General features: G+C 44.0%; 4 protein-coding genes across 5 annotated transcripts; all 4 read left to right on the top strand.

The window, feature by feature from the left end:
- Positions 1-61,696: 61,696 nt before the first annotated feature.
- Positions 61,697-115,413, top strand: LOC122944441 (cytochrome P450 2K1-like). 2 transcript variants are annotated; one of them, XM_044302712.1, is made up of 9 exons: positions 61,697-62,042; positions 65,540-65,702; positions 70,677-70,826; positions 71,158-71,318; positions 77,208-77,381; positions 91,949-92,090; positions 94,064-94,251; positions 94,421-94,562; positions 114,600-115,413. In XM_044302712.1, the coding sequence occupies exons 1-9, from the start codon at positions 61,848-61,850 to the stop codon at positions 114,782-114,784; spliced, it is 1,500 nt and encodes a 499-aa protein (XP_044158647.1). In that variant the 5' UTR covers positions 61,697-61,847; the 3' UTR covers positions 114,785-115,413. The 2 variants fall into 2 exon arrangements, with proteins under 2 accessions (XP_044158647.1, XP_044158648.1); XM_044302713.1 differs by lacking the exon at positions 61,697-62,042 and adding an exon at positions 64,959-65,073.
- A 4,076-nt stretch (positions 115,414-119,489) lies between these two features.
- Positions 119,490-163,862, top strand: LOC122944442 (cytochrome P450 2K1-like). Its single transcript, XM_044302715.1, has 9 exons — positions 119,490-119,810; positions 122,552-122,714; positions 131,064-131,213; positions 131,535-131,695; positions 134,792-134,965; positions 144,082-144,223; positions 145,637-145,824; positions 145,993-146,134; positions 163,528-163,862. Exons 1-9 carry the CDS (start codon positions 119,616-119,618, stop codon positions 163,710-163,712), a joined length of 1,500 nt encoding a protein of 499 aa, XP_044158650.1. The 5' UTR covers positions 119,490-119,615; the 3' UTR covers positions 163,713-163,862.
- Positions 163,863-185,309: 21,447 nt separating this feature from the next.
- LOC122945518 (cytochrome P450 2K6-like) lies at positions 185,310-209,928 on the top strand. Its single transcript, XM_044304582.1, has 5 exons — positions 185,310-185,333; positions 186,927-187,068; positions 188,137-188,324; positions 188,492-188,633; positions 209,070-209,928. Exons 1-5 carry the CDS (start codon positions 185,310-185,312, stop codon positions 209,255-209,257), a joined length of 684 nt encoding a protein of 227 aa, XP_044160517.1. The 3' UTR covers positions 209,258-209,928.
- Positions 209,929-228,300: 18,372 nt separating this feature from the next.
- On the top strand, positions 228,301-285,366 carry LOC122945234 (cytochrome P450 2K1-like). The gene is made up of 9 exons (XM_044304233.1): positions 228,301-228,528; positions 243,794-243,956; positions 268,182-268,331; positions 273,763-273,923; positions 279,463-279,636; positions 281,395-281,536; positions 283,294-283,481; positions 283,747-283,888; positions 284,504-285,366. Exons 1-9 carry the CDS (start codon positions 228,334-228,336, stop codon positions 284,686-284,688), a joined length of 1,500 nt encoding a protein of 499 aa, XP_044160168.1. The 5' UTR covers positions 228,301-228,333; the 3' UTR covers positions 284,689-285,366.
- The last annotated feature ends 2,992 nt before the right edge of the window (positions 285,367-288,358 follow it).

Genomic DNA, 288,358 nt, shown 5'->3' with positions numbered 1-288,358 from the left:
TGACCACGTGTTTCAACTACTATCATTAGTTTTTTTTTCAAGAGGGGGCATTTCGTTAGCCATGTTTTTAATCCAATTTTATATTTTTAGTTATATTAAACATATGTATTTGACCTGTATTTGTACTGACCTCCAGCCACATACTGTACATACTTTTATGTACGCTGAATGCATAATTTTTATGGCCTGTAGTACACTGGTCTGCTGTAAAATTGATATCCAATGACCGTGTAATCTACCTCATGCTACATACTTACTTTATTTTTTTCTGTACGCTGAATGCATAATTTTTGGGGCCTGTAGTACACTGGCCTGCTGGAAAGTTGATATCCAATGACCGTGTAATCTACCACCAGCCACATACTTACTTGTTCTTTTCTGTACGCTAGTGGCGTCGCTAGAGGGGGGCGAGGGGGGGCAATTGCCCCCCCTATGTTGTTCCTTGCCCCCCCGGGTGCCCCCCCGCTGATTCCCCTGAGTGAATACTAATGAGCGCTTCCATTATGGAAGCGCTCATTAGTACCGAAGAACCAGGAAGTGGTGAACGCTCTGTACTCACCACTTCCTGGTCCTCGGCTGTCGGCTGTGCAGGGCTGCGCACAGCGTGAGGTCGCTCTGTGACCTCACGCTGTGCGCGCCAGTTTAGAGCACAGTCGACTGAGGAGGGAGAAAATGGCAGGCGGCGTCCGTCCAGGAGCAGGAGAGGTAAGTGTTTTTTTATTTTATTTTATAAAAAATGTGGCTGCTGGGGGCATTATGGGGGCTAATAGGAGGCATATGGGGCTAATAGGAGGCATATGGGGGCATTTAGACGCATATGGGGCTAATTGGAGGCATATTTGGGGGCTAATTGGAAGCATATTTGGGGGCTAATTGGAGGCATATGGGGGCATTTGGAGGCATATTTGGGGGCTAATTGGAGGCATATTTGGGGGCTAATAGGAGGCATATTTGGGGGCTAAAAGGAGGCATATGGGGCTAATAGGAGGCATATGGGGGCTAATAGGAGGCATATGGGGGCTAATTGGAGGCATATGGGGTCTATGGGGCTAATTGGAGGCATATGGGGGCTAATTGGAGGCATATAGGGGCTAATTGGAGGCATATAGGGGCTAATTGGGGGCTAATAGGAGGCATATGGGGGCTAATTGGTGGCTAATTGGAGGCATATGGGGGCTAATTGGAGGCATATGGGGTCTATGGGGCTAATTGGAGGCATATGGGGGTTAATTGGAGGCATATGGGGGCTAATATGAGGCATATGGGGGCTAATTGGAGGCATATGGGGGCTAATTGGAGGCATATGGGGGCTAATTGGAGGCATATAGGGGCTAATTGGAGGCATATAGGGGCTAATTGGGGGCTAATAGGAGGCATATGGGGGCTAATTGGTGGCTAATTGGAGGCATATGGGGGCTAATTGGAGCCATATGGGGGCTAATTGGAGGCATATGGGGTCTATGGGGCTAATTGGAGGCATATGGGGTTAATTGGAGGCATATGGGGGCTAATTGGGGGCTAATAGGAGGCATATGGGGGCTAATAGGAGGCATATGGGGGCTAATAGGAGGCATATGGGGGCTAATAGAAGGCATAATGGGGGCTAATAAGAGGCATAATGGGGGCTAATTAGAGGCATAATGGGGGCTAATGAGGCATAATGTGGGCTAATGAGGCATAATGGGGCTAATATGAAGAATAATGGGGGCTAATGAGGCATAAGGGCTGATATGGGGGCTAATGAGAGGCATAATGAGGGCTAATGAGAGGCATAATGTGTCATCCACAGATGCCCCCATAACAGTGTGTCTTCCACAGATCCACCATAACAGTGCGCCTGTGCACTGACGAGAGACAGAAAGAAGGGGAAAGAATCCGCGGAAGCAAGCAGAGGACGGCACAGCAGACGACTGAATAGCTTCTTTTGTAAGTAAATTGTTTTATTATAAATGTATCCCTGCATACCGCAACTCTCTAGTATTTTGTAATCTTATTTCTATATACTTATTTTGTTTTTGCCCCCCCATTTTTGACTGTGGTATCTTTGTGCCCCCCCTATATATTGTTCCTAGAGTCGCCACTGCTGTACGCTGAATAAATAATTGTTGCCGCCTCGGAGGAATTCAACACCTGTGATGACCACATGTTATCGAATTTCAACTATTATCATTAGGGTTTTTTTCAAGAGGGGGGATTTAGTTAGTCATGTTTTTAATCCAATTTTTATATTTTTAGTTCTTTTAAACATATGCATTTGACCTGTATTTGTACTGGCCTGCAGTAAAATTGACCGTGTAATATACCTCCAGCCACATACCTTCTTGATCTTTTATGTCCGGTGAATGCCTAATGTTTGTGGCCTGTAGTCCAGTGGCCTACAGTAAAATTTATATCCATTGACCACATAATGTACCTCGAGCCACATAATCAGCATTTCTTTTATGTCAGGTAAATGCCTAATTTTTAAGGCCTGTACTCCCGTGGCCTAAAATAACATTTTTCTAGGCTCCAACAGGGCACATTTCAGAGAATTTCCCTTTAAGACGGATAAAAATGTCCCCTGATATTTTTTGGTGGAATTTTTGTCCATGTTGTAGGACTATTTGAATACTAAGTATTTGGAGGCTGCAAATATGAGCAGAAGGTTTTTCAGGTTCGCCTGCCATTAAAGTAAACATTTGATTGCTTTTGCGCGTTCGCGAACCATCCCGGCCGATGTTCGTCCATCACTACTGTTATTTAATATGGATCTTACTAATATCTGCCACAATAGGTGGGAGATAAATCTTTCCTTCCCTCTTTTCCTCCTTATATTATCTTTCTGCTGCATCTCACTTTACTATATACTGTCTGATTATTCATCGGTGTCCTAAGTGTTTCATTCATTCCATTACACTGTTCCTTTACATCATAGAACAGTGCATTGTGGGGCTCTGGCCTTGTCATCTCTACTGATCACATGGTCTATGATGCTGTACTGACGGGTACGTGAGTGCACACACGTAACCTACCAAGTTTACAATTGATCGGCGCTAAGCCCTAGATGTTGGCAGGACGCTTATCTTGTTACTAAGGTAAGCGTCATAGTACACGCCCAGCAGCACCGCCCCTCGCTTTTTTGGCGGCATATTTTAAAAATCCTGTCAAACAATGTCCACCCTCCATGCCACCACACATGCTCACTAAGTGATGCAGGTATGTTACCAGCTTTTTAAGCACCGAGTAGCGCCTCCACTCTATGGCACCATATGCATCTTCTTGATATATTTCTCTCATTTCAGGCAGTATATTACAGCGGCTGGTGTATCCCTGTTAGCAGTAATCATACTGGCTGACATCTAACCTGTATCTAATATATGGGGCAAGCAAGTACCTTATACCTCTATAATCTTTGATTAAGCAGTAGCTACCTTACATCTTATGGGAGGATGTATATTATTTACTTATATCGAATGTGAGGGTGTTTATAGGCCCATCAGCCCTACCTTCTGACTAGGGTTGAGCGAACCCGAACTGTAAAGTTCGGGTTCGTACCGAACTTTACAGTGTTCGGCACCCGAACCCGAACATTTCAGTAAAAGTTTGGGTTCGGTGTTCGGGTAATATTAATATACCATTGGATCTGAGTTTTCTCCAATCCAATGGTATATTTTAACTTGAAGTGTCCCCATCACCATGTGAACGCCTCTATGTTAGAATATACCATTGGATTTGAGTTAGATCGTGAAAACTCAGATTCGACAGTATATTATAGTGATGGGGACGCTTCAAGTTAGAATATACTGAGAACTGTGGACATAACGGCCCCCTGCTGCCTGGGGGGTGTGAGCCGCACAATTAACCCCTCAGGTGGATTTTGCAAAGGCTTTTGAAACTGTCCCTCATAGACGTTTATTAGGTAAAATAAGGTATATAGGCTTGGAAAATATAGTTTGCAATTGGATTTAAAACTGGCTGAAGAACCGTGTTGTGGTTAATGATTTCTATTCAAAATGGTCCCGGGTTATAAGTGGTGTACCCTAAGGTTCAGTGCTGGGTTCTCTATTATTTAATTTATTACTGATATCAAAGATGAGAATAATAGCACTGGTTCTATTTTTGCAGATGACACTAAGCTGTGTAGTACGGTGCAGTCTATGGATGATGTCCATAAACTACAAGCTGACTTGGACACTCTGAGTGATTGGGCATCAACTTGGCAAAGGTTCAATGTTAATAAATGTAAAGTTATGTATCTGGGTAGTAATAATCTCCACGCATCATATGTCATAGGTGATGTAAAACTGGGAGAGTCAATTATAGAGAAGGATTTGGAAGTCCTTGTAGATGGTAGATTAAATAACAGCAAACAATATCATCAGCTGCTTCTAAGGCTAGTAGGATATTGGCATGTATTAAGCGAGGCATGGACTCGAGGATCAGTTATGTAATATTACCACTTTAAAAAGTGTTAGTGCGGCCTCATCTGGAATTTGCAGTTCAGTTCTGGGCACCAGTCCATAGAAAGAATGATCTGGAGCTAGAAATAGTACAAAGGAGAGCAACTAAACTGATAAGGGGCACGGAGGGTCTGAGTTATGAAGAAAGATTAAAATAATAAAATTGATTTAGTCTTGAGAAGAGACTTCTAAGGGGGGATTTGATTAACCTATACAAGTATATAAATGGGCCATACAAAAAAATATGGTGAAAAACTGTTCCATATAAAATGCACTCAAAAGACAAGGGGCACTGCCTCTGACTGGAAAATAAAAAGTTCAGTCTCCAAAAGCATCAAAGCTAAGAACTGTTAATCTGTGGAATAGACTACCTCCAGACGTGGTCACAACAGGGACAAAGGTCCGTTTAAAAAAGGGTTTTGATGAATTCTTAAAAGTAAATTGCATTGCTTATGAAAATGTGTAGAAATCTGAGTCCCACTTCCATTCTGGGATTAACATCCTCACCATCCCTTGGTTGAACTTGATGGTCTTTTTAAACTATATAACTATGTAACCATTATAAATTCCTGTTCAAGCTTGTCGGTGTATAATCAGGTGTTTCATTCAGTCCCATTGTCATAGGTGAATAAAATCCAGCCCCTAGCCATGCAGTCTGCCTTCACAAACCTCCTCTGCAGTCGTGAGGCCTGGTGCTGTGCTTGGAGCTTGATGGCATTTGTTTCCAAATTTTAAGTACCTGCATACAAGTCTTACATCAACAAGCACTAAGCCAAACTCTGAAACAGAAGAGAATCGGAAATGTGTTTTGTGGAGTGGTCTATCACACGTCTTTATCTGTCAGTCTGATAGACGATTAAGAGTTGGGCAGAAGGAGGTTACGTGCCTGATTGCATTGTGCCAATTCTAACGTTTTAGTGAGGATGGATAATGCTATGGGGTTGAGTGTTTGTTGAAGAACTTGACTGCCCCACGCAGAGCCCTGACCTCAAACCCATCAAACACGGTTGAACCCAAATACAGATTGTAAGACAGGTCCTCTTATTCAATGTGTTCACACAAATTCTCTTTTGGGTTGGGCGAATATTCCCGTAGACACACTCCAAACTCTTGTAGCCAAAGAGGCATCAACTCCATATTACCGTAATACCACAGGATTTAAGGATCAGTATGTATGTATCAGAAACCTATGGACACCCTTCTGTCTTGTTTAACTGGTTTAAAGACCTTTCCATAACAAGGTTGGCTTAAGGAGTTAAGTTTGGTCACATAGAAATCAGCCGATCCTGGTGAATAGGGCATCCACAGTTGTTTGGCAGCGACGGCCATCATGAATCAAGTAATCGCAACACAGTATTTTGTAAACTTTGTATTACATTTTATTACTTTATTATTGCGTGTAGGTTTTATTATAGCAATGTATGGTAAGTTTTACTGGTGTGGCACTATTACATTGTGTAGTATATTATTATACAGCATATGTTGATATAGTTAATTAGGAAATGTATGGCACTAAATCTTATGACACATGATTTGGCACTGTATGGTTACTTGTAAAGCATATAGCAGCATGCTGCATTTAAAGGGGGCACAAATAGAAAGTACCACACAGAGCACCACCCAACAGAGCCAGCCAGTAACATCACACTGACATATTGGATGGAATTTCAAACGAGGAAATATTTTGAAGACAGTTTTGCTCTGAGTTTGCATTTCTATGCCCAAATTGACGAATGAGGCATATTCTGATAACAATTTGGTGCATCCCTAATACTTTTGTCTAATAAGTTTCCACCCCGAGACCATCACCACTGGGACGAGTTTTTTTTTTTTTTTTTTTTCAATTTTTCAAAGGTCATAGCAGATAAATTCCTAGTGCAATACCTTAAAGTGGTTGCCCCCTTTCTTGTGAATTGTTTCAAAGATGTCTAACACTTACTAATAAAGCCTATGTTGAATTTATGTGCCATTTTTACATTTTATATGGTATTCCCCCTTGTTGGCCAACTCTTCTGTACTGTCCACGCAGAGGTCCTGTGCATAACATAGCTGCTGCACCTGCTCACTGCACTTCCGCTATTGGAGGTTCACTGCAGTTGCAGTGTGTTAGAATGGAGGAGATTGAGTTATTTGCCTGGTCACATGACCCTCCCTCAGCGGCCATCTTATGGACAGGACCAACAAAATTATTTAGATTGGGACTCACAATCGAAGGTCCCTATCAGTATGTCTTTGGAGTGTGTGAGGAAACCAGAGCACCTGGAGGAAACCCATGCAAACACGGGGAGAACATACAAACTCCATGCAGATGTTGCCCTTGGTCGGATTCAAACCTAGGACCCCAGCGCTGCAAGGCACCAGTGCTAACCACTGAGCCACTGTGCTGCCCACATGGTGAATGGTCCAGAATATCGACAAAGGCTATATTAGTAAGAGTCATATAGTCATCTTACATGCACATTGGCCAACAGTAACCAGAAAGTGGTCAACCCTTTAAGTATAGCTCACTATGTCCATTTCACCACATTGAAAAGAGGCAAGTTGGGAATGTTGGGAAAGGGACAAAGGGAACGAGTAACAAATTGTGTGACTTTTCTATACCAGAATATTGGCATAGAATTTTTATAAATCCCCAGTGCTGTTCATCCAAATGGATAATGGCAAGAACAACCAGACAATAACGTAAAAACCAGGAGGTAGATCTTTTCTTTATTTTGCTCAGATTAAAGAGGTTTTCTAGGACATATACTGAAGACCTATACTCAGGATAGACCATCAGATCGGGGGAATGTTCGGACAACTGCATACCCCACTGATCACCTGCTTAGGGCAGCCACCTGGTGCTACATACTACAGAGTGGACAGAGCTGGAAGCAGAAGGCCCCATCAACTGTGTAGTGGACATGGCAAATTATTGCAGCTCAATTATCATCCAAGTGACTGGGAAATGAAGTGTAGTATTCTTGGAAACTACACAACGTATGGAACCTTCCATCTACTGTAGAGTTCCCAGTGCCTGTTGATGCCCAAATCAGTTGATAGATGGGGTTCCTGGTGTCAAACCTCCACCAATCTTATTATGTAGATCTATCTTGAAGGTAGGTTATCGATACCTATGTCTCAGAAAACCCCATTCATTGTTTAATGACATTTTTTATGAATAATGTTCATAGTATAAAGAAAATGTCTACCACTTTCTGTTAGACTCTGTCTTTTAATGCCTCATCATTCAGTAATCTGAACCAGATTATCTTTTTAAAAAGTACATTTCCTTTATGATCCCCAGAAATGCAGCCTGTACATTGGCATTCTGTAGACTGTATATGATAGGATTTATCACAGGAATGATAGTTGTATATATCATATTGAAGACAGAATCCAGAACGTCAGAGTAAGGTGGTAACAGATACTCTACTAGGCATGTCCCATAATAAATAGTGATGATGGTGATGTGGGCCGAGCAGGTGGAGAAGGCTTTTTTTCGGCTTTCTTTTGTCTTCATCTTCAAGATCACGGAGAAAATGTTAACATAAGAAATAAAAGTGAACAACAATGGAATAAATGCAAATAATAACATTTCTATACCGATTACCACAGAAAACATTTGAGTGCTTATGCAAGAGATCTTTGTTAGTGACTTAGTATCACAGTAGAACTGGTGGATAATGTTAGTGTGACAGGAGGACAGGTATATTGTGGCGTTTACATAAATCATAGAGTTTATAAAGGCGACTGCCCAAATCCCAATAATTATCAGGATGCAATTTCTCCGACTCAGGATCCGATGATAATGTAAGGGGAGGCAGATAGCGACATATCGGTCATACGCCATAATGAAGAGAAGAATTCCTTCTGCAGTCACCACAGCTGAGAAGAAGTACAACTGAGTATAACATTGGGAGATGGAGACAAAGTGATTTCCAGATAATAACATGTGCAGTATTTTAGGAACCATGACCGATATATAAAATATGTCTACAATGGACAAATTACAGATAAAGAGATACATTGGTTCATGTAACTGAACTTCCAGACTTATCACTGTGATAATGGAGGAATTGATAAGGACTCCGAAAAGATATATCAAGAAGAAGAAAGTGGTGATGAGCGGTTTATTACTTTTCTCTCCAAATAATGGCAGCATGTAAAAATATTGAAAGGACGTCCCATTCTTCATTAGTGTTTTATTAATACTCTAGAAAATAAAGCACAAAATGTATCTTAGATTTCAGAACACAATACGTCAAATATCTACTAAAGAAGAAGAAAAGAGAAAACAAATAATAAAAGGGCATCTCAATAAATTAAAATATTTTCGAAAAGTTAGTTTATTTCAGTAATTCAATAAAAAAATTAGACCCATATATTCTATAGATTCATTAAACACACAGCGATCGATTTCAAGCATTTAATTCTTTTAATAGCATTGATGATTATGGCTTACAGTTAATAAAGACCCAAAAGTCAGTATCTCAGAAAATGTTCAATCTTGTACACTCATGGTTAGAGATGAGCAAATTTTTCAAAAATTCTATTCGCCGGTTCGCCTAATTTTTGGGGAAAAATTTGGTTTGATTAGAATTTATTTGCAGTGAATTACATTATAAAACTGCTATTTCCCTTTATAGTGGTGTAGAACACTGTGCCTTGCAGTAACACGCATAGGGAGTCTGCTGTGGTAGTGAAATAATACTGTGAGTCTGTATGACATGTAGATAACAGGCGTTACTCTTAGAATCACTGCACACTTCACTTATTAGGGCAGTTCCGGGGCCAAAACTGACCAATTAACTCAAGTATGAACTCAGCCTTACAGGTTGATGTTAGCCCCAAAAGAAGCGCACTCCTTTTACACCGTCATCAGCGGATTCCACATAGATGTCTACAGAACCTGTTCTATTAAACGCTTATACAAGTAGAGCCCCCCGACAGAGTGGAGAGGGTGTCAGCAGTAAGTTTGTGTTGATGTCACTGATTATTTTGCCTTTCCTCTGATCCATCAGAATAATAACCCCCAAAAACGGATCCTGTCTGTGGAGCATCCGCCTTCACTCGGTGAGCATTTGGTCAGTAATCCATCAGTATTGCTAATGCCCAAAAAAAACAGGAGTGGATCCAAAACAGAGATTACACGTGAATGGAATATTTGCATGTCTTCTGTGTTTTGTACCCACTCTTGCTTTTGGCTACCAAATCATAAGCCAATTCTGATGGGACCATACTGGGATTCCAGCTGCTACACAGACAGGATCCGTTTGTGCATCTCATTTTTCCTTCCTACTGACAGATCAGAATAAGGGTCAAATAAATGATGATGTCAGCCAGGCCGAAAGGCAAAATAGTGGCCTAGTCATGAAGTGGGGAGGGTAGGAACGGCATGAGAAGTCCACAGAGTGGCCCAATGACAGAGTCTGGAGGTAGCGGCAGCATCAGGAGGCCACAGAGTGGCCCAATGATAAAGAGTAAAGGTGGTGGCAGCATCAGGAGGCCACAGAGTGGCACAATGACAGAATGGGGAGGTGGCAGCTCTCCTGTCCTGTCTTGTGTGCTGTAAAGATCGAATGCAGATGAAGCAGATAAAAACACATGAATTTTCAACTTACTGAAGCTGCTTGATTTAATTGTGAATAGATGGTAAAGGCAAAGTCTGCTGGTGTGTTGTCATCAGCATCTTCATTATGTTTACTGCAAGACCCACGACTACGTAATTCGGTTCTTACAGCAAAAGGAGGTCTACAATCACCCATCAATTTTCCCCAAAAAAGCCTATTTCACATAAAAAATTTAACCACAATGTAATTTGGTCTATACAACAAAAGGATGTCTACAATTACCCATCAATTTTCCCGAAAAAAAAACATGTTTGAAATAAAAAAAAAATTCACCAATGAAAGGATAATTGAATTTGGTTCATACAGAACAAAGTCTACAATCACCCATACATTTTCCCCAAAAAATGTTTGAAATGAAAATTTTCACTAATGTAAGGATAATGGGATTAGTTTAATGCAGAAAAAAGTCTACAATCACCCATCAATTTTCCCCAAAAAAGCCTGTTTCACATAAAATATTTCATCACTATATAATTCGGTCCATACCGCAAAGAGGGCTTTACCACATATAACCGCACCGCTGAATGACAAATAGGCTCTTATTTTTTTTCCACTTTTTCACTACACAAAAGGCTTTTCAACATATAAGTGCAACGCTGTACAACGAATATATTTTTTCTTTTTCCAATAATACACGCCACAAAAGGCGTTAGAACATATAGCTGCACCGCTGAACGGCAAATATATTTTTATTTTGCCACTAATACACACCACAAAAGGCTTTAGAACAGATAGCTGCACCGCTGAACGGCAAATGTTTTTTTTTTTCTTTTTCCACTAATGCACACCACAAAAGACATTAGAACATATAACTGCACCGCTGGCCGGTAAATATATTTTTTATTTTTCCACTAATACACGCCACAAAAGTATTTATTCCATATAACTGCACCGCTGAACTGCAAATATATTTTTATTTTGCCACAAATACACTCCACAAAAGGCTTTAGAACAGGTAACTACACCGCTGAACGCCAAATATATTTTTTATTTTTCCACTAATACACAACAAAAAGGTCTGTCATTTTCTCACTTCACCACACCACTGCTAATTAGCTCTTTGTTTGCCACCAATACAAGCCAAAAAAGTCTTTAGTGTCACGAGTTGGTGGTCCCAGGAGAGACCTCTGCGTTGTCAAGCAAAAACATACAGCAATACGGTACAGTCACAACAGAGTTTATTGCACAAACAGAATCCAAAAACCCCCACTGCGCCACTGTCTAGTAATACTCCAGAAGGGCGTGACTAAGCAACTCCTGGTATTCACTAGGGCCCCAGATGGTAGGGTTAGGCTTTGCCGCAGGGAGTTGCCAAGGTCCACTCTGGAGCGTGAACTAGACAGTGACAACAGGAGCAAACGGACAACAGGTGCCAGAAGCCAGAAGAACTAAAAACACAAGCAGGAGTTCACGCAAGGGAACAGGAGTGGCAATGAGCAGAGAAGGACTAGCTCCACCAGTGGTATACTGTGTGGCCTTGCCCATAGCACTCTGCAGCAAGGGCTTGCTGAACAGAGACATAAGAATACACACAAGGTGACTCAAACATAACTGGCAGAACAGATAACAGAAACACAAGAAAGAGGACGGCAATGAACAAGTAGGATAGGAAACCCACAGAGCACAGACAGACACGGATCCCATGGGTCAGCAGCATGGGAGAGTGAGTACAAACTAGGAGCAGGACAAGACAACACACACCAGGAGAGCTGACACAGAACTGAGGAAACCTCAGCCTTATATACAGGTTCCATGGGTTCATACTTTCTCTTCTTTTATATACACTCCCGATTTTGGCTTGCACGCTAAAACCTGACCATGTGTCGGTGCCCTAAAGATGCTTCAGATTTACTAAAGTGTCTGATGTTGGATGAGACTGTAAATGCTTGATAAAGACTGCATTGAGTGGTTGAAACGTTGCAGAGGGGTCAATAAAGGGTCCACCATCTTCACTTTATTTTTGGAGTGCTGCCTCGTTTTTGGATACATATATATATATATATATATATTGTGGGGGATTAGCTTTTCTTCGGGGGTCATTCTCACAGGTTACTTCACCAGACACAGATATAATGTCCAAACAGTGCATTTATTGTGCAACACCAGCAACAACAAAATAACAAAATAATAAACACTCGCCCGACTAGGCTCTAACTAAACAAATAGATCCCTGACTCACCTAAGACCCTGTTCACACCCTGTGAACACGTGCGGCTTTCTGAGCCAATGTCCCCCCAGCCTCCTGGCTGTACAGAGCACAGTACGCCCACTGCCTCCAGTCCAGTGTCTCTTGGGGAATAGTGGTCTCTCAGCCCTCCTGGCTTGGACCTTCCTTGCCTCTACCCTGCTTGAGACCTGTCACTGTCTCACAATATATATATGGAAAATGAAGACGCAGCACACTAGCGGTCGGGTGCAGAATCAGGCCAATACGAACCGGCCCCACGGTCCCATTGAATGGAGAAAATTCAAAAAGCATCAGTACTCCAATATAATCAAAAAACCAACGTTATTTATTCACCCATTGTCAAATAGCAGCGACGTTTCAAGCGGTCTTTCTCAAGCTATGTGGACATGTGTTACAACAGGGGTATATAAAGGTGTGTCAATTCATTACATTAAATATCCAATTAAAATAGAAACAATCACAATTCATAAAAACTATATTAAATAAATACATATCCATCAACATCAATGTGAAATTGTATACAGTACAGGTAAAGTGACAGTGCCTCGTGCAAAAATCTATGGTACATAACAAAAAGTGCATGATCGAGTATAATTGATCATTTAAAATACACGTGTTCCCAATATGTGGTGTTGATTAAAAACTTACAAAACCAGTTAACCAACAGTGTCGACGGAGCATCACAGTCTCGAGAGCGTATCGTGAGATCTATGGATCTCGCACATGCGCATTAACTGAATGTGGACGCTCTCGAGACCGTGATGCTCCGTGGACACTGTTGGTTAACTGGTTTTGTAAGTTTTTAATCAAAATTCAACACCACATATTGGGAACACGTGTTTTGAATTTTATATATATATATATTTATTTATATATAGTATATTCGAAAAAAAGTGATGAAATCCAGCTTCCCATAAAAAAAATGATCTTTATTCACTTGCGGTAAACTCCAAACATCTAGTAACTACAAAAAAAAAATAAAAAATTATATATTTATATATATATATTTTTTTTTTACAATTACTTAAAAAGCATACATTTTATCTCTCTTTCTGAAATGTATCTGCCAGGATTTGAACTCACAACCTTTTGCCTTAGAGGGGAGAATCTTAACCACTGGGCTATACAACCCAATGATAACCCATGCTGGAAAAACCTCATAGTAGTTTATAAAGTAGTAAGTATTCTTATACAGAAGGAATACCTACTGATACAGAAACTATTATGAGTTTTTTTCTGGCACAGCTGGTTGCTTCTAATGCAGAACATTGTGAGTTCAAATCCCAGCAGACTCTTTTCTGAAATACAAACTAAATTAGATTTAAATACACTTGGTGCCGCCAAGCAGTGACTCCATATATGGACATACGGATGTAGCAGGGTTAACACATGTGCTTTATGAGACATGTTATCTAAACGAAATGCGTTAAGCAATGGCTTTTGTGTCAAGATAACGCAGATTTAAGAAATTTGAGTTAAGAGTGTGTGTGTTACCCCTCCTACATCTGTAGCTATATATGGAGTCAGAGCAGGGACTGCTAAGCCGCGGACTCATACTGAGGGATTCCCCCACTGTATTGCGATTTTCTGCATAGACATATAGGCTAAATTGGCTAACTTAGATTTAAATACACTGGCTCGAGCACACGCAGTGTTCGGCCGAACACCGCAATGCTTGAGCTGATCTGGTGTTCGGCCAAGTATGCTCGCTCCACACTACATCATGCCACTGCCACCAATGCCTGAGGGTCAGTTTCCGTGTACTCACTTTAAACATGGTTGAAAAATTTTAAATTTCTTGTATGGAAAGTTTAAATTTGTTTAAGGCACAGCATAAATGTATATGATCACTACATAAATACCAGCAGTTTTGTAAAGTCCTGGCAAAGCTGAGGCCTGCATCATACCACCAATGCCTCAATCGTCACTCTCCATGTACCCAACTTCCACATGGTTGAAATTTTAATTTTTTTGGGGGGTATAAGGGGAATAAATTAGTTTAAGGCGCAGCATAAATGTACGTGATTACGGCATCAATACAGAATTTTTTTCACAGTCCTGGCCGGCTAAACGTGATCAATAGACCTCTTCTTGCTGCCAATGCCCCATTTGTATGGCTGCTGATGGGACTGCATCATGCCACTAACACCACTTGCCAACCATCACATTCCCTCAAGCACCGGAGCTGTGCGCGCCCGATCACTGCAGGGGCCCAGCAGTCCCTGATAGCCGGGCCCCTTCTATATCCACCGGCATCGCTGTACAAGTCGATACTGGCGGATTAACCCATTCTATGCCGCAATCAGCGCTGACCGTGGTATAGAAGGGATTTGCGGCGGGTGAGGGAGCCCATCGGGTCACCGCGCTGCTGTGGCGGAGACCCGATGGGTGAGAAGGCAGCCAGATGCCGTGCAGAGGCTGCCCAATGCCCTGCACAGCATCGGGACCTTCCTTCTATGGGTGCCCAGGAGATCCAGCCTCAGGCCAGGTCTCCTAGGCAAGCTGTTAGTGTATGACTCAGTGTAATACACTAACAGGCAATGCATTAAAATACAGATGTATTGTAATGAATTGCAGAGGGGATCAGACCCCAGAGTGAAACATAAATAAAGTTTAAAAAAAGTCAAAAAAAGAGTTTTTAATAAAAAAAGTTTCAAGTAAAAAAAGAAAAACACGCCACTTTCCCTGATTTTATATAAAAAAAGAAAAAAAAAGAGAAAACACACACATATTAGGTATCTCCGCGTCCGTAACGACCAGCTTTATAAATATATCACATGATGCACCAGTCCGATAAACACCATAAGAAAAATAAATAAAAACTGTTTAAAACAAAAGCCATTTTTGTCACCTTATATCACAAAGAACTGCAACACCAAGCGATAAAAAAGGCGTATTCCACTCACAATGAATAAACTGTCACCTCATCCCGCAAAAATAGAGCCCCTACATAAGACAATCGCCCAAAAAAAACTAAAAACTTTAGCTATTAGAACATGTAGACACTAAAACATAATTTTTGGGGTTTTATAAATGCAATTATTGTGTTAAAGTGAAATATAAAAAGTATACAAATTAGGTATCTCCACGTCCGTAACAAGCAGCTATATAAAATAATCACATGAATTAACCCCTCAGGTTAACACAGTAAAAAAATTAAAATAAAAACAGTGCCAAAAAAGCTATTTTTTGTCACCTTACATCACAAAAATTGCAACACCAAGCAATCACAAAGGCGTATGCCCACAAAATGGTACCAATAAAACCATCACCTTATCCCGCAAAAAAAAAGCTCATACCTAAGACAATTGCCCAAAAAAAAATATATATATCTCTCAGAACATGGAGACACTAAAACATTGTTTTTTTTTGTTTCAAAAAAGCAATTATTGTGGTAAAGCGAAATATATATTTTTTTATACATATTAGGTATTGCCAAGTCCATAACAACCAGCTCTATAAAAGTATCATGTGACTTAACCCCTCAGATGAACACAGTAAAAAAATAAAAATAAAAACAGTGCCAAAAAATGCTATTTTTTGTAACCTTACACCACAAAAATTGCTACTTTTTAATTTTTTTTAACCCCTCCAGCACTATTGTACTATGCATTCTGTATTCAGAATGCTATTATTTTCCCTTATAACCATGTTATAAGGGAAAATAATACAATCTTCAGAACATCAATCCCAAGCCCGAACTTCTGTGAAGTCATAGTCGTGCATTTTCCCGCAACGCACCCGCTTCTTATCCGGGCCAAAAATATGATGCCCGTGTGAAAGAGGCCTAAGGCGTATGCCCCCAAAATAGTACCGATCAAACCATCACCTCATACCAAAAAATGAGACCCTACCTAAGACAATTGCCCCCCAAAAAACTATGACTCTATGACAATGGAGACACTAAAACATTTTTTTTTTGTTTTACAAATGCTATTATTGTGTTAAAGTGAAATAAATAAATAAAAAAGTAGATATGTTAGATATCGCCGTGTCCGTAACAATCTTCTCTATAAAAATATCACATGAACTAACTATTCAGTTGAACACCGTAAAAAAATAAAATTAAAAACAGTGACAAAAAAGCACAATTTTTTTTTGTCACCTAACATCATTTAAAGGGCAACACCAAGCGATACAAAAGGCGTATTCCCCCAAAATAGAACTAATCAAACCATCATCTCATCCCTCAAAAATTGAGCCCCTACCTAAGACAATCGGTCAAAAAATAAAAAAGCTATTGCTTTCAGACTATGGAGACACTAAAACATAATTTCTTTTGTTTCAAAAATACTATTATTGTGTAAAACTTAAATAAATAATAAAAAGTATACATATTAGGTATTGCCACGTCTATAACAACCTGCTCTATAAAAATATCACATGATCTAACCCCTCCGGTGAACGCTGTAAAAATAAATAAATAAAAACTGTGCCAAAACAACCCATTTTTTTGATCGCCTTGCCTCATAAAGTGTAATAATGAATGATCAAAAATCATATGTACCCAAAAATTGTACCAATACAAACGTCAACTCTTGCAAAAAATTAGCCCCTGCACAAGATGATTGGCAGAAAAATAAAAAAAATATGGCATTCAGAAAATGGAGACACATAAACATTTTTTTTTTCAAAAATGCTTTATTATGTAAAACTGAAACAAACAAACAAAGTAGACATATTTGATATCACCGCATCCGTAACAAACTGCTCTATAAAAATAACGCATGATCTAAAAAATTAAAAAAATTAAAAAAATATGGCATTCAGAAAATGGAGACACATAAACATTTTAAAAAAAAATGCTTTATTAGGTAAAACTGAAACAAACAAACAAAGTAGACATATTTGATATCACCGCATCCGTAACAACCTGCTCTATAAAAATAACGCATGATCTAACCTCTCAGATGAACGTTAGAATAAGATAAAAACATTGCAAATACAGCAATTTTTGGGTTACCTTGCCTCACAAAAAACTTAATATAGAGCAATTTAAAATCATATGTACCGCAAACCAAAACAACTGTCACCTTATCCCCTAGTTTCCAAAATGGGATCACTTTTGGGAGTTTCTACTGTAGGGGTCGTTCAGGATGCATCAGGATGTCTTCAGTTCAGTCTTTTTGCCTTTTCGGGAGGAAGATAATACCGCAGATTCCGGAATCTATTAATGCCAGATACGGCCCCGAGTGTTCCGGGAAAACAGATCCGTTTTTGCGGTCTGCGCATGCTCAGACCACAAAAAAATTTGAAAAAAAATAAATGCCGGATCCGTTTTTTCGGATGACACTGGAGAGACGGATCCGGCATTTCAATGCATATGACAAATGCCATCAGTTTGCATACGTTTTGATGGATCCAGCGACGGAACTGCCTGCCGGAATCCTCTGCCGCAAGTGTGAAAGTAAACTAAAAGGCTGAAGGCAGAGCTCTCAGCAGCTCCGGACTGCTCTGCACTTGACTCCTTCTGTCTGCCTTACTCTACGCTCCACTCCCCATTACTGTCCTGCTCTGCGCTCCACTCGCCGCCTGTACTGAGCTCCCTACACTTTTTCGTATGTTCTTTCTGGCTGCTTCAGTGGCCATAAATACATATTGTCATTGCTTCTGAAGCAGTGAGGCACAGAGCAGTCAGTACATCCTCAGATCACAGCAGTCCAAGTATATTTGCTAAGTTTGCAGCACTCACAAAACAGACAGAGAAAGGGGCTTGTGTGAGCAGTGAAGCACGAAGGATAGGAGGGGGAGGCCATTACAGCCAGCCATAGATCAGAAGCTGCAATGTTGCTCTGAGCAGCTTGGACTACTACAAACGAAGACTGCGTGCCCTAGTGCATTTCCCTCCTTACTAGGCACAGCCACTCAAAGCACCCCAGGAGCAGTAAAACAAATTTACTTTGATCCGAATTTCAGGAAAAAGCCTAATTTCCTGGCGCTAACGAAAAAGATACAAAAAATACATACTCACCTCATCCATTTGCTAGCGGAGAGGCCGCCGTGGCCATCTTGATTGAAGAAAAAGCACCAAATCTTGCACGAGCTGACGAGCCGGGCGCGGTGACATCATCATTTTTTTCAATCAGGATGGCCACAACGGCCTCTCCGTGAGCAAATGGATGAGGTGAGTATGTATTTTTTGTTTTTAATCCCTGATTCACCCCTGAATTGCCTCAATGTGACTGTCAGATGCCTTGATGAGTGTTGAACGTGGCATCTGAGGGGTCCAATGATGGGCAGCCGTGCTCACCGTTTCCCCGTCATTATGTCCACTCCATACAATGTAATGCGATTCGTGACTAATCAAATTTCTTTGTGGACTTCTGTGAAGCAGACGAATCGTATTTTTGATAAGTTTGCTCATCTCTAGTCAGAACATTAGCAGCCTGGAGAATGATGGTCATGGATGGTGGTTTATGGGGCCAGAATCGTTCACCCTCAATTTAGTTTACATATTGTTAACAGTAGTCCTTTTTGCTTTTTGCTGCCAATAATAGTGTTAGCTGACAATTCTTATGAATACTCATTGACCTGCTTATAACCTTTGTAAATGAGCCACTGACTTGGAACACCAGGGAAGTTTTAATTAGTTGAAATTTATTTTTATTTTTTTACTATTTTCTGTGGTCTAAAACTTGGGTGCGTCCTATAGTCCAGTGAGTGTTTAAAAAATATTATATATATATATTATATATATATATAGAGAGAACAAAAAGGAAATGTCAACCACATTTTTTAATGAATTATTAAATTTCTAAGCAGAATTTGTGCAGTAATCCTTCCTGTGCAGTGTACTCAAGCTTATAAAATCTCAGTGTCTGGTGGACTTACCAGTATAGTAACAGCAGGCTTGTCCTATTGTAAAATTCTATACTGGAAGTGAGCGGGAGCTGAGTAGGAGATTTATACTGTGCTGGGACAATCCCTGGTGATGATCAGAGATTTATAATTACCCAGGAGGAGAAAAGATGCTTATAATGAGATCAGACAATTCACATCTCCTGTGTCCAGACATTATGATTAACTAAGATATTTTAAGATTTTTCTTTACAGTTCATGAATAGTGTTGAGCGAACCCGAACTATAAAGTTCAGGTCCGTACCAAACTTTGTGAGTTCAGGTATCCGGACCCGAACCTTGCCGTAAAAGTTCGAGTTTGATGTTCGGGCATTTAATAAAGCTTATGAAAGGCTGCAGTGCAGCCAATCAACAAGCTTATAAAGGGGTTCTGCAGTTTGTTTAAACTGATGATCTATCCTCTGGATAGATCATCAGCATCTGAGCAGCTGGGGTCAAACACCCGGGACCCCCGCCGATCAGCTGTTTGAGTAGGTAGCGACCTTCTCACTGTTTACCGCAGGCCCAGTGACGTCACAACTTTTATCAACTGGCCTGGGCGCGGCTAAGCTTCATTCAAGTGAACAGAGTTTAGCCGTTCCCAGGCCAGTTGATGCTAGTCGTGACGTCACCGGGCCTGCGGTAAACAGTGAGAAGGCCGCGGCGCTCCTGTAATGCCGCTACCTTCTCAAACAGCTGATCGGCAGGGGTCCTGGGTGTCGGACCCCCGCCGCTCAGATGCTGATGATCTATCCAGAGGATAGCTCATCAGTTTAAACAAACTGAAGAACCCCTTCAAGCTGTGGGCACTTAGAAGCCATCACAGGCAGCCATGACTAGTAACGGCATGGCTGTGATTGGCCGGTGCATCATGGTACCCAGCCTGTATACAAGCTGGATCACGTGTAGCACCGCCCATGAGATCTGAGTAATGCAGGGAGAGGAAGCAGGGAGCTGAAGCGAGGGAGAGTGTTAGAAATCTGGCTATTTGCTTTGTGAGTGACCTATAATGAATTTTAGTGGGTGCAATACACCAGCTTTGCACCCCTGACACAGAAATATAATAAGAAATCTGTCTGTTAATTCTGTGGGTGATCTATAGCGATTTTTTTGTGGATGCAATGCACCATTTTTTACCCCTGACACAAAAAAATTATAGTTAATCAGTCAGTTCGATGAGTGACATATACCCATTATTGGTGTGAGGTACACGTGCACTGCATAAGTGACAGGGAAATTAATATAGTTAATCTGTCTGTTAGTTCGGTGGGTGACCTGAAAAAATAAGGAGAGCGTCAAATAAGGGACATGGCCCTGGTCGTGGTGCTGCTGGTGCTGGTGGAGCTCCTGTTGCATGGAGAAGACATGGTCGATCTGTGCCAGCTACTCGCCCAAATTAAACACCTTCCTCAGGTGCACTTGGCGACAGGACGTTCAGCGTCATTTTGTAGGCCCGAATTATAGTGTACAAATGCTGAGGCCAGAACAAGTAAAGGCGGTAGTAGATTGGATGGCTGACAGTGCCTCCAGTTCCTTCACATTGTCTCCCACCCAGTCCCCTGCTGAAACCGCAGAGTTGGCACCTGCAGCCCATGGGCATCTGTCTTTCACCTCACCCCCTTGCAAATCAGCCAAGCAGTCTGAGCCCCAAGTCATGGAGCAGTCTCTTCTGCTTTTTGATGACTGCTGGTGGGGTTTCCGTGGGCCATCCACCTAGTCCTGCCCCAGAAGTGGAAGAGAATGAGTGCACTGATACCCAACCACTTATGTTTCAGGATGTTTCAGCACGTCTCGGATGAGGAAACACAGGTGCCAACTGCTGCGGCTTTCTTCCGTGTGCAGAACGGCAAGGAGGGCAGTGGTGAAAAGTAGGTGGAAGATGATGTGGAGGATAATGAGGTCCTAGACACCACATGGAATCAAGGTCATGGGAGTGATGTGTGCAAATCAGAGGAAGAGGTGGTGGTCACACAGCACCAGCCGCACAGCAAAAGAGGGGAGCAGGGTGCAAAAGCAGAGTGTCCGTCCCCTAGCCAGTACACCTGCTACCGACCACCGCACCGAGGGACTGAGCACACCAAAGCTAGCTCCAAGGAGTTCCCTGGCATGGCAGTTCTTCAGACAATGTTCTGACGATCACGAATATTTGAATTTTGAATTTTTATAGCGAATTTAGGTACTTCGAAAATTCGCGAATATTTCCAATATAGTGATATATATTCGTAATTTCGAATATTAGATTTTTTTTTTTAATCAGTACACATGATCCCTCCCTGCTTCTAGCTTGTGGGCCAATGAGAAGGCTGCAATATCTTTGACTTTAGGAGTAGTGTTGTTTGTGAATTTTCGTAATGCAAATTTTTGTAATGCAAATTTTTATTGCGAATTTTCTTACAACTATTAGACAAAGAAGATAGCACTATATTAGCTAAATTGCTCTGTATTTGTTTGTTTTTTCGAATATTGCTATAACTTATTTTTTTAATATATTCGTAATATTCTAAAACAAGAATATATAGCAATATTGCGAATATTCGAAAAAAAACTAATATAGAGCAATTTTGCTAATATAGTGCTATCTTCTTTGTCTAATTGCTAATTAACTAAATTGCTCTATATTAGTTTTTTTTTTATATTCGCTATATTGCTATATATTCTTGTTTTAGAATATTACGAATATTCGAAAAACAAAGTTATAGCAATATAGCGAATATTCAAAAAAAACTAATATAGAGAAATTTAGCTAATATAGTGCTATAATCTTTTTTTTTATAGTTGTAATTTTTTTCCAATCTGAACTTCAGATGAGAAAAAAATTACAACTATTAGACAAAGATGCTCTATATTAGTTTTTTTTCGAATATTCACTATATATTCGTGTTTTAGAATATTAGAATATTCTAAAAAAAATAAGAATATAGAGCAATTTAGCTAATATAGTGCTATAATCTTCTTTGTTGTAAGTTGAAAAATTAGCATTACAGAAATTTGCATTACGAAAATTCGCATATTACACGATCATTACCTTGCCGATTTTTCGAGTAAAAAAAATCGTAGAATATAACGAATATTTGAATTTGCGAATATTCGATTAATATTTTACAAAATATTTGCGAAATATCGCAAATTCGAATATGACCCCTGCCGCTCATTACTACTGACGACAAGACGTGAGTGGTTTGCACGCTGTGCAATCAGAGCCTAGAGCGAGGCATAAGTGTACTAAACCTGAGCACCACCTGCATGACCAGGCATCTAAGTGCAAAGCACGGGCTGCAGTGGAGTACAGACCTGAAAATCACAAAAGATCTCAGGCTCCTCTTGCTCCCTCTTCTGCTGCAGTCTTGGCCTCTTCCCCCCCCCTCTGGAGTGACAGTGGCACCTGCCACCCTGAAAACAGAGGATGTGGCAGGAACACCACCACCTCCACCACCGTTACCCAGCATGTCCACACTGTCCCATAGAAGCGTTCAGCTGTCCATCCCCTAAACACTGGAGAGAAAGGGGATGGACAGCTGGGCCAAATGGTTCTTATCTGCTGACACATTCTATGGTTTCTATGTTTCTATGAAGTACCCCCTTACCCACCAGTAATCCCTGGCCCTGAATGCCAGCATTTCAAAATTCCTGGCCTTTGAAATGCTGTAATTTTGTCTTGTGGACACAGAGACTTTTATGTACGTGGTTACAGTACGTGGTTCCCAGCCACCACTACTTTTCCAGGCGAGCTATCCCTGCACAACCAAGTGGCGGACAAAATCAGGTGTGCACTGCGCAACGCCATCATTTGCAAGGTCCACATAACTATCAATATGTGGACCAGTAAGCACGGTCAGGGACGTTATATCTCCCTAACTGCACACTGGGTAAATGTAGTGGCAGCTGGAACTGAGGCGGATAGCAGTTTGGTACATTTCTTACCGACACTGAGAATTGCAGGACATTTCTCCTTGCCTCCTGTTGCCTCCTCCTCCTACTCTGCTTCCTCCTTTACCGCCTCCTCATCCAGTCAGCGTAATACCTTCACCACCAACTTCAGCACAAAAAGGGAGAAATGACAGCAGGCTGTTTTGAAACTCATCTGTTTGGGGGAAAACCTCACACCATGCAGGATCTGTGGACAGACATGGAACAACAGACCGATGAGTGGTTGATACTGCTGAGCCCCAAGCCTGGCCTGGTGCTGAGCAATAATGGGCAAAATTTTGTAGCAGCTCTGGGGCTTTTCCGGTTTGACGCACATCCCTTGCTTGGTGCAGGTGCTGAATTTGGTGGTGCAGAGGTTCCTGAAAAATTACCCCAATATGTCAAAGCTGCTGCAGAAAGTGCGGGACGTCTGTGCGTGCTATCGGCGTTATCACCCTGCTGCTGCTCGCCTGTCTGCGCTGCAGCATAACTTATGCCATCCAGCTCACCGCCTCATATGCAACATACCCACAAGGTGGAACGCCACATCGCACATGCTGGAGAGACTGTGAGAGCATCAGCAGGCATTAGTAGAGTTTCAGCTGCAGCATGCACGGGTGAGTCGCTTTTTAAAACAGCACCACTTCACCACCAACGAGTGGGCCTCCCTGTAGAATGTGTGCACCGTGTTGCGCTGTTTCGAGAACTCCACCAATATGCCCAGTGCCAATGATGCAATCTTCAGCATTACTATCCCACTTCTATGTCTCCATGAAAAAACACTTTGGGCGATAATGGAAGAGGATGTGGCACAGGAGGAAGAGGAGGAAGAAGAGGGATCATTTCCACGGTTATCAGGCCAGTCATTCACAAGTGGCTCGGATGGTGGGTTCCTGCACCAACAGAGGCTAGGTACACAACTGTCCAGCCAGGGCACAGTTTTGCAGGATGAGGAGGAGGAGGATGATGATGAGGAGGAACCATGTTCACAGCAGGGTGGCACCCAAAGCAGCTTATGGGCATCAGTGGAGCAGACGATACACCTCCCACAGAGGACAGCTTGTCATTGCCTCTGGGCAGCCTGGCACACATGAGCGACTACATTGTGTAGTGCCTGCGCAATGACCGCTGAGTTGACCACATTCTAACCAGTGCTGATTACTGGGTGGCCACCCTGCTGGATCCTCGCTACAAGGACAACATGCTGTCCTTAATTCTGTCACTGGAGCGTGATCGGAAAATGCGCAAGTGCAAGCGCAAGCTGGTAGACGTGCTGCTGATGGCATTCACACCTGACAGCGGGGACTCAGTGAAAGCACAAGACGGAGGAAGAAAAAGTCTCCAACGCAACTGGGGCACCACCAGCACCTCAGAAGGGAGGGCTAGCATGGCGAAAATGTGGAAAAGCTTTGTCATCAAGTCACAACTAGAGATGGCTTTTCGGTTCGCCCGGCGGTCGTTTAGCGCGAACCTTGCTCTTTTGCGGTTCGCCGAATGGGTGAACATATGGCGATGACCGCCAGCGCCATATTATTTTACATTGTGAAGAACTTTGACCCATGACACATCCATCAGGTGGTACAGGACAGCCAATTGAGATGTTTCAGCACATGGGTGGGACTTACTGAGGGGTGTAATATACTTATAATATACTTTCTAACATAGAAAGTATATTATAGTGCATTTTTATTATGCAGCAGTTGTGTGCAGTTCTGCTGCGATACTGCAGCTACTCAGAGGGACAAACGCTATTGGAACAAATAATTTCAACTGGTGTGAAATACCAGTTGCCCCCTAAAAAAAACTGATTGAAGCAAAGGTGTTATATACCAATAATATATGTTCTATATAGTGCATTTGGGTAGTGCAGCATTTGTTTGCGGTTTAGCTGCGTTACCACATCTACACAGAGTGACAAATGCCTCATTTCCCCTCCTCGGTTGGCCAAGGAACTACGTACTCTGCAGCCAGCGTTGTCTGCTGGAAGTTATTGGAGCAATTTTTCAACAAGGACATTCTGGTATTGCACCATTTTGCTCATCCTCTCCACCCCAGGAATGAGAGATGGGAAGTTCTCTTTGTAGCGGGGGTCGAAAAGGGTGAACAACCAGTAATCGGTGTTGGCCAAAATGCGTACAACGCTAGGGTCACGGAAAGTCAGCCATGTGTGCCAGAGTCCCAACAGACAAGACTTCACTGTCCTCATCAGGAGGATGACTCTCAATCTCCTCTTCCTCCTCTTCTACCCATCCACGCTGAACAGATGGAATAAAACTTCCATGGGTACTACCCTCTGTAGCGGAGGCAACCTTCTCCTGCTCCGCCTCCTCATCATCATCCAATTCGCACTGAGAAGACGAACTGAGGGTGGTCTGGCTATCACCCTGTGTACTTTCTTCCCCCATTTTCACCTCTTCCACATGCAAAGTGTCCACCTTATTTGTGAGCAGCGAGCGTTTCAGTAGACACAGAAGTGGGATGGTTACGTTGATAATAGCGTTATCGCTGCTCACCATCTGTGTTGATTCCTCAAAGTAGCATAAAACTTCACAGAGGTCAGACATCAATGCCCACTCATCGCTTGTGAAGAGTGGAAGCTGACTGGAAAGGCGACAACCATTTTGCAGCTGGTATTCCACTACTGCCCTCTGCTGCTCACAAAGCCTGGCCAACCTGTGGAACGTGGAGCTCCAGCGCGTGCTCACGTCGCACAATCGTCAGTGAGCTTGCAATTGCAAGCGTTGCTGCAGCATTGCCAGATTGGTGGAAGCTGTCGATGACTTGCGGAAATGGGCACACATGTGGCGCACCTTCACTAGTAGGTTGAACACGTGGGCTAGGCATGGTATGTGTGTGAGCTTGCCGAGCTCCAAAGCCGCCACCAAGTTCTAGGTTGAGTGGCTAGAGCCACAGCTCAGTCTGGTCCCTTATCCCCTGCAACAGCTCTGCAGCGTTGTGCTGTTTGTCACCTAAGCAGATCAGTTTAAGCACGGCCTGTTGCCGCTTCCCCACTGCAGTGCTACACTGCTTCCAGCTACTGATTGATGTCTGACTGGTGCTGAAAGATGATAATTCAGAGGTGGAAGTGGAGGAGGAGGAGGAGAAAGGGGTTGCAGACACTAACGTACAGTATATATAATAACACACACTATATACCTGTCATGGATGATGTTGCAGATAGCTGGAAGTTATGAATAAACGTCCGACTGGCTTGATCCCAAACTAAGGAGCATATAGGTGACCCCTATAAAACCCTAAGAGCTCACCCTGACTGCTAAGCACATACAAGGGTCTCAAAGGTAGACGATTGTATGCCCCTGTACCTAAGACTGTGTGACACCTTAAAACCCTATAATAGTGTGGGGACACGACCACCGGCTCCCTGCACTTCATACAGAGGGAGTCAGGGTCATCTAGAATCAAGCCAGCAAGGAAACACAATACATGAAAGGACTTATCTGAACAAGCAGCAGCAGAAGCCTCCAGCAGTGAACACTTCAATCCAGGAAGTAGTATAAACCGCAAAGTGAGGCAGTATGGGAGTCAGGGTCATCTAGAATCAAGCCAGCAAGGAAACACAATACATGAAAGGACTTATCTGAACAAGCAGCAGCAGAAGCCTCCAGCAGTGAACACTTCAATCCAGGAAGTAGTATAAACCGCAAAGTGAGGCAGTATGGGAGGGAATATAAAGGAAATAGGATTAGTCTAAATAGGTGACACCTCGGAGAAGGAAATAAGATGAGAAAGTGAAACCAAAACAAAGAACATCATGCAAGAGGTAAAATTGATGTCAAATGAGCGTGTAATCTAACACCAGCCATGTACTTACTTGTTCTTTTCTTTCTGCAGAATGCATAATATTTGGGGTCTGTAGGCCACTGGCCTGCTGTAAAATTTATATCCAGTGACCGAGTAATCTATCTCCAGCCACATACTTACTTGTTCTTTTCTGTACGGTGAATGCATAATTTTTGGGGCCTGTAGTCCACTGTCCTGCTGTAAACTTGATATTCAATGACCGTGTAATCTACCTCCAGCCACATATTTACTTGTTCTTTTCTGAATGCTGAATGCATAATTTTTGGGGTCAGTAGTCCACTGGCCTGCTATAAAATTGATATCCAATAACCGAGTAATCTACCTCCAGCCGCATACTTACTTGTTCTTTTCTGTACGGTGAATGCATAATTATTGGGGCCTGTAGTCCATTGGCCTGCTATAAAATTCATAGCCAATGACCGTTTAATCTACCACCAGCCACATACTTTCTTGTTCTTTTCTGTCCGCTGAATGCATAATTTTTGGGGAATGTAGTCCACTGGCCTGCTGTGAACTTGATATTGAATGACAGTGTAATTTACCTCCAGCCACATAATTTCTTGTTCTTTTCTGTCCACTGAATGCATAATTTTAGGGGCCTGTAGTCCACTGACCTGCTGTAAAATTAATATCTAATGACCGTGTAATCTAGCTCCAGCCACATACTTTCTTGGTCTTTTCTGTATGGTGAATGAATAATTGTTGGGGCCTCGGAGGAATTCAATACCAGTGACGACCACGTGTTATCGCGTTTCAACTATTATCATTAGGGTTTTTTTCAAGAGGGGGGTATTTCGTTAGCCATGTTTTTAATCCAATTTTTTATTTTTAATTCTTTTAAACATATGTATTTGGTCTGTATTTGTACTGGCCTGCAGTAAAATTGATATCCATTGACCGTGTAATATACCTCCGGACACATAATCACTTGATCTTTACTGCCTGGTGAATGCCTAATGTTTGGGACCTATAGTCCAGTGGCCTACAGTAAACTTTTTATCCATTAACCGCATAATGTTCCTCGAGCCACATAATCAGAATTTCTTTTATGTCAGGTGAATGCCTAATTTTTAAGGCCTGCAGTCCCATGGCCTAAGATAAAAAATTTCTAGGCTCCAACAGGGCACATTTCAGAGAATTTCCCTTTAAGACGCATACAAATGTCCCCTGATTAAGATACATATTTTTGGTTGGAATTTTTGTCATTGATCCCTTACTAGTATGTCACTGTCCATGTTGTGGGACTATTTGTGCACTTCTATTAAGTATTTGGTGGCTGCTAATATGAGCTGAAGGTTTTTCAGGTTCGCCTGCCATTAAAGTGAATGCGGCCCACAGCGAACCTACGGTTCGCAAACATTTGATCAGGTTTGCACGATCGTGTTTGCGAACCGTTCCGGGCGATGCTCGTCCATCACTACCTGTCATCAGTATGTCATACTGACTCACAGTATTAGTTCGCTACCACAGCAGACTCCATATGCATATTACTGCAAGGCACAGTGTTCTACACCACTATAAATGCTCTCTTCAGCCACAAAATAGCAGTTTTTTAACCAGATTAGTCCTAAATAAATTCAGATTGAACAGATTTTTTTCTAAAAATTAGGCAAACCAAATCGAATTTTTAAAAAATGTGCTCTTCTCTAGTTATCATCAGTAGACATGATGTTGTCACACATACCACAGAGTCTGAAGAAGCTGCCAATTCCCTGACCCCTCAAAGGCTGTCTCTCCAAGATGGTTGTAGACATGTCCTTTTCCCTCCCAGGGTTACGTGATCCTCAATCTAGACACTTCCTGCATTGTTTACTCCTAATTTCAACATTGGGCACCATTTTGCTCGATTTATCTGAAGTGAATGGCCAAAACTTTAGATTTATTTTGCAGAAGGTTTGCGAAATTTATATTGAATCAGATTTATTTAGAATTGATTCTATTTACTTGCTTAAAAATGTGTAAAAGACAGTGTGAGTTTTGTTATTATTAGATTAAGCACCTACATTTTTATCTTGATAAGATCACTTGGCAATATGTTACTGTTGTGACTTCATAGTGGTTAAGTCTTGTTATTAAACTAAATCACCGACAATAATGTTTCAACATTGAATAACTTTGGACAGGAATATGAAAAAAGCTACCAAAATATTAAAATATCTCTGTTATCCCTATAAATAATCTAGAAATAATTGCAAAAAAAATAGAATCCAGTATTCATCTAATTTGGGAATACATGGCTAAATAATTAAACCAAATCAGCACCCAAGAGTGTTTGACATAAGTTGAATAGTTTAAATTGGATATAAGCTTTTCCATTTGAATACAAAATATTTGTGAATTTTTGGAAATACAGTTTATGTTTACTATGAATGAGAACTAAACTAAAGCAGAATTTATTATTATGTTCATCATTAGAGATGAGTGAAGTTTTCAAAAATTAGATTCGGACACTTCACTTAAGTTTCCAAAAATATTTGATTAGATCCAAATTTATTTGTGATGAATCGTGTTAGAAAATCAGCTAAATTTCTCGGCTGCAGAGAGCCTGTACATCATACTACATAATTATGCATTGCAGAAACACATGCATAGCTAGTCCGCTGTGGCAGTGAAAGAGTTACTGTGTGTCAGCATGACAGGTATTTGACAGGCATCACTCTTAGAATCACTTCACACTTCATTTATTTGATTAGTTACAGTGCCAAAACTTACCAAAGACAGGATGCGTAGTGTTTTTTATTTTTCCCTCCTTCAGACAAATCAGAAAAAAGATAAAATAAAAGGCCAAACAGGGACACTGGTGGCCCTGTCACAGAGTTGCTTGTGCATAGATGGTGGCAACCGCATGAGGAGTCAACATAGTGGCTCAGTGTCAGAGTAGTGAGGGTTGCAACTGCATGAGGAGTCAACATAGTGGCCAAGTCACAGAGTGGGGAGGGTGGCAATCACATGAGGAGTCAACATAGTGGCGCAATCACAGAGTAGGGCGTGTGACAACTATATGAGGAGTCAACATAGTGGCCAAATCTCAGAGTAGGGAGGGTGGCAATCACATGCTGCAGAGTTCGTACAGGTAGTCTTTAACAGAGATGGCCTTGCGGTTCGCCCAGCGGTCGTTTTGCGGCGAACTTTGCGCGTTCGCGATTCACCGAACATGAGAACATATGGTGATATTTGCGCCCGCCATATTCTTTTACATTGTGAAGAACTTTGACCCATGACACATCCCTCATGTGGTACAGGACAGCCAATTGAGATGTTTCAGCACATGGACACACTCCCACCCTCAAAAAAAAAAACTGAGCTGGCAGACATTTTACATTCAGTCTTGTAGGGAGAGGTTGCTGTGTGGAGCAGGGACAGGCTGTTAGGAACACAAAAAGCTAGCTAATAGGGTCACAAAAGTCCTTTTAACGACTGGTATAGGTGAGCTATCAATAGGTGTGACATACTGAGGGGAGTAATATACTTATAATATACTTTCTAGCACAGAAAGTATATTATAGTGCATTTGTATTGTCCAGCATTTGTGTGCGGTTCTGCTGCGATACTGTAGCTATACAGAGGGACAAACGCTATTGGAACAACTAATTTCTACTAGTGTGATTTACCAGTTGCCCCCCCAAAAAAGTAAAAAAAAAGTGGGCTACAGTAAAATTGTTATTCAGTAACCCCATAATGTACCTCAAGCCACATAATCACAATTTCTTTTATGTCAAGTGAATGCCTAATTTTTAAGGACAGTACTCCTGTGGCCTAAAATAAAAAATTTCTAGGCTCCAGCAGGGCACATTTCAGAGAATTTCCCTTTAAGACACATTAAAGGGAACCTGTCACCTTCCAAAACCATCCCAAGCCACCAGCAGTACCTGCATGTGGCCAGCAGTGTGTTTCTGATGATGCCTTTTTTTACTGAAGGCAGATGGAGCAAAAGTACTGAAAACGTTGTTTTATCCCCTGCTGGCGCGCTTCTCCACACATGCTTGAAGTCAAGGATGCTGTGGCCTCCTTGCTTCAAGCCACGGTAACCACGCTGGGACAGCTGGGACCTCTGTGAGTTTTTTAATGTGTCAGCTGCTGATAATAGTGTTGCCACCTGCAGCCTGTGCTGTTAACGCATACGTCGCGGTAAGCCCAACACTCACCTAGGGACGACCGCCTTAAGAAGGCACCAGGCATACCATCACCGACGCCAGTGGGAGCAACGTCATCAGAACCCACAAAGCCACACTCCTGGTGCTCCACGTCCTGCCTCTTCCGCTTCTCCTTCTCCTCTCTCCTCCCATTTGTCCTCCACTCCACCTTCTACCGTGCCGTCGCCACGTTCATTTGGCACAAGGCAAGTTTTCGTGGCCCAAATGTTCGAGCTTAAAAAAATGATGACGCCGGATAATCCTCTTGCCCAACGGCTGACAGATGTCTTGTCGGAACTGCTAGCCCGCCAACTACTGCCATATAAATTGGTGGACTCGTAGGCCTTTAGAAAATTTGTGGCCATGGGCACACCACAATGGAAGGTCCCAGGAAGGAAATATTTCTCCCAGAAGGGCATCCCTGAACTATATGGCCACGTTCAGCGGCAAGTTAATATATCTCTGGCACACAGTGTCGGTGCCAAGATACATCTGACCACAGACACATGGTCTAGAAAACACTGGCAGGGAAGGTACATAACTTTTACTGCCCACTGGGTGAACTTTATGACGGCCGTCAAGCATGTAACCCGTGGCACCCGTGTGGATTTGGTGTTACCGCCACAGATTGCATGCAGGCCTGCCTCTTCTTCTCCTCCTCCTACTCCATCCTCCATCTCCTCCTCAGCTGACTCCTTCTTTTCCACTGCTACTGCCTCTTCCACTGCACCCCCCAAGCTCCCCAGAACCTATTTGACGTGCCAGGTGAGACGTTGCCATGCTGTGCTGCGGCTGTTTTGTCTGGAAGCCAAAAACAACACGTGTCCTGCACTGCTTTCAGCTCTGCGGTCACAGGCTGATCAGTGGCTAACCCCGCTCAATTTGACGCTCAGCAGCTAAACCACTTGCCCGTCAGACGTCTAATTTGTGACTGCCCGATGCGCTGGAACTCCACCTTGTATATGCTTGATAGGCTGCTCCAGCAGAAACTTGTCATTAATGACTACCTGTATGAACTCTGCGGCAGGACAGGTTCTGGGGAGCTTTTTTCTTTTTTTACCGCACCATTGGCTGCTCATGCGCGATGCATGCAGACTTCTGCAGCCATTTGATGAGATCACCAAACAGGACAGTTCCAGCCAGGACTCCATCAGTGACATCGTACCTTACGCCTTCTTTCTGGATTGTGCAATGCGTCGTATAATTAATCAACCCATCAAGGAGCAGGAAGATCAGGAAGTCGCAATGCTGAATGAATTTCCAGGGGAGGCTACTCCATCTGAGACAAGTCAGCAGGAGTCTGAAGAGGAATCAGAGGAGGTGCCTGGGGGGATGAGGAGGAGGAGAAGCAAGAAGAGCAGTCTTTAAACTTTTATGGGATCCCTGGTGTTGTCCGTGGATGGGGGAAGGAGACTGAGGACAACATACTCCAGGGCGCTCCACTGCTTCCAATTTAGTGCAAATGGGGGCCTTTATGCTCCAGTTTTTAAAGAGGGACCCCCATATAAAAAGCATAAAGGGCAAGGACCAGTACTTGGTGGCAACGTACTTAGACCCCGGTACAAACACAAAATGGCAGACATGTTACCAGCATCACAGAGGGCTGTCAGAATGCAGCATTTCCAGTCCTTGCTTCGAGAGTTGCTGCATTCTGCTGTTGCGGGTGCTGGCAGAGGAACTTTCACCCACAGAGAAACAGTTGCGGGTAACAATCCAACAGCACATGCAAGAATGTGATTTGAAGATGTGTTGGTGACTTCAGATATGAGATCATTCTTGTATCCAACCCATCCACAGCCGCCCTCTGGATCCCTCCTCAGTGAATGCCTAGACCAACAGGTGTCCGACTTCATCGAGTTAACGGCCGATGTGGACACTCTGAGAAGCGAGGAATCCCTTGACTGCTGTGTGTGCAGGCTTGACCTGTGGCCAGAGCTGGCACAATTTGCCATGAAACTCTTGGCTTGCCCCTCATCAAGTTTCCTGTCCGAAAAGGACGTTCAGCGAAGCAGGGGGGACCGTGACTGATAAGCACACTCGCCTACACATGTAGCAGGGGTAATACTCAAACCCTTAACTCAAATTTCATTATCTCATCGCGTTATCTTGAAACGAAAGCCATTGAAAAGCAATTGCTTAACGCGTTTAGTTAACTTTAGTTTAGTTAACACATCTCATGAAGCATGAGTCTTAACCCTACTACATCCGTAGCTTACAACAGTGTGGACTACCTCACATTTCTAAAAACATATGAGGCATGGAGCTCGGAGAAAATCAACACCTATGACAACCTCGTTTAATTGAATTTCACCTATTACCATAGTTTTTTTTTTCAAGAGGGGGGATTTCGTTAGCCATGTTTTTAATCCAATTTTATATTTTTAGTTCTTTAAAACATATGTATTTGCATGTATTTGTACTGGCCTGCAGTAAAATTGATATTAAATGACCGTCTAATATACCTCCAGCCACATCATCACTTGTTCTTTTCTATACGGCAAATTAATAATTTTTGGGGCCTGTAGTACACTGGCCTGCAATAAAATTGATATTCAATGACTGTCTAATATACCTCTGGCCACATAATCACTTGATCTTTAAGTACGGTGAATGCATAATTTTTGGGGCCTGTAATCTAACTGGCCAACAGTAAAATTGTTATGCGGTGACCGTCTAATACACCTTTTGTCCCATGTCTGTAAAATGTTTTGGGACTGGTATGTCCGTCCTCTTTTTACAAATTGTATATCGATGCTGGTTCAAACGTGTTTTCAAATGCAGTGTGATTTCACCGACATACAATAAATGACAGGGACACCAAAAAACATAAATAATAAATGTTCAAGCACAAGTAAGATACAATTTAATCTTATATTGTTGCAAGATTTCAGGATGTATGAAAATATTTCCCTTAGGGCTCATGCACACAAACATATTTTCTTTCAATGTCCATTCCGTTTGTTTTGAGGACCGTATGTGGAACCATTGATTTCAATGGGTCCACAAAAAAAGTAAGTAACTCCGTCTGCATTCCGTTTCCGTATAAAATAGAACATGTGGTGATGACGTAATGACGTAGGGAGGAACTGCGTCACGCCTTACCCCCTCGATTCTCACCCCACCACGCTGTGCGCTTTCTTGCCTGCATGATAGAGCTGCATTTGAGTGTTGGGAAGGCATCATACCGGCTGAACACACTGATGGTTGGTGTTGCGCTGTGAGCGCTGGACATCTGTGCGCCCTGGGCTTGCGGTGTACTGGGCTCTTGTTGGCTCCTTCTGGCCTCTTCTGATTCCACTGCCCACCGCTCTCTTTTCTTCGCCCCTTGATGACTCCTGAATGAAGGTTTGAAGCGGCTTGCCGTGTGCCTCTCCGACTTTCTCCTGCATCCAGATTTAATCCACCTCTCCTTTATTTATTTTCCAGACTCTACTGCTGACCAGTACTTTGCAGTCCTTGCTCCAGTTGCTCTTCTTGATCCTGCCACAGGACTTGTGCTTTCTTAATTTTGGATGAACAGTTGTGGCCTGTTTGCATAGCATAAAAACATTGGTGAGATATATTGGGTCTATGTTGTTTGTTTTTTTTACTTGTTTTTTTTTTGTTTTCCTTCTCCTCCTTATCTGCTTTCAAATTTCATATGGAATAGTAAAGTATAACTAAAGTGGAGGGGAGTAACCCCCAATGAATAAGAAGTAAAAGAGGTCCTGTTTCCTGTTGAGCTGCTAAGGGGGTGATAAGTTAAGGTGGGGGATGAGGAAGGGGAGGAAGAAAATGGAAGGAAAAGGAGAAGAGGGAGAGAAAAAAGAAAAAGAGGAGAGGAGGGGAGAAAGAAAAAACAAAAAGGGTCCGAAGCAAAATAGGCAATCAGCGGACTATTCATCCTTAAAAATGGTGCAGAAATCACTGGAATCAGCAAGAATAGATCAGTTCCTGAAATCCTTAAGTGTAACCACAAGTGAGGACAAAATAGGAGAGAGGCAGGACTCTAATGGTAAAAAAATTGGTTGAACTGAGAGTGTAAGAAGTACTGAATTACCATTCTCAGGAGGAGGGGGCGGAGAGGGAAGAAGTAAATGTTTTGCCTATTATTGAACCTTCCCCATTAAAGAAATTCCTGGCTGCGGTTTAAAAAAAAATTGAGAATTGATACAGGATATCTCAATGCAGCTCGGGTCAATCCAGTTGGATGTGGTCCTGATAAGGGACGATGTCACAAAGATACGGGACAGATTTACAACTATAGAAAAAAAAGTTGGTGGATCTAGGAGATAGGTCAAGGAGATGCAATGTGAGAATCCTGGGTTTACCTGAAGGCAGTGAGGGGAAAAACTCTGCAAAAATAATACAATCTTTAATTCTAGAGAAGTTTGGAAGTGAACGTTTTTCTTCAGTATTTTTGGTGGAGAGGGCACAACGGGTCCCGGGGGGTAAACCAATTCCTGGAAGACAGCCACGAGATACTTGCCTCACGAGATAGGGATTCTGGCTACAAGGCTTTCTAAGGTTATTTCATCAGTTATACACCCTGATCAGAATGGGTTTATCCCCAATAAGGGCTCTCATCATAATTTGCATTGTTTGTTTGCTAATATACAGTCTCCCAGGGGAGAATCTCTCTCCATTCTGTCATTAGATGCCTCTAAGGCCTTTTGCATCCAAACATTTTTTCCGTTCCGTTTTTTGCGTTCCGTATACGGAACCATTCATTTCAATGGATCCGCAAAAAAACTGAAGGTACTCCGTATGCCTTCCGTTTCTGTATTTCCGTTTTTTCCGTTCAAAGATAGAACATGTCCTATTATTGTCCGCATAACGGACAAGGATAGTACTGTTTTATGAGGGGCCAGATGTTCCGTTCCGCAAAAAAAGGAATGCACATGGACGTCACCCATGTTTTTGCAGATCCTTTTTTTGCGGACCGCAAAATACTGAAAAAGCCATACGGTCGATTGCAAGAGGCCTAAGGGGTTTGACAGGGTCGAGTGGGGATTCCTCTGGAAGGTCTTGGGAAAACTGGGATTTGGTTATAGGTTTATAAATATGATTAATACTCTGTATAAGTCTCCTAATGCGAGATTGAATATTAATGGGGGCTTGACAAGGAATTTCTCTCTGAATAGAGGTACTCGTCAATGTTGTCCACTCTCCCCATTATTATTTGATATCTATATGGAGCCTCTTGCTTCCAGGGTCAGACAAGACTCTGGAATTGAAGGGTTTGGGATACTAGAAGGAGAGAATTGTATTTCTTTATATGTGGACGATGTACTTTTTTTTGTAAGCCATACTAATATCTCACTTCCAGGAATTCTCCGAATAGTTAAGTCCTATGGTCTAGTCTCGGGTTTTGATATTAATTGGTCAAAAACGATTCTTATGCCGGTAGATAGATGTAAATTTACCAGTGATTTTGCATCAGCCCCTGCAATATTGGTATGTTGTCCTTCTATTTAGTGCACCTCTTGGCTTTTTTGATCAGCGTGGTTTGAGCCTTGGTAGTGTTGCCGTTATTTATATAGGAGGCATGCTTGCATTTGTGATTGTTTTTGTACTGCATACCCTTTTGTTTGATCACATCTATCAGGATTTCTGCTTCCATGCATTATAGATCACAGGGGTATATTTCTCATCATTACTGTGATGGGGCTGTTGGCAGGGCGATGTAAGACTGTGTTTAGTCCCTGCTTATCTATATTTATGTACTGCAAATCATGTTAATCCTTTAATGATATATGAATAAATTTGATTTTTTTATTACTCGAAATTGGTGTGTTCGCACTCCGTTCTTGTTGTGTTATCTACGATTAAGAATTGTTGACTTGCATAAAGCTGGAAAGGGTTATAAAAGTATCTCCAAAAGCCTTGCTGTTCATCAGTCCACGGTAAGACAAATTGTCTATAAATGGAGAAAGTTCAGCACTGCTGCTACTCTCCCTAGGAGTGGCCGCCCTGTAAAGATGACTGCAAGAGCACAGCGCAGACTGCTCGATGAGGTGAAGAAGAATCCTAGAGTGTCAGCTAAAGACTTACAAAAGTCTCTGGCATATGCTAACATCCCTGTTAGTGAATCTACGATATGTAAAATACTAAACAAGAAAGGATTTCATGGGAGGATACCACGGAGAAAGCCACTGCTGTCCAAAAAAAAACATTGCTGCACGTTTACAGTACTGGCAAAATATTCTGTGGACAGATGAAACCAAAGTTAAGTTGTTTGGAAGAAACACACAACACATTGTGTGGAGAAAAAGAGGCACAGCACACCAACATCAAACCCTCATCCCAACTGTGAAGTATGGTGGTGGGGGCATCATGGTTTGGGGCTGCTTTGCTGCATCAGGGCCTGGACTGATTGCCATCATCGAAGGAAAAATGAATTCCCAAGTTTATCAAGACATTTTGCAGGAGAACTTAAGGCCTTCCGTCCACCAGCTGAAGCTCAACAGAAGATGGATGTTGCAACAGGACAACGACCCAAAGCATAGAAGTAAATCAACAACAGAATGGCTTAAACAGAAGAAAATCCGCCTTCTGGAGTGGCCCAGTCAGAGTCCTGACCTCCACCCGATTGAGATGCTGTGGCAGGACCTCAAGAAAGCCATTCACACCAGACATCACAACAATATTGCTGAAATGAAACAGTTCTGTAAAGAGGAATGGTCAAGAATTACTCCTGACCATTGTGCACGTCTGATCTGCAACTACAGGGAACGTTTGGTTGAAGTTAATGCTGCCAAAAGCGGTTCAACCAGTTATTAAATCCAAGGGTTCACATACTTTTTCCACCTGCACTGTGAATGTTTACATGGTGTGTTCAATAAAAACATGATGACATTTAACTCTTTGTGTGTTATTAGTTAAGCCGACTGTGATTGTCTATTGTTGTGACTTAGATGAAGATCAGATCACATTTTATGACCAATTCGTGCAGAAATCCATATCATTCCAAAGGGTTCACATACTTTTTCTTGCAACTGTAGAGTATATGTTACGCCAGTATGGCTTAAGAAATGTGGCCTAAGAAATACCTCTAACTGTCCACGATGTGATTCACTGGGGACTGAATTTCTATATATGGTTTGGTCCAATAGAAAGTTAAAAGACTATTGGGGGGCAATTGAGAACTTTATTACCCAAGAATTGAAAGTAGTGATCCCATGCACGGTGGAATGCTGGATTTTGAGTGATCCCTCCAAAAAGTAAATTGTGATAAGTATAAAAGGATAAAAAATAAAATAAAAATAGAACATGTCCTATTATTGTTCGCATTACGGACAAGGGTAGTACTGTTCTATTAGGGGCCAGCTGTTCTGTTCCGCAAAATACAGAATGCACACGGACGTCATCCTTATTTTTTGCAGATCCGTTTTTTGCAGACCGCAAAATACATATTGTCACGTGCATGAGGCCTTATGTTGTTGCGATCATGTGACCGCCATGTGATGAGTTACACAACAGAAAAAGGTTTCTATTCACTCACTAGTCAACGAGTTATGCGTCGGAGTTGTGGTAATGCAGAATTGCGGAGTGGCTGAGGAAGGCAATATGTGCCGAAACACGTCCGTTTGAGGACCTTTGTTGTTTGACAAATAAAGATGCGAGATTGAAGCAAGCAAGGTCAGCTGGGAATTTTTTGTATTGGAGTTGCGGTAATGTGATCAGAGTATGTAGATCACATGTGCGTCCCAAAGAAAGGAAATATGCGTTCCATGCATCTCAATACACTCTTAGCGCATGCGCAGAGTATTTTGGAGAATGCTGACTACACCATGTGATCAAACCGAGGGGCCTATGCTGGTTAGTGTCCAGATGAGGAATGTTTTTTTACAACTGTTTTTAATTATATTCCAATCATGTTAATTGATTATATGAATGGAATACAGGCATTGTACACATTGGATTGTATTGATATCACAATCTATTTTCTTATTGCAATTATGATAATGAGTTTTGGTAATAATCATGCTTTTTTTGTTAATTATGTATTAATGCTAATTAACCCCTTATGGGGCTATATATGTGGACTATGTACCACTAATACTTTGCACTGCTTGAGAAAAGTTCCAAAAAGAAACATCGAATTGGTGATTAAAGAACAAAACTTTTGAACTACTTTTGGGAGTGCCATGGAATTCCTTTTCTATTTCATTTGGATGCTGGATCGCTTCTACAGCCCCTGGCACACCACCGTTTACATTTTTCCTGCAGTGCTGCTTATATTTCTATTTTTTTTAATCTATCTATCGATCTATCTATATCCTATCTATCTATCTATCGATCTATCTATATCCTATCTATCTATCTATCTATCTATCTATCTATCCATTGATTTATCCATCTCAGAAAATCTGCTTGCATTCATATCAGCTAAACTTAAAATATATGATCTGGAAAATTACACTTTGGACTTTTTGTCTCTCGCAGACGCTTTGAATTACAGCCCTGACTCCTTGCCAGGTGTTTTGTTGCTTATATAACTAAAGGATTAAATGGGAGGAGAGGTGATGGCAGGCAGCCTAGTGCTGCATACACAGACTGTTAAAGTAAAGTTTACTTTTAAAGGGGAGCGGTTATACACTGAACAAAATTATAAATGTAACACTTTCGGTTTTGCTCCGATTCTGCATGAGATGAACTCAAAGATCTGAAAGATTTTCTACATACTCAAAAGACCCATTACTCTCAGATATTGTTCACAAATCTGTCTAAATCTGTGTTAGTGAGCGCTTCTCCTTTGCCGAGATAATCCATCCCACCTCACCGGTGTGACATATCAAGGTGCCGATTAGACAGCATGAATATTGCACAGGTGTGCCTTAGACTGCCCAAAATAAAAGCCCACTCTGAAATGTGCAAAGTTTAGCCTTACTGGGGGGGGAAGGGGGGGGTCATTATCTGGTGTGGCCACCATTTGACTCACGCAGTACAACACATTTCCATCGCATAGAGTTGATCAGGTTGTTGATTGTAGCCTGTGGAATGATGGTCCACTCATCTTCAATAGCTGTGCGAAGTTGCAGAATATTGGCAGGAACTGGAACACGCTGTCGTATACGCCGATCCAGAGCATCTCAAACATGCTCAATGAGTATGTTAAGATGTGTATGGACATCCTCAGCAATAAGGACTGCTATGATATCCTCCCTTCTAACCAAACTGAGCAGTACTTAAAAGAACTGCAGTAAATTTTGAGCTCAGCTTTTGAAGCTCGTATTGTCAGCAAGCCGAGCTAGTTGCACTTTTACCCAGGCACCCTCAGATGGCCTGCTTTTATAGTCTGCCCAAGGTTCATAAGGGCCAACATCCCCTAAGAGGCAGACCTATTGTATCTGGCACCAACAGCCCCAACCAATCAGCACTTATGTCTACATTATCCTGCGTCCTTTTGTAGTGGCATTACCTTCTTACATGAGGGATTCTATGGAAATCTTTAACAAAATGGATGGCCTCCACGTTGATGACAATACTCTTCTTGTGAGTCTCCACGTGGAGGCCCTCTATAGCGCCATACCTCATGTAGAAGGATGCAGTGCTGTACGGTATTTCTTACAAGAACAAGGCAATGAGTATATTCTGCATAATGAATTTGTCATCAGCCTGCTCGACTTCGTCTTATATCACAATGTCTTCCTGTTCAATTGTTGCTTCTACCACCAGCTCAGGGGCGTGGCTATGGGTAGCCCTTTTGCGCCATCTTATGCCAACTTGTATCTGGGCTGGTGGGAGAGGGAGACAGTATTTGGAGATTAGGTGAATGTCTGATCAGGTCACATCATGATGTGGGTGAGATACATCGATGATGTGCTGATCTTTTGGGATCGCACTGCACAAGAGTTCAATGATTTTGTGAAGGCCCTGAATGAGAACAAATATGGCCTATTTTTCACCTCTGAAATCAACTCCACAAAGATCACATTTCTTTACCTGACCATTACGAAAGCAGAGGATGGCAAGATACATACGAGTCTGAATCGCAAAAATATGGCAACAAATACATTGCTGCACTGGGAGAGATGCCACCTGAAAAAAGGAATACCGAAGGGGCAATTCCTCCGGGTATGCCGTAACTGCTCATCCATTTCAGACTTTCAGATTAAAGCTGGTGACTTGACCAACAGATTCACTAACCGAGGTTATTCCCGTAAGGTCCTTTCCACTGCTTACCAGGACTCGCTTTCCTGTGCCCGTGAATCACTCCTTAACCCTTGTGAGAGGGAGAGTTGTCAGGGACAGGTCCAGTAAATTGCTAACCTTGATGGGCCAAATGGTCCAATTTGGGATATCCTTCGGAGGCATTGGGGGGATTTGCAGATGGATCCCGATGTTGGTCATCTTGTCAGCCCTACTCCTGCGGTCAGGTATCGGAGGGGTCGCAATCTGAAGGATCGCCTATGCCAAAGCTTCTTCCAGTCATCAACTCCATCGACTTGGCTGGTGAATCCCTTAAAAGGAACATCCCTTTTTTTTTAGATTGGCTGATGCTAGCCTGTACTCCTGTCACAACATAAACATCCTGGTCATCCGTATGGGCATTGAAGCTAATCCCTGTCTTTAGCTTTGCCTCCATAATCAACTCTATTACCCTAATGTGGGCATTACTTACCTTATGTGTACGATCGCTGTGTCGGGAGTTGACAGGTGGTGTATGCCGCCCCCTGGCCTGCGATTCGTCCGCATGGGATCCCCGCATCACATAGAGGGAGAGACCTCGTCTTTAAAAAAGAAGTGCGTTCGGCCGCCGCTACACGGCCGAACTAGCGCCGATGCTGTCACCACGCCTATGGGACAGCTGCTGCTTTGCATATTTCTAGGCAGACGATATAGCTCTTGATGATCTTAGTTAGAAGAAACGCATCGAGCTAGGACGCGCTGCTAGATGATGAAGCTGTGCTATTGATGTATTTTCTGAGCCCTATTAGCACAGAGGATCGGTTCCTTCATCTGTCACCAAAACCAGATACTATACAGATGTATTGGGATTCCCTCCTTGTATTCCACATATAGGGTTATTTATAAATCCCCTAGTTTATGTGGGGTACCCTTGTGGATCTATACTAGTTTGGCTTGGTTCTTTTCACTGCACCAGTTGAGCCTCAGGTGTATGTATTTACTTAAACACAGTTTTTCTTCTTTCCCCTGATATTAAGGGGTTTGATTTGGCCCTGGCTACAGTGAATCCTCTCCATTTTATCTGGCTTATCATTTTTCCATTCACTGGGTCCCCATGTGGGGTGTTTTATGTTTATGATACACTCTGGGCTCAGTGTATAAAAACGTCAGCCAAGATATACAAATTTTTACCCCTGTGGCAGGAACAGGTGGGTGGTGACGTATCAAGCATATACATTCCACGTTTGACATATGTATTAAAGTCCTCTGAGTGCAGTTAAGTGTGTCTGCCACTGATAGGGGTCTTAAAGGTTTTATGAATTCCTTTCCTTTCTTTTAGTGTATACTAATAAAAGTTTTAGTTTTTAGCGCCTCTATTTTTTTTCCATAATTTAGGCAATACAGTTACATGCGTTTGTATCTGTATTTCGCCATAACAATGTGCACCTGCATAGGGTTGTGCGGGCTGGACCCCCCATATTTTTTTCTTTGTAGTATATATTGGAGGCGTGCCGTCATGCACACCTGACCAGTTAGTCTGCCCTGGAGGCTGGTTTTAAAGTCAGTATAAAACTGAGTCTGCTTATATAGCACCTACCAGTAGCCATTTGGCTCCAGGAGAAGTATATAGTGGGCTCAGCATGCATGTTGGTACTTGCATCCCTGTATCTGATGAAAGCTGTAATGGCACCGGACTGGGTCAAAAGCATATTGTGCTTGGCGTGCATGCTGTGCATGCTGTGCATGCTGTACCTGCGCTCCCTGGACTTTGTGTGGCTGTCATGGCCCATAGCACATAGGAACTAGTGTTAGGGACCACTCATAAAGGCGACCTTGACGTGGTGAGTGGCTTATTACGCTTTGGCCAAAATGTACACCAATGCCTCATTCAACCGGCCAGCTACAAAAATACCTGACACTGCCAGGTTTAATTAACGCTGGGAATGTCATGTCATTATGTACTGATTGGCATCAGGTGGTGTGATGACATCACCGCATTGCACCACCAGCCATGGACAGCAAGGCAGGGGAAGTAGACCAAGCCCAAAGATTATTATGGGAATGGGGTTAGATGAGTTTCTGCTTTTTATTTTAACTGGGGCAGAGGAGGCATGAAGGGATATACAAGGGGCCTTATTTGGGATATTAGTCTTGTAGGAGACACAAACAGAGTATTAATATGGCATGTTAACCTCCAACAAATACTGACCTTAAGCACATGTCAAGGCATATTTATTGCTTTATTATTTTCAAAAGGTCAAAGAGACCAAAGGGGTCTTTTTACTACATCTTAAAACATAACCTCTATTATTGCTTGTAAGTATAAATATCTACTGACTAAATAAAACAATCTAACATTTTCAGCTGTGTTACTTGGTTATTTTTTGTCTCATATTTTTGTTACCCTATTACCTTCACAGTGTAGTGGAGCGATTGCAGGAATATCATACTCTGTATCCATTTGTTTCTGTGATCTCACTATTACTCTGTCCCTGGACTGTATAAGTCATCCACTTCCTAGTATTATTAGATAACCAGTCCACCTGCTGCCTAAAATCACTTTACACACTGCCCCCCGACATGTGGGGATCCGGGCAGAATGTGTTCAGAAGGGGGCGCGGATGACCTTTTAAACCCTGTGTTTGTGACCTCACTAAACTGATAGCGTATCCTTCACTCTCTTATGTTCATGTGTGTCGATAGAATCAGTTACGGGAGCGCTAATTGTAACGCTACCGTCTTACTTTCCCCTCCCCTTAGCTGACACTTTACCTCTCGCTCCACTCCGAGTGACTGTGCGCATACTCCTGGACTTTAAAGGGGTTCTTCACTTTGTTTAAACTGATGATCTATCATCTGGATAGATCATCAGCATCTGATCGGCGGAGGTCTGACATCCGGGACCCCTGCCGATCAGCTGTTTGAGAAGGCAGCGGCGCTCCAGCAGCTCCGCGGTCTTCTCACTGTCGCGACTAGTATCAACTTGCCTGGGCGGCGCTAAGCTCCAATCAAGTGAACAGAGCTTAGCCCCGCCCAGGCAAGTCGATACTCCCGGACTTTAACATCGAGCTCCGTCTGTTCGCGCAATGCGCATGTCCTGGGAATTTATTTGATTTAGGTTCACTCCTCAGAAAGCCATAGACTTTGCTACTATACTTATAAATACGCTGCGCATGTCTCTAGGCTTAGGATCTTGTGCTGCAAGAAAGGCTAGCTACTCTATAAATCAAATAAAATAAGTATGGTTTTCTGTTATCAGATAGCTATAATATACAAAATTCCATTCATCACTTATTTATTATTGTTTATGAACTATTAATTTTAGTCCCATGATTTATAACTTATTTTAATGCTTATTTAATCATGATTTATTAATTATATATATATATATATATATATATATATATATATGGAGATTAAGCCCTCGGGTAAGGGAGGCAATGTAGTTCTACTGGACAAAAGTGACTACTAGAAAATGGCAATGACATTGTTAAAAGACATAAATATGTATAAACCACTAAAAGATAATCCAACTGAAAAATTCACCAAAGAACTGAAGAAAAGAAGTGAAAACACTATAAGTGGCCGCAAAGGAAAATAACCTAATAACAAAAGAAGAATATAAAGTTCTATATAATCCCAGACCAACAATCGTAACTTTCTATGCCATTACGAAAGTACATAAAACATGTAACCCTATCCCAGGAAGACCTATTGTATCAGGCAATCAAAGCCTTTGTGAGGGTATTAGCAGCTATGCGGACCAGGTGATCTCCCCATTTGTGCCCTGTCTCTCCTCACATCTAAGGGACACAAAGGACACTATACAGGTCAATAAAACTACACAGATTGCTAGCCTCGATGTTGAGGCCTTGTATACAAGTATACAGCACAATGTGGGATTAGACGCAATTTGGTATTTCTTAAGCACTAAGGGTACCCATTTTCACAAACACAATAACTTTGTTTTGTCACTATTACGATTTTTGTTGAAACATAATGTTTTTTTTTCAACGGCAAATATTATTTACAGATCACTGGGACAGCTATGAGGATGATTTGTGCACCAAGTTTGGTTAATTTATTTTTAGGTTGGTGGGAGAAAAGGATCGTATTCATGAAATAGCATATTGATTTTACTGAGAACATTTTTTTTGGGGGGGGGGGCGTGATATTAACCCTTTCATGACCAAGGGTCATTGATGCCCCAGTGTCCAGGTCAAAATTTACAAATCTGACATGCGTCACTTTATGTGGTAATAGCTTTGGAACACTTTTACTTATCCACGCCATTCTGAGATTGTTTTCTCGTGACACATTGTACTTCATGATAGTCATATATTTGAGTCAATATATTTCACCTTTATTTATGAAAAAATCCCAAATTTACCAAAAATTTGGAAAAATTCACAATTTTCCAAATTTCAATTTCTCTGCGTCTAAAACAGAAAGTGATACCTAATAAAATATTTATTACTTAACATTCCCCATATGTCTACTTTATGTTGGCATCATTTTGGAAATATCATTTTATTTTTTTAGGGCGTTAGAAGACTTAGAAGTTTAGAAGCAATTCTTACAATTTTTAAGAAAATTTCCAAAACCCACTTTTTAAGGACCAGTTCAGGTCTGAAGTCACTTTGTGGGGCTTACATAGTGGAAACCCCCATAAATGACCCCATTGTAGAAACTACACCCCTCAAGTTACTCAAAACTTATTTTACAAACTTTGTTAACCCTTTAGGCGTTCCACAAGAATTAAGGGAAAATGGAGATGAAATTTAAAAATTTCACTTTTTTGGCAGATTTTCCATTTTATATATTTTTTTTCTTTAACACATTGAGGGTTAACAGCCAAACAAAACTCAATATTTATTACCCTGATTCCGCGGTTTACAGAAACACCCCACATGTGGTCGTAAACTGCTGTACGGGCACACGGCAGGGCGAAGAAGGAAAGGAATGCCATACGGTTTTTGGAAGGCAGATTGTGCTGGATTGGTTTTCTGAACGCCATATGTTTTTTATTTTTCTGCCGATCGTCTTGTGCAGGGGCTCGTTTTTTGCAGAAAGTGTTGAGGTTTTTATTGGTACCATTTTTGGGTACATAGGATTTTTTGATCATTCATTATTACACTTTATAGGGCAAGGTGACCCAAAAATTGGCTGTTTTGGAACAGTTTTCATTTATTTATTTTTACAGAGTTCATCTGAGGAGTTAGGTCATGTGATAGTTTTATAGAGAAGATCGTTACGGACGTGGCAATACCTAATATGTATACTTTTTCTTATTTATTTAAGTTTTACACAATAATAGTATTTCTGAAACCAAAAAAATGATGTTTTAGTGTCTCTATAGTCTGAGAGCCATAGCTTTTTTATTTTTTGGGCGATTGTCTTAAATAGGGTATCATTTTTTGCGGGAAGAAGTGACGGTTTGATTGGTACTATTTTGGGGGTCATAAGCCTTTTTGATCGCTTGCTGTTGCACTTTTTGTGATGTAAGGTGACAAAAATAGCTTTTTTGGCACTGTTTTTTTTATTTTATTTTTATGGTGTTTATCGGACGGGGTCCATCACGTGATATATTTATAGAGACGGTCGTTACGGACGCGGTGACACCTAATATGTGTATTTTATTTTTTCATTTTTTTTATAGGAAAAGGCAGTCTTTTTTTTATTTACATTTTTATTTATTTATTGATTTATTTTTACTTTTATTATTTTCACTTTTTTTTTATCAGTTCCCTCTTGGATCTTGAAGATCCAGTGGGGCTGATAGTTGTACTATACTTTGCAATGTTCTTGCATTGCAAAGTATAATACTTCCAGACTGCCTGTAGGTGGCAGCACTGGACGCCTTTGCCATGGCAACCATCGGGCGCTGCGATCACAGCGCTGCAGCCCCGATGGTGGAGAGAGGGAGCCCCCTCCCTCTGTTAACCCGATGGATGCCGCAACCGCAGCATCTATCGGGTTACAGGAGAGTGTCAGCATAGAGCTGACACTCTGCTGATGGCGGCGGCTCAGGAATGGAGCCGCCGCCATCACACACACAGAATGGGGAATCGGGGGGTAGGGACAATATTGAGGGAGGCTGGGGCAGGAGGGGCGGCCAGAAAATTAATGCAGGGGGCGGGGAGGGGGCGGACCGCATGCCAATCAGGGCAGGAGGAAGGACATGAGCGCCGGCTGGGAACAGATCAGCGAGGCACAGATCGGGGTAGGGGGGGACCACAGAGGGGCACCAAAGGCTTGGAGGATCGGGGGGCATGAGGAACACTATCGGCTTTCAGGCTCTGATCTGCAGAGCGCAGATCAGAGCCTGAAACCGGCATTTTTTCACTGCCGCGATCCGATTGGTTAGTCTGCACAGACTAACCAATCGGATCGATTGCCGGCAAGGGGCCACTCCGATTGGTCCCTTGCCGGCATTACTGCACTGTATGCTGTCCGTGACAGCATACAGGGCAGGGGCAGAAGCTTTAATCCAAGCGCTTTGCAGCGCTTGGATTAAAGAGCTGCCAGAACGTATATATACGTGGTAGCTGCACGGGGTATGTGCAGCTATCACGTATATATACAGATTGCGGTCGTGAAAGGGTTAATTATATTTTGATTTTATGGGAGAGCACTGAAAAACACATTTCACAATTAGTTGACACATTAAACTATAATCAGATGGTCTTAAATTCACTGCAGAAATACATAATAAGAGTCAAAAAAATTTGGATCTGACGATATCCTTGGATCCTGATGGGAGTGTCAAAACAGAAGTCCATTGGAAAACTACATCAACTAATAACCTCCGGAAAGTTACCATTCAGCCGCTGTAAAAAAAAAGGCATACTGTTAGGCCAATACCTACGGGCAAGACAAACTTAAAGAGAGAGGTTATCCAAAGAAAGTTCTCCACAAAGCATATAGGAGAGCTAAAAATACGGAAAGAACCACATTGTTACAAAATAGAAAACAAATGGGAGAAAATGCAGATAACAAAAAAACTATACGGTATATACAGTACAGACCAAAAGTTTGGACACACCTTCTCATTTAAAGAGTTTTCTTTATTTTCATGACTATGAAAATTGTAGACTCACACTGAAGGCATCAAAACTATGAATTAACACATGTGGAATTATATACATAACAAAAAAGTGTGAAGCAACTGAAAATATGCCATATTCTAGGTTCTTCAAAGTAGCCACCTTTTGCTTTGATTACTGCTTTGCACACTCTTGGCATTATCTTGCTGAGCTTCAAGAGGTAGTCACCTGAAATGGTCTTCCAACAGTCTTGAAGGAGTTCCCAGAGATGCTTAGCACTTGTTTGCCCTTTTGCCTTCACTTTGCGGTCCAGCTCACTCCAAACCATCTCGATTGGGTTCAGGTCCGGCAAGGTCATCTGGCGCAGCACCCCATCACTCTCCTTTATGGTCAAATAGCCCTTACAGCCTGGAGGTGTGTTTGGGGTCATTGTCCTGTTGAAAAATAAATAATGGTCCAACTAAACGCAAACCGGATGGAATAGCATGCCGCGGCAAGATGCTGTGGTAGCCATGCTGGTTCAGTATGCCTTCAATTTTGAATAAATCCCCAACAGTGTCACCAGCAAAGCACCCCCACACCATCACACCTCCTCCTCCATGCTTCACGGTGGGAACCAGGCATGTAGAGTCCATCCGTTCACCTTTTCTGCGTTGCACAAAGACACGGTGGTTGGAACCAAAGATCTCAAATTTGGACTCATCAGACCAAAGCACAGATTTCCACTGGTCTAATGTCCATTCCTTGTGTTCTTTAGCTTAAACAAGTCTCTTCTGCTTGTTGCCTGACCTTAGCAGTGTTTTTTCTAGCAGATATTCTACCACGAAGGCCTGATTCACACAGTCTCCTCTTAACAGTTGTTCTAGAGATGTGTCTGCTGCTAGAACTCTGTGTGGCATTGACCTGGTCTCTAATCTGAGCTGCTGTTAACCTGCGATTTCTGAGGCTGGTGACTCGGATGAACTTATCCTCCGCAGCAGAGGTGACTCTTGGTCTTCCTTTCCTGGGGCAGTCCGCATGTGAGCCAGTTTCTTTGTAGCACTTGATAGTTTTTGTGACTGCACTTGGGGACACTTTCAAACTTTTCCCAATTTTTCGGACTGACTGACCTTCATTTCTTAAAGTAATGATGGCCACTCGTTTTTCTTTACTTAGCTGCTTTTTTCTTGCCATAATACAAATTCTAACAGTCTATTCAGTAGGACTATCAGCTGTGTATCCACCTGACTTCTCCACAACGCAACTGATGGTCCCAACCCCATTTATAAGGCAAGAAATCCCACTTATTAAACCTGACAGGGCACACCTGTGAAGTGAAAACCATTTCAGGTGACTACCTCTTGAAGCTCATCAAGAGAATGCCAAGAGTGTACAAAGCAGTAATCAAAGCAAAAGGTGGCTACTTTGAAGAACCTAGAATATGACATATTTTCAGTTGTTTCACACTTTTTTGTCATGTATATAATTCCACATGTGTTAATTCATAGTTTTGATGCCTTCAGTGTGAATCTACAATTTTCATAGTCATGAAAATAAAGAAAACTCTTTGAATGAGAAGGTGTGTCCAAACTTTTGGTCTGTACTGTAGGTACTTATGACGTACAACATGAGAAAGTCCAAAACATCTTGAGACGACATTGGCATATTCTAATGACAGACGATGAATTGAAGGAAGTAATCTTTCCCAACCCAATTATTACAAATAGAAGGTGGGGGGGGGGGAATTTTAAAGAAAATCTGGTACAACTAAATGAAAAGAACAAAAAACTACATGGTTATCTACGACGGGATCCTACCCCTGTGGAGACTCCATTAGGACTAAACGAGGGATTCACGTATGTGTCCTTTCTCTGACTGGGCGGATACTCTTTTCACAAGAAAATTTCTGAGTACTATATGAGTATATTATTTTTATAAGACTTGAAGGATATGACGGTAAAAAAAAAAATCAAGGGTGGCTGAGGAAGTATCTAATCAAATTAAACCTTTTGGCACCCATAAAAATAACTGAAATAAAGTGGCCTAGATGGGATGAAATGCTCAAAAGCCCCAACACTATGGGGTGTTTATAACCGGGGAAGCAATTCCTCCACATATGATCCGTTGCTAACGGCAATCCCCAGCAAAACTGCATACAATGTAGAATGTCGGCAGTGGACCACATGCACCACAATGGCATCCTACACTAGATGGGATAATGTGTGGATGCAAATCTAAAATACATAAATCACTGTGAAAGGTGCACCACAATGATATGCAACTGACAACACTGGCTAATCTCTCAAGCTGATGTTAAGAACTGAGACTTTTGCCAATGTTCTCTAGTCAGGAACACATCGGAGCCCTTTTGCACCACCGTCAAGGTATCTCAGCGTGGCACGGGTTCCTACCACTAAGCTACCTACGGAGTGTGAACAACGATCTGAGAGGTGCTAAGATACAACTTACAGCCAAGCTCCCACATACCTCCATAGTGAGATCACTCATGCAGTGGGAGAAGGGATAAGGCTGTGAGCCCCACCTATAAGAGGCCATGTGACACAGGCTACCAGGTGCAACAGAATGCTAACAGCAGCACGCAATGGCACATTCTAAACATATCTCTCCCACTGCCTGAGTGATCTCACTATGGAGATATGTGGGAGCTTGGCTGTAAGTTGTATCTTAGCATCTCTCAGACCGTTGTTCACACTCCGTAGGTAGCTTAGTGGTAGGAACCCGTGCCACGCTGAGATACCTTGACGGTGGTGCAAAAGTGCTCCGATGTGTTCCTGACTGGAATACATTGGCTAAAGTCTCAGTTCTTAACATCAGCTTGAGGAATGAGCCAGTGTTGTCAGTTGCATACATTTGGCACCCATCCCAAAAATAGTTTGCACCTAAGGCTAGTGATTCATAATAAAAAGAGATCATAAAACTATAATTCATCTACCTTCTGCAATATGGTATTATCATCATTAGGAACGCCAATAAATGAGTATATACAAAATACCTATAGATAAAAGGATACCCAAGGACAACATATAGGTGACAATAAAGAAAACATCACAACTCTGGAATTTGAAAACTAATGATGTAGCAAAGTCTATGGCATTCTGAGGAGAGAACCTACATCAAATAAATTCCCAGGACATGGGCACTGTGCGAACAGACAGAGCTCGATGTTAAAGGGGTTCTGCATTTTGTTCCTCTGGATAGATCATCAGCATCTGATCGGCGGGGGTCCGACACCTGGGACCCCCGCCGATCAGCTGTTTGAGAAGGCAGCAGGTCTTCTCACTGTTTACCGCTGGCCCTTTGACGTCATGACTAGTATCGACTTGCCTGGGCGGGGCTAAGCTCTGTTCACTTGATTGGAGCTTAGCGCCGCCCAGGCAAGTTGATACTAGTCGTGACAGTGAGAAAACAGCTGATCGGCAGGGGTCCCGGATGTCGGACCTCCGCCGATCAGATGCTGATGATCTATCCAGAGGATAGATCATCAGTTTAAACAAAGTGAAGAACCCCTTTAAAGTCCAGGAGTATACGCACAGTCAATAGGAGTGGAGTGAGAGGTAAAGTGTCAGCTGAGGGGAGGGGAAAGGAAGACGGAGTGTTACAATTAGCGCTCCCGTAACTGATTCTATCGTCGACACACATGAACATAAGGGAGTGAAGGCTACGTTATGAGTTTAGTGAGGTCACAAACAGAGGGTTTAAAGGTCATCCCGCCTCCTTCTGAACACATTCTGCCCGGATCCCCTGAGGACACCAGGCTATCTGGCGAAACATGTCGGGGGGCAGTGTGTAAAGTGATTTTAAGCAGCAGGTGGGCTCAGGCTCGGACTGGCCCACAGGGGTACAGGGGAATCCCCCCGGTGGGCCCCTGAGCAAGGTGGGCCCCTAGTCTTCCACCCCCTGCACAAGTGGCACATAACACAGTAGATTTACTGCTCTACGAACATGTATTCAATGCAGAGCACCTCAACCAGCCTATGTTCATATAAAAAACTTGTTAAAATATTTATTATATTTGAATGTATCTGTACGGTGGGTCCCCAAAAGAAATTTTACTGGTGGGCCCTAGGTATCCCAGTCAGACACTGGGTGGACTGGTTATCTAATAATATTAGGAAGTGGATGAATTATGTAGTACAGGGACAGAGTAATAGTGAGATCACAGAAATAAATGGATACAGAGTATGATATTCCTGCAATCGTTCCACGACACTGTGAAGTTAATAGGGTTACAAAAATATAAGACAAAAAATAACCAAGTAACACAGCTGAAAAAGTTTGATTGTCTTATTTAGTCAGTAGATATTTATGCTTACAAACAATAATAAAGGTTATGTTTTAAGATGTAGTAAAAAGGCCCTTTTGGTCTCTTTCACCTTTTGAAAATAATTAAGCAATTATTATGGCATGTTGGCACAAACTGTGATATCATTATTACACGGTGCATTATTATTGTAAAGGGAGATCTGTGGGAATAGTATTATGGCATGGGAACATAAAGGGGGAAATCATCATTGCATAGGGACACAAGGGAGACATTTGTAACGGCACCGTTTCAGCAGACAAGGGGTTAAAATCCGTTTAGGCGATATGCCCCTTTCCGAGAGACAGGCACAGCTACTGCAGAACACCAACCTCCCGAACTGGATACAAAATAGCACTCCAAACTGGAACCTCGCAAATAGCTGTCGGCAGGCGAACAGGAAAAGCATTCAGTCGGCTTACACTCCTGGCAATCAGTCTCCAACAGCATACATGGAATCCCCCCAATAACGAGACAAGGCTCCGTGTTGAGGGTCAAGCAGTGCTCTGAAGTGCTGGCACACCCAGCCTGGTTTTTATTACAGTTTGTTGCAGATACAACATATCCCCACAATGCATCATGGTTTCCTCCCCTCTGTCCCGGAGACGACCGAAGACAATCCAATTATCTCTCAGGACAAAGGGGAGATCACCAATACACATGTGGAGACAACAGGACAGGAATCACCACCCAAACACACAATGGCACACCCCCACAGCAAACACAGACATTTAACATATCCCCAGATAGCTCAAGTCTGAGTGCATATCATTAGGTGAATGGCACTCAGAATACACAAATACAATAATATTAGCTATCTGGGTGCCCTCACATAACATACAATTTAACCGAACGCATAATAACATAAAATACAATTCTACAGACAGATTTAAGCTGTGCGGCCGGTCTGTTTTCTCCTTTAAAGTTACTATGGGCCATAATCCTGAGGCAAGAGGCTTTTAAACAGCCCTCTCCAAAACCCAGTGGCGAGGTTGGTTTCGCCACACATCTCCCCCCCCCAGGGAAGACTAACCAGATACCTGACCTCACGCCGGTCGGTACCTGAGTTAGTCTGGCAGCCCACCCACAACCCAATACTGGACCTGTTGAATTTAGTAGGCTGTCTCTGTCCAGTGAATCCACCAAGGTTATATTGGTAGCTGGTACTCCCGGTCTCTGAGTTGCTCCCTGGCTTGGAGTGGAGGTTGCTTTGTGGGCAGGGATCAGCGGGACTCTGCCCTGGTGCCATCACTACCACGGAAGAAGCCTGGTTGGAGTCTGGTTGTTGGAGGGGGAAACCGACTGTCTCCCCTTTGGCTAAACAGCCCTGTTGCTGGGGGACAGGACCGACTGTCCCTACCCCCTGTGCTGTGAGTGCAGAGACCACGGTCCCATCTGCACAGTTGTGGGGCTTACTGTCTCCCCCTGGTGCGTTAAGCTGCCGCTGGGGAGAGGGGGTAACGAGCTCCTCTCCCATACATACTTCCAGCCGCTGGGGAGGGCGACCGACCGCCTCCGCTCCCAATACAATGTCCTGCTGCTGGGGAAAGGAGACTGGGCTCTCTATTCCCTGTAGGACACTCTGCCGCTGGGGGACAGGACCGACTGTCTCTGCCCCCTGTAACTCCGTCTGCCGCTGGGGAATGGAGACTCGGCTCCCAATTCCCAAAAAATCATGCTGCTGCTGGGGGGCAGGAACAACTACCTCTGCCCCCTGTAACTCAGCCTGCCGCTGGGGAGGGAGGCCGCTGCTCTCCCCTCCCTGCACTTCACACTGCCTTCCCGGCATCTCACTCTGCTGCTGGGGGGCAGGAACAACTACCTCTGCCCCCTGTAACTCAGCCTGCCGCTGGGGAGGGAGGCCGTTGCTCTCCTCTCCCTGCACTTCACACTGCCTTCCCGGCATCTCACTCTGCTGCTGGGGGGCAGGAACAACTACCTCTGCCCCCTGTAACTCAGCCTGCCGCTGGGGAGGGAGGCCGCTGCTCTCCCCTCCCTGCACTTCACACTGCCGCTGGGGAATGGAGACTGGGCTCCCACTGTCCCGCAACCGTAACTTCCGATGGAGGTCCACCCAACGTGGCAGCTGACCGTCACCTTCTGCCCGGTATAGTAGGGTCTTAGACACTAGACTCCTCACGAACTTCACGTATTTCTCACCTGGATTGGGTCCGAAGAAGTTCAGCCGCAACCACATCATACGGTCAAATTCCTCCACAGAGTATCTGTACTCCACTGCTGGTTCCATCCTGGTGCTTTTAGGGTCACTGTACTGAGACATGCAGTTGTAAAATCCAAAGAAATGGTGTCTCCTGTAGCTGTCCTTCTGGCTGTAGGAACGATCCCGCTGCTGCCACCAATGTAACGGCACCGTTTCAGCAGACAAGGGGTTAAAATCCGTTTAGGCGATATGCCCCTTTCCGAGAGACAGGCACAGCTACTGCAGAACACCAACCTCCCGAACTGGATACAAAATAGCACTCCAAACTGGAACCTCGCAAATAGCTGTCGGCAGGCGAACAGGAAAAGCATTCAGTCGGCTTACACTCCTGGCAATCAGTCTCCAACAGCATACATGGAATCCCCCCAATAACGAGACAAGGCTCCGTGTTGAGGGTCAAGCAGTGCTCTGAAGTGCTGGCACACCCAGCCTGGTTTTTATTACAGTTTGTTGCAGATACAACATATCCCCACAATGCATCATGGTTTCCTCCCCTCTGTCCCGGAGACGACCGAAGACAATCCAATTATCTCTCAGGACAAAGGGGAGATCACCAATACACATGTGGAGACAACAGGACAGGAATCACCACCCAAACACACAATGGCACACCCCCACAGCAAACACAGACATTTAACATATCCCCAGATAGCTCAAGTCTGAGTGCATATCATTAGGTGAATGGCACTCAGAATACACAAATACAATAATATTAGCTATCTGGGTGCCCTCACATAACATACAATTTAACCGAACGCATAATAACATAAAATACAATTCTACAGACAGATTTAAGCTGTGCGGCCGGTCTGTTTTCTCCTTTAAAGTTACTATGGGCCATAATCCTGAGGCAAGAGGCTTTTAAACAGCCCTCTCCAAAACCCAGTGGCGAGGTTGGTTTCGCCACAACATTATTATTGCATGGTGGCATAAAGGGGGTCATTGGTATTTGCATGGGGCAGAAAATGGGGAAATTTTATTGTAAGAGAGGCCAAACTTTGTGGGGTACAAAATAGGGTATTAATACTGCGCAGCATACTATTAGCATCTGAATCACTATAGATGACTGTGTGTGTCTGCAGACATATGTCATGGCTGGAATGAGTCTTTAAGGTAGTATGGGCCAGATGGAGAAGGGAACATTGCTGACACCAGTAAATCACTGGACATCACTTATATAGCCTGTAGAATACTTGTGTAGAACTGATGATATCTATTGTATGTCACAAAATCTGGGTAGTTATAATGAAAGGAAATATCTGGATTACATTTTTAGGACATTTTACATTGTTTGAGGTCAGGGAGCCCTGAAATAAGCTATGACCAAATGATGACTTCCCCCTACGGTTGGGTCGCAGTTGACAGGCTGCCCACAACCCTCTGTTCCTCAGGGCTTTTGCACACGGCTGTTTTTGTCCTCATCTAATCCACATTTTTAGCATATTTGATGTGGAAACATTTACGTTATTGGAAATGATGCCAACAGTGTCCACATCAGTATGTCCGTTCCGCAGCAACCGCTAAAAAATAGAACATGTCCTATTTTTGTCCATATTGCGGACAAGGATAGGACAGGTCTATAGAGTGATGGATGTACCCTTCCGCTATCCCTGTTTTGCGAATTGACTAGCATTTTTATAGCTTCAAATAATTGACATTAGATTACACTGGCAGATTGTCTGCTAGATCATCGCTAATGAGCATTCATAGTAAGGCTCGTTAATGATGATCTGTCAGCTCGTTCATTGGGCAATCCCAATCTTTCAACAGATTTAAAAATCATCCTTTCAGGTGACAGATTGTGTTGAGTAATCAGTCCTCTGCTGCCGGCAAACAATGATTCAGTATGGGGAAGAGCGATGGCATAACGATAGCTCTTTCCCAGAATGAGGAGGAGATCGCTGCATGTATAGCGAGCATACATGTCACGGTCCCTCCTGTGAGAGAGGTGTGAAGATCGGATAGACTTGCTGTACGTGAGGCTATCTGACAGGTCTCTCTGTTTTCCTCTATCTATGTTGTTGTTTGGCAGGATCTCACTTCTCCTCAGGTGCCGCTTGTTATCAGTGATGAGGCTCTATTTAAATTCTCCTCACACTGCTGACCATGTGGTTGATAGTTTCTGCTTGGAGTTGCTAGTGCCTTCGCTGTTTCTTATTATCTGGTGTGTGCTGTTTCTACGCCTCAGGGATATGCAGGTTCCTTCATTCTGGAAGGAACTAGCTGTCTCAACCTCTGCTACCTATCCTAGGGCTTGTCAGTTTTAGCAGGGCTTTAGGTATCCGGTGTATGAGCATTTCCACCATCAGGATCTGCTCATATTGGTAGGAGTTAGGAAAAGGCCTAGGGATTACTAGGAGGTCACCATCCCTTTAACTTAGCTTTTGAGGCCTAGATTTGTGTATATTCATTGTAGTGTGTATTTGGTGTTTTCCCTTCCCCTTAACCTGCGACATTATCATCCGCCCAAACTGTTATCCTTTGTTTTATCAGTGCAGCTATGGATACTGTTTCAGCATTGGTCGATCATATGCAGGAGCTGTCTTTGGAGGTGGCTGACCTCCGCACGGCCGTTGCAGAGTTTCAGACACCACAGGTGGTGGGTTCCCTCAGCGAGAACCAGGCCTGCCCTGAACCGATGGCTGCTCTCCCAGATTTCCAGGGGAAGTGACAACTTTCTTCGGTTCAGGGAATCGTACAAATTATATTTCAGACTGCGTTCTAGCTCTTCTGGGGACGAGAGTCAGAGAGGGGGGATTATTATTTTGTTGCTGAAAGGTGATGCTCAGTCTTGGACTTTCTCTTTGCCGGTCTGTAAATGAATTTTTCAGAGCTCTGGGACTTATCTACGATGACCCCGATTGGGTTTCCCTGGCCAAATCTAAGTTGCGTTGCTTGCGGCAGGGAGAGCGTTCAGCTGAGTCCTATTTCTCTGAATTTAGGAGGTGGGCAACTGATACGGAGTGGGATGACCCAGCTCTCCATAGTCAATTTTGTCAAGGACTGTCTGAGAACCTGAAGGACACCTTGGCATTTCACGCAAATCCAGAGATTAATTGGAGGCGGCCATGTCTCTGGCGGTGCGTATTGATAGATGCCTGAGGGAGAGATCTAAAGTTCCTCTCACTCGGGAAGTATTATCATACAGGCAAGCGGTCTCTTCTGACATTCTGGGTAAAGAGACACTCGAGCTTGTGTCTGGTGATAAGCCAATGCAATTGGGTCAGGTCACACATGTACCAGGTGATACAAACTTTAGGGTTAAGAAAGGATTTAGCTTTTTCTATGGTCAAGGAGGAAATTTTGTTAACTTATGTCCTTACTGTATGTTAAACATCAAGGTGAAAAGGGAAATACAAGTCCTAATGTGTCTAGTCTTCGTCTCACTTTTAGTAGTGTGGATGGGGAAGTTGAGAATGTACTTTTGTCTTTTACCAGTAGTACCCGATTTCTCCTGCCTGCCAAGGTGGCGCTAGATTCCAAAACTGTGGAAATTGAAGTATTTATTGACAGTGGGGCAGGGGTTAACTTAGTGGATGGCCAGTTTGTTCGTATGCATGGTTTGACAACAAGCACATTAGACAAAAATATTTCTGTGTTTGCGATGGATTCCGCCCCTCTCTCTCAAAAGTGTCTGTCTCAAATGGTGCAGGAGTGATTTCTGCCTTGACAACTGTCTTGGCACGTCGCTTTCTGTTGTAGCTACTAAGATGTTACCTCCTTTCCTTTCGGATTTTTATTATGTATTCTCTAAGGGTGGAGACCAGGAGTTGCCTCCTCATCAGGATTATGATTGCCCCGTCAACCTTATTCCCGGAGCTAGATTTCCAAAGTCTCGGTTGTATAATCTTTCAGAACCCGAAAGAGTAGCCATGCGAGAGTATATCACCGAGAGTTTGGCTAAAAGTCATATTAGACCATCCAAATCACCAATGGCGGCAGGGTTCTTCTATGTTAAAAAAAAGGATTGAACTCTTAGGCCATGATTGGACTTCCTGCAGCTTAATAGCATCACTATCTGTGATCACTATACCCTTCCTTTGATCCCAGAGTTATTCAATCAGATTGTCGGCGCCAAGGTGTTCTCTAAGTTGGATTTGAGAGGGGCATATAATCTGATAAGAGTTAAGGAAGGGGACAAATGGAAACGGACTTTAATACTCATGAGGGTCATTTTGAGAATCTGGTAATGCCTTTTGGTTTGTCCAATGCTCCTGCGGTTTTTCAACACTTCATCAATGACATCTTTCATCATCTGGTGGGCAGGTTTGTGGTGGTTTTTCTGGATGATATTTTAATTTATTCTGAGGAAGGGGTATAGTGGAAACCCTGAAACGTGTTTGGTCAGGACCTGCTATATTTATGGATGAGCAACTGTATACTTGTCTTTATCCACCGTCTTCTTTGAAGAATTCAGATTGAAACATATCCCTCTGGAATCCTACCGACTCCCTAGTGTTGCCGGACACTGGCTGTATTATACACCTTGAGATTCCTGTAAACATCTGAACGTATTACTCATCACAAACCTGGTCAATTGAGGACCATATGAACGGGCCCATTCACAAAAGACACTTACAGCAATAGAAGTCGTCCAGAAAGGTAAAAGGCATTTTAGGCAGCGCGGTACAGTGGGACGCCACATATACACCCTTCTGCCATATCGCCTTATTTCATGACTGTTTTACAGATTATATATGACCACTTCATATTTTACCAATTTGTCCTGGAATAGTGTGGGTATATTCCTGCAGGTGGAGGAACACACCTGTCGATTAATCAATTAATGACACTGGCAAACTGAACTTGAGGTGTATACATACTCACCAATAAAACCTGAGGTGGATACACACCAAGCCTAATTCTACTACTTCATGTATTTAACCCCTTCATGTGAGAGGATCAACTGATACCATATTGCAATATATCGCCACATTTTATTGGATCCATTTTATGCAGAGTTTATTTTATGTCCGTATTTGCTATATACCATATGTCAGTTTTATATTGCTTTTATCGTATATGCTGTGCAGAGAATAAATAATATACATTTTTGACCTTATATATGCAGTATTCCAGCATTTGAGTGCTCAGCCCAATCTTTAACTTTCATTAAGTTGAAAGTACCTTCTTGGAAGTTGGGGCCAAGAATTATTGGGCCATACAAGATCTCTGCCATTATTAATCTGGTTGCTTTTCGTCTAGAGCTTCTGCAGGCTTTGAAGATTCATAATGTGTTTCACAAGTCCTTGCTGAAAAGATATGTTGAACCTGCTGAACCGTCATCCCTGCCACCACCTCCTGTCATGGTGGATGGTAATCTTGAGTTTCAGATTGCCAGGATAGTGAACTCACGTATTCTTCATGAATCTCTTCAGTGCCTCGTGCACTGGAAGGGTTACGGTCCAGAGGAAAGAAGGTGGGTTCCTGCGACTGAATGCCAGTCGCCTTGTGAGGGCCTTTCACAGGACGCATCCTGATAAAGTGGGTCCTGGGTGTCCGGAGGCCACCCGTAGAAGGGGGGGGGGGGGTACTGTCACAGTCCCTCCTGTGAGAGAGGTGAGAAGATAGGGTAAACTTGCTGCACGTGAGGCTATCTGACAGGTCTCTCTGTTTTCTTCTATGTATATTGTTGTTTGGCAGGATCTCACCTCACCTCAGGTGCCGCTCCTTATCAGTGATGAGGCTCTATTTATATCTGCCTCACACTGCTGACCATGCGGTTATTAGTTTCTGCTTGGAGTTTCTAGTGCTGGTTTGTCTTGGATCTCCTGCTTCTCCATACATCTCTAAGCTAAGTACTTGTTGTCTTTGGTGTTTCTTATTATCTGTAGTGTGTTGTTTCTAGGCCTCAGGGAGATGCAGGTTCCTTCATTCTGGAAGTAACCAGCTGTCTCATCCCCTACTACCTATCCTAGGGCTTGTCAGTTTAATAGGGCTTTAGGTATCCAATGTATGAGTATTTCCACCATCAGGATCTGCTCATATTGGCAGGAGTTAGGGAAAGGCCTAGGGATTACTAGGAGGTCAACATCCCTTTTCCTTAGCTTTTGAGGCCTAGATTCTTGTCTATTCCTTGTGGTGTGTATTTGGTGTTTTGCCTTCCCCTTAACCTGTGACAATACGATTTTTCGGAAGTAATGCTCCCCAACTGCCCCCCAGCCCTCAAGGACAATTGCCTGGCTGATCTTTTAATGTAATACATCCTTAACCTAAGGGTTACTGATCAAACAGTACCAGTTCATTTCACCGAGGCCAGGAACCTCAGTGACACGTATCTATCATCCACTATGGCACCTTGTTCCTTCTCATAGAGGTTAGACAATTCCTTTATATGGGTTGTTTACTATTACTGTCCTGAGGAAAGGCCATCAATATCTCGTTGGCAGAGGTCCAAAAGACCACACCCCCACGATCAGCATTTTTTGGGTAACTCCAGTTCCAGAAATCAGCACTGGACCTACAAAGCCCTTGCCTTTGTCTAGTGGATGGAGCTGGTTACTGAAGAGCTGCACCCACCTAAGTGAATGATAACCAACTCTATCTACGACACCATGGATGGAGCTGTGTAGTTCTGGAGATGACTTCCAGCACTGGAGCAACTCTACAAACAGCTGGAGATACGGGATGGCAGAGGATAGGCTATAAATAGTTAACTCGTGGACAACCCCTTTAAAAGGGTCATCCGATATTAGAAGGAAAGTTTTTCCACTGTTGCACACAGTCTATAGTTGTTTCTGCAGATCATTCATATTTATGTGAATAAGGCTGAGCTTCAGTACCATACATAGTCGATAGACTAGAGTGGCACTCTTTCTAGGAGAAAGTAGACCTCCACCTTCTTAAAGTGAATAATAATCCACAGTTTTCAAACAAGCTCCTGGATCTAATTAAATTTATTATAGCCACTGAGTGACTGATTAAAAACTATTCATATAACACCACCTGCTATCTGTCCTTTTTCTAATTTCTGTGTTCACCTCACTGAAGTGGACGCACATGCTCAGTTCCATCCTTCAACTGCCACTAACTGCATAAGAAAGGACATGTCACCCAACATTTCGTTAGATGAAATGCAATAACAGGCAGAGGAGGAGAACACAGTCCAAAACAAGAGCAACAGGCATGTGGAATGGCAGCGGGCCAGTGAGTTAATCCAAGTTGGAAATTAAATCCAGGTGCTCATATATCCAGCCAGCAGTGCGTTCAGAACAGACTCAGGACTTCACTATGGCTTTTCTCACCTACTTTTTTACTAGAGCCGATGTGATAATATATTTAGCAGTTTGCATTGTTTTTCTTATCTACTGGTTAAATGGATCAAAGAAGAGCAGAGCAAAGATGCCTCCCGGACCTACACCTCTGCCCTTCATTGGAAACCTCCACCAGCTGGACCTGAAAAACACCCACCAGTCACTGATGGAGGTAAGATTCCATATTTGCCAGGGGCATCCCCAGTATGATGAATATGTGTCTAATTAATGATGTAACATTGTAATTTATTATTTTGAAGTTGTAAAGTGCCTTGCTTTAACATCAGCTCATATAAGGTTTGCTCTTTAATGGTTAAAGAGGACCTATCACCAAAAAAATGCAATGCAATCTGACAGCACCATGTTATAGATCAGGAGAAGCTAAGTGGATTGATATACAGTGCCTTGAAAAAGTATTCATACCCCTTTACATTTTCCACATTTTTTCATGGTATACCCATAAACTTAAATGTATTTTATTAGGCTTTTATGTGATAGACCGACACAAAGTAGCAGGTACTATATGTGTGAAGTGAAAAGAAAAAAATAAATGGTTTTCAAAAATTTTTATAAATACAAATCTGGTCAGAGTTGATGGGAAGATGGATGGAGCTAAATACAGGGCAAACCTGGTAGAGGCTGCAAAAGACTTGAGACTGGGGCGTAGATTCACCTCCAGCAGGACAACAACCCTAAGCATCCAGCCAGAACTACAAGGGAATAGTTTAGATTAAAGCATGTATGTGTTATAATGGCCCAGTCACAGTCCAGGCCTAAAGCCCATACAAATCTATGGCAAGACTTGATCATTGCTGTTCACAAACGTTCTCCATCTAATCTGATGGAGCTTGAGCTATTTTGCAAAGAAGAATCGGGAAGAATTTCAGCCTCTAGATGTGCAAACCTGGTACAGACAGACCCCAAAAACTTGCAGCTGTAATTACTGCGAAAAGTGGTCCTACAAAGTATTGACTCAGGGAGGCTGAATACAAATGTACACCACACTTTCCAGATTTCTATTTACTAAAAATTGTGAAAACCTTGTATCATCTGCATTTCACTTCTCACATACCTGCTACTTTGTCTTGGTCGATGGCATTAAATCCCAATAAAATAAATTTAAGTTTGTAGGTGTAACGTGAAAAAATGTGGAAAAGATCAAGGGGTATGAATACTTTTTCAAGGCGCTGTATAGCTTTGTAGCAGAAGATTCAGTAAAACCTGTAATTTATACATTTATACCTTTGCTTTTTCTACCTTCTGTGAATACCTTCCATGTACAGGAGGGAGGAGTTATCAGTGACTGACAGCATTGTGTGTGTAAGTGTGTATACAGAGATAGGTGTCAGTACCTGGTAACCCCTCCCTCCTGAACTGAGATATAAATGTATAAATTACAGGTTTTACTGAGTCTTTTCCCACAAAACTACGTATCAGTTTGCTCAGCTCCTCCTGCTCTATAAAATACAGCCTGCAGATTGCACTGCACTTTTTGGTGACAGGTCCTTGTCATAAAGCCTCCCTCATCACTTCCGTCACTCACCATTAAACTTCAACTTTTATATACAGTGCTGCCCATAATTATTCATACTCCTGGCAAATTTTGACTTAAAATTACTTGTATTCAACCAGCAAGTAATAAGGCACACAAAAGCTTGCTTGGCCTTTGCAAAAGCTTATCTGGACAAAGAAGAAGACTTCTGGTCTTCTGTGTTATGGTCAGATGAAACAAAAATTTTATTGATTGGTCACAATGATGTTTCCTTCATTTGGCGTAAAAAAGGAGAAGCCTTCAACCCAAAGAACACCATCCCCACTGTCAAAAATGGTGGTGGGAACCTAATGCTTTGGGGCTGTTTTTCAGCCAATGGACCAGGGAACCTAATCACAGTAAACGGCACCATGAAAAAAGAGCAATACATGAGGATTCTCACCGACAACATCAGCCAGTCTGCGGAGAAACTTGGCCTTGGGCACCAGTGGACATTTCAGCATGACAATGACCCAAAACACACAGCAAAAGTGGTGAAGAAATGGTTAGCAGACAACAATATTAACGTTTTGGAGTGGCCCAGCCAGAGTCCAGACTGGAATCCAATTGAGAATCTGTGGAGGGAGCTAAAGATCAGGGTAATGGCAAGAAGACCCTCCAACCTGAAAGATTTGGAGCTCATTGCTAAAGATGAATGGGCAAAAATACCTGTGGAGACATGCAAAAAGCTGGTCTGGATACAGGCCTAATGTGAACAAGACTCCAGTGGGGCAAGATGCCTGGTGGCTACAATAGTCTTTCAAAATGCCACAGGCTTAGTGGTTACTGGTAATGGACCAGCTTGTCTATGTCTGGTGGTTGTTTACATGTTTTCTTCCATTAGGGAGAAAAGGAGTGCTGCATACTGCAAGAGTAGAGATGGGTAAATGGTGACCCATGTAGCATCTCTAAGGCCCTCATATATTGTCAGAATGGGTGTCTCTTGTCCTTCTAAAAGGGTAATAGGTAGGAGTCCTGGATGTGGACTGGCACCTATCAGACATATACACTATCGTGATATGCATAAATATCTCAGATGGTAATACCATTTTAAGTTTTATCGTGGACCATGGAGTTAGTTCTATCTGGCAATGTGACCCTCAGTCTAGAAAAGATTGTGCAAATTGGAGAATTATTAACAGTTAACATCTGAAAGTTTGCAAAAGCAAAGAACACAGACGTTGCATAAGAATCCATAATTCTTCATCATCATCCCTGTTTACACTCGTGACCTGAATTCAACTCTACAAGAATTGATCTGAAGCCAAAACCTCAGGGACTCTCCTGATCCATATTAAACTATCCTCACAATCTTTAGTGAGTTTCATCAGACTGTTGATTATTTGCTAATTTGAAGATATATTTGCACTGGATCAAAGAGCAGGTAGATAAGAACCCTGTGGGGTATGGAGTACGGATCAATATTTTATGTGATTATATGAAACTTTGCAATCAGTAAACTTTGAACTTCCTCACCTTCCACCAGCTTCAGAACTGTTTTCCCACCTCATTTCTCTGATTTATTACAATAACTAGGAGACAGGGAGGAGGGGGATGCAGCTGCAGATTCTCCCTTGCCTTTTTCATTAAACTGTATGTTGTGGACAGAAAGGTGCAGAACTGGGAGGACTTCTTATTGACTCACGGTTCTTTGTGCACCTGTATGGGATTGGTGAGCAACAGCAAACTACAAAGTAAAAGGAAACTGTTGCCAGCTTTATGTCGCCCTCTCTGAGAAGTTGGTGCTGGAGTTGCACAGTTCTGTGTATTGTGCAGTGGATGGAGCTGGTTACTGCACCACTGCTCCCATTCTCTTAAATGCAACCTGCTCTATCCACTGTACAATGATCAGAACCGTAGAGTTTCAGGGCCAGAGATAATCAGCTGGGTGTTTGAACGATAAGCCAACTATAGTAAAATCCTGGAATAACCCTTTAAGCCAGATACTGTAGTCTATAGAAATGGATGTGAATCTATAGTCGGACTATGTAGCAGTTTTGCGTATGTTCTGTATGGTGGTGTGAGTGCATCCTTATTGGCTTTGTTTTAGAGTTACTGGATTTGAGAATACAATTTCTCCTTAGTAGAAAACGATTGATATCAGTTACCATTTCACTGACAATGATGATATTTTGCAGATGTCTGAGAAGTACGGGGACGTTTTTACTCTGCATTTTGGACCCAAGAGAGTAGTGGTCATTGCCGGATACAAGGCTGTGAAAGAAGCTCTTGTCACCCAGGGTGATGATTTTGTAAACAGATCAAGCCCTCCACTCTTCGACTTAACATCAAAGAACCATGGTAATTATATTGGGCTTCCTATGAATTCTACAATTTCTCTAAACAAGCTTGCTAGTTGGGTAAAATATTTTATAGTCCAGTCATCCACCTATAGAGACTGTAGGGGCTATTGCTGCTTTGGCTAATTGAAGAGTCACACACGTCAATGCCAAATCAATACATTGCCCTACATGGAAACATCCCCCAGATCTCATGTTCAGTAGGTTACATGTTGTAATCTTTGGTGCACACTAGCTCAAAAAAAAAGCCAACCTAAACTGAAAATGTTAGCCACTCTAAACATCTGAACCAATTTTCATGTATTTATTTTACTCACTTATCTAGTGCTGACATATTCCACAGTGCTGTACAGATATTATCACTCACAACTCACAATCTAGAGTCCCTATCAGTATGTCTTTAGAGTATGGGAGGAAACCGAAGAACCTGGAGAAAACTGACACAAACATGGGGAGAACACACAAACTTCATGCAGGTGGTCTGGTATTATGTAATACATGCAGATAGAAACTAGTGGCCATTGTGATCTTTCTTTCTTTCTCTCTCTCTCTCTTTCTTCTCCATCATCTATGTCATGAACATTATCAACTTAATTTTACTACCTTCCCTCCCTTCCTCTTTTCTATCTTCTTCTTCCTCTTCTTTGTTATGCTCAGCGGAGTCAAACCCGCTGTCCCACGAGACCAATTTCCTTAGAGCGCGATGTCTAAGTGAAACCCTCATTCTTCACCATACCTCTGATGGTAAGGATAGACTTTTCCAAGGGGTGTACCAATTTCTTCCTCTGAGGGGGATTGGGACACAAGGGAACTGGGCCTGATCTCCAGGTGGTACGGTGCACCCAGAGGCCCCTGGGAGGACAGAGGCTCATCACACGGGAGCATAGTCAGGATACGAAGGCTGAAGTCAAGGCTGTGAACATAGTCCTATGTCACAGGCGGGCAGCAAATAGGCAAAGTCCGTTTAAACAAGAAGCAGGGACCAGTACACAGAAAAACAGAATCACACTAAACACCTTCACACAATAGGGCTACACAAGTTAGTGACCAAGTTGCTAAGGCGCCTTCCTGTAGAAGGAGGTGCCTTTAAATACAGCAGACCAGCCATAGGCTGGAGAAGATAGGGGTGTGTGTGTGTGTGTGGCCTCACATAAGGAGGAGAGACACACCCGCAGATACCCTATATGCACACAAAGAACTCTGAGCCAAAGTGCAAGCTCGGCTCAGGGCCAGGAGGGAAATGCCGGCGGCAGGAGTGCAGACCACAGCTAAGAAGCCTAATGGCCATGCCTATCAACATGGCAAACAGCAGCGGGGAGGATTGAGGAAGCCTGGCACCCATGCCTAAGTGCGGGGACAGAATCGCAGGCACAGGGTACAAGATTCACATTCTTCTTTTGCCTCTTCTTCTTTTTCTTCTTCTCCTTCCTCTTCTTCGATTGTCATCATCGTCAATTTCATTCTACTTCCACTCAAAGTGGACACACATTTTCAGTATGAAAGATGTACAGTGCTGCCCATAATTATTCATACCCCTGGCAAATTTTGACTTAAAGTTACTTTTATTCAACCAGCAAGTAATTTTTTGACGGGAAATGACATAGGTGTCTCCCAAAAGATAATAAGACAATGTACAAGAGGCATTATTGTGGAAAAAAAACATTTCTCAGCTTTTATTTACATTTGAGCAAAAAGTGTCCAGTCTAATAATCAATAGAAAAGCCTTTATTGGCTATTACAGCAATCAAACGCTTCCTATAATTGCAAACCAGCTTTTTGCATGTCTCCACAGGTATTATTGCCCATTCATTATTAGCAATGAGCTCCAAACTTTTCAGGTTGGAGGGTCTTCTTGCCATCACCCTGATCTTTAGCTCCCTCCACAGATTCTCAATTGGATTCAAGTGTGGACTATGGCTGGGCCACTCCAAAACGTTAATGTTGCTGTCTGCTAGCCATTTCTTCACCACTTTTGCTGTGTGTTTTGGGTCATTGTCATGCTGAAATGTCCACTGGTGCCCAAGGCCAAGTTTCTCTGCAGACGGCCTGATGTTGGCGTTGAGAATCCTCATGTATTGCTCTTTTTTCATGGTGCCGTTTGCTGTGATTAGGTTCCCTGGTCCATTGGCTGAAAAACACCCCCAAAGCATTAGGTTCCCACCACCATGTTTGACAGTGGGGATGGTGTTCTTTGGGTTGAAGGCTTCTCCTTTTTTACGCAAAACGTAGGAAACATCATTGTGACCAAACAATTAAATTTTTGTTTCATCTCACCATAACACAGAAGACCAGAAATCGTCTTCTTTGTCCAGATGAGCTTTTGCAAAGGCCAAGCGAGCTTTTGTGTGCCTTATTACTTGCTGGTTGAATAAAAGTAACTTTAAGTCAAAATTTACCAGGGGTATGAATAATTATGGGCAGTACTTTATATGCGTACCAGCTGAAGAAAAATATTTTTTGATGGAAGGGGAGGGTAAGGTAAGATACATTTTTTGTGAAGGTTAATTTTTGTGGTCAAGCCATATGGTATTAACCCCTTAAGGACCAGCACCATACATGTACTGGGCAGTTGTCAGGGAGTTGTGGACCAGTGCCATACATGTAAGGCACACTGAATGGGCGGGCATAGGAATTGCGCTCGCACAATCAGGAGCAGGGGTCTATCTGTTACTGACAGCTGGGCCCCTGCTGTGTCCGCTGGCATTGGTGAAAACTCTGGTGCCCGTAGATAAACTCTTTAGATGCCACAGCCAATGCGGAACGCCGCATGTATCGGATTTGTAGAATATGTGTGTTCCTTCTCGTACCCCATCAGGTTGCAATGGCGGTATCTTGAGGCTACAGAAGCCTATAAGGCCCAGCCACCGAACTGGATCTCATAGGCACACTGTCAGTGTAATACTGGCAGTGTAATGCATTGTCCACAGTTGGCATTCCTACCGATCGCAGACATTAGCCGCTGTTGTCTGCTGTATGAAAAAGAGTGGAGCCGAAGTGCTGGTCCGGGAGCCACGCAGACTGAATCTAGCAGTGTGGACCAGGTGAATATCATCACCACTGTATGTCAACCATGTCTGGAGGTCTGGTTTAGTCTCAGATAACTCTTTAGATGCCACAGCCAATGCGGAACGCCGCATGTATAGGATTTGTAGAGTATGTGTGTTCCCTCTCGTACCCATCAGGTTGCAATGGCGGTATCCTGATGGTTGTCGCTGTCCCTGGAAGTCTTAAAAAGCTACAGAAGCCTATAAGGCCCAGCCACCCAACTGGATCTCATAGGCACACTGTCAGTGTAATACTGGCAGTGTAATGCATTGCAATACAGTATGTATTGTAATGCATTGTAGAAGGGATCAGGCCCCCAAAAGTTAAAGTCCCATAGTTGGTCAAAAATAAAACGTAATAAAAAAAATAGTAGCCCCTTCCTGATTTTCCTGGAGCCATAACTTTTTATTTTTGTCATTTACATAGCCGTGTGAGGGCTTGTTTTTTGTGGGACATGTTGGGACATGTTGTACGCCTGCCCATTCAGCGTGCCTTACATATATGGCACTGGTCCACAACTCCCTTGACAACTGTCCAGTACATGTATGGTACTGGTCCTTAAGGGGTTAATACCATATGGCTTACACACCTAACTGAACCTTCACAAAAAAGTATCTTACCTTACCCTCCCCTTCTAAAATTCCAAATGGGGTTGAACTGGAAAAAAAATCCCACAATTCTGCCACAGTTTTGTGGGCTTTGTTTTTACTGCGTTCACTGTGTGGTAGAACTGACTTACGCTCTTAATCCTTTGGGTCAGTAAACAAGCAAAGTTTTGAAAAATTTGATTTGGCAGCTTCGCCAAAGTTCGCCAAGAAATTTGAATCGTTCTGAATTAATTTGTCACAAATGGCTATAAATCTAGTATACCCAGCCCAATCTGCCTGATCATACTCTTCCCATTTGGCGGCCCAATCTCAGTGTGAAGGCTTGGAAGGTAAACTGCAGGGAGAGTGCAGGGAAAGTGTAACGCCGTGTACATCAGTGTGCAGTGCACCAAGATTCAGAGCTAATCCCTTCTGTTAGCTGCAGATTTAATGTGTGTCAATATTACAGGTCAATGTTACCATCAGGTCTAATTTATCGCCGTGGACTTAACTGTGCAGTGCACCAAGATTCAAGTGGTCAGCAGCAGTGGCAGTAACAGTGTGCACCAAGATTCATCGCTAACCCCTACTGTTAAACAAAAAGAAAAGCATAAAGCACCCTTCAGTAAAGCAAAAAAAAATGTGTGTGTGCCCCTGCAGGAGCTGTGTCCAAATGGCTCCTTAGTGGAACAAAATAAAAAAAGGGAGGCAGCACCAATAAAGTCGTTGTGAATTTTTTTTTTCTTTTAATCCATGTTATAGGAGTCCAAACACAAGCTTTTCAATCCCTTCTGTTAGCTGTCAAATTACTGTAAATCGGTATTACAGGTCAATGTAATAAAAACAGGGCGATTTCCCCGCTCTCCGCCGGGTGAAAGTGTTCCTGCCCCGGAAGCACATGCTTTTAGCCCTCTCATATGCAGTGGTCACAATTGACCATGGCATCTGAGGGGTTAAATGTCCGCAGTTGGCATTTCTACCGATCGCAGACATTAGCTGCTGTTGTCTGCTGTATGAAGAAAAAGTGGAGCCGAAGTGCTGGTCCGGGAGCCACACAGACTGAATCCAGCAGTGTGGACCAGGTGAATATCATCACCACTGCAGGTCAGCCATGTCTGGAGGTCTGGTTTAGTCTCAGATAACCCCTTTAACTTACATTTGATTTCTTGTTGATGTCATTTTAAGTCTACCTTATTCCACACATTTAAACAAAACGTTATAACATTCCTTCCTAAAATTGTATCATTTTATCTTAATATTCTAGCTATGCTCCTACAAGGCTACTTTCTGCCCAGTTTGACTAATTGATCATCTCACGTATTTCCATGTTCACTGTATTTCAGGTCTAGTATTTTCCCATGGAGAAGAATGGAAATCTATGAGGAGGTTCACACTATCAACACTTCGAGACTTTGGAATGGGGAAAAAATCTCTAGAAGGCAGAATTCAAGATGAAATAATTGCCCTTATAGAAAGTTTGAAATGTTACAATGGTAAAAATGATCCTACATTTACCAAGAACCCTATAGCTGACATCTTTATTTCTAGTTTTTCGGTAATCTTTTCCATTGACTACACTTTCCAAATTCAAAGCCATCAAGTGAGTTTTGATAGGATTCTAGGACTGGACGAACGCACACATATCCCACCACACATTTGCTGTAGATTACCTATGGAGGTTCTAGCAGTGCTCTTCTGTCTCCAGCTTGATTAAGTAGTGTTTTCTGACTTAATTGTGCCTAGAAATGACCTGTTGTAATATATAATGTTTTTTTATCTTTTTGTTTAATTTTTATCATTTCTATTATTATTTTTTTCTTCTAGGCAAACCATTAGATCCACACCTGATAGTAAACAGCGCTGTATCCAATATCATCTGCTCCATTATCTTTGGGAAGAGGTTTGAGTATGAAGACCCAACATTTCAAAAATTAATCAGAATGTTAGATGAATATGCCAAAGTGACAGGTGAACCAAAAGCACTGGTGAGAAAACTTCCAAATGTTATGTATCCAGTTCCAGTCTCTTAGTGAGGTTCATTAGTATAGGGTCTTCAGGGGGTAATTTATTAAGGCCGGTGATTTAGATTCCTGTCTTAATCTCCCTGCGCTTGCAGCAGATGCACCAAATTTTTTGTAGTGGTGCAGGCTTATATATAACTTTGGCACTTGGTGCCGCCGACTGTGCAGCAAGATTTAAACTACACCAGGTTCCTTGCTGGCTTAGTTTAGGACCATTTTCCCTGCTATAAATTGGCATAGAAAATAATGAATGAGACGGGTCGGCTGACCCGCCCTCGCCCATGCCATGCCTCCTTTTTCCACCACCTTGGAAAACTGGCATGTGTGGGAAAAGTCGCAGACTAAGCCACAAAACCCCTTTATGACAAAATTTTACAACAAAAAAATGCCAAAACAATAATAAATTACCTCCGTTATGTGTGGAATAATGGTCTCTGTACTGTAAAGTATCACTTTGTAGTACTTCCTTGTAGGTCATATAACACCAGTATAAGAAGCTTTGTAATTAACTTTTCCATGTTCAGGGGCCTTTCAAGAAGATCCCCCCATTTGGTCAGACCTGTGGAGGGAAGCATGCTTACCTGCATCGCAACACTGGATTCCTGCATTCCCCACTGCCACTGCAGAGTTCTGGTCTCCACATGTTTACAGCCAGTCACTGGCCACAGTGGTGCCACATCCCCTTTTCATCATATCAATAGGTCACATAAGCCAATGGAGATGTGTCACTCTTCAGGCCAGTGATTGCTTGCAGCAGCCGTCAAGCCATATGTTGATACAGTACAGACCAAAAGTTTGGACACACCTTCTCATTCAAAGAGTTTTCTTTATTCTCATGACTATGAAAATTGTAGATTCACACTGAAGGCATCAAAACTATGAATTAACACATGTGGAATTATATACATAACAAAAAAGTGTGAAACAACTGAAAATATGTCAGATTCTAGGTTCTTCAAAGTAGCCACCTTTTGCTTTGATTACTGCTTTGCACACTCTTGGCATTCTCTTGATGAGCTTCAAGAGGTAGTCACCTGAAATGGTCTTCCAACAGTCTTGAAGGAGTTCCCAGAGATACTTAGTACTTGTTGGCCCTTTTGCCTTCACTCTGCGGTCCAGCTCACTCCAAACTATCTCGATTGGGTTCATGTCCGGTGACTGTGGAGGCCAGGTCATCTGGCGCAGCACCCCATCACTCTCCTTCATGATCAAATAGCCCTTACACAGCCTGGAGGTGTGTTTGGGGTCATTGTCCTGTTGAAAAATAAATGATGGTCCAACTAAACGCCAAACGGATGGAATAGCATGCTGCTGCAAGATGCTGTGGTAGCCATGCTGGTTCAGTATGCCTTCAATTTTGAATAAATCCCCAACAGTGTCACCAGCAAAGCACCCCCACACCATCACACCTCCTCCTCCATGCTTCATGGTGGTAACCAGGCATGTAGAGTCCATCCGTTCACCTTTTCTGCGTCGCACAAAGACACGGTGGTTGGAACCAAAGATCTCAAATTTGGACTCATCAGACCAAAGCACAGATTTCCACTGGTCTAATGTCCATTCCTTGTGTTCTTTAGCCCAAACAAGTCTCTTCTGCTTGTTGCCTGTCCTTAGCAGTGGTTTCCTAGCAGATATTCTACCATGAAGGCCTGATTCACACAGTCTCCTCTTAACAGTTGTTCTAGAGATGTGTCTGCTGCTAGAACTCTGTGTGGCATTGACCTGGTCTCTAATCTAAGCTGCTGTTAACCTGTGATTTCTGAGGCTGGTGACTCGGATGAACTTATCCTCCGCAGCAGAGGTGACTCTTGGTCTTCCTTTCCTGGGGCGGTCCGCATGTGAGCCAGTTTCTTTGTAGCGCTTGATGGTTTTTGTGACTGCACTTGGGGACACTTTCAAAGTTTTCCCAATTTTTCGGACTGACTGACCTTCATTTCTTAAAGTAATGATGGCCACTTGTTTTTCTTTACTTAGCTGTTTTTTTTCTTGCCATAATACAAATTCTAAAAGTCTATACAGTAGGACTATCAGCTGTGTATCCACCTGACTTCTCGACAACGCAACTGATGGTCCCAACCCCATTTATAAGGCAAGAAATCCCACTTATTAACCCTGACAGGGCACACCTGTGAAGTGAAAACCATTTCAGGTGACTACCTCTTGAAGCTCATCAAGAGAATGCCAAGAGTGTGCAAAGCAGTAATCAAAGCAAAAGGTGGCTACTTTGAAGATCCTAGAATATGACATATTTTCAGTTGTTTCACACTTTTTTGTTATGTATATAATTCCACATGTGTTAATTCATAGTTTTGATGCCTTCAGTGTGAATCTGCAATTTTCATAGTCATGAAAATAAAGAAAACTTTTTGAATGAGAAGGTGTGTCCAAACTTTTGGTCTGTACTGTATGTGGGGACCAGAGCTCTGTAATTGCAGTGGGGGAGCAAAGATGCCAGAATCCAGTGTCGGGGAGTAGGTAGCTAATATGCTTTTCTCCACAAGTCCAGCCATGTTTGGGTTCTGCCCGAAAAGCTCTTGATGATAAAAGACTTCTTTAAAGATGTAGATTAGAGGAAATGACTACCGTACATTATAATAAACAGCTAAGCTACAAAACCGGTCTCCTTTACTTCTAGAAAGGTGCAGTCTTGTCCTTGGGCCAGTTCTTTCCCAATAGCAATAGGTGCTAATAGCACTAGGACCTGTATACAGTACTACACCCAACAAGCTGTAGAAACCATTCTGCAATAATTGTTCTGATGATGCCGCAGTGCCCCCATGTAACGGCTGGTAGGGCTTTCAGAATCGTTTTCTAACAGTATCTCTTGATGCACTTAGGCCAGGCCGCTCCTTTCACCTTGTGATCGTCAGGGCCAGGCTTCTGAATCCAGAGTCTATATTCCTGGTCATTCTGAACTTTCAAGTCAAGGAGACGGTCCTATCAGTGATTCACAGCCTGCCCTCCGTGACTGTGTATACAGCGATAGCTGTCAATCACTGATAGGACTGTCTCTTCAAAGCCCAGAATGAGCAGGAATATAAATGTATAAAATAAATTTTTTCCCGTAAAACTGTATATCCAACTCTTCAGCTCCTCCTGCTCTATAGCATGCTTTGTGCCGCTCAGACTCCATGTTCAACGTGATGGTTTCCCTTTTAAAGCATCTCCAGCCAGTTGTAGCGCGTAACCAGAGAATCCACAGGACCCAGAACCAGAACAGTCCATAATAAACCTAGCTAAAACCATCCACACTGCCACAAACTATAGCCAGATACAGTGCCTCCTCCATGCTCCATCTCTTCTATCCTCCTACAGCAGTATCCTGTGAGTGACCCTCCAGCATCCACCCACATGGGGCATACTTTTTCCATGCAAGAGATTGGATCTAGCTATTATCAAACATTATGTATATTTAAAGAGGTTGTTTGGCTAGTAAATAGTAATAAAAGGTAAGAATGCCATAGAAAAGCAAAATAAGTCCTACAGTACCTCACCATTCAATTACTGCCCTGGTTCCAGTGTTTCTGGGTCTCCTGTTCTCTAGTTACTGGTCCCTCCAAATACACAGGAAATGACCTCTCAGCTAATCTCTGACTGAGGTGGGTGCGGGGATCGGCTGAGCAGTCATTTCCTGTGTGTTGAAGCAGACCAGGAAATAAAGACCAGAAATGATCCTGAAAGGAATGCGAACGGGAAAGTGGGGGATGACAGAGATATCATTTTTTTGTCATTCTGTCATTTTTAGGATAAAAAATAAAAAAGGTCTTAGGCCTCTTTCACACGGGCGTCGTGTGTGAGGGCCGGACAAGATGCGGGTGCATTGCGGTAAAATGAGCGATTTTTCTGCACGAGTGTAAAGCGCTTTAATGCGTTTTGCACGCCTGTGAGAAAAGTCTGCATGTTTACTACCCAGACTTCTTCACAGAAGATCGGGTTTGGGTTAGGTATTGTGTAGATTTTATTATTTTCCCTTATAACCATGTTATAAGGGAAAATAATAGCATTCTTAATACAGAATGCTAAGTAAATTAGGGATGGAGGGGTTAAAAAATATAAAAATATAATTAAACTCACCTCATCCACTTGTTCGCATAGCCAGGCTCGTCTTCTTTCTTCTTCTTTGAGGACCTGGAAGAAAATTTGGTGACATCACTGCGCTCATCACACGGTCCGTCACCATAGTGATGGACTATGTGATGAGCGCAGTGACGTCCCCAAAGGTCCTTTTCCTCCCAGGTCCTCAAAGAAGAAGAAAGAAGATGAGCCTGGCTATGCGAACAAGTGGATGAGGTGAGTTTAATTATTTATTACATTTTTATTTTTTAACCCCTCCATCCCTAATTAACTTAGCATTCTGTATTAGGAATGCTATTATTTTCCCTTATAACCATGTTACCTAGCAACCATGCGTGTAAATCGCACCGCTATTGCACTTGCTTGCGGATTCTTTCGATTTTCACGCAGCCTCATTCACTTCTATGGGGCCTGAGTTGCGCAAAAAATGCGCAATATACACAATATAGAGTATGCTGCGAGTTTGCTGCGAAAATCACCGCTCATGTGCACAGCCCCATTGAAGTGAATGGGTCCGGATTCAGTGCCGTTGCAATGCGTTCACCTCACGCATTGCACCAGGGTGGAATTCTCGCCCATGTGAAAGCGGCCTTATTTTCTCTGTTGCTTATCTAGCACCACCAAGCGCTGCAGCGCTGTACAAAGGTCTATCAGTCATATAATTTCCCTACCTCTCAACCAGGAACAATTGCATAGATCATAGATCATCCTATCCATATGGTTTGTGGAGTCTGAGAGAAAACCATAGATCCCAGTGGAAAGCCACACAATCACTGAGAGAGTGTACAAACCAATGCTAATGTTGCTCTTGACTAAATTTGAACCCAGGACCATAGTGCAAATGCCAACCACTGAGCCACCATGCTGCACTATTATCCATACTTTAACATAAAATCTGACATAGTAGAACTTTAAAAGTCATATTACCGATACAATAATCAAGTAAAAAAATGTCCACTACAGAGCCGGAGGCTACCTAAGCTGCACTCACGCCATCAGTGACGTACAACTACTACAATCCATGTGTCTGTGTGTCTTAAGCTATCGCTCCTGATGAAAGGCTGATGTTTATCAGCATAAGAAACGCGCCGAGCGTATACATAAGCTAGCAACACAAGTATAGATGTTACAGTAGGACGATTTATGTAGCCGTCTAGGCATCACTATATTGATCAGGGCACCTGAGCGTACTGCGAGTAGCCTTAGATCTACGAAAGAAGGCAGATGAAGGCGCTGACATATGACTAAACTGTAGGTACTGATTGACCATATGTAGGCAGCTTAGTATACAGTCGCCCTTTAGAATATAGCTCTGTAATATAGGAACTTTTCCCGTTACATGGGGGCACAGGGCAGGACTTTGAGTCTGTATATATGAGTGTGACCTTATTAACTGTGTGTTGATGAGACTATAGCACGTTGTCATTATCTTCTATTGGGACATAGGCAGAGGAGTAGCGCAAGATATATTTTCAAATTGCGCCCTCATGCCTCTGATGCCCAGTCTGATAAGGATTTTGTGAACTTACACACATTTTTTTTAACTTGAATAAAGTTTATTTTAGCGATATTTATTCAGGCAGTTAATGAGATTTCACATCCCAAGAATTTGCATATCATTCATTGTTGTATAGTAACCTCATACTACCTATACCCTCAATATCTGAAGTTGGTAGACTTAGTGCTTGCTCCCATAGACATTAAACATGTCTGCGTTTTTATTTTCTTCTCTTTTCTGTTTTTCAAGACAATCTAAATTGAAGTTGTTTATTTCTACAGCTGTTCAATTTTTATCCCTTCATTGGAACTCTCTTGGGTCTACATAAGAAAGTAATGCAGAACATTGAAAATCTAATAGACTTTATAAAAAAAAATGTTAAGAAACAAAAACTGGAGTTCAACGCCAATGACATCACCGGATATATCGATGCATATCTTTTGAAACAGGAACAGGTGAGTGTCTGTAACGGTTGAGATGCCAATATGATCTTGAAGATCTTGAAGAGGAGTGTCACATCACTTATATCTGGGCCATACTTCTGGTCTAGTCAAACATACAAAAAAGCAACAAGAGGTTTAAATTAGCTCTACGTTAGAATTCCAGGAATTGCCATCCAGGACAGAGGGGCATATCCACTTACGATACTTTTCATGACCCTTGGAAAAAAAAAATTTGGCACAAGTTTTCTTACAAAGTCTCATATTCCACTAACTTGTGAAAAAAAAAATGTTACATGAACTCGCCATGCCCCTCACGAAATACCTTGGGGTGTCTTCTTTCAAAATGGGGTCACTTGTGGGGTAGTTATACTGCCCTGGCATTTTAGTGGCCCTAATGCGTGAGGAGTAGTTTGAAATCCAAATGTGTAAAAAATACCCTGTGAAATCCTAAAGGTGCTCTTTAGAATTTTGGCCTCTTTGCCCACCTAGGCTGCAAAAAAGTATGACACATGTGGTATCGCCGTACTCAGAAGAAGTAGGGCAATGTGTTTTGGGGTGTATTTTTACATATACCCATGCTGGGTGAGAGAAATATCTTTCTAAAAGTCAACTTTTGCCATTTTTTTATACAAAGTTGTCATTTTAGAGAGATATTTCTCTCACCCAGCATAGGTAAATGTAAAAAGACACCCCAAAACACATTGCCCAACTTCTCCTGAGTACGGCGATACCACATGTGTGACACTCTTTTGCAGCCTAGGTGGGCAAAGGGGCACAAATTCTAAAGAGCACCTTTAGGATTTCACAGGGCATTTTTTACACATTTGGATTTCAAACTACTTCTCACGTATTAGGGCCCCTAAAATGCCAGGGCAGTATAAATACCCCACATGTGACCCCATTTTGGAAAGAAGACACCCCAAGGTATTCCATTAGGGGCATGGCGAGTTCATAGAATATTTTTTTTTTGTCACAAGTTAGCAGAAATAGATTTTTTTTTGTTTTTTCTCACAAAGTCTCCCTTTCCGCTAACTTGGGACAAAAAGTTCAATCTTTCATGGACTCAATATGCCACTCAGCGAATACCTTGGGGTGTCTTCTTTCCAAAATGGGGTCATTTGTGGGGTGTTTGTACTGCCCTGGCACTTGAAGGTCTCCACAATCATTACATGTATGGCCAGCGTTAGGAGTTTCTGCTATTCTCCTTATATTGAGCAAACAGGTAATGAGATTTTTTTTTCTGTTCAGCCTCTGGGCTGAAAGAAAAAATGAACGGCACAGATTTCTTCATTCGCATCGATCAATGTGGATGAAAAAATCTCTGCAAAAAAAAAAAAAAGAAGGGGAAAGGTGTCTGCCAGGACATAGGAGTAGGGATGAGCGAACTCGAACTGTATAGTTCGGGTTCGTACCGAATTTTGGGGTGTCCGTGACACGGACCCGAACCCGGACATTTTCGTAAAAGTCCGGGTTCGGGTTCGGTGTTCGTCGCTTTCTTCGCGCTTTTGTGACGCTTTCTTGGCGCTTTTTGAAAGGCTGCAAAGCAGCCAATCAACAAGCGTCATACTACTTGCCCCAAGAGGCCATCACAGCCATGCCTACTATTGGCATGGCTGTGATTGGCCAGAGCACCATGTGACCCAGCCTCTATTTAAGCTGGAGTCACATAGCGCCGCCCGTCACTCTGCTCTGATTAGCGTAGGGAGAGGTTGCGGCTGCGACAGTAGGGCGAGATTAGGCAGATTAACTCCTCCAAAGGACTTGATTAACTGATCGATCTGCAGCTGTGGATCATTGAGCTGCTGATCCTCAATTGCTCACTGTTTTTAGGCTGCACAGACCGTTTGTCAGTCTCATTTTTCTGGGGTGATCGGCGGCCATTTTGTGTCTTGTGGTGCGCCAGCACAAGCTGCGACCAAGTGCATTTAACCCTCAATGGTGTGGTTGTTTTTTGGCTAAAGCCTACATCAGGGTGAAGCTGTCACACCAAGTGCATTTATCCAGCAATAGTCTGTTCATTTTTTGGCCATATACAAAATCAGGGGCAAGCTGCGCCTGTCACCAAGTGCATTTAACCCTCAATGGTGTGGTTGTTTTTTGGCTAAAGCCTACATCAGGGTGAAGCTGTCACACCAAGTGCATTTAACCAGCAATAGTCTGTTTATTTTTTGGCCATATACTACATCAGGGGCAAGCTGCGCCCGTCACCAAGTGCATTTAACCCTCAGTAGTGTGGTTGGTCAAGCTGTGACACCAAGTGCATTTAACCAGCAATAGTCTGTTCATTTTTTGGCCATATACAAAATCAGGGGCAAGCTGCGCCTGTCACCAAGTGCATTTAACCCTCAATGGTGTGGTTGTTTTTTGGCTAAAGCCTACATCAGGGTGAAGCTGTCACACCAAGTGCATTTAACCAGCAATAGTCTGTTTATTTTTTGGCCATATACTACATCAGGGGCAAGCTGCGCCCGTCACCAAGTGCATTTAACCCTCAGTAGTGTGGTTGGTCAAGCTGTGACACCAAGTGCATTTAACCAGCAATAGTCTGTTCATTTTTTGGCCATATACAAAATCAGGGGCAAGCTGCGCCTGTCACCAAGTGCATTTAACCCTCAATGGTGTGGTTGTTTTTTGGCTAAAGCCTACATCAGGGTGAAGCTGTCACACCAAGTGCATTTAACCAGCAATAGTCTGTTTATTTTTTGGCCATATCCCAGTCTAATTCTGTCACTAAATCCATACCGGTCACCCAGCGCCTAAATACTAGGCCTCAAATTTATATCCAGCTAAATCTGTCCCTAGTGCTGTAGCTGGGCGAGTTATTTAGTGTCCGTTCAAGCACATTTCTTGTTCTGGGTTGAAATACAATTCCCAATTTAGCAATTTCATAATTTAGTGGTTCCTGCTATATCAGAGCTATTTGAAATCTATCCCAAAAAGGGTATATAATATTGAAGGTGCACATTGGGTCATTCAGAATAACTTCACACACACCCGCTACTGTGTATTTCCAAGTCTAATTCTGTCACTAAACCCATACCTGTCACCCAGCGCCTAAATACTAGGCCTCAAATTTAAATCCCTCTAAATCTCTCGTTACCCACCGCTGTACTGTTGTTGCTGGGCAAGATATTTAGTGTCCGTCAAAGCACATTTTTTGTTCTGGGTTGAAGTACAATTCCCAATTTAGCAATTTCATAATTTAGTGGTTTCTGCTATATCAGAGCTATTTGAAATCTATCCCTAAAAGGGTATATAATATTGAAGGTGCACATAGGGTCATTCAGAATAACTTCACACACACGCTTCTGTGCATTTCCAAGTCTAATTCTGTCACTAAATCCATACCGGTGACCCAGCGCCTAAATACTAGGCCTCAAATTTAAATCCCTCTAAATCTCTCGTTACCCACCGCTGTACTGTTGTTGCTGGGCAAGATATTTAGTGTCCGTCAAAGCACATTTTTTGTTCTGGGTTGAAGTACAATTCCCAATTTAGCAATTTCATAATTTAGTGGTTTCTGCTATATCAGAGCTATTTGAAATCTATCCCTAAAAGGGTATATAATATTGAAGGTGCACATAGGGTCATTCAGAATAACTTCACACACACGCTTCTGTGCATTTCCAAGTCTAATTCTGTCACTAAATCCATACCGGTGACCCAGCGCCTAAATACTAGGCCTCAAATTTAAATCCCTCTAAATCTCTCGTTACCCACCGCTGTACTGTTGTTGCTGGGCAAGATATTTAGTGTCCGTCAAAGCACATTTTTTGTTCTGGGTTGAAGTACAATTCCCAATTTAGCAATTTCATAATTTAGTGGTTTCTGCTATATCAGAGCTATTTGAAATCTATCCCTAAAAGGGTATATAATATTCAAGGTGCACATAGGGTCATTCAGAATAACTTCACACACACGCTTCTGTGCATTTCCAAGTCTAATTCTGTCACTAAATCCATACCGGTCACCCAGCGCCTAAATACTAGGCCTCAAATTTATATCCCGCTGAATTTGAATACAATACATTGGGCCAAATAATATATTTGTTGTTGTGGTGAACCATAACAATGAGAAAAACATCTAGTAAGGGACGCGGACGTGGACATGGTCGTGGTGGTGTTAGTGGACCCTCTGGTGCTGGGAGAGGACGTGGCCGTTCTGCCACATCCACACGTCCTAGTGTACCAACTACCTCAGGTCCCAGTAGCCGCCAGAATTTACAGCGATATATGGTGGGGCCCAATGCCGTTCTAAGGATGGTAAGGCCTGAGCAGGTACAGGCATTAGTCAATTGGGTGGCCGACAGTGGATCCAGCACGTTCACATTATCTCCCACCCAGTCTTCTGCAGAAAGCGCACAGATGGCGCCTGAAAACCAACCCCATCAGTCTGTCACATCACCCCCATGCATACCAGGGAAACTGTCTCAGCCTCAAGTTATGCAGCAGTCTCTTATGCTGTTTGAAGACTCCGCTGGCAGGGTTTCCCAAGGGCATCCACCTAGCCCTTCCCCAGCGGTGAAAGACATAGAATGCACTGACGCACAACCACTTATGTTTCCTGATGATGAGGACATGGGAATACCACCTCAGCATGTCTCTGATGATGACGAAACACAGGTGCCAACTGCTGCGTCTTTCTGCAGTGTGCAGACTGAACAGGAGGTCAGGGATCAAGACTGGGTGGAAGACGATGCAGGGGACGATGAGGTCCTAGACCCCACATGGAATGAAGGTCGTGCCACTGACTTTCACAGTTCGGAGGAAGAGGCAGTGGTGAGACCGAGCCAACAGCGTAGCAAAAGAGGGAGCAGTGGGCAAAAGCAGAACACCCGCCGCCAAGAGACTCCGCCTGCTACTGACCGCCGCCATCTGGGACCGAGCACCCCAAAGGCAGCTTCAAGGAGTTCCCTGGCATGGCACTTCTTCAAACAATGTGCTGACGACAAGACCCGAGTGGTTTGCACGCTGTGCCATCAGAGCCTGAAGCGAGGCATTAACGTTCTGAACCTGAGCACAACCTGCATGACCAGGCACCTGCATGCAAAGCATGAACTGCAGTGGAGTAAACACCTTAAAACCAAGGAAGTCACTCAGGCTCCCCCTGCTACCTCTTCTGCTGCTGCCGCCTCGGCCTATTCTGCTGCTGCCGCCTCGGCCTCTTCCTCCGCCTCTGGAGGAACGTTGGCACCTGCCGCCCAGCAAACAGGGGATGTACCACCAACACCACCACCACCACCTCCGTCACCAAGCGTCTCAACCATGTCACACGCCAGCGTTCAGCTCTCCATCTCACAAACATTTGATAGAAAGCGTAAATTCCCACCTAGCCACCCTCGATCCCTGGCCCTGAATGCCAGCATTTCTAAACTACTGGCCTATGAAATGCTGTCATTTAGGCTGGTGGACACAGACAGCTTCAAACAGCTCATGTCGCTTGCTGTCCCACAGTATGTTGTTCCCAGCCGGCACTACTTCTCCAAGAGAGCCGTGCCTTCCCTGCACAACCAAGTATCCGATAAAATCAAGTGTGCACTGCGCAACGCCATCTGTGGCAAGGTCCACCTAACCACAGATACGTGGACCAGTAAGCACGGCCAGGGACGCTATATCTCCCTAACTGCACACTGGGTAAATGTAGTGGCAGCTGGGCCCCAGGCGGAGAGCTGTTTGGCGCACGTCCTTCCGCCGCCAAGGATCGCAGGGCAACATTCTTTGCCTCCTGTTGCCACCTCCTCCTTCTCGGCTTCCTCCTCCTCTTCTTCCACCTGCTCATCCAGTCAGCCACACACCTTCACCACCAACTTCAGCACAGCCCGGGGTAAACGTCAGCAGGCCATTCTGAAACTCATATGTTTGGGGGACAGGCCCCACACCGCACAGGAGTTGTGGCGGGGTATAGAACAACAGACCGACGAGTGGTTGCTGCCGGTGAGCCTCAAGCCCGGCCTGGTGGTGTGTGATAATGGGCGAAATCTCGTTGCAGCTCTGGGACTAGCCAATTTGACGCACATCCCTTGCTTGGCGCATGTGCTGAATTTGGTGGTGCAGAAGTTCATTCACAACTACCCCGACATGTCAGAGCTGCTGCATAAAGTGCGGGCCGTCTGTTCGCGCTTCCGGCGTTCACATCCTGCCGCTGCTCGCCTGTCTGCGCTACAGCGTAACTTCGGCCTTCCCGCTCACCGCCTCATATGCGACGTGCCCACCAGGTGGAACTCCACCTTGCACATGCTGGACAGACTGTGCGAGCAGCAGCAGGCCATAGTGGAGTTTCAGCTGCAGCACGCATGGGTCAGTCGCACTACAGAACAGCACCACTTCACCACCAATGACTGGGCCTCCATGCGAGACCTGTGTGCCCTGTTGCGCTGTTTCGAGTACTCCACCAACATGGCCAGTGGCGATGACACCGTTATCAGCGTTACAATACCACTTCTATGTCTCCTTGAGAAAACACTTAGGGCGATGATGGAACAGGAGGTGGCCCAGGAGGAGGAGGAGGAGGATGAGGAAGAGGGGTCATTTTTAGCACTTTCAGGCCAGTCTCTTCGAAGTGACTCAGAGGGAGGTTTTTTGCAACAGCAGAGGCCAGGTACAAATGTGGCCAGCCAGGGCCCACTACTGGAGGACGAGGAGGACGAGGATGAGGAGGAGGTGGAGGAGGATGAGGATGAAGCATGGTCACAGCGGGGTGGCACCCAACGCAGCTCGGGTCCATCACTGGTGCGTGGCTGGGGGGAAAGGCAGGACGATGACGATACGCCTCCCACAGAGGACAGCTTGTCCTTACCCCTGGGCAGCCTGGCACACATGAGCGACTACATGCTGCAGTGCCTGCGCAACGACAGCAGAGTTGCCCACATTTTAACCTGTGCGGACTACTGGGTTGCCACCCTGCTGGATCCACGCTACAAAGACAATGTGCCCACCTTACTTCCTGCACTGGAGCGTGATAGGAAGATGCGCGAGTACAAGCGCACGTTGGTAGACGCGCTACTGAGAGCATTCCCAAATGTCACAGGGGAACAAGTGGAAGCCCAAGGCCAAGGCAGAGGAGGAGCAAGAGGTCGCCAAGGCAGCTGTGTCACGGCCAGCTCCTCTGAGGGCAGGGTTAGCATGGCAGAGATGTGGAAAACTTTTGTCAACACGCCACAGCTAACTGCACCACCACCTGATACGCAACGTGTTAGCAGGAGGCAACATTTCACTAACATGGTGGAACAGTACGTGTGCACACCCCTCCACGTACTGACTGATGGTTCGGCCCCATTCAACTTCTGGGTCTCTAAATTGTCCACGTGGCCAGAGCTAGCCTTTTATGCCTTGGAGGTGCTGGCCTGCCCGGCAGCCAGCGTTTTGTCTGAACGTGTATTCAGCACGGCAGGGGGCGTCATTACAGACAAACGCAGCCGCCTGTCTACAGCCAATGTGGACAAGCTGACGTTCATAAAAATGAACCAGGCATGGATCCCACAGGACCTGTCCGTCCCTTGTCCAGATTAGACATTAACTACCTCCCCATAACCATATATTATTGGACTCCAGGGCACTTCCTCATTCAATCCTATTTTTATTTTCATTTTACCATTATATTGCGATGCTACCCAAAGTTGAATGAACCTCTCCTCTGCCTGTGTGCTAGGCCTAAATATATGCCAATGGACTGTTGCAGTGGTGGCTGACATGAAGCCTGATTCTCTGCTATGACATGCAGACTAATTCTCTGCTGACATGAAGCCAGATTGTCTGTTACGGGACCTTTCTCCTCTGCCTGGGTTCTGGGCCTAAATTTATGAAAATTGACTCTTACAGTGGTGGGTGACGTGAAGCCTGATTCTCTGCTATGATATGAAGACTGATTCTCTGCTGACATGAAGCCAGATTGTCTGTTACGGGACCTTTCTCCTCTGCCTGGGTTCTGGGCCTAAATTTATGAAAATTGACTCTTACAGTGGTGGGTGACGTGAAGCCTGATTCTCTGCTATGATATGAAGACTGATTCTCTGCTGACATGAAGCCAGATTGTCTGTTACGGGACCTTTCTCCTCTGCCTGGGTTCTGGGCCTAAATTTATGAAAATTGACTCTTACAGTGGTGGGTGACGTGAAGCCTGATTCTCTGCTATGATATGAAGACTGATTCTCTGCTGACATGAAGCCAGATTGTCTGTTACGGGACCTTTCTCCTCTGCCTGGGTTCTGGGCCTAAATTTATGAAAATTGACTCTTACAGTGGTGGGTGACGTGAAGCCTGATTCTCTGCTATGATATGAAGACTGATTCTCTGCTGACATGAAGCCAGATTGTCTGTTACGGGACCTTTCTCCTCTGCCTGGGTTCTGGGCCTAAATTTATGAAAATTGACTCTTACAGTGGTGGGTGACGTGAAGCCTGATTCTCTGCTATGATATGAAGACTGATTCTCTGCTGACATGAAGCCAGATTGTCTGTTACGGGACCTTTCTCCTCTGCCTGGGTTCTGGGCCTAAATTTATGAAAATTGACTCTTACAGTGGTGGGTGACGTGAAGCCTGATTCTCTGCTATGATATGAAGACTGATTCTCTGCTGACATGAAGCCAGATTGTCTGTTACGGGACCTTTCTCCTCTGCCTGGGTTCTGGGCCTAAATTTATGAAAATTGACTCTTACAGTGGTGGGTGACGTGAAGCCTGATTCTCTGCTATGATATGAAGACTGATTCTCTGCTGACATGAAGCCAGATTGTCTGTTACGGGACCTTTCTCCTCTGCCTGGGTTCTGGGCCTAAATTTATGAAAATTGACTCTTACAGTGGTGGGTGACGTGAAGCCTGATTCTCTGCTATGATATGAAGACTGATTCTCTGCTGACATGAAGCCAGATTGTCTGTTACGGGACCTTTCTCCTCTGCCTGGGTTCTGGGCCTAAATTTATGAAAATTGACTCTTACAGTGGTGGGTGACGTGAAGCCTGATTCTCTGCTATGATATGAAGACTGATTCTCTGCTGACATGAAGACAGATTCTCTGTTACGGGACCTCTCTCCTCTGCCTGTGTGTGTGCTGGGCCTAAATATATGCCAATGGACTGTTGCAGTGGTGGCTGACGTGAAGCCTCATTCTCTGCTATGACATGCAGACTAATTCTCTGCTGACATGAAGACAGATTCTCTGTTACGGGACCTCTCTCCTCTGCCTGTGTGTGTGCTGGGCCTAAATATATGCCAATGGACTGTTGCAGTGGTGGCTGACGTGAAGCCTCATTCTCTGCTATGACATGCAGACTAATTCTCTGCTGACATGAAGCCAGATTGTCTGTTACGGGACCTCTCTCCTCTGCCTGTGTGTGTGCTGGGCCTAAATATATGCCAATGGACTGTTGCAGTGGTGGCTGACGTGAAGCCTCATTCTCTGCTATGACATGCAGACTAATTCTCTGCTGACATGAAGACAGATTCTCTGTTACGGGACCTCCCTCCTCTGCCTGGGTGCTGGGCCTAAATATATGCCAATGGACTGTTGCAGTGGTGGCTGACGTGAAGCCTCATTCTCTGCTATGACATGCAGACTAATTCTCTGCTGACATGAAGACAGATTCTCTGTTACGGGACCTCTCTCCTCTGCCTGGGTGCCGGGGCCTAAATATCTGAGAATGGACTGTTCCAGTGGTGGGTGACGGGAAGCCAGATTCTCTGCTATGGAACCTCTCTCCAATTGATTTTGGTTAATTTTTATTTATTTAATTTTTATTTTAATTCATTTCCCTATCCACATTTGTTTGCAGGGGATTTACCTACATGTTGCTGCCTTTTGCAGCCCTCTAGCTCTTTCCTGGGCTGTTTTACAGCCTTTTTAGTGCCGAAAAGTTCGGGTCCCCATTGACTTCAATGGGGTTCGGGTTCGGGACGAAGTTCGGATCGGGTTCGGATCCCGAACCCGAACATTTCCGGGATGTTCGGCCGAACTTCTCGAACCCGAACATCCAGGTGTTCGCTCAACTCTACATAGGAGCTCTGCCCAACATCCAAACCCACTCAGCTCGTATGCCCTGGCAAACCCGATTTCTCCATTCACATGAATCGCTGTGGATGAATAAATCATAGCCGGGATTTATTTAATTTTTTTTTTATATACAAAGTGTTTGCCAAAGCATATGAACACCGCCCCTCAGCTCATAGGCTTTGGCAAACGTATCTTTTTTACTGCAGAGGAGAAATCTCGCCTTGCAGCGCCGCATACACCGACTTTTGTGTAATCTGACAGCAATGCTTCTCTCAGAATGCACATCAGTGCTGCAGCTGGTTCATCGGTTGGTCCACCTAGAAGGTAAAAAAAAAAAAAAAAACAGGCCGCAACGCAATAAATTTATTAACATTAACTTTATATAACATTTGAACAGAACATTAACTTAAAACTTTATTGAACTTTTGGAACAGAACATTAACTTTTTTGCATACCAGTGATTTTTTTTTTGTTTTTTTACCTTTATAGGACAAACCTTTTCTTCCCCATGTGCCTGTCCCTTGTCACGCAATCCCTATGCTAATAGTGTACCTGTGTGTGGTACTTCCGGAAACACTCCCCTAAGCATATGGCAGGGTGGTCAGGGCAGTCAGGACAGAAATAGCTGGTGTCACACCTTATTCCACTCCTGCTACAGACACGACATCTTTTTCGGGGTGGCGCTTGGGTTGAGGTACCAGCAACGACACTGGGGAAATGTCGCTCGTGTAGATGGCTCACTACACTAGTGGATGGGGCCACGGATCCTCCTGGATACAGGAGGTTCTCGATGATCTCTTCCTGAAATTTGAGGAAGGATCCTGTTCTCCCAGCCTTACTGTAGAGAACAAAACTATTATACAGAGCCAATTGAATTAAATATACAGACACCTTCTTATACCAGAGTCTGGTGCGGCGGGACACTAAATAAGGAGCCAACATCTGGTCATTGAAGTCCACCCCTCCCATGAGCAAATTATAGTCGTGGACCGAGAGGGACTTTTCAATGACACTGGTTGCTCGTTCTATTTGGATTGTCGTGTCTGCGTGAATGGAGGAGAGCATGTAAACGTCACGCTTGTCTCTCCATTTCACCGCGAGCAGTTCTTCGTTACACAAGGCAGCCCTCTCCCTCCTTGCAAGACGGGTGGTAACGAGCCGTTGGGGGAAGCCCCGGTGACTAGGTTGCGTGGTGCCACAGCAGCCAATCTGTTCTATAAACAAATACCTGAAAAGGGGCACACTTGTGTAGAAATTGTCCACATAAAGATGGTACCCCTTGCCAAATAAGGGTGACACCAAATCCCAGACTCTCTTCCCATTGCTCCCCAGGTAGTCAGGGCAACAGACCGGCTCCAGGGTCTGATCTTTACCCTCATAGACTCGAAATTTGTGTGTATAGCCTGTGGCCCTTTCACAGAGCTTATACAATTTGACCCCATACCGGGCGCGCTTGCTTGGGATGTATTGTTTGAAGCCAAGGTGCCCGGTAAAATGTATCAGGGACTCGTCTATGCAGATGTTTTGCTCAGGGATAAACAAATCTGCAAATTTGGTGTTAAGGTGGTCTATGAGGGGCTGAATTTTGTGGAGCCGGTCAAAAGCTGGGTGGCCTCTGGGACGAGAGGTGCTGTTGTCACTAAAGTGCAGGAAACGCAGGATGATCTCAAATCGTGTCCTGGACATGGCAGCAGAGAACATGGGCATGTGATGAATTGGGTTTGTGGACCAATATGACCGCAATTCATGCTTTTTTGTCAGGCCCATGTTGAGGAGAAGGCCCCAAAAAGTTTTTAATTCAGAAACTTGGACGGGTTTCCACAGGAAAAACTGGGCATAAAAGCTTCCCGGGTTGGCAGCTATAAATTGAGTGGCATACCGATTTGTTTCTGCCACGACTAAGTCCAAGAGCTCCGCAGTCAAGAACAGTTCAAAAAACCCCAGTGCCGATCCGATCTGAGCTGTCTCAACCCCAACTCCAGACTGGGCGGTGAAAGGGGGAACTAATGGTGCAAATGAAGTTGGGGGCTGCAAATCAGGGTTTGCCAGCACCTCAGGGACTCTAGGGGCTCTACGGGCCTGTCTGTGCGGTGGCTGCGACGGAGGAACTAATGCACATGCCACTTTACCAGCTTCAACTGCCCTTCTGGTGCTCGCCACTTCACCATGTTCCACGGCAGTACTGGTACTAGGTCCAGGATGGGCTGCGCTGCTGGTGTATGCCTCACCAAGTAATCCGACAGCGCCAGCCCCACTCTGCTGCCCTTGAAGCGGATCCTGCGCAATTTGTGGTCCAGCAACACGGGGCCGGGTACGACTGGTGGTATCAGGGACCTCAACCTCCTCGTCCGAACTTTGGGTCAGACTGCCACTGTTTTCTACAGGTTTGTATTGTGACCCGCTGGATTCGTCAGATGAGGGTTACCATTCCTCATCCGACTGGGTCAAGAGCCTGTAGGCCTCTTCAGAAGAATACCCCTTACTTGCCATTTGGTCAACTAAATTTAGGGGGTATTCCCTGAGACTACTCAAGAAAAAAAGCAAGCCTGTCTTACAAATGGGAGGCTAGCGAAGTACCGGAGGCCGCTGCGGTTGATAAAAAATATCAAAACTGATTTTTTTATCGCTGCAGCGCTTGTAAAGTGATTGTCCAGTGATAAAAAAAAAATTGTCACTGCGGCGGGCGGGCATGGGTGAACGCACGTGTGGCCTGATCGGGCAAACACTGCGTTTTGGGTGGAGGGCGAACTAAGGTGACACTAATACTATTATAGATCTGACTGTGATCAGTTTTGATCACTTACAGATACTATAAAAGTACCAATGCTGATTAGTGATACGCTAATCAGCGAATCAGTGACTGCAGTGCGGTGGGCTGGGCGCTAAACGATCGCTAACTACCTAACCAAGGGGCCTAAACTATCCTAAAACTATCAGTCAATACCAGTTTACACTGATCACTTTTTTCACTTTCACTAGTGATTGACAGGGGTGATCAAAGGGTTAATTGGGGTGATGGGGGTGTGATCTGGGGCTAAATGTGTTGTGTCTTGTGTACTTACAGTGAACTGTGCTCCTCTGCTGGGACCAACCGATAAAAAGGACCAGCAGAGGAGCAGGGAAACCATTTAACACCTTATATTTATAAATATAATGTGTTAACTGGCTTGTGATTAGATTTTTTGAAAATCACCAGCTTGCCAGCGATGATCATTGGCTGGCAGGCTGGTGACAAACTCCTCCTTTAACTTTTGCCGGCCCGCAATGCGAATGCGCAGGCCGGCTATGCGCGTAATCTCGCGTCTCGCGAGATGGCGCGCCGAAGCGTTAAGGAGGAATGAATCGACCGCCTCCGGAACGCAATCCTGCGTTAGGCGGTCCGGAGGCGGATAAATATCATTGTGAATAATAATTTTGCAGGTGAACACTCAAGAAGACTTTTTTTTTGTGAATTATCTGTTGAACCCACAAAGGTCGGAAAAAATACAGCATTAGTGGCTAGCCATTACTCTTATTACCCCTCAGTCAGTTACCTGTGCAAATTTTTTTACGGGTTCTACCATTCACACCAAGTTGCTGTGACGAATTACATACTGATGACATGACGCCTGCCCATGATGCTCGAACGTGACCTGAATTGGTGACAAAGCAGAAGATCAATAGATGTTGCATACTATATTGCCTTAATCCTTTGTACTCAGACCACTAGAATCTTAAGATTATACAAAAAACTTACTGTTAATTAAGCGGCATAGGCAATATTTGTTTTCAGGATATTTTGCATAACATTCGCAATAAATTCATGAATTCTAGAATTCGTGATCTGTAGTCATTATTTTCACGATTGCGCATATTTTTTTTGCAATACATGCAACTTCACATTTTATCAGGTCTGAGTAGCTATTACTGATTGGTGCACTAAGTATTGTTGTGACATCACAGCACTATGTCTGTGGCATGTATGTATGGACAGCAGAGAAACAGTAATTCCTATCACACTACCTAACACCCTGCACTGGAACCTATCAGCTACACTATATCACTATCTAACCTACACTGACTATCTCCCACTATCTCTCTGTATTATATATATGAGCTAACTAACTATCTAATGTAATTGGATAAGGAATAGGATCCAGATGAAAGCACAGAGCACAGCAATGTCACTGCTCTCTCTCTCTCAGAACTGCAAAAAACTGCAGAAAATGGCTGCTGGGGAGTTTCTTATATAGTAAGGGGGAGGCAGCTTTCCTATTGGTTGTTAGGAATGCTGCTAAGCTCTGACAAAGATATTGCAGCCTTCTCATTGGCCCACAAGCAAGAAGGGAGGTTACTGATGGGAAAAAATAGAATGTTAGCGATTAGGAATATATAGCACTATATTCTACATCTTCGCGAATTCTTGAAGTGCCGATATTCGCGATAATAATTCGCGATTAGAATATTCGCGATCAACACTACTATTTATGTGAAAAATGTCTAGAACAAGATGGAATGATCTTATAAAAGCAGAGATTTTGAGTAATCGTGCTGAGACGAACTGGCAATGCCTTGTGAGTAACCTGTGGAATTTCTCATATTATGTCATTTCAGGAGTCAACAAAACCCGAGACCTATTTTCATGATGAAAATCTGTACCATTCAGTCCTGGATCTCTTTGATGCTGGTACTGAAACTACATCTACAACAATCCGTTGGGGAATTTTGTTGATGATGAAGTATCCGGAAATTCAAAGTAATTGTTGCTAGCTAGTAATTGTTGATCATTGGTAATTCCATGTAGGTGCATGTTTATTTCCAAAAGCTGCATAACGTAATGTGACTGTGAATGAACAACACTGAAAACTCTCCAAATGACAACCTTTGTGAGAAGTGCACCCCTATGTTCCATCATATTCTGTGTAAGTAGATTGACCATCTTCCTTGTGAGGACCATCCCTCTAGAATACATTTTTTAATAGATTTCTGGTTTATCATCTCAAAGAGGTGTCACTGTATTTTCATGACCATTCACAAATGACTATTTGGGAAGAGGCCACAACAGTGCAGATTTTCCCCATTTGTTGTCAAATGTTCTAGGTCCTCACCATATACAGTGGAGATGTGTGTGTGGCATATACAATATTCAAATTCGCTAATTTTTAACTAAATATTTGCCATAAATTTGCAGAATCTGCCTTGTTTTTCAGCTGAAACACTATTTGCATGTCTTTCCCATATGCCCAAGTTTATGCAAATGAGTTTACCTGACAAAACAGTATAGAAAGGTTATTGAATATAATGTTAGGACAATTAGAAAACTGAAAAATTTTATGCAGCCCTCCTAAGCAATAAGAGAAGAGTTAGCTGGCATCCAAAAAATAATTTTTATTTTTTGTCACCCTAATGATAATGATCTAGGTGTGCAGGTCCATCAAGCCATCCAACTCAAATCAGGCAACTTTGAGGCTTATTGGCTCTCAGTCAGATAAGAGCTGGTTTTGTATGTCTCGTAATGCACAAGGCTGCCATTGTAAGGTATGCTGATTGTACCTGTCTTATGGATAGGTTGTTGGCTTGCACATATCTGACTTTTGACAGACACCCTTTGTGTAAATGTCTGTTATAAGTTGTTTATTGTGTGTTATAGTTAATGGTTTATTTTGAAAATAATATAGCATCTCTAAAAGGAAGTTATTAATAATAGGTAGGAAAATACTTATAAGTGTATTAAAGATAGGTAAAATATTAACTATAAAGAATAAGAAAGTATAGATAAAAGATAGCATAATAAGAATTAAGAGAAGCTATATATAATAAGTGAGAAAAGATTATAGGTTTATCTAGTGATAAAAAAATCTAGAATATTCGCTATTACGAAGATATAGCATTATATTCTAGATCTTTGTGAATTCTCGAAGTGCCGATAGTCACGAGAAAAATTCACGATTAGAATATTCGCGTTCAAAACTAATAGCTCGTAAGGCTGAAAAAAAAACCATAACAAAAGTCCATCTAGTTTTGCGTTATAAACCTGCAACGCTGATCCAGAAGAAAATTAATCCTTGTCTACTTCACCATTACAATCAGTATAAATATAGATTAACAACCCCTCTCCAGAAGTCTAGTAACATAACTTGAAATACTATGCTATGCTAAAGAACAGTATTCAGGCACCTTTTTCTTTTTTTTTTAACAGTGTGAAGGAAGAAAGCTATGTGGAATAAGATGCTCAAGACCATTAGAACTCCTTTCTACTGAGTGAAGTCCATGCTTAAACTGGTCAAAAGCTTTAATTTTTTTTCAGTATTAAAATAATAAAAACCATAAAAATATGGAACAACATAGTCGTACTGACCTGGACAATGAAGACTACATGTCAGTTTTACCATATAGTGAACACCGTAAAACAAAACCCATAAAACTGCATTTTTATCCCCAATTCCACCTCTTTTAGATTTGTTTTTCCAACTTCCCACTACACCCTACGCAATATTAAATGATGCCATTAGAAAGTGTCACATTTCCTGCAAAAAAAAAATAAAAAAGTCCTCAAACGGTTATGTGAACCGAAAAATATCAAAGTTATGTCTTCAGGAAGACAGGGAGGGAAAAACAAAAATGCTAAAATTGAAAATTGCTCCGATAATCTGTCAAGTGAGTTGTATGGGCATGTTTGAGTTAGTTTATGCCGTAATAATTTTTTTCTTTTTTTCTTTTACTTTACAGAGAAAATTCAGGATGAAATTAAAACACATCTTAAACCAGGACAGTTGCCAGCAGTAGAGGATAGAAAAAAAATGCCTTATACTGATGCTGTAATACATGAAGTACAGAGATTTGCCAATATTATTCCACTGAACCTGTCACATGCCCCTCCAACTGATGTGTATTTTCGGGGATACTGCATCCCAAAAGTGAGTTCAGTAAACAAAATTCTCATAACCAGGAAAAAAAAAAATACAAACAATTATGCATTTAAATATTAATGATTGAGACCGTAATGGGGTCTACTGCCAGTCCAATAATCACATATGTGGAAATGTACATAGTAAAGAAAGATTATTGATGATTTTTTATTCGCAGGATACAGAGGTTATTCCATTCCTGACATCAGTTCTCAATGACAAGACTCAATGGAAAACTCCCTATGATTTTAATCCCAATCACTTTTTGGATAAAGATGGGAAGTTTGTCCGAAATGATGCATTTATGCCTTTCTCTGCAGGTTAGTAATAAAAACCCTTAAATAACTAAAGCACATAATTCTACAAATTAGTTAAAGGGGTATTCCAGTTTTTATTTTTTAATGTATTTGTTTATATTATTCTAATGTCTGTAAAACTCTGAAGAATATAGTAGAGCTATATAAGTGCATAAAATAAATAAATAAAATAAATAATAGGAAATCATACAATTTTCTAATATATATTTTCTAGTATTTAAAATTCTGCATACATACCTTTCTTACTGTACACCAGACAGTTGACGCCTATATGCAGTAGAATGGTATAGCCCATGTATGAGTCCTGTGTAATGTATCCATGGTCCAATTGAAACAAGGCATCAGTCATATGTGAGCAAACGGTGACCCACGAGCAACTTTCAGTTGCTGGGGAAAATACAGTCCTGTCCTTGGGAAACTGCCCAAAAGTAATTCATATGGAGACAGTTTCTCTTTTCCTCTCAGGATGACTTAGACCAAGGACAAGGCAGTAGGTAGACAGCCCACCCAGGGCAACTAGTTTGTGGATGGTAGGGAACATGGATTCCTATTCTATTACTAGGGTTATCATGATCTCTTTCATGAGTTCACCATTGAACTATATGCCCCAATTACCTTCTATGGTCTCTAGGATCCCATATCTACAGATCACTTAACTTTTTGAAAGTGGTCTTAGCAGTTGCCTTGGCCACTTGCCATGCTTCAGGCTATCCCACTAACAAGTCTACACAGACCAGGACATCCTCATAATTACCCACCATAGGTAGCTGTATGTGGTCCACTTGCGATCCCTGGAACAGGTAATCTGGTCATGAGGTGCACTTCCTGGGTGCTTGGGTAGGATTACCAGGTTTATGCCTTGCAAATGTGCACATCCCTACACACATTTTACAGCCACATTTTAAAACCCTGAAGAAAACTAGTTCTGTAAAAGTATGGTACACATTCCCTTGTTGTTGTAGACCACTGACTGGGACAGGGCAGACATCATGGGAAACAAACAACGGGGCAGGCAGACCTTAGTGTGTATATGCCACAACCCTCCTTCTCTTTGTAGGGCACCTCCCTCTAACCATACCTTTTTCTAGTCTAGTTCTGGAGGATCCATAGCAGTTCTGTGTCTACTACAGGCATGGGCGATGGGGCAGTCACCATCAAGGGGAACAATGCTGCCTTTCTGGCCACTTAATCTGATGAAGTGTTCCCCAGAGATTTAGGGGTCTGCTCTTAGGTGTGTGATGACACCATCACCATGGCTGCCCTTTAAGTAATATCAGTGAGTCCAATAGCTGTCTTAAAGCCTCAGCATTCTTACTATTTAGGTACACATACAGTCCTGATCAAAAGTTTAAGACCACTTGAAAAATGGCATCTTAAAATCTTATTTTACACTGTTGGATCTTAACAAGGTTTCAAGTAGAGCTTCAACATACAACAAGAAGAAATGAGAGTGAGACAAAGCACTCAATTAATTGAAAATAACAATTAAACTGAAACAGGCTGTTTTTCAGCTGATCGAAATTTTAGGACCACATGCCTTTAAAAGGCAAAATCTGTGCAAAGATGTAGATTCATTGTCATTTTCTGTCAGGTAGTCACACGTTGTGATGGAAAAGGCAAAAAAACTCTCCCTTTTTGAACGTGGTCGGGTTGTTGAACTGCATAAGCAGGGTCTCTCACAGCGCGCCATCGCTGCTGAGGTGGGACGCAGTAAGACAGTCATTTGGAATTTCTTAAATGATCCTGAGGGTTATGGAACAAAAAAGTCAAGTGGAAGACCCAAAAAAATTTCATCAGCACTGAGCCAGAGGATCAAATTGGCTGTCCGTCAAGACACTGGACGATCCTCGACCCAAATTAAGGCCCTTCCTGGTGCTGACTTCAGCCCCATAACCATCAGACGGCATCTGAAACTGAAGAGCTTCAAAATCAAAAAACGTCTTCAAAGACCTCGTCTCCTTGAACGCCACAGAACTGCTCGTTTGGACTTTGCAAGAGAGCACCAAACATGGGACATTCAAAGGTGGAAGAAAGTTTTATTCTCTGATGAAATAAAATTTAACCTTGATGGTCCTGATGGTTTCCAACGAAACTGGCATGACAAGCAGATCCCACATGAGATGTTTTCTACGCGCCACAGTGGAGGGGGCGCCATAATGGTCTGGGGTGCTTTTTCCTTCAGTGGAACAATGGAGCTTCAGAAAGTACAGGAGCGTCAAACGGCCACTGGCTATGTCCAGATGTTGCAGAGAGCATTCCTCATGACTGAGGGCCCTCGTCTGTGTGGTAACGACTGGGTTTTTCAACAGGACAACGCTACAGTATACAATGCCCGCAGGACGAGGGACTTCTCCAGGAGATTAACATTACTCTTTTGGCCCATCCTGCGTGTTCCCCTGATCTAAATCCAAATGAGAACCTTTGGGGATGGATGGCAAGGGAAGTTTACAAAAATGGACAACAGTTCCAGACAGTAGATGGCCTTCGTGCGGCCGTCTTCACTACTTGGAGAAATGTTCCCACTCACCTCATGGAAACGCTTGCATCAAGCATGCCGAAACAAATTTTTGAAGTGATAAACAATAACGGCGGAGCTACTGATTACTGAGTTCATGTTTGGAAGTTGGATTTCTGTTTTGGGGGGGTTTAGGTCTTTTTTTGGAGGTGTGGTCCTAAACTTTTAATCAGCTGAAAAACAGCCTGTTTCAGTTTATTCATTGTTTTCATTAAATTGAATGCTCCAAAAATGTTTTGTCTCACTCCCATTTCTTCTTGTTGCATGTTGAAGCTCTACTTGGAACCTTGTTAAGATCCAGCCATGCTAAATATAATTTTTTGCAATTTTTCAAGTGGTCTTAAACTTTTGATCAGGACTGTATAAAACGAACAGTTTTTTTTTCCTCTACACATGTTGCACATCCTCCTGAAAATATAAGAATGTAGCTTTTGCCTGTGAAAAAAAACTAAATAATTAATCTTTAATCTTTTAATTCTTGTGTATAATCTGTATTAAACAAAATAAAAATGTAAATTCATAAAAATGGCAAAGAACGTCAATTAATGAGTACATAAATGTAACATAAAAACTGGCAGGTATAACACCAATAAAATCATAAATCTGTTAATTGTAAGATAAGGTTAAAATTATTAGTCACATAAAATCCCGTTACGCACTGTGCGATGTGCCGTACATGGAAAAGTCGACTAGATGGTATCAAAGCTCTGCATGAAAGGTGTATATGAGATATGTTAGGTGTTTAAATAAAAAAGTTAAGATATATAAAAAAAACTTATGTAAAATGAGTACCATAATAAATTAAATAAAAATTTTCAAAATTTGACTGGCTGTTAGGGCATAAGATGTTTACCAAAGTTATAACAGGAATAAGGGTATGTAGGCTGCACCCACACTGGATGAGATAGACTACGTAATCTGTTTTACTGTTGAGGTGATAATTTATCTGGAAAGTCGTGCCGTAGGTGGTGGAGGAGAGGGATTGGTTGCGATGTTTAATGATACTGCAGCAAAGACATCTGGTCATCCCACATTTGAAACTACCTGGATTACATATTAGAGGCAGATTGTTGTTGATATCTGGTTTATGTTGTTTTAGCCGGCTAGGAGCAAGAACGCTCTTGAGGGCGGGGGGCTCTCCTAAAGCTGATATAGGGCTGTTTTGGTAGAATCTTTTCCAGGTGTGGATCTGCTAGTAGGACGTGCCAGTGTTTTTTTGAGTATGTTGGGTACATTATGGTGGGATTTGGAGTAGGTTGTGATTAGGGATGAGCGTACAAATCTTTGCGAGTTTGGGTACCCGGATCCGAACCTGGACTTTTTCACTGAAGTCCGAGTTCGACATCCGGGTCATTTTATTATTTTCCGTTATAACAAGCACGCTCAACCTGCAGCCCTCCAGCTGTTGCAAAACTACAACTCCCAGCATGCCCAAACAGCCTACAGCAGGGCATTGTGGGAGTTCTAGTGTTACAACAGCTGGAGGGCTGCAGGTTTAGCATGCCTGCATTATAACATGGTTATAATGGAAAATAATAGCATTCTTAAGACAGAATGCAAAAGAATATGGCCATTTAGGGGTTAAAAAACAACTAACCTCGTCCACTTGATCAAGCTGCAGCAGTCTTTTCTATCCTCATTCAGCAGGACCTGCCGAAGGACATGCGATGTGCGCCATGACGTCACCGCTCTCTCCCACATAGTGAGCTCGGTGACGTCATCGCGCACATCCCCGGTCCTTTAGCAGGTCCTGCTGATTGGATATAGAAGAGAATGCTGCAGCTCGATCAAGTGTATGAGGTGAGTTAGGTTTTTGTTTCTATTTTTAAACCCTAAATGGCCACTTTTGCATTCTGTTTTATGACTGCTATTATTTTCCGAACCCAAACTTTGACCTGAAGTTTGGCCGAACCCGGCGGAACCTGAACTTTCACGGATTCGCTCATCCCTAGTTGTGATAAAATTATTGTGTTTAAAATTCTCCTCAGTTGTGGTGGCTTTAATGCAGGGATGTAGGCAATCATCTTGGCTGTGGGTTTTACTTTGCTCCAGGGCGTCCTTAATTAATCATTTTGGGTATCCCTTTTCAAGAAACCTACCCTGTAGTTTTTTAGACTGTGTGAGGAATGTGGTATCATTAGTGATGAGCGAGCATGCTCGGCCCAATACCTGTTCGGCTCGAGCATCGCTATGCTCCACACATGGCGGTACTCGGCCAAGTACCACATGTGCTCGAGCGCCACGCTCAAGTCCCCTCTCCACACGTTTGGCGCCTGCTAAGCAGCCAATAAACGTGAAGGTAAGTATTGCCATCACTGTAATGCCAGTAGCCATGTTTTCTACTGGCATTACAGTGATTGGCTGGCCAGGAAGCGTCATTGCTCATTTTAAAGACGTTTCAAAGATCCAAAAGTCCTTTTAAGGACTATTGTGTGTAATAGCAGCAATTTGAAAGTGCAAAGTGGCACTTTAAAAAAAAAAAAATTTACATATAGTTCCCAGAATCTGACCACATTTTTGCTGTCTGCGGTTTAATCTGTTAATTTCAGTGCTTTGCATCTGAACACCGTCAGTGGTTGTTAGGGCCATATATTGGGAAAAGGTGGGGAAAAAAAACGTATTTCACAGAATCTGAATATATTTTTGCTGTCTGTGGTTTAATCCGTTAATCTCAATGCTCTGCATTTGAACACCGTCAGTGGTTGTTAGGGCCATATATTGGGAAAAAGTGCAAAAAATAATATACATATTTCTCAGAATCTGACCACATTTTTGCTGTCTGCGGTTTAATCCATTAATCTCAGTGCTCTGCATTTGAACACCATCTGTGGTTTTCAGGGCCATATATTGGGAAAAAGTGGAAAAAAATATATATATACATATTTCTTAGAATCTGGCCACATTTTTGCTGTCTGCGGTTTAATCCGTTAATCTCAGTGCTCTGCATTTGAACACCGTCAGTGTTGTTAGGGCCATATATTGGGAATAATATAGTTATAAATATAAACAACATCATAAAGCAGTGTCTATACTGCAGATTCCAATAATCTGTGGCTAAAATAGTGTCCAAAATCTGTGCTGTTCTGTGTCATATACTGTACTGCATCTGAAAACGGTGTCTTTTGTGGACAGTAAAAAAAACAGCGTCACAACCAGTAACAAATCCATAAATATGAAGAAGGTGAGCACTAAGGGACGGGGAAGTCGGCGTGATGCTGATGGTTCACGCAGAGACCTTGGCACTGGGCACAATAAAACTGTGCCTGCTGCCAGTGCAGCATAAAAAAAAGAATTTTGAAAACCGTACCCAACTTCATGTCCAACTTAACTCGGCAGCTCATGACAACACTGTCCAAGGCGGACCAGTGCGAACAGTTGGTCGGTTGGATTGCTGATGATAATGCATCGAGTAGGTTAAGCACCACCCTCTCTTTCACCAAGTCCAGTCTCTGTAGCTAAGAGTCTGGTCAACCGAATCCTCACTCAGATCATCCTTCTTCCCACCATGGAGAGGATTGCCAAACGAGTGATCCCACACTCGCATATTCCGAGGAGCTCTTTCCAGCGCCACTATTACATTTGGCCCTCGCGCCCAGCACGCTTGAAGAGGGACCTGAAATATTGTGCCCTGATTCCCAACCTCTTGAGCCTTAACAGTCTAAAGAAGATGACGGTGGTGAACGGCAATCATTCGTTCACGAGGTGGATGATGATGAGACACAGTTGTCAATCACTGAGGTTGTGGTTAGGTCAAGACAGGAAGATGAGCAGAGTGAAGAAGTGAAAGAGGAGGTGGTGGACGATGAGGTCACTGACCCAACATGGGAAGGTGAAAAGCCGAGCAAGGACAGCAGTACAGAGGGGGAGGGATCTGCAGCACCGCAACAGGCTGGAAGAGGCAGTGAGGTTGCAAAAGGGAGAAGTTGGCCCACACAAAACAGGCCCGCAACCATTATACCGAGCACCCCCATGCGTAAATCAACCTTGCGAAGGCGTAGGTGTTCCGCAGTATGGCGCTTTTTTTAGGAAAGTGCAGAGGACAAAAGAGTGGTAGTTTGCAACCTGTGCCTTACCAAAATGAGCCGGGGCGTGAACACTAGCAACCTCACCACCACCAGCATGATCCGCCACATGGCATCCAAGCACCCTAATAAGTGGGCCGAACGCCTGGGTCCACAATCTGGGTCTGCGGGTCACACCACTGCCTCCACTTCCCTTGTGTTACATGCTGTCCAATCCCCTGCCCAAGACGCGGGCACGGATACCTCTCGCCCAGCACCTGGACCTTCGCATGAACCATCAGCAACAACATCTACTTCCGTGTCCCAGCGCAGCATCCAAATGTCCATACCACAGTAATTTGAACGCAAGCGCAAATACCCACCCACAGGCCATAGCGCTAAACTGCCAACTTTCAAAATTGCTGGCCCTTGAAGTGTTGCCATTTAGGCTTGTGGACACTGATGCCTTCCGCAGTCTGATGTCGGCGGCTGTCCTTCGGTACGCAGTCCCCAGCAGCCACTATTTTTCGCAGTGTGCTGTGTCCACCTTACACCAGCATGTGTCCCAGAATATCACCCATGCTCTGACAAACGCAGTTACTGGGAAGGTCCTGTTGTGGAAATTTTATTATGCGGACATTTTATCTTAGGATGTGTGTGTGTTTTATAGATTGTCATCATGTCTCTCAGTGGTAATGGTAGATTATTGTATACATGTGTTTGTATGGGGTGTGTCCATTGTCTGCACAGCCACATTGGCTGCCCCTCCCTGTCCTTTGATATGTCATCACTTCCTGTATCCTTGTCTTGGGCCAGCCCCTTTTACACCTTTGGTTTTTAGTCAATAAAGGACGCACTGGGCATGGAGGAGGAAGGAGATGGTCAGGGGAATTGAAACAAGATGGTAGCATTTGTGTGGTTCTCTGGCTGCGGCTGATGGAAGATGGAGTTGCCTTTTCCTTACACTAACTTTGATGCGGGCTGATTACAACTATTAATATTTTTACCACAACAGATGGCGAGCTCAGGAAGGAAATAATTTTTTTCCCTGATATCAGCAGAACTTAAAAGGAGACACAGTTTAATTTTCAAAAATCAAAAAAGGCCGGCATAAGGTAATATCCTTTTCTTTACTCTCATTTTTGAGAAAGTTTTGCTCTTTGTGAACTGAAATCTGTGTACTCCAATCTGCTGGTATCAGAGGAAAAAGAAATCTGTTCAAACAACCTATGTGGTTGTTGTCTGCCGCATCAAGGGGTGTGGGGATAAGGTAAGTGTTTTTCCATTGTGTTGATTGTACAGAGATTGTATGATGAGCAGTACAGGGAATTGTGTTTTTTGTAACTTCTTAACTTTTTATTTTACTGTGATTTTGTAAGAGGCGATTTTATAGAGGCAACAATTGGTTTTAGTGTCTGTACATTAGAGACAGCGTTCAGAGTGGTTTTTGTATTGTTAGCCTGTAAATCACCCATAGAGTGGAGGTTTTGCTCTGGTTTAAACATAGGGAAATATAAAAACTGTTTTTATTGCTGGATATTGTAGACACTATCTTGATTTCCTTTGTGTGACCATGCTTGTAGGCCATCTTTACCATGCTTGTAGGCCATCTTTACCATGCTTGTAGGCCATCTTTACCATGCTTGTCGGCCATCTTTACCATGCTTGTCGGCCATCTTTACCATGCTTGTCGGCCATCTTTACTATGCTTGTCGGCCATCTTTACCATGCTTGTCGGCCATCTTTACTATGCTTGTCGGCCATCTTTAAGTTTGTCGGCCATCTTAATTAGTTTGCTATGGGAAGCGATTTGATTATTTTTGCCTGAAATGTTAGTTTTGTTGAATAGTTATCTTGTCTTTTTGTAACCCTTCTATGTACAGTTTGATTTTGTTTTAATAAGTTTTGTGCTGATATCGGTTTAGTGTTCGGTTATGTTATAGCTCAGTGACCAGTCTGATACAGGAACCATTGTGTGAGCATTAGTGGCAGTTTAGTGGTGAAATCGTCCTATAGTTGATGATTCTGCTTAATGTTTGTGTATCTGTGGCTGTTACACTGAATTGTAGACTCGTTTGGCATAATTAATGTGGGTATTACAGTGTAGAAAGGAGGTACTTGTAGTTCTGTGCCAAAAGTATTGGGACAACTAGTACTAGTGTTTTGTTTTTTTGTAGCAACCATTGTGGTGTTTGTTTTCTGGTGCAATGGAAAGTATTTTTAAAGAAGTAACAAACTTGAAGGACACGGCAGCCATTCTTCAGGCTATGCAGGGATCTACTGATTCATGGCTGCAGGCCCAGAATTGTGTAGCAAACCTGATCAGTAGCAAAAAAAAAATGGCGCAAAAGGAAAGGCAAGTATGCTCTGATTTTTGCTGCTGGGTGGATAGCGGATAAATATCAGGAGTCTTGTAGGCTGAAGCTGAGTTTGGAAGGAGAAGTGGAAGATTTAAAAGTGGAAATTGTTAAATTGAGATCTCTTGTCCAGCAGGCAGCTGAAGCTAGCGCTAATTATGAATGTACTGTGAGGGGTAATACTGCACTGTGCAAGGAGAATGAAGGTTTATCTGAAAGCCTGATGCATGCACAGGGTGCTGTAAGAGAATTGCCAGAGTTATTGAAACCACCCCTTGGAGAGTAATGTGTCTGGGATTAGAGGCAATGTATGGTCACGATATTGTAATGTTGCTAATGGCAACAGACACAGGTATGTTAAGTACCCCAGAACCACACCTAGCGGCGAGGTGGGGTAATGGTCCCAGACATGCTTCTTTGCAAAGGCAGAGAACCCAGGGACAGCCAAGATCTTGGATCAGTGAGGCGGATTTTAAATCAATATGAACGGTTAAAATGTGAAAGAAACCGGTTTTGGGACCTTGTGATGTTAAATCCTGCTTCTCTGGTCAAATGAATCTGAAGCTGTTTGGGGCTGGGCAAATTAACATTTCAATTACTGGGTGGGTAGGAATTTCTCCTGTACGGTTTCAGGGGAACCCTCCAGGACATTGATTTGTTAATTCAGTCTTATACAATTGTATGTGTTCCAAGTTTTTGTATGCGTTTTGGGTTAAGGTCAAATTAATTTTTTACTGAAGCTCAATGTATGTAATCAAGTGTTTTTTTCCTTTTTATTTTTCAGTTATATTTGTCTATTTTTGTGTGGGTATTTCTTTGATTAATTTATATTTACATTTTTCTTCTTTTACTCATTTTTATTTTTTTGGTTTTTATTGCATATTTGCTGCTTTTCTTTCTCTCCCTCTCTTTTCTCTGTAGATTTGGTTAGGAGTATTGGGGGTCTCATGATATTGTGTGGGAACTACTGTCTGAATTCAAGGGCTGCTGCTGAGCGAGAGGTTTCTGATCAGTCACTGCAAAAAGGGTCTTTGTGTGCTGTTCAGCTTGACTATATAGAATCATATCGGCAAAGGAAAGTGAGTTGATGAGCATTTTTTAAGGAGACAAGGTGATGTATATCACCTGGGCATACCAATAGCTATGTGAGTAACCCCATTCCCCACAGGAGTAATGTTTGTTTGTTTCCTGTGCACCCCTCGTCCCCACAGAGGGTACTGTGTGTTCTCTGTGCACCCCCCTTTTCCACTCCAGGTCAATTGGAAGCCCTATCCTGTGGTCAGGTCACTATTCAGAGCCAAAACCGAGGCTGGTATATCTCATTAGGAGACTCAGAGGGCCGCCGTGTGTCGGTGAGAGCCCTTTTCCTCACACTGATTACTCCTTTTCCTGAGGTCTAACTAGGGTGAACGGGTCCGTGTGTCGGTGCCAGAAACCCTAGGGCAACTCAGAGGCGAACGAAGAGGAGTAGCAGCCGTCCAGGCGTTTGTCGCAGGACACTGGAGGTGGACGCACCTACTTTTAGAAAATTCCTTGCGTAGGTCGCAGGAAAATTTATGCTCGAGCATGGGTTTAGGGAAAATTAGGGATCAGAAGGGTACCACTTCTGACTACTATAGGACAGCCAAGCAGTACATGAAATCCATCTATAGAGGAGGAGTTGTTAAGCCCCCTCAAAGATTGGCACCAAGGGACTGTAGGTTCAGAGTGGATCATCCCCAAAGAAGGGACCTTTGAGGTCTGGATTGGGAAAAAGTTTGTCCGTAATTTCCCCACTAGACTCCAAAGCCATGGTTCCCTCCAGAAAGCAGAACTGTGGCTGCACGAAACCATCGATCTCCAGCAACAGGACTCCCATCCCGCTAAGACTGCAGAGTCCAAGAGAAGCGCTTTTCTTTTTCTCTTTCTCTATCTCTCTCATCCCTCCGTCATCTCTCCATCTAACCTTGAGATGATGCACCATGCTAATCCAGCTTCTCTTCGTCCTGGTTTTAAGGCCGATGAGAAGGGGGGAAAGTGGTGCAGAAATCAACGATCTTCAAACCTTCTAACCTCTCAAATGTCAATCAATCACAACTGCCTTTTCTTTGCTGGTACTTGGGTCAGATTTTTGCAAAGTAGGTAAAAATCACGGCCGATCCATGGCCTGAATGTTCCGCTGTAACCCTTTTATTCCATCAGGTATGCCTCCAGGCAGCCCCACGGGTTATCACCCGATGTCCACCACCGGGTTCAGGAGTTGCTCCCGGACCCAGACTCAATAACCAGTGTTCATTCTAGCCAACCAGGTGATTGGGTCGTGCTAAAGAAACATCCGAGGACGGGACTAGAGCCGAGATATCTTGGGCCATTCCAGGTGCTGCTGATGACGCCAACCTCTCTGAAGTTCGAGGGACGAGACAACTGAATCCACACCGGTCACTGCAAGAAGCTGCTCAACTAAGTCAAAGAATGCAGAGTATCACTTTTGTTTATTTGTTACAAGGAGGCATTTGTTGATAGACAATATTAATATTAGCTCTGGCTCCTGCTCCTCGCTTGTTAATCCTGTATGGGTGTCCCGGCAGCTAGGCGACCCGTAGATTTGGGATCCTCCAGTTGTGAGGAAGGTATATGGTTATGCCAGGCTAGCAGACACCATTGACAAGGGTCAGGCCCATACTGACAGGAGCAGGGCAGGGGCAGAGCTATGACTAGTGAGAGTCAGAATCCTTTTTAAAGCCTTGGGAGGTCTTGGGGCTCACTGGTTTTCCATTGGATCCGGGCGAAAGGAAATAGGACATATACTTATGTTTTTTTGTCTCCATTCCTTCTATACGCCGGAGTGAGATGTTCCTGATGTCTAATCGACTGATATACCGAAGCCCGAACAGACAAGACGCCCTGAAGACCAAACCATGGACCAGATGCAGAGGATTCCAAACCAGCCGGCGACCAACGCGAAACGCCACCTCCTAAGTCACCTCCCGAAGAAAAGAAGCTACGTGTCAAGATTGACTTTCTGTTTTCCATAATCTGTTTTGTTTTATGGATTCAGGACTTTTCGTAGACAAGACTGTTTTTTTTTTTGCAAAGAAGAAGATCAAGATTCGTCAAGGGACACTGGGGAGCATATGACAAAGAGGGACTGTTGTGGAAATTTTATTATGCGGACATTTTATCTTAGGATGTGTGTGTGTTTTATAGATTGTCATCATGTCTCTCAGTGGTAATGGTAGATTATTGTATACATGTGTTTGTATGGGGTGTGTCCATTGTCTGCACAGCCACATTGGCTGCCCCTCCCTGTCCTTTGATATGTCATCACTTCCTGTATCCTTGTCTTGGGCCAGACCCTTTTACACCTTTGGTTTTTAGTCAATAAAGGACGCACTGGGCATGGAGGAGGAAGGAGATGGTCAGGGGAATTGAAACAAGATGGTAGCATTTGTGTGGTTCTCTAGCTGCGGCTGATGGAAGATGGAGTTGCTTTTTCCTTACACTAACTTTGATGCGGGCTGATTACAACTATTAATATTTTTACCACAACAGTCCACTTAACCACGCACACATGGACACGTGCTGATGGCCAGGGAAGCTACATTTCCCTGATCGCACACTGGGTGAATGTGGTGGAAGCCGGGAGTGAGTCGTACCCTGGGATGGCACAGGTGCTACCCACGCCCAGGATTGAGGGCCTCATGTCCATCAGGGTCTCCGCCAGCAGCTATTTTACTGGCTCCAACCCCCCACTTCTCCTCCTCCACCTCATCCTCCTCCACTTTCACCTCCAGCACCAGTCAGCAATCAGTAGCTAGCTGGAAGCAGTGTAACACTGCTGTGGGTAAGCGTCAACAGGCCGTGCTGAAGCTTATCTGCTTAGTGGACAAACAGCACACCGCCACAGAGCTTTTGCAGGGTATAAGGGACCAGACCGAGCTGTGTCTCTCGCCACTCAACCTACTACCAGGCATGGTTGTGTCTGACAATGGCCGTAACTTGGTGGCGGCTTTGGAGTTTAGCAACCTGACACACATTCCATGCCTAGCCCACGTCTTAAACTTAGTGGTTAAGCGGTTTATCAAAACATACCCCAATTTGCCAGAGCTACTAGTGAAGGCGCGCCGCATATGTGTCTATTTCCGCAAGTCGTCCTCAGCGTCAGCCAGTCTGTCAACGCTGCAGCAGTGCTTGCGGTTTCCAGCTCACTTACTGTTGTGCGACGTGAGCACACGCTGGAACTCTACTTTCTACATGTTGGCCAGGCTTTGTGAGCAGCAGAGGGCAGTTGTGGAATACCAGCTGAAACATGGTCATCGCCTTTCCAGTCAACTGCCACTATTCACAAGCGAGGAGTGGGCATTGATGTCAGACCTGTGTGAGGTTTTAAAAACTTTGATGACTCCACACAGATAGTTAGTGGCAATAACTCTATTATCAGCGTAACCATCCCACTGCTGTGTCTACTCAAACGATAACTGCTCACAATTAAGAATGTGGCAGACGAGGAAATGGGGGAGGACATCACACAGGCTGATACCCAGACCACCCACAGTTCGTCTTCTCAGCGTGAATTGGACCATGAAGAGGAGGAGGAGGAGCTGGAGGCAGTTGCCTCTGCTACAGAGGGTAGTAGCCATGGAACTATAATTCCATCTGTTCAGCGTGGATGGGCAAAAGAGAAGAAGAGGAGGAGGTCGACATCGACATCTTGCCTGTTGGTACTCTGGCACACATGGCTGAATTCATGTTAGGCTGCCTTTCCCGCGACCCTCGCGTTATACGCATTTTAGATAACACGGATTACTGGGTGTTCACCCTTCTCGGCCCCGCTACAAAGAGAACTTCTCGTCTCTAATTCCTGTGGTGGAGAGGACGAGTAAAATGGTGCAATACCAGAAGGTACTTGTTGAGAGATTATTCCAGAATTTTCAATCTGACAATGCTGGCGGCAGAGTCCGTACTTCCTTAGGCAACCAGGGAAGGGAGACAATGGGAACACACAGCAGTTTCAACAAAGCCAGGGCAACACTCTCCAAGGCATGGGACACTTTCATGATACCCCACCAGCAACCTCACCCTGAAGCGCGGCCTAGTGGAACAAGGAGGGAAAAGTTTTGGAAGATGATGAAGGAATACATAGCAGACCATGTCAGCGTCCTAAATGATCCCTCAGTGCCTTACAACTACTGGATGTCCAAGCTGGACACGTGGCACGAACTTGCGCTCTACACCTTGAGGGTGCTGGCCTTCCCTGCCGCCAGCGTTTTGTCTGAGAGTGTATTTAGTGCTGCTGGTGGCATCATAACAGATAAGCATATCCACTTGTCCACTAGCAATGCTGACAGGTTGACTCAGATAAAAATGAACAAGGCCTGGATTGCCCCTGATTTCTCAACTCCACCAGAGGAACGCTGAGCTAAGGATTTGAAAGGATTTCAATCTATCATTTATAATGTACTCAATCTACTGTAGTGTATTCCCATGCACCTTTTCCACCACAAAAAGAGTGTATGGTTGAATCTTGTTTTCTACTTCTCCTCCTCCGCCTCATCCAGATTGTATATATTCCCTCCACTATAATTTTTTTATAGGGTCTGCTCAACTGCAGGCCCTCAACTCTAATTTTTTTTACTGGGTCTGCTCAACTGCAGGCCCTTAACTCAAATTTTTTTAGAGCGTCTGCTCATCTGCAGGCACTTGCATATAATGTTTAAGAGCATATGCTCATCTGCAGGCACTCACATATAATGTTTGAGAGCGTATGCTCATCTGCAGGCAGTCGCATATAATGTTTGAAAGCGTCTGCCCATCTGCAGGCACTCACATATAATGATTTAGAGCATCTGCTTATCTGCAGGCACTTGTATATAATGTTTTAGAGTGTCTGCCCATCTGCAGGCACTCACATATAATGATTTAGAGCGTCTGCTCATCTGCAGGCACACGCATATAATGTTTTAGAGCGTCTGCTCATCTGCAGGCACTCGCATATAATGTTTGAGAGCGTCTGCTCATCTGCAAGCACTTGTATATAATGTTTTAGAGTGTCTGCCCATCTGCAGGCACTCACATATAATGATTTAGAGAGTCTGCTCATCTGCAGGCTCTCGCATATAATGTTTTAGAGCTTCTGCTCATCTGCAGGCACTCGCATATAATGTTTTAGAGCGTCTGCTCATTGCAGGCACTCGCATATAATTTTGGAGAGCATCTGCTCATCTGCAGGCACTCGCATATAATGTTTGAGAGCGTCTGCTTATCTGCAGGCACTCACATATAATGATTTAGAGCGTCTGCTCATCTGCAGGCACTTGCATATAATGTTTTAGAGAGTCTGCTCATCTGCAGGCACTCACATATAATGATTTAGAGAGTCTGCTCATCTGCAGGCACTCGCATATAATGTTTTAGAGCATCTGCTCATCTGCAGGCACTCGCATATAATGTTTTAGAGAGTCTGCTCATCTGCAGGCACTCGCATAAAATGTTTTAGATGGTCAGCTCACCAGCAGGTCCCCGCCCCTAATGTTTTAGAGGGTCAGCTCAGCAGCAGGCCCTCACCACTGATATTTTAGATGGTCAGATCAGCAGGCCCTTGCACCAAATGTTTTTGAGGGTCACCAGCAGGCCATTAATGATAATTTTTCAAGGGTGTGTATGATGCCCTTCTTTATGTGTAACAAAGGGTGTATTAGAGTGCCAGTTCCTTTGGCAGCCCTTTCCCTTAGTGCAGAGGCTTTATGAGTGTAAGAGTCCCACTACCTGAACAATTGTACCACAATGTGAATGAGGCCCTCCTTTATGTGATATACAGGCTGTTTCGGAAGTGCCTCTTCCTTGTAATTTTCTGCAGCACTTGCACTTTATATACAAGTAAATATACAGGAAAGAATATTTCTTAACAATTTTTACTGTAAAATAAATTTTTTGGGGGGGTTTTGTGCGTATGTTGATCAGTCTGTAAAAGTGTGGTACAACACGGACAAAATGGTTCCCCGCAGCGACCTGGGAGTCCAACATGCATCCAGACATCGTCACCATGCTGTTCCCGATCCATTTCGGTGGTGTTTCTGTCACTTTCTGACATTTTCCAATGGACCAGGCACCCTCCCCTCTTCAGAGCAGGAAGTGCCTGGTTGTCTCCCATTGACTTCCATTATACTTGGGTGCTCGGTCGAGCGCATGAATATCGCAATGTGTTTTGGTCGAACACCTGAATACTTTGGTGCTCGCTCATCACTAGGTATCATCTGTGCAATTTTTCCGGATACATTAAATTTGGCTATAGGGGATGTTGTTGAGCCACTTTCTGTGCTGATTGCTGCTGTAATGTAAACAGTTGCTACTATTTACTGATTTAAAATGTGTAGAAGTGATGAAATCGGTATTGTAATGTATAATGTTTATATCTACAAATGCAATACTTGTGATGTTAAAATCTAGCGACAGTGATACTCCCGAGTTGTTCCGATTGAGTGTACTGTGGAAGGGTTCTAGAGATGCTTGTCCCCTTTCTAGATAAAAATCAGGTCATCTATATAACGTTATAACTATCTCACCACTAACATATTTATAATTTTATTGGTGTTATATCTGCCAATTTTTGTGTCAACTTTAAGTGCTCATCAATTGAAGTCCTTTGCATTTTTTATCAATGAAAGTTGTAAATTTGCCCCCCCCCCTCCACCCACACACATTTCCCCGCATTTTTTAGCTTTAAATGTCAAATGTTACATGTCAATGTGACCCACTCTTTGGTTTGATGAAGGGGCCTGTCTGACCCCAAAATATGTCACTCATAAGAGGTAATACAGAAAATCTATCTACTTCTGCTGTCCTGCCTGGTTGCGCCACTGATCTCGTTTGTCCTGCTACTGCACCAGATCCTGCACGGCCATGCTCGAAGGAATATGTGTGGTAGCGCCGGCGATATAATAACCTACATGCTGGATCGGACATTGTGCTCCTAGTACAACGCCATAAGGTGAGCCTCTCTAAGTAGAAGCTTTAACTTATTCCTCCTTACTGTCCTATGTGCGCTGCTCTCTGTGCTCTCTTCTAGCTCAAGGGAATGTCAGCATTGGACATCCTTTTTGCTGCTCCCGTCGGATCTTCAAGCACAGCCAGACAAAAAAACAACTGAAACCAACTGCACAACCTACTATAACAAACACTTCCACTTTTCTGTAGTGTGTTCTCAGCCTTCATCTACTAGCCACCTCCTACATTCTCTCCTGAATTTTCAAGATCCAGACATCCATCCTTGCACATTATCTTTTTCACAACAGTTTATCACATCCTTTTTAGAGTGTCCTTTCCTACTCTCTATGTTCTCTTTTGATCCCTAGACTTGCTCTGTGAGGTCCCCATGGTCTGCTTGGTCCAATCACAGGACTTTAGCCTGGCTCACAAGGCACCTTACACCCCAAGTTCTAAGTAAACAGCAGGCCTCCCAGGATTCCTTTAGGTCCTCGTACCTCAGACAACAGTCCTTCTGGTACACCTAGTCAGGATGTTTCCACGGAACACTCTGACCACACGCTAAAGTCTATGGCAGCCTTAGCTATACTTCATTTACTTATGCACCACCTGATGTGTCTATAGTGTATTCGGAAATACACTATACTTTGTGGAAGGTTCTCTTATCAATTTCCAAATCCTATACCACATCCTCATAATCCCACTGGTTATGTTTTTCACACACATTCCTTAAGCAGGACAGACTCTTCTTGCCACGTACAAGAAGTCACACCTACTGGAATCCCTCATCATTCAGGGATTCTCATCCTTATATTTCCTTGCAACTGCTTAGGAGGGTCTGTCCTTCATGGTGAGCGATCCTCATCGATCTGAGTCATCTCATGTGCAGTTCAGTCCCTGTTCAGGCGCAAAGTTTTCTGTGAGCAACTTCTGCTCTACCAATGTGCTGATAGTGTCAAATCAAGAGTTAAGTCCAGCAGCTCAGGAAGATCATCACAGAGACACAGGGAGGTGTGTTCTCCACACACACGATAACCTTTTATTCAGCAAGAGTGTATATATATTTACAGCATATCAAAATGGCTCTAGGCTAGGCGTGTAACTACCATACCAGCAGACCATGTGACTGTTACGGTGCCCGGGGCAAGAGGGGACCCAGTTGAGATCATCCCTTCTTTTACTAGGGGTGAAAACTTGGTCAGGAGTCTAACTTCTAAAAGAACAACTTTTAGCAAATGAGGCAGTGGGAAAAAAAAGGCCTATGGGTCATTGAAAGGGGTTTAGGCAGAAACCCTTCTCTCCAGTTTGGAGGGCCTAGTTTGATCCTTGCTATAGGGCCCTTAAATCTCTATGTACACCACTGCTCTAGGCCAAAAAGCAGTGAAACTCATGAAAGTGGAGACAAGCATTTGGCATTGAGTTTGTATATCTTGTCCAAGAGATTATGTAAAAATGCAAGCATCAGCATAAGAATAATGGCGCATGAGAATATGGCAGACAAGATGCAGTGTATATGATTTCCTTCACACGTATGACACCCTACACATCATGTAATTTCTAACAACACATGGCATACATGTCTGGGGTCAGCACATAGGACGCATCCACATGAAAATTAAATAGGACTAGTGATGGAATAATGATGTTTATTGTGGTTATTACAGGAACGACATCACTGTGTGAATTTATATTAAGGTCTGTCTCTAGGTCATGTTGTAAAATGGTTGCTTTTTCTGTTGTCATGTTGTTAATAAAGTTTAGTGTAGCGGGAAAAAAGACAACGCACACATACCTGTTTCTACACAGACACTGATGAGAAGCTGCTGCAGCAGTAATACTGTATATAGTGTTCAGGTTCTGCTCCTCAGTACACTATTTTTCACCTGTTAGATACCTGGGTGGTTAACTGAAAGCCAGGTCACATGATACTTGTGAGGGTCACGTGACTGACACCATGTTTAGTCCTGTCCAGCTCTTCTTTGGAGGCATTTTACAGGACTAAAGTAGGCCGTACCATTATACTGAGAGGGTGACTATAATCAAACTGGAAATAATATATTCAATTTGTGTTGCTGATGTTATAACTAAAGATAAGCAAAGTTATGAAAAATTCAACATGGCTGCTTTACCAAATTTCACAAAGAAATTTGATTAGAGAAGAAATTAGTTTGTCACAAACCACATTTCTTTGTATGTATCCGGTGCAATGACGAGTAACGGCGATCACGACGCCTGCTGTCTTTGAACCCCTCAGATGCCGTGAAAATCGCTGATTGCGTCATCTGAGGCTGACATTTAGGCCTTTCACTGATCAATCAGGGTAAGAAATAAAAAATAAATACTCATTTTATTCATTGGGTCGCGTAGAGGCCATAGCGACCATGTTGATTGAAGACACCATGCATAATCTTGCGATGTGACATGATGACGTCACAACGTCAACCGGGCGCAGTGACGTCATCACCGATCACTTTGCGTGGTATCTTCAATCAAGATGGCCACAACTGCCTCTTCGTGGGCAAATGGATGAGGTAAGTATGGTTTTTTTAGCGCAAGGAAATTCAGCTTTTTGGCGAGTCAAATTTTTCCTGGTCAACACTAGTTACAACCTCTACTTTGCAAACTTTGTGCCATAGTCCTATAGAGAAGCATAGCTTGCATGGAGCGCCGACTCCTCTTCAAACTGTTGATCGGCGGGGTGATATTGATGACCTATCGTGACTATAGGTCATCAATATATATGGCTGGACAACCCCTTTAACATTATTCAGCAATGTATCATAGCCTTAAGTATATGGCTCAGAGTCTAGAGTATCTGTCTCAGGGTAAAAGTTTGCTACCTGTGTCTAAATACCCCGACTAAGTCAGAGTTGATATCCCCATTACACTGAGTTTCCAGGGTACATGCTCACCTTCAAGTGGATCCCTTGATATTCCTTAACTTTTTAACAATATTTCAGTTCCCAATGACACACATGTCCTTAATGCTGTAAGCTCATACCCTCAAGCAACCCTACACTGGAGAGATGTTCAGTTTTGCCAAGCCCAAATGGCTGAGCCATATCTGGAGAAAAAGAAGTGTAGTCACTATGCCAACCGTCTTCAGGAGCTGGTCCTGGAATTGGCAGCATTGTTGTAATACTCTGTTAATAAAGTATTGTTTCGGCACCTTTAATTCTCTACACATTACATTCTAATTCTACAGGAAAAAGAGCTTGTGCTGGAGAAAGCTTGGCCAGAATGGAACTTTTCCTGTTCTTCACTGGACTTCTTCAAGCATTTACTTTCTATCCACCACCAGGAGTTTCCAGGGAAGATTTAACTCTCAAGCCCGATGTTGGATTCACATTAACCCCTGCAAAATATATGACATGTGCCAAACTGAACTAGTAGTGTATTTTGGACACAATTAACAACACAGAGGCTAACGTTGGTGTTGATTATGTTTATAATGGGTTTTCTGTGAAAAGTATTTCTGTATTGAAAAGCCATCTTAATTACACATGACACACCTGTAGAATAATTTTTACGCTTACTTCTGAAGTTTTCTGGATCGACCAACCAGGAACCTTATCATGCGATGTTTCTGTTGAGATGACCTCTTTTTCCAGGTTTCCAACATGATAGAGTTGTGGATATCATTCTTGATCAACTAAGATGGCCCACATATACTCCAGATCTTAGACACTGCCTTATGTACTCGATTTGGGACCAAAGCATGAAGGTTTTGTCCTACCCAAGAGGACCCTCCTCCTTGATGTTTCATATATGACATATGCTGTACTGATGTTAGTGTGAAGCCATTACAATATGGCGCTGGCACCTAGATATTTACATAGTTAACATACCAAAGTTAGTAAAATAATGCACAATGAGCAGATGCCAAGTATTATCTCTTTTCTTATTTTTTTTATTTTAGCCAATGAAACAATGGCATGAGCATCAGTAGAGGAACGCCCTCTCTGATAATATAAAAACTGCTTAACTTCCTGTAATAAATGAGAACTGCTTTGACCATGCCTGGTGTCAGTGTGGTTTCTTCCATGCATGTAAAATCCTTGGATTAAGACAATTTGGAGCAGTAGAGCAAATACATTTGGCTTGAAATGAGAGCAGCTTTAACAAACATGGGCTATGGAAGGGATGTCATTTCCTCTGTGGACAGAGTTAGAACTATTCCTCTCCCTAACGTATGTGCAAACTCCTGTATCCACCTCATTTGCACACTCACCAGGGGGAGAAAACATTCTGTCTCCTTCCATAGTATGGTAAGTATATTACTAACTTTCACCTACAGGTACAGTGTATTCATTGCAATGGCGGTAGCAATGAGGGGCCTGCTGAGTCCCAGAAAGCCCATTTTATAGATTTAATTTTGTGCCTGTAATCAGCCATCTACACTCACTGGCAGCAGATCTGCCCATGTAAAAAGACCCAAAATCTTGTTTTGCCCATAACACAGTAGGATTGATAGTTAGTGTTAGTCAACACATGTGTACCTACGAAGCTGACAAATCTGTTATATGTGCGCTTGGCAGCTGAAGGCATCTGTGTTGGTCCCATGTTCATATGTGTTTTAGTATATGCAAATAAGCCTCTAAGAGCAACAGGGGCATTGCCGTTACATTTGGAGGCTCTGATCTCTCTCTGTAACAGTGGGTTGCACAGGAAAGAACCACCATAATATACCAAGATGTATTGATGTCTTCAAGCTGACTTTACAATTGGATATAATTAGAGATGAGCGAATTAAAAAAAAAATTGATTCGGTCGCTTCGCCGAATTTTCCAAAAAGATTTGATTCGATCCGGATTAATTAGTGGCGAATCATGTTAAAAAACTGGTACTTCCTGGCTGCAGACAGCCTGTTCAGTGGTGTAGAACACTGTGCCTTGCAGAAACACATATAGGGAGTCTGCTGTGGTAGTGAAATAATACTGTGAGTCAGTATGACATGCAGATGACAGGTATCGCTCTTAGAATCACGGTACACTTCCCTTATTTGGGCAGTCACGGGGCCAACACTGACCAAATAACTCAAGTATGAACTCAGCCGTACAGGTCGATGTTAGCGTCAGGTATAAAGAACCGTTCAGAGGCCCAAGATCCTACTATAGCATGAAAGAGCGCACTCCTTTTACACCGTCGTCAGCTGATTCCACATAGATGTCTACAGAACTTGTTCTGTTAAACGCTTATACAAGTAGAGCCCCCGACAGAGTGCAGAGGTGTCAGCAGAAGGTTTGTGTTGACATCACTGATTATTTTGCCCTTCCTCTCATCTGTCAGAACAATAACCCCCAAAAGAACGGATCCTGTCTGTTGAGCATCCGCCTTCACTCGGCCAGTAATGCTACCCACTCCTGCTTTAGGCTACCAAATCATAAGCCAATTCTTATGAGATCATACAGGTCTTACAGCTGCTACACAGACAGGATCCGTTGTGTGTCTCCTTTTTCCTTCCTTCTGACAGATCAGAAGAAGGGTTAAATAAATGATGATGTCAACCTGGCCAAAAAGGCAAAATAGTGGCTTAGTCATGATGTAGGGAGGGTGGGAACAGCATGAGAATTGTGGCCCAATGACATAGTGTAGAGGTGGTGGCAGCAGCCTCAGGAGACCACAGAGTGGCAAGGTGACATAGTGTGGAAGTAGCAGCAGCATCAGGAGACCACAGAGTGGCACAATGACAGAGTTTGTAGGTGGCAGCAGCAGCATGAGAAGGCTACAGAGTAGAAAGGTGACATAGTGTTGAGGCCTCAGGAGACCACAGAGTGGCAAAATGACATAGCGTGAAGCTGGCAGCAGCATTAGGAGACCATAGTGTGGCAAGGTGACATAGTGTGGAGGTAGCAGCAGCATCAGAAGACTAAAGAATGGCAAGGTGACATAGTGTGGAGGTGGCAGCAGCATCAGGAGACCACAGAGTGGCACAAGGACAGAGTGTGGAGCTGGCACATGTCCTATTTTTGTCTATATTACAGACAAGGATAGGACAGTCCTATAGAGGGCTGGATGTACCCTTCCGGTATCCCTGTTTTGCAAATTGACTAGCATTTCTATAGCTTCAAATAGTTGACTTTAGATTACACTGGCAGATTGTCTGCTAGATCATCGCTAATGAGCATTCATAGTAAGGCTCGATAATGATGATCTGCAGCTCATTCATTGGGCAATCCCAATCTTTCAACATGTTTAAAAATCATCCTTTCAGGTGACAGATCGTGTGGAGTAATCAGTACTCTGCTGCCGGCAAACAATGATTCAGTATGGGGAAGAGCGATGGCATAACGATAGCTCTTTCCCAGACTGAGGAGGAGATCGCTGCTTGTATAGCGAGCAGATCACTGCTGGGAAGGAACGCTCCCCAACTGCCCCCCAGCCCCCACGACAATGGCCTGGCTGATCTTTTTATGTAATACATCCTTAACCTAAGGGTTACTGATTAAACATATCTATCATCCACTATGGCACCTTGTTTCTTCTCATAGAGGTTAGACAATTCCTTTAAATGGGTTGTACAGGATTTTACTATCCTGTTTGCTATTACTGTCCTGAGGAAAGGCCATCAATATCTCGTTGGCAGAGGTCCAAAAGACCACACCCCCACGATCAGCATTTTTTGGGTAACTCCAGTTCCAGAAATCAGCACTGGACCTACACAGCCCTTGCCTTTGTCTAGCTGGTTACTGAAGAGCTGCACCCACCTAAGTGAATGATAGCTAAATCTATCTACGACACCATGGATGGAGCTGTGCAGTTCTGGAGATGACTTCCAGCCCTGGAGCAACTCTACAAACAGCTGCTCGGTGGAGATGCGGGATGGCAGAGGATAGGCTATAAATAGTTAAATCGTGGACAACCCCTTTGAAAGGGTCATCCGATATAGTGTTGCTCGCGAATATTCTAATTGCGTATTTTTATTTGCAAATATCGTCACTTTGAGAATTCAGGAGAATTCACGAAGATGTAGAATATATTCGTAATCACGAATATTCAAGAATTTTTTTTCATCAGTAACCTCCCTTCTTGCTTGTGGGCCAATGAGAAGGCTGCAATGTCTTTGTCTGACCTTAGCAACATCCCTAGCAACCAATAGGAAAGTTGCCTACCCCTTACTATATAAGAAACTCCCCAGCAGCCATTGTCTGCAGTTTTTTGAAGTTCTGAGAGAGAGAGCAGTGTCATTGCTGTGCTCTGTGCTTTCATCTGGATCCTATTCCTTATCCAATTACATTAGATAGTTAGCTCATACATATAATACAGATAGTTAGTGGGAAATAGTCAGTGTAGGTTAGATAGTGATATAGTGTAGCTGATACCAGTGCAGGGTGTTAGGTAGTGTGATAGGAATTACTGTCCCTACATAAAAATATATTGGAGCACAGTGCTGTAATGAAAAATCACGATGCTGCCAACCATTTTCTCCAGTCTCAGGAAACTTTTAGGAACTTGAAAAATAAAGCAAACGTGAGGCACGCCTGTACTGCGTGCACAATATGCGCATATTACATTACCGATTTTCCCAATCAAGAATATAATGACTGGAGATCACACATTGGTGAATTGGTGAATTTGCAGGTGTTTGCTAATTCGTGGTGAATATTAGGTCAAAATTACGCGAAATATCTCGAATTCGAATATTGCCTATGCTGTTCATTACTAATCCGATATTAGAAGGAAAGAAAAGAAAGATCGGCTTTTCCACTGTTGCACACAGTCTATAGTTGTTTCTGCAGATCACTCATATTTATGTGAATAAGGCTGAGCTTCAGTACCATACATAGTCGATAGACTAGAGTGGCACTCTTTCTAGAAGAAAGTAGACCTCCAGCTTCTCAAAGGGAATAATAATTCATAGTTTTAAAACCAGGACTGGGATTTAATTTAATTTATTATAGCCACTGAGTGACTGATTAAAAACTATTCATATAACACCACCTGCTATCTGTCCTTTTTCTAATTTCTGTGTTCACCTCACTGAAGTGGACGCACATGCTCAGTTCCATCCTTCAACTGCCACTAACTGCATAAGAAAGGACATGCCACCCAACATTTCGTTAGGTGAAATGCAATAACAGGAGGAGGAGGAGAACACAGTCCAACAGCAACAGGCATGTGGAATGGCAGCGGGCCAGTAAGTTAATCCAAGTTGGAAATTAAATCCAGGTGCTCATATATCCAGCCAGCAGTGCGTTCAGAACAGACTCAGGACTTCGCTATGGCTTTTCTAACCGACTTTTTGACTAGAGCCGATGTGATAATATATTTTGCAGTTTGCATTGTTTTGCTTATCTACTGGTTGAATGGATCTAAGAAGAGCAGAGCAAAGATGCCTCCTGGACCTACCCCTCTGCCCTTCATTGGAAACCTCCACCAGCTGGACCTGAAAAACACCCACCAGTCACTGATGGAGGTAAGATTCCATATTTGCCAGGGGCATCCCTAGTATGATGTATATGTTTCTAATTAATTATTTAACATTGTAATTTATTATTTTTGGCACATTTTGAAGTTGTTAGTACCTTGCTTTAACATCAGCTCATGCAAGGTTTGCTTTTTAATGGTTAAAATGCAATGCAATCTGACAGCACCATGTTATAGATCAGGAGAAGCTAATCGGATTGATATACAGTGCCTTGAAAAAGTATTCATACCCCTTTAATTTTTTTCATGTTACACCCATAAACTCAAATGTATTTTATTAGGATTTTATGTGATAGACCGACACAAAGTAGCAGGTATTATATGTGTGAAGTGAAAAGAAAATAATAAATGGTTTTCAAAATTTGTAATAAACAAAAATTTGGTCAGAGTTGATGGGAAGATGGATGGAGCTAAATACAGGGAAAACCTGGAGGAAAACCTGGTAGAGGCTGCAAAAGACTTGAGATTGGAGCGTAGATTCACCTCCAGCAGGACAACAACCCTAAGCATCCAGCCAGAACGACAAAGGAATAGTTTAGATCATGGGTGCACAACCTGCGGCCCGGGGGCCACATGCGGCCCTTGATACCATTCTGTGCGGCCCCCAACTATCTGGTAACAGAAATGTATGTCTATGTCTTGTGGCTGCTCACATGTATTTTTCATGTATTCCCCCATTAGATGTGAGTCCTGGAAGTGTAACCAGACATTTATAGTATATACAGTACGTACAATACACCATAAATACAATATTTCAGTTCTTAATACCCCCTTTAAATTTTATTTTCGGCCCTCGTGATCAGTTCAGTCTGGCAATGTGGCCCCCAACCAGAAAAAGTTGTGCACCCCTGGTTTAGATTAAAGCATGTATGTGTTATAATGGCCCAGTCACAGTCCAGACCTAAAGCCCATTCAGATCTAGGACTTGATCATTGCTGTTCACAGATGTTCTCCATCCAATCTGATGGAGCTTGAGCTATTTTGCAAAGAAGAATAGGCAATAATTTCAGCCTCTAGATGTGCAAACCTGGTAGAGACAGACCCCCAAAACTTGCAGCTGTAATTACTGCGAAAAGTGGTTCTACAAAGTATTGACTCAGGGAGGCTGAATACAAATGCACACCACACTTTCCAGATTTCTATTTACTAAAACTTGTGAAAACCTTGTATCATCTTCTTTTCACTTCTCACATACCTGCTACTTTGTGTTGATCGATGGCATTAAATCCCAATAAAATACATTTAAGTTTGTAGGTGTAACGTGAAAAAATGTGGAAAAGATTAAGGGGTATGAATACTTTTTCAAGGTGCTGTATAGCTTTGTAGCAGAAGATTTAGTAAAACCTGCAATTTATACATTTATACCTTTGCTTTTTCTACCTTCTGTAAATACCTTCTGTAAATACATTTTATAGAGCTCCTCCTGCTCTATAAAATACTGCCTGCAGATTGCACACCTCAGCACTTCCGTCACTCACCATAAAACTTCCATTTTTTTTTATACCAGTGGTTATATATTGTCAGAATGGGTGTCTCTTGTCTTTCTAAAAAGGGTAATAGGTAGGAGTCCTGGATGTGGACTGGCACCTATCAGACATATACACTTTCTTGATATTCCATAAATATCTCAGATGGTATTAATAACATTTTAAGTTTTATTGTGAACCATGGAGTTAGTTCTATCTGGCAATGTGACCCTCAGTCTAGAAAAAATTGTGCACATTGGAGAAATATTAACAGTTAACATCTGAAAGGTTGCAAAAGCAAAGAACACAAACGTTGGATAAGAATCCGTAATTGTTCAAATCATCACCATTATCCCACCATCCCTCTCGTGACCTGAATTCAACTCTACAAGAATTGATCTGAAGCCAAAACCTCAGGGACTCTCCTGATTCATATTAAACCTTCCTCACAAGCTTTAGTGAGTTTCATCAGACTGTTGATTATTTGCTGATTTGAAGATATATTTGCACTGGATCAAAGAGCAGGTAGATAAGAACCCTGTGGGGTATGGAGTAGCGATCTATAGTTTATGTGATTATATGAAACTTTGTAATCATTAAACTTTGAATTTCCTCACCTTCCACCAGCTTCAGTTCTGTTTTTGTCCTCACAAAATGTATCCTGATGTATTACAATAAATAGGAGACAGGGAGGAGGGGGATGCAGCTGCAGATTCTCCCTTGCCTTTTCCATGAAACTGTATGTTGTGAGGCAGGAAGGTGCAGAACTGGGAGGACTTCTTATTGACTAGCAGTTTTTTGTGCACCTGTATGGGATTGGTGAGCAACAGCCAACTATAAATTAAAGGGAAACTGTTGCCAGCTTTATGTCGCCCTCTCTGAGAAGTTGGTGCTGGAGTTACACAGTTCTGTGTATTGTGCATTGGACGGAGCTGGTTACTGCACCACCGCTCCCATTCTCTTCAATGCAACCAGCTCCATCCACTGTACAATGATCAGAACCGTAGAGATCCAGGGCCAGAGCTAATCAGCTGGGTGTTTGAACGATAAGCCAACTAGAGTAAAATCCTGGAATAACCCTTTAAGGCAGATACTGTAGGCTATAGAAATGGATGTGAATCTATAGTTGGACTATGTAGCAGTTTTGCGTATGTTCTGTATGGTGGTGTGAGTGCATCCTTATTGGCTTTGTTTTAGAGTCACTGGATTTGAGAAAACGATTGATATCAGTTACCATTTCACTGCCAATGATGATATTTTGCAGATGTCTGAGAAGTACGGGGACGTTTTTACTCTGCATTTTGGACCCAAGAGAGTAGTGGTCATTGCTGGATACAAGGCTGTGAAAGAAGCTCTTGTTACCCAAGGTGATGATTTTGTAAACAGGCCAAGCTCTCCACTCTTGGACTTAATATCAAAGAACCATGGTAAGTATATTGGGCTTCCTATGAATCCTACAATTTCTCTAAACAAGCTTGCTAGTTGGGTAAAATATTCTATAGTCCAGTCGTCCACCTATAGAGACTGTAGGGACTATTGCTACTTTGGCTAATTAAAGAGTCACATCGGTCAATGCCAAATCAATACATTGCCCTACAAGGAAACATCCCCCAGATCTCATGTTCAGTAGGTTACATGTTGTAATCCTTGGTGCACACTAGCTTCAAAGAAAGCCAACCTAAACTGAAAATGTTGGCCACTCCAAACATCTGAACCAATTTTCATGTATTTATTTTACTCACTTATCTAGTGCTGACATATTCCACAGTGCTGTACAGATATTATCACTCACAACTCACAATCTAGAGTCCCTATCAGTATGTCTTTAGAGTGTGGGAGGAAACCGAAGAACCTGGAGGAAACCGCCACAAACATGGGAAGAACATACAAACTTCATGCAGGTGGTCTGGTATTCTGTAATACATGCAGATAGAAACTAGTGGCCATTGTGATTTTTCTTTCTTTCTCTCTTTCTTTCTTCACCATCATCTATGTCATGAACATCATCAACCTAATTTTACTACCTTCCCTCCCTTCCTCTTTTCTATCTTCTTCTTCCTCTTCTTTGTTATGTTCAGCGGATGCAAACTCGCTGTCCCACGAGACCAATTTCCTCAGAGGGCAATGTCTATTTGAACCCCTCGAGGGGTGTACCAAGTGCTACCTCTGAGGGGGATTGGGACACAAGGGAACTGGGACTGATCTCCAGGTGGTATTGTACACCCAGAGGCCCCTTGTTCCGTTCCTGTGAGCGCGCGCGCTGCCACCTAGGGACCGCCACCTCCGGACCGCAGATCTGCGTTAGGCGGTCCGGAGGTGGTTAAACAAGAAGCAGGGACCGGCTCATCAGACGGAAGTGTAGTCAGGATACGAAGGCTGAGGTCAAGGCTGGCAGCAATAAGGCGAAGTCTGTGAACATATTCCTATGTCACAGGCAGGCAGCAAATAGGCAAAGTCTGTTTAACCACTTTAACCCCGCTAGCTGAAACCCCCTTAATGACCAGAGCACTTTTTACACTTCGGCACTACACTACTTTCACCGTTTATCGCTCGGTCATGAAACTTACCACCCAAATGAATTTTACCTCCTTTTCTTCTCACTAATAGAGCTTTCATTTGGTGGTATTTTATTGCTGCTGACATTTTTACTTTTTTTGTTATTAATCGAAATTTAACGATTTTTTTGCAAAAAAAATGACATTTTTCACTTTCAGCTGTAAAACTTTGCAAAGAAAACGACATCCATATATAATTTTTTTGCTAAATTTATTGTTCTACATGTCTTTGATAAAAAAAAAATGTTTGGGCAAAAAAAAAATTGTTTGGGTAAAAGTTATAGCATTTACAAACTATGGTACAAAAATGTGAATTTCCGCTTTTTGAAGCAGCTCTGACTTTCTGAGCACCTGTCATGTTTCCTGAGGTTCTACAATGCCCAGACAGTAGAAAAACCCCACAAATTACCCCATTTCGGAAAGTAGACACCCTAAGGTATTCGCTGATGGGCATAGTGAGTTCATTGAACTTTTTATTTTTTGTCACAAGTTAGCGGAAAATGATGATTTTTTTTATTTATTTTTTTCCTTACAACGTCTCATATTCCACTAACTTGCGACAAAAAATAAAAAATTCTAGGAACTCGCCATGCGCCTCACTGAATACCTTGGGGTGTCTTCTTTCCAAAATGGGGTCACTTGTGGGGTAGTTATACTGCCCTGGCAATTTAGGGGCCCATATGTGTGAGAAGTAGTTTGCAATCAAAATGTGTGAAAAATGGCCGGTGAAATCCGAAAGGTGCACTTTGGAATGTGTGCCCCTTTGCCCACCTAGGCTGCAATAAAGTGTCACAGATCTGGTATCGCCATACTCAGGAGAAGTTGGGGAATGTGTTTTGGGGTGTCATTTTACATATACCCATGCTGGGTGAGAGAAATATCTTGGCAAAAGACAACTTTTCCAATTTTTTTATACAAAGTTGTCATTTGACCAAGATATTTATCTCACCCAGCATGGGTATATGTAAAATGACACCCCAAAACACATTCCCCAACTTCTTCTGAGTACGGCGATACCAGATGTGTGACACTTTTTTGCAGCCAAGGTGGGCAAAGGGGCACATATTCCAAAGTGCACCTTTCGGATTTCGCAGGCCATTTTTTACACATTTTGATTGCAAAGTACTTCTCACACATTTGGGCCCCTAAATTGCCAGGGCAGTATAACTACGCCACAAGTGACCCAATTTTGGAAAGAAGACACCCCAAGGTATTCCGTGAGGGGCATGGCGAGTTCCTAGAATTTTTTATTTTTTGTCACAAGTTAGCGGAAAATGATGATTTTTTTCTTTTTTCTTTTTTTCTTACAAAGTCTCATTTTCCACTAACTTGCGACAAAAAATAAAAAATTCTAGGAACTCGCCATGCGCCTCACTGAATACCTTGGGGTGTCTTCTTTCCAAAATGGGGTCACTTGTGGGGTAGTTATACTGCCCTGGCAATTTAGGGGCCCATATGTGTGAGAAGTAGTTTGCAATCAAAATGTGTGAAAAATGGCCGGTGAAATCCGAAAGGTGCACTTTGGAATGTGTGCCCCTTTGCCCACCTAGGCTGCAATAAAGTGTCACAGATCTGGTATCGCCATACTCAGGAGAAGTTGGGGAATGTGTTTTGGGGTGTCATTTTACATATACCCATGCTGGGTGAGAGAAATATCTTGGCAAAAGACAACTTTTCCAATTTTTTTATACAAAGTTGTCATTTGACCAAGATATTTATCTCACCCAGCATGGGTATATGTAAAATGACACCCCAAAACACATTCCCCAACTTCTCCTGAGTATGGCGATACCAGATCTGTGACACTTTATTGCAGCCTAGGTGGGCAAAGGGGCACACATTCCAAAGTGCACCTTTCGGATTTCACCGGCCATTTTTCACACATTTTGATTGCAAACTACTTCTCACACATATGGGCCCCTAAATTGCCAGGGCAGTATAACTACCCCACAAGTGACCCCATTTTGGAAAGAAGACACCCCAAGGTATTCAGTGAGGCGCATGGCGAGTTCCTAGAATTTTTTATTTTTTGTCGCAAGTTAGTGGAAAATGAGACTTTGTAAGAAAAAAAGAAAAAAGAAAAAAATCATCATTTTCCGCTAACTTGTGACAAAAAATAAAAAATTCTAGGAACTCGCCATGCCCCTCACGGAATACCTTGGGGTGTCTTCTTTCCAAAATTGGGTCACTTGTGGCGTAGTTATACTGCCCTGGCAATTTAGGGGCCCAAATGTGTGAGAAGTACTTTGCAATCAAAATGTGTAAAAAATGGCCTGCGAAATCCGAAAGGTGATCTTTGGAATATGTGCCCCTTTGCCCACCTAGGCTGCAATAAAGTGTCACACATGTGGTATCGCCGTACTCAGGAGAAGTTGGGGAATGTGTTTTGGGGTGTCATTTTACATATACCCATGCTGGGTGAGATAAATATCTTGGCAAAAGACAACTTTTCCAATTTTTTTATACAAAGTTGGCATTTGACCAAGATATTTCTCTCACCAAGCATGGGTATATGTAAAATGACACCCCAAAACACATTCCCCAACTTCTCCTGAGTACGGCGATACCAGATGTGTGACACTTTTTTGCAGCCTAGATGCGCAAAGCGGGCCAAATTCCTTTTAGGAGGGCATTTTTAGACATTTGGATCCCAGACTTCTTCTCACGCTTTCGGGCCCCTAACATGCCAGGGCAGTATAAATACCCCACATGTGACCCCATTTTGGAAAGAAGACACCCCAAGGTATTCCGTGAGGGGCATGGCGAGTTCTTCAAAAAAAATTTTTTTGCCACAAGTTAGCGGAAATTTTTTTGTTTTGTATTTTCTCACAAAGTCTCCCTTTCCGCTAACTTGGGACAAAAATTTCAATCTTTCATGGACTCAATATGCCCCTCACGGAATACCTTGGGGTGTCTTCTTTCCGAAATGGGGTCACATGTGGGGTATTTATACTGCCCTGGCATTTTAGGGGCCCTAAAGCGTGAGAAGAAGTCTGGAATATAAATGTCTAAAAAATTTTACGCATTTGGATTCCGTGAGGGGTATGGTGAGTTCATGTGAGATTTTATTTTTTGACACCAGTTAGTGGAATATGAGACTTAGTAAGAAAAAACAAAAACAAACAAAAAATTTCCGCTAACTTGTGCCCAAAAAAATGTCTGAATGGAGCCTTACAGGGGGTGATCAATGACAGGGGGGTCATCACCCATATACACTCCCTGATCACCCCCCTGTCATTGATCACCCCCCTGTCATTGATCACCCCCCTGTAAGGCTCCATTCAGACGTCCGTATGATTTTTTACGGATCCACGGATACATGGATCGGATCCGCAAAACGCATATGGACGTCTGAATGGAGCCTTACAGGGGGGTGATCAATGACAGGGGGGTGATAAATGACAGGGAAGTGATCAGGAAGTCTATATGCGTGATCACCCCCTTGTCATTGATCACCCCCCTGTAAGGCTCCATTCAGACGTCCGCATGTGTTTTGCGGATCCGATCCATGTATCCGTGGATCCGTAAAAATCATACGGACTTCTGAATGGAGCCTTACAGGGGGGTGATCAATGACGGAGGTGATCAGGGAGTCTATATGGGTGATCACCTCCCTGTCATTGATCACCCCCCTGTAAGGCTCCATTCAGACGTCCGCATGTGTTTTGCGGATCCGATCCATGTATCAGTGGATCCGTAAAAATCATACGGACGTCTAAATGGAGCCTTACAGGGGGGTGATCAATGACAGGGAAGTGATCAGGAAGTCTATATGGGTGATCACCCCTCTGTCATTGATCACGCCCCTGTAAGGCTCCATTCAGACGTCCGCATGTGTTTTGCGGATCCGATCCATGTATCCGTGGATCCGTAAAAATCATACGGACCTCTGAATGGAGCCTTACAGGGGGGTGATCAATGACAGGGGGGTGATAAATGACAGGGGGGTGATCAGGGAGTCTGTATGGGGTGATCAGGGGTGATCAGTGGTTCATAAAGGGTTAATAAGTGACAGGGGGGGTGTAGTGTAGTGTAGTGGTGTTTGGTGCTACTTTACTGAGCTGCCTGAGTCCTCTGGTGGTCGATCCAAACAAAAGGGACCACCAGAGGACCAGGTAGCAGGTATATTAGACGCTGTTATCAAAACAGCGTCTAATATACCTGTTAGGGGTTAAAAAAATCACATCTCCAGCCTGCCAGCGAGCGATCGCCGCTGGCAGGCTGGAGATCCACTCTCTTACGTTCCGTTCCTGTGAGCGCGCGCGCTGCCACCTAGGGACCGCCACCTCCGGACCGCAGATCTGCGTTAGGCGGTCCGGAGGTGGTTAAACAAGAAGCAGGGACCGGTACACAGAAAAGCAGAATCACACTAAACACCTTCACACAATAGGGCTGCACAAGCTAGTGACCAAGTTGCTAAGGCGCCTTCCTGTAGAAGGAGGTGCCTTTAAATACATCCTGCAGACCAGCCATAGGCTGGAGAAGATAGGCGGAGTGTGCGTGCGGCCTCACATAAGGAGGAGAGACACACCCGCAGATACCCTATATGCACACAAAGAACTCTGAGTCAAAGCGCAAGCTCCACTCAGAGCCAGGAGGGGAATGCCAACAGGAGCGCAGCCCACAGCTAAGAAGCCTGATGGACATGCCTATGAGCATGGCGAACAGCAGCGGGGAGGAGTGAGGAAGCCTGGCGCCCGTGCCTAAGTGTGGGGACAGAATCAGGGTGCCAGGTTCATATTCTTCTTTTGCCTCTTCTTCTTCTTTTTTTTCTTCTTCTTCTCCTTCCTCTTCTGCGATTGTCATCATCATCAATTTAATTCTACTACCCATAAGGTTACAATGGCGGTATCCTGATGGTTGTCGCTGTCCCTGGAAGTCTTCTAAAGCTACAGAAGCCTATAAGGCCCAGCCACCGAACTGGTGGCATACTGGCAGTGTAATGAATTACAATACTGCATGTATTGTAATGCGTTGTAGAGGGGATTAGGCCCCCAAAAGTTAAAGTCCCATAGTGGGTCATGAACAAAACGTAAAAAATAAAGTTTAACCCCTTCCTGATTTTCCTGGAACCATAACTTTTTCTTTTTGTCATTTATATAGCCGTGGGGGGCCTGTTTTTTGTGGGACAAGTTGTACTTTCTAATTCTACCATTTAATATGGCAATGTAGAGGGAAGCTGGAAAAAATATTCCAAATGTGGTAGAATTGAAATAAAAAAACAAAACACTATTCCGCCAGTTTTATGGGTTTTGTTTTTACGGCGTTCGCTATGCGGTAAAACTGACTTATGCTCTTCATCCTTTGAGTCAGTACTAGAGACAAGCAAAGTTTTGAAAAATTTGATTTGGCAGCTTTGCCAAAGTTCACCAATAAATTTGAATCGTTCCGAATTAATTTGTCACAAAATGGCTAAAAATCTGCCTAATCATACTCTTCCCATTTGGTGGACCAATCTCAGTGTGAAGGCTTGGAAGTTAAACTGCAGGGAGAGTGCAGGGAAAGTGTAACGCCGTGTACATCAGTGTGCAGTGCACCAAGATTCAGGTGGTCAGCAGCAGTGGCAGTAACAGTGTGCACCAAGATTCATAGCTAATCCCTTCTGCTAAACAAATAGAAAAGCATATAACACCCTTCAGTAAAGCAAATAAAATGTGTGTGCCCCTGCAGGAGCTGTGTCCAAATGGCTCCTTAGTGGAACAAAATAAAGAAAGGGAGGCAGCACCAATAAAGTAGTGGTGAAAACAAATGTTCTTTTAATCCATGTTATAGGAGTCCAAACACGCGATTTTTTTTATCCCTTCTGTTAGCTGTCAAATTACTGTAAATCAGTATTGCAGGTCAATGTAATTAGAACAGGACGATTTCCCCGCTCTCCGCCGGGTGAAAGTGTTCCTGCCCTTGAAGCACATGCTTTTAGCCCTCTCAGACACAGTGGTCACATTTGACAATGGCATCTGATGGTTAAATGTCCACAGTTGGCATTTCTACCTATCGCGGATATTAGCAGCTGTTGTCTGCTGTATGAAAAAGAGTGGAGCTGAAGTGCTGGTCCGGGAGCCACGCAGACTGAATCCAGCAGTGTGGACCAGGTGAATATCATCACCACTGCAGGTCAGCCATGTCTGGAGGTCTGGTTTAGTCTCAGATAACCCCTTTATGTCATTTCTGGTTGATGTCATTTTAAGTCTACTTTATTCCACACATTTAAAGGGATTCTGTCACCTCCCCTAAGGCAAAAAACGATTTAAAACCAGCCATGAAGCACAGCTTACCTGGATTAGGCTGTGCTGTTCAATCTTGAAATCCGTCCAGCAGTTAGTTCAAAAAACGAGTTTGATCAATGAGGAAATGCGTCCTGAAGGTGCCCAGAGGGGCGTTTTTTTCTTCAGAGAGAGCCCAGTCCCGCCCCTTTTTCAGTGCCCAGCCCGCCTTCCTTTTACTTCCTAACTGCCGCCTCCAGCCTGCCACAGCCTCCCCTTCCTCCCCCCCCCCTCCCTCTTGCCGAACGAAGTCTCGCACAGGCGCAATACCCACTGAGGGCTGCGCCTGTGCGATCATCAGGAGACTGAGGGCGGCAGCTTCATCTTCGTCACTGGGCATGCGCCGAGCCCAGTGACGTCCGATGCTCGCTCTTCCCTGCTGACTGAGGGAAGAGCGAGCATCGGACGTCACTGGGCTCGGCGCATGCCCAGTGACGAAGATGAAGCTGCCGCCCTCAGTCTCCTGATGATCGCACAGGCGCAGCCCTCAGTGGGTACTGCGCCTGTGCGAGACTTCGTTCGGCAAGAGGGAGGGGGAGGAGAGGAAGGGGAGGCTGTGGCAGGCTGGAGGCGGCAGTTAGGAAGTAAAAGGAAGGCGGGCTGGGCACTGAAAAAGGGGCGGGACTGGGCTCTCTCTGAAGAAAAAAACGCCCCTCTGGGCACCTTCAGGACGCATTTCCTCATTGATCAAACTCGTTTTTTGAACTAACTGCTGGACGGATTTCAAGATTGAACAGCACAGCCTAATCCAGGTAAGCTGTGCTGCATGGCTGGTTTTAAATCGTTTTTTGCCTTAGGGGAGGTGACAGAATCCCTTTAAACAAAAAGTTAAAATATTCCTTCCTAAAATTGTATCATTGTATTCATTTAATATTCCAGCTATGCTTCTACAAGGCTACTTTCTGCCCAGTATGACTAATTGATCATCTCACGTATTTCCATGTTCACTGTATTTCAGGTATAATATTTTCCCATGGAGAAGAATGGAAATCTATGAGGAGGTTCACACTATCAACACTTCGAGACTTTGGAATGGGGAAAAAATCTCTAGAAGGCAGAATTCAAGATGAAATAATTGCCCTTATAGAAAGTTTGAAATGTTACAATGGTAAAAATTATCCAACATTTACCAAGAACCCTATAGCTGACATCTGCATTTCTAGCTTTTCGGTAATCTTTTCCATTGACTACACTTTCCAAATTCAAATCCATCAAGTGAGTTTTGATAGGATTGTAGGACTGGACTAACGCACACATATCCCACCACACATTTGCTGGAGATTACCTATGGAGGGTCTAGCAGTGCTCTTCTGTCTCCAGCTTGATTGAGTAGTGTTTTCTGACTAAATTGTGCCTAGAAATGACCAGTTGTAGTGTATAATTTTTTAAATCTTTTTGTTTAATTTTTATCATTTTTTTTTTCTTCTAGGCAAACCATTCAATCCACACTTATTAATAAACAGCGCTGTATCCAATGTCATCTGCTCCATTATCTTTGGCAACAGGTTTGAGTACGATGACCCAACATTTCAAAAATTAATCAATATGTTAGATGAAAATGCCAAAATGGCGGGTGAACCCAAAGCACTGGTGAGAAAACTTCCAAATGTTATGTATCCAGTTCCAGTCTCTTAGTGAGGTTCATTAGTATAGGGTCTTCAGGGGGTCATTTATTAAGGCCGGTGATTTAGATTCCTGTCTTAATCTCCCTGCGCTTGCAGCAGATGCGCTAAAAATTTTGTAGTGGTGCAGGCCTATATATAACTTGGCACTTGGTGCCGCCGGCTGTGTGGCATGGTTTAAACTATACCCTTGCTGGCTTAGTTTAAGACCATTTTACTTGCCATAAATTGGCATGGAAAATGATGACCCACTCTCTTCCACGCCCACGCCATGCCTCCTTTTTCCACCACCTGAGAAAACTGGCGTGAGCGGGAAAAGTCGCAGACTTTGCCACAAAACCTCTTTGCGACAAAATCTGCAACAAAAATATGCCAAAAACAATAATAAATTACCTCTTTTATGTGTGGAATAATGGTCTCTGTACTGTAAAGTATCACTTTGTAGTACTTCCTTGTAGTTATATAACACCAGTATAAGAAGCTTAGTAATTTACTTTTCCATCTTCAGGGGCCTTTCAAGCAGATCCCCCCATTTGGTCAGACCTGTGGAGGGAAGCATGCTTACCTGCTCCTCGACACTGGATTCCCGCATTCCCCACTGCCACTGCAGAGTTCTGGTCTCCACATGTTAACATCTAATTTGATGGCCGCTGCAGCCAGTCACTGGCCACAGTGGTGCCCCATCCCCTTTTCATCATATCAATAGGTCACATAAGCCAATGGAGATGTGTCACTCTTCAGGCCAGTGATTGCTTGCAGCAGCCATCAAACCGCATGTTGATATGTGGGGACCAGAGCTCTGTAATTGCAGTGGGGGAGCAAAGATGCCAGAATCCAGTGTCGGGGAGTAGGTAGCTAATATGCTTTTCTCCACAAGTCCAGCCATGTTTGGGATCTGCCCGAAAAGCTCTTGATGATAAAAGACTTCTTTAAAGATGTAGATTAGGGGAAATGACTACATTATAATAAACAGCTAAGCTACAAAACCGGTCTCCTTTACTTCTAGAAAGGTGCAGTCTTGTCCTTGGGCCAGTTCTTTCCCAATAGCAATAGGTGCAAATAGCACTAGGACCTGTATCCAGTACTACACCCAACAAGCTGTAGAAACCATTCTGCAATAATTGTTCTGATGATGCCACAGTGCCCCCACGTAACGGCTGGTAGGGCATATAGAATCATTTATAACAGCATCTCTTGTTTGGCAATCTGAGAAACCCATATTTGTCCGAACATGCTAATTATCAGTTTGATGGACTTAGGCCAGGCCGCTCCTTTCACCTTTTGATCGTCAGGGCCAGGCTTCTGAATCCAGCTCACACCTGGCCCTATGATGTTGCACAAGTGCCTGATACCAAAGTTTATATTCCTGCCCATTCTGGACTTTCCAGTCAAGGAGACGGTCCTATCAGTGATTCACAGCCTGCCCTCCGTGACTGTGTATACAGCGATAGCTGTCAATCACTGATAGGACCGTCTCTTCAAAGCCCAGAATGAGCAGGAATATAAATGTATAAAATACAAGTTTTTTCAAATAAAACTGTATATCCAACTCTTCAGCTCCTCCTGCTCTATAGAATGCTTTGTGCAGCTCAGACTCCATGTTCAACGTGACAGGTTCCCTTTCAAAGCATCTCCATCCAGTTGTAGCACGTAACCAGAGAATCCACAGGACCCAGAACCAGAACAGTCCATAATACACCTAGCTAAAACCATCCACACTACCACAAACTATAGCCAGATACAGTGCCGCCTCCATGCTCCATCTCTTCTATCCTCCTACAGCAGTATCCTGTGAGTGACCCTCCAGCATCCACCCACATGGGGCATACTTTTTCCATGCAAGAGATTGGATCTAGCTATTATCAAACATTATGTATATTTAAAGAGGTTGTCTGTCTAGTAAATAGTAATAAAAGGTAAGAATGCCATAGAAAAGCAAAATAAGTCCTACAGTACCTCACCATTCAATTACTGCCCTGGTTCCAGTGTTTCTGGGTCTCCTGTTCTCTAGATACTGGTCCCTCCAAATCCACAGGAAATGACCTCTCAGCTAATCTCTGGCTGAGGTGGGTGCGGGGATCGGCTGAGCAATCATTTCCTGTGTGTTGAAGGAGACCAGGAAATAAAGACCAGAAAGGATCCTGGAAGGAATAAAACCAGGGACAGTGGGGGATCACAGAGATATCATTTTTTTTGTCATTCAGACTTTTTTAGAGACTGGTCTTATTTTCTCTGTTGCTTATCTAGCACCACCAAGCGCTGCAGCTCTGTACAAAGGTCTATCAGTCATATAATTGTCCTACCTCTTAACCAGGAACAATTGCATAGATCATCCTATCCATATGGTTTTTGGAGTGTGAGAGAAAACCATAGATCCCAGTGGAAAGACACACAATCACTGAGAGAGTGTACAAACCAATGCTAATGTTGCTCTTGACTGAATTTGAACAAAGGACCATAGTGAAAATGCCAACCTCTGAGCCACCATGCTGCACTATTATCCATACTTTAACATAAAATCTGACATAGTAGAACTTTAAAAGTCATACTACCGATACAATAATCAAGTCAAAAAAATGTCCACTACAGAGGCGGAGGCTACCTAAGCTGCAACTACTACAATCCATGTGTGTGTGTCCCGATGAAAGGCTGATGTTTATCAGCATAAGAAACGCGTTGAGCGTATACATAAACTAGCAACACAAGTATAGCTGTTACAGCAGAACGTTTTATGTAGCCGACTGGGCATCATTATATTGATCAGGGCACCTGAGCGTACTGCGAGTAGCCTTAGATCTTTTATATTAATTTCAATCAAGGGACTAATATATTTTAACCAGCATCATAAATCAAGTTTTGTTGTTTTTGCTTTTTAAACCATCGATCTCTTTCAGTGAGTTAGTCTATATCTGAGACGGTAAATATATGTACCCCGTTTTTCTTTTGTGACCATCATTAATTTCATACTACCTATACCCTCGATGTCTGAAGTTAAACATGTCTGCATTTTTTATTTTTTATTTTTTTTCAAGACAATCTAAATTGAAGTTATTTATTTCTACAGCTGTTCAATTTTTATCCCTTCATTGGAACTCTCTTGGGTCTACATAAGAAAGTAATGCAGAACATCGAAAATCTAAAAGACTTTATCCAAAAAAATGTAAAGAAACAAAGACTGGAGTTCAACGCCAATGACATCACTGGATATATCGATGCATATCTTTTGAAACAGGAACAGGTGAGTGTCTGTAACGGGTGAGATGCCAATATGATCTTGAAGATCTTGAAGAGTAGTGTCATCACTTATATTGGGAGCATCTGGGCAATACTTCTGTTCTAGTCAAACATACAAAAAAGCAACAAGAGGTTAAAATTAGCTCCACATTAGAATACCAGAAATTGCCATTCAGGACAGAAGGGCATATCTACTTACTTTCCATGACCCTTGAATTTTTTTTTACCCTCTTGTTTCCTAGTTATGTAGTCCCTCACTTCGTAATGAACAAACCACAAAGTAAAGTCAACTCACCACTAATGTTGAGCGAGCATGCTTGGACGAATACCAGTTTGGCTCAAGCATCGCTATGCTTGGCACTTGGCCTGTACTCGGCCAAGTTGGCTCAATGCTCGAGTCTCCTCCGCGCACGTCTCCTCCCCGCTAAGCAGCCAATAAAAGTGCAGGTAAGTACTGCCCTCACTGTAATGCCAGTAGCCATGTTGGCTACTGGCATTACAGTGATTGGCTGTCCGGAACATGTCATTGGGTGCTATATAGCACCCGATGACGCATGTTCGGCTCATTCTAAGTCAGGGAGAGCTGAGCATAAGAAGGGACAGAGAGTGTAGGGAGTTGTAATTAAGTATTTTTTTTTACAAAAACTTTTCTAAGACCCAAAAGTAAGGACTATTGGGTTTCACAGCAGCAATATATGTTTGTAGTGCAACCTTCGCTAAATTGCTCAGTGTTAGGGAGAGCTGTGCATAGAAGACAGACAGTGTAGGCAGTGTAATAGGAAGGTTTTTATACAAAAACTTTTCAGAGACCCAAAAGTCCTTTTAAGGACTATTTTGTGTGACAGCAGCAATATACCGTGTAATAATGCAAGTTTTTACAGGGTCAGCTCACCAGCAGGCCTTAACCTACAATCTTTTACAGGGTCAGCTCAACTGAAAGCCATCGCATATAATTTTTTAGAGGGTCAGCTCACCAACAGGCCCGCACCTAAAATCTTTTACAGGTTCAGCTCACCAGCAGGCCCTCGCATATCATTTTTTAGAGGGTCAGCTCACCAGCAGGCCTTCACCTACAATGTTTTACAGGGTCAGCTTACCTGAAGGCCCTCACACATAATGTTTAAGAGGGTCAGCTAACCTGCAGGCCCTCACTTACAACCTTTTAGAGGGTCAGCTCAATAGCAGGCCTTCACCTTCAATCTTTTACAGGGTCAGATTACCTGAAGGCCCTCACATATAATGTTTAGGAGGGTCAGCTCACCTGCAGGCCCTCACTTACAACCTTTTAGATGGTCAGCTCACCAACAGGCCCACACCTAAAATCTTTTACAGGGTCAGCTCACCAGCAGGCCCTCGCATATCATTTTTTAGAGGGTCAGCTCACCAGCAGGCCTTCACCTACAATGTTTTACAGGGTCAGCTTACCTGAAGGCCCTCACACATAATGTTTAAGAGGGTTAGCTCACCTGCAGGCCCTCACTTACAACCTTTTAGAGGGTCAGCTCATAAGCAGGCCTTCACCTTCAATCTTTTACAGGGTCAGATTACCTGAAGGGCCTCACATATAATGTTTAGGAGGGTCAGCTGTCACAACCAGACAGCTGAGAAGCTCTGACAGAAGCCTTTCATAACCTCCTCCTTGAGTTCTCTTTGTTGTGGTATTCAGTTCCTCATCTCGTTAGCCTCTCTCAGCTGTCATGTAGTTGGACTAATTGCATCCCTTTAAATTCCGCCCCATAATGCATTACTGGGCGGCTTATACTTCTTCCTGGAGTGTGTGTGCATGCTCATCCTGTTTTCCTGTCTGCTACAAAGTTAAGTGCTGTACATTTATCTGTTATTTTCTGTTTGCTGGATCCCAGGTGACCCTGACTCCCTCCGTGTCTGGTGTAGGGAGCCGGTGGTCGTTTCCCCTCACTATTGTAGGGTGTTCAGGGGTTATATAGTCGAGGTACATGGCTATGCAACCATCCACCTCTGGGATCTTTGCCTAGGCTGAGCAGCCAGGGAAAGTGCTAGGTCTTGTGCAGGGGTCTCCCCTTGTTTCCTTAGCTTGGATCCAATGAGTCATATATGCATGTTGCTTTGTCTTGTTTCCTGTACACCGTCCGTGACATTATAAGCCGCCAAAACCGTCTCAAGCATGGATCCGGTTTCACTTTTCGCTGAACGCCTTCAGGGTCTTTCATTGGAGGTAGCTGATCTCCGCAGGACTTTTTCTCAGCTTCAAGTGACCGGTTCAGCTGGCGTTCATGGAGTTTGTTCTGAGCCTAAGATCTCGCTCCCTGATATGTTTTCCGGGGGTAGTGAGAATTTTGTGCGTTTTAGAGAGGCTTGCAAACTCCATTTTCGCCTTCTTCCCATTCCTCTGGTGATGAGGAACGGAGGGTGGGGGTCATTATATCGCTGCTCAGGGGTAACGCTCAGTCCTGGGCCTTTTTGCTGCCGGAGGGGGCACGGCCTCTCCGTTCAGTGGATGAATTCTTTTTAGCCCTGGGTCAGATATATGATGATCCGGATCGTATTGCTCTGGCTGAGTCTAGACTACGTCTATTATGCCAGGGTAAACAATCCGCAGAGATATACTGCTCAGAATTTCGGAGATGGGCAGCTGATACTGGTTGGTATGATGCTGCACTCCGAAGTAAATTTTGCCATGGTCTTTCAGAGGGATTGAAAGATGCATTTGCCTTTCATGAAAGGCCTATTTCCTTGGACTGTGCTATGTCTCAGGCCGTTCGTATTGACAGGCGTCTTAGAGAGAGAGGAGAGATCTCTCCTTCCTGTCATATTCAGTCCCAGGACAGTGCAGCGGTCCCATTCTGTGCGCAGGGGTCTCAGTCGCTGTCAGCCCCTTCTGAGCAAGAGCCCATGCAGCTGGGGTTGATTGCTTCTGACAATAGAAGATTCAGCCCGCATGGGAGGGTTTGTTTTTGTTGTGGAGGTATAAATCATTTGGCAAATATTTGTCCCTCTAGGAGATTCAGGCAGTTCTCTGGGAGTAATAAAGAAACAAACAGGAAAAAATCTTTAAAAAATGTTCCGTCTGTTACTATTGGCAGGGTTGAGGCAGAAATTGAAGGTTTTCCGTTTGCTTGTAGTTCCCGTTTTGTCCTGCCTGCTAGGGTGGCGCTAGAGAGCAAGAGCATTTTTTGTGAGATTTTTGTGAATAGTGGAGCAGCTGTCAATCTCATTGATAATCAATTTGCGATAACTCATGGTTTCCAGGTCCGCACTTTGGGAAAGGATATACCTGTTTTTGCTATTGATTCCGCTCCACTTTCTCAGAAATCATTAAAGGGCATAGTTCACAATATCCATTTAATTGTGAGTGATGCTCATGTTGAGGATGTGTCATGTTTCGTCCTTAGCGGTTTACCTACCCCTCTAGTGTTAATGCTACCCTGGCTCACTAAACATAACCCCACCATTGATTGGCAAGCGAGGCAAATAAATGGTTGGAGTGACTTTTGCAGAGAGAATTGCCTCACGACATCTGTTTCTGAGGTTGCTACTAAGACTGTACCATCTTTTCTCTCTGAATTTTCGGATGTCTTCTCTGAGAGTGGAGTTCAGGATTTGCCTCCGCACACGGAGTATGATTGTCCTATTAATCTCATCCCAGGCGCCAAGCTGCCTAAATCTCGTTTATACAATCTTTCCCAACCTGAAAGGATCGCTATGCGTGCTTATATCCCTGAGAGTCTGAGAAAAGGACACATACGACCCTCGAAGTCACCTGTTGCCGCTGGTTTTTTCTTTGTTAAGAAAAAAGATGGTTCTTTAAGACCTTGTCTGGATTTCAGGGAGCTGAACAGTATCACTATTCGTGACCCTTATCCTCTTCCTCTGATCCCGGACCTGTTTAACCAGGTTGTTGGGGCTAAAGTCTTTCCCAAATTAGATCTAAGAGGGGCATACAACCTGGTCAGGGTCAGAGAAGGAGACGAATGGAAGACTGCCTTCAATACCCCTGAGGGCCATTTTGAAAATTTGGTTATGCCTTTTGGTTTGATGAAAGCCCCAGCCGTTTTTCAGCATTTCGTGAACAGCATTTTTTATCATTTGATGGGAAAATTTGTATTAGTGTATTTGGATGACATTTAGATTTTTTCTCCTGATTTCAAAACTCATAAGGAACATTTACGTCAGGTCTTGCTCATCCTGCGGGAGAATAAATTATATGCGAAACTGGAAAAATGTGTCTTTGCGGTTCCAGAAATTCAATTTCTGGGGTTTCTTCTCTCCGCTTCTGGTTTTCGCATGGACCCCGAGAAGGTCCGTGCTGTGCTTGAGTGGGAGCTTCCTGAGAATCAGAAGGCGCTGATGCGTTTTTTGGGCTTTGCCAATTATTACAGGAAGTTTATTTTGAATTATTCCTCTATTGTTAAACCACTCACTGATATGACCAGAAAGGGGGTAGATTTTTCTTCTTGGTCGGTAGAGGCGCGTAAGGCTTTTTCTAATATCAAGGAGAGTTTTGCTTCCGCTCCCATCTTGGTGCAACCTGATATTTCTTTACCCTTCATAGTTGAGGTTGATGCTTCTGAGGTGGGTGTGGGTGCGGTCTTGTCTCAGGGTTCCTCTCCTGCCAAATGGCGACCGTGTGCCTTTTTCTCGAAAAAACTCTCCTCCGCAGAGAGAAATTACGATGTGGGAGATAGGGAATTGTTGGCCATCAAGTTGGCTTTTGAGGAATGGCGCCATTGGCTAGAGGGAGCCAGACAGCCTATTACCGTGTTTACTGACCATAAAAATCTGGCCTACTTGGAGTCAGCCAAGCGTCTGAACCCGAGACAGGCCAGATGGTCTTTGTTCTTTTCAAGATTTAATTTTGTTGTCACGTTCCTCCCTGGGGTTAAGAATGTGAAGGCAGATGCCCTGTCACGTTGTTTTCCGGGAGGCGGGAATTTTGAAGACCTGGGTCCCATTTTGGCCGAAGGGGTGGTGGTCTCTGCTCTTTTTTCTGAATTGGAGGCAGAGGTGCAGGCAGCCCAGTCAGAGGCTCCTGATCTTTGTCCTCCTGGGAGGTTGTTTGTGCCTCTCGCTTTAAGAGACAAGATTTTTAAGGAACACCACGATTTGGTCCTTGCTGGGCACCCGGGGGCAAGAGCCACACTGGATCTCATCGCTCGGAGATTCTGGTGGCCTGCGCTTCGTAAGTCGGTTGAGGGTTTTGTGGCAGCCTGCGAGACTTGCACTCGTGCCAAAGTCCCTCATTCAGGGCCATCAGGTCCTCTCCTTCCCTTACCCATTCCTTCCCGTCCTTGGACACATCTGTCCATGGACTTCATAACGGACCTGCCTCGTTCCTCGGGGAAGACTGTGATTCTGGTGGTGGTGGACCGTTTTAGCAAAATCGTGCATTTCATCCCTTTTCCTGGTTTGCCCAATGCTAAGACGCTGGCGCAGGCATTTATTGATCACATTGTCAAATTGCACGGTATTCCTTCAGACATAGTCTCTGATAGGGGCACACAGTTTGTTTCCAGATTCTGGAAGGCTTTCTGTTCTCGCTTGGGGGTTCGGTTGTCATTCTCTTCTGCTTTCCACCCGCAGTCGAATGGCCAGACAGAGCGCGTCAATCAGAATCTGGAGACATATCTGCGCTGTTTTGTGGCGGAGAATCAAGAGGATTGGTGTTCTTTTTTGTCCCTTGCTGAGTTTGCTTTAAATAACCGTCGTCAGGAGTCTTCTGATAAGTCACCATTTTTTGGTGCATATGGGTTTCATCCGCAGTTTGGGACTTTCTCAGGAGAGGGGTCTTCTGGTTTACCTGATGAGGACAGATTCTCCTCGTCTTTGTCATCTATTTGGCAAAAGATTCAGGATAATCTAAAGAGCATGAGTGAGAGATATAAGCGTGTGGCAGATAAGAGACGTGTGCTTGGTCCGGACCTGAATGTTGGTGATCTGGTGTGGTTGTCTACCAAGAATATCAAATTGAAGGTTCCCTCCTGGAAGTTGGGTCCTAGGTTTATTGGGCCTTACAAAATCCTGTCTGTCATCAATCCTGTTGCCTACCGTCTTGATCTTCCTCAGACTTGGAAGATCCATAATGTTTTTCATAAGTCCTTATTGAAACCTTATGTTTAACCCATTGTACCCTCGCCTTTGCCTCCTCCTCCGATTATGGTTGATGGGAATCTTGAATTTCAGGTCTCTAGGATTGTGGATTCTCGTCTTGTCCGCGGTTCTCTCCAGTACCTTGTTCATTGGTAGGGTTATGGTCCTGAGGAGAGGATGTGGGTCCCAGTGACGGACATTAAGGCCTCTCGTCTCATCAGGGCTTTCCATAGGGCCCATCCTGAGAAGGTGGGCTCTGAGTGTCCGGAGTCCACTCGTAGAGGGAGGTGTACTGTCACAACCAGACAGCTGAGAAGCTCTGACAGAAGCCTTTCAGAACCTCCTCCTTGAGTTCTCTTTGTTGTGGTATTCAGTTCCTCATCTCGTTAGCCTCTCTCAGCTGTCATGTAGTTGGACTAATTGCATCCCTTTAAATTCCGCCCCATAATGCATTACTGGGCGGCTTATACTTCTTCCTGGAGTGTGTGTGCATGCTCATCCTGTTTTCCTGTCTGCTACAAAGTTAAGTGCTGTACATTTATCTGTTATTTTCTGTTTGCTGGATCCCAGGTGACCCTGACTCCCTCCGTGTCTGGTGTAGGGAGACGGTGGTCGTGTCCCCTCACTATTGTAGGGTGTTCAGGGGTTATATAGTCGAGGTACGTGGCTATGCAACCATCCACCTCTGGGATCTTTGCATAGGCTGAGCAGCCAGGGAAAGTGCTAGGTCTTGTGCAGGGGTCTCCCCTTGGTTCCTTAGCTTTGGATCCAGTGAGTCATATATGCATGTTGCTTTGTCTTGTTTCCTGTACACCATCCGTGACATCAGCTCACCTGCAGGCCCTCACTTACAACCTTTTAGAGGGTCAGCTCACCAGCAGGCCTGCACCTAAAATCTTTTACAGGGTCAGCTCACCTGAAGGCCATCACATATAATGTTTTAGAGGGTCAGCTCACCAGCAGGCCCTCACCTACAACTTTTTCGAGGGTCAGCTCACTAGCAGGCCCGCACCTAAAATCTTTTACAGGGTCAGCTCACCAGCAGGCCCTCGCATATAATTTTTTATAGGGTCGGCTCACTAGCAGGCCCTCGCATATAATTTTTTACAGGGTAAACTTAACAGCAGGCCTTTACCTACAAACATTTACAGGGTCTCACCAGCAGGCCGGTACCTAAAATCTTTTACACAGGGTCAGCTCACCTGCAGGCCCTCACCTAATTATAACTAATAGGTAATTTGCGCGCATGCTGCCTTGCTTGGATGTGGTAGTCGTAGCTGTTTGTCAGGCTCGCTCTCCGTAATCAAACCATGATTCCCCCGTTACCCATGGTCTACATGGTTTGGGCTGAAAATAACATCGAAAGATGATAGGGAAGACATCCAAATGCATCATCCACATCACGGGGACGTGCGATCGACCCCAGGTTATCTTGAGTCACCAAAGCGGCAGCAGGCCCTCGCCCATAATGTTTTAGATAGTCAGATCAGCAGGCCCTTGCTCCAAATGTTTTTGTTGGTCACCAGCAGGCCATCAATCATAATTTTTCAAGGCTGTCTATGATGCCCTCCTTTATGTGTAACAAAGGGTGTATTGGAGTGCCAGTTCCTTGTAATTTTTGGCAGCCCTTTCCCTTAGTGCATAGGCTTTATGACTGTAGTCCAACTACATGAACAATTGTACCACAGTGTGAATGAGGCCCTCCTTTATGTGATATACAGGTTGTATCGGGGTGCATCTTCCTTATATTTTTTGGCAGTACTTGCACTTTATGTACAAATAAATATACAGGAAAGATTTTTTCCTATAAAATCGATTTTATCTTCGGTTTGGTGCCTGGGAGTCCAAGATACATCCAGGCATCCTCCCCATGCTGTTCTCGAACCATTTTGGTGGTGTTTCCATCAATTTCTGACCTTTTCCTATGAACCAGGCACCCTCCCCTCTTCAGAGCAGGGGGTGCCTGGTTTAATGCTTGGGTTCTCCTATTGACTTCCATTATACTCGGGTGCTCGGAAGAGCACCCAAGCATCCCGATGTGTTTGTCCCGAGCCCCCAAACACCCGAGCACTATGGTGCTCGATCAACACTACTCACCACTCCAAATTTTCTTCAACGCACATGAGAATGGTGCATGGAGAAAGTAAACCCAGGATCAAAAGATCCTACTGCCCATTGATAAAACTCCAAAATTTATTGGCACACTGCTTCATGCCTGCCTGAACCAAACCACAGATGGCAGGGCAAGGAGGGAGCAGGGAACTGATGGCATCCTGCTTCACTATTGTATTCAGCTATATGACATATAAGGAAGCAGATATTGTTCAAATCTGGACACAAAACAACCGTCCTGGTAGTGCTGGACAAAGGCCGAAATTTAGGACTGTCCCGCTGGATCCAGAATAGTTGGGGGCATGGTTTAAGTATCACCTGTGTATGGGTCAGCTAAAGTTTTGACAAAGTTTAGAGAGTGGTGCGGGCCCGAACAACTCTGTAGGAAGCCATAGTGGGGCCAGTGTGGACTATGGGAACCCATAAGCTCTGGGTGCAAACTGGGTGCAAACTCGTGGAAGGTACATAGTGGTAAATTGACTGCCCTGTGGCCTGAGAGTAATCTGGTCCTGTAAGTCAGTGGATTGAGTGAAAACATTAGGGAAAGATCAAAGGATCCCTGTAGTTAGACGTTCGGAAGAGAATTCTCCACCTGTGTACAGTGCAATTTTTGTACAGTCACTCAGAATTGAGAAAGCTCGTTGGAAGAACGAGTGAAATGTTTTCAAGAAATCTACAGTACGTCCAGTTGCCTTGATTTATTCTTTACAGATATACCATGACCTGGATAAATGAGAACCTTCACAGATATATTGCCTTAATCCTTTCCACTCAGACCACTAGAATCTTAAGATTATACAAAAAAATTACTGCTTATGTGAAAAATGTCCAGAACACGATGGAATGATCCTATAAAAGCAGAGATAGGGATTAATCGTGCTGAGACGAACTGACAATGCATTGCGAGTAACCTGTGCAATTTCTCATATTATGTGATTTCAGGAGTCAACAAAACCTGGGACCTATTTTCATGATGAAAATCTGCAATATTCAGTCCTGGATCTCTTTGATGCTGGTACTGAAACTACATCTACAACAATCCGTTGGGGAATTTTGTTGATGATGAAGTATCCAGAAATTCAAAGTAATTGTTGCTAGCTAGTAATTGTTGATCATTGGTAATTCCATGTAGGTGCATGTTTATTTCCAAAAGCTGCATAACGTAATGTGACTGAATGAACAACACTGAAAACCTTCCAAATGACAACCTTTGTGAGAAGTGCACCCCTATGTTCCATCATATTCTGTGTAAGTAGATTGACCATTTTCCTTGTGAGGACCTTCGCACTAGAAGACATTTTTAAATAGATTTCTGGGTGGTCATCTCAAAGAGGTGTCACTGTATTTTCATGACCATTCACATTTTGGTTGAGCATTTGGCTTTTGGTGAATATAGCTCGTAAGGCAAAAAAAATAAAAATACCAAAAGTCCACCTAGTTTAGTATTATCATCCTGCAAAGTTCATCCAGAGGGAAATGAATCCTTGTCGACTTCAAGCATTACAATCAGTATAAATATAAATTAACAACCCCTCTCCAGAAGTCTAGTAACCATAACTTGAAATACTATGCTATGCTGAAGACGGTATCCTTTAGATTTTTTTTTGAACAGTGTGAAGGAAGAAAGCTATGTGGAATAAGATGCTCATGAACATGCGGACTTCTTTGTACTTAGTGGAGTCCAAGCTTGAACTGGTCAAATGTTTTTATTTTTTTCAGTATTAAAGGGAACCTGTCACTGGTATTTTAGGTATAGAGCTGAGGACATGGGTTGCTAGATGGCCGCTAGCACATCCGCAATACCCAGTCCCCATAGCTCTCTGTGCCTTTATTGTGTATAAAAACCGCTTTGATACATATGCAAATTAACCTGAGATGAGTCAGAGCTTGAAAATATGACTCTTCTCTGGTCACACAAGTAAGATATGACTCTTTTATGCTAATTTGCATATGTATCAAATCGGGTTTTTTTACACAATAAAAGCACACAGAGCTATGAGGACTGGGTATTGCAGATGTGCTAGTGGCGATCTAGCAACCCATGTCCTCAGCTCTATACACAAAATCCAGGTGACAGGTTCCCTTTAAAATAAGAAAAAACATAAAAATATGGTATCACCAGAGTTGTACTGACCTGGACAATAAAGACTACATGTCAGTTTTACCATATAGTGAACACCATAAAACAAAACCCATAAAAATTCATTTTTATCCCCAATTCCACCCCTATTTAATTTTTTTTTCCAGCTTCCCACTACACCCTATGCAATATTAAATGATGCCATTAGAAAGTGCAACATGTCCTTCAAAAAAACACAAGTCATCAAACGGCTTGTGAACCGAAAAAACAAACAAAGTTATGGCTTTGGGAAGACAGGGCGTGAAAAACAAAAATGCTAAAATAGAAAATTGCTCCGATAATCTGTCTACTGAGATGTATGGGCATGTGTGAGTGAGTTTATGATGTAATAAAATATTTTTTTCTTTTACTTTACAGAGAAAATACAGGATGAAATTAAAACACATCTTAAACCAGGACAGTTGCCAGCAGTAGAGGATAGAAAAAAAATGCCTTATACTGATGCAGTAATACATGAAGTACAGAGATTTGCCAATATTGTTCCACTGAATGTGTCACATGCCCCTCCAACTGATGTGTATTTTCGGGGGTACTGCATCCCAAAAGTGAGTTCAGTAAACAAAATTCTCATAACCAGGATATTTTTTTTCCAAACAAGTATGCATTTAATTGTTAATGATAGAGACCGTAATGGGGTCTACTGCCACTCCAATAATCACATATGTGTAAATGTACATAGAAAAGAAATATTATTGGTGATTTATTGTTCGCAGGGTACAGAGGTTATTCCATTCCTGACATCAGTTCTCAATGACAAGACTCAATGGAAAACTCCCTATGATTTTAATCCCAATCACTTTTTGGATAAAGATGGGAAGTTTGTCCGAAATGATGCATTTATGCCTTTCTCAGCAGGTTGGTAATAAAAACTCATGTGTAATGTATCCATGGCCTAATTCAAACAAGGCATCAGTCATATGTGAGCGACTTGTGACCCACAAGCAGCTTTCAGTTGCTGGGGAAAGTACAGTCCTGTCCTTGGGAAACTGTCCAAAAGTATTTCATATGGAGACAGTTTCTCCTTTCCTCTCGGGGTGACTTGGACCAAGGACAAGGCAGCAGGTAGACAGTCCACCCAGGGCAACTACTTTGTGTATGGTAGGGAACATGGATTCCTATTCTGTTACTAGGGTTACCACCAGTGAACTATATGCCCCTATTGCTTTTTATGGTCTCTAGGATGCAATATCTACAGATCACTTACATTTTTGACAGTGATTTTAGCAGTTGCCTTGGCCACTGACCCTGCTTCAGGCTATCCCACTGGCAAGTCTACACAGACCAGGACATCCTCATAAGTACCCACCATAGGTAGCTGTATGTAGTCCACCTGCAATCCCTGGAATAGGTAATCTAGTCATGAGGTGTACTTCCTGGGTGCTCAGGTAGGATTACCAGGGTTATGCCTTGCAAATGTGCGCATCCGTACACAAATTTTGCAGCCACATTTTGAAACCCTGGGGAAAACTAGTTCTGTAAAAGTAAGGCACACGTTCCCTTGATGTTGGAGACCACTGACTGGGACAGGGCGGACATCATGGGAAACAAACAACGGGGCAGGCAGACCTTAGTGTGTATATTCCACAACCCTCCTTGTATGGAACCTCCCTCCATACATACCTTTTTCTTGTGAGGGGATGTCTTGTTCTGGAGGGTCCATAGCAGTTCTGTGTCTACTATAGGCATGGGCGATGGGGCAGCCACCATCAAGGGGAATAATGCTACCTTTCTGGCCACCTAATCTGACGAAGTGTTCCCCAGAGATTTAGGGGTCTGCTCTTAGGTGTGTCTAAAAATGTGAATTCATAAAAATGGCAAAGAATTTCAATTAATGAGTACAAACCGGATTCCCAAAAAGTTTGGACACTAAAATTGTAAATAAAAAATGAATGCAATGATGTGGAGATGGCAAATGTCAATATTTTATTTGTAATTAGTGTTGAGCGCGAATATTCGAATATCGAATTTTTTTCGCGAATATCGGCACTTCGCTAATTCGCGAATATTTCGAATATAGTGATATAAATTCGATATTTCGAATATTCTTTTTTTTTTTTTTTTTTTATTGTTATATTTTTTCTTTCCCACTTCCCTAAAGTTGTTCTTACCTGTCCTTTGGATTCCTGGCTGCTCCAGTCAGTGCCCGTTGCTGCTTCTGCCGACTTCCGTGCTCATGGAGCGTCCCCATCACCATGGGAACGTCTCCATATACTAGAATGTATTGTCGGATTTGAGAATTACGTTGAAATCGCAATTCGATTTTTTTCAAGTTATAATAATCGAATTTCGATTTTAACTTAAAGGCTACTCTCCTATTGAAATAGCAATGCGATTAATTCAAGTTATAATAATCGAATTTCGATTTTAACTTAGCACTGCTATATTCCATATTCGTTAATTCTAGGCTAATATGGAATATAGCAGTGCTAAGTTAAAATCGAAATTCGATTATTATAACTTGAATTAATCGAATTGCGATTTCAACTTGGACCTGGTTTACTATGGTTGGCTTGGTAGAATTAGCGAATATGACGAATATATTCGTCATATTCCACAAAACGAAGATAACAAAGTATTCTGCATCTTCGTTTTAGCTACCTATTCGTCAACTTCGCTAATTCTAGCAATCATATAGGAAAGTTTACTACAGAGACAGCTAAGTTTAATTCGCTATGCGATTATATTACTTTGCTTTTTTTTTATAAATAGAATAATTATAATAATTATCAGGTATTATAATTATTCTATATTTTTTTTTTAAAGCAGTCATATAATCGCATAGCGAATTAAACTTAGCTGTCTCTGTAGTAAACTTTCCTATATGATTGCTAGAATTAGCGAAGTTGACGAATAGGTAGCTAAAACGAAGATGCAGAATACTTCGTTATCTTCGTTTTGTGGAATATAACGAATATATTCGTCATATTCGCTAATTCTACCAAGCCAACCATAGTAAACCAGGTCCAAGTTGAAATCGCAATTCGAAGTTAGAATAATCGAATTTCGATTTTAACTTAAAGGCTACTCTCCTATTGAAATAGCAATGCAATTAATTCGTTATAATAATCGAATTTCGATTTTAACTTAGCACTGCTATATTCTATATTAGGCTAGAATTAACGAATATGGAATATAGCAGTGCTAAGTTAAAATCGAAATTCGATTATTATAACTTGAATTAATCGCATTGCTATTTCAATAGGAGAGTAGCCTTTAAGTTAAAATCGAAATTCGATTATTTAAATCGCATATTAATCGCGATAACAAGAATAATGACGAATATTCGATTTCGACGAATATAAAACGAATATTCTATCGAATATTCGCAAATTTTGTCGAAATCGAATATGGCACCTGCCGCTCATCACTATTTGTAATAGAACGTAGATGACAGATCAAACGTTTAATCCGAGTAAATGTATCATTTTAAAGTAAAAATACGTTGATTCAAATTTTCACGGTGTCAACAAATCCCCAAAAAGTTGGGACAAGTAGCAATAAGAGGCTGGAAAAAGTAAATTTGAGCATAACGAAGAGCTGGAAGACCAATTAACACTAATTAGGTCAATTGGCAACATGATTGGGTATAAAAAGAGCTTCTCAGAGCGGCAGTGTCTCTCAGAAGCCAAGATGGGTAGAGGATAACCAATTCCCACAATGTTGCGCAGAAAGATAGTGGAGCAATATCAGAAAGGTGTTACCCAGCGAAAAATTGCAAAGACTTTGCATCTATCATCATCAACTGTGCATAACATCATCCGAAGATTCAGAGAATCTGGAATAATCTCTGTGCGTAAGGGTCAAGGCCGTAAAACCATACTGGCCCTTAAACGACACTGCACCACAAACAGGAATGCTACTGTAAAGGAAATCACAGAATGGGCTCAGGAATACTTCCAGAAACCATTGTCAGTGAGCACAATCCACCGTGTCATCCGCCGTTGCCAGCTGAAACTCTACAGTGCAAAGAAGAAGCCATTTATATAGAGTTGAGCGAACACCTGGATGTTCGGGTTCGAGAAGTTCGGCCGAACATCCCGGAAATGTTCGGGTTCGGGATCCGAACCCGATCCGAACTTCGTCCCGAACCCGAACCCCATTGAAGTCAATGGGGACCCGAACTTTTCGGCACTAAAAAGGCTGTAAAACAGCCCAGGAAAGAGCTAGAGGGCTGCAAAAGGCAGCAACATGTAGGTAAATCCCCTGCAAACAAATGTGGATAGGGAAATGAATTAAAATAAAAATTAAATAAATAAAAATTAACCAAAATCAATTGGAGAGAGGTTCCATAGCAGAGAATCTGGCTTCCCGTCACCCACCACTGGAACAGTCCATTCTCAGATATTTAGGCCCCGGCACCCAGGCAGAGGAGAGAGGTCCCGTAACAGAGAATCTGTCTTCATGTCAGCAGAGAATTAGTCTGCATGTCATAGCAGAGAATGAGGCTTCACGTCAGCCACCACTGCAACAGTCCATTGGCATATATTTAGGCCCAGCACCCAGGCAGAGAAGAGAGGTCCCGTAACAGACAATCTGGCTTCATGTCAGCAGAGAATCAGTCTGCATGTCATAGCAGAGAATGAGGCTTCACGTCAGCCACCACTGCAACAGTCCATTGGCATATATTTAGGCCCAGCACCCAGGCAGAGGAGGGAGGTCCCGTAACAGAGAATCTGTCTTCATGTCAGCAGAGAATTAGTCTGCATGTCATAGCAGAGAATGAGGCTTCACGTCAGCCACCACTGCAACAGTCCATTGGCATATATTTAGGCCCAGCACACACACAGGCAGAGGAGAGAGGTCCCGTAACAGAGAATCTGGCTTCATGTCAGCAGAGAATTAGTCTGCATGTCATAGCAGAGAATGAGGCTTCACGTCAGCCACCACTGCAACAGTCCATTGGCATATATTTAGGCCCAGCACACACACAGGCAGAGGAGAGAGGTCCCGTAACAGAGAATCTGGCTTCATGTCAGCAGAGAATCAGTCTGCATGTCATAGCAGAGAATGAGGCTTCACGTCAGCCACCACTGCAACAGTCCATTGGCATATATTTATGCCCAGCACACACACAGGCAGAGGAGAGAGGTCCCGTAACAGAGGATCTGGCTTCATGTCAGCAGAGAATCAGTCTGCATGTCATAGCAGAGAATCAGGCTTCACGTCACCCACCACTGTAAGAGTCAATTTTCATAAATTTAGGCCCAGAACCCAGGCAGAGGAGAAAGGTCCCGTAACAGACAATCTGGCTTCATGTCAGCAGAGAATCAGTCTTCATATCATAGCAGAGAATCAGGCTTCACGTCACCCACCACTGCAACAGTCCATTGGCATATATTTAGGCCTAGCACACACACAGGCAGAGGAGAGAGGTCCCGTAACAGACAATCTGGCTTCATGACAGCAGAGAATCAGTCTGCATGTCATAGCAGAGAATCAGGCTTCACGTCAGCCACCACTGCAACAGTCCATTGTCATAAATTTAGGCCCAGCACCCAGGCAGAGGAGAGAGGTCCCGTAACAGAGAATCTGGCTTCATGTCAGCAGAGAATCAGTCTTCATATCATAGCAGAGAATCAGGCTTCACGTCACCCACCACTGTAAGAGTCAATTTTCATAAATTTAGGCCCAGAACCCAGGCAGAGGAGAAAGGTCCCGTAACAGACAATCTGGCTTCATGTCAGCAGAGAATCAGTCTTCATATCATAGCAGAGAATCAGGCTTCACGTCACCCACCACTGTAAGAGTCAATTTTCATAAATTTAGGCCCAGAACCCAGGCAGAGGAGAAAGGTCCCGTAACAGACAATCTGGCTTCATGTCAGCAGAGAATCAGTCTTCATATCATAGCAGAGAATGAGGCTTCACGTCACCCACCACTGCAACAGTCCATTGGCATATATTTAGGCCTAGCACACAGGCAGAGCAGAGAGGTCCCGTAACAGACAATCTGGCTTCATGACAGCAGAGAATCAGTCTGCATGTCATAGCAGAGAATCAGGCTTCACGTCAGCCACCACTGCAACAGTCCATTGTCATAAATTTAGGCCCAGCACCCAGGCAGAGGAGAGAGGTCCCGTAACAGAGAATCTGGCTTCATGTCAGCAGAGAATCAGTCTTCATATCATAGCAGAGAATCAGGCTTCACGTCACCCACCACTGTAAGAGTCAATTTTCATAAATTTAGGCCCAGAACCCAGGCAGAGGAGAAAGGTCCCGTAACAGACAATCTGGCTTCATGTCAGCAGAGAATCAGTCTTCATATCATAGCAGAGAATCAGGCTTCATGTCACCCACCACTGTAAGAGTCAATTTTCATAAATTTAGGCCCAGAACCCAGGCAGAGGAGAAAGGTCCCGTAACAGACAATCTGGCTTCATGTCAGCAGAGAATCAGTCTTCATATCATAGCAGAGAATCAGGCTTCACGTCACCCACCACTGCAACAGTCCATTGGCATATATTTAGGCCTAGCACACAGGCAGAGCAGAGAGGTCCCGTAACAGACAATCTGGCTTCATGACAGCAGAGAATCAGTCTGCATGTCATAGCAGAGAATGAGGCTTCACGTCAGCCACCACTGCAACAGTCCATTGTCATAAATTTAGGCCCAGCACCCAGGCAGAGGAGAGAGGTCCCGTAACAGACAATCTGGCTTCATGTCAGCAGAGAATTAGTCTGCATGTCATAGCAGAGAATCAGGCTTCATGTCAGCCACCACTGCAACAGTCCATTGGCATATATTTAGGCCTAGCACACAGGCAGAGGAGAGGTTCATTCAACTTTGGGTAGCATCGCAATATAATGGTAAAATGAAAATAAAAATAGGATTGAATGAGGAAGTGCCCTGGAGTCCAATAATATATGGTTATGGGGAGGTAGTTAATGTCTAATCTTGACAAGGGACGGACAGGTCCTGTGGGATCCATGCCTGGTTCATTTTTATGAACGTCAGCTTGTCCACATTGGCTGTAGACAGGCGGCTGCGTTTGTCTGTAATGACGCCCCCTGCCGTGCTGAATACACGTTCAGACAAAACGCTGGCTGCCGGGCAGGCCAGCACCTCCAAGGCATAAAAGGCTAGCTCTGGCCACGTGGACAATTTAGAGACCCAGAAGTTGAATGGGGCCGAACCATCAGTCAGTACGTGGAGGGGTGTGCACACGTACTGTTCCACCATGTTAGTGAAATGTTGCCTCCTGCTAACACGTTGCGTATCAGGTGGTGGTGCAGTTAGCTGTGGCGTGTTGACAAAAGTTTTCCACATCTCTGCCATGCTAACCCTGCTCTCAGAGGAGCTGGCCGTGACACAGCTGCCTTGGCGACCTCTTGCTCCTCCTCTGCCTTGGCCTTGGGCTTCCACTTGTTCCCCTGTGACATTTGGGAATGCTCTCAGTAGCGCGTCTACCAACGTGCGCTTGTACTCGCGCATCTTCCTATCACGCTCCAGTGCAGGAAGTAAGGTGGGCACATTGTCTTTGTAGCGTGGATCCAGCAGGGTGGCAACCCAGTAGTCCGCACAGGTTAAAATGTGGGCAACTCTGCTGTCGTTGCGCAGGCACTGCAGCATGTAGTCGCTCATGTGTGCCAGGCTGCCCAGGGATAAGGACAAGCTGTCCTCTGTGGGAGGCGTATCGTCATCGTCCTGCCTTTCCCCCCAGCCACGCACCAGTGATGGACCCGAGCTGCGTTGGGTGCCACCCCGCTGTGACCATGCTTCATCCTCATCCTCCTCCACCTCCTCCTCATCCTCGTCCTCCTCGTCCTCCAGTAGTGGGCCCTGGCTGGCCACATTTGTACCTGGCCTCTGCTGTTGCCAAAAACCTCCCTCTGAGTCACTTCGAAGAGACTGGCCTGAAAGTGCTAAAAATGACCCCTCTTCCTCCTCCTCCTCCTCCTCCTCCTGGGCCACCTCCTCTTCCATCATCGCCCTAAGTGTTTTCTCAAGGAGACATAGAAGTGGTATTGTAACGCTGATAACGGTGTCATCGCCACTGGCCATGTTGGTGGAGTACTCGAAACAGCGCAACAGGGCACACAGGTCTCGCATGGAGGCCCAGTCATTGGTGGTGAAGTGGTGCTGTTCTGTAGTGCGACTGACCCGTGCGTGCTGCAGCTGAAACTCCACTATGGCCTGCTGCTGCTCGCACAGTCTGTCCAGCATGTGCAAGGTGGAGTTCCACCTGGTGGGCACGTCGCATATGAGGCGGTGAGCGGGAAGGCCGAAGTTACGCTGTAGCGCAGACAGGCGAGCAGCAGCAGGATGTGAACGCCGGAAGCGCGAACAGACGGCCCGCACTTTATGCAGCAGCTCTGACATGTCGGGGTAGTTGTGAATGAACTTCTGCACCACCAAATTCAGCACATGCGCCAAGCAAGGGATGTGCGTCAAATTGGCTAGTCCCAGAGCTGCAACGAGATTTCGCCCATTATCACACACCACCAGGCCGGGCTTGAGGCTCACCGGCAGCAACCACTCGTCGGTCTGTTGTTCAATACCCCGCCACAACTCCTGTGCGGTGTGGGGCCTGTCCCCCAAACATATGAGTTTCAGAATGGCCTGCTGACGTTTACCCCGGGCTGTGCTGAAGTTGGTGGTGAAGGTGTGTGGCTGACTGGATGAGCAGGTGGAAGAAGAGGAGGAGGAAGCCGAGAAGGAGGAGGTGGCAACAGGAGGCAAAGAATGTTGCCCTGCGATCCTTGGCGGCGGAAGGACGTGCGCCAAACAGCTCTCCGCCTGGGGCCCAGCTGCCACTACATTTACCCAGTGTGCAGTTAGGGAGATATAGCGTCCCTGGCCGTGCTTACTGGTCCACGTATCTGTGGTTAGGTGGACCTTGCCACAGATGGCGTTGCGCAGTGCACACTTGATTTTATCGGATACTTGGTTGTGCAGGGAAGGCACGGCTCTCTTGGAGAAGTAGTGCCGGCTGGGAACAACATACTGTGGGACAGCAAGCGACATGAGCTGTTTGAAGCTGTCTGTGTCCACCAGCCTAAATGACAGCATTTCATAGGCCAGTAGTTTAGAAATGCTGGCATTCAGGGCCAGGGATCGAGGGTGGCTAGGTGGGAATTTACGCTTTCTATCAAATGTTTGTGAGATGGAGAGCTGAACGCTGGCGTGTGACATGGTTGAGACGCTTGGTGACGGAGGTGGTGGTGGTGGTGTTGGTGGTACATCCCCTGTTTGCTGGGCGGCAGGTGCCAACGTTCCTCCAGAGGCGGAGGAAGAGGCCGAGGCGGCAGCAGCAGAATAGGCCGAGGCGGCAGCAGCAGAAGAGGTAGCAGGGGGAGCCTGAGTGACTTCCTTGGTTTTAAGGTGTTTACTCCACTGCAGTTCATGCTTTGCATGCAGGTGCCTGGTCATGCAGGTTGTGCTCAGGTTCAGAACGTTAATGCCTCGCTTCAGGCTCTGATGGCACAGCGTGCAAACCACTCGGGTCTTGTCGTCAGCACATTGTTTGAAGAAGTGCCATGCCAGGGAACTCCTTGAAGCTGCCTTTGGGGTGCTCGGTCCCAGATGGCGGCGGTCAGTAGCAGGCGGAGTCTCTTGGCGGCGGGTGTTCTGCTTTTGCCCACTGCTCCCTCTTTTGCTACGCTGTTGGCTCGGTCTCACCACTGCCTCTTCCTCCGAACTGTGAAAGTCAGTGGCACGACCTTCATTCCATGTGGGGTCTAGGACCTCATCGTCCCCTGCATCGTCTTCCACCCAGTCTTGATCCCTGACCTCCTGTTCAGTCTGCACACTGCAGAAAGACGCAGCAGTTGGCACCTGTGTTTCGTCATCATCAGAGACATGCTGAGGTGGTATTCCCATGTCCTCATCATCAGGAAACATAAGTGGTTGTGCGTCAGTGCATTCTATGTCTTTCACCGCTGGGGAAGGGCTAGGTGGATGCCCTTGGGAAACCCTGCCAGCGGAGTCTTCAAACAGCATAAGAGACTGCTGCATAACTTGAGGCTGAGACAGTTTCCCTGGTATGCATGGGGGTGATGTGACAGACTGATGGGGTTGGTTTTCAGGCGCCATCTGTGCGCTTTCTGCAGAAGACTGGGTGGGAGATAATGTGAACGTGCTGGATCCACTGTCGGCCACCCAATTGACTAATGCCTGTACCTGCTCAGGCCTTACCATCCTTAGAACGGCATTGGGCCCCACCATATATCGCTGTAAATTCTGGCGGCTACTGGGACCTGAGGTAGTTGGTACACTAGGACGTGTGGATGTGGCAGAACGGCCACGTCCTCTCCCAGCACCAGAGGGTCCACTAACACCACCACGACCATGTCCACGTCCGCGTCCCTTACTAGATGTTTTTCTCATTGTTATGGTTCACCACAACAACAAATATATTATTTGGCCCAATGTATTGTATTCAAATTCAGCGGGATATAAATTTGAGGCCTAGTATTTAGGCGCTGGGTGACAGGTATGGGTTTAGTGACAGAATTAGACTTGAAAATACACAGTAGCGGGTGTGTGTGAAGTTATTCTGAATGACCCAATGTGCACCTTGAATATTATATACCCTTTTAGGGATAGATTTCAAATAGCTCTGATATAGCAGAAACCACTAAATTATGAAATTGCTAAATTGGGAATTGTACTTCAACCCAGAACAAAAAATGTGCTTTGACGGACACTAAATAACTTTCCCAGCTACAACAGGACAGCGGTAACGAGAGATTTAGCGGGATATAAATTTGAGGCCTAGTATTTAGGCGCTGGGTGACAGGTATGGGTTTAGTGACAGAATTAGACTTGGAAATACACAGTAGCGGGTGTGTGTGAAGTTATTCTGAATGACCCAATGTGCACCTTGAATATTATATACCCTTTTAGGGATAGATTTCAAATAGCTCTGATATAGCAGAAACCACTAAATTATGAAATTGCTAAATTGGGAATTGTACTTCAACCCAGAACAAAAAATGTGCTTTGACGGACACTAAATAACTTTCCCAGCTACAACAGGACAGCGGTAACGAGAGATTTAGCAGGATATAAATTTGAGGCCTAGTATTTAGGCGCTGGGTGACAGGTATGGGTTTAGTGACAGAATTAGACTTGGAAATGCACAGAAGCGTGTGTGTGAAGTTATTCTGAATGACCCAATGTGCACCTTGAATATTATATACCCTTTTAGGGATAGATTTCAAATAGCTCTGATATAGCAGAAACCACTAAATTATGAAATTGCTAAATTGGGAATTGTACTTCAACCCAGAACAAAAAATGTGCTTTGACGGACACTAAATAACTTTCCCAGCTACAACAGGACAGCGGTAACGAGAGATTTAGCGGGATATAAATTTGAGGCCTAGTATTTAGGCGCTGGGTGACCGGTATGGATTTAGTGACAGAATTAGACTGGGATATGGCCAAAAAATAACCACACTATTGCTGGTTAAATGCACTTGGTGACGGGCGCAGCTTGCCCCTGATGTAGTATATGGCCAAAAAATGAACAGACTATTGCTGGTTAAATGCACTTGGTGTCACAGCTTGACCAACCACACTACTGAGGGTTAAATGCACTTGGTGACGGGCGCAGCTTGCCCCTGATGTAGTATATGGCCAAAAAATAAACAGACTATTGCTGGTTAAATGCACTTGGTGTGACAGCTTCACCCTGATGTAGGCTTTAGCCAGAAAACAACCACACCATTGAGGGTTAAATGCACTTGGTGACAGGCGCAGCTTGCCCCTGATTTTGTATATGGCCAAAAAATGAACAGACTATTGCTGGTTAAATGCACTTGGTGTGACAGCTTCACCCTGATGTAGGCTTTAGCCAAAAAACAACCACACCATTGAGGGTTAAATGCACTTGGTGACAGGCGCAGCTTGCCCCTGATTTTGTATATGGCCAAAAAATGAACAGACTATTGCTGGTTAAATGCACTTGGTGTGACAGCTTCACCCTGATGTAGGCTTTAGCCAAAAAACAACCACACCATTGAGGGTTAAATGCACTTGGTGACAGGCGCAGCTTGCCCCTGATTTTGTATATGGCCAAAAAATGAACAGACTATTGCTGGTTAAATGCACTTGGTGTGACAGCTTCACCCTGATGTAGGCTTTAGCCAAAAAACAACCACACCATTGAGGGTTAAATGCACTTGGTGACAGGCGCAGCTTGCCCCTGATTTTGTATATGGCCAAAAAATGAACAGACTATTGCTGGTTAAATGCACTTGGTGTGACAGCTTCACCCTGATGTAGGCTTTAGCCAAAAAACAACCACACCATTGAGGGTTAAATGCACTTGGTCGCAGCTTGTGCTGGCGCACCACAAGACACAAAATGGCCGCCGATCACCCCAGAAAAATGTGACTGACAAACGGTCTGGGCAGCCTAAAAACAGTGAGCAATTGAGGATCAGCAGCTCAATGATCCACAGCTGCAGATCGATCAGTTAATCAAGTCCTTTGGAGGAGTTAATCTGCCTAATCTCGCCCTACTGTCGCAGCCGCAACCTCTCCCTACGCTAATCAGAGCAGAGTGACGGGCGGCGCTATGTGACTCCAGCTTAAATAGAGGCTGGGTCACATGGTGCTCTGGCCAATCACAGCCATGCCAATAGTAGGCATGGCTGTGACGGCCTCTTGGGGCAAGTAGTATGACGCTTGTTGATTGGCTGCTTTGCAGCCTTTCAAAAAGCGCCAAGAAAGCGTCACAAAAGCGCGAAGAAAGCGACGAACACCGAACCCGAACCCGGACTTTTACGAAAATGTCCGGGTTCGGGTCCGTGTCACGGACACCCCAAAATTCGGTACGAACCCGAACTATACAGTTCGAGTTCGCTCATCCCTACATTTATAAGCAAGATCCACAAGCTCAGGTGTTTTCACTGGGCCAGGGATCATTTAAAATGGAGTGTGGCAAAATGGAAGACTGTTCTGTGGTCAGATGAGTCACGATTCAAAGTTCTTTTTGGAAATCTGGGACGCCATGTCATCCGGACCAAAGAGGACAAGGACAACCCAAGTTGTTATCAACGCTCAGTTCAGAAGCCTGCATCTCTGATGGTATGGGGTTGCATGAGTGCGTGTGGCATGGGCAGCTTGCATGTCTGGAAAGGCACCATCAATGCAGAAAAATATATTCAGGTTCTAGAACAACATATGCTCCCATCCACACGTCATCTCTTTCAGGGAAGACCCTGCATTTTTCAACAAGATAATGCCAGACCACATTCTGCATCAATCACAACATCATGGCTGCGTAGGAGAAGGATCCGGGTACTGAAATGGCCAGTCTGCAGTCCAGATCTTTCACCTAGAGAGAACATTTGGCGCATCATAAAGAGGAAGGTGCAACAAAGAAGGCCCAAGACGATTGAACAGTTAGAGGCCTGTATTAGACAAGAATGGGAGAGCATTCCTATTTCTAAACTTGAGAAACTGGTCTCCTCGGTCCCCAGACATCTGTTGAGTGTTGTAAGAAGAAGGGGAGATGCCACACAGTGGTGAAAATGGCCTTGTCCCAACTTTTTGGGGATTTGTTGACACCATGAAATTCTGATTCAACATATTTTTCCCTTAAAATGGTAAATTTTCTCAGTTTAAACTTTTGTTCCGTGATTTATGTTCTATTCTGAATAAAATATTAGAAGTTGGCACCTCCACATCATTGCATTCAGTTTTTATTCACGATTTGTATAGTGTCCCAACTTTTTTGGAATCCGGTTTGTACTTAAATTAGACATAAAAACTGGCAGGTATAACAAATAACACCAATAAAATCATAAATCTGTTAATTGTAAGATAGGGTTAAAATTATTAGTCACATAAAATCCTGTTACGCACTGGGCGATGTGCCGTACATGGAAAAGTCCACTAGATGGTATCAAAGCTCTGCATAAAAGGTGTATAAAAGATATATTAGGTGTTTCAATGAAAAAGTAAAGATATATAAAAAAAAAAAACTTATGTAAAATGAGTACCATAATGAATTAAATAAAAATCTATAAAATTTGACTGAATGTAAGGGCTTAAGTTGTTCACGAAAGTTATAACAGGAATAAGGGTATGTAGGCTGCACCCACACTGGATGAGATAGACTACGCAATCTGTTGAGGTGATATTTTATCTGGAAAGTCGTGCCGTAGGTGGTGGAGGAGAGGGATTGGTTGCGATGTTTAATGATACTGCAGCAAAGACATCTGGTCATCCCACATTTGAAACTACCTGGATTACATATTAGAGGCAGATTGTTGTTGGTAGCTGGTTTATGTTGTTTTAGCCGGCTAGGAGAAAGAACGCTCTTGATGGTGGGGGCTCTCCTAAAGGTGATACAGGGCTGTTTTGGTAGAATCTTTTCCAGGTGTGGATCTGCTAGTAGGACGTGCAAGTGTTTTTTGAGGATGTTGCGCACATTATGGTGGGATTTGGAATAGTTTGTGATTAGAGATGAGTGTACCAAACTTTGCGAGTTTGGGTACCTGGATCTGAACCTGGACTTTTTCACTGAAGTTGTTGCAATTGAGTGTAATGTGGAAGGGTTCTAGAGATGCTTGTCCCCTTTCCAGATAAAAATCAGGTCATCTATATAATGGTATAACTGTCTCACCACTAACATATTTATAATTTTATTGGTGTTATATCTGTCAATTTATGTGTCAACTTTAAGTACTCATCAATTGAAGTCCTTTGCAATTTTTATCAATGAAAGTTGTAAATTTGCCCCCCCCCCTCCTCCACCCACACACATTTCCCTGCATTTTTTTGCTTTAAATGTCAAATGTTACCTGTCAATGTGACCCACTCTTTGGTCTGATGAAGGGGCCTGTCTGACCCCAAAATATGTCACTCATAAGAGTTAATAAAGAAAATCAATCTACTCCTGCTGTCCTGCCTGATTCCGCCACTGATCTCGTTTGTCCTATTACTGCACCATATCCAGCAATCCCATGCTTGAAGTAATATGTGTGGTAGCGCCGGCGATATAATAACCTACATGCTGTATTGGACATTGTGCTCCTAGTACAACGCCATAAGATGAGCCTCTCTAAGTAGAAGCTTTAACTTATTCCTCCTTACAGGTCTACCTATGTGCGCTGCTCTCTGTGCTCTCTTCTAGTTCAAGGGAATGTCAGCATTGGACATCCTTTTTGCTTTTCCCATCGGAGCTTCAATCACAGCCAAACAAAAAACTAACTGAAACCAACTGCACAACCTACTCTAACAAACACTTCCACTTTTCTGTAGTGTGTTTTCGCCCTTCATCTACAAGCTACCTCCTACATTCTCTCCTCAATTTTCAAAATCCAGACATCCATCCTTGCATGTTAGCTTTTTTAAAAAAGTTTATCACATCCTTCTTAGAGTGTCCTATCCTACTCTCTCTGTTCTCTTTAGATAACCTGACTTACTCTGTGAGTTTCCCATGGTCTGCCTCGGTCCAATCACAGGACTTTGGCCTGGCTCACAAGGCAACTTACACCCCAAGTACTAAGAAAACAACTGGCCTCCCAGGCATTCTTATGGTCCTCATACCTCGGACAACAGTCCTTCTGGTACACCTAGTCAGGATGTTTCCACAGACCACCCTGACCACATGCTAAAGTCTATGGCAGCCTCAACAATAGTTTCATTCACTCATGCGCCACGTGATATGTCTATGGTGTATTCGGGATAAAGCCCCTTTCGGTACTCTACTTTGTGGAAGGTTCCCTTATCAATTTCCAAATCCTTTACCACATCCCCAGAATCCCACTGGTTATTTTTTTCACACACTCCTTAAGGGGGACAGCCTTTTCTTGCCATGTACAAGAAGTCAAACCTACTGGAATCCCTCATCATTCAGGAATTTTCATCCAGGGATTCTCATCCTTATATTACCTTGCAGCTGCTTAGGAGGGTCTGTTCTTCCTGGTGAGCGATCCTCATCGATACGAGTCATCTCATGTGCAGTTCAGTCCCTGTTCCGGGGCAAAGTTTTCTGTGAGCAACTTCTGCTCTACCAATGTGCAGATAGCATCAAATCAAGAGTTAAGTCCAGCATCTCAGGAAGATCATCACAGAGACACAGGGAGGTTCTCCACAAACGACTCCAACCTATATTTCAGCAAGAGTGTATATATATATATATTTACAGACAGCATATCAAAATGGCTCTAGGCCAGTGTAACTACCTTAGAGGCAAACCATGTGACTGTTATGGGGCCCAGGGCAAGAGGGAGCCCAGTTGGGATCATCCCCTCTTTTAGTGGTGGTGAAAACTTGGTCAGGACTCTAACTTCTAAAAGAATAACTTTTAGCAAACGAAGCAGTGGAAAAAATGGGCCAAGGGTCATTGAAAGGAGTTTAGGCAGAAACCCTTCTGTCCTCTCTGGAGGGCCTAGTTTGATCCTTGCTATAGGACCCTTATATCTCTATGTACACCACTGCTCTAGGCCAAAAAGCTGTGAAACTCACGAAAGTGGAGACAAACATTTGGCCTTGAGTTTGTATATCTTGTCCAAGAGATTATGTAAAAATGCAAGCATCAGCATAGGAATAATGGCGCATGAGAATATGGCAGACAAGATGGAGTGTATATGATTTCCTTCACACGTATGACACCCTACACATCATGTAATTTCTAACAACACATGGCATACATGTCCTGGGTCAACACAGAGGACTCATCTACATGAAAATTAAATAGGACTAGTGATGAAATAATGAAGTTTATTGTAGTTATTACAGGAACAACATCACTGTGTGCATTTATATTAAGGTCTGTCTCTAGGTGATGTTGTAAAATGGCTGCTTTTTCTGTTGTCATGTTGTTAATAAAGCTGCAGCAGTAATACTGTATATAGTGTTCAGGTTCTGCTCATCAGTACACTTTTTTTCACTTGTTAGATACCTGGTTAGTTAACTGAAAGCCAGGTCACATGATACTTGTGAGGGTCACATGAAAGGTCACATGACTGACGCCATGTTTAGTACTATCCAGCTCTTCTATGGAGATATTTTACAGGACTAAAGTAGGCCGTAACATTTTACTGAGCGGGTGACTATAATCAAACAGGAAATAATATCTTCAATTTGTGTTGCTGATGTTATAACTAGAGATGAGCGAAGTTATGAAAAATTCAACATGGCTGCTTCACCGACTTTTACTAAGAAGTTTGATTAGTAGCGAATTAGTTTGTCACAAACCACATTTCTTTGTATGTAGCGGGTGCAATGATGAGTAACGGTGATCATGCCGCTCGCTGTCATTGAACCCCACAGATGCCTTGTTCATCACTGATTGTGGCATCTGAGGCTGGTTAATCAGAGTAAGAAATAAAAAATATATACAAATTTTATCTATTGGGTCGCGTAGAGTCCATAGTGACCATCTTGATTGAAGACACCATGCGAAATCTCGAGATGTGACATGACGTCACAACGTCAAACGGGGGCAGTGGCGTCATCACTGATCTCTTTGTGTGGTACCGTATCTTCAATCAAGATGGCCACAATGGCATTTTCGTGGGCAAATGGATGAGGTGAGAATGTTTTTTTTTTGTTTGTTTTTACTGCTATGTCAAAGAAAATTGAGCGCAAGGAAATTCAGCTTTGTGGTGAGTCAAATTTTTTCTGAAGTTTGAATCAAAGTATATTCTAGATCAATACTAGTTACAACCTCCCCTTTACTTTACAAACTTTGGGCCATAGTCCTATAGAGATGCATAGCTCGCATGGAGCGCCGACTCCTCTTCAAACAGTTGATTGGCGGGGTGATATTGATAAACTATCGTGACTATAGGTCATCAATATATATGGCCGGACAACCCCTTTAACATTATTCAGCAATGTATCATTGCCTAAAATATATGGCTCAGAGTCTGGAGTATCTGTCTCAGTGTAAAAGTTTGCTACCTGTGTCTAAATACCCCAACTAAGTCAGAGTTGATATCCCCATTACACTGAGTTTCCAGGATACATGCTCACCTTCAAGTGGATCCCTTGATATTCCTTAACTTGTTACCAATATTTAAGTTCCCAATGACACACATGTCCTCAAATGCTGTAAGCTCATACCCTCAAGCAACCCTACACTTGAAGATAAGCATCACCACTGGAGAGATGTTCAGTTTTGCCAAGCCCAAATGGCTGAGCCATATCTGGAGAAAAGGAAGTGTAGTCACTATGCCTACCTTCTTCAGGAGCTGGTCCTGGAATTGGCAGCATTGTTGTAATACTCTGTTAATAAAGTATAGTTTCGGCACCATTAATTCTTTACACATTTATTCTTTTTCTACAGGAAGAAGAGCTTGTGCTGGAGAAAGCTTGGCCAGAATGGAACTTTTCCTGTTTTTCACTGGACTTCTTCAAGCATTTACTTTCTTTCCACCACCAGGAGTTTCCAGGGAAGATTTAACTCTCAAGCCCGATGTTGGATTCACATTAACCCCTACAAAATATATGACATGTGCCAAACTGAACTAGTAGTGTATTTTGGACACAATTAACAACACAGAGGCTAACGTTGGTGTTGATTATGTTTATAAGGGGTTTTCTGTGAAAAGTATTTCTGTATTGAAAAGCCATCTTAATTACACATGACACACCTGTAGAATAAAGTCTGTTTTACGCTTACTTCTGAAGTTGTCTGGATCGACCAACCAGGAACCTAATCATGTGATGTTTATTTTCTTAAAATCCAGCTTCTGTTGAGATGACCTCCTTTTCCAGGTTTCCAACATGATAGAGATGTGGATATCATTCTTGATCAACTAAGATGGCCCCCATATACTCCAGCTCTCAGACAACGCCTTTGGGACCAAAGCACAAAGGTTTTGCCCTACCCAAGAGGACCTTCTTCCTTGATGTGTCATATATATTACGTATGCTGTACTGATATTTTCATAGTTTGTCTGATTAAGAGCAGCTTTAACAAACATGGGCTATGGAAAGGATGTCATTTGCACTGTGGACAGAGTTAGAACTATTCCTCTCCCTGACGTATGTACAAGCTCCTGTATCCACCTCATCTGCACACTCACCAGGGGTAGAAAACACTCTGTCTCATTCCACAGTATGGTAAGTATATAACAAACTTTCACCTACAGGTACAGTATGGAGGTGGCTATGAGGAGACTTCTGAGTCAGAGAAAGCCCGTTTTATAGATTTAATTTTGTTCCTGTAATCAGCCATCTACACTTACAGACAGCAGATCTGCCCATGTAAAAAGACCCTAAATCTTGTTTTGCCTGAAACACAGTAGGACATATATTGTCCTTGACCGTAGTTACAGCTCCACACCTTATCGCTGCCGTGCACTTTGGCAGACACCGACAGGCTCAAGGACTGGCCCACCTTCTGTTCTACATATTTGTGCAGGGCTGGTACTGCCTTTTTGGCAAACAAATGACAGCTTGGGACTTTCCGCCTTGGCTCGACACAAGCCATCAGTTCTCTGAAAAGTGCAGAGTCCACCACTTGGAAAGGGAGGGACTGCAGCACCAGCAACTTGGCCAGGAGCAGGTTCAGCTTCTGCGCCGTTGGATGCATGCATACTGTTGTCTCTTGGCAATCACTTTGTCGATTGATTGCTGACAGAATGACTGACTGGAAGGAGGAGGAGCAGGAACATCAGGACCAGCAGATGATAGGAAGGACAGACAGCTCCCTTCGGCTGAGGTGGTGGAGCCTTGACTGCCTGAAACCGGGTGCGTGTCTGTGGGTGATACAGTGGTTGCTGCGGCAGGCTGGACCACCACATCGGAGCCACGGTTCTCCTAGGCCACTTTACGGTGATGCTGCATATGTTGCCGCAGGGTCGTGGTGCCAATATTGGCACTCTGGCCATGCTTCACATTCTGCCCACAGATTCTACATATGGCCATGTTCACCTCCTCCGGCGGCTTATTAAAAACTGCCACACCGCAGCTGCTTATGTGAACCCGTGCACCACTACTTTCTGGGCAGGTAGGCTCCTGTAAATCAGCTGGTCTACCCCTGGCACGTTTGGCTACTGACTTCCCACTGATGCAACCCTGCTGACTCCCGGCCACACTAGCGACTTGCTGGCTCTGCCGCTGCCTCATGGGCAAGCTGCCACTCTCTTCTCCCGATGATGAAACCCCTTCGTCATCTGGCTCCCAAGTGTGATCAGCTACTTCATCATCATTGAGTACTGTCTGCACGTCACTAATGTCCTCCTCAACCGTCTCTGGGTCAGGAGCCTCAAAGCTCGCAACAACAGCTCCCACGTCACTCTCCTCATCACTACTTGCCCGTCTAGCCGAGGAAGCGGAGGATGTCTCCTCCACATGTTGGCTGGCCTCTGCCACTCCCCTGTGCAGGGCCTGGCACTTCTCCGTCTGACATACTGTTAGATCAAATAAATAAATAAAAAGGAAATTAAAACATCCAAAAAAAGTCTGTAATTTTCTCACTTCACCACACAACGACTAATAAGCCCATTTTTTTTTCCACTAATACATGCCAGAAAGGGCTGTAATTTTCTCACTTTACTGCACAACGGCAAATACTTTTTTTGGGCCACTAATACACAAAAAAAAGGGCTTTAGAACATAAAACTGCACCTCTAAATGGCAAATATATTTTTCTTTTTTCCTTTTATACACTCCACAAAAGTGGTTTATAACATATAACTTTTAGAACATATATATTTTTATTTTTCCATTAGAACATATTACTAAACCGCTGAACAGCAAATATATTTTTTCTTTTACTGCTAATACACGCCACAAAAGGCTTTAACAAATATAACTACACAGTTGAACGGCAAATATAATTTTGTTTTGCCACTAATACACAGCACAAATGGTTGTACAACATATAACTGCACCGCTGAATGGCAAATATATTTTTGTTTTGCCACTATTACACGGCAAAAATGGCTTAAAAAATATAATTGCACCGCTGACCGGCAAATATATTTTTTCTTTTTCTTCTTATACACGCCACAAAAGGCTTTAAAACATATAACTGCACCGCTGACCCAGTGACCGGCAAATTTATTTTTGTTTTGCCACTAATACACTGCAAAAATGGCTTTAGAACATATAACTACATCGCTGAACGGTAAATATATTTTTGTTTTGCCACTATTACACTTCAAAAATAGCTTTAAAACATATAACTGCACCGCTGAACGGCCAATATATTTTTTCTTTTTCTGCTAATACACGCCAAAAAAGGCTTTAGAACATATAACTGCACCGCTGACCAGCAAATATATTTTGCCACTAATAAAAGACAAAAAGGGCTGTAATTTTAGCACTTCACCACACAACGCCTAATAAGCCCTTTTTTCCCACTAATACAAGCCAAAAAATGCTTTAGAACATATAACTGCACCCACAAGGGCAAATAAGAAGTATAAATATTTCCTTGCAATAAACCCTTTTAATGTCTGTTTCAAACAGCACTTGCACCCTAATAAGAACGATTTGCTGGAATTACAGAGCTGTATAATTGCAATTTGGAGCACCAGTCAGTGCAGCAAGGTGTTTAACCAAGTGCAGCAAGGTGTTTAAGCAAGGCTGTAACCTCCACTACTGAACCCTGTTCTACATAAATGCTGTGGAATGATTCCTCCCTATCCTTTCCCTACTCCTTGAGTAATATTTCTCTTCACTTGTACATTGCTTTTTCAGCACAACAAAGTTTTTTCTAACACTGTCCCCAGCGCCTGCTGACGTCTCTCCCTGCACTAAGTTCACTGGTAAATGGCAAAATATAAGATGGCTGACGCTATTTATAGGGCTGTGACATCACAGGGCTGGCTGGCTGCTGATTGGCTGCATGCATGGCATTAAGGGTGATGCTGCCTTACCAGAGTTCCTTTTTCCATGTCCTCAGACGTGCAGCAGCCATTTTAGGAAAAAATGGCGAGTCGTTACCACGAAGCGCTAGGAAATTCGTCTTCGGTGCAAATCAAATTGTTCCTGAAATTCGGATTGAATTTCACTTTGTCAACTTCAATTCGCTCATCTCTAATTGTGTCAAATGACCCATTACTTTTGCCCACGTGCTGCTCCGACTATTCTGATGGTTCCACCCACCTGATACCACTTGCCTGCTGCCTTTGCTGCCACCTGCTCCTACTATGATCTGCCACCAACTTATTCTGTTACTGTCACTGCTGTTGCTCTCCCCTCCCCACTCTGTTCCAGGGCCACTATTGGGACTCTCCATGCTGTTGTCACCCTTCCCACTCTATTCTGGGGCCACTATTGTGACTCTTCATTAGAGATGAGTGAATCGAAGTTGACGAAGTGGAATTCGATCCGAATTTCAAGAAAAATTTGATTCACACCATATCCGAATTTCCTCACACTTTGTGGTAATAAATCAATTTTTTTCCTAAAATGGCTGCTGCATGTGTGAGAACATGGAAAAAAGAACTCTGGGAATGTGGGATCACCCGTAATGCCATGCATGCAGACAATCAGCAGCCAATCAGCCCTGTGATGTCACAGCCCTATAAATAGCCTCAACCATCTTGGAATCTGCCATTTTGCTGTGTACTTAGTGCAGGGAGAGACATCAGTAGGCGATAGGGACAGTGCAAGGAAAGACTTTACTGTGCTAAAAAATCATTCCACAGCATTTATGTAGAACAGGGTTCAGTAGGAGAGGTTACAGCCTGGGTAATAGGAGCAATCCTATTACACCTTGCTGCACTGACTGGGGATCCAAATTGCCATTGTACAGCTCTGTAATTCCAGCAAACCGTTCTTATTATTGGCCTGCAAGTGCTGTTTGATACAGCCATTAACAGGGTTTATTACAAGGAAATATTTGCATGTCTTATTTGCCGTTGTGCAGTGCAGTTATATGTTCCAAAGCATTTTTTGGCTTGTATTAGTGGGAAAAAAGGACTTATTAGGCGTTGTGTAGTAAAGTGCGAACATTACACCCCTTTTTGTTGTGTATTAGTGGAACACAAAAAAAAAAAATTTGCCGTTCAGCAGTGCAGTTATATGTTCTAAAGCCCTTTTTGTCGTTTATTAGTAGCAAAAGAAAAAAATATTTGCCATTCAGCAGTGCAGTTATATGTTCTAAAGCCTTTTGTGGCGTGTATAAGAGGAAAAAAGATAAATATATTTGCCGTTATCAACCTCACTAAATGAGTACTACACGTCCCTTAAATTTAAAAATGTATAATCTTTATTCAAAAAGTCACAGTATAAACATAATTCCACACATATTACACATTACATATAATAATAATGACAAAGCCTTATAGTGGATGTATCCAATAAATTACAACACCTATACTTAATAAATATACCTCTTACAAGGAGAAACAGTCAATGGTAAATGCCGTGGTAGGAGGTGGGGGCTCTAAAAACCAATTATACATTGGGCCTGGTGAGGATTAACACTCACTATACAATAACCCAGCGTTAAGTTAAAGGCTCCCCTATTTCTAATTGGCAATCGGGATAACAAAGTTAAGTAAAAAATATTCCCAGAAAGAAAACCAAGGACAAAATGAAATTCATACCAGTAAGGGTCAGGATAGGTGTGTGATCTCCTTGACGTACGTTTCGACGTTCTGCGTACTCAGGAGGAGTCGTTTAGCGGTGCAGTTATATGTTCTAAAGCCTTTTGTGGAGTGTATAAGAGGAAAAAAAATATATACTTACCATTTAGCGGTTACTTTTATGTTCTAAAGCCCTTTTTTGCATGTATTAGTGGCACAAAAAAGTATTAGCTGTTGTGTGGTTAAGTGAGAAAATTACAGGCGCCCATGTACATTCTTCTCTAAGAAACTCTCGGCGGCAGAGAGGAATTATGACGTGGGTAATAGAGAATTGCTGGCCATTTAATTGGCTTTTGAGGAATGACGTCATTGGTTGGAAGGATAAATTCATCCTATTACTGTGCTCACTGATCACAAAAATCTGGCTTACCTGGAGTCGGCTAGGCTACTGAACACAAGGCATGTCAGATGGTCATTGTTTTTTGCCAGATTTAATTTCATTGTCACCTATCGCCCTGGGTTTAAGAATGTTAAGGCTGGTGCTTTGTCGCATAGCTTTCCTGGGGAAGGGGGGGGGGGAGATTCGGAAGATCCGGGCCAATATTGTCTGAAGGGGTAATATCCGCCTCCGCCCTATACCCTGACCTTGAGGTAGAGGTGTTGGAGGCCCAGGGAGATGGACCGGATTTTTGCCCTCCAGGGAAGTTGTTTGCTTCTACTGATTTACGTCCAAAGGTGTTCAAGGAACATCACTGTACAGTTCTCACAGGTCATTCCGGGAGCAGATTCACCGTCAATCTCATCTCTCGTAGATTCTGGTGGGCAGGGTTGCATAAGTGTGTTGAGGACTATGTGTCAGCTTGTGGTACTTGTGCTTGTCCTAAGGTGACACATACTTTGTCTTCCTGATCTTTACATCCGTTGCCCACCCCGTCCTGACCTTGGACTCATTTATCCATGGATTTTATTACAGATTTGCTGAATTCTTCAGGAAAAACTGTGAATCTGGTGGTTGTTGATCGCTTTAGTAAAATGGCACACTTTATAGCATTGCCAGGTCTACCTAATGCTAAAACTCTTGCACAAGTTTTTGTGGACAACATCAAAAAATTACATGGTATTCCTTCTGATGTGGTGTCTGATAGGGGAACTCAGTTTGTTTCCAAATTCTGGAAGGTGTTCTGTACTCGTCTGGGGGTACAATTGCCCTTCTCTTTGGCCTTTCACCCTCAGTCAAGCGGACAGACTGAATGCACTAATCAGAATCTGGAGACTTATTTGAGTTGTTTTGTCTTGGAGAATCAGGAGGAGTGGTCTTCATTTTTGTCTTTAGCTGAGTTTGCCATAAATAACTGTAGACAGTAGTCCACTGATAAGTCGCTATTATTTGGAGCATATGGGTTCCACCCGCAATTTGGCACTTTTTTGGGTAATCCTGAAGAGGAACAATTTTCCTCTTCTTTGTCATCTATTTGGCGGAAAATTCTAAATAATCTGAAAAATATGGGCAACAAGTATGACTAACAAGAGACGTATGAATGGTCCAGACCTGAGAGTGGGTGATTTTGTGTGGCTGTCCACAAGAAACATTAATTTGAAAGTACCTTCTTGGAAGTTGGGCCCAAGGTTCATTGGTCCATACAAGATCACTGCCATTCTTAACCCAGTAGCCTTTCGTCTTTAACTTCCTCAGGCTTTGAAGATTCATAATGTGTTCCATAAGTCGTTGTTGAAGAGATATGTCGAAACTGTTGAACAGACCTCCTTGCCTCCTGCTCCTGACATGGTTGACGGTAATTTGGAATTTCAGATAGCAAGGATAGTTGACTCCCGAATTCTCCGTAGATCCCTCCAGTATCTCGTTCACTGGAAGAGTTACAGACCAGAGGAGAGGATGTGGGTTCCAGCGGCCGACATTACTGCTAGTTGGCTGGTGAAAGCCTTTCACAGGGCTCATCCAGATAAGGTCATTCCTGGGTGTCAAGAGGCCACCCTTAGAAGGAGGGGTACTGTCATGGTCTCTAACGTGACAGGTTTCAGAAGATCTAAGAGATTGGCTGCACGGCATGCGATCTGACAAGCCTCTTTGGTTTCACTGGGTTTTAGTGTTGTTGCTGGTATGACCACACCTCTTGTCTCAGGTGTAGTTTAGAGGTCATTACTACTTCTCTATTAAGTTTGGCTTCACCAATCAGGCTATGCTGTTGATAGCTTCAGTTTGGTATTGGAAGTACTGGTGTGTGGTCCTCTCCTGAGTTCCTGCTCGTTCATTTACTTCAGAAGTTAAGTGTTACTTCACTTTCTTATTTGTTTGCTTCTCCTCTGCCTTTTGTTAATAGGCCTCAGGGAGATGCTGGCTCTTTCATACTGGAAGTAACAGGCTGTCTCTAGCCCAGACACTACCCCAGGGCAATTAAGGGTTTCCAGGGTCTGAGGTTTCAGTGTATGAACATTCCTACCCTCAAGGTCCATTCATATGGATAGGAGTCAGGGTTAGGATTAGGGTTTCCATAGGTTTCTCCTTCCCTATCTTTGAGGCCTAGTTCCTTTTCCCTCCCCTACTGTTGTCAGTGTGGTGTTCCCTTCCCCATCATTATGTGACAATTACTGACCAAATGCTGATCGAGTGAAGGCGGATGCTCCACAGACAGGATCAGTTTTTTGGGGTTTATTGTTCTGACGGATCAGAGAAGGGGCAAAATAATCAGTGACGTCAACACAAACTTACTGCTTACACCCTCTCCTGGGGGGGCTCTACTTGTATAAGCATTTAATAGAACAGGTCCTATAGACATCTATGTGGAATCAGCTGCCAACGGTGTAAAAGGAGTGCGCTTCTTCTTGGCGCTAACATTGACCTGAAAGGCTGAGTTCACACTTGAATTATTTGGTCAGTTTTGGCTCCGTAACTGCCCTAATAAGTGAAGACTGATGCCTGTCATCTGCATGTCATACTGACTCACAGTATTGTTTCACTATCACAGCAGACTCCCTATGCATGTAAATGCAAGGCACAGTGTTCTACACCACTATTAATGCTTTCTGCAGCCAGGAAATAGCTGTTTTTTAACGAGATTCACCGCAAATAAATTCAGATCAAACCAAATTTTTCCCCAAAAATTTGTCAAACCGGTGAATGGAATTTTTTAAAAAAATTCTCATCTCTAAAGTTGACGACAGAGAAAATCTACTTCAGAGGAGACATCACCTGGGAGGTACTGGATGTGAGAGGTATGTGCTGCTGTAAAGCAAATACAGTAAAATTTGGTGTGCGGGTGGATGGTCAACTTAGCGAATTGGGCCATATTAATTGGGGCTTAAGCCCTGGATCTTATGAGACCCTAGCAATGTCCCTCGTCAATTGTACTCCATGGGGCAGAAATGCAGACATTCTATTGTAAAGGAGGACAAAATGAATACTTTTACTCTGTTAGGAACAAAAGAGGGTATTATTACTGTTTAGGACACTACTACCATCTGAGGCACTATGCAATAGATGACGAGTGGGGAGTTGTGGAGGATACTGAAAATAAGCCAGAAATATATGTGTGTTAAACTCTGCAGATATACGTATGTCATGGCTGGAATGAGTCTTTATGGTGGTGTGGGCCAGATGGAGAAGGGAACATTGTTGACACCAGTAAATCACTGGAAATCGCTTATATAGCCTGTAGAATACTTGTGTAGAACTGATGATCTGTTGGTATGCTTCACCCTCACTTACCAGTACCTGGGAGTGGATATCTATTGTATGTCTCAAAATCTGTGTAGGTTTAATTAAAGGAAATATCAGGATTTTACTTTTACATTGTTTGTGGTCAGGGAACCCTGAGATAACCTATGATCAAATGATGACTTCCTCTTACGGATGAGTGTTTGTGGCAGTTGAAAAGTTAAGATTTTTAGCCAAATTAAACACTACAAAAAGTCTGCCGTGTAACCCCAGATTTAAGTGACTATCTAGAGCACCTCGACTCTCATTGATGTACAGACTAGTATTTATACAGCTTCAAATGGTTGAACGTATAAATTAATAGAAACTCAGCACATTGCAGGTCAATATTAGACACAGAACTAACACAAAAGCTGCAACAAGTCAGAAACCGCTCCTCAAACAACCTGTAACAAGAAAAACAAAGATAAGACTTGGAGCTGCCGAAAACTAAAGGAATCCTTTGGGCCCCCGTCCACATATAATCACAGACACACCTAAAATTCAACAATGCCTTCAGTAGTCTTACTCCCTTTAGAGAAGCATAGAATGCCTATCCTCAGGAAAGGTCATCAGTATCTGATTGGTGGAGGACCACCACCCAGCACCCCCACCAACCAGCTATTCTGTGCTTGGCTTTTCTGAGCAGCAAAAGTGCCAGTATAAAAAATGTCAGGTACCATCAGGAGGGGACTTTTTTTCACAATGGGTGTGCTCTTTTTTATGTAGACCACTAGCAGGAAAGACCTAGAGCACCAGAGAAATTGTATGAAAAGTTAGAAATTGAGGCCATAAGATATTAAAAGAGGAAAATTGCTTTTAACCTTATGCCTCCATAATTCTTTTCAGATGACTATGTATTTGCCTAAAGGAGTTGTCTCTCCTCGACAATTGATTGCATATCACTAAGATCGCTAGGATATGGCACCAATGTCAGATAGGTGCTGGTCTCTCCTTTGGACCCATAGCTGTCTCTAGAACAGAGCCCTAAAGTTTTGGAGAGCACTCAAGTTTGTAGGTGTGCCGAAAAATGTACTTTGAAAGAACAGCCACCACACCATTCCCTTATATGGAACTTCCGGAAATAGCCGAGCAAGCACTTAACTATTTTTTTCGGCACAACCATAGAATGGAGGGTGGCCTCGCATGCATGGTGCACTTTTTTTTAATTTTGGGAGCTTTGTTCTAGAGACAGGTGCAGGTTCCAGAGCTAATCCTAACAATATGTCACCAATATTCATTATGAACCTTTAAAGGGGTGGCCCAGGATTTTACTATACTGTTTACTATGACTGGCCTGAGGAAAGGCCATCAATATCTCATTGGCAGGGGTCCAAAAATCTGCACCCCCACCGATCAGGTTTTTCTGGGTAACTTCAGTTCCAGAAATCTGTATATAACCTACACATTCCTGTCCATTGTGTAAAGGATGGAGCTGGTTGATGCAGAGCTGCACCCGTCTAAGTGAATGATAACCAACCCTACCCTTGACACAATGGATGAAGCTGTCTAGTTCTGGAGATGGCTTCCAGCACTGGAGCAACTCTTCAAATCAGCTGATCAGTGAGGCTGCGGGATGGCAGTTGGCAGAAGATAGGAAATCAATATTTAAACCATGGACAACCCCTTTAAAATGGGCATCCGATATTAGTCTGTAGTTAGTACTACAGATCATTCACATTTATGTGAATAAGGCTGATATTCGGTATCAGACAGAGTCCCTTCTTAAAGTGAAACATTGTCTACAGTTTTCAAACCAACACCTGGATCTGAGTACTTTTGTAACTGCTTTTGCTAAAACATTTTTGTAAAACCACTGGGTAAATCATCTGTTGTTTTCCCTTTTCCTAATTTCTGTGTCCACCTCCCTAAAGTGGATGCACGTGCTCAGTTCCAATAAATGAAGAGATCTCTGGATCCATGTGAGTTACGGGGCTGGTTCTAATTTTATTAGAAACAGGTTGTTATGTATTATATGATGTCCAATTATTATTATTTTTTTACATCAGTCATGGGATAACCCATCTAAAATGGACAATTTTAAGCCGTAGACATAATGCTCACCATAATACAGCCAGATATCGATTCATATCCTCATATTACTTTGAGAACGTTATACTCTGGAAAAGGTACAAATACTGCAACAATTAAAATAAAACATGCGATTCATGTTCCCTTTATGTTATTGTAAGACCTTTGCCAAAATGTCATTAGGGGAAATGCCACAACAGTAGGAGTAGAAGAACTCAGTCCAAAACAATCACAACAGGCATGTGAAATGGCAGCAGTCCAGTCAGTTGATCCAAGTTATTTATGTCCTGGTAAAGATTAATACGTTCAGAGAATAAAATCCAGGTGCTCATATATCCAGGCAGCAGTGCGTTCAGAACAGACTCAGGACTTCACTATGGCTTTTCTCACCTATTTTTTGACTAGAGCCGATGTGATAATATATTTTGCAGTTTGCATTGTTTTGCTTATCTACTGGTTAAATGGTTCAAAGAAGAGCAGAGCAAAGATGCCTCCCGGACCTACCCCTCTGCCCTTCATTGGTAACCTCCACTAGTTGGACCTGAAAAACACCTACCAATCACTGATGGAGGTAAGATTCTGTATTTACCACATAATCCAAATGGCCACTTCAAGTGGGAACATGTGTGTCGGTGTTGGGTTGATGAATTAAATAAGGGTGTAATGAAATGATAATGGAAGATAGGCAAGAGAAAAGAAAGTTCCGGTGAGCTTAGTCCTAAAAACTGGATTTATGAAAATGTTCTAGCATGTAATACAATACGGGTGTGTGCTTCATTGAGGGCAAGACGCTGTTTGCATCAGTTCTTTGCTGTTCTCATAAAGGTGTATGTGTGTGGTAGGGTGTTCCTGGTTGGGGCACCCTCTCTGTGGTGTACATGTGTCCTAATAATGATGTAAAGTTGCAATTTATTGTTTTTGGCACATTCTGAAGTTGGTAGTAACTTGCTTTTTAAGGGCACTCTACAATCAGCTCATACAAGGCTTACTCTTTAATTGGGCAGACTCGTTTCTTGTGATAAAGCCTCACTCATTCACCATTCACCGTCATTCACCATTAAATTTCAATTTCTAAGGAGGGTTGTTATATACCAGTGATTTTTAGCCATGGAAATCATTTCTGCAGTTCCTAATAGAGATGTCGCGAACATAAAATTTTCTGTTCGCGAACGGCGAACGCGAATTTCCGCAAATGTTTGCGAACGGACGAACCGGGCGAACCGCCATAGACTTTAATAGGCAGGTGAATTTTAAAACCCACAGGGACTCTTTCTGGCCACAATAGTGATGGAAAAGTTGTTTCAAGGGGACAAACACCTGGACTGTGGCATGCCGGAGGGGAATCCATGGCAAAACTCCCATGGAAAATTACATAGTTGACGCAGAGTCGGGTTTTAATCCATAAAGGGCATAAATCACCTAACATTCCTAAATTGTTTGGAATAACGTGCTTTAAAACATCAGGTATTATGTTGTATCGATTAGGTAGTGTAAGGGTTACGCCCGCTTCACAGTGACAGACCAAACTCTGGCAGACCAAACTCCCCATTTAGCACACCGCAAACAACCGCAAACAGTCAATTTGAACAACCGCAAACTCCCCATTTTCACAAGGTTGGATACCAAGCTAGCCATGTCCCGTTCCTTGTCCTCACTGACGTCATTGAAGGTCTCTTCCTCCACCCAGCCATGTACAGCAACAAGGGTCCCCGAAAGGTTACAACAAGCCCCCTGGGATGCCTGCTGTGGTTGGTCTTCCACCTCCTCAAAGCCACCTTCCTCCTCTGACTTCTCTTCTTCAGACTCCTCTCTCTGCGTTGCCGCAGGTCCAGCAATCGACGACGACAAGGCTGCTTCTGGTGGTGATGGTGACCACAACTCTTCCTCTTCATGCTCATCTACGGCCTGGTCCAGCACTCTTTGCAGGTCACGCTCCAGAAAAGACGCATATGGCATGAGGTCGATGATGTTGCCTTGGGATTGACTGACCAGGTTTGTCACCTCCGCAAAAGGGCGCATGAGCCTACAGCCATTGTGCACGAGCGTTCAGTAACGCGGCCAAAAAATACCCAGCTCCGCAAATCTGTTCTTACCAGTTTAATCTCTGTTTTGTCCCCTATCAGGGGCCGGTGTATGGAATAGATTTTAGAAACCGGGAGATGGAAAAAGATGGTTGGTTGGTCCTCTAACTTCCAATTTTGGGCACGGCGCATGTGCCGTGCAATGTACTGTGCCACCCTATATGAGTGGTGTGTTAAGTAGTACTATTCCTATCAGTTTAATCCCTGTTACGTCCCCTATCAGGAACCGGTGTATGGAATAGATTTTAGGAACCGGGAGATGGAAAAAGATGGTTGGTCTGTCCTCTTACTTCCAATTTGGGGCACTACTCGTGCGCCGTGCAATGTACTGTGCCACCCTATATGCGTGGTGTGTTAAGTAGTACTATTCCTATCAGTTTAATCCCGTTACGTCCCCTATCAGGGATCCGGTGTATGGAATAGATTTTAGGAACCGGGAGATGGAAATAGATGGTTGGTTGGTCCTCTTACTTCCAATTTGGGGCACTGCGCGTCCGCCGTGCAATGTACTGTGCCACCCTATATGAGTGGTGTGTTAAGTATTACTATTCTTATCAGTTTAATCCCTGTTACGTCCCCTATCAGGTGCTGAAAGCATTCTTTAGAAATGTTGGCCCATATTGATAGGATAGCATCTTGCAGTTGATGGAGATTTAAGGGATGCACATCCAGGGCGCAAAGCTCCCGTTCCACCACATCCCAAAGATGCTCTATTGGGTTGAGATCTGGTGACTGTGGGGCCATTTTAGTACAGTGAACTCATTGTCATGTTCAAGAAACCAATTTGAAATGATTCGAGCTTTGTGACATGGTGCATTATCCTGCTGGAAGTAGCCATCAGAGGATGGGTACATGGTGGTCATGAAGTGATGGACATGGTCAGAAACAATGCTCAGGTAGCCCATGGCATTTAAACGATGGCCAATTGGCACTAAGAGGCCTAAAGTGTGCCCAGAAAACATCCCCCACACTATTACACCACCACCACGCCAAATTCAGACTCTACCATTTGAATGTCTCAACAGAAATCGAGACTCATCAGACCATGCAACATTTTTCCAGTCTTCAACAGTCCAATTTTGGTGAGCTCGTGCAAATTGTAGCCTCTTTTTCCTATTTGTAGTGGAGATGAGTGGTACCCGGTGGGTTCTTCAGCTGTTGTAGCCCACCTTTCTTTCCCATTCTGACATTCAGTTTGGAGTTCAGGAGATTGTCTTGACCAGGACCACAACCCTACATGCATTGAAGCAGCTGCCATGTGATTGGTACAGTTGTTCAGTAGTACAGTGTGGAATGTGGTATATCGTCCAGCCCTTGAGTGGTATGCATAGAGGGAAACGGTTGGATACAGGCGTAGTGTGAACAAGAATATTTACTGGTTTCCCGCGGGGCAAGAAGCTTGCAGCCAAGATGCAGCAGGTTTAGTGGTTACAGCAATCTCAAATGATTCAACTGGCTTGGTGGTTATATTCTAACATGGAGTAATAAATATATGGTTGCAAGGTATTTTGGAGAGGGCACAGTCTTTGTTAGTGGCAACAAGCAACAAAAACTGCTCATTTCCCTTGACTTGCCATACACCCAACTGCCCTGAGCATTGACACCCTTTCTGGAGTTTCCTCTATATGGCAGCACTGGAAATGTAGATAACTGCCCCCTTAGTGCCATCACAAAGTAGATATGCCTCCTTATTCCCCTTATACAGTAGTTATGTTCCCTTAGTGCCCCCACAGAGTAATCTTGCCCACTTTAAAGTAGAATATCTCCTTAGTGTCCCCACACAGTAGTTGTGCCCCTATCATTCCTGCCTCACAGTAATGCTCAAACTCAGTACCCTCACACTGCAGTTATGCCCCTTAGTGCCCCCTCACAGTAATCCTACTTACTATCCACTAGTGCAGTAGTGCTCACTCTTAGTGCCACCACACAATAGTTATGCCTGCTTAGTCCACTCTCACAGCAATGATCCCCCTTAGTGCCCTCAGACAGTACTGATCCCTTTAAGTGCCCCAACACAGTACATCCCATTGTTCCCCATAGCAACCACTATGACTGCTATAGTGGTAGCTCTGCCACTGACTCTCCCATCCTCTGTACCAGGGGTCCAAACCCGCCACCGTACATCTGCTCCTGCTTATGGAGCAGCGGTGCCCCATCTAATCAACACAGGCTGAGTTTTCTTGCCAGCACCCTTTCTTTCAGCCCATAGAGTGTGAGCACTTTCGCTCTAACTTTTGAAGGGCCAGTGTGTGGAACCTATATTCCCCAGCCTATGGCTATCCATCCCAAGGTATTTACGGCACCTTCCCCTATGGAAAAGTGACTAAGAAACAGATTCTAGCATTATAGTGTCTTGCTAAGGTGCCCCATTGTTCCGTTAGTCCATGCACTGACCAATGCCTGACTTCTGGATTTGACCCTCTGCCGCCTAACCTGACCTCTGCCTGTTCCTCTTACTGACCCTGTGCCGCCTTCCCTGACCATTACTCTGATTATTGATTGCACAAGGTTTTAAGTCAAGGCTGTTTTTATCCATCTTACACTCCTCTAACGCTAAGGGTAGGGGTTTTAAAAGAGTTGTCTCAATTCAGCCAGTGGCATTTATCATGTAGAGAAAGTTAATACAAGCCACTTATTAATATTATATTGCTTCTTTTACTGGCTTGATTTATTGTTTTCATCACATTATACGAGGCTTGTTTCCATGGTTATGACCAGCCTGCAATTCATGAGTGGTGGTTGAGCTTGCACAGTATAGGAAAAAGCACTGGCCTTTCTGGTGGCTGGGACTGTGGGAGCGCACATAGGCTGGTGCTTTTTCCTATAGACTGCAAGCACCCTATTTTCACGATAGGTAGGTAAGCGGGGAAATAACCAAACACAGGAAAACAAACAGAATAAATTACTAGGCCCAAAAGCTAGAGAGAAAAGGGTCACCTCCTAGCGATCCCTAAAAGTTTTCCCAAAACTGCTGTGCGCATGTGCATACCCTAATGGTGGATATGCACATGCCCTCGTGCCTAAACCTGTACACCCTAGGAAAACCCTAAGCTGTAGGGAAAAGGGAAGAGGCAACCTGCTTCTTCAAACCCGGAGGGAGGAAGCAAGCGTCTCCCTAGAGGCCTAAATAAAGACACAATGGGACATAACAGAGAGTATTTATCTTGAGCAGAGCTAGAGCAGACGATCCATTCAGAGCTCACAGGAATGAACTATAACCCGCACAGGCCACTGGGGGAAGGAGGGATAATTAGCCTCACTAACAATCAAACCCAGTACACCTGAGGGAAGGTGGATTCAGCTCAAACCCAAACCAAAACAAATAGAGAATTCAGACATGTGCAGCCAGTCTGACAGACCGCCGCACATTCACAGGGCAAGGCGTGACACCTGATCCTTTAAAAACTATGTTCAGATTATCGGCTCCTTCCTATTGTAAAATGTATAACCTCCGTTGAGGTCTTTTCAAAGTTTCAGCAAATATTGTCTCGCTTCTAACACGTGTCACGTACTTTATTTTTCATGAATTACTGTATCAAAATACAAAGCTGAACACGGCTTTGTTAATGAGGCCTGAAGCCGAGTTCAGCTTACAGTACAGTAATACAGTAATTTATGTGAATAAACAAAGTGACATGTGATAGAGGCGAGACAAAATAAACCTCCCAATATTTACTGAAACTTCGGAAAGACCTCCGTGGAGGCAATACATTTTACAGTAGGAAGGAGCCAATGTTATTAGCAAAGTTTTAAAATAATTGGGTTTGGATACAGCAATCTGAACCCGACTCGCTCAACCCTAATAATCACAATACATTAGTTAGTGCCTTGTATTACCTTTGTCTACATGATAAATGCTATCTGCTGTAGTGAGAGGACCCCTTTAATTTACTTAAACTACAATGGAGAGAGCAGATGCAAGCACAGTCTATCCTTTCTGGAGAGTGAAGAGAGGAAATGGGGGCCCCTTCTCCTTATAGCTGGGAGTCCGGGATGTGGACTGGCACCTATCAGACATATACACTATCTTGATATTCCATAAATATCTCAGATGGTAATACCATTTTAAGTTTTATTGTGGACCATGGAGTTAGTTCTATCTGGCAATGTGACCCTCAGTCTAGAAAAGATTGTGCACATTGGAGAATTATTAACAGTTAACATCTGAAAGATTGCCAAAGCAAAGAACACAGGCGTTGGATAAGAATCCATAATTCTTCATCATCATCCCTGTTTACACTCGTGAACTGAATTCAACTCTACAAAAATTTATCTGAAGCCAAAACCTCAGAAACTCTGCTGATTCATATTAAACTACAAGTCCAGCAAGGATTATAATATTGGATAAGTGAGGGTAGTAATTAATAGAGAAAATCCAGCAACAAGAACCCTTATGAATTTTAGATAGCTAATGTTTAATAAAGAAATAACAAACTATGCTATATAGTTATCCAGGTAGGACCACAAAGGGCTAGGTATACCTAGCTAATGGGTGGGGAAGGTGTCCCTATACTGCTACCCTCATCTAGGACCTCAGCCCAGGGACGTCCCCTAATGGTGGGGACTCCCTGTCCTCGAGCCTTTCCTCAACTCCTGTCTAGCCCTGACAGAAGGTGAGACCTGGTGCCAGGGTGGCCTACCATAGGATGACTAACAAGATAACAAAAATAGAAACAACGGTGCCCGCTGTATACAGCCCTCGCAGACAATGGGTCAGGAGGTACAGGGTACACCAGATGTTAAAAAAGCACATACAAAAAACACAAAAACACACTCTAATTATTAGGTAATTATTGAAGAGTGAAAAGATAGAGAGAAACCCCGACGCGTTTCACCCACATAGTGGGATCATCAGGGGGTGATGAAAAGTGAATATATGATGATATTCAAAGGTGCCTGTACCCAGAGTTAAAACAGGTACAGACGTCAAACAGGCCAAAAGTTGGGCACCGATACATCATACGATATTGTATTAAATAATGGAATCAGACCCAGCCTTAAGATGAAGGTGAATAAACAATTAGATAAATAACGAATGGCAAAATACATACGGTCCGTAGAATAGTGAGTAATGGACACACAGGCTAGCATAGGCCCCTGTAGAAGAAAGGGGAAAAAGATATATATACATATATAGATATATACATAGAAACGTGCTAAACAATGCCTGTACGCGGTCGGACCATTAGCAAAAGTTACCTTGATTGAGGTTTTTTTTTGCTACCTGACAGTTCAACGGTATTAAAGGTCCAGTGCTATAAGGTCGCACTGGGTAGATGCCATTGACAACCTACAGTGCAATGAAAGCCTGATTAAACATCATATATGTCAGGTTACTGTAATAAACATGATGCAAAAAGTCCATACTCACATCAATGAGCCATCCGTTAGGGACAAGCAGGTTCCCCTGAAGGTCTGATACACTGTGTGCTAAAAGTTAACCTTATTTAAATACCCAGCCTTACAATTACAAGGGCAGGACACACACCTGGTCCTTGTAGCCTCCCCCTCCTTAATAGCGGCGATCGGCATGTGTGTGCGTTCCAGCGTGGAACGCACGCAAAGTAAGACACTTCCGGGTAGCCGTGCGGCGGATATCCGGTCAGTGGAACGCACAAGCGCCGATGGATGGAACGCAGACGTCCCAGTCATCTACCTCACTTCCTGAGCTATGTGAGAAGTGGGGGCGTGTATGGTCACAGATGGGCGTGCCCCCCGGAGATGGTGACAGCGGTGAAGTGTACTTTAGCAGATGTTAAGGATGCCGTCGCTGTATGAATGCAATAGTGAAACATGGAGAGGAGGTCGGATGGATGACGGGGTGGGGGGCGGGGAAGTGGAAGGCCATATAGCGTAGTACATGGATCTCTGATAGATGCAACCCCTCACTGATAACAAGGTGGCATAAAATTAATAAGGACAGATGGTGGTCCAAGGAAAATACTAAATTCGGGTACTTTACGTACCCAGGCCCAGTAGATGGGACCGTGACTTTTTACTGATGCCAAATATGCGAACGGGACCATCCCTGATTAAAGGGACATCCAGCAACTGGGCCAGAGGGTCAGGCAAACATGAGGATAAACAAATAGGGACACAGATGTTGATAAAACAAAGAGGGCTTATCGGGCAGAGGAGAATGTGAGATATATTACAAGAAACACGAAAACGTGAGTCGCTCATTGAGGCCACTGGGGGATTGCGATCGAAATCTATGAATCCACACACACTCTTTCTGTAAAATACGCCTGTCCCAGTCCCCGCCACGTGGGGATGGAGACACCAATTCGAGGACAGTGAAAGTGAGGGATGAAGGGTCACCCCCGTGACATTCATGGACATGAGTGGCCACCGGGGTAGCCTCCTTCTTGATCACGTCATTAACGTGTTCAAGTATTCTCTGTCTGAATTCCCGTATGGTCTTACCCACATAGTCCATGGGACATGGGCATTGGCATACGTAGACTAAGCCTTTAGATAGACAGTTGGAAAAGTCGCGGACCTCGTAGGACTGTCCCGTGGCAGAGCAAGTAATCGATTTAGCGGTAGACACGTATTTACACGCCTTGCATCTACCACATCTGAAGACCCCCATGGGTTTACGGTCTAGCCAGGTGCCACTCTTCACGGGTGGTGAGTAGTGGCTACTCACGAGACGGTCTTTTAGGCTTTTGCCACGTCTATACGAGACCGCAGGGTGTTGTGTTAAAATGTCAGAAAGGTCAGAGTCCATATGTAATATTGGCCAATATTTTGTGAGCACCTGCCTTACTTCCCTATTAGCAATATCAAAGTCGGCAATAATCCGTGCCGGTTGTGGACCATCTACCATCCTCCGTCTAGGGATCAATAGTTTGTCTCAGGCTTTGGTGGATGTGTGTTTAAACGCATCCCGTAATACCCCATGTGGGTATCCCCTGGCCAGTAAGTGCTGTTGCAAACTCCCTGCCTCACTGAAGAATGATGTATCGTTGGAGAAATTCCTCTTGACCCGGAGGTATTGACCCCTGGGTATTCCTTTTTTCAGAGGAGTGGGGTGGTAACTGCTCCAGTGAAGCAGGGAGTTTGTGGCCGTACTTGGTCCCCAATTTTGGTTACTCTCACATCCAAGAAAGTGATGCTCACAGGGTCAAGCTCATAAGTAAGTCTGAGGCCCACCTCATTTGAATTGAGATCACAGACAAATTGTTTAAAGTCTGTTAGTCCACCCTTCCAAACCACGAACACGTCGTCTATGTATCGCGTCCAAAACTGGATCTTGTCCGCCCACCAGACGACGTGGTCGGGAAACACGTAGGTGTCCTCCCACCAGCCCAGGAAGAGATTGGCATAATATGGGGCACAGGGGCTGCCCATAGCCATCCCCCTGAGCTGGTGGTAGAACCGTGCATCAAATAGAAAAAAGTTGTGGCTAAGGGTGAACTCCAGCAGCTCCAGGACAAAGGCATTATGGGTGGCACACTGAATCCCCCGAGTACGGAGGAAATGGTCAACGGCTCTAAGTCCACAATCATGTGGTATGGAGCTATACAGCGATTCAACGTCAATACTACCAAGCATGCAGTCTGGATCAAGGTTTAAGGTGTTGATTTTGTTGAGGAAGTCCATCGTGTCCCTCGTATAAGCAGGGAGGGACACGACGAACTCCGAAAAAACCTGATCCAGATATATACCGCAATTCTGGGTTAGGCAACTGACGCCTGAAACTATAGGGCGACCCCTTAGGGGCGATGTTCCCTTATGTATTTTAGGGAGCCCATAGAAAGTGGCTGTCAATGGTGTTATCGGGAGTAAAAAATCATATTCCGTTGTACTAATGACCCTATTATTTAAGCCTTTAGTCAAGATGTACTTCAAATCCCCAAGATAAGATTGGGTTGGGTTGCTGGATAAAATCTCATAACCGCCTCTATCCTTCAGGAGTTCCAGGCACATGCGTTTGTATAAATCACTGTCCAGGATGACCAGGTTGCGACCTTTATCAGATGGCTTAATAACGATGGTGTCATCCTTTTCAAGGGATCGAAGTGCCTGCATTTCTGTGACAGAGAGGTTAAAGGTTTTGGGTCTCATGTGGTCAAGCTGTTCCAGATCGCGTGTGACCATTTGGAGAAAAATATCCACATGCTCATAATTCGATGGAGGTGGCATTCTTCTGCTTTTTGACCGAAGTGTGGTGAATGGGCCTGTACCAGGGGTTCGACCCTGCTCTCTACTAAGGTCTGTCAGATTTTGGAGGTCCCCAATATCATCCTCGTCAAGGCCCAGTCTGTGACATGTGTCCCTGTTGGTGGTCTTAAAGAACTTATGCCACTTAAGTCTTCTACAGAAGAGGTGGAGGTCCTTAGTGCAGGTGAAGAGGCTGAAGTTCGTAGTGGGTACAAACGACAGACCCCTCTTAAGGACCCCCACCTCCTCCGAGCAAAGCCTCCTGGTAGACAAATTGATTATCTGAAGATCTGCTACTGGCCCCTGTCCTGTCGGTTGCGATCCCGCAGCTGATACGAGATCAAACCCTTCTCTAAAAAAGAAGAGGAAGAAGAAGAAGAGGATGGTGGCTGTTGTGACGTAGTGCTGTTGAGAGGAGCGGGAGGAGGCGAAGAGGAGAAAGTATTTTGATATCCTGAACCTCGCGCCCCTTTTCCCTTTCCTCGGTACCCGCCCTGTCTCGGCCATGCCCGTCCTCCTTGCCGTCTAAAATTGGGTCGGCCTCGATTGGTGGATCCACCGTATCGTTTAGAATAGGAGTTTGTGTCAGATGAATCAGGCTCCGAGGAGGAAGGTCCGTCCCTTGTCCAGATTAGACATTAACTACCTCCCCTTAACCATATATTATTGTACTCCAGGGCACTTCCTCATTCAATCCTATTTTTATTTTCATTTTACCATTATATTGCGAGGCTACCCAAAGTTGAATGAACCTCTCCTCTGTCTGGGTGCCGGGGCCTAAATATATGCCAATGGACTGTTCCAATGTTGGGTGACGTGAAGCCTGATTCTCTGCTATGACATGCAGACTAATTCTCTGCTGACATGAAGCCAGATCCTCTGTTACGGGACCTCTCTCCTCTGCCTGGGTGCTGGGCCTAAATATCTGACAATGGACTGTTGCATTGGTGGCTGACGTGAAGCCTGATACTCTGCTATGATATGAAGACTGATTCTCTGCTGACATGAAGCCAGATTGTCTGTTACGGGACCTCTCTCCCCTGCCTGGGTGCTGGGCCTAAATTTATGAAAATGGACTGTTGCAGTGGTGGGTGACGTGAAGCCTGGATCTCTGCTATGATATGAAGACTGATTCTCTGCTGACGTGAAGCCAGATTGTCTGTTACGGGACCTCTCTCCTCTGCCTGGGTGCTGGGCCTAAATTTATGAAAATGGACTGTTGCAGTGGTGGGTGACGTGAAGCCTGATTCTCTGCTATGACATGAAGACTGATTCTCTGCTGACATGAAGCCAGATTGTCTGTTACGGGACCTCTCTCCTCTGCCTGGGTGCTGGGCCTAAATATCTGACAATGGACTGTTGCATTGGTGGCTGACGTGAAGCCTGATTCTCTGCTATGATATGAAGACTGATTCTCTGCCGACATGAAGCCAGATTGTCTGTTACGGGACCTCTCTCCCCTGCCTGGGTGCTGGGCCTAAATTTATGAAAATGGACTGTTGCAGTGGTGGGTGACGTGAAGCCTGATTCTCTGCTATGACATGAAGACTGATTCTCTGCTGACATGAAGCCAGATTGTCTGTTACGGGACCTCTCTCCTCTGCCTGGGTGCTGGGCCTAAATTTATGAAAATGGACTGTTGCAGTGGTGGGTGACGTGAAGCCTGATTCTCTGCTATGACATGAAGACTGATTCTCTGCTGACATGAAGCCAGATTCTCTGTTACGGGACCTCTCTCCTCTGCCTGGGTGCCGGGGCCTAAATATCTGAGAATGGACTGTTCCAGTGGTGGGTGACGTGAAGCCAGATTCTCTGCTATGGGACCTCTCTCCAATTGATTTTGGTTAATTTTTATTTATTTAATTTTTATTTTAATTCATTTCCCTATCCACATTTGTTTGCATGGGGTTTACCTACATGTTGCTGCCTTTTGCAGCCCTCTAGCCCTTTCCTGGGCTGTTTTACAGCCTTTTTAGTGCCGAAAAGTTCGGGTCCCCATTGACTTCAATGGGGTTTGGGTTCGGGACGAAGTTCGGATCGGGTTCGGATCCCGAACCCGAACATTTTCGGGAAGTTCGGCCGAACTTCTCGAACCCGAACATCCAGGTGTCCGCTCAACTCTAATAGGGATTACTGGTAATCATAATGAGGCGAAGCGGCAATGCTGTGCGTAACCTGTGGAATTTTTAATGTCATGTGATTTCAGGAGTCAACAAAACCTGATACCTATTTTCATGATGAAAATCTGTACAATTCATTCCTCGATCTCTTCAATGCTGGTACTGAAACTACAGCTACAACAATCCGTTGGGGAATTTTGTTGATGATGAAGTATCCGGAAATTCAAAGTAATTGTTGCTAGCTAGTAATTGTTGATAATTGGTTATTACATGTAGGTGCAGCAATTGTCCCCATTTTTATTTCTAACACTGTAAGACTGTAAATGAAGGACGCTGAACACTCTCCAAATGACAACCTTGAGAAGAGCACCCCTTTTTTAGACTTAAGTTCCATAATATTCTTTGTAACTAGATTGACTATCTTCTTTGTGAGAACCATCCCTCTAGGAGACATTTATCAATTGATTTCTGGGTGGTCATCTCAAATTGACTATTTTCATGTTCGTTCACAAATGACTGTTTGGAAAGAGGACATTGAAGTGTAGATTTTCCCCATTTTTTTGTATTTCAAATGTCCCAGGTCATCGCTGTATACAATGGAGATATGTCTGTTTTTGGTGGAGCATTACAATAAATATAAATTAACAGCCACTCTCCAGAAGTCTAGTAACTTGAAATGCTATGCTAAACCGAAGAAAGGCATCCAGGCACCTTTTTCAACTTTTCTGAACAGTACGAAGGAAGAAAGATGTCAATCATCAGTGCCAGTTGAAGCCACATGTTCATGAACACAAGGACTCCTTTGTATTAAGAGGAGTACATGCTGAACTGGTCACTAGTAATTTCAGCAAAATGAGTGGGTCAACTCAAGCCAGTGACACAGCATTTGAAGTAGGGTCTCTGACATCAGTTTTTGTTGCCCTCAGATAGGGCTACGTAAAACTGGTGACATACTCCCTTTAATTATATCAATTCCTGCAGACTAATTTTTTTTTAGACCTTTGTTGTAGATAATAGATGATTATATAACGTAATAGGCATTCTTTAAAATAGGTTTAAATAATTCAAAATATTTAGGCACTACAGCCAAAAAGATCTGCAGAAACAAGGAGTAACAAGAATGTCTACATGTGAGGGAACTAAATAAGGTGAAAGCCTATCCCTTAATAAAGCAATCCCCATGTTATAGGACATACAAGTCGGAGTGAATTATTTTTATCTGTCAATTGAATTGTATGGGCAAGTTTGAGTTACGCAGATTATCCTGTAATTCATTTTTTTTTTTTTGCTTTACAGAGAAAATACAAGATGAAATTAAAATGCATATTAAACCAGGACAATTGCCAGCAGTAGAGGATAGGAAAAAAATGCCTTATACTGATGCAGTAATACATGAAGTACAGAGATTTGACAATATTCTTCCTCAGAGCCTGTCACATGCCCCTTCAACTGATATGTATTTTCGAGGATACTGCATCCCAAAAGTGAGTTAAGCAAACTTAGTTTTAAGTAAACATACTTTTCTAAGCAAGTATGCATTAAAGTGCAATGAAAGGGATCGCAATGGGGTCTGTTTAGAACCCAATAATAACATAAAGAATGTTGAAATGTATAAAGTAAAAAAATATATCTGAGGATTTATTGTTCACAGGGTACAGAGGTTATTCCATTACTGACATCAGTTCTCAATGACAAGACTCAATGGAAAACACCCTATGATTTTAATCCCAATCACTTTTTGGATAAAGATGGGAAGTTTGTCCGAAATGATGCATTTATGCCTTTCTCAACAGGTTGGTATTAAGAACACCTAAAATACTAAAGCACATAATTCTACATGTTAATTAACTCTCTCTGAGCAGTTGATTATAATCACCAAGGAAATAATATATTCAATGTGCATTGCTGATGTCACAACCTCCCCTAAACTTCACAAACTTTGTGTTATGTCCTATACAGATACTTAGCCTATTTATCTTATTCAGGCACACCTTAACATTATTCAGCCATGTAACATGGCCTACAGTTAGAGTTGAGCGAACACCTGGATGTTCGGGTTCGAGAAGTTCGGCCGAACATCCCGGAAATGTTCGGGTTCGGGATCCGAACCCGATCCGAACTTCGTCCCGAACCCGAACCCCATTGAAGTCAATGGGGACCCGAACTTTTCGGCACTAAAAAGGCTGTAAAACAGCCCAGGAAAGAGCTAGAGGGCTGCAAAAGGCAGCAACATGTAGGTAAATCCCCTGCAAACAAATGTGGATAGGGAAATGAATTAAAATAAAAATTAAATAAATAAAAATTAACCAAAATCAATTGGAGAGAGGTTCCATAGCAGAGAATCTGGCTTCCCGTCACCCACCACTGGAACAGTCCATTCTCAGATATTTAGGCCCCGGCACCCAGGCAGAGGAGAGAGGTCCCGTAACAGACAATCTGGCTTCATGTCAGCAGAGAATTAGTCTGCATGTCATAGCAGAGAATGAGGCTTCACGTCAGCCACCACTGCAACAGTCCATTGGCATATATTTAGGCCCAGCACCCAGGCAGAGGAGAGAGGTCCCGTAACAGACAATCTGGCTTCATGTCAGCAGAGAATCAGTCTGCATGTCATAGCAGAGAATCAGGCTTCACGTCACCCACCACTGCAACAGTCCATTGTCATAAATTTAGGCCCAGCACTAGTGTTGAGCGGCATGTCCCATATTCAAATTCGCGAAATTTTGTGAATATTCGAAAGAATATTCGTAAAATATTCGCGATTATTCAAATTCGTTATTATTTCGCATATGCGATAATTCGAATTTTCGCATCGCATAATACATATGCTATGCAAAATTCACATGTGCGCTAATGAAATCGCCTTACGAAGATTCGCAACTCAATTCAATCATTAATGTATGAATGCAATGCCCTTTGCCTCTGTTCTGGGACAAGTGTAGATATTCGCATGTGCGCTAATAAAATCGCCTTACGAAGATTCGCACCTCAATCACTTTCTAGGGAATGTGAGACTTTTGGGAATCAATCGAGATACAGTGGGGGGTGATGACAGTAGTTGACAGAGTACAGATCAATGTAATCTGTAAGGTGGAAAGTAAAATAAAAAATACGAATTTTCGTTAATCGAATTTTACGAAGTTCTACGTATTCGCGAATATGGTGCTATACTATATGAATGCACAGGCCTTTGCCTCTCTGTTCTGGGGACAAGTGTAGATATTTGCATTTGCGTTAATAAAATCGCCTTACGAAGATTCGCAGCTCAATTCAATCACTAATGTATGAATGCAAAGCCCTTTGCCTCTGTTCTGGGACAAGTGTAGATATTCGCATGTGCGCTAATAAAATCGCCTTACGAAGATTCGCAACTCAATTCACTAATGTATGAATGCAAAGCCCTTTGCCTCTGTTCTGGGACGTGCCGATATTCGCATGTGCGCTAATAAAATCGCCTTACGAAGATTCGCGCCTCAATCACTTTCTGTGTACTGTAATTTTGTGGGGGGGGGGGGGAAAAACAGAAAACGAATATTCGCCTCAATCACTTTCTGTGTACTGTAATTTTGTGGGGGGGGGGGGAAAAACAAAAAACGAATATTCGTTTTTACGAATATATAGCACTATATTCGAAATATTCGCGAAATCGCGAAGTTGCGATATTCGCGAAAAAAATTTGCTTTTCGAATATTCGCGCTCAACACTACCCAGCACCCAGGCAGAGGAGAGAGGTCCCGTAACAGAGAATCTGGCTTCATGTCAGCAGAGAATCAGTCTGCATGTCATAGCAGAGAATGAGGCTTCACGTCAGCCACCACTGCAACAGTCCATTGGCATATATTTAGGCCCAGCACCCAGGCAGAGGAGGGAGGTCCCGTAACAGAGAATCTGTCTTCATGTCAGCAGAGAATTAGTCTGCATGTCATAGCAGAGAATGAGGCTTCACGTCAGCCACCACTGCAACAGTCCATTGGCATATATTTAGGCCCAGCACACACACAGGCAGAGGAGAGAGGTCCCGTAACAGACAATCTGGCTTCATGTCAGCAGAGAATCAGTCTGCATGTCATAGCAGAGAATGAGGCTTCACGTCAGCCACCACTGCAACAGTCCATTGGCATATATTTAGGCCCAGCACACACACAGGCAGAGGAGAGAGGTCCCGTAACAGACAATCTGGCTTCATGTCAGCAGAGAATCAGTCTGCATGTCATAGCAGAGAATGAGGCTTCACGTCAGCCACCACTGCAACAGTCCATTGGCATATATTTAGGCCCAGCACACACACAGGCAGAGGAGAGAGGTCCCGTAACAGAGAATCTGGCTTCATGTCAGCAGAGAATCAGTCTGCATGTCATAGCAGAGAATGAGGCTTCACGTCAGCCACCACTGCAACAGTCCATTGGCATATATTTAGGCCCAGCACACACACAGGCAGAGGAGAGAGGTCCCGTAACAGAGAATCTGGCTTCATGTCAGCAGAGAATCAGTCTGCATGTCATAGCAGAGAATGAGGCTTCACGTCAGCCACCACTGCAACAGTCCATTGGCATATATTTAGGCCCAGCACACACACAGGCAGAGGAGAGAGGTCCCGTAACAGAGGATCTGGCTTCATGTCAGCAGAGAATCAGTCTGCATGTCATAGCAGAGAATCAGGCTTCACGTCAGCCACCACTGCAACAGTCCATTGTCATAAATTTAGGCCCAGCACCCAGGCAGAGGAGAGAGGTCCCGTAACAGAGAATCTGGCTTCATGTCAGCAGAGAATCAGTCTTCATATCATAGCAGAGAATCAGGCTTCACGTCACCCACCACTGTAAGAGTCAATTTTCATAAATTTAGGCCCAGAACCCAGGCAGAGGAGAAAGGTCCCGTAACAGACAATCTGGCTTCATGTCAGCAGAGAATCAGTCTTCATATCATAGCAGAGAATCAGGCTTCACGTCACCCACCACTGTAAGAGTCAATTTTCATAAATTTAGGCCCAGAACCCAGGCAGAGGAGAAAGGTCCCGTAACAGACAATCTGGCTTCATGTCAGCAGAGAATCAGTCTTCATATCATAGCAGAGAATCAGGCTTCACGTCACCCACCACTGTAAGAGTCAATTTTCATAAATTTAGGCCCAGAACCCAGGCAGAGGAGAAAGGTCCCGTAACAGACAATCTGGCTTCATGTCAGCAGAGAATCAGTCTTCATATCATAGCAGAGAATCAGGCTTCACGTCACCCACCACTGCAACAGTCCATTGGCATATATTTAGGCCTAGCACACAGGCAGAGCAGAGAGGTCCCGTAACAGACAATCTGGCTTCATGTCAGCAGAGAATTAGTCTGCATGTCATAGCAGAGAATCAGGCTTCATGTCAGCCACCACTGCAACAGTCCATTGGCATATATTTAGGCCCAGCACACACACAGGCAGAGGAGAGAGGTCCCGTAACAGAGAATCTGGCTTCATGTCAGCAGAGAATCAGTCTGCATGTCAAAGCAGAGAATGAGGCTTCACGTCAGCCACCACTGCAACAGTCCATTGGCATATATTTAGGCCCAGCACACACACAGGCAGAGGAGAGAGGTCCCGTAACAGAGAATCTGGCTTCATGTCAGCAGAGAATCAGTCTGCATGTCATAGCAGAGAATGAGGCTTCACGTCAGCCACCACTGCAACAGTCCATTGGCATATATTTAGGCCCAGCACACACACAGGCAGAGGAGAGAGGTCCCGTAACAGAGGATCTGGCTTCATGTCAGCAGAGAATCAGTCTGCATGTCATAGCAGAGAATCAGGCTTCACGTCAGCCACCACTGCAACAGTCCATTGTCATAAATTTAGGCCCAGCACCCAGGCAGAGGAGAGAGGTCCCGTAACAGAGAATCTGGCTTCATGTCAGCAGAGAATCAGTCTTCATATCATAGCAGAGAATCAGGCTTCACGTCACCCACCACTGTAAGAGTCAATTTTCATAAATTTAGGCCCAGAACCCAGGCAGAGGAGAAAGGTCCCGTAACAGACAATCTGGCTTCATGTCAGCAGAGAATCAGTCTTCATATCATAGCAGAGAATCAGGCTTCACGTCACCCACCACTGTAAGAGTCAATTTTCATAAATTTAGGCCCAGAACCCAGGCAGAGGAGAAAGGTCCCGTAACAGACAATCTGGCTTCATGTCAGCAGAGAATCAGTCTTCATATCATAGCAGAGAATCAGGCTTCACGTCACCCACCACTGTAAGAGTCAATTTTCATAAATTTAGGCCCAGAACCCAGGCAGAGGAGAAAGGTCCCGTAACAGACAATCTGGCTTCATGTCAGCAGAGAATCAGTCTTCATATCATAGCAGAGAATCAGGCTTCACGTCACCCACCACTGCAACAGTCCATTGGCATATATTTAGGCCTAGCACACAGGCAGAGCAGAGAGGTCCCGTAACAGACAATCTGGCTTCATGTCAGCAGAGAATTAGTCTGCATGTCATAGCAGAGAATCAGGCTTCATGTCAGCCACCACTGCAACAGTCCATTGGCATATATTTAGGCCTAGCACACAGGCAGAGGAGAGGTTCATTCAACTTTGGGTAGCATCGCAATATAATGGTAAAATGAAAATAAAAATAGGATTGAATGAGGAAGTGCCCTGGAGTCCAATAATATATGGTTATGGGGAGGTAGTTAATGTCTAATCTGGACAAGGGACGGACAGGTCCTGTGGGATCCATGCCTGGTTCATTTTTATGAACGTCAGCTTGTCCACATTGGCTGTAGACAGGCGGCTGCGTTTGTCTGTAATGACGCCCCCTGCCGTGCTGAATACACGTTCAGACAAAACGCTGGCTGCCGGGCAGGCCAGCACCTCCAAGGCATAAAAGGCTAGCTCTGGCCACGTGGACAATTTAGAGACCCAGAAGTTGAATGGGGCCGAACCATCAGTCAGTACGTGGAGGGGTGTGCACACGTACTGTTCCACCATGTTAGTGAAATGTTGCCTCCTGCTAACACGTTGCGTATCAGGTGGTGGTGCAGTTAGCTGTGGCGTGTTGACAAAACTTTTCCACATCTCTGCCATGCTAACCCTGCCCTCAGAGGAGCTGGCCGTGACACAGCTGCCTTGGCGACCTCTTGCTCCTCCTCTGCCTTGGCCTTGGGCTTCCACTTGTTCCCCTGTGACATTTGGGAATGCTCTCAGTAGCGCGTCTACCAACGTGCGCTTGTACTCGCGCATCTTCCTATCACGCTCCAGTGCAGGAAGTAAGGTGGGCACATTGTCTTTGTAGCGTGGATCCAGCAGGGTGGCAACCCAGTAGTCCGCACAGGTTAAAATGTGGGCAACTCTGCTGTCGTTGCGCAGGCACTGCAGCATGTAGTCGCTCATGTGTGCCAGGCTGCCCAGGGATAAGGACAAGCTGTCCTCTGTGGGAGGCGTATCGTCATCGTCCTGCCTTTCCCCCCAGCCACGCACCAGTGATGGACCCGAGCTGCGTTGGGTGCCACCCCGCTGTGACCATGCTTCATCCTCATCCTCCTCCACCTCCTCCTCATCCTCGTCCTCCTCGTCCTCCAGTAGTGGGCCCTGGCTGGCCACATTTGTACCTGGCCTCTGCTGTTGCCAAAAACCTCCCTCTGAGTCACTTCGAAGAGACTGGCCTGAAAGTGCTAAAAATGACCCCTCTTCCTCCTCCTCCTCCTCCTCCTCCTGGGCCACCTCCTCTTCCATCATCGCCCTAAGTGTTTTCTCAAGGAGACATAGAAGTGGTATTGTAACGCTGATAACGGTGTCATCGCCACTGGCCATGTTGGTGGAGTACTCGAAACAGCGCAACAGGGCACACAGGTCTCGCATGGAGGCCCAGTCATTGGTGGTGAAGTGGTGCTGTTCTGTAGTGCGACTGACCCGTGCGTGCTGCAGCTGAAACTCCACTATGGCCTGCTGCTGCTCGCACAGTCTGTCCAGCATGTGCAAGGTGGAGTTCCACCTGGTGGGCACGTCGCATATGAGGCGGTGAGCGGGAAGGCCGAAGTTACGCTGTAGCGCAGACAGGCGAGCAGCAGCAGGATGTGAACGCCGGAAGCGCGAACAGACGGCCCGCACTTTATGCAGCAGCTCTGACATGTCGGGGTAGTTGTGAATGAACTTCTGCACCACCAAATTCAGCACATGCGCCAAGCAAGGGATGTGCGTCAAATTGGCTAGTCCCAGAGCTGCAACGAGATTTCGCCCATTATCACACACCACCAGGCCGGGCTTGAGGCTCACCGGCAGCAACCACTCGTCGGTCTGTTGTTCAATACCCCGCCACAACTCCTGTGCGGTGTGAGGCCTGTCCCCCAAACATATGAGTTTCAGAATGGCCTGCTGACGTTTACCCCGGGCTGTGCTGAAGTTGGTGGTGAAGGTGTGTGGCTGACTGGATGAGCAGGTGGAAGAAGAGGAGGAGGAAGCCGAGAAGGAGGAGGTGGCAACAGGAGGCAAAGAATGTTGCCCTGCGATCCTTGGCGGCGGAAGGACGTGCGCCAAACAGCTCTCCGCCTGGGGCCCAGCTGCCACTACATTTACCCAGTGTGCAGTTAGGGAGATATAGCGTCCCTGGCCGTGCTTACTGGTCCACGTATCTGTGGTTAGGTGGACCTTGCCACAGATGGCGTTGCGCAGTGCACACTTGATTTTATGGGATACTTGGTTGTGCAGGGAAGGCACGGCTCTCTTGGAGAAGTAGTGCCGGCTGGGAACAACATACTGTGGGACAGCAAGCGACATGAGCTGTTTGAAGCTGTCTGTGTCCACCAGCCTAAATGACAGCATTTCATAGGCCAGTAGTTTAGAAATGCTGGCATTCAGGGCCAGGGATCGAGGGTGGCTAGGTGGGAATTTACGCTTTCTATCAAATGTTTGTGAGATGGAGAGCTGAACGCTGGCGTGTGACATGGTTGAGACGCTTGGTGACGGAGGTGGTGGTGGTGGTGTTGGTGGTACATCCCCTGTTTGCTGGGCGGCAGGTGCCAACGTTCCTCCAGAGGCGGAGGAAGAGGCCGAGGCGGCAGCAGCAGAATAGGCCGAGGCGGCAGCAGCAGAAGAGGTAGCAGGGGGAGCCTGAGTGACTTCCTTGGTTTTAAGGTGTTTACTCCACTGCAGTTCATGCTTTGCATGCAGGTGCCTGGTCATGCAGGTTGTGCTCAGGTTCAGAACGTTAATGCCTCGCTTCAGGCTCTGATGGCACAGCGTGCAAACCACTCGGGTCTTGTCGTCAGCACATTGTTTGAAGAAGTGCCATGCCAGGGAACTCCTTGAAGCTGCCTTTGGGGTGCTCGGTCCCAGATGGCGGCGGTCAGTAGCAGGCGGAGTCTCTTGGCGGCGGGTGTTCTGCTTTTGCCCACTGCTCCCTCTTTTGCTACGCTGTTGGCTCGGTCTCACCACTGCCTCTTCCTCCGAACTGTGAAAGTCAGTGGCACGACCTTCATTCCATGTGGGGTCTAGGACCTCATCGTCCCCTGCATCGTCTTCCACCCAGTCTTGATCCCTGACCTCCTGTTCAGTCTGCACACTGCAGAAAGACGCAGCAGTTGGCACCTGTGTTTCGTCATCATCAGAGACGTGCTGAGGTGGTATTCCCATGTCCTCATCATCAGGAAACATAAGTGGTTGTGCGTCAGTGCATTCTATGTCTTTCACCGCTGGGGAAGGGCTAGGTGGATGCCCTTGGGAAACCCTGCCAGCGGAGTCTTCAAACAGCATAAGAGACTGCTGCATAACTTGAGGCTGAGACAGTTTCCCTGGTATGCATGGGGGTGATGTGACAGACTGATGGGGTTGGTTTTCAGGCGCCATCTGTGCGCTTTCTGCAGAAGACTGGGTGGGAGATAATGTGAACGTGCTGGATCCACTGTCGGCCACCCAATTGACTAATGCCTGTACCTGCTCAGGCCTTACCATCCTTAGAACGGCATTGGGCCCCACCATATATCGCTGTAAATTCTGGCGGCTACTGGGACCTGAGGTAGTTGGTACACTAGGACGTGTGGATGTGGCAGAACGGCCACGTCCTCTCCCAGCACCAGAGGGTCCACTAACACCACCACGACCATGTCCACGTCCGCGTCCCTTACTAGATGTTTTTCTCATTGTTATGGTTCACCACAACAACAAATATATTATTTGGCCCAATGTATTGTATTCAAATTCAGCGGGATATAAATTTGAGGCCTAGTATTTAGGCGCTGGGTGACCGGTATGGATTTAGTGACAGAATTAGACTTGGAAATGCCCAGAAGCGTGTGTGTGAAGTTATTCTGAATGACCCAATGTGCACCTTGAATATTATATACCCTTTTTGGGATAGATTTCAAATAGCTCTGATATAGCAGAAACCACTAAATTATGAAATTGCTAAATTGGGAATTGTACTTCAACCCAGAACAAAAAATGTGCTTTGACGGACACTAAATAACTTTCCCAGCTACAACAGGACAACGGTAACGAGAGATTTAGAGGGATTTAAATTTGAGGCCTAGTATTTAGGCGCTGGGTGACAGGTATGGGTTTAGTGACAGAATTAGACTTGGAAATACACAGTAGCGGGTGTGTGTGAAGTTATTCTGAATGACCCAATGTGCACCTTGAATATTATATACCCTTTTAGGGATAGATTTCAAATAGCTCTGATATAGCAGAAACCACTAAATTATGAAATTGCTAAATTGGGAATTGTACTTCAACCCAGAACAAAAAATGTGCTTTGACGGGCACTAAATAACTTTCCCAGCTACAACAGGACAACGGTAACGAGAGATTTAGAGGGATTTAAATTTGAGGCCTAGTATTTAGGCGCTGGGTGACAGGTATGGGTTTAGTGACAGAATTAGACTTGGAAATACACAGTAGCGGGTGTGTGTGAAGTTATTCTGAATGACCCTATGTGCACCTTCAATATTATATACCCTTTTATGGATAGATTTCAAATAGCTCTGATATAGCAGAAACCACTAAATTATGAAATTGCTAAATTGGGAATTGTACTTCAACCCAGAACAAAAAATGTGCTTTGACGGGCACTAAATAACTTTCCCAGCTACAACAGGACAACGGTAACGAGAGATTTAGAGGGATTTAAATTTGAGGCCTAGTATTTAGGCGCTGGGTGACAGGTATGGGTTTAGTGACAGAATTAGACTTGGAAATACACAGTAGCGGGTGTGTGTGAAGTTATTCTGAATGACCCTATGTGCACCTTCAATATTATATACCCTTTTATGGATAGATTTCAAATAGCTCTGATATAGCAGAAACCACTAAATTATGAAATTGCTAAATTGGGAATTGTACTTCAACCCAGAACAAAAAATGTGCTTTGACGGACACTAAATAACTTTCCCAGCTACAACAGGACAACGGTAACGAGAGATTTAGAGGGATTTAAATTTGAGGCCTAGTATTTAGGCGCTGGGTGACAGGTATGGGTTTAGTGACAGAATTAGACTTGGAAATACACAGTAGCGGGTGTGTGTGAAGTTATTCTGAATGACCCTATGTGCACCTTCAATATTATATACCCTTTTATGGATAGATTTCAAATAGCTCTGATATAGCAGAAACCACTAAATTATGAAATTGCTAAATTGGGAATTGTACTTCAACCCAGAACAAAAAATGTGCTTTGACGGACACTAAATAACTTTCCCAGCTACAACAGGACAACGGTAACGAGAGATTTAGAGGGATTTAAATTTGAGGCCTAGTATTTAGGCGCTGGGTGACAGGTATGGGTTTAGTGACAGAATTAGACTTGGAAATACACAGTAGCGGGTGTGTGTGAAGTTATTCTGAATGACCCAATGTGCACCTTGAATATTATATACCCTTTTAGGGATAGATTTCAAATAGCTCTGATATAGCAGAAACCACTAAATTATGAAATTGCTAAATTGGGAATTGTACTTCAACCCAGAACAAAAAATGTGCTTTGACGGGCACTAAATAACTTTCCCAGCTACAACAGGACAACGGTAACGAGAGATTTAGAGGGATTTAAATTTGAGGCCTAGTATTTAGGCGCTGGGTGACAGGTATGGGTTTAGTGACAGAATTAGACTTGGAAATACACAGTAGCGGGTGTGTGTGAAGTTATTCTGAATGACCCTATGTGCACCTTCAATATTATATACCCTTTTATGGATAGATTTCAAATAGCTCTGATATAGCAGAAACCACTAAATTATGAAATTGCTAAATTGGGAATTGTACTTCAACCCAGAACAAAAAATGTGCTTTGACGGGCACTAAATAACTTTCCCAGCTACAACAGGACAACGGTAACGAGAGATTTAGAGGGATTTAAATTTGAGGCCTAGTATTTAGGCGCTGGGTGACAGGTATGGGTTTAGTGACAGAATTAGACTTGGAAATACACAGTAGCGGGTGTGTGTGAAGTTATTCTGAATGACCCTATGTGCACCTTCAATATTATATACCCTTTTATGGATAGATTTCAAATAGCTCTGATATAGCAGAAACCACTAAATTATGAAATTGCTAAATTGGGAATTGTACTTCAACCCAGAACAAAAAATGTGCTTTGACGGACACTAAATAACTTTCCCAGCTACAACAGGACAACGGTAACGAGAGATTTAGAGGGATTTAAATTTGAGGCCTAGTATTTAGGCGCTGGGTGACAGGTATGGGTTTAGTGACAGAATTAGACTTGGAAATACACAGTAGCGGGTGTGTGTGAAGTTATTCTGAATGACCCTATGTGCACCTTCAATATTATATACCCTTTTATGGATAGATTTCAAATAGCTCTGATATAGCAGAAACCACTAAATTATGAAATTGCTAAATTGGGAATTGTACTTCAACCCAGAACAAAAAATGTGCTTTGACGGGCACTAAATAACTTTCCCAGCTACAACAGGACAACGGTAACGAGAGATTTAGAGGGATTTAAATTTGAGGCCTAGTATTTAGGCGCTGGGTGACAGGTATGGGTTTAGTGACAGAATTAGACTTGGAAATACACAGTAGCGGGTGTGTGTGAAGTTATTCTGAATGACCCTATGTGCACCTTCAATATTATATACCCTTTTATGGATAGATTTCAAATAGCTCTGATATAGCAGAAACCACTAAATTATGAAATTGCTAAATTGGGAATTGTACTTCAACCCAGAACAAAAAATGTGCTTTGACGGGCACTAAATAACTTTCCCAGCTACAACAGGACAACGGTAACGAGAGATTTAGAGGGATTTAAATTTGAGGCCTAGTATTTAGGCGCTGGGTGACAGGTATGGGTTTAGTGACAGAATTAGACTTGGAAATACACAGTAGCGGGTGTGTGTGAAGTTATTCTGAATGACCCTATGTGCACCTTCAATATTATATACCCTTTTATGGATAGATTTCAAATAGCTCTGATATAGCAGAAACCACTAAATTATGAAATTGCTAAATTGGGAATTGTACTTCAACCCAGAACAAAAAATGTGCTTTGACGGACACTAAATATCTTGCCCAGCAACAACAGTACAGCGGTGGGTAACGAGAGATTTAGAGGGAATTAAATTTGAGGCCTAGTATTTAGGCGCTGGGTCACCGGTATGGATTTAGTGACAGAATTAGACTTGGAATTACACAGTAGCGGGTGTGTGTGAAGTTATTCTGAATGACCCTATGTGCACCTTCAATATTATATACCCTTTTATGGATAGATTTCAAATAGCTCTGATATAGCAGAAACCACTAAATTATGAAATTGCTAAATTGGGAATTGTACTTCAACCCAGAACAAAAAATGTGCTTTGACGGACACTAAATATCTTGCCCAGCAACAACAGTACAGCGGTGGGTAACGAGAGATTTAGAGGGAATTAAATTTGAGGCCTAGTATTTAGGCGCTGGGTCACCGGTATGGATTTAGTGACAGAATTAGACTTGGAAATACACAGTAGCGGGTGTGTGTGAAGTTATTCTGAATGACCCTATGTGCACCTTCAATATTATATACCCTTTTATGGATAGATTTCAAATAGCTCTGATATAGCAGGAACCACTAAATTATGAAATTGCTAAATTGGGAATTGTACTTCAACCCAGAACAAAAAATGTGCTTTGACGGGCACTAAATAACTTTCCCAGCTACAACAGGACAACGGTAACGAGAGATTTAGAGGGATTTAAATTTGAGGCCTAGTATTTAGGCGCTGGGTGACAGGTATGGGTTTAGTGACAGAATTAGACTTGGAAATACACAGTAGCGGGTGTGTGTGAAGTTATTCTGAATGACCCTATGTGCACCTTCAATATTATATACCCTTTTTGGGATAGATTTCAAATAGCTCTGATATAGCAGGAACCACTAAATTATGAAATTGCTAAATTGGGAATTGTATTTCAACCCAGAACAAGAAATGTGCTTGAACGGACACTAAATAACTCGCCCAGCTACAGCACTAGGGACAGATTTAGCTGGATATAAATTTGAGGCCTAGTATTTAGGCGCTGGGTGACCGGTATGGATTTAGTGACAGAATTAGACTGGGATATGGCCAAAAAATGAACAGACTATTGCTGGTTAAATGCACTTGGTGTGACAGCTTCACCCTGATGTAGGCTTTAGCCAAAAAACAACCACACCATTGAGGGTTAAATGCACTTGGTGACAGGCGCAGCTTGCCCCTGATTTTGTATATGGCCAAAAAATGAACAGACTATTGCTGGTTAAATGCACTTGGTGTGACAGCTTCACCCTGATGTAGGCTTTAGCCAAAAAACAACCACACCATTGAGGGTTAAATGCACTTGGTGACAGGCGCAGCTTGCCCCTGATTTTGTATATGGCCAAAAAATGAACAGACTATTGCTGGTTAAATGCACTTGGTGTGACAGCTTCACCCTGATGTAGGCTTTAGCCAAAAAACAACCACACCATTGAGGGTTAAATGCACTTGGTGACAGGCGCAGCTTGCCCCTGATTTTGTATATGGCCAAAAAATGAACAGACTATTGCTGGTTAAATGCACTTGGTGTGACAGCTTCACCCTGATGTAGGCTTTAGCCAAAAAACAACCACACCATTGAGGGTTAAATGCACTTGGTCGCAGCTTGTGCTGGCGCACCACAAGACACAAAATGGCCGCCGATCAACCCAGAAAAATGAGACTGACAAACGGTCTGTGCAGCCTAAAAACAGTGAGCAATTGAGGATCAGCAGCTCAATGGTCCACAGCTGCAGATCGATCAGTTAATCAAGTCCTTTGGAGGAGTTAATCTGCCTAATCTCGCCCTACTGTCGCAGCCGCAACCTCTCCCTACGCTAATCAGAGCAGAGTGACGGGCGGCGCTATGTGACTCCAGCTTAAATAGAGGCTGGGTCACATGGTGCTCTGGCCAATCACAGCCATGCCAATAGTAGGCATGGCTGTGATGGCCTCTTGGGGCAAGTAGTATGACGCTTGTTGATTGGCTGCTTTGCAGCCTTTCAAAAAGCGCCAAGAAAGCGTCACAAAAGCGCGAAGAAAGCGACGAACACCGAACCCGAACCCGGACTTTTACGAAAATGTCCGGGTTCGGGTCCGTGTCACGGACACCCCAAAATTCGGTACGAACCCGAACTATACAGTTCGAGTTCGCTCATCCCTACCTACAGTGTATGTCTCTGAGTCTAGAGTAACTGTCTCAGGGTAAAAATTTGCTGCCTGGGTAAATACCCTGACCAAGCCAGAGTTTGTGTCCCCATTACACTGTACATACTCAACCCCAAGTGGTTTCCTTAACCTTTTACAATTATTTCACTTTCCAATGACAAATCCATAGTTCAAAATACCTTCAAATGCTGAGAGCTCATACCCTTATGAACTCCTACTCTTGAAGATCATCATCAGCAACCATGGGGACGATGTCTGGATGCATCTTGGACTCCCAGGTCGCTGCTGGGAACTATGTTGTCCGAGTTGTACGCCACTTTTACAGACTGACAAAAATAAGCACAATTTTACCCCCTCAATTGTATATAAAGTGCAAGTGCTGCAATAAAATTACAAGCAAGAGGCACTCTGAAACATCCTGAATATCACATAAAGGAGGGTATCATTCACATTGTGGTATAATTTTTCAGGTAGTGAGACTCCTGCACTCATAAAGCCTCTGCACTAAGTGAAAGGGCTGCCAAAAATTACAAGGAACTGGCAATCCAATACACCCTTTGTTACACATAAAGGAGGGCATCATACACACCCTTGAAACATTATGATTGATGGCCTGCTGGTGACCCTCAAAAACATTTTGAGCAAGGGCCTGCTGATCTGACCATCTAAAACCTTAGGGGCAAGTACCTGCTGCCGCACTGGTGACTCTAGATAACTTTGCATGTCCCCATGATGGCGACGATCCATTCGGATATCTGCTCTATCAACTTTCGATGTTCTTTTCTACGCCTACCATGGTGATCACGGGTAATGGGGAATTGATGCCGGAGAGGGAGTTTGAGAAAGGGATACCACATTCAAGGAAGGTCAATGGCTGAAATCTGATTGGGTGCAGAGGGTGGGTCAAGTTATTAAAGCAGAAACATCAAAGGAAGGCAGCAGGCGCGCAGCAATTACCCACTCGCGACTCGAGGAGGTAGTGACAATAAATAACAATACAGGACTCTTAAGATGCCCTGTTATTGGAGTGAGTAATAACAAATTACAGGGAATATCACTGCGGTATTTTGGATGAGGAAACGTTTTACAGGAGAGGCCCTGCTGCCGCTTTGTTGACTCTAGATAACTTCTGCCTGATCGCACGTCCCTTAGACGTCGACGATCCATTTGGACATCTTCCCTATCAACTTTCGATGTTCTTTTATGCGCCTAACATGGTGACCACCGGTAACGGGAAACCATTGTTCGATTTCAGAGAGGGAGCCTGATAAACGTCTACGGCTACTTCTTCAAAGCAAGGCAGCATGAGCTGCTGGCCTGCATGTGAGCTGACCCAGTAAAAGATTCAAGTTGCGGGCCTGCAGGAGAGCTGAACCAGTAAAAGATTTTAGTTGCGGGCCTGCTGGTGAGCTGAGTTAGAACTGACAAACCCAACTTGAATTTGATAGCTCCATTAATCTACAGGTGACGGTGATACAGCTCCACATTGTTTGCATCTGCATCTTTCTAAGAAATCTGTGGTCTTAGTCTTTTATCCAGACTCAGTCATTGTGCCACTATATGGCCTCCTCATGCTGCCATCTCCACAGCATGTCACCTTGCCACTCATTTTTATCACCATGCTGCTGCTGCTTAAAAGGCCTTAAACTGATCACCAGGCCCACAATTTAATTAAGGTTTTGTAATCGATAAACCCAACTTTTTGAATGGGGCTCTATCCCACAGTAATTTTTTAGCGACCCCTTTCTTTCATGCTGCCCCCATTCATGTGGCTAGTAAAGATCGCTCTCTCAGACCAGGGCTGGCAGCTGTTCCATCAGTTTTATACACTGTCTATACTGTCACTGTATGTAATTTCATTGTGTAATACTGTTGAGGGGGACCTGACCAAATCCTTTAGTCCTCCTCCTCCTGCTTCCCCTATAGCTACGGCCCTGGTCTGCATTAATCTGCAGGTGACCGTCATGCAGCTCCACAGATTGTTTTCATCTGCATCTTTCTAAACAATCTGTGGCCTCAGTCTTATCCAGACTCAGTCATTGTGCCACTATGTGGCCTCCTCGTGCTGCCATCTCCACACCATGTCACCTTGCCACTCATTTTTTATCACCATACTGCTGCTGATGCAGCTTAAAAGGGCTTAAAGTGATCACCAGGCCCACAATCTAATTAAGGTTTTATGCACAAAACCAAAGTAAAAAAATGATTTTATAGCAAAAATTGATTGAAAACATTCTTTTCTGTATATTTACTTGTATATAAAATGCAAGTCCTGCCAAAAATTACAATGAAGAGGCATTCCAATACAACCTGTATATCACATAAAGGAGGGCCTCATTCACATTGAGATGCAGGCCTGCAGGTTAACTGACCCTGTAAAAGATTTAAGTTGCGGGCCTGCAGGTGAGCTGACCAAGTAAAAGATTTTAGGTGCGTGCCTGCAGGTGAGCTGACCCTGTAAAACATTATATTCGAGGGCCTGCTGTTGAGCCGACCCTATAAAACATTAGTGGAGGAGGGCCTGCTGGTGAGCTGACCCTGTAAAACATTATATGTGATGGCCTGCTGCTGAGCTGACCCTCTAAAACATTAGGGACGAGGGCCTGTTGCTGAACTGACCCTCTAAAACATTATGGGCGAGGGCCTGCTGCTAAGCTGACCCTCTAAAACATTAGGGGCGAGGGCCTGCTGGTGAGCTGACCCTATAAAAAATTGAGTTGAGGGCCTGCAGTTGAGCTGACCCTATTAAAAAAAATTGAGTGGAGGGAATATATACAATCTGGATGAGGAGGAGTAGGAGGAGGAGAAAACAAGATTCAACCATATACTCTTTTTTTTGTGGTGGAAAAGGTGCATGGGAATACACTACAGTAGATTGAGTACATTATAAAGGATAGATTGAAATTGCCTTTATGTTCATCATCAGCTCAGCTGTCCTCTGGTGGAGTTGAGAAGTCAGGGGCGATCCAGGCACCCTGTCAGCATTGCCAGTGGACAAGCGGATACACTTATCTGTTATAATGCCACCAGCAGCACTAAATACACGCTCAGACAAAACGCTGGTGGCAGGGCAGGAAAGCACCTCCAAGGCAGAGCTAAGTTCGTGCCATGTGTCCAGCTTGGACACCCAGGCCGCGCTTCAGGGTGAGGTTGCTGGCAGGTTGTCATTAAAGTGTCCCATGCCTTGGAGAGTGTTGCCCTGCCTTTGTTGGAACTGCTGTGTGTTCCCATTGTCTCCTTTCCTCGGCCGGCTAAGGAAGTACAGACTCTGCCGCCAGCATTGTCAGATGGAACATTTTGGAGCAATTTTCCAACAGGGATCTATTGGTATTGCACCATTTTGCTCATTCTCTCAACCAGAGGAATGAGAGATGAGAAGTTCTCTTTGTAACGGGGGTCGAGAAGGGTGAACACCCAATAATCCATGTTATCTAAAATGCGTATAACTCGAGGGTCACTGGAAAGGCAGCCTAACATGAAGTCAGCCATGTGTGCCAGAGTACCAACAGGCAAGACGTCAATGTCGACATCAGGATGTCTCTCAATCTAATTAAGGTTCTGTAGCAGAGGCAACTGTGCTGTGAAGAAGAACTGAGGGTGGGCTGCCTATCACCCTGTGTAATGTCCTCCCCCATTTCCTCGTCTGCCACATTCAGAGTGTCGTCCTTAATTGTGAGCAGCGATTGAGTAGACACAGCAGTGGGAAGGTTACGCCGATAATAGCGTTATCGCCACTAACCATCTGTGTGGATTCATCAAAGTTTTTTAAAACCTCACAGAGGTCTGACATTAATGCCCACTCCTCGCTTGTGAATAGTGGTAGTTGACTCGAAAGGCGATGACCATGTTGCAGCTGCTATTCCACAACTGCCCTCTGCTGCTTACAAAGCCTGGCCAACATGTGGAGTTCCAGCGGCGTGCTCATGTTGCACAACAGTTGGTGAGCTGGAAGCCGCAAGTGCTGCTGCAGCGTTGACAGACCTGCTGAAGCTGTGGATGACTTGCGGAAATGGCCACACATGCGGCGCGCCTTCACTAGTAGCTCTGGCAATTTGGGGTAGGGTTTGATAAACCGCTGAACCACTGAGTTTTTAGACATGGGCTGGGCATGGGATGTGTGTCAGGTTGCCGAGCTCCAAAGCCACCACCAAGTTACGGCTATTGTCAGACACAACCATGCCTGGTTGTAGGTTGAGTTGTGAGAGCCACAGGTTGGTCTGGTCCCTTACACCCTGCCACAGCTCTGTGGTGGTGTGCTGTTTGTCCCCTAAACAGATCAACTTCAGCACGGCCTGTTGACGCTTACCCACAGCAGTGCTACACTGCTTCCAGCTAGTGACTGATGGCTGACTGCTGCTGGAGGTGGAAGTGGAGACGGAGGAGGAGGAGAAGTGGGGGTTGGAGGCAGTAATACAGCTTCTGGCGGAGACCCTGATGAATGTAGCACCCGCAATCCTGGGCACGGGTAGCACCTGTGCCATCCCAGGGTACAACTCACTCCCGGCCTCCACAACATTTACCCAGTTTGTGATCAGGGAAATGTAGCATCCCTGGCCACCAGGACTTGAACATGTGTCCGTGGTTAATTGGTCCTTCCGAGAAACTGCGTTGGTCAGGGCACAGGTGATGTTCTGGTACACATGAAAAATAGTAGTAGCTGGCGACTGCGAACCGAGGGCCGGCTGCCGGCATCAGGCTGCGAAAAGCCTCAGTGTCCACAAGCCTAAATGGCACAATTTCAAGGGCCAGTAATTTAGAAAGTTGTGGATTTAGTGCTATGGCCTGTGGGTGGGTTTGGGTATTTGCGCTTGCTTTCAAATGACTTTATGATGTTATGGACATTTGGACGCTGCTCTTGGACTGGGAAGTGGATATTGTTGCTGATGGTTCATGCGAAGGTCTAGGTGCAGGGCGAGGGGCATCCGGGCCTTCGACAGGGGATTGGCCAACAGTGCGTAACATAGGGGAAAAGGAGGCAGTGGTGTGACCCGCAGACCCAGATCGTGGACCCAGGCGTTTGGCCCACTTGTTAGGGTGCTTGGATGCCATGTGGCGGATCATGCTGCTGGTGGTGAGGTTGCTAGCGTTCACGTCCCAGCTTATTTTGGTACAGCACAGGTTGCAAACTACCACTTGTCATCTGCACTTTCCTCAAAAAAGCTCCATACTGCGGAACAACTACCCCTTGGCAAGGTAGATATACGCATGGCGGTGCTCGGTGTAACGGTTGCGGGCCTGTTTGGTGTGGGCCGACTTCTCCCTTTTGCAACCCCACTGCCTCTTCCAGCCTGTTGCGGTGCTGCAGATCCCACCCCCTCTGTACTGCTGTCCTCTCTCAGCTTTTAACCTTCTCATGTTGGGTCAGTGACCTTATCGTCAACCACCTCCTTTTCCACTTCTTGACTCTGCTCATCCTCCTGACTTGACCTAACCACAACCCCAGTGATTGGTAACTGTAGCTCATCATTATCCACCTCATGAACGAATGATTGCCGTTCACCACCGTCATCTTCTTGAGGCTGTGAAGGCTCAAGAGGTTGGGAATCAGGGCATAATATCTCAGGTCCCTCTTCAAGCATGCTGGGCACGAGGGCCAAAATTAATAGTGGTGCAGGATAGAGCTACTCGGAAAATCTGAGTGTGGGATCACTCGTTTGGCTAGCCTTTCCATGGTGAAAGGAAGGATGATCAAAGAGAGGATTGACCAGACTCTTGACTAAAGAGACTGGACTTGGTGGAAGAGAGGGTGGTGCTTAACCGACTGGAAGCATTATCTTCAGCAATCCAACCGGCAAACTGTTTGCACTGGTCCGACTTGGACAGTGTTGAAATGCGCTGCCCAGCTAAGTTGGACATGAAGCTGGGTATGGTGGATGTTAATTTTTTTTCTGGTGCCTTGGCAGCAGGCACAGTTTCATTGCGCCCAGGGCCTCTGCGTGCACCTTCAGCATCAGGCCCACTTCCCCGTCCCTTAGTGCTTGCCTTCTTCTTATTAATGGTTTTGTCACTAGTTTTGTCACTGTTTAATTTTTTTTCCCTATATCTGGGCCTGACAACCACACAATGTATTGAAGCGCAGATCACACGATTCACGTATTACACCGTTGACAGCAAAAATGTGGATTATAGGGGAAAAAAATATTATTTTTACTAATATTCTTCCTATCTCTGCCCTTGACACACAGAAGGTATTGCTGCACAGATGTGTCACAAGTCACTGCAGACATCTTCTATATAGCAAAAAAATCACTATTTCGAAAGTATCAAAAATAAATTGAGTAGAAATTTGCACAATAGCCAGTAGCCCAACATGGCTACTGGCATTACAGTGATGGCAGTACTTACCTGCACGTTTATTGGCTGCTTTAGCAGCCGCTAAACGCGCGGAGAGGAGACTCGAGCATGCCGCTCGAGCACATGTGGTACTTGGCCGAGTACCACCATGTGCCAAGCATAGCGATGCTGGTGCTCACTCATCACTAATCTTAATATTTTATCCAATATACTCAATTACTGCAAGACAGTACTATTTTGGACAAATGATCATTTCAGCACCTTTAATTCTTTACACATTACATTTTTTTTCTACAGGAAAAAGAGCTTGTGCTGGAGAAAGCTTGGCCAAAATGGAACTTTTCCTGTTCTTCACTGGACTTCTTCAAGCATTTACTTTCTATCCACCACCAGGAGTTTCCAGAGAAGATTTAACTCTCAAGCCCGATGTTGGATTCACATTAGCCCCTACAAAATATATGACACGTGCCAAGCTGAACTACTAGTGTAGTTTGGACACAACTATCAACACAGAGGCTAACGTTGGTGTTGATTATATTTTAAAGCAGTTTTCTGTGACCCAATGGGTATTGATTGCAAAGCCACTATAATTACACATGACACATTACACAGTATTATACTCACATTACCATTCTGAAGGTGCATGGATCAGCCTGCCAGGAACCTTGTAATGGGATGTTTCTCTTTTTAAAATCCAGCTTATGTTGATCACCTCATTTTCCAGGTTTCCAACATGGGCTATGGAAGAGATGTCACTTCCTCTGTGGACAGGGTCAGAACTATTCCTCTCTTTGGCATATGTGCAAACTCCTGAAACCACCTCATCTGCACATAAACCAGGGGAGGAAATGCTATGTCTTCTTCCACAGCAGAAGTTATGTCGCATCCATAGTGATAGAGATTTGGATATCATTCTTGATCAGTGTTGAGGATCTCATGATATTAATTGGAAATCATTACAACATGGCGCTGGCACCTAGGTGTTAACATAGTTTACATACCAAAGTTTGTAAAATAATGCACAATGCTCAGATGCCAAGTGTTATCTCTTTTTAGCCAATGAAACAATGGCATGAGCCTCAGTAGAGGAACACCGTCTCTGATGATATAAAAACTGCTTAACTTCCTGTAATAAATGAGAACTGCTTTGACTCTGCCTGGTGTCCGCGAGGTTTATTCCATGCATGCAAAATCCTAGGGTTAAACCAATTTGGAACAGTAGAGCAAATATATTTGGCTTTGACTGAAAGCAGCTTTAACAGTTTGGCACCCAATGTGGGGCTCGAGAGAATGTAACACTGGTAGCCGACGTAGATGACCTCTGAGACCTAATGAAAGGCACTTGAGGAGGGGACCGCAGCCCCAAGAGAAGCTAAGAAAACTTGTTTATCTTGCCTACCTCTCGTTGCTTTGTTTTGTTATGTCACAGCTGTCTGTTCTGCTGGACGATGGTTACACGGCTAGTAGCAGCTTCGGCTGATGTTAAAATATCGAGTCCCTAGAACCTTAGACTGAGAAGGAAAATTTGCTCTACTGTGGGTACTTCTTTTCAGGTTTTTTTTTGTGTAAGGCACTATCACGGTTAAGGCAGAGCAACAGAAATCCCCTGGCAGGGGGGAAAGCTCAAGGGGGACTACTATAAACTTCTGCCTCAATTGGCAGATGGATTAGTCTCGGGGAGCTCTGGGAGGGGACTACAATACATTTCTGCCTTGATTGGCAGAGGAATTAGTCCCGGGGACTACAATAAATTGATGCCTGAACTGGGAAATCTCTAGAGACCCTCCATAGGCGTTGGCAGATGGATTAGTCTCAGCTGGCAGACCAGATGTGGGAGCCAGGGACAATATTTTGCCAGTAACGGAGAGCTATTCTTGTTGGTAAGGGGGTAAAGGTGGCATCTGTTTTTGTCTTATATATTTGTTGATTGTGTATCTCCCCTGAGAGGAAGAACTGTCAAGAGTTGAGTCCGATTGTGACTGCCATCCCTCTCAGAGAGTGTTGTGTATTGTCTGTCTCTGTACCATGGGAGATACCGTGTCTCTGTTGCCCGGTGAATATACCGCCCTGCAGCTGGTGGCTGAGGTGTATGAAGGGAGACAGCGGGGGCTGAAGCTGTGAGTGGAGTGACATCACAATATTGGAATGTGTGATAGTGAGTACAATATCTGCAATACTAAGAGATAATAACAAGGCAATGTGTGAGGTACTGAGTGTGTGTGTATGGATCTCCAGAAAATGTTATTTGTTAATAAGTTCAAAGACTTTTGTGTGCTAATGTATGGGGAATGTTTCTTTATGCCTGTCTGTTTCTTTAAAATTCAGTTTATTTTTAAAGATTTATGAGTACATACATAGGATTTACATCACTCCCATTGAATCGTAAATAAACAATCACATAAAAAAAATATAAAACATTACATATATCTTCATTTTTATTGACAATCAAAATAATTTGCATAAATCTACGTAACATAGCAAAATATAGGAATAACAGGGGAGGGGAGGAAAGGGAGAAAAGGGAAGGACAGAGAGGATAAGGAACAAGCACCAGTCAGAAATGAATCCTCTGTAGATATCTTTTATTTCTACAATTGAACAATTATTACGTTTAAGCAGTTATTATAAAAACGTGGTCGTTTTGTCCATGGTCACATATTCAGTCCATTTATTCCAAATAGAGTCATATTTCTTTGTCTTGAATAACACATTCCATCTTTTTTTCTCATACCGTAGCTTTGTATTCTAGTCATCTCCAAGAACCATTCTCTGATTGTAGGGGGCTCCTTTTGCAACCATTTTCTAGGAATGATTATCTTTGCGACATTAAGGATAAATAAACAAAGTTCGGACTTGACAGGTGATTGGTTCACCTCAAATATGTTAAATAACACCATATTCAAGGAGAATTTAATCTGCATCTTAAACACTTCATTTACAATTTTGTTGATGGCTGCCCAAAATAAACTATCAATGTGCATTGGTACCATATGTATGCATATCTGCCCACTTCTTTTCTGTAACGCCCACATAAATTGGAGATTTCAGGATTTACTCGATTCATAAGTGCAGGAGTCTTGTACCATCGAGAAGTCAACTTAAATTGCATCTCCTGGTACAAGTATGATTTTCAGTTAGAGTGACCATTACTGATTACATATTCAATTTGTGTCTCACTCAATTTCCAGTCTAAATCTTTAGACCATTTTTCAATGTATTTTGGATGACCTTGTGTGGCGTTAATTATTTTATAGCATCTTAAGATCAAGTGATCTCCTGAGGATCTATTGTGGAAAAGACGTGTCATCCAGTTTCTCTCTGTAAGGGAAATAGGATCGAAGTACAACTTATCTACTAAGCCTGCTAAATTCTGATATTGTTTTTGGGAAATTGTTGGGTTACCCAAAACAGTCTTAAGATCTTTGTATGGAATTAGTTTCCTATCTTTATAGATTGACCTAATTGGGATTTATGTAATGGTTGTATTGTTTTTTAAAATATTTACCCAAACATGCCATGTATTGGGGATAACTCCAATTAGTGGAGTGTCTAAACTAATTTTAGGGAAGAATTTCAAGGTCTTGTTAAGGGTGTGCCATTTTTTGATGGAGAATCTAGTCAGCGGGTTTTTGATTTTTTAAAGATTTTTTGTGTATCGGGGCGTCTTCCATAACATTGAGGGCAAGTTAATCTCATTAGTGTCATTTTCAATTTCCACCCAGAGTTTTCTAATCGGAGCTACTCCCCATTCCATCAACCTTGATATGACTGACGCTTTGTAATATCCCTCGATGTCAGGCAAACCAGTCCCTCCCTTCCTTCTACGTCTAATCATGGTGTGGCATGCCAACCTATTCTGCTTATTTTGCCAAACAAATTTATTTATCATCTTTTTAAATAAAGTTAAGAATTATCTAGGGATTTCAATAGGCAAGGTTTGAAACAGATAGAGAACCCTTGGTAATATGTTCTTTTTTATTAGGTTAATCTTCTCAAACCAGGACAGTAATAATGGTTCCCATTCTTTGATTTGAGCTCCTATTTTTTTTTTTCATTATGGGCAAATAATTATATTTATATAGATCTGAAGTATTCAAACATATATTAACCCCCAAATATTTGAAGGTGTTGATAGCTAGTTTAAGCATGCTAAGTTCTATCTTGTTTTAAAGTAACATTAAATATTTCTGATTTATGTAAGTTAATTTTAAAGTCCGATACCTTATTGAAAATATCAAACTCCTCAATTAGTTTAGGAAGTGAGCGTAACGGGTCTGTAAGAGCGAAAAATTTATCATCCGCATATGTGGCTATTTTATGTTTTCCCTGATTGGCAAATAATCCTTTGATGTTCTGTTTTTTTCGTATCCTGACCAGGAATGGCTCCATAGACAGGACAAAAAGGAGGGGGGATAGGGGACAACCTTGTTTCGTTCCATTTTGTATATTGAATGATTCGGAAGGTATCCCGTTTACTTTAATTTTAGCTGATGGAATGGTGTAGAGGGACAAAACCTTTGGGGAACCCACATTTATTCAAGACTGTGTGTAGATAGGTCCAGTTCAGCCGACCAGCAGGAACGGGATATTCTTCAAAGATGTATGTTGGATCATTTGTAATACCTTTATGGTATTGTCCTTTGCTTCTCTATTTGGTACAAATCCCACCTGGTCACCCCCGATCAAAAAGCCCATGATTGTTTGCACTTATTCGCGTATAAATAATGTTGATATTTAGTCATGTAGAGATATCTTTGAAATTTTACTTCCATCAACTCCTTCACCCTCAATCTAAGGTGGGTTAACTCAGTTTCTACTGTCTTACATAGAGAAGCTTTATGAAGTTGTTCTATTTTTTTTATTTTGGATAGTAACTCATCTAATTCTTTATTTCAAGCTTTCTTTTTCCTAGCGCACATCTGAATCAGAAATCCTCTCAAAACTGATTTATGTGCCTCCCAAACTAAGGAGTCACATTTCTTATCACCCAGATTTTCCTGGAAATAATGCTCTCATTTAATTCAGACTCTCATTTAAGATCCACGTCATAGGCTTGCTTATATGCGAATTAAATTGAAACTGAACCTGGAGAGGAGCATGATCAGACAGCAATCTAGAATCGTATTCAGATTTTACCAAATTACCAATATCTCTGTGAGATATCATCACATAGTCGATCCTCGAATACATATTATGTACTTTAGAGAAGTATGAGTAATCTTTTGTTGTCGGGTGTGTTACCCTCCAGATATCAATTAGCTGATATTCTTGAAATAATTTTTAATGATCTTAAGTTTTTTTTAATTAACTCGTGATCTACCATGTGATGTATCTAGGTTAGGTTCGAGAGCAACATTAAAATCTCCTCCAAAGATCAGTGTTCCCTCCATAAACGATTCTAGTCTATTAAAGACGGTGCTAAAGGAAGCAACCTGCCTCTCATTCGGAGCATAGATATTGGACAAGGTAAACACACGGTCCCCTATTCTACCTTTAAGGAAGATGTATCTTCCCTCAGGGTCTGTAAGGCAATCTATTTTAGTAAAGGGGCAATGCTTACTTATAAGTATAGCGACCCCTTTTCTCTTTTGGGAAGGTGTACATGCATTAAACCAATGTTTGTAAAAGTTATTTTTAGTTACTGGGGTGAAGGTCTTTTTGAAATGCATTTCTTGTATAAAGAGTACATCTATTTTCTTTTCTTTTTTTTTATCTGAAGGATCTGACCTCTTTTGGAAGGGACGTTCAGGCCATTTGCATTATAAGTTGCGCACTTAAATTCAACCATATTTCCCAATAGTGATACTGGATATCTTCAATATTTTCTGACTGGTAGGGTATAACAGATTTAAAACTGGTAACATTTGGTACACCTCTGGGATAAGAGAAAAGTACCAGGGAGAGAGAACAACAGTGTCTAATCCGCAGGAGGAAAAGAACAAAAGGGGTGCTCCTGCGGATCAGAGTTTATAACACACTAAGAAGTGTGCTACTGTGAGGGGGGTGCCAACCTAACGGACAGTAGATAAAAAACTACTTAATCAATAAACATATATCACTATTTAAACTGTGTAAACAGTAATCTTAGTGTTGTCTAAGTTTACTTTCACTTAGACATGAGAGCCAAGTGATCTTCGCTCCTAACTACATCAGTGGAGCCACCGATCGAGTCAACTGCCTAGAGAGTAAATACATATTAGTATAGGCATCATACAATCTACATCACTGAATACAAAAAAATAGAATTATAAACATTGCTCAAAGGATATAGATAACTTCTCAGCCCGGTGTGAAACCTCTTGCATTTTTTCGTGGGGCTCTCGGGAAAAAAGAATCTTGTGATTCACTTCTTCTTTGTTTTTGAGTGGTAACTGATTCCCATTTGTTAATCTTAGGAAGCTTTGGAAAAGTATCCTCTGGGTCGCTGGGAGTCCAGTCCAGAAATGTCCATTTGGCTGAGGTTTAGCTTCTGTATGACCAGCGATAAGTCATCTGGGTTTCTTATGGTGAATTGTCTGCCATTATGTGTAAGCAGCAGTCCGAACGGGTACAACCATCTATATTTGATGTTTCTTTCTCTAAGAGCCCTAGTGAAGGAGTCAGCTGCCTCCAATGTATAGCTCGAGATATCTTGGTAAATAGTAATATCTCCTCCATCGTATTCAAATTTTTTAGAAAATCAGGCTTTTTTAAGAATCTCCTCTTTTAAGCTGAAGCTCAATAGGTAGCATAGAATGTCTCTGGGTACATCTGTTGGCACATTTCTGGGGCGGAAAACTCTATGCGCCCTCTCTATACCTAGATCTTGTGGTTCCTCTTTCCCCAGTAATTCCAGGAAGATCGTTGTTAGAACTGTGGAGATGCTTTTGTCTTCAACTGTTTCCAGAAGACCTTTAATCCGCAGATTGTTCCGCATTGATGTATTTTCTAAATCGTCTATCTGCTGACGTAAGTCATAAATCTCCTTTTGTTGAGTCACCATTTTGTTCTCTAGATGTGCTGAATGCAAGATGATTTTTTCAGAAGTTTCCTCCACAGCATTTATTCTTGAAAACATCTGTCTAATGTCCGATTTTACTTCAGACAGCTCTGATTTTAGAGTGCCAGTAAGATCTTGAAACATGCCTCTGATGCTTTCAGACGTAGGCAGAGTTTTAATATATGATCTTAAATCTTCCTGCCCCTGGACCGGTTCTTCATCTTCACTTTCGGAACCAGAGCCTTGCTCTGAGAAAAACTTGTTTGCGCCTTTGATTGACACATTATGTGGCTCTGCAGCATTTATAGAGCTTTTTTGCACTTTATTAGATTCTGAATGTATTTTGGGGGTCTTAGTAGATCTAATTTCATTCCTTTCAGCTTCCCCATCATATAAGCACTGGATTTATGTATTGTAATGGTTGAGAAAGAATGAAATGACTCTTTGCTTGAGCGGAATATATATCTTGAGGAGGTGAATACAGGAGAGCAGCTTCAGTATGAAAAAGCGTAGCTAAAGCATTTGTTATTTTTCAGTCGACGCGGTCAGGGCATCTCCTCTGCCGTATGTGTTCGCATGAATCTGCTATTATTCTTCAACTGCTGCAAGCTTAAAGGGTATCTTTCAGTATGTGTATTCACTTTGGTCACAATGTGTATTTGTTCAGCTCAGCACCTAGTAAATAGGATGTGGAAGAGTAGATAGGCCCCGTTTACTGGAGAGCACAACTGCACTTAAAACGGATCTATTATGTTTAAACTACGGTCCTCTGCCGGTCTGGGTCACATACAGAGCCTGCGGCTGTCTGTCGGGTGCCACTGGTGTAGCGCTGGTGTATCGCGATTTTCTTTCACCAGCTTGCAATGCAGCCGAGCCAAAAATTTAGTACCCAGCTCCTGTTGCAGCTATGCCCCGATGTGAGCGGAGATCTTACAGGCTGCCACTTGGGTACCTTATAGTTGGTGTCGCTTCGTTCTCCATCGGGTATGAGTAGTTGAAAAAGTCCCAATTGTCTGTAGCACTCCTTAGGACTGGTACAACGACCCTTTCTTCCTCAGGCCGGCGTCAGCTCCTGGCCGGACCTTCAATCTCCGGTCACAATCTTAAATCAGGCCCCAATGTGTTTAGCGCTGGCACTGACTGACCGCCAGTATTTCCAAGCGGGGATGATGTACAGAGCGGCCGGGAGTAGGCTTGAGTGCCGCGGCTGGGTGCTTCAATTTAGTCCGGTGCTTTAAGATACACCGTAGGCCGCACCGTTCAGCTGCTTCAAAGTTCAATAAAATTTGTATCTTCTGGTTCTGGGTAGTGTCCCAGACCAGGATATGCTATTTTTGGTGAAAATAGATCACTTTTAGCAGATTTATATCAAGTTTTTGGCAGGTTGTGCACAGAGCTTCACAAGCATGCATCCACTCAGCTCTGCAGCTAGCTCAGCCCCTCATGTCTGTCTGTTTCTATGTCTGTGTGGACCAGGAATCTGACCTTGTGTGTTGTCAAATAGAAAACTGACTAGTAGAGGATGGTCACACAGCCAGGTTTACTGTGAGTGAAATCAGCTCTACTGATGTGATGATGAGGCCAAATTAAGAGTTGTCGAGAATGAAAGAAATCATCACAGATACACAGGGAGGTGTGTGCTCTGGATTTAGGCTAAAAAATAGTGAAATTATTACAAAGTTTCTCACAGAAGTGAACACAGGACATCCGGCCTTGAATTTAGAACATTCTATTCTAGATATTATGAAAAACAATGCAAGCATCAGCATGAAAATAATTAAGTATTAGGCTGGACAGAAATGTATGATGAACAGACAAGTAATTATTTTTATATGCCACCGATACTACTCTCCAAGATGGTGCTGAGAGACCCTACCGCTCCCCCAGCAGCCATCTTAACTGAGGTATCTTCCTCACCAGCGGCCATCTTAACTCCTGCAACTTCTGGCCTGGCTGCTATCTTAACTCCTGTAACTTCAGACCGACTCGGCGGCCATCTTAATTGAGGGAACTTAACTTCCTGCCCAGCAGCCATGTTAGTTACTAGCATTTTTCCTGATATGGCTACAATCACGAAAAAAAAATACATATAGATCTAAGTTTTGATGGACGAACATCGGCCGGGACGGTTCGCGAACACGATCAAATGTTCGCAAACCGCAAGTTCACTTTAATGGCAGACGAACCAGAAAAACCTTCAGGTCATATTTGCAGCCATGATATACTTAGTAGACATGCACAAATATTCCCACAACATGGTGAGTGACATACTAGAGGGGGGTCGATGACAAAAATTCCCACAAAAAATATGTATCTTAATCAGGGGACATTTTTATGCGTCTTAAAGGTAAGTTCTCAGTAATGTTCCCTGCTGGAACCTAGGAAAATTTTATTTTAGGCCACATGAGTACGGGCCTTAAAAATTAGGCATTCACCTGAAATAATAGAACTTATGATTATGTGGCTCGAGGTACATTATGCGGTCAATGGATAAAAATGTAACTGTAGGCCAGTGGAGTGCAGGCCCCAAACATTAGGGATTCACCGGACAGAAAAGAACAAGGAATTATGTGGCTGGAGGTAGATTAGTTGTTCAAATAGCATTTGTCCATCTATAGAGCAGCGGTATATCTGAAGAACCACACACAGCTGCTGCACAATGAAAATGTACTATATGGGAATTATATTCTAGATATATAACACCGCCGTTTTACAAAAATTTCTGAGTCCTTGGAGGATAGAGGGGGTTATATACCAATTTTTAGGGCCATTGGTGCTACTATGGTTTGGCCCTAACTGACTCGGTTTTGATCCAGACTTTTTCAAAAATTGGTCGACCTGGATCGAACCGTATCTCAAGCGACTGCCTAAAAGAAATTGAAATATTGGTAGACCCCTTCCTCTCCTAAAAGTGGGTGGGAAGTCAATGACACCTAGCTGGGGTGTCTTTGCTTTCACTCCTTTAATTAAACAAGTGTGCCCTGAGAAACTCTCTAGACCTTTTATATACTATTACACCTTGTAGTTCTGCCTGACATTTCCAGATAAAAAAACTCAAGCAGGACAGACACAATACCCCTAAACTTGTTTCCAGTAGACTTTCTACACACAAGATTGGCTAATAGATAACCTCTGGATAACCATTCAGATGTCTGCCCTAACAAATTTCGATGTTCTTTTCTGCGCCTACCATGGTGATCATGGGTAACGGGGAATCAGGGTTCGATGCCGGAGAGGGAGCCTGAGAAATGGCTACCACATCCAAGGGAGGTCAATGGCTGAAATCTGATTGGGAGTTGTTGCCTTGCCCCTTTTTTTTCCTAATTGTGAACCACCCAGAGAGGGTGGGTCAAGTTATTAAAGCACAAGTGTCCAAGGAAGGCAGCAGGCGCGCTGCAATTACCCACTCCCAACTCGGGGAGGTAGCTACGATAAATAACAAGAGGCCCTGTTATTGGAATGAGTACACTTTCCGTTAACGAGGATCTATTGGAGGGCAAGTCTTGTACCAGCAGCCGACTTGCTGCCGGCCTCCACAATGTTTACCCAGTATGCCGTCCTGGTGAGGATTGTGTTGACCAGACTCTTGGCTACTGAGACTGGACTTGTAGGTGAGGGTCTGCTGCTGCTTTGTTTACTCTAGATAAATTCTAGGCAATCTCACGTCCCCGTGACGGCGACGATCCATTTGGATGTCTGCCCTCTCAACTTTGGAGCAATTTTTCAACAAGGACCTTCTGGTATTGCACCGTTTTGCTTGTCCTCTACACCAGAAGAATGAGAGATGAGAAGCTCTCTTTGTAGCGGGGGTCGAGAAGGGTGAACAACCAGTAATCCGTGTTGTCTAAAATGCGTATAACGCGTGGGTCGTGGGAAAAGCAGCCTAATATGAAGTCAGCCATGTGTGCCAGAGTACCAACAGGCAAGACTTCGCTGTAGTCATCAAAAGGTGAGCTGACCCTGTGAAAGATTGTAGGTGAGGGCCTGCAGGTGAGCTGTGGTAGGTAACATTAGTAGTCCTGAAACGTGTCTGTTGTAATCTCCCATGAAAGATTAAGAAGACTCTTACTATTCAATATTGCTGGTCTATTAATACAGCATAAGGAATTGTCTGCGATAGAAAACATTGAGAGCTATCCTTTCCTCTTAAACACAGATTTTTCCTGCGCGCAAGATGGCATCGGTCATAGTGCGACAGATGTCAGAGTGCGGTGCTAGCCAGCGTGGGAGAGAAAATCGGTGAGAACGCCAAATCATGAATTTTAACAATCACACCAAGGTGTAATACATCTCACAAAATAATAGAAATCGCATGACATTCTGATAAAGACTGTACTCGAAACCATATGAGAATAAGACCAGCAATAAGAGCTCCATCTACCACGTTTTCGTGAAGCGGGACGCCGCTTGTATATTTAGTGTAGCGGGACGCTGCTTGTATATTCAGTGTAGCGGGACGCCGCTTACACATACGAATAGTTTCCAGAATTTCTATCACACCAATAACTATACGAACTACATTTGTATGTATGGCCACATATGAATAATTGGTTTACTTCTAAATCCTGAAGACTTCTTCCATGTACATTTGGAGAAATCTGAATATAGCACATATACGATTTTATGTACTTAGTAATATATTGTATGGTTTGGAGGGACCGTTGTTCCTCACCACTGCTGGAGTATTACTACCTCTCTTCATTGTGCATATCTTTGAACTACCTTCGCATATATTTCTAGGAGAATTTATATAGGACATTCGATCTTATGCTTTTAGCCTCATACTGTATGGTTTGGCAAGACCTTTTTCTCCTGGCCATTGGAGATTTGTTGCATAGGATTGCTGCTATCTCTAGTACCCATTGCACATATCATTTTATTGTTTTTAAATATATTTGTATCTTTGTTCCTTTACTTGCATTAATAAATTGTTTTCATTTGACCCAATTTTCAGTGAGTGCCCAGATGTTACTTTTATATATTATATTGCTGCCACCACACACAATAGTCCTTACAAGGACTTTTGTGTCTCTGAAACATTTTTGTACAAAAAAATATTCAATTACACTCCCTACACTCTCTGTCCCTTCCTATGCTCAGCTCTCCCTGACTAATAATGAGCCGAACATACGTCATCGGGTCCTATATAGCTCCTGATCACGTGTTCCGGCCAGCCAATCACTGTAATGCCAGTAACCAACATGGCTACGACATTACAGTGATGGCAGTAATTACCTGCACGTTTATTGGCTGCATAGCAGCCAAGAAACATGCGCGGAGGAGACTCGAGCATGGCGCTCAAGCGCACGTGGTACTCGGCCGAGTACCGCCATGTGCCAGGCTTAGCGATGCTCGAGCCGAACAGCAGTTCGGCCGAGCATGCTCGCTCAACACTAGTGGTGTTATGTAATAAAGTTCTAGTAGGGAAAAAATATTAGTTTTTTTAACTAGGTTCAGTGGTGATAGGGGTTTCAGGGGTTGCGAGTTGCGAATATGACTGCCCAGATACCAGGGTAAGTGACAGTTTCACCTATATTTGCATCTTCAATCATTAGTTTAGCTGGACATTAGTTTTATCTCTATCTTCATCCTGGCTCCCTGTCCAACTATTTACTAAAGAAAATGACAGACTGCTATAAGCTGTCACCTGAAGCAAATGGAGGACATCAGGTGGCAAAATGACATCACTGAATTGTGTCATCTGTGCTGGGCCCTGGGCAGCAAGGCAGAAGAAGTAGGCCAAGTCCACCGTCCGTTGTTGGAAAAGAATTAGGGTGAGTTTCTGCATTTTTATTTTTATTGATGCAAAGGGGGCATGAGGGGGTATGAAAGGGGCATGAAATAGTATATTAGTCTTGGAGGGAGCTCCTGCTCAGTACAGTATTAGAAATAAGTTTTATTCAAATCGACTTCGGATCTTTCATGCAAAATCGATTTGCTCATCCCTAGTGATCAGTGCTGAAGGCAGTAGTTAAGAAGGACCTGCAGTGATGTCACCATCATGTGACCAGTGCAGGAGAGGGTGGCGCTCAACAGTGGAGAGAAGTCCTGGGGAAGAAGTTGTGGTGAGGTGTGTGTCAGAGGTAAGTGAAGGGATAGATTCTCAGCGTGAGAGGCAGAGTAATGCTGGGAGTTGTGGTTATTTAACTGTTAGTGCTGAAGGGAGTGATGTTATTTACATGGGACTGAATGTTGGAGGTGGTTGGGGTGGGACAGGGTGATGTTATTTACATGGGACTGTGTGTTGGAGGCGGCTGGGGAGGAGATGATGTTATTTACATGGGACTGTATGTTGATGGCGGCTGTGAGAGGGAGTGATGTTATTTACATGGGACTGTATGTTGGAGGGGAAAATGTTATTTATATGTGACTATGTGTTAAAGGCAGCTGTGAGAGGGAGTGATGTTATTTACATGGGACTGTATGTTGAAGGCAGCTGTGGGCGAATGTGAAGTTATTTATATTGGACTGTGTGTTGATGACAGCTGTGGGAGGGAGTGATATTATTTGCATGTGACTGAATGTTGAAGGCAGCTGGGGCAGGGAGCAATGTTATTTACATGGGACTGAATTTTTATGGGGTGATGTTGTTTACATGAGATTGCATGTTGGAGGTGGCTGGGGAGGAGGTGATATTATTTACATGGGACTGTATGTTGAAGGTGGTCGGTGAGGGGGTGATGTTATTTACATGGGGCTGTATATTGGAGGGGGTGAAGGGAGGGAAGTGATGTTATTTACAAGGGACTGTATTTTGGTGGGGGCTCTAAATAGAGGGTTATGTTATTTGCATGGGACTGTATATTTGAGGGGGCTGGAGAGATGGTGTGATGTTATTTACATGGGACTGTATGGTGGAGGGGCTGAGGAATTATACTTTATGAGGGAACTAAAGGGAGCAATATAACTACAGGGGGCACTATAAATACTGTGGGCACTTCAGGGTGAGCATTATAACAGTAGGGGGCGATATAAATACTGGGGGCACTGTAGTCTTTTAAATCCAGGGGACATTAGGCGTTCTTATTACTACTGGGGGCTCTATAGGAGGGACTTATAGATCAGCCTTATTTCTACTAAGAGCACTATGGGGGGCCTTATTACTACTGAGGGGTCTGTAGAGAGCTTTATTACCACTGGAGGAACAATAGGGATCTTTATTTCTACTTGGGGCTCTGTGAGGGCATTATTAATACTAGAGGGCTCTTCAACTAATGAAGGCACTCTTGGGGGGCATTATCACTGTTGGGGGCACTGTAGGGGGCAGTATTACTAATGAGGGTATTCAAGAAGGGAATTACTATTGGTGGGACTATTGGGGAGCACAGCAAGCAGCAGGATAACACTGTTGGGACTCCAGGTTGGGGGATGATGATGGAAAAGTGAGGAAGCTAAGATGTCTGTGTGTCAAACTCTGCAGAGACGAGGCGCGGCAGAAAGAAGTTGTTCAGAACGAATGAAGAAGATGATAACAGAGAAAATCTACATCAGAGGAGACATCACCTGGGAGGCACTGGATGTGAGAGGTATGTGCTGCTGTATAGCAAATACAGTAAAATGTGGTGTGAGGGGAGGGTCGACTTAGCAAATTATGCCATATTCATTGGGGCTTAAGCCCTGGATCTTATGAGACCTATTAACGTCCCTGGTCAATTGTACTGAATGGGGCAGAAATGCAGACATTTTATTGTAAAGGAGGACAAAGGGAAAAGTTTTACTCTGTTAGGGACAAACTAGGGTATTATTACTGTTTAGGACACTATTACCATCTGAGGCACTATACAATAAATGACGGGTGGGGAGTTGTGGAGGATACTGAAAAATAAGCCAGAAATATCTGTGTGTTAAACTCTGCAGATATACGTATGTCATTGGCTGAAATGAGTCTTTATGGTGGTGTGGACAAGATGGAGAAGGGAACATTGTTGACACCAGTAAATCATTGGAAATCACTTATATAGCCTGTAGAATACTTGTGTAGAACTGATGATCTGTTGGTATGCTTCACCATCAATTACCAGTACCTGGGAGTGGATATCAATTGTATGTCACAAAATCTGTGTAGGCATAATTAAAGGAAATATCTGGATTTTACTTTTACATTGTTTGTGGTCAGGGAACCCTGAGATAACCTATGACCAAATGATGACTTCCTCTTATGGATGAGTGTTTGTGGCAGTTGAAAAGTTAAGATTGAAGTGACTATCTGGAGCACCTCGACTCTCAATGATGTATGACTACAGCTTCAAATGGTTGACCGTAGAAACTCATAGAAACTCAGCACATTGCAGGTCAATATTAGACACAGAGCTAATACAAAAGCTGCAACAAGTTAGAAACCGCTCCTGAAACAATCTGTAACAAGGAAAACAAAGATAAGACTTGGAGCTGCCGAAAACTAAAGGAATCCTTTGTGCCCCCGTCCACATGTAATCACAGACACACCTAAAATTCAACAATGCCTTCAGTAGTCTTAATCCCTTTAAAGAAGCAAAGAATGCCTATCCTCAGGAAAGGTCATTAGTATCTGATTGGTGGAGGACCACCACCCAGCACCCCCACCAACCAGCTATTCTGTGCTTGGTTTTCCGAGCAGAAAAAGTGCCAGTATAAAAAATTAAAGGACAGCCACCATATCATTCCCTTCTATGGAACTTCCGGAAATAGCCGAGCAAGCACTTGACTATTTTCGGCACAACCATAGAATGGAAGGCGGCCTCGCATGCATGGTGCACTTTTTTATTTATTTAAAACGTAACTTTTAATCAAATAAAAAAATCCCTAGATGCTACAGATAAACACAATTCGCTGCGCCATTGGTAACCAGGAGCTAGGGATGATGGGGAGACTGGTACTGGGTCTCTTACAACTAGTCTATCCCTACAATAAATATACCCTCAGGTGGCAGTCAGAGTATCCTTGATAGAATCCCAGAGCTGCCCGTGGACACCTAAAAGGCCCTCCCTGTCCCTGCGCGGCAATGGAGACTGCCCAGCTTCGTCACACTGTGGCGGAGGGCCCTGTTACCAATAAGGTATTCCTAAAGTCCCTAATTTAATGTCTCAACGCGTTTTGTTGGACATCAGTCCAACTCATCAGGGGACCAATTAATTATGATCCCAGTTTCTGAGGCAAAAATCAAGTTGATGGGCTGTGCTGATAACCGTACAGACCCAAAACTGCAACTTATAAAAACATAAAAAGTAGCAACTTTTTATAGTTTGCCGAAGGTTCACAAGATTCCTATTGTATCAGGCAACAACAGCCTGGGCCAAAATGCCGGGTTATACATCGACTCTATTCTGCCACCCTTCATGAGAACACTGCCATCTTACTTGAGAGATACCGGGGATCTGCTTGGCCGTTTAGAGGGGGTTGTCCTTGAAGGGGAGGCATTGTTGGGATCCATTGATGTGGAGGCCCTATACTCCTCTATCCCTCACCATCTTGGGATTAGGGCAGTGGGCGACTTTCTGAACACTAGAGGTTGTCAGTTCAGGGCACACAACCGTTTTGTGCTCTATCTACTCGATTTTAAACTTACTCAGAATTACTTTCTGTTTTACAGGATTTTTTAACACCAGCTTAGGGGCACGGCGATGGGGAGTCCTTGCGCCCCATCGTAAGCCAACCTGTTCCTGGGCTGGTGGAAAATGAACCTTGTCTTTGGGGACCCATCCATCCCCCTGACAGAGGACGTTGTCATGCTGGCAAGGTACATAGATGATGTGTTTGTGGTGTGGAGAGGGACAAAAAAGGTTTTGAACAGTTCTTACAGTTGATTAATGAAAATGACCTTGGCCTACGGTTTTCTTTTGAATTAGGAGACAACACTCTGCCCTACCTTGATATTGAGATTACAAAAGGATCAGGGGGTGAGGTTCACACAAAAACATATAGAAAACCTACAGCAACAAATTCCCTCCTGAGGTTGGACAGTCACCACCCTGAGCCACTGAAGCGGGGGATACCAGTGGGCCAATATCTAAGGATAAGGAGGAACTGCTCGTCCCATGCCGATTTCAAACGACAGGCAAAAGACTGAGGGTATCCTGTTTTGACCTTAATAAAGGCTTATCAGAAAGCATTAAAAAGTAACAAAACAGAACCCTTGCAGCTCCCGCCTCGGCGGGAAGCCACTAATCCAATACCCCTTATTACCACTTATGACAGAGCAGCCAATGAGATCAAAAAGGTGATCTCAAAACACTGGGAGATATTACAGCTAGATGCCGATATCTAGGATGTGATTACGAGCACCCCACAGATTACTTACCGTAAAGGAAGTAGCCTGTGTGATCGGCTGGTACATAGTCATTTTTATGATTCCACCAGAAATTAAGGACTGAGTTGGCTACACCCAGTGTGGGGCTGCTACAGCTGTAGTGGCTGTGTGGCATGCGACTATGTCACCTAGGGCCGTGAATTCCGAGCAATGTCATCCAGAGACGGTATACCATCAGACAGTTTATTAACTGTTGAACGAGAGGTGTTATATATAAAGCTACGTATACATGTGGTCTTGAGTATGTGGACAAGAACACTCGTGAACTTAGAAGACGTGTATGTGAGCATGTGGGAGACATGGTAAGGACACCCCCCTGGCAAAACATGTCGCAGGTCACCACCATGGCACCTTCTCTGGCATGAAGTTCATGGGCATTGAACTAGTGCCGTACCCAAAAAGAGGGGGGGACATGGTGGATCTTCGAATTGAAAACTGTACAACCTGGTGGCCTTAATGTGCAGCTCTCATATGGCTGCTTTATATAATTGCAGAGTATGACCCTGCTGCACCTTTCCTACTACCTCCTGTTAGCCGGTTGGCGAGGGGGATGCAAGATATGGCTTGATGTGATGTGATGGCTATCTGCCTCCAGCTGGATGATTTGACACCTCCATCCGCTGAGATTTTAGACCATTTAATATTCTTTTTGCTTTCTAGCTGCTTTCTATGTCTATATAAGCGTTGCTGATTGTCCTTTCGCCACTTCAAATGCTTTACAGTGCATCATTTATATTTGTAATAAAGCGCAGTTTATTCTATCAAGTAAGCAATAACTTCTATGAACTAGTGGAAAAGGGGGGGGGGGGGGCACTGTTATCCTGCAGTTCCTCTGCCTCCTTCACTGCATCATTACCTGCCTCTGCTAACGGCATACTGAAGGGAGGGACGCATTCCTTGGCATCGCTCCCTTCGGGTCACATGACTGATGCGTCACCAGGCTTTACACATGACCCGGCTGCGCGGCGGTCATGTGACTACTAGAGGGAGGTGTGTCGGCTCTCTCAGCGCGTCATAGGGTTGCACACATGACCCGATCACGTGGCTGACAGCTGACCATTGAGGAAGGCGTGCTGGCATTCCCGGCGGTCTTTAAAAGGCGCCACCTCACTTGTGGCAGTGTTGCTGCCACACGCCAGAACACAGCCGCATCCTTGTGGACCGAGAAATGGGGGCTAAGATAAGTATTAACTCTTATCTAATTGAATGGATCAGTATATTGTGGATCACTTCCCCCTTTTTTTAATCTGATCGGTGTATTTTGACCCAGCGGGAAGAGACAGTTTTGGGTCTGTACGGTTATCAGCACAGCCCATGAACTTGATTTTCGCCTCAGAAACTGCGATCATAATTAATTGGTCCCCTGATGAGTTGGACTGATGTCCAGCGGAACGCGTTGGGACGTTAATTAGGGACTTTAAGAATACCTTATTGGTAACAGGGCCCTCCACCACAGTGTGACGAAGCTGGGCATTCTCCATTGCCGAGCAGAGACAGGGAAGGCCTTTTAGGTGTCCACGGGCAGCTGTGGGATTCTATCAAGGATACTCTGACTGCCACCTGAGGGTATATTCATTGTAGGGATAGACTAGTTGTAAGAGACCCAGTACCAGTCTCCCCATCATCCCTAGCTCCTGGTTACCAATGGCGCAGCGAATGATGTTTATCTGTAGCATCTAGGGATTTATTTTGTTATTTGATTAAAAGTTACGTTTTGAGGTATCCATTGATAGTTGTATATATAGTGTGATTTCTGTGTCCACCTCCCTGAAGTGGATGCACGTGCTCAGTTCCAATAAATGAAGAGATTTCTGGATCCTTGTGAGTTACAGGGTTGGTTCTAGTTTTATTAGAAAGGTTGTCATGTATTATGTGATGTCCGATTTTAATATTTTCTTTTTTACATCAGTCATGGACAATTTTAAGCCGTAGACATAATGTTCATCATTATACAGCCAGCTATCGATTCATATCCTCACATTACTTTGAGAACTTTATACTCTGGAAAAGCTACAAATACTGCAACAAATACAATAAAACATGCAATTCATGTTCCCTTATAAAGCTTTATGTTATTGTAAGACCTTTGCCAAAAAGTCATTAGGCGAAATGCCACAACAATAGGAGTAGAAGAACTCAGTCCAAAACAATCACAACATGCATGTGAAATGGCAGCAGTCCAGTCAGTTAATCCAAGTTATTTATGTCCTGGTAAAGATTAATACGTTCAGAGAATAAAATCCAAGTGCACATATATCCAGACAGCAGTGTGTTCAGAACAGACTCAGGACTTCACTATGGCTTTTCTCACCTACTTTTTGACTAGAGCCGATGTGATAATATATTTTGTAGTTTGCATCGTTTTGCTTATCTACTGGTTAAATAGATCTAAGAAGAGCAGAGCAAAGATGCCTCCCGGACCTACCCCTCTGCCCTTCATTGGAAACCTCCACCAGTTGGACCTGAAAAACACCCACCAGTCACTGATGGAGGTAAGATTCTGTATTTGCCACATAGTCAAAATGGCCACTTCAAGTGGGAACATGTGTGTCCGTGTTGGGTTGATGAATTAAATAAGGGTGTAATGAATTGATAATGGAAGATAGGCAAGAGAAAAGAAAGTTCCGGTGAACTTAGTCCTAAAAACTGGATTTATAAAAAAGTGTTCTAGCATGTAATACAATACGGGTCTGTGCTTCACTGAGTGCAAGCCGCTGTTTGCATCAGTTCTTTGCTGTTCTCATAAAGGTGTATGTGTGTGGGAGGGTGTTCCTGGTTGGGGCACCCTCTCTGTGATGTACATGTGTCCTAATAATGATGTAAAGTTGCAATTTATTGTTTTTGGCACATTCTGAAGTTGTTAGTAACTTGCTTTTTAATGGCACACTATGATTAGCTCATACAAGGCTTACTCGGGCAGACTCGTTGCTTGTCATAAAGCCTCCCTCTACACTTCCGTCATTCACCATTAAATTTCAATTTCTCAGGAGGGTTGTTATATAACAGTGCTTTTTTGCCATGGGGATCATTTCTGCAGTTCATAATAGGTAATCTATAAGAAAGTAGTGCAGTGTGGAATGTGGTATATCGTCCAGCCCTTGAGTGGTATGCATAGATGGCAGAGGGAAACGGTTGGACACAGGCGTAGTGTGAACAAGAATATTTACTGGCTACCCATGGGGCAAGAAGCTTGTAGTCAAGATGCAACAGGTTTAGTGGTTACAGCAATCTCAGATGATTCAACTGGCTTGGTGGTTATATTCTTACATGGAGTAATATGGATATAAAGTATTTCGGAGAGGGCACAGTCTTTGTTAGTGGCAACAAGCAACACAAACTGCTCATTTCCCTTGACTTGCCATACACCCAACTTCCCTGAGCATTGACACTCTTGCTGAGGTTTCTTCTAGATGGCAGCAATGAAAATGTAGATAACGGCCCCCTTACTGCCATCACAAAGTAGATATGCCTCCTTATTCTCCTTATACAGTAGTTGTGTTCCCTTAGTGCCCCCACAGAGTAATCTTGTCCACTTCAAAATAGAATATCTCCTTAGTGTCCCCACACAGTAGTTGTTCCCCTATCATTCCTGCCTGACAGTAATGCTCCAACTTTGTTCCCTCCTACTGTAGTTATGCCCCTTAGTGCCCCCTCACAGTTGTGCCACTTACTATCCACCCTGCAGTAGTGCTCCCTCTTAGTGCCACCACACAGTAGTTATGCCCCCTTATTCCCCCTCACACCAATGACCCCCTCTAAGTGCCCCCAGACAGTACTGATCCCTCTTAGTGCCACCACACAGTAAAAAAGAAAAAACTGTGAGGGGAAGGTGGTGCAATGAACCAACTTAAGAGCAAGATAAAGCTACAAACAAAATGACAACTGCTGCCAGCACAAAATGTGGATGTTTTTAATTCTGCAAATGATAAGCAGTTGACAACCACAACAATCTAAGACAGTCCATACATTCCTATGCATTGTAATTCCGCAGCTACACCAGGTGATCTTTTAGCTGACTGGCTCAGACTCAGTCTGGGTTTCCAGCCAGTGCTTGTGCTAATAGCTCACTGATCAGCTTTGCAGCCATCTCCTCTGTTATCCAGCTGATCATCAGGTTGTGGTCAGGCTCTGTAATGCAACTACAACTCGTGTTCTCCCTTTCTACACTGGCCTTGCTCACTAGACTGAGCAGGACACAGTTGGCGACCAGTTCATGTTGCCTTATCTGCAGGCCCTTATAATACTGCTTCTGTGTACAGGATTCACATGTGTCACGTGCATCTTCTCATAACCTTTGCTTCCAGTCCCTGCTCCTGACATTGCAGACACATCACCTCATGTACAGTGAGTGACGCAGAATCTCAACGTGTTAAAGCTGCACATTTATGGCTACTGCCACTTACCTCTACTGCTAGCTAGTAGAGTTGAGCGAACACCTGGATGTTCGGGTTCGAGAAGTTCGGCCGAACTTCCCGGAAATGTTCGGGTTCGGGATCCGAACCCGATCCGAACTTCGTCCCGAACCCGAACCCCATTGAAGTCAATGGGGACCCGAACTTTTCGGCACTAAAAAGGTTGTAAAACAGCCCAGGAAAGAGCTAGAGGGCTGCAAAAGGCAGCAACATGTAGGTAAATCCCCTGCAAACAAATGTGGATAGGGAAATGAATTAAAATAAAAATTAAATAAATAAAAATTAACCAAAATCAATTGGAGAGAGGTCCCATAGCAGAGAATCTGGCTTCACGTCACCAACCACTGGAACAGTCCATTCTCAGATATTTAGGCCCCGGAACCCAGGCAGAGGAGAGAGGTCCCGTAACAGAGAATCTGGCTTCATGTCAGCAGAGAATTAGTCTGCATGTCATAGCAGAGAATGAGGCTTCACGTCAGCCACCACTGCAACAGTCCATTGGCATATATTTAGGCCCAGCACCCAGGCAGAGAAGGGAGGTCCCGTAACAGACAATCTGGCTTCATGTCAGCAGAGAATCATTCTGCATGTCATAGCAGAGAATGAGGCTTCACGTCACCCACCACTGCAACAGTCCATTGGCATATATTTAGGCCCAGCACCCAGGCAGAGGAGGGAGGTCCCGTAACAGACAATCTGGCTTCATGTCAGCAGAGAATCAGTCTTCATGTCATAGCAGAGAATGAGGCTTCACGTCAGCCACCACTGCAACAGTCCATTGGCATATATTTAGGCCCAGCACACACACAGGCAGAGGAGGGAGGTCCCGTAACAGACAATCTGGCTTCATGTCAGCAGAGAATCAGTCTTCATGTCATAGCAGAGAATGAGGCTTCACGTCAGCCACCACTGCAACAGTCCATTGGCATATATTTAGGCCCAGCACACAGGCAGAGGAGAGAGGTCCCGTAACAGACAATCTGGCTTCATGTCAGCAGAGAATTAGTCTGCATGTCATAGCAGAGAATGAGGCTTCACGTCAGCCACCACTGCAACAGTCCATTGGCATATATTTAGGCCCAGCACCCAGGCAGAGGAGAGAGGTCCCGTAACAGAGAATCTGGCTTCATGTCAGCAGAGAATTAGTCTGCATGTCATAGCAGAGAATGAGGCTTCACGTCAGCCACCACTGCAACAGTCCATTGGCATATATTTAGGCCCAGCACACACACAGGCAGAGGAGAGAGGTCCCGTAACAGACAATCTGGCTTCATGTCAGCAGAGAATTAGTTTGCATGTCATAGCAGAGAATGAGGCTTCACGTCAGCCACCACTGCAACAGTCCATTGGCATATATTTAGGCCCAGCACACAGGCAGAGGAGAGAGGTCCCGTAACAGACAATCTGGCTTCATGTCAGTAGAGAATCAGTCTGCATGTCATAGCAGAGAATCAGGCTTCACGTCACCCACCACTGCAACAGTCCATTGGCATATATTTAGGCCCCGGCACCCAGACAGAGGAGAGGTTCATTCAACTTTGGGTAGCCTCGCAATATAATGGTAAAATGAAAATACAAATAGGATTGAATGAGGAAGTGCCCTGGAGTCCAATAATATATGGTTAAGGGGAGGTAGTTAATGTCTAATCTGGACAAGGGACGGACAGATCCTGTGGGATCCATGCCTGGTTCATTTTTATGAACGTCAGCTTGTCCACATTGGCTGTAGACAGGCGGCTGCGTTTGTCTGTAATGACGCCCCCTGCCGTGCTGAATACACGTTCAGACAAAACGCTGGCCGCCGGGCAGGCCAGCACCTCCAAGGCATAAAAGGCTAGCTCTGGCCACGTGGACAATTTAGAGACCCAGAAGTTGAATGGGGCCGAACCATCAGTCAGTACGTGGAGGGGTGTGCACATGTACTGTTCCACCATGTTAGTGAAATGTTGCCTCCTGCTAACACGTTGCGTATCAGGTGGTGGTGCAGTTAGCTGTGGCGTGTTGACAAAAGTTTTCCACATCTCTGCCATGCTAACCCTGCCCTCAGAGGAGCTGGCCGTGACACAGCTGCCTTGGCGACCTCTTGCTCCTCCTCTGCCTTGGCCTTGGGCTTCCACTTGTTCCCCTGTGACATTTGGGAATGCTCTCAGTAGCGCGTCTACCAACGTGCGCTTGTACTCGCGCATCTTCCTATCACGCTCCAGTGCAGGAAGTAAGGTGGGCACATTGTCTTTGTAGCGTGGATCCAGCAGGGTGGCAACCCAGTAGTCCGCACAGGTTAAAATGTGGGCAACTCTGCTGTCGTTGCGCAGGCACTGCAGCATGTAGTCGCTCATGTGTGCCAGGCTGCCCAGGGGTAAGGACAAGCTGTCCTCTGTGGGAGGCGTATCGTCATCGTCCTGCCTTTCCCCCCAGCCACGCACCAGTGATGGACCCGAGCTGCGTTGGGTGCCACCCCGCTGTGACCATGCTTCATCCTCATCCTCCTCCACCTCCTCCTCATCCTCGTCCTCCTCGTCCTCCAGTAGTGGGCCCTGTCTGGCCACATTTGTACCTGGCCTCTGCTGTTGCCAAAAACCTCCCTCTGAGTCACTTCGAAGAGACTGGCCTGAAAGTGCTAAAAATGACCCCTCTTCCTCCTCCTCCTCCTCCTCCTCCTGGGCCACCTCCTCTTGCATCATCGCCCTAAGTGTTTTCTCAAGGAGACATAGAAGTGGTATTGTAACGCTGATAACGGCGTCATCGCCACTGGCCATGTTGGTGGAGTACTCGAAACAGCGCAACAGGGCACACAGGTCTCGCATGGAGGCCCAGTCATTGGTGGTGAAGTGGTGCTGTTCTGTAGTGCGACTGACCCGTGCGTGCTGCAGCTGAAACTCCACTATGGCCTGCTGCTGCTCGCACAGTCTGTCCAGCATGTGCAAGGTGGAGTTCCACCTGGTGGGCACGTCGCATATGAGGCGGTGAGCGGGAAGGCCGAAGTTACGCTGTAGCGCAGACAGGCGAGCAGCAGCAGGATGTGAACGCCGGAAGCGCGAACAGACGGCCCGCACTTTATGCAGCAGCTCTGACATGTCGGGGTAGTTGTGAATGAACTTCTGCACCACCAAATTCAGCACATGCGCCAAGCAAGGGATGTGCGTCAAATTGGCTAGTCCCAGAGCTGCAACGGGATTTCGCCCATTATCGCACACCACCAGGCCGGGCTTGAGGCTCACCGGCAGCAACCACTCGTCGGTCTGTTGTTCTATACCCCGCCACAACTCCTGTGCGGTGTGGGGCCTGTCCCCCAAACAGATGAGTTTCAGAATGGCCTGCTGACGTTTACCCCGGGCTGTGCTGAAGTTGGTGGTGAAGGTGTGTGGCTGACTGGATGAGCAGGTGGAAGAAGAGGAGGAGGAAGCCGAGAAGGAGGAGGTGGCAACAGGAGGCAAAGAATGTTGCCCTGCGATCCTTGGCGGCGGAAGGACGTGCGCCAAACAGCTCTCCGCCTGGGGCCCAGCTGCCACTACATTTACCCAGTGTGCAGTTAGGGAGATATAGCGTCCCTGGCCGTGCTTACTGGTCCACGTATCTGTGGTTAGGTGGACCTTGCTACAGATGGCGTTGCGCAGTGCACACTTGATTTTATCGGATACTTGGTTGTGCAGGGAAGGCACGGCTCTTTTGGAGAAGTAGTGGCGGCTGGGAACAACATACTGTGGGACAGCAAGCGACATGAGCTGTTTGAAGCTGTCTGTGTCCACCAGCCTAAATGACAGCATTTCATAGGCCAGTAGTTTAGAAATGCTGGCATTCAGGGCCAGGGATCGAGGGTGGCTAGGTGGGAATTTACGCTTTCTCTCAAATGTTTGTGAGATGGAGAGCTGAACGCTGGCGTGTGACATGGTTGAGACGCTTGGTGACGGAGGTGGTGGTGGTGGTGTTGGTGGTACATCCCCTGTTTGCTGGGCGGCAGGTGCCAACGTTCCTCCAGAGGCGGAGGAAGAGGCCGAGGCGGCAGCAGCAGAAGAGGCCGAGGCGGCAGCAGCAGAAGAGGTAGCAGGGGGAGCCTGAGTGACTTCCTTGGTTTTAAGGTGTTTACTCCACTGCAGTTCATGCTTTGCATGCAGGTGCCTGGTCATGCAGGTTGTGCTCAGGTTCAGAACGTTAATGCCTCGCTTAAGGCTCTGATGGCACAGCGTGCAAACCACTCGGGTCTTGTCGTCAGCACATTGTTTGAAGAAGTGCCATGCCAGGGAACTCCTTGAAGCTGCCTTTGGGGTGCTCGGTCCCAGATGGCGGCGGTCAGTAGCAGGCGGAGTCTCTTGGCGGCGGGTGTTCTGCTTTTGCCCACTGCTCCCTCTTTTGCTACGCTGTTGGCTCGGTCTCACCACTGCCTCTTCCTCCGAACTGTGAAAGTCAGTGGCACGACCTTCATTCCATGTGGGGTCTAGGACCTCATCGTCCCCTGCATCGTCTTCCACCCAGTCTTGATCCCTGACCTCCTGTTCAGTCTGCACACTGCAGAAAGACGCAGCAGTTGGCACCTGTGTTTCGTCATCATCAGAGACATGCTGAGGTGGTATTCCCATGTCCTCATCATCAGGAAACATAAGTGGTTGTGCGTCAGTGCATTCTATGTCTTTCACCGCTGGGGAAGGGCTAGGTGGATGCCCTTGGGAAACCCTGCCAGCGGAGTCTTCAAACAGCATAAGAGACTGCTGCATAACTTGAGGCTGAGACAGTTTCCCTGGTATGCATGGGGGTGATGTGACAGACTGATGGGGTTGGTTTTCAGGCGCCATCTGTGCGCTTTCTGCAGAAGACTGGGTGGGAGATAATGTGAACGTGCTGGATCCACTGTCGGCCACCCAATTGACTAATGCCTGTACCTGCTCAGGCCTTACCATCCTTAGAACGGCATTGGGCCCCACCATATATCGCTGTAAATTCTGGCGGCTACTGGGACCTGAGGTAGTTGGTACACTAGGACGTGTGGATGTGGCAGAACGGCCACGTCCTCTCCCAGCACCAGAGGGTCCACTAACACCACCACGACCATGTCCACGTCCGCGTCCCTTACTAGATGTTTTCCTCATTGTTATCGTTCACCACAACAACAAAAATATTATTTGGCCCAATGTATTGTATTCAAATTCAGCGGGATATAAATTTGAGGCCTAGTATTTAGGCGCTGGGTGACCGGTATGGATTTAGTGACAGAATTAGACTGGGATATGCACAGTAGCGTGTGTGTGAAGTTATTCTGAATGACCCTATGTGCACCTTCAATATGATCTACCCTTTTAGGGATAGATTTCAAATAGCTCTGATATAGCAGAAACCACTAAATTATGAAATTGCTAAATTGGGAATTGTATTTCAACCCAGAACAAAAAATGTGCTTTGACGGACACTAAATAACTTTCCCAGCCACAACAGGACAGCGGTAACGAGAGATTTAGCGGGATATAAATTTGAGGCCTAGTATTTAGGCGCTGGGTGACAGGTATGGGTTTAGTGACAGAATTAGACTTGGAAATGCACAGTAGCGTGTGTGTGAAGTTATTCTGAATGACCCTATGTGCACCTTCAATATGATCTACCCTTTTAGGGATAGATTTCAAATAGCTCTGATATAGCAGAAACCACTAAATTTTTAAATTGCTAAATTGGGAATTGTATTTCAACCCAGAACAAAAAATGTGCTTTGACGGACACTAAATAACTTTCCCAGCCACAACAGGACAGCGGTAACGAGAGATTTAGCGGGATATAAATTTGAGGCCTAGTATTTAGGCGCTGGGTGACCGGTATGGATTTAGTGACAGAATTAGACTTGGAAATACACAGTAGCGGGTGTGTGTGAAGTTATTCTGAATGACCCTATGTGCACCTTGAATATTATATACCCTTTTAGGGATAGATTTCAAATAGCTCTGATATAGCAGAAACCACTAAATTATGAAATTGCTAAATTGGGAATTGTATTTCAACCCAGAACAAAAAATGTGCTTTGACGGACACTAAATAACTTTCCCAGCCACAACAGGACAGCGGTAACGAGAGATTTAGCGGGATATAAATTTGAGGCCTAGTATTTAGGCGCTGGGTGACCGGTATGGATTTAGTGACAGAATTAGACTGGGATATGGCCAAAAAATAACCACACTATTGCTGGTTAAATGCACTTGGTGACGGGCGCAGCTTGCCCCTGATGTAGTATATGGCCAAAAAATGAACAGACTATTGCTGGTTAAATGCACTTGGTGTCACAGCTTGACCAACCACACTACTGAGGGTTAAATGCACTTGGTGACGGGCGCAGCTTGCCCCTGATGTAGTATATGGCCAAAAAATGAACAGACTATTGCTGGTTAAATGCACTTGGTGTGATAGCTTGACCAACCACACTACTGAGGGTTAAATGCACTTGGTGACGGGCGCAGCTTGCCCCTGATGTAGTATATGGCCAAAAAATAAACAGACTATTGCTGGTTAAATGCACTTGGTGTGACAGCTTCACCCTGATGTAGGCTTTAGCCAAAAAACAAACGCACCATTGAGGGTTAAATGCACTTGGTGACAGGCGCAGCTTGCCCCTGATGTAGTATATGGCCAAAAAATAAACAGACTATTGCTGGTTAAATGCACTTGGTGTGACAGCTTCACCCTGATGTAGGCTTTAGCCAAAAAACAAACGCACCATTGAGGGTTAAATGCACTTGGTGACAGGCGCAGCTTGCCCCTGATGTAGTATATGGCCAAAAAATAAACAGACTATTGCTGGTTAAATGCACTTGGTGTGACAGCTTCACCCTGATGTAGGCTTTAGCCAAAAAACAACCACACCATTGAGGGTTAAATGCACTTGGTCGCAGCTTGTGCTGGCGCACCACAAGACACAAAATGGCCGCCGATCACCCCAGAAAAATGTGACTGACAAACGGTCTGGGCAGCCTAAAAACAGTGAGCAATTGAGGATCAGCAGCTCAATGATCCACAGCTGCAGATCGATCAGTTAATCAAGTCCTTTGGAGGAGTTAATCAGCCTAATCTCGCCCTACTGTCGCAGCCGCAACCTCTCCCTACGCTAATCAGAGCAGAGTGACGGGCGGCGCTATGTGACTCCAGCTTAAATAGAGGCTGGGTCACATGGTGCTCTAGCCAATCACAGCCATGCCAATAGTAGGCATGGCTGTGATGGCCTCTTGGGGCAAGTAGTATGACGCTTGTTGATTGGCTGCTTTGCAGCCTTTCAAAAAGCGCCAAGAAAGCGTCACAAAAGCGCCAAGAAAGCGACGAACACCGAACCCGAACCCGGACTTTTACGAAAATGTCCGGGTTCGGGTCCGTGTCACGGACACCCCAAAATTCGGTACGAACCCGAACTATACAGTTCGAGTTCGCTCATCCCTACTAGCTAGCCACCTATGGGAATCATGCTGGTTTTCTCTCCCACCACATCTTTCAAATCACTCTGTGTTTCTGCTCCTGTGCCTCTCTGTCTCAGATTCTGACTCTCACTCCAACCACAAGGTTTCAAGTCAAGGCTGTTTTTATCCATCTTACACTTGTCACGGATGGTGCTGCAGAAAGCTGGAAGTTATAAATAAACATCTGACTGGCTTGATCCCAAACTAAGGAGCATATGAGTGAGCCCTATAAAAACCCCTAGAGCTCTCCCTGCTATGCCCATGCAAAGGTCTTTATGGTAGACGATTGCATGTCCACGTACCTAATACTATGTAACCCCTGAAAACCCTATAATAGTGAGGGGACCCAACCACCGGCTCCCTGCACTTAATACGGACGGAGTCAGGGTCACCTAGAATCAAGCCAGCAAGGAAACACAAATAAAGGAAACAGACTTATCTGAGGAATCAGCAGAAGCAGCCTCCAGCAGTGAACACAATCCAGGAAGAAGAAGTATAAACCGCAAAGTGAGGCAGTATGGAAGGGAATATAAAGGGAGACAATTAGTGTAAATAGGTGACAGCTGGGAGAAGGAAAGGAGATGACAAAGTGAAACCAAAACAAAGAACATCATGCAGGTAGAGAAGAACATCTAATAAACTTTATCACAGAAGTGGCGGTTACAGTACCCCTCCCTCTATGGGTGGACTCCGGACACTCAGAGCCCACCTTCTCAGGATGAGACCTATGGAAAGCCCTGATAAGACGAGTGGCCTTAATGTCCGCCACTGGGACCCACATCCTCTCCTCAGGACCATAACCCTCCCACTGAACAAGGTACTGAAGAGAACCGCGGACAAGACGAGAATCCACAATCCTAGATACCTGAAATTCAAGATTACCATCAACAACAATCAGAGGAGGAGGCAAAGAGGAGGGTACAGTGGGTTGGACATAAGGTTTTAATAGGAACCTGTCAAAAACATTATGGATCTTCCAAGTCTGAGGAAGATCAAGAAGGAAGGCAACGGGATTGATAACGGACCAGATCTTGTAAGGCCCAATAAACTTAGGACCCAACTTCCAGGAGGGAACCTTCAGTTTGATATTCTTTGTAGACAACCACACCAGATCACCCACATTGAGGTCTGAACCAGGCATATGTCTCTTATCCGCCACACGCTTATATCTCTCACTCATCCTCTTCAGATTACCCTGAATATTTTGCCAAATAAATGACAAAGACGAGGAAAATCTCTCCTCATCGGGTAAACCAGAAGACCCCTCTCCAGAGAATGTCCCAAACTGCGGATGAAACACATATGCACCAAAAAATGGTGACTTATCAAAGGACTCCTGGCGATGGTTATTTAAAGCAAACTCAGCAAGGGACAAAAAAGAACACCAATCCTCCTGATTCTCCACCACAAAACAGCGAAGATATGGCTCCAGATTCTGATTGACGCGTTCGGTCTGACCATTCGACTGCGGGTGAAAAGCAGAAGAGAACAACAACCGAACCCCCAAGCGAGAACAGCAGGCCTTCCACAATCTGGAAACAAATTGCGTGCCCCTATCAGAAACGATGTCTGAAGGAATGCCATGCAATTTAACAATGTGATCAACAGATGCTTGCGCCAGTGTCTTAGCATTGGGTAACCCAGGAAAGGAAATGAAATGCGCCATTTTGCTAACATGGTCCACTACTACCAGAATCACAGTCTTCCCTGAGGAACATGGCAGGTCCATAATGAAGTCCATGGACAGATGCGTCTAAGGACGGGAAGGAATGGGTAACGGGAGGAGAGAACCCGATGGCCGTGAATGAGGGACCTTGGCACGAGCGCAGGCCTCGCAGGCTACCACAACACCCTCAACCATCTTATGAAGAGCCGGCCACCAGAATCTCCGAGCAATGAGATCCACTGTGGCTCTGCTCCCCGGGTGCCCAGCAAGGACAGTATCGTAGAGCTCCTTAAAAACCTTGTGTCGTAAAGCGAGAGGCACAAACAACCTCCCAGGGGAACAAAGATCAGGAGCCTCTGCCTGGGCTGCCTGAACCTCTGCCTCCAAATCAGGATAAAGAGCAGAGACGACCACTCCTTCAGCCAAAATGGGACCCGGGTCTTCAAAGTTCCCCCATCCCGAAAAACAACGTGACAGGGCATCCCCCTTCACATTTTTAACCCCAGGGTGGAGCGTAACAACAAAATCAAACCTAGAAAAGAACAAAGACCATCTGGCCTGTCTCGGGTTCAGACGCTTGGCCGATTCCAAGTAGGCCAGATTCTTATGGTCTGTAAACACGGTAATAGGGTGTCTGGCTCCCTCTAACAAATGGAGCCATTCCTCAAAAGCTAATTTGATGGCCAACAACTCCCACATCGTAATTTCTCTCTGCAGAGGAGAGTTTCCTTGAGAAAAAGGCACACAGTCGCCATCCAGGAAGAAGTATAAACCGCAAAGTGAGGCAGTATGGAAGGGAATATAAAGGGAGACAATTAGTGTAAATAGGTGACAGCTGGGAGAAGGAAAGGAGATGACAAAGTGAAACCAAAACAAAGAACGTCATGCAGGTAGAGAAGAACATCTAACAGACCTTCTCACAGAAGTGCCGGTGACAACACTCCTCTAACACTAAGGGTAGGGGTTCTAAAAGAGTTGTCTTAATTCAGCCAGTGGCATTTTTCATGTAGAGAAAGTTAATACAAGCCACTTATTAATGTATTGCTATTATCTATATTGCTTCCTTTGCTGGCTTGATTTATTATTCCATCACATTATACGCGGCTCATTTTCATGGTAAAAACCAGCCTGCAATTCATGAGTGGTGGTTGAGCTTGCACAGTATAGGAAAAAACGCTGGCCTTTCTGGTGGCTGTGACTGTGGGAGCGCACATAGGCTGGTACTTTTTCCTATAGTTTGCAAGCACCGTATTCTTTTGAAAACTATGTTCAGAATATTGTCTCCGTCCTACTTTAAAATGAATAGCCTCCATGGAGGTCTTTTCGAAGTTTCAGCAAATATTGTCTCGCTTCTAACGCGTGTCATGTCCTTTATTCTCATAAATGACTGTATCAAAATACGAAGCTGAACACGGCTTTGTTAGTGAGGCCTGAAGCCGAGTTCAGCTTACAGTACAGTAATACAGTAATTTATGTGAATAAACAAAGTGACATGTGATAGAGGCGAGACAAAGTAAACCTCCCAATATTTGCTCAAACTTCGGAAAGACCTCCGCGGAGGCAATACATTTTACAGTAGGAAGGAGCCAATATTATTAACAATGTTTTTTTTAAATAATTGGGTTTGGATATAGCAATCTGAACCCGACTCGCTCAACCCTAATAATCACAATACATTAGTTAGTGCTTGTATTACCATTGTCTACATGATAAATGCTATCTGCTGAAGGGAGAGGACCCCTTTAATTTACCTAAAATACAATTGAGAGAGCAGATGCAAGCACAGTCTCTCCTTTCTGGAGAGTGAAGAGAGGAAATGGGGGCCCCTTCTCCTTATAGCTAGGAGTCCTGGATGTGGACTGGCACCTATCAGACATATACACTATCTTGATATACCATAAATATCTCAGATGGTAATACCATTTTAAGTTTTATTGTGGACCATGGAATTAGTTCTATCTGGCAATGTGACCCTCAGTCTAGAAAAGATTGTCGACTTTGGAGAATTATTAACAGTTAACATCTGAAAGGTTTGCCAAAGCAAAGAACACAGACGTTGGATAGGAATCCATAATTCTTCATCATTATCCCTGTTTACACTCGTGAACTGAATTCAACTCTACAAAAATTGATCTGAAGCCAAAAGCTTAGAAACTCTGCTGATTCATATTAAACTTTCATCACAAGCTTTAGTGAGTTTCATCAGACTGTTGATTATTTGTTAATATAAAGATACATTTGCACTGGATCAGAGAACAGGTAGATAAGAACCCTGTGGGGTATGGAGTACGGATCTATAGTTTATGTGATTATATGAAACTTTGCAATCATTAAACTTTGAATTTCCTCACCTTCCACCAGCTTCAGTTCTGTTTTTCCACATCGGTGCCCTCATAAAATGTATCCTGATGTATTACAATAAATAGGAGACAGGGAGGAGGGGGATGCAGCTGCAGCTTCATCCTTGCCTTTTCCATGATACTGTATGTTGTGAGATGTAGAACTGGGGAGACTTCTTATTGACTCGCATTTCTGCACCTGTATGGGATTGGTGAGTGACAGCAAACTACAAATTAAAGGGAAACTGTCACCTGCTTCTTGCTGACATCTATGTAAAGTTGGCTCTGGAGTTACACAGTTCTGTGTATTGTGCAGTGGACGGAGCTGGATACTGCAGCGCTGCTCCCATTCACTTCAATGCAACCAGCTCCATCCACTGTACAGTGATCAGAGCCGTAGAGTTCCAGGGCCAGGGCTAATAGGCTAGGTGTTTGAACGAAAAGCCATTAAAAAGCTAGCAAAATCCTGGAATAACCATGTAAGTCTGCTACTGTAGGCTATAAAGAAGGGATACAAATTAACTCTTAGCAAGCTCTGCCTCTGATCCCATCTAATGTAAGGTAACTATCCTACAAGTCAATGTTAGGCCTTGAGACATGACTTGGATAATAAATAAGCCAGCATCTCATCTGCAAACAGCTGTTTTGGGGTAATTGCTCCTCAGCGGTGCAGAGCAGAGAGGACTGGCTTAACTGGGTAAGAGGCCTCGGTCAGGATTTTGTGGGGTACTATCTCTACTTGGGAGAGAGCGCCTTAATCAGCGTGAGGAGACTTATAGGCCATACATGCTCCTGTGCAAATGAGCTCTTAACAAGATCTGCCTCTAAAGCCACCAGATGTAAGGCGGCCATCCTATAAGTCATTGTTCGACTACTTATACCAGTCTTTAGACATGACTTGGATATTAAATAAGCTATTTTTTGGTGATTGCCACTCAGCAGTGCAGAGCAGAGAACACTGCAGGCCATAGAAACTTATGTGAACGATATAACAGTTTTTCGCATGTACTGCATGATGGTGTAAGTGCATCCTTATTGGCCTTGTTTTAGAGCCACTGGATTCTTTTTCTTCACTCCCACATTTTTTGGTTTTTTTTGCATTTCAAATAGATATTAAGATATTACATTTTTATAAGCTTAGTTTATGCAGAAACTTCCATCTTCATTTTCAGTTACTGCATCATGTGCCTTAGATAGGACTAACCATTCTGTCCTCACACTTATGCCTTCCCTAGGAAGACGGCTTCTCCCCTTACTGTGCAGATCCATACTACAAGCAGAGTCCGAAGGCAACTTGTCATGCGCCGTATCTCCACCCCTGAGCAGTTTTTCACTCCTCCCACTACGGCACCCCACAGCCTCCTCCTCCCCACCAGCATAGAAGGCTTAGAATCACTAAGCTGCAAGGTCATGTGACCAGATCAAGTCACATGGGTTAGACTAACCAGCAAATCCATAGATCTAGGTTGCCTATTCTATAAGCCTCTATATATTAGGAAATTAAACTAAACATAATCATTTAATAAAATATGTGTTTTGATGTTCGTAAGTCTGAAAACAGGGGTCACATGACCAAGTGACATCATAAGGTCTTGTCAGGGCAATGAAAATACAGACTGCCAGGAGAAGGATTAAGGGTGGAAACCCCCCGCCTTATTTACACTCTCTCCGTTAGGACCACAGAATTATGCGACTCATAGGGAAGGGATTTTGAAAGAGCAGCAGCCATTTTTAATGAATACAGTAGAGACAAAAGGCAGATAAAGATGGCGGACCTGCAGAGGAAAAGCAGGAAGGAGACTTGTAGCAGGGATGAAGCAACAGGAAGAACTTGTAGAGATATCTTTATGATGGGACTGCGTCTTTAATAGAAAACGATTGTGATCAATTTCCATTTCACTGAAAAAAATTATATTTTGCAGATGTCTGAGAAGTACGGGGACGTTTTTACTCTGCATTTTGGACCCAGGAAAGTAGTGGTCATTTCCGGATACAAGGCTGTGAAAGAAGCTCTTGTCACCCAAGTGGATGCTTTTGTAGACAGGCCAAGATCTCCACTCATGGACATATTTACAAACAACCAGGGTAAGTCTATTGGGCTTCCTATGAGTCCTACAGTTTATCCGAGCAAGCTCACTAGTGAGGTAAAATACTTTACAGTAAAGTCCACCTATAGAGGCTGTAGGGACTGTTGCTGCATCGGCTAATTGAAGAGTCACACACATCAATGCCACGTCAATGAATTCACCTAAACGGAAACATCCCCAGATCTCATGTATAGTAGGTTACATGTTGTAATTCTTGTACACTAACGGCCATAGTTCTGAGCTGGAGCTAGCCATGGTGCATACTGGCTTCAAATACAGCCAACCTAAACGGAAACTGAACACTCCAAGCGCCTAAAACAACTTTCATTTATTTTTATTTACTTATATTCCACATTTATATACCGCCATGCTTCACTGACATTATCATCACTTGCTTCCCCCAGTGGAGATCCCTACAGTTGAACGGACACCTGGATGTTCAGGTTTGACGGGTTCGGCCAAACTTCACTAAAAAGTTTGAGTTTGGTACCCGAACTTGACCCCGAACCCCATTGAAGTCAATGGGGACCCGAACTTTTGAACACTAAAATGGCTCTAAAAATGTCATGGAAAGGGCTAGAGGGCTGCAAATGGCATCAAAATGTGGTTAAGAGCATGGCAAGTGCTCTGCGAACAAATGTGGATAGGGAAATGACTTTAAATAACATAAAATACGTAAAAATAAAAAATAATAATCTTGATCTAGGAGGATGCGGTCCATATGGAGTAGGAGGTTGAGGAGGCAGTGGATGTGGCGGTGTAGGTGGAAGCGGCGGTGGAGAAGGAGGAGGTAGCCTACACTGCTTTTTGGTTTTAAATTTATTTTTATTTTTGTAAATTAGGGTACACCCCGAAACATTGGGAAATATAACCTGTGATAACCCCCTCCAGTCTTGCTAAACACACGTTCAGACAATACACTGGCTGCAGGGCAGGCCAGCACCTCCAAGGTGTAAAGGGCAAGCTCAGGCCATGTGCCCAATTTGGAGACCCAGAAGTTGCAGGGAGCAGACCCATCAGTCAGTTCATGTAGGCGTGTGCACACATACTGCCCCACCATGTCGCAAGTCCCCGTGATGTTCACGATCCAAGTGGATATCTTCTCTATCAACTTTCGATGTTCTTTTCTGCGCCTACCATGGTGATCACGGTTAGCGGTTAATCAGGGTTCCACACCGGAAAGGTAGCGTGAGAAAGAGAGACCACATCCAAGGGAGATCAATGGATAAAATTTAATTGTGATTGAGCGGAAATGTGGGAGAAGCTATTAAAACTTAAGAATTGAAGGAAAGGAGGGGGTACGCGGCAAATACCCACTCCCGACTCGGGGAGGTAGTGACGATAAATAACAATACAGGACTCTTAAGATGCCCTGTTATTGGAATGATTAATAAAATATTATAGGGAATGTCACTGGGGTATTTCGGATTTGGAAACGTTAGACAGGAGAGGCCCTGCTGCCACTTTGTTGACTCTAGATAACTTCTGCCTAATCGCACGTCATTGTGACGTCCACCATCCATTTGGATATCTTCTCTATCAACTTTCGATGTGATTTTCTGAGCCTACCATGTTGATCACGGTTATCGGCGAATCAGAGTTCCATGCCAGAGAGGGAGAGTGAGAAAGAGAGACCTCATCCAAGGGAGGTCAATGGCTGCAATGGGATAGAGCGGAAATGTGGGACAAGTTATTAAAGCAGAAGTATCGAATGAAAGGGCCAATTAAAGACGAATTTTACAAATTTAATTCTCTGTCACCTACGCAGAGCAGGGGTTTTTCATCGCCAGAAATGGGTTAATGACACCCACCAATGGAACAGATGATTTTAAAAAATTTCGGTTCCTGTCACCTATGCAGAGCAGGGGTTTATTCACGGCAAAAAAGGTAAAATTTCACCAAAGCATGTAACAGAAAAATTTGTGAAATTTATTAACCTGTCTACTAGGTAGAGCAGGGGTATATCGTAGCCAAAAATTGGTGAATTTCACCCGAACATGTAACAGACAAATTAATGATTTTTTTTTACCTGTCTACTAGGTATAGCAGTTGTATATCACATCCAAAAATTGGTGAATTTCACCTGAAAATGTAACAGACAAATTAGTCAAATGTTTTTACCTGTCTACTAGGTACAGCCGGGGAATATCACACCCAAACATTGGTGAATTTCACCTGAATATGTAACAGACAAATTCGTGAAATGTTACCTGTCTACTAGGTAGAACAGGGGTATATCACACCCAAAAATTTGTGAATTTCACCCGAATATGTAACAGACAAATTTGTGAAATGTTACCTGTCTACTAGGTAGAGCAGGGGTATATCACACCCAAAAATTGGTGAATTTCACCTGAATATGTAAAAGACTAATTAGTGAAATAAAATATGTTTAAATAAAAAATAAATAAACTTGATTTATGAGGTGGAGGTCCATATGGAGTAGGAGTTTGAGGAGGCGATGGATGTAGCAGTGTAGGTGGAAGCGGTAGTGGAGGAGGACGAGGTAGCCAACAGATTACTGTCACATTTAAACCCTAATTAAAATCTTCATATATGTAGTTACTAATAACATGATATTCCAGAAACAGTTACTATTAGACTGACTTACCCATTATTTAATAAGATTCATCCCTTAGCAACCAGTCTGCATAAAACTGCAATTTCACTATTCAGTTAAGATGGCCGCCACTGCCCTCACCCTGAGGCTAATCCCACCTGCCCTCACTACCCACAATGCATTGAGCTCCTCACATGCACTAGCCCAGGGGTAGGAAACCTCCGGCTCCCAGCTGTTGTGAAACTACAACTCCCAGTATGCATACTTGCTCTGCTCTTCCAAGAACTCTCATAGAAATGAATGGAGCATGCTGGGAATTGTAGTTTCACAACAGCTGGGAGCCGGAGGTTGCCTACCCCTGCACTAGCCAGTAACAATAGCCCCCCAAAAGTGTCAGTAACCAGAGCTCTCCCGCCTAAAGGGTTAATCTCCTGCAGCACAAAGGGAGATTACCACATGTTGCTTTCATTTATACACTGAGCAGATGGCAGATCTCCCTTCCCTGGTCTGCGCTGCTCCAACTCTGCATTCTCCAGCTCTGCTGAGTGAGGGAGCATCTGCCAAGCGCAGGGACAGGGAGAAGTGCACACAGCCCAGGCACTGTTATCAGCTGCTGGGGAGGACCTGGCTTTAATCATTTACTTACAGTCCCTGCTGTCAGCAATGTGACCTTGCACGCAGTCTGCTTCTGCGTGCTCCATCTATCAACAGATAGACGGACCCTGCCTAGCAACCCTATTTTAAACACAGGTAAAAATAGGCAGTACAGGGAACAAAAATGTGGAATTAAGGGGTAATTGAATACATAGTGAAAAGGGGAAATAGGGCCACCAAGGTGATATTAATCCCCAAAATCCAATACTCCAAAAAAAAAATACGACAGTTATCCATTTTTTTTTCTTTTTTTTTTTAAATTGGGGTACACTCCAAAAGAGTGGGAAATATCCAAAATACAATGAGCAATTGCGCTGTTATATAACAAAGGCTGGGTAAGGCCGGTACACATGTCTATTCTGCACAAGGTACGGACAAGTTCTGTGGGATCTATGCCTGGTTCATTTTAATGAACGTGAGCTTGTCCACATTGGCTGTGGACAGGCGGCTGCGCTTGTCTGTGATAACGCCCCCTGCCGTGCTAAACACACGTTCAGATAATACACTGGCTGCAGGGCAGGCCAGCACCTCCAAGGCGTAAAGGGCAAGCTCAGGCCATGTGCCCAATTTGGAGACCCAGAAGTTGAAGGCGGCAGACCCGTCATTCAGTACGTTTAGGCGTGTGCACAACTAATGTTGCACCATGTTGCTGAAATGCTGCTTCCTGCTAAGACGTTCCATATCAGCTGGTGGTGCTGGTTGTTGTGGCGTGCTGACAAAGCTTTTCCACATTTTGGCCATGCTAAACCTGCCTTCTGAGGTGCTGGTGGTGCCCCAGCTGCGCTGGCGACCTCTTCCTCCTCCTCTGCCTTCGCCTTGTGCTTCCACTGTGCCCCCGCTGTCTGGTGGGAATGCCACCAGCAGCGTGTCTACCAGCGTGCGCTTGTACTCGCGCATCTTACGATCACGCTCCAGTGACGGAATTAAGGACAGTACATTGTCCTTGTAACGGGGATCCAGCAGTGTGGCTACCCAGTAATCAGGACAAGTTAGAATGTGGGCAACTCGGCGGTCGTTGCGGAGACACTGCAGCATGTAATCGCTCATGTGTGCCAGGCTGCCCAGAGGCAAGGAAAAGCTGTCCTCTGTGGGAGGTGTATCGTCTGTGTCCTCTGTATCCCCCCAGCCACGTACAAGTGATGACCATGAGCTGGTTTGGGTGCAACCCTGCTGTGAACACGGTTCCTCCTCCTCCAGCTCCTCCTCCTCATCCTCCACCTTGTCATCCTTCAGTGTACCTGGCGTTTGTAGGTGCAGAAACCCACCCTCGGAGCCACTTGTGAATGACTGGCCTATGAAACCCTATGAAATGATCCCACTTCCTCCTCTTCCTCCTGTGCCACATCCTCTTCCATCATCGCCAGCAGGGTTTAGTAATGTCGCAAGTGGGATAGTAATGCTGAGAACGGCGTTATTGGCATTGGCCATGTTGGTGGAGTACTCGAAACCTGGTGACCCAGGTGGTGGTGTTGCTGGCAGATCCTCTGTTTGAGGGGTGGCAGGTGGCACTGTCACTCCAGAGGTGGATGAAGATTCCGAGGCTGCAGCAGAAGAGGAAGCAGGAGGAGCCAGAGACCTTTCTTGGTTTTTGAGGTGTCTACTCCACTGCAGGTCTTGCTTTGCATTTAGATGCCTGGTCATGCAGATTGTGCTCAGGTTGAGAACATTTATGCCTCGCTTTAGGCTCTGATTGCACAGCGTGCAAACCACTCGTGTCTTGTCGTCAGCACATTGTCTGAAGAACTGCCACGCCAGGGAACTCCTTGGAGCTGGCTTTGGTGTGCTCGGTCCCTTGCTGCGGTGGTGTTACAACCAGACAGCTGAGAAGCTCTGACAGAGGCCTTTCAGAACCTCCTCCTTGAATTTCTGTGTTGTGGTATTCAGCTCCTCCTCTCGTCAGCCTCTCTCAGCTGTCATGTCTTAATTGCTTCCCTTTAAATGCCTCCCCAGAATGCTTTTCTGGGCGGCTTATATTACTTCCTGGAGTGTGTGTGCACGCTGATCTGTCCTCCTGTTTGCTTCAAAGCTAAGTGTACTTTTATATGTTAATATCTGTTTGCTGGATCCCAGATGACCCTGACTCCCTCCGTGTCTTGTGTAGGGAGCCGGTGGTCGTGTCCCCTCACTATAGTAGGGTGCTCAGGGCTTTATAGTCAAGGTTCGTGGATATGCAAGCCTCCACCATTAGGATCTTTGCATAGGCTGAGCAGCCAGGGAAAGTGCCAGGTCTTCTGCAGGGGTCTCCCTTGGTTCCTTAGTTTTTGGATCCAGCGAGTCGTTTATACATGTTGCTTTGCCTTGTTACCTGTACACATTCCGTGACATTATAAGCCGCCAAAACCGTCTTAAGCATGGATCCGGTTTCACTTTTGGCTGAACGCTTCCAGGGTCTTTCATTGGAGGTAGCTGACCTCCGTAAGACTTTGTCTCAGCTTCAAGTGACCGGTTCAGCTTGCGTTCATGGAGCTTGTTCTGAGCCTAAGATCTCGCTCCCGGATACGTTCTCCGGGGGTAGTGAGAATTTTGTGCGTTTTAGAGAGGCTTGCAAACTCCATTTTCGCCTTCATCCCCATTCTTCTGGTGATGAGGAACGAAGGGTGGGGATCATTATATCGCTGCTCAGGGGTAACGCTCAGTCCTGGGCCTTTTCGCTGCCGGAGGGGGCACGGCCCCTCCGTTCAGTGGATGAATTCTTTTTAGCCCTGGGTCAGATATATGATGATCCGGATCGTATTGCTCTGGCGGAGTCTAGACTACGTCTCCTATGCCAGGGTAAACAATCCGCAGAAATATACTGCTCAGAATTTCGGAGTTGGGCAGCTGATACTGGTTGGAATGATGCTGCACTCCGAAGTCAATTTTGCCATGGTCTTTCAGAGGGATTGAAAGATGCATTTGCCTTTCATGAAAGGCCTATTTCTTTGGACTCTGCTATGTCTCAGGCCGTTCGTATTGACAGGCGTCTTAGAGAGAGAGGAGAGATCTCTCTTTCCTGTCATACTCGGTCCCAGGACTGTGCAGCAGTCCCATTCTCTGCGCAGGGGTCTCAGTCGCTGTCAGCCCCTTCTGAGCAGGAGCCCATGCAGCTGGGGTTGATTGCTTCTGACAATAGAAGATTCAGCCCGCATGAGAGGGTTTGTTTTTGTTGTGGAGGTATTAATCATTTGGCAAATATTTGTCCCTCTAGGAGATTCAGGCAGTTCTCTGGGTATAATAAAGAAACAAAGAGGAAAAAATCTTTGAAAAATGTTCCGTCTGTTACTATTGGCAGGATTGAGGCGGAAATTGAAGATTTTCCGTTTGCTTGTAGTTCCCGTTTTGTCCTGCCGGCTAGGGTGGCGCTAGAGAGCAAGAAAATTTTTTGTGAGATTTTTGTGGATAGTGGAGCAGCGGTCAATCTCATTGATAATCACTTTGCGATAACTCATGGTTTCCAGGTGTGCGCTTTGAGAAAGGATATTCCTGTGTTTTCTATCGATTCCGCTCCACTTTCTCAGAAGTCATTAAAGGGCATAGTTCACAATATCCGTTTAATTGTGAGTGATGCTCATGTTGAGGATGTGTCATGTTTCGTCCTTAGCGGTTTGCCGACTCCTCTAGTGTTGGGGCTTCCCTGGCTCACTAAACATAACCCCACCATTGATTGGCAAGCAAGGCAAATAAATGGTTGGAGTGACTTTTGCAGAGAGAATTGCCTCACGACATCTGTTTCTGAGGTTGCTACTAAGACTGTACCATCTTTTCTCTCTGAATTTTCGGATGTCTTCTCTGAGAGTGGAGTTCAGGATTTGCCCCCGCACAGGGAGTACGATTGCCCTATTAATCTCATCCCAGACGCCAAGCTGCCTAAATCTCGTTTATACAATCTTTCCCAACCTGAGAGGATCGCTATGCGTACTTATATCTCTGAGAGTCTGAGAAAGGGACACATACGACCCTCAAAGTCACCTGTTGCCGCTGGTTTTTTCTTTGTTAAGAAAAAAGATGGTTCTTTAAGACCTTGTCTGGATTTCAGGGAGCTGAACAATATCACAATTCGTGACCCTTATCCGCTTCCTCTGATCCCGGACCTGTTTAACCAGGTTGTTGGGGCTAAAGTCTTTTCCAAATTAGATTTAAGAGGGGCATACAACCTGGTCAGGGTCAGAGAAGGGGACGAATGGAAGACGGCCTTCAATACCCCTGAGGGCCATTTTGAGAATTTGGTTATGCCTTTTGGTTTGATGAATGCCCCAGCCGTTTTTCAGCATTTCGTGAACAGCATTTTTTATCATTTGATGGGAAAATTTGTATTGGTGTATTTGGATGACATTTTGATTTTTTCTCCCGATTTCAAAACTCATAAGGAACATTTACGTCAGGTCTTGCTCATCCTGCGGGAGAATAAATTATATGCGAAACTGGAAAAATGTGTGTTTGCGGTTCCAGAAATTCAATTTCTGGGGTTTCTTCTCTCCTTTCTTGTTTTCGCATGGACCCCGAGAAGGTCCGCGCTGTGCTTGAGTGGGAGCTTCCTGAGAATCAAAAGGCGCTGATGCGTTTTTTGGGCTTTGCCAATTATTACAGGAAGTTCATTTTGAATTATTCTTCTATTGTTAAACCACTCACTGATATGACCAGAAAGGGGGTAGATTTTTCTTCTTGGTCAGTAGAGGCGCGTAAGGCCTTTTCTGATATCAAGGAGAGTTTTGCTTCCGCTCCCATCTTGGTGCAACCTGATATTTCGTTACCCTTCATAGTTGAGGTTGATGCTTCTGAGGTGGGTGTGGGGGTGGTCTTGTCTCAGGGTTCCTCTCCTGCCAATTGGCGACCGTGTGCCTTTTTCTCAAGAAAACTCTCCTCCGCGGAGAGAAATTACGATGTGGGAGATAGGGAATTGTTGGCCATCAAGTTGGCTTTTGAGGAATGGCGCCATTGGCTAGAGGGAGCCAGACACCCTATTACCGTATTTACTGACCATAAAAATCTGGCCTACTTGGAGTCAGCCAAGCGTCTGAACCCGAGACAGGCCAGATGGTCGTTGTTCTTTTCTAGGTTTAATTTTGTTGTCACGTTCCGCCCTGGAGTTAAGAATGTGAAGGCAGATGCCCTGTCACGTTGTTTTCCGGGAGGCGGGAATTTTGAAGACCCGGGTCCCATTTTGGCTGAAGGTGTGGTGGTCTCTGCTCTTTTTCCTGAATTGGAGGCAGAGGTGCAGGCAGCCCAGTCAGAGGCTCCTGATCTTTGTCCTCCTGGGAGGTTGTTTGTGCCTCTCGCTTTAAGACACAAGATTTTTAAAGAACACCACGATACGGTCCTTGCTGGGCACCCGGGGGTAAGAGCCACACTGGATCTCATCGCTCGGAGATTCTGGTGGCCTGCGCTTCGTAAGTCGGTTGAGGGTTTTGTGGCAGCCTGCGAGACTTGCGCTCGTGCCAAGGTCCCTCATTCACGGCCATCAGGTCCTCTCCTTCCCTTACCCATTCCTTCCCGTCCTTGGACACATCTGTCCATGGACTTTATCACGGACCTGCCTCGTTCCTCGGGGAAGACTGTGATTCTGGTGGTGGTGGACCGTTTTAGCAAAATGGTGCATTTCATCCCTTTTCCTGGTTTGCCCAATGCTAAGACGCTGGCGCAGGCATTTGTTGATCACATTGTCAAGTTGCACGGTATTCCTTCAGACATAGTCTCTGATAGGGGCACGCAGTTTGTTTCCAGATTCTGGAAGGCTTTCTGTTCTCGCTTGGGGGTTCGGTTGTCATTATCTTCTGCTTTCCACCCGCAGTCGAATGGCCAGACAGAGCGCGTCAATCAGAATCTGGAGACATATCTGCGTTGTTTTGTGGCGGAGAATCAAGAGGATTGGTGTTCTTTTTTGTCCCTTGCTGAGTTTGCTTTAAATAACCGTCGTCAGGAGTCCTCTGATAAGTCACCATTTTTTGGTGCATATGGGTTTCATCCACAGTTTGGGACTTTCTCGGGAGAGGGGTCTTCTGGTTTACCTGATGAGGACAGATTCTCCTCGTCTTTGTCATCTATTTGGCAAAAGATTCAAGATAATCTAAAGAGCATGAGTGAGAGATATAAGCGTGTGGCTGATAAGAGACGTGTGCTTGGTCCGGACCTGAATGTTGGTGATCTGGTGTGGTTGTCTACCAAGAATATCAAATTGAAGGTTCCCTCCTGGAAGTTGGGTCCTAGGTTTATTGGGCCTTACAAAATCCTGTCTGTCATCAATCCTGTTGCATACCGTCTTGATCTTCCTCAGACTTGGAAGATCCATAATGTTTTTCATAAGTCCTTATTGAAACCTTATGTTCAACCCATTGTACCCTCGCCTTTGCCTCCTCCTCCGATTATGGTTGATGGGAATCTTGAATTTCAGGTCTCTAGGATTGTGGATTCTCGTCTTGTCCGCGGTTCTCTTCAGTACCTTGTTCAGTGGGAGAGGTATGGTCCTGAGTAGAGTTGAGCGAACACCTGGATGTTCGGGTTCGAGAAGTTCGGCCGAACATCCCGGAAATGTTCGGGTTCGGGATCCGAACCCGATCCGAACTTCGTCCCGAACCCGAACCCCATTGAAGTCAATGGGGACCCGAACTTTTCGGCACTAAAACGGCTGTAAAACAGCCCAGGAAAGGGCTAGAGGGCTGCAAAAGGCAGCAACATGTAGGTAAATCCCCTGCAAACAAATGTGGATAGGGAAATTAATTAAAATAAAAATTAAATAAATAAAAATTAACCAAAATCAATTGGAGAGAGGTTCCATAGCAGAGAATCTGGCTTCCCGTCACCCACCACTGGAACAGTCCATTCTCAGATATTTAGGCCCCGGCACCCAGGCAGAGGAGAGAGGACCCGTAACAGACAATCTGGCTTCATGTCAGCAGAGAATCAGTCTTCATGTCATAGCAGAGAATCAGGCTTCACGTCACCCACCACTGTAAGAGTCCATTTTCATAAATTTAGGCCCAGCACCCAGGCAGAGGAGAGAGGTCCCGTAACAGAGGATCTGGCTTCATGTCAGCAGAGAATCAGTCTGCATGTCATAGCAGAGAATCAGGCTTCACGTCAGCCACCACTGCAACAGTCCATTGTCATAAATTTAGGCCCAGCACCCAGGCAGAGGAGAGAGGTCCCGTAACAGAGGATCTGGCTTCATGTCAGCAGAGAATCAGTCTGCATGTCATAGCAGAGAATGAGGCTTCACGTCAGCCACCACTGCAACAGTCCATTGTCATAAATTTAGGCCCAGCACCCAGGCAGAGGAGAGAGGTCCCGTAACAGACAATCTGGCTTCATGTCAGCAGAGAATCAGTCTGCATGTCATAGCAGAGAATCAGGCTTCACGTCAGCCACCACTGCAACAGTCCATTGTCATAAATTTAGGCCCAGCACCCAGGCAGAGGAGAGAGGTCCCGTAACAGAGGATCTGGCTTCATGTCAGCAGAGAATCAGTCTGCATGTCATAGCAGAGAATCAGGCTTCACGTCAGCCACCACTGCAACAGTCCATTGTCATAAATTTAGGCCCAGCACCCAGGCAGAGGAGAGAGGTCCCGTAACAGACAATCTGGCTTCATGTCAGCAGAGAATCAGTCTGCATGTCATAGCAGAGAATCAGGCTTCACGTCAGCCACCACTGCAACAGTCCATTGTCATAAATTTAGGCCCAGCACCCAGGCAGAGGAGAGAGGTCCCGTAACAGACAATCTGGCTTCATGTCAGCAGAGAATCAGTCTGCATGTCATAGCAGAGAATGAGGCTTCACGTCACCCACCACTGCAACAGTCCATTGGCATATATTTAGGCCTAGCACACAGGCAGAGCAGAGAGGTCCCGTAACAGACAATCTGGCTTCATGACAGCAGAGAATCAGTCTGCATGTCATAGCAGAGAATGAGGCTTCACGTCACCCACCACTGCAACAGTCCATTGGCATATATTTAGGCCTAGCACACAGGCAGAGCAGAGAGGTCCCGTAACAGACGATCTGGCTTCATGTCAGCAGAGAATCAGTCTGCATGTCATAGCAGAGAATGAGGCTTCACGTCAGCCACCACTGCAACAGTCCATTGGCATATATTTAGGCCTAGCACACAGGCAGAGGAGAGAGGTCCCGTAACAGACAATCTGGCTTCATGTCAGCAGAGAATCAGTCTGCATGTCATAGCAGAGAATGAGGCTTCACGTCACCCACCACTGCAACAGTCCATTGGCATATATTTAGGCCTAGCACACAGGCAGAGCAGAGAGGTCCCGTAACAGACAATCTGGCTTCATGACAGCAGAGAATCAGTCTGCATGTCATAGCAGAGAATGAGGCTTCACGTCACCCACCACTGCAACAGTCCATTGGCATATATTTAGGCCTAGCACACAGGCAGAGCAGAGAGGTCCCGTAACAGACAATCTGGCTTCATGTCAGCAGAGAATCAGTCTGCATGTCATAGCAGAGAATGAGGCTTCACGTCACCCACCACTGCAACAGTCCATTGGCATATATTTAGGCCTAGCACACAGGCAGAGCAGAGAGGTCCCGTAACAGACGATCTGGCTTCATGTCAGCAGAGAATCAGTCTGCATGTCATAGCAGAGAATGAGGCTTCACGTCACCCACCACTGCAACAGTCCATTGGCATATATTTAGGCCTAGCACACAGGCAGAGCAGAGAGGTCCCGTAACAGACAATCTGGCTTCATGACAGCAGAGAATCAGTCTGCATGTCATAGCAGAGAATGAGGCTTCACGTCACCCACCACTGCAACAGTCCATTGGCATATATTTAGGCCTAGCACACAGGCAGAGCAGAGAGGTCCCGTAACAGACAATCTGGCTTCATGTCAGCAGAGAATCAGTCTGCATGTCATAGCAGAGAATGAGGCTTCACGTCACCCACCACTGCAACAGTCCATTGGCATATATTTAGGCCTAGCACACAGGCAGAGCAGAGAGGTCCCGTAACAGACGATCTGGCTTCATGTCAGCAGAGAATCAGTCTGCATGTCATAGCAGAGAATGAGGCTTCACGTCACCCACCACTGCAACAGTCCATTGGCATATATTTAGGCCTAGCACACAGGCAGAGCAGAGAGGTCCCGTAACAGACGATCTGGCTTCATGTCAGCAGAGAATCAGTCTGCATGTCATAGCAGAGAATGAGGCTTCACGTCAGCCACCACTGCAACAGTCCATTGGCATATATTTAGGCCTAGCACACAGGCAGAGGAGAGAGGTCCCGTAACAGACAATCTGGCTTCATGTCAGCAGAGAATCAGTCTGCATGTCATAGCAGAGAATGAGGCTTCACGTCACCCACCACTGCAACAGTCCATTGGCATATATTTAGGCCTAGCACACAGGCAGAGCAGAGAGGTCCCGTAACAGACAATCTGGCTTCATGACAGCAGAGAATCAGTCTGCATGTCATAGCAGAGAATGAGGCTTCACGTCACCCACCACTGCAACAGTCCATTGGCATATATTTAGGCCTAGCACACAGGCAGAGCAGAGAGGTCCCGTAACAGACAATCTGGCTTCATGTCAGCAGAGAATCAGTCTGCATGTCATAGCAGAGAATGAGGCTTCACGTCACCCACCACTGCAACAGTCCATTGGCATATATTTAGGCCTAGCACACAGGCAGAGCAGAGAGGTCCCGTAACAGACGATCTGGCTTCATGTCAGCAGAGAATCAGTCTGCATGTCATAGCAGAGAATGAGGCTTCACGTCACCCACCACTGCAACAGTCCATTGGCATATATTTAGGCCTAGCACACAGGCAGAGCAGAGAGGTCCCGTAACAGACAATCTGGCTTCATGACAGCAGAGAATCAGTCTGCATGTCATAGCAGAGAATGAGGCTTCACGTCACCCACCACTGCAACAGTCCATTGGCATATATTTAGGCCTAGCACACAGGCAGAGCAGAGAGGTCCCGTAACAGACAATCTGGCTTCATGTCAGCAGAGAATTAGTCTGCATGTCATAGCAGAGAATGAGGCTTCACGTCACCCACCACTGCAACAGTCCATTGGCATATATTTAGGCCTAGCACACAGGCAGAGCAGAGAGGTCCCGTAACAGACGATCTGGCTTCATGTCAGCAGAGAATCAGTCTGCATGTCATAGCAGAGAATGAGGCTTCACGTCAGCCACCACTGCAACAGTCCATTGGCATATATTTAGGCCTAGCACACAGGCAGAGCAGAGAGGTCCCGTAACAGACGATCTGGCTTCATGTCAGCAGAGAATCAGTCTGCATGTCATAGCAGAGAATGAGGCTTCACGTCACCCACCACTGCAACAGTCCATTGGCATATATTTAGGCTTAGCACACAGGCAGAGCAGAGAGGTCCCGTAACAGACAATCTGGCTTCATGTCAGCAGAGAATCAGTCTGCATGTCATAGCAGAGAATCAGGCTTCACGTCAGCCACCACTGCAACAGTCCATTGTCATAAATTTAGGCCCAGCACCCAGGCAGAGGAGAGAGGTCCCGTAACAGACAATCTGGCTTCATGTCAGCAGAGAATTAGTCTGCATGTCATAGCAGAGAATCAGGCTTCATGTCAGCCACCACTGCAACAGTCCATTGGCATATATTTAGGCCTAGCACACAGGCAGAGGAGAGGTTCATTCAACTTTGGGTAGCCTCGCAATATAATGGTAAAATGAAAATAAAAATAGGATTGAATGAGGAAGTGCCCTGGAGTCCAATAATATATGGTTATGGGGAGGTAGTTAATGTCTAATCTGGACAAGGGACGGACAGGTCCTGTGGGATCCATGCCTGGTTCATTTTTATGAACGTCAGCTTGTCCACATTGGCTGTAGACAGGCGGCTGCGTTTGTCTGTAATGACGCCCCCTGCCGTGCTGAATACACGTTCAGACAAAACGCTGGCTGCCGGGCAGGCCAGCACCTCCAAGGCATAAAAGGCTAGCTCTGGCCACGTGGACAATTTAGAGACCCAGAAGTTGAATGGGGCCGAACCATCAGTCAGTACGTGGAGGGGTGTGCACACGTACTGTTCCACCATGTTAGTGAAATGTTGCCTCCTGCTAACACGTTGCGTATCAGGTGGTGGTGCAGTTAGCTGTGGCGTGTTGACAAAAGTTTTCCACATCTCTGCCATGCTAACCCTGCCCTCAGAGGAGCTGGCCGTGACACAGCTGCCTTGGCGACCTCTTGCTCCTCCTCTGCCTTGGCCTTGGGCTTCCACTTGTTCCCCTGTGACATTTGGGAATGCTCTCAGTAGCGCGTCTACCAACGTGCGCTTGTACTCGCGCATCTTCCTATCACGCTCCAGTGCAGGAAGTAAGGTGGGCACATTGTCTTTGTAGCGTGGATCCAGCAGGGTGGCAACCCAGTAGTCCGCACAGGTTAAAATGTGGGCAACTCTGCTGTCGTTGCGCAGGCACTGCAGCATGTAGTCGCTCATGTGTGCCAGGCTGCCCAGGGGTAAGGACAAGCTGTCCTCTGTGGGAGGCGTATCGTCATCGTCCTGCCTTTCCCCCCAGCCACGCACCAGTGATGGACCCGAGCTGCGTTGGGTGCCACCCCGCTGTGACCATGCTTCATCCTCATCCTCCTCCACCTCCTCCTCATCCTCGTCCTCCTCGTCCTCCAGTAGTGGGCCCTGGCTGGCCACATTTGTACCTGGCCTCTGCTGTTGCCAAAAACCTCCCTCTGAGTCACTTCGAAGAGACTGGCCTGAAAGTGCTAGAAATGACCCCTCTTCCTCCTCCTCCTCCTCCTCCTGGGCCACCTCCTCTTCCATCATCGCCCTAAGTGTTTTCTCAAGGAGACATAGAAGTGGTATTATAACGCTGATAACGGTGTCATCGCCACTGGCCATGTTGGTGGAGTACTCGAAACAGCGCAACAGGGCACACAGGTCTCGCATGGAGGCCCAGTCATTGGTGGTGAAGTGGTGCTGTTCTGTAGTGCGACTGACCCGTGCGTGCTGCAGCTGAAACTCCACTATGGCCTGCTGCTGCTCGCACAGTCTGTCCAGCATGTGCAAGGTGGAGTTCCACCTGGTGGGCACGTCGCATATGAGGCGGTGAGCGGGAAGGCCGAAGTTACGCTGTAGCGCAGACAGGCGAGCAGCAGCAGGATGTGAACGCCGGAAGCGCGAACAGACGGCCCGCACTTTATGCAGCAGCTCTGACATGTCGGGGTAGTTGTGAATGAACTTCTGCACCACCAAATTCAGCACATGCGCCAAGCAAGGGATGTGCGTCAAATTGGCTAGTCCCAGAGCTGCAACGAGATTTCGCCCATTATCACACACCACCAGGCCGGGCTTGAGGCTCACCGGCAGCAACCACTCGTCGGTCTGTTGTTCAATACCCCGCCACAACTCCTGTGCGGTGTGGGGCCTGTCCCCCAAACATATGAGTTTCAGAATGGCCTGCTGACGTTTACCCCGGGCTGTGCTGAAGTTGGTGGTGAAGGTGTGTGGCTGACTGGATGAGCAGGTGGAAGAAGAGGAGGAGGAAGCCGAGAAGGAGGAGGTGGCAACAGGAGGCAAAGAATGTTGCCCTGCGATCCTTGGCGGCGGAAGGACGTGCGCCAAACAGCTCTCCGCCTGGGGCCCAGCTGCCACTACATTTACCCAGTGTGCAGTTAGGGAGATATAGCGTCCCTGGCCGTGCTTACTGGTCCACGTATCTGTGGTTAGGTGGACCTTGCTACAGATGGCGTTGCGCAGTGCACACTTGATTTTATGGGATACTTGGTTGTGCAGGGAAGGCACGGCTCTCTTGGAGAAGTAGTGCCGGCTGGGAACAACATACTGTGGGACAGCAAGCGACATGAGCTGTTTGAAGCTGTCTGTGTCCACCAGCCTAAATGACAGCATTTCATAGGCCAGTAGTTTAGAAATGCTGGCATTCAGGGCCAGGGATCGAGGGTGGCTAGGTGGGAATTTACGCTTTCTATCAAATGTTTGTGAGATGGAGAGCTGAACGCTGGCGTGTGACATGGTTGAGACGCTTGGTGACGGAGGTGGTGGTGGTGGTGTTGGTGGTACATCCCCTGTTTGCTGGGCGGCAGGTGCCAACGTTCCTCCAGAGGCGGAGGAAGAGGCCGAGGCGGCAGCAGCAGAATAGGCCGAGGCGGCAGCAGCAGAAGAGGTAGCAGGGGGAGCCTGAGTGACTTCCTTGGTTTTAAGGTGTTTACTCCACTGCAGTTCATGCTTTGCATGCAGGTGCCTGGTCATGCAGGTTGTGCTCAGGTTCAGAACGTTAATGCCTCGCTTCAGGCTCTGATGGCACAGCGTGCAAACCACTCGGGTCTTGTCGTCAGCACATTGTTTGAAGAAGTGCCATGCCAGGGAACTCCTTGAAGCTGCCTTTGGGGTGCTCGGTCCCAGATGGCGGCGGTCAGTAGCAGGCGGAGTCTCTTGGCGGCGGGTGTTCTGCTTTTGCCCACTGCTCCCTCTTTTGCTACGCTGTTGGCTCGGTCTCACCACTGCCTCTTCCTCCGAACTGTGAAAGTCAGTGGCACGACCTTCATTCCATGTGGGGTCTAGGACCTCATCGTCCCCTGCATCGTCTTCCACCCAGTCTTGATCCCTGACCTCCTGTTCAGTCTGCACACTGCAGAAAGACGCAGCAGTTGGCACCTGTGTTTCGTCATCATCAGAGACATGCTGAGGTGGTATTCCCATGTCCTCATCATCAGGAAACATAAGTGGTTGTGCGTCAGTGCATTCTATGTCTTTCACCGCTGGGGAAGGGCTAGGTGGATGCCCTTGGGAAACCCTGCCAGCGGAGTCTTCAAACAGCATAAGAGACTGCTGCATAACTTGAGGCTGAGACAGTTTCCCTGGTATGCATGGGGGTGATGTGACAGACTGATGGGGTTGGTTTTCAGGCGCCATCTGTGCGCTTTCTGCAGAAGACTGGGTGGGAGATAATGTGAACGTGCTGGATCCACTGTCGGCCACCCAATTGACTAATGCCTGTACCTGCTCAGGCCTTACCATCCTTAGAACGGCATTGGGCCCCACCATATATCGCTGTAAATTCTGGCGGCTACTGGGACCTGAGGTAGTTGGTACACTAGGACGTGTGGATGTGGCAGAACGGCCACGTCCTCTCCCAGCACCAGAGGGTCCACTAACACCACCACGACCATGACCACGTCCGCGTCCCTTACTAGATGTTTTTCTCATTGTTATGGTTCACCACAACAACAAATATATTATTTGGCCCAATGTATTGTATTCAAATTCAGCGGGATATAAATTTGAGGCCTAGTATTTAGGCGCTGGGTGACCGGTATGGATTTAATGACAGAATTAGACTTGGAAATGCACAGAAGCGTGTGTGTGTGAAGTTATTCTGAATGACCCAATGTGCACCTTGAATATTATATACCCTTTTAGGGATAGATTTCAAATAGCTCTGATATAGCAGAAACCACTAAATTATGAAATTGTTAAATTGGGAATTGTATTTAAACCCAGAACAAAAAATGTGCTTTGACGGACACTAAATAACTTTCCCAGCCACAACAGGACAGCGTTAACGAGAGATTTAGCAGGATATAAATTTGAGGCCTAGTATTTAGGCGCTGGGTGACAGGTATGGGTTTAGTGACAGAATTAGACTTAGAAATACACAGTAGCGGGTGTGTGTGAAGTTATTCTGAATGACCCAATGTGCACCTTGAATATTATATACCCTTTTAGGGATAGATTTCAAATAGCTCTGATATAGCAGAAACCACTAAATTATGAAATTGCTAAATTGGGAATTGTATTTCAACCCAGAACAAAAAATGTGCTTTGACGGACACTAAATAACTTTCCCAGCCACAACAGGACAGCGTTAACGAGAGATTTAGCAGGATATAAATTTGAGGCCTAGTATTTAGGCGCTGGGTGACAGGTATGGGTTTAGTGACAGAATTAGACTTGGAAATACACAGTAGCGGGTGTGTGTGAAGTTATTCTGAATGACCCAATGTGCACCTTGAATATTATATACCCTTTTAGGGATAGATTTCAAATAGCTCTGATATAGCAGAAACCACTAAATTATGAAATTGCTAAATTGGGAATTGTATTTCAACCCAGAACAAAAAATGTGCTTTGACGGACACTAAATAACTTTCCCAGCCACAACAGGACAGCGTTAACGAGAGATTTAGCAGGATATAAATTTGAGGCCTAGTATTTAGGCGCTGGGTGACAGGTATGGGTTTAGTGACAGAATTAGACTTAGAAATACACAGTAGCGGGTGTGTGTGAAGTTATTCTGAATGACCCAATGTGCACCTTGAATATTATATACCCTTTTAGGGATAGATTTCAAATAGCTCTGATATAGCAGAAACCACTAAATTATGAAATTGCTAAATTGGGAATTGTATTTCAACCCAGAACAAAAAATGTGCTTTGACGGACACTAAATAACTTTCCCAGCCACAACAGGACAGCGGTAACGAGAGATTTAGCAGGATATAAATTTGAGGCCTAGTATTTAGGCGCTGGGTGACAGGTATGGGTTTAGTGACAGAATTAGACTTGGAAATACACAGTAGCGGGTGTGTGTGAAGTTATTCTGAATGACCCAATGTGCACCTTGAATATTATATACCCTTTTAGGGATAGATTTCAAATAGCTCTGATATAGCAGGAACCACTAAATTATGAAATTGCTAAATTGGGAATTGTATTTCAACCCAGAACAAAAAATGTGCTTTGACGGACACTAAATAACTTTCCCAGCCACAACAGGACAGCGGTAACGAGAGATTTAGCAGGATATAAATTTGAGGCCTAGTATTTAGGCGCTGGGTGACAGGTATGGGTTTAGTGACAGAATTAGACTTGGAAATACACAGTAGCGGGTGTGTGTGAAGTTATTCTGAATGACCCAATGTGCACCTTGAATATTATATACCCTTTTAGGGATAGATTTCAAATAGCTCTGATATAGCAGGAACCACTAAATTATGAAATTGCTAAATTGGGAATTGTACTTCAACCCAGAACAAAAAATGTGCTTTGACGGACACTAAATAACTTTCCCAGCCACAACAGGACAGCGGTAACGAGAGATTTAGCGGGATATAAATTTGAGGCCTAGTATTTAGGCGCTGGGTGACCGGTATGGATTTAGTGACAGAATTAGACTGGGATATGGCCAAAAAATAACCACACTATTGCTGGTTAAATGCACTTGGTGACGGGCGCAGCTTGCCCCTGATTTAGTATATGGCCAAAAAATGAACAGACTATTGCTGGTTAAATGCACTTGGTGTCACAGCTTGACCCACCACACTACTGAGGGTTAAATGCACTTGGTGACGGGCGCAGCTTGCCCCTGATGTAGTATATGGCCAAAAAATGAACAGACTATTGCTGGTTAAATGCACTTGGTGTGACAGCTTCACCCTGATGTAGGCTTTAGCCAAAAAACAACCACACCATTGAGGGTTAAATGCACTTGGTGACAGGCGCAGCTTGCCCCTGATTTAGTATATGGCCAAAAAAATGAACAGACTATTGCTGGTTAAATGCACTTGGTGTGACAGCTTCACCCTGATGTAGGCTTTAGCCAAAAAACAACCACACCATTGAGGGTTAAATGCACTTGGTCGCAGCTTGGATGCACTTGGTCGCAGCACCGCACAAGACACAAAATGGCCGCCGATCACCCCAGAAAAAAGTGACTGACAAACGGTCTGGGCAGCCTAAAAACAGTGAGTGAGCATTTGAATTTCAGCAGCTCAATGATGCACAGCTGCAGATCGATCGATTAATCAAGTGAAGTCCTTTGGAGGAGTTAATCTGCCTAATCTCGCCCTACTGTCGCATCCGCAACCTCTCCCTACGCTAATCAGAGCAGAGTGACGGGCGGCGCTATGTGACTCCAGCTTAAATAGAGGCTGGGTCACATGGTGCTCTGGCCAATCACAGCCATGCCAATAGTAGGCATGGCTGTGACGGCCTCTTGGGGCAAGTAGTATGACGCTTGTTGATTGGCTGCTTTGCAGCCTTTCAAAAAGCGCCAAGAAAGCGTCACAAAAGCGCCAAGAAAGCGACGAACACCGAACCCAAACCCGGACTTTTACGAAAATGTCCGGGTTCAGGTCCGTGTCACGGACACCCCAAAATTCGGTACGAACCCGAACTATACAGTTCGAGTTCGCTCATCCCTAGTCCTGAGGAGAGGATGTGGGTCCCAGTGACGGACATTAAGGCCTCTCGTCTCATCAGGGCTTTTCATAGGTCCCATCCTGAGAAGGTGGGTTCTGAGTGTCCGGAGTCCACTCGTAGAGGGAGGGGTACTGTCACAACCAGACAGCTGAGAAGCTCTGACAGAGGCCTTTCAGAACCTCCTCCTTGAATTTCTGTGTTGTGGTATTCAGCTCCTCCTCTCGTCAGCCTCTCTCAGCTGTCATGTCTTAATTGCTTCCCTTTAAATGCCTCCCCAGAATGCTTTTCTGGGCGGCTTATATTACTTCCTGGAGTGTGTGTGCACGCTGATCTGTCCTCCTGTTTGCTTCAAAGCTAAGTGTACTTTTATATGTTAATATCTGTTTGCTGGATCCCAGATGACCCTGACTCCCTCCGTGTCTTGTGTAGGGAGCCGGTGGTCGTGTCCCCTCACTATAGTAGGGTGCTCAGGGCTTTATAGTCAAGGTTCGTGGATATGCAAACCTCCACCATTAGGATCTTTGCATAGGCTGAGCAGCCAGGGAAAGTGCCAGGTCTTCTGCAGGGGTCTCCCTTGGTTCCTTAGTTTTTGGATCCAGCGAGTCGTTTATACATGTTGCTTTGCCTTGTTACCTGTACACATTCCGTGACAGGTGGGCAGTAGCAGGCGTACTGTCTAGGGGATGGCCGCTCCGCTTTTGCACCCTGCTCCCTCTTCTGCTGTGCTGGTGGCTCTGTGTGACCACCGCCTCTTCCTCCGAACTGCATAGGTCACTCGCATGACCTTGATTCCATGTGGGGTCGAGGACCTCATCGTCCTCCACATCATCTTCCACCCAGTCTTCACCCTTGCCCTCCTTGTCGGTCTGCACACTTTCGAAAGCCCCAGCAGTTGGCACCTGTGTTTCGTCATCATCCGAGACGTGCTGCGATGGTCCTCCCATGTACTCATCTTGAAAGATAAGTGGTTGGGCATCGGTGCACTCAATCTCTTCCACTTCTGGGGCAGGGTTAGGTGGATGTCCCTGGGAAATCCTGCTAGCAGAGTCATCAAAAAGCAGAAGAGACTGCTGCATGACTTGGGGCTCAGACTGCTTGGCTGATTTGCAAGGGGGTGAGGTTAAAGACTGATGGACATCGGCTGCAGATGCCAACTCTGATCTTTCAGCAGGAGACTGGGTGGGAGACAATGTAAAGGAACTGGAGGCACTGTCAGCAACCCAATCTACTATTACCTGTACTTGTTCTGGCCTCACCATTCATAGAGCCGCATTAGGCCCGACCAAATACCGCTGAAGGTTCGGTTGCCTACTCGCACCTGAGGAAGGTGTTTCACTTGTGCGTGTAGCTGGCACAGATCAACCACGTCCTTTATCCTGCAACATCAGCTCCACCAGCAGCACCACGACCTGGGGCCACGTCCCTTATTTGACTCTCTCCTCATATTTCTCATATATCTTGCCCAAAATGGGTGGTTTTTTTAATAGCAGAATAGAACAACAGTATTTAAAGGTTGTATCTCACAATGACAGCTGCAGCAAAGGCTGCAAAATTAAGATTTTTGCCCTAAATACTGTAGTTTTTTTTTTAATAGCAGAATAGAACAAGAGTATCTAATGGGTGTATCTTACAAAGACAGATGCAGCAAAGGATGCAAAATTAAGGTTTTTGCCCTAAATAGGTGTTTATTTTAATAGCAGAATAGAACAACAGTATATAACGCTTGAATTTCACACGTACAGATGCAGACAAGGCCGCAAATTAAGTATTTTGCCCAAAAAGGGTGTTTTTTTTAAATACCAGAATAGCACAGCAGTATCTAAAGTGTGTATCTCACACTGACAGATGCAGACAAGGCCGCAAATTAAGTATTTTCACACATACAGATGCAGCAAGGGCTGTAAAATTTAGTATTTTGCCCAAAAAAGGGTGTTTTTTAAAGCCCAGAAAATTATAGCTATATTTCTAGCTTAAATTGCACACTGACTAATGCGGCAGAGGCCCAAGATTGAAGTATTTCAAGCTTGTTTTTAACAATCACAGATGCAGCAAAGGCTGCAATATTATGTACTTTGCCCAAAATGGGTGTTTTGTTACTAACAGAATATGACAGCAGTATATAATGCTTGAATTTCACACTGACAGATGCAGCAAGGGCTGTAAATATTTTGCCCAAAAAGGGTGTTTTTTTTTAAACCCAGAAAATTATTGCTGTATTTCTAGCTTAAATTGCACACTGAAAAATGCTGCAAAGGCACCAGATGTAGGAAATTGCCAAAAAATTTTGTTTTTTTTTAAAACCCAGATTATTATTGCAGTATTTCAAGCTTGGATTGAATGTCACAAAAGCACATATGCTGTGCAGGTGCACTGAGCTTGCATAAAATGGCCGCCGCCGCCCACCTAACAGACGGATAAAAGTTATTTTTCTGTGTCACTGGGCTCAGGGCAAGGTAAAAAGATTGTGCACTGCACCCACACAACTAAATCTAGGTAGATCGCTGAGTTAACAAGCACTTCTGATTAAAGATTCTTTCCTATTCTCTCCCTCACAGCAGCAGCATCCTATCCCTACACTAGTAACAGCAGAGTGACATGCAGCGCTACGTGACTCCAGCTTATATAAAGGCTGGGTCACATGTTGCACTGGCGAATCACAGCCATGCCATTAGTATGCATGGCTGTGATGGCTTCTAACGGCACAGAGTTAAAAGCTTGTTGATTGGCTGCTCTGCAGCCTTTCAAAAAGCGCCATAAAATAGCCGAACACCGAACCCAAACCTGAACTTTTACTGAAATGTTCGGGTTCGGGTCCGGGGTCCAAAAAATCCTAACGTTCGGTACGAACCCGAACTTTACAGTTCGGGCTCGCTCAACCCTAGAGATCACCCCAAAATGGTACCAGTTAAAATGTCACCTCATCCTTCAAAAAATGGGCCCCCAAATAAGACCATCGGCTGAAAAAAAAATGGCTTTCTGAAAATGGTTACACAAGTTAAAATAGTTTCAAGTTAAAAAAATAGATATGTCAGGTATCGCTAATGACCAGCTCTATAAAAATATCACATGGACTATCCCGTTAGGTGAACAATGTAATAAAAATTTTTACAAAACAGTACCAAAGCAGTCATTTTTAATTTCCTGGTCTCACGAAAAGCACAATATTCAGCAATCAAAATGTCATGAACCCCAAAATGGTCTGTCACATGTGACACAAGTTCACCGCTGCGGCTTGTGATTGACTGCAGTGTCATGTGTCCCTTCATCAACAGATGTTTATATCGGTACAGAAGGGAGCGGAAGTGCGTCGAGGAGGGGGGACCAGGTAAGTATCATTACTAGTGTTGAGCGAAGCAAGCTTTGGATGCTTCAACATCAGAATAATACTGTACGGAGATTCGACTACGTACAGTATTAGAGTGTATGGGCTCCGATGAGCCGAAGTAAGTTATTCGTGAAGTTGAGCGTTCCTTCGTTGAATATCTTTGGTAATTGATTTTTAAAGTGGAAAACCACTTTAAAACCTGAAACCGAACTCGGCGTCGATTCTGAGGTACTAGTCGGAACCGAAGCCGAGTTTGGTTTCAGGTTTTAAAGCTCAACACTAATTATCACTACTGCTGGTCAGCCATGTGTGATTTAGTCTACAGTGACCCTTTAAACTTACATGTGATTTCTTGTTTGTAGGTCATTTTAAGTCTACTTTATTCCACACATTTAAACAAAAACATAAAATGAAACAAATGAATATTTAATCTTATCCTTTCTGCTGTGTTCCTACAAGGCTACTTTCTGTCCAGTATGAGTAATCGATCATCTCATATATCTCCATGTTCACTGTATTTTAGGTATACTATTTTCCAGTGGAGAAGAATGGAAAACTATGAGGAGGTTCATACTATCAACACTTCGAGACTTTGGAATGGGGAAAAAATCTCTAGAAGGCAAAATTCAAGATGAAATAATTGCCCTTATAGAAAACTTTAAATTTCATAATGGTAAAACATCTCCTACATTTACCGAGAACCCTATAGCTGACATCTTTATTTCTAGCTTTTGGTTAATCTTTTCCTTTGTTTACATTTTCTAAATTGAAAGCCATGAAAAGAGTTTCGCTAGGACAAGAGATGAGCGAACCACTCGAGATTTGTGAAAAAGTTCGGTTCGGACCTGAATCGCTTCGGACCGAACCGAAGTTGCTCCAATTGCCCTGTAAATAACCCTCTCTAGACTCCTAGAACTCAGAAATTTTAGGGAAACTTAATATCTATTTTTGTTTATTTTTAATGATTTTTTTTTCTTTTTCCCTCCCTTCTCTCCCCACCCCAAGCTCTGGAACGCAAATGATGTCTGGGTGACACTGACATACCTAGCTACGGGGAAACACATTTTTGCAGCCATTTACATACAGCATGTCTAAAAGCACACCACGCTGCCACATGTGTTATCCTTTTTCATATTTCAAAACTTTAAAAATTGTCCCTTATTAGGGGCAAATTATGTTTGAACACACATGGTGTTATGGGATATAAAAAATTTGGCTTGGGGGTGACCTAGCATCCAAAAATTATCCCTTGACAGTATCAGAATGCCTGCACATATGACATGCACACACATTGATTGTCAGAAGACAAAGTGGCTTGTTGTGAACGAGTCAAAAAAAAAAAAAACCTCTTTTAATTGGGAGCAGCAGCAGTGCACTGTGGATGTGGAAAAGATACGGTATGGATATAGTGGCATGTGGCCCCAATAGTAGCTGCAGCAGGAGCAGTATAACATGGAACATACAAGGCTGTCTATGGGTAGTAGTAGCAGTAATAGTAAAAATAGTAGAAGTGGTAGATGCTTTGCATTAATGGTGGTGACGGTAGGGGACTAGCAGCGAGGAGTAGCAGCAGCTGAGGCAGCGGCGGTTGCAGCAGCAGCCATATGGTACATAATGGCAGGAAGGCAGGACACAGCATGATGAAGGCAGCAGCATCCTTATGGATGGTCAGCAGGTGGCAGCAGTGGCATGATGGAAGAGGTGGCAGCAACTGTACAGAACATGATGGTAGGCAGGCTGATCCAGTCACATGATAAAGGCAACAGCAGCCGTACAGAACGTGATTGTAAACAAATTGTATCAGTGGCATGATGGATTTGGTGGAATGATGGAGGCAGCAGCAGCCATACAGAACATAAATGTAGGCAGGTTCCATCAGCGGCATAATGGCGGCGGCAGCAGCAGTACAGAATGTGATGGTAGGCAGGATGCAGTAGTGGCATGATGAGGGCAGGCAGGCACACAGCAACAGTGGCAAGATGGGGCAGATCTATTTATTGGCCTCAGCCGGAGGAGTGTGAAAATCCTCCAGAATGCAGGCTTGGCTCATTTTAACAAAACTGATGTTTTGGACACTGGTGGAGGACAACTTGGTCCATTTGGGTGAAACCATGCCCCCGAAAACCCTCTGGGGAAGAAAGAGAGTATGTTGTGCCAGTTCGGGTCACTATTCCAGGCTGCCTGCCCAGAAATCCTTGGGGTCAGGGAACATAGTATGCGCCAGAGAGCGTTTAGAGTTTAGGTAGACCTAAACCTTGATGCTGAGGTGGGAGCTGTCAGCTTGCTGAACGGCCTCAGCCTGGTGTGGCATGTGGAAAAACTTCTCCATCATGTTGAGACTAAAATGGCTGATACTACTGCTGTTGTGGGCTGCTACTACTGCTGGTGCGGCTTCTGCTGCTTTTGGTGGTCGGAGGGGGGATGACTTGGGGGCGGGGGGGAAGAAGGGTCTCCCTTTCAGACACACTGGCCACAGGCGTCTTCTTTCCTCCTCCGAGGCAAATTCCCCTTGTGCGTCCTCAGCAGCTATAAGGCAGACAGCAAGATAATCAGCTGCTCTTCTTCTGCTGTGGTGCCCTGTGGAAGAACATCCATTAGGCTGATGATGTGAGCCCAGGTTCAGGGCAGCCAGGATGTTGCACCCATTGTCATTGAACATGTTGCCCAGTTGGAGTCGGCGTGGTAAAAGCCAGTGTGATGATTGCTGCTTGATGTAGTTGATCAACTGCTCGCCTGTGTTGCTACTCTGACTTGACAAATGTGGTAGTAAGGAGAGGTAGTGTGAGCAACCTAGTGCCCTACTGCTGTTGGGGACAGGATTGTGTGCTCGGAGGAGGAGGCGGATAAATGCCTGGTGTGGAAGATAGGCCGACACAATCAAAAGGACCTGGCCTTGTTGCTGGCGTGCTGCCTCGTGGCTTCCTGTAAAAACATTGACCTACTGAGCAGTGAAAGACATGTATTGTCCATACCCATAAGAGCTGCTCCTGGTGTCCACTGTGGCATGAATCTTTCCAAACAGAAAGCATTGCTGGGAGCGCCCTACATTGTCCACCATGTGAGAGTACAAGGCAGGAATGTATTTTTGGGAGAAATATTGACAGCTAGCAGGCAGCAGACTCAACTAAATAGAATGGCAGCAACTCCCCTGCCAATAACTTGGCCAGGTGGGAATTAAGCTTCCGAACTAGGCACATAGCCTGGTTTCCTGGAAACACATTCCGTTGTCGATGGCTGATGATAGAGCGGAGGAGGAGTCTGAGTGGGAGAAGCAGAAAGCGATGATGGGGTTGTGAAAGACACTGTACTGCGCATGGATGCGACCTGCCTGGCTCAAAGTGGACCAGAAGAAAGAGGGAACTCCTGCTGCACATGGCATAGGATAATGCCGTTTCATGGTGCAATAGAGCTGTGGTGCCTATGTGTTTGCCTGTACACATCTTATTTTTCTCTTGCCCAGCTTGCACAAGGCAATGCTTTTATCTTCTGGCACCATGGAGAAAAACTGCCAGACAGGAGATACTAGCGCAGCAGAGGTAGAGGCAGCATTGCTCTGCTTAGATCTGGCACATTTTGGGCCTAACCCACCGACAGCGTCAGTGCCATCACCAGATCCTGATCCAGATGTGGTCCTGACTGTTTTTTTGGAGGTACGTGGTCTCTGCTCCTTGTTGCTGCAGTCATCACCCTCCTCCTCATATGTTGCCTCCTCCTCCTCAGCATCCCAATCTAGCTCTAAGGTTCTGTCCAGCACACAATTGTCATCGGGGTCCTCACCCTCCTTGCCACTTCTATCATACTGTGGTAGTGGTATATCATGGTTGTTTTTTTTTCACTCCTTCCCTGATCTGCCCCGACTGCCACTGTCACTGCCCTCAACACCAATACTCTGGGTACAGGTGCCACTACTACCACCACCAACACAGCTATTCCTGGGGTCTGCAGCTTCCTCTTCTACCTCCATTTCAGAGCAAAACAAACGCTGACTGCTCTCACACAAATCATCAACAGAGAGACTCTCTTGACTATCTTTCATAGGACGTGGTGAGGTTTTCTTGCCACTTCTTAGGAAAAAAGAAAGGCACCCCAATAGGAAGAGACAGTGAAAACTAAGAACTAAGTCATCCAATACACAATCTCATCCTCTTTCTGCTCAAGGATAATGTTGCTCCTTTTAAAGCCAGCAGGGACAACTGCGGCCTACTACTACTACTACTTCTGGCCGGATAACTAGTGATGCTACTGGCTATGGGTCTTTTGTTTGGAACCCTTCCATAGCCTGGACATATTTTGGCCTCTCAGATAATATTGTGTGCTATCCTGTGTATTTGTGTAGTAATTGCGTATATGCTGGTTTGAATATATTTAACAACCCCTAGACACCGTGTGGAGATAGAAATTAAGGGAAACAGATTTAGGCCTATGTATTGGTGTACTAATAACCTATATGCTGGTTTAATTTAATTGAACAAGTTCTGAAATTTTTACATTTCAACTGTGTTGAAATAGATTTCACAGAAACGGAGAATTGACGCATGACACTCAATTTCTCATTATCAATCACAGGAAAGTAGTTGCCATAGCCTGTGTATTGGTGTACTGATCACCTATATGCTGGTTTAATTAAACTAAAGAAGTCCTACAAATTTTAAATTGCTGTGTAGAAATAGAATTTATGGAAACAGACGACTGAGGCTTGATGCTCAATTTCACATTATCACTCACAGGAAAGTAGTTGCCCTAGCCTGTGTATTGGTGTAATGATCACCTATATGCTGATTTAATGACATTAAAGAAGTCCCAAAAATTTTAAATTGTAACAATGTGGAAATAGAATTCATGGAAACGGACAATAGAGGCCTATTACTCAATTTCACTTTATCACTCACAGAAAAGTAGTTGCCCTAGCCTGTGTATTGGTATACTAAGCCCCTATATGCTGATTAAACTGAACAAGTCCCCCAAAAATATATATATAATTCTAACTCTATAGAAACTCAACATACAGAAATGGATGATAGAGGCCTGACCCTTAATATCGCATTAACACTCACAGGTAAATTGTTACTCTAGCCTGTATATTGGTGTACTGATCATTATATGTCGGTTTAATTAAATTCAATAAGCTTCTCCCCAAAAAAAATTCATTTGAAAAACTGAACTCTGTGTGCGTGTTTATATTTCTTTCTCAATCACTAATGCATATGGGTTTTCAAATTAGAACAAAAAAATAAATAATTAAACATGTGTGATGGCCTGAAACACACAAATAGTAAGTAAAAAGCATTTCCTTGCAGGTACCTGCTTTTGAGGTTCTGCTAGGAAGGATAGTCAGCATCATCTCGTCACTTCTCACTCCTCGGCTGAAAGCTTCCCTGCTTGTCCCTATTCTATACACACAATTCTTCTTCTTTGTAATTTTAGCCTTTCACTTCACTGACCCTGTAGTAGAATACAAGCTTGATTGATTTCTGATTGTCCCTAATTGTTCTCTGACTGCACTGATCATTTTTCTGGCAGACACTGTAAGACCCTCATTCATAACCCAGTACAGAATGACATTCTGTTCATTCTCTACTGTAGCATTGATTGGCTCAATCAGGCTGTCTGTCGGCCTGGGGGACAATCAGGGCAACCACCCCCCTTACTTCCTATCAGGGTTATGTGAGAACCCTTCTTCTTCCTCCCTAGTGCTTTTTCCCCTCCAAAATGTGCACCAAAATGGCGTTATGTGCCGTTTTAGTGGATTCATCCAAAACAAACCTGACTTATCTGAAAATGTCAGAAAAATACCAGAAAATTACCAGTAGTGGATTCATCCAAAATGAATATCTAAAAATACCAAAGTTCGGACCAAACCGGTTCTGGTCTGAACTCATCCTTAGCTAGAACTATAGACTAAACTAACAAGCACATATACCACCAAACATTTGCTGCAGATTAGCTATGGCAGTTGTAGCAGTGCTCTTCTGTCTTCAGCTTCATTAAGTAGAGTTCTCTGACTCAAGTGTGCCTAGACATGATCTTTTGTATTGTATATTTTTTTTTTACTATTGTACTCTTGTTTAATTGTTATAATTTCTATATTATTTCTTATCTTCTAGGCAAACCATTTAATCCACACCTGATAGTAAACAGCGCTGTATCCAATGTCATCTGCTCCATTATCTTTGGGAACAGGTTTGAGTATGATGACCCAACATTTCAAAAATTAATCAGAATGTTAGATGAAAATGCTAAAATCGCAGGTGAACCCAAAGCACTGGTGAGAAAACTTCCCAATGTTATGCATCCAGTCTCTTGTGAGTTTCATTAGTATAGACTCTTTTCATATGGAATAATGGTCATTGTACTCTAAAGTACCTTGTGGAAATTCCTTGTAAGTCATAGAACAACAGTATGAGGAGCTTTGTCATTTACCTATAGGGGTTTTCCATCTTCATGGGCCTTTCAGGCAGACCCCCCCCCCCAATTTGGCCAGACCTGTGGAGGGGACCATGCTTCCCTGGTCACCAACACTGAGACACTGAGTTTCTGCTCCTTCACTTCCCCACTGCCACCATACAGTTCTGATACCAACATGTTAGCATCCGGTTTGACGGCAAATACAGCCAATTATGGGTTACAGTGGTGATGCATCTCTTTTCATCATGTCAGTGGGTCACATGAGCCAAGGGCAAATGTCACTGTTCAGGACAGTGATTGCTTTCGGCAGCCATCAAACCCGTTGATGTGTAGGGACCAGAGCTCTGTAACTGCAGTGGGGGGCAAAGGTGCCAGAACCCAGTGTAAGGGAGTAGGTAGGTAATATGCTTCTCTCAGCAAGTCAGGCCATGTGTAGGGTCATCCCGAAGGACTCCTTTAATGATGTAGCTTAGGGGAAATGATTACCTTATAATTCATAGCTATGAAGGGTCTTCTAGAAATGGTGCTACTCTTGTCCATTGGCCATTTCCGTCTCTGAAGTAATAGTTGCTAATACTACTAGAATCTGGATACAGTACTACACCCAAGATGCTGTAGAAACCATACTGCAATGATTCTTCCGATTATGCCACAGTGCCCCCACGTAGGAGCTGGTAAGGCTTTCAGAAACCTTTAAAACTGCAATGTTTGGCAATCTGCTACAGGACTGGGAGAAAACCATATTTGTTCAGATATGCACATTATCAGTTTGATGCACATCCCCTGTGAGCACCAAAGTGTCGTCCCTCTGCAAAGTTAGCCACTCCTTTTGCCTTGTGATTGTCAGGGCCGTGTTTCTGAATGCAGCACGCATCATTTTACACTAGCTCCACATACTGGGACTCTGGCACATGTACAGTATGATTTCATGTTCTGGTGCTGTACTTTGCATGCACCAGAATTCTGGAACGTGCCTCTTGAGCAATATCACTGGTCCAGGCATGAAGAGCCTGACCCTTTAAACCACAAGGTTAAAGAGATGATAAACTTTGCAGTGGGGCAGCCCTCCAGTGCTCCAAGGGGCTCTGTCTCACAAGAGGTACACTTGAAGTGTGTTTGAAAGCCTTACCATTCACTGCGCTTAGTTTCATATGCAGAAAGCAGCTGCTAGATTGCCTTTAATAACACTTCCAGCCAGCCCTTATTCCAGGAGCCAGAACAGTCCATAATGCACCTAGCTAAAACCATCCACACAACCACAAATTATAGCCAGATACAGAGCCTTCTCCATGCTCCACCTCTTCTCTACAGTATTATCCTGTGAGTGACCCTCCAGCATCCGCCCACATACAGATGGAGTAGAGTTAACCCTCCTGTTTTCTGAGATTTCTGAGTTGTGTTATCTATCTAAACAAACACCTTCAATTTCTTTTCAATGGCTTTTGTCTCAAGATAATGCGATGAATTAAGAAATTTGAGTTAAGAGCTGGAGTGCTAACCCTGCTACATCTGTATGACATTCTTTTTCCATGCAAGAGATTGAATCTATTCTCAAACATTATGTATATTTAAAGGGGTTGTCTGGCTCATAAATAATAAAAAAAGGTAAGCAAGACATAGAAAAGCAAATTTTGTTGTATCTTACCACTTTCCCACTGCTTCTATTCCAATGCTTCTGGGTCTCCTGTTCTTTAGTTATTGGTCCCTCCAAATGCACAGGAAATGACCTCCCAACTAATCTCTATCTGAGGTGGGTGCGGTGATTATCTGAGCAACATTTCCCATCCGGAGTCTGTGGAAGTCAACATTTGTGTTCCTGTTCTGCCCCTCAACTCTGAATAGTCTGGCTGCATCAACTTAAAAACTACCTTCTCTATTCTTCCTTTGCTACAAATTATCCTCTAACAAAATATAATTTAATATCGCTGGGATCTAGAGTTACAGACCGAATTCCATCTTCCACATAATCATCAAAAGCCTCTAACAACATCACCCTATGAACCAAGCCACCATATTCAAAACCAGGATTGCCACTAAGCACATATTTCATTACAGTAGCAATTCTATTAGACAACTCATATGGATACTATTGCTTCCTTTGCTTAACTTTCCCACATAAATATATACGTTCTGTATTTGAGGCACCACCATACAAACCATCAACATTTCTCTAAGAATGTCTTCTGCTTTCCTTAGCTGTTCACAATTTTGTATAACTCTAATCCACAATCCATTTCCGACCACTCTTTGCAAAACTCTATCCATATTCTCCACATTCAAGTTATAAGTCTCAATAACTATGTGCAAATCACAAACCATTTAATGAATCAGCTGACATCATGCTGTGGGACCTGGCCAATTTCTTTAACAATAACATCCATCTCTTGTGGTTTTAACTGCTCTGTGATAAGCTTCACTTCCCCAGTATTATCGGCAGTAGTTGTAGTAGTAGGAGCTGCTGGAATATTGTTAATAATATGTAGATCATCCCAAGGTTAAATGGTATTGTGATTAACATGTTTTGATGTTACATCTTGATCTACAATAGTCACAACATATTTTTCAGCCACTTTATTAAATTCAATATTAGTGAATGTTTATATTCCACCAACTCCTTCTCTGCATTCTGTATTTTTACTGACAATTTCTCATTAGCATTGGATAAATGCTCACAAAGTTTAGCTTTCTCAATAGCTATTACTGTGCAGTGGCCGGGTTTTGGGTCCCCCAGACACTGCGAGGTGTCACCACATGTTGATGCTCTCCGGAAGGGATGTTAAGACGTGGTGCACCCCAATGGGAAATAAGTCCAGAGAGTCAGGGTCTGCAGTTAACCAGTGTGCTTCTTTACTGGATGAATTCAGGTACAAAAGAATACAGACAAGGCATAGGGCTGGCTTCTCCAGTCTCCTCCCTTGTAGAAGAACGGTTTGATGCTGAGGAAAGACATGAGCAAGCTGTCACTCTCTCAGAATGCTGGTACCCTGGCCAAAGACTGGTGACCAGCATCTGTGGCAGAGTATCCCCATCTCAGCATCTTCTTCTGGTCACTCAAGCAGTCTGACAGAGTATCCCTCTCTCAGTGTCTTCTTCTGGTCACTCAATAGTCTGGCAGAGTCTCCTCTTCTAAACACTGTTCCCTAACTGCAGAACACTAGGGGCTCTAACTGCCATCTGACTAAACTAGAACCTTCTAGTTGGAGAAGTAGAGTGGAGAAACTCAGCACAAACAAATACAATGTTACAACTCCTGTCTCTCGTAGCCTTGTATTAAAGCTTCAATGATGTGCAATGGAAATGACACAGCAGTTTCTCCAGACAAAAACAGGTTTTCAGACATAATAACAGAGCTAAACCAGATCACAAAATACACATAAAATGCAGTTACACAGTAAACAATATAAATCAATGCAAGTTAACTCTCTATTGTAAAATAAAATGAGAAGTTGACTTTGCATAGGGGAAACAGGGTCAAATATCCACAAACATTCAGACTTCAAAGTACCCCTCACAGGGGCACTACAACTGCATGTAACCTAAGTTCAGCCATTTTATCATTCCACTCTTTCTGGGCAATTTCATATATTTCTGTCTGTTGTTTTAAGTTCCTCATCTTTTTGCGTCACTATCTCTATCAATTTAACAGGACAACAAACCCTTCACTACTATTCCTTTTCTCTTTAATTTCCTTACCAAATTCCTTTTTATCAGGAAAACATTTCATCTTATCCCATGAATCTCTATATTCCGTTGGATCTCATAAGGTCAACCATGACTTTTTATATATTTAATTAACCAATCATTAACCACAACTTCTTCTGGTCACTTGCCAAGGCACCAAGTGTTATAAATAATATATATCCTTGTTTCAGATCCAGAGATGAAGCTTCATGCATATTACCAGACCCAGAAAATATTATAGCTCTTCTTTTGTGAGTGAACCTACTAATACCCAGGATGATGTTTCCTCAATTTATTCATTCAGTCATTCATTCATTTATAACGTCTCCAGCTGTCAGCATAGCAACTACCGTCACACACAAATAGGGATAGAGCAGCCTTAAACTGCCTGGACCCACTATCCCTATCTATTTGCATGGTCATCCTAAGTAGCAACCCCACAACTAGGTGACAGTCCCTACACTGAACAACGTGTAAGGGCAACACACAGACAGGAAAAAAAACAAGCTAGACAAATACTAATAGAGTAGTCATACAGAAAAAATTTCAAAAGTCAGTAGGACCAAGACGTACAAAATAAACAATGGCAAACGGAAAATCCAAACACCACATTTCAGAGCCAGGAGATCAAATACAATACCAAATCATCAAAGCCTAAAAACATAGTTGCAGTAATAATACAGAAATCCAAGCCAAAGGAGACTTTTAAATCCGAAGGAAGGCAATTTATGCTGGCATGCCTGCATGCCGGGTGGAGTTGCCGGCAGCACGCCCTGATGCTCGGGAGCCCCGGCACACCTCCTCATTGACCCATGGCTCCAAAGTCAGTAGAGACCACCCAGCAGCCTTGGTTCCACTGGCAACCAGATGCTGATGCCACATGGAAGCAGCTGTGGTCGGAGTAACCATGAGACCAACATTTCTTCTTGCCTTCTTCCTTTCTCTTATTTCATCTCTTTTCTAACTCTTCTACAGTCATTCTTTTCTTTTTTTTATATACCCATATTTACTTATTGACAAACATACGGAGGATATCTAATTGGATAGTACAAAATTTTAAACCTAAACATTCACGTCCACTGGTATTTTTAAAACTAAACATACATACTCATTGGTTGATTATGTAATATTGTTTTAATGACAGCACTTGTAGATTTGGAATATGAAGGAAAAATCACCTGTCTAGGCACTTCTGTGTAGACCAATGTCACATACAATCATAACCTTTACTGTAAACACTAAAACCATTGGAAACGATGACTCTCCTGAACAGAACACTCTCAAAGAAAGCCACCAGTTATTCCCAACAGCCACGACAAACCCTGAAAATGTTTGCACTTAATTTAAAGAAAAAGATCTCTTTATCTTTACCCTCCTGCTGTTGAGGGAGACCAGGAGGATCCTGGAAGGAATATAAAAAAGGGGCAGTGGGAGGTATCACTTTTCTTTTCATCATTCTGACTTTGTTAGGAAAAGAAAAACAGCCAGACAGCCGGTTTTATTTTTTCTATCTAGCACCACCATGCACTGTACAAAGGTCCATCATTCATATGATCTTCTTACGTCACAACTAGGACAAATTTCATAGATCATAGATCAACCTATACATGCTTTTGAAGTGTGAGAGGAAAGATCCTAGTGCTTGCTCCCACAGAAATTAAACATAGCTGCATTTTTTTTTTCAAGACAATCTAAATTGGAGTTATTTATTTCAACAGCTGTTTACCTTTTATCCCTTTATTGGAAAAATCTTGGGTCTACATAAGGCAGTAATGCAGAACGTTGAGAATCTAAAAGATTTTGTCATAAAATGTGTGAAGAAACGAAGACTAGAGTTTAATGCCAATGACATTACCGGATATATTGATGCATATCTTTTGAAACAGGAACAGGTGAGTGTCTTTAACAGGTGAGAAATGCCAACATGTTCTTGAAGAGGAGTTATTAATATTGGGATAATCTAGGCCATACTTCCGGCCTAGTCAATCATACAAAAAGCATTTAGAACTTTTTATGATATCCATTTTAGAATTCCATGATTTGCAATAGGAGAAAGAGAGAGTGTACATAGGGAGTACTGCTAGGCTAGATCTGTGTAGTCCTCGAGGAAATATGCTCACCTTGCTTGGTTGTGCTTATATTGAGATCAAGCTTGACTGCTGCTCGTAATGCCACAGCCAGGCCGAGCAGAGTGTCCAAAGGCAGGAGGAATAAGGAGGAAGAGTGCTGTCCATGTCGATGGATGGAGAAGGATAAAGTATAATTTTTTTGTTATTCTTTATTGATAATATTTGCTATAAAATTTGCCATCCAGGAGAGAAGAGAATATTTACTTACCTTCCATAAAATTCCATGACAAATTCTTTAACCTCTTGTTTCCTAATAAAGCAGTCCCTCTAGAGAAGGTACATACCTCCTAATGAACAAACAACAAAGTAGAGTCAGCTCACCAATCCAAATGGTCTTGAGAAAATAAATCTTGGATCTACAGCAGTAATAAATATGGTATCTCCTGCAGCACTCAATAAAATTCCAAAGTTTATTGTCACACTGCCTTGTGTCTGTCTGCACCAAACCACCAATGGCAAGGTAATGAAGGAACCAGGAGCTGATGGCTCCCTGCAGATTTGGTTGAAGTCGGGACATGAAACAGCCATTCTGACAGTGCTGGACAGCGTACAGAAAATAGGATTGTCCCACTGTAATGAGAATAGTTGGGGGCATGGTCTAAATATCAGCTAAAGTTTTGACAAAGATGCAGAGTGGTACGGGCCCAAATAGCATTATGGAAAAAGAGTCGTGATCTGGCTTAAGAAAGTGTGAGACCTTCAATCCTGTGAGAGCCGAAGTATTTGTAAAGACTTTGTATACCTGAAAGAATTGACTTGGTACTATTATGTTAGCTGTGTGATATCATCAGCTCTTTTGGAAGCCGTGGTGACACCAGTGTGGACTATGTGAACTCGTCAGTTCTGGATGCAAACAAGTGGCCGGTAAATTGTGGCAAACTTGGCAGTCCTGTAAATCAGTGGATTGAGTGACAACACTAGGAAAGGATCAAAGGATTCCTGTTAGTAGAAGTTAGGAGGTGAATGCTCTGCCTGCATATAATGAAGGTGCAACCGGTATTCTATAAATTACAAGGTGAGGTTAATACAAAAATCTAAAAAGGAGAGCACTCATCGAATCCTGCCTCATGGGATGGCATTTTTCTCTTTTTTATTTGTGAATTATCTGGTGAACCCACAAAGGTTGGATAAAAGACATATTTTGTGGCCAGGTATTATTCTTATTACCCGTCAGACAGTAACTTGTGCACATTTGTTATGGGTTCTACCATTTACACCAAGTTGCTGTGATGTATTACATACTGATGACATGACAACTGACCATGATGGTCAAACTTGACCTGAATCAGTGACAAATAAGCAGATCAATAGATGTCACATACTAAACCGCCTTTAATCCTTCGCACTTACTAGAATCTTAAGATTACACACAAAAAAAACTTGCTATTATGTGAAACATATCCAGAACAAGATGGAAAGATCCTATAAAAGCAGAGATAGAGATTACTGGTAATCATGATGAGGCGAACCGGCAATGCATTGTGAGTAACCTGTGGAATGTTTAATGTTATGTGATTTCAGGAGTCAACAAAACCTAATACCTATTTTAGTGATGAAAATCTGTACCAATCAGTCCTGGATCTATTCGATGCTGGTACTGAAACTACATCTACAACAATCCGTTGGGGAATTTTGTTGATGATGAAGTATCCGGAAATTCAAAGTAATTGTTGCTAGCTAGTAATTGTTGATAATTGGTTATTACATGTCGGTGCAGCAATTGTCCCCATTTTTATTTCTAACACTGTAAGTAAGACTGTAAATGAAGGACGCTGAACACTCTCCAAATGACAACCTTGAGAAGAGCACCCCTTTTCTAGACTTAAGTTCCATAATATTCTTTGTAACTAGATTGATTATCTTCCTTGTGAGAACCATCCCTCTAGAAGACATTTTTCTATTGATTTCTGCGTGGTCATCTCAAATGGACTATTTTCATGTCCATTCTCAAATGGAAAGAGGACATTCAAGTGTAGATTTTCCCCATTTTTTGGGATTTCAAATGTCCCAGGTCATCGCTGTATACAATGGAGATATGTCTGTTTTTGGTGGAGCATTACAATAAATATAAATTAACAGCCACTCTCCAGAAGTCTAGTAACCATAACTTGAAATGCTATGCTAAACTGAAGAAAGGCATCCAGGCACCTTTTTCATCTTTTTTGAACAATACGAAGGAAGAAAGATGTCAATCATCGGTGCCAGTTGAAGCCACATGTTCATGAACACAAGGACTCCTTTGTATTAAGCAGAGTACATGCTTAAAGGGCTTCTGTCACCCCACTAAAGTCATATATTTTTTTTTGGGCTATTTACATTCCTTATAGTGCGATATATGAGAATATAATGGTGTTACTTACTTTCATTCGGCCGTTTCTTATAAAAACGAAGTTTTATAATATGCAAATCGGGTCTCTACAGCAAGTAGCGCATCTACTTGCTGGTAGCCGCCGCAAAAAACCGCCCCCTCGTTGTGTTGATTGACAGGGCCAGCCACGATCTCCTCCTCCAGCCGGCCCTGTCAGCATTTTAAAAATCGCGCGTCTCTGTTCATTCGGCGCAGGCGCTCTGAGATGAGGAGGCTCGTCTCCTCAGAACTCCCTCAGTGCGCCTGCGTCGATGACGTCTTCTCTTTCGGTGATGTCATTGGCGCAGGCGCACTGAGGGTGTTCTGAGGAGACAAGCCTCCTCATCTCAGAGCGCCTGCGCCGAATGAACAGAGGCGCGCGATTTTTAAAATGCTGACAGGGCCGGCCGGAGGAGGAGATCGCGGCTGGCCCTGTCAATCAACACTACGAGGGGGCGGTTTTTTGCGGCGGCTACCAGCAAGTAGACGCCCTACTTGCTGGTAGAGACCTGATTTGCATATTATAAAACTTCGTTTTTATAAGAAACGGCCGAATGAAAGTAAGTAACACCATTATATTCTCATATATCGCACTATAAGGAATGTAAATAGCCCAAAAAAAATATATGACTTTAGTGGGGTGACAGAAGCCCTTTAACTGGTCACTAGCAATTTCAGCAAAATAAGTGGGTCAACTCAAGCCAGTGACACAGCATTTGAAGTAGGGTCTCTGACATCAGTTTATGCTGCCCTCAGATCGGGCTACGTAAAACTGGAGACATACTTCCTTTTAATTATTTCAATTCCTGCAGACTATTTTTTTTAGACCTTTGTTATAAATAATAGATGAGTATATAACTTTATTGGCATTCATTCAAATGTGTTTAAACAAGTAAAAATCGGAGTAACAAAAATGTCTACATGTGAGTGAAAGTTTTTCCCTTAATAAAGCAATTCCCATGTTATAGGACATATAAGTCGGAGTGAATTATTTTTATCTGTCAATTGAGTTGTATGGGAATGTTTGAGTTAGATTATTCTGTAATAAAATATTTTATTCTTTTGCTTGACAGAGAAAATACAAGATGAAATTAAAATGCAGATTAAACCAGGACAATTGCCAGCAGTAGAGGATAGGAAAAATATGCCTTATACCGATGCAGTAATACATGAACTACAGAGATTTGCCAATATTCTTCCTCAGAGCCTGTCACATGCCCCTCCAACTGATATGTATTTTCGAGGATACTTCATCCCAAAAGTGAGTTAAGCAAACTTAGTTTTAAGTAAACATACTTTTCTAAGCAAGTATGTACAGATGTAGCAGGGGTAAGACTCACATTCTTAACTCAAATTTCTTAACTCCTCGCGTTATCTTGAAACAAAAGCCATTGAAAAGCAATTGCTTAACGCATTTAGTTGCATTTAGTTTAGACAACATGTCTCATAAAGCATGTGTGTTAACCTGCAACATATGTTGAAATGTATAACGTAAAAAAAAATATCTGATGTTTTATTGTTCGCAGGGTACAGAGGTTATTCCATTACTGACATCAGTTCTCAATGACAAGACTCAATGGAAAACTCCCTATGATTTTAATCCCAATCACTTTTTAGATAAAGATGGGAAATTTGTCCGAAATGATGCATTTATGCCTTTCTCAGCAGGTTGGTATTAAGAACACCTAAAATACTAAAGCATATGATTTTACATGTTAATTAACTCTCCCTGAGCAGTTGATTATAATCACCCAGGAAATAATATATTCAATGTGCATTGCTGATGTTACAACCTCCCCTAAACTTCACAAACTTTGTAGTCTAGAGTATATGTCTCAGGGTAAAAGTTTGCTGCCTGGGTAAATACCCTGACCAAGCCAGAGTTTGTGGCCCCATTACACTAGGTTCCCAGGGTACATACTCAACCCCAAGTGGTTTCCTTAACCTTTTACCAATATTTCACTTTTCAATGACAAATACATAGTTCAAAATACCTTCAAATGCTGTGGGCTCACACCCTTATGCACTCCTACTCTTAAAGATCATCATCAGCAATGGAAATATGGCTCAGCCATATTTGGAGAAAAGGAATTTTGGTCACCATGCCTTTCTACTTAAAAAGCTAGTCCTGGAATCGGCAGCATTTTTGTAATACTCTATAAAATTTGTTTTCATCTTAACATTTTATCCAATTATACTCAATTACTGCAAGACAGTACTATTTTGGACAAATGATCATTTCAGCACCTTAAATTCTTTACACATTACATTCTTTTTCTACAGGAAGAAGAGCTTGTGCTGGAGAAAGCTTGGCCAAAATGGAACTTTTCCTGTTCTTCACTGGACTTCTTCAAGCATTTACTTTCTATCCACCACCAGGAGTTTCCAGAGAAGATTTAACTCTCAAGCCCGATGTTGGATTCACATTAGCCCCTACAAAATATATGACACGTGCCAAGCTGAACTAGTAGTGTAGTTTGGATACAATTATAAACACAGAGGCTAACGTTGGTGTTGATTATATTTTAAAGCAGTTTTCTGTGAACCAATGGGTATTGCAAAGCCACTATAATTACATATGACACATCTGTAAAAGAAAGTGTATTATACTCACAGTACCATTCTGAAGGTGCATGGATCAGCCTGCCAGGAACCTTGTAATGGGATGTTTCTCTTTACAAAATCCAGCTTCTGTTGATCACCCCATTTTCCAGGTTTCCAACATGCGCTATGGAAGAGATGTCCCTTCCTCTGTGGACGGGGTCAGAACTACTCCTCTCTTTGGCATATGTGCAAGCTCCTGAAACCACCTCATCGGCATATACACCAGGGGAGGAAATGCTCTGTCTTCTTCCATAGCAGAAGTTATGTCCCATCCATAGTGATAGCGATGTGGATATCATTCTTGATCAGTGTTGAGGATGTCATGATATTAATGTGAAGCCATTACAACATGGCGCTGACACCTAGGTGTTTACATAGTTTACATACCAAAGTTTGTAAAATAATGCACAATGCGCAGATGCCAAGTGTTATTTCTTTTTAGCCAATGAAACAATGGCATGAGCCTCAGTAGAGGAACACCGTCTCTGATGAAATAAAAACTGCTTAACTTCCTGTAATAAATGAGAACTGCTTTGACTCTGCCTGGTGTCAGCGAGGTTTCTTCCATGCATGTAAAATCCTAGGATTAAACCAATTTGGAGCAGTTGAGCAAATACATTCAGCTCTGATTGAGAGCAGCTTTCAAGGGGTTATCCGAGTTATATAAATGTATGTTAATAGCTATTATATTAGTATATTAAACTCTTCTGTAAATCACTTACTTTACTGATTTTGCTCTGTTTAGCCACTGCCAATTTGGGTCATGTGACCCCCGACGTCATCAACCCTTCTTTGGCACTGACGTCTCATTTACAAGCTTCTCCTTGCTTGAGGGAGTGGCCCGGCTCTGTAAACGAGACGTCAGAGCCTTTGGTGCCCTCTCCCTCTCCTCACACAGCCTCTGCGATTGTCAGAGATCACTCATGCGCTATACTTACCAGAGTGGTGATAGATTTTCTTCAGCAGCAGGGTAGGTGTTTGGCTCCTTTCCTCACTTCTATGGGCCAGTTTACACATTCCCCTCCAGCGTCTAGGGATCGTTACACTCATAAAACCATCCCCAGGACACAAAAATTAAATAATTGTCTATGCTATAGCTTAGATACAGCTATAGCTTAGCTTAGATACATCTATAGCTTAGCTTAGATACAGCTATAGCAGAAACAAATGAGAAGAGAGCTCATATTACCAAAAATATATAAATTTTATTACAATATGTTAAAAATAACAGAAAAAAGAGAGAGGTAGATTAGTACATGAGATGCCGTGAAGCAAGGTGATGAGAGCGGAGAACAAAAAGAGCGCCACCCTGGGAGGAAGAAGCACACGGATAAAAAAATAGAAAGATCTAATATACAATGATGTCTAACATGGGAAAAGAGAATCTTGGGTACAGTGCCCAACCCATGAAGTGAGTAGATGGATAATGAAACCATACAATATCAGGTAAAGCGAGGTCAACTCATGCACCCCCACTGGGAACAAATGCAGACGCATAAAGATGGAAGTATATGGCATGGGAGGCAAAGTGCAGGTGGACAGAAATGACCACACAGCCAGCGGGGGGCAATGGGGGACCTGAGCTCACCTGAATGAACATTGTGCAGAGAAACCCAGGGTGGCGCTACCCCAACGCGCGTTTTCGGCGTGCCTTCGTCACCCCCTGACGAAGGCACGCCGAAACGCGCGTTGGGGTAGCGCCACCCTGGGTTTCTCTGCACAATGTTCATTCAGGTGAGCTCAGGTCCCCCATTGCCCCCCGCTGGCTGTGTGGTCATTTCTGTCCACCTGCACTTTGCCTCCCATGCCATATACTTCCATCTTTATGCATCTGCATTTGTTCCCAGTGGGGGTGCATGAGTTGACCTCGCTTTACCTGATATTGTATGGTTTCATTATCCATCTACTCACTTCATGGGTTGGGCACTGTACCCAAGATTCTCTTTTCCCATGTTAGACATCATTGTATATTAGATCTTTCTATTTTTTTATCCGTGTGCTTCTTCCTCCCAGGGTGGCGCTCTTTTTGTTCTCCGCTCTCATCACCTTGCTTCACGGCATCTCATGTACTAATCTACCTCTCTCTTTTTTCTGTTATTTTTAACATATTGTAATAAAATTTATATATTTTTGGTAATATGAGCTCTCTTCTCATTTGTTTCTGCTATTTCACTCGGGAGCTTTTACCGAGTTACACTTTAGGTGTATCCCCTGTGGCTATCGAGGGTGGGCACTGTTCCTTACCCGCCCTGGGGATACCCTGGGTCATTTCTGTTTATCTAGATACAGCTATAGTTTAGCTTAGATAGAGCTATAGCTAAGCTTAGCTACAGCTATTACTTAGATACATCTATAGCTTAGATACAGCTATATGTCCATCTTATAGATATTGCTATATCTGTATCTAAGCTATAGCTGTATCTAAGCTACAGCTGTATCTAAGCTATAGCCATATCAAATCTATAGCCGTATCTAAGCTTGAACTGTATCTAAGATATATATATATATGTATCTAAGTTATATATATATATATATATGAAAAAACTATATATATATATCTAATATAGATATAGCTTAGATACAGATATAGCTTAGATACAGATATAGCTTAGAACTTACCATGTGTATCTGCAATGTGACAGAAAGATATTTCTGTGTGAGCTAGGAGATGATCATGTGACTGGTTTTTTATGCTAAGTTAGGATGTGCAGAGCAGGGTGAGGGGAAGGTCACATTGTTCATGCCTACAAATATTCAAGAGGGAGAGCTCAGGCATTGTTCTTATATGCCCCCTCAGCATGTACTTCAGCATGTAAACACAGCAATAACAGAACCATGAAAAGGTGTAAGTATGGGTTTCTCTCAAGAAATCAAGCTTAACTAATGTATATGTATGTCCTGATGAGTTTTATGAGGTTTTAATTTTTTTTCCCCATAAATCGGATAACCCCTTTAACAGTTTGGAGCCCAATGTGGGGCTCGAGAGAATGTAACTTTGGTAGCTGACGTAGATGACCTCTGAGACCTAACAAAACGCACTTGAGGAGGGGACCGCAGCCCCAAGAGAAGCTAAGAAAACTTGTTTATCTTGCCTGCCTCTCGTTGCTTTGTTTTGTTAAGTCATGGCTGTCTGTTCTGCTGGACAATGGTTACACTGTGAGTAGCAGCTTTGGCTGATGTTAAAATATTGAGTCCCTAGAACCTTAGACTAAGAAGATAAATTTGCTCTACTATGGGTACTTCTTTTCTGTGTTTTCGTGTAAGGCACTTTCACAGTTAAGGCACAGCAAGAGAAATTCCCTGGCAGGGGGGGATCTCAAAGGGGGGACTACAATACATTTCTGCCTCAAGTGGCAGATGGATTAGTCCCGGGGAGCTCCGGGAGGTGACTACAATAAATTTCTGCCTGGAGTGGCAGATTAATCAGTCCAGGGGACTTCAATATATTTATGCCAGAACTAGGGAATCTCTAGAGACCCTCCATAGGCAGTGGCAGATGGATTAGACCCAGCTGGCAGACCAGATGTTGGAGCC

This window comes from Bufo gargarizans, chromosome 8 (assembly GCF_014858855.1).
Source record: "Bufo gargarizans isolate SCDJY-AF-19 chromosome 8, ASM1485885v1, whole genome shotgun sequence".
Lineage (NCBI taxonomy): Eukaryota > Metazoa > Chordata > Amphibia > Anura > Bufonidae > Bufo > Bufo gargarizans.
Note: the sequence above shows the minus strand (reverse complement) of the source record. Positions and strands in the feature narration are given on the sequence as shown.

Bases quoted from the DNA above. Each gene is read 5' to 3' on its own strand.
- LOC122945234 (XM_044304233.1), top strand. From the start codon at position 228,334: ATGGCTTTTCTCACCTACTTTTTGACTAGAGCCGATGTGATAATATAT. The intron at 228,529-243,793 runs GTAAGATTCTGT...TATATTTTGCAG, and splicing joins CCCACCAGTCACTGATGGAG to ATGTCTGAGAAGTACGGGGA. The intron at 243,957-268,181 runs GTAAGTCTATTG...ACTGTATTTTAG, and splicing joins CATATTTACAAACAACCAGG to GTATACTATTTTCCAGTGGA.
- LOC122945518 (XM_044304582.1), top strand. From the start codon at position 185,310: ATGAATCAGGCTCCGAGGAGGAAG. The intron at 185,334-186,926 runs GTCCGTCCCTTG...ATGTGATTTCAG, and splicing joins ATCAGGCTCCGAGGAGGAAG to GAGTCAACAAAACCTGATAC. The intron at 188,634-209,069 runs GTTGGTATTAAG...TTTTTTCTACAG, and splicing joins ATTTATGCCTTTCTCAACAG to GAAAAAGAGCTTGTGCTGGA.
- LOC122944441 (XM_044302712.1), top strand. From the start codon at position 61,848: ATGGCTTTTCTCACCTACTTTTTTACTAGAGCCGATGTGATAATATAT. The intron at 77,382-91,948 runs GTGAGTGTCTGT...ATGTCATTTCAG, and splicing joins ATCTTTTGAAACAGGAACAG to GAGTCAACAAAACCCGAGAC. The intron at 94,252-94,420 runs GTGAGTTCAGTA...TTTTATTCGCAG, and splicing joins GGGGATACTGCATCCCAAAA to GATACAGAGGTTATTCCATT.
- LOC122944442 (XM_044302715.1), top strand. From the start codon at position 119,616: ATGGCTTTTCTAACCGACTTTTTGACTAGAGCCGATGTGATAATATAT. The intron at 122,715-131,063 runs GTAAGTATATTG...ACTGTATTTCAG, and splicing joins CTTAATATCAAAGAACCATG to GTATAATATTTTCCCATGGA. The intron at 131,214-131,534 runs GTAAAAATTATC...TTTTTCTTCTAG, and splicing joins AAGTTTGAAATGTTACAATG to GCAAACCATTCAATCCACAC.